Source organism: Anastrepha obliqua, chromosome 4 (assembly GCF_027943255.1).
Source record: "Anastrepha obliqua isolate idAnaObli1 chromosome 4, idAnaObli1_1.0, whole genome shotgun sequence".
Taxonomy (NCBI): Eukaryota; Metazoa; Arthropoda; class Insecta; order Diptera; family Tephritidae; genus Anastrepha; species Anastrepha obliqua.
This window is the reverse complement of record NC_072895.1, coordinates 41,445,850-41,734,207: the sequence shown is the minus strand read 5'-3', so window position 1 is coordinate 41,734,207 and position 288,358 is coordinate 41,445,850. Positions and strand designations below refer to the sequence as shown.

The following is a 288,358-nucleotide window of genomic DNA, read 5'->3' as shown; positions in this document are numbered from 1 at the left end:
GCAACATTTTTCAAACAGACGGTTAATTTAGCTGCTATATAAAATTTTCTCGAGAATTTGATATAATTCTAAATAAAATTTTACAAAAAAATTTTCTTTCCTTTTGATTTTTTTTTTTGTCGGGACAACTAGCAAGTGCAGCACTCAGACATTAATTGAGTTCATTGTGCTACACTTGGATTCCCTTTTAATTTTCTTTAAATCTACCCACCCGATCTCCGAAGAAATCTGAGTAGATTAGAGAGTGCCAAAGAGCCAAAGTGGTCGCTTCTTAACACATCTGTGCCAAAGACCTCAAACCTGTTTCGAGCGAAGGCGGGGCAGACGCACAGGAAGTGGTCCGCCGTCTCATTCTCCTCTTCACAAGCTGGGCAGAGTACACTGTCTGAGATGCCCACCCTTTCCATGTGCTTCGCCCGCAGAAAGTGCCCCGTCATCAGTCCAACCAGCTGTCTGCACTCCCTTCTGCTCAATGACAGGAGGGTTTGCGACAGTCGATCGGACATGACAGGTAACATCAGTTTAGTCCGTTGCAGCCTCTCTCAGCCTGCCAAGCTCGCTTGTGGGTTGTAGTAACCCATTTGCTAATCGTGGCTTTGATGGCCGCAGAAGGGAGTGGCAAAACGGGCTCTGGACCAAAGAAGTTAGCCTCAGAGCCCATCATAGCTAAGGAGTCAGAGGTCTCGTTTCCCACGATACCCAGGTGTCCCGGGACCCATGTTCCCATCAGGCTATTATGTCTACCGACATAGTCCAGCCTGGATTTATAGGATTCGACTACCCCTGATGTGATTTGGGGGCTGTCTAAGGCCATGAGCGCAGCTTGGTTTTCGCTGCAGACACATATAGATCTGCCTCTCCATCGGTTTTCCACAACAAAATTCATCGCTTCTTGAACTGCAAACACCTCCGCTTGAAACACAGATGCAAGCATTCCAAGAGCAAAGTGCAGGTTTGTCCCGCTGGATTCCACGTAGACCCCAGAGCCGGAGCCATGCGCAGTCCTAGAGCCATCCGCGAAAATACGAAAACAGTGTTTGCCGGGCTCATTTAAGAGTTTGACCACAACTGAGCCTCTGGCAGCACTACACTGTATACCTTTTCAAGTACGACTCTTGATGGCATGGAGTCAAGGGGCATGGCAAGGACCGTTGTATCGAAGTCCATGCCCTCTCTGTTTTCCAATGCCGGACAGGGGCTGTACCAGTTCTCATTGTGTTTCAGCCTGCAGATGGCCTTCAAGGTCTCTCCTTGGATGAATGTATCAAGTGGTGGCAAACCAATCAAAGTATCTAATGCCGGGTCTGAAGTAATCGGAAAAGCTCCAGTGCAACAGATGACCACAGTGCGTTGTAGTCTCGATAAGGTCCTCCTGACTCCCACGAGAGAGTGGGAGACTCCAGCACCATTTATCAAACAAATAGTTTTTTCTGTAAATTTCTTATCAATAAAATAAGCTTCGGCCGATATTCTTAGTTACTAGAGACTTTTCGGAACACAAAATAATTATTTATAATAGTATTTTTAATAAAAAAATTGATAGAGAAATATTTTAACATCTGGTAATTTTTTTGTACGTCGAAGGCTGGTCTTTTTTTAAATAAAATTACAACTTGTTGATCAAAATTGAATTAAAAAAGTTGAAATTATAAGCATAAAAATAGCAATTATATAAAATATAAAATAGCAATTTTACGAGAGCTTACGATTTCTTTCCGAGTTAAATTCAACGTCTTAGCTAAATTTCTATTTAAAACATCAAAAACTGCTCTACTTAGATTTTTCTACCTCTGATTGGTGGTATTAGCTGTTTTTCCAATGAAAACCAACAAATAAAAATTTACTCAAATGGCATAGGCGAAAATTATGGTAAACTAGTGTACTATAAAACAAGAAACCTGCAATACTAAAAAGTAAAAAAAAAGAAATAGAAATAAAAATAAAACTTTGGAAAACATATTCTGCAGATTGGTAACTGATTGTAAGCTACTTGTCCCCCTGTGACGCAAACAACAGCGTCGCCGCATAAAACATAAAATATATCACCAAGCAACTAAATTTAAAATTAGCCTTTGCGACATTAAGAAAATATTTAGTAAGAGGCCGCAAAAGCGCGCGCTAAAAAATCAAAAAAAACAAGCAATAATTTTGTTGAGCCTAAAGGAATGTAAATACTTACATACACATGCATTCATACTTAAATATACACTGCGTTAAATCACGATAGCACTAGGAGTTATTGAAGAATTTTTATAACTGATTCTCTTTAATTTTAGTATTATTTCGGGTATACAGTTTTAGAGCCCTTTGAATTTGGGTATAATACAGTGCAAGTTCTAGGTGGATTTTTGTTATTTTTTTTGCTGACAGTGATGGGTGTTTTCTTCTATAGAAACTCTAATATCGAGTAATGCACAAAACCTCCAGAAAAAAATATTGCCAAAAATCTTCGCGATTTTTGAGCGATTCAAAGATGCACGTTTTTATAACAAAATTCAACTAACTACAAAACTGACTGCTCTATATTTTTCTAAAAATTCTTCCAACAAAGTTCGACTGTTTTTTTAATTGGAATAAAGTTTGAAACTTGATGAGAAAGGAATAAATTGTGAAAACTTGTCAACAAGACCCTGTGCTATATTTGTATAACGCAGTGTATGTATGTAAATGTACCTACATATAATATATACAGACACTATGCATGTAAACGCGGAGCTACATGAAAGGAAAAGTGTATTTTAGTAGGCTTTCATTTGCGCATTCCCAACATTCCTTTTTGTCATAACCATTAAGATAATCTTTGATTTCTGAGTGGGTGATAGATAATGACTTTCGCGGCGAACTCTTTGTCAAATAAACTCTCGCGTAGAGGTCTAGGAAGTGCAGTGAAATTCGAATAATGGGAGAGGTTTATTAGGGTGCACTCCACCATCAAAAATATGCAAATACTCACAGATTCCCTCCAGCAAGCGTGCATATACATATACATATGTATGAATGAGAGTGTATTTGTGTTGGCAGAATCATACATACACATGCACACATATTTATAAGTGCGAGTACGCATCAACAACTTCCTTGGGATAGTGTAATTTCCCATGCACTGCGAATGCTGCGAACGTCGACGCAAGCATAAACACTAACGCTGCACTTAATAAAGCGCACAGTCCCGCAGTCAAACATTTATACAGTCATACTTTCATACTCACATATACTCACCTATGCCATTGCTGCGTCCACGATCGCACCAATAAAGCGTCACACGCAGCCTATCATCGCTGATCGGCACTGTTGCTCATCGTTCGCCCTGTCTGGCTGTTTTGCTATCTCGCGGCTCAGGAGGATTCATTCTATTCAAATTCGTATCAGTTGTAAAAGTGTGGCAGTGGCGTATAGTTCGCCAATTGAGTTCTCTGCTTCTACTTCGGTGTATTCTAGTCGTGCGATCTTAAGTTCTTGGTCTCAATAGCCAAGCGCCTAGACTAGACAGAAAATATAAGAAAAAAAAAAAAAAAACAAAAAAACTAAAGGCTGAAAAGTGAAAACTCTGATTTCAGTTGGAAAGTTATTTTTAAAAAATATATTTTTGGAATTTTAATTTCTTTCTCGATGGCCGCGGTGCCGCTTGCAATCATGTTGAAGAAGTGCGAGAAAAAGTTTTGAATATTTAAAAGTGTTTTCGTTTCTTCATTAGTGTTTAAATTAAAAAAATTGAAAATTGTGAAATTTTTGGAAACAAAATTTGTGTGAGAAAATATTTAACATTGAAAGTTCGAAAATAAAGGCGGGCAAAAGTGTGATTCGTAAATATGTCTAAAAAATCTAAGGATATTGCACAATTTTTGTGCCTGGCGCTGCTGCTGTGCGTGGCCGCCACCGCAAGTGCGCAACAACAACACTACGTGGATACATTGAGTGCTGATGTATTCTATGAGCATCTGGAGGGATCAGTGGCACCGATTCATTATTTGAATGATGGTGATAGCGAATATGTAGCTTTGGATTTGGATAGACCCATGAATTTTTACAGTGAAAAATATGATAAACTCTTTGTAAGTGCACACTTATGTATATACTTACATACATACATATGTATTCAAATTTTTTGGTATTTATGACATATTCGAAAACGATATGACACTGAGTGTTTAATTAAAAGCATTCAAAACAGTTTTTAATTTTTTTTTCATTCCACATAGTTTATCTTCTTCGGTAAATACAAATCAGCACCTTTTTTTCTGCAGCGTATTTTATCCTAACAGAAAAGCAAATAGCGACGCATATATACAGATATTTATGGATTATATGGATATATAGTTGGTGTATCATTTGTTAAGTGGTTAACCATTCTACGCAATAGTCAAGGTGCACTTAAAGCTTTATAATCCTTTGAGTTTAAATCCTCAATAGGTCCGGAGTGTATGGAGAGACTGAAGAGCGAATCCATGTGAAGTGATTCCAGTAATTTGGAAATTGTCGTACATTTTTTTGAAATTGCATTATTAGATTTATTTATTATAAACTGAAAAAAATTTGAAAAAATGTTATAAATTAGAGATTTATTCAATGCTGAAAATTTTGATATAAAGTAAAAAACCGATGGTTAATATTTAAAAAAATTTTCAATTTTCAAATTCAAATATGTCCCTTTTACAAAAATATTTGAAAAAGAAAAGAAATGTTTTAATTTTTTTTTTAAAATGTCTCCTCTCAGATTTTTTTTTTTAAATTTTTTTATTAATAACTGAGACTATGCACAATAATCCGTGAAAGTTGCACTTCGAACTATATTCAAATACTAAAAAAATTAAAAACAAATTTCTCCAAAATTTGAACAAATTTAAAAATTTTCTAATTTCCAATTTTCCAAAAAAAAAATATTAACTTTTTTTAATTTTTGAAAAAGAAATTTTTTTTTTTTAATTTTGAAAAAAAAAAAAATTTAAGTAATATATATTTCATCGAAAATCGAAAAATGATTATACAATTTTAAAAAATAAACGCATGTATTTAACTTTAAAAAACTCTTTTCAACATTCAATAAATTTCTAAATTAAAATTTTTCCAATCCCTCTCTGATTATACTCAAGACTACAAATGTATAAACAAGCTAAAATTTACAACGATTGACCAAAATACGTGGAACACTTGGAATCTCTCAAAACTTTTAAGGGCGTGCAATCGCATTCAGCTTCTACGGACTCTGTGAAGTCAGGGGGGCTGCAGAATCTAAGCTAATAAGACATGATCCCCTCTCGGCTGTGGGGCAACTCATTATCAAAAAAGAGCTCTAAGGCTTAGGCAATTAAGTGGACAACAAGCAATGGGACTATGCTAGGCAAACTCCTAGCTGGGAGGGTATAGTCTTAAAAGTTTTAAACAACTCACTAACCTCCCAAAAAAGAAACGGTATTCCGACTGGTCACTGCAAATTGTGAAACTATCTGCGCAGACTCGAAGTATAGTCTAATGACTCTTGTCGATTTTGCAACTCGTCCTCAGAGGCACTTCACTTTGAGCTTTAGGCATGCACATTGCTTTCGGATGCTCCTCATCCAGCATGTTGATCATGTACCTAGTAGAGCATTGTTTTTGGATCATTTAATCATCTGAAAGCGGCTCTGATGGCTACTTAGTTATCTGAAAATATTATTATAAATAAAAGCGCCTTTGAAACTCCTTTATGCTCGATTGGCCAATATTATCTATCCCATTGATTCTACCTGCTGATATGATGCGTGTAAGTTGATATGTTTGTTCATGTATTCCCTTTACTCTTTATTAAATGTTACTTATAGGACTCCTAGAGACAGGACTAATAGAGAATAGATGTTGTTTAAAAATAAATAAAAAAATATAACTATTTAGATTCTTTCAGGTTTCACTATTTTTATTAAAAATGTAGCTCTTCGCAGTACATGTGAAAAATCGCTTCATTTAAATGACCACCAAAAGCACGTCTACAGGAAAAATCCGCCAAACAGCCGATTCATGAATGTCTAATTCTTGAGAACGTCGAGACATCGATCTTGAAGTTCGATTGTTCAATAACACTTTGCACTACAGCAGCAATATTCTCAACAGAACGTCCAGATTTTTGTCTACCAGAAAGAGTGTCTTGATATTTTTTCACCGAGCTTTGAATTGTCGACTCATTCGGGCAAATATTTCCACACAAAAGAATTATCAATTTTGCGATATGTTGTTCTTAAAAATCGGCAATTTTTTACTTAACGAATATCAAAGATGACATTAAGAAAGATACTGTCTAGGAATTATTCACCACTGCATCTAGACGCCACTTTTGAATGATGTTGAATGATCCTGTAAAATACATGCCCATGATTTCTTAGCGCAAAATCGTCGTCATTCGCCTGTTACCCCAAAGCGCATATAGGAAAAACGCAAGCATTTGCTTGCAATTTCTTATTTAACTGAACATTTTAAGTGCAATGGCTGAGATCTTTAAGAAGAATTCTGCTAAAGTAATTTGATGTTCTCGAGCTCAGGCGCACACTATTGATAGTACTAAGAACATTTTCGGTTGGGTGGACCACACAAATACAAGAATAGCTTCCATTCTAAATTAGCATTATAGTCTCTCGAAATTTCTCGGATATTTTATTGTACGTAAGAAGAGGCGTCGAGGTAAAATTTGCGCTGCTTCGGCATTACAGCAAAACACTTTGAAAATAAGTTTTGAATACCTCAAAACGTTGTTCAAAGGAGAAATGATCCACCGCAGTTACAATACTAAGTTCCTGCCAGCTTTTGAAGCGTGAAATTGCTGCCAGTATCGAGATAACTTGTCATTTAAACAGAAAACAGGCAAAGGCATGCCTGTGATATTTTACTAGACGCCTTGCAAAAAAATTCTGAATCAAGCTGTCACCGTATGGCTTTATATTATTATACAGGTACATCCAGCCGACAGATCCACATGAACTCAGCCGATTCAGAAATGCCTTTACTCCAGCCTTGATTTGCATTCTAAAGTATCCAAAAGTCTACTGACAGCCCGATTGTCAGGCACTATATTTATTCTGTTACATTTCATATGTCTTTCTACGAAGATATTTGAGATCATAGTTTCAAACATCAATACCTTCGAGTTAATATGTTCGAAGAAATAATATATTGTCCCTTCAAAGTGCATATTCGGTCAAAAAAGTGCCGGAAATTGGTTAATAAAGCAAAATATTTATTATTCCTTCAAATCTATAGTATGATTTTTTTTATCGAATTTTCAACAAATGGGTTCACTCAAACGCCGCATAACGTCCAAATAATTTTCTCTATTTACTTATTTCTTGGAAATTTTGACAATACCTTTACACAGGCATTTTTAACAATTCATTCCTGGTACTATTTTAACAGAATGTATATTATAATTATTTAAGTGAAGATATACATGTCTGCGTATTAGGGTGGGTTAAGTTTCTTTTCGACTTCCTTCCTAGAAGATTCGGATCCTGTATAAAAGTACAGAAAAAATGTCTACTAAAACATAGCTCTAAAATCATTTTTGAGCTCCCCATATTTGGAAAGAAGCTTTCTTTTATTAATACGAGGTTAAGATGAATATTTACTTAAATGCTATGACTGTAATTTTTTTAATACCAATTTGTACTTCGTAATTTTTCAGTACGAAGAATTAATTTTGTACACCTATTTTGTATCTAAAGAAACGCTAAATAATTAACATATGTTTATTTTTTTTTTGCAAATTTTATTCGATTTAGAAGAGAGGGAAACTTTTGAACACCTTCTATGTTCTTGCCCTGCATTAGCTAGTATCTAAATGAAATGTTTAGGAGCTCTACAATAAGAAAGGTTAGAATGTCTCTCGGGGTTAGAGCTTCAGAGCTTACTTAGATTCGCAAAAGACGCGGGCTGTAATACAAGAAGCCTACTACAAGGAAACGTAAGGGCCCACTAAGGACCAATAGGTACCACTAAGGATCAATAGGTCTATATGATGGCTTTCAGCTAGCCAGGTGAACCTAACCTAACCTAATTCGATTTATGTTTAAAATAATTACTTGTAGTCCATCAATATTAAAAAAATTATATAGTTATATAATAATTTGCTTCGTAGCGTCAACTTGCGACTCTTTAAATAAAAAATGAATATCAAAAATATTTTGATTTGCATCAACGTTGGCCATTTTCTTCCGTATAAAAAAGGCTGCAGAAAGTGTGCCTTATATGGAAAAAAATTCCCAACATCGTTTGCAGACCAAAAAAAAAATTACTAAAATTGAATGGGTTATAAAAGTTCATACCTGCATTTTTTCTAAATATTGTGCTTAAAAAATTTAAAAATTTTATGGTAATTTTTTGAAATTTGTTAAGAGGTCAGGGGTAGTCAGAGGCCTGAAAAAATGATGATTTTCAGTAATTTTTTTGCTACTCAATTGCTTTATTTTACCAAAATAAAAACATAGCATTAATACATCATGTATCGACTTGACTTTAGCAAAATTAAAAAAAAAAGAAAAAATAATAATAATTGAAAAAGTTATCGCTGTTTGTGCGGAGCCCGTTTCTCCAGAAGTCCCTTGCTGTGATCATCACAAGTCCTTGGAGATTCATCTCAAATCCATCGGTCAAGAGAAATTAGTTTTATTAATAGATAATCTAGTGGCTGATCGAAACTTTTTTTTTTCAAAATTAACAATATGGCGGCCTCAGGAAATATTTTTCAGATTTTCGAGAAAGAACCGAACGCTTCGGATCGCTCGAGCGCCCTTTATTAATTGATGAATAGTATTTGTCGAAAAGTATTTGTCGGATTCGCTCAAAATTTTCACACAATATTTTTAAGATATTATGCTTTAAGAAAATGCGAAAAAAATCCCACGTTTTTGAAAATTCTGATTACCCCTAATACTTTAAATTTTTGTGAACTTTGTACGAAGTTTGGAACTTTGTTTTGCGAGGTTTTTGTTATGCAATGAACTAATATATATTTTTATAAAAAAAGTAATGAAAGAAATTTAGCATGAAAACGTGAATATTTTGAAAAGCTTAAATGACTTAATTATGTGAGCGCAAATGCGGCTTCTCTTAAAATTTGGGAAGCTCGAAATTGACTTTAGCGCTATGCTCTGCAGAATTTTTTCCCCTATAATTTCATGTGGAATCCGAATGTAGGAGCAGGGATGTCGAACAATAGTTTCATGAAAATTGACCCGCCCTACTGTGCATGTATTGAGAGATTTCTTCAAAGACATTTTTTAAGAATTTAATAGGACATTTTATGAAATACATCAAAATTAATTGTCGTCTTGTACAAGCGCGGTTATTTAAAAGTCGGCTGCCATGTTCGATGTCTTCGGCGCCTTTATTATTCCACTTATGTATGTGGATATGTACTCGTCTATCGAAAATCACCCACGTGTGTCGTACGACATGATTAATCACAAAATTTAGTGCTATAGGTTGGTAAAAAATGTCTTAATTGAAGTGAAAAAGTCAACAAGAGAATTTTGTGGTTTTCGCGCCACATCACAGTTAGCACTGCCTGCGGAAAAATAGCTGGTTCGCGTGAAATTTGTCACAAAATTAAACTGCGAAAGTATTTATAAAAGACATCATAATTTTCTAAAGTGGACAAGTAGCAAATTTTTGGCCGGCAGCCAGCAATACCATTTTTTTTTTGTTTCGACTTATTTGTATGCTTCAGTAACCACATGTGGCCATTAACAAGATAATGGCAAATGTCCTGCGTTGAGAAAAAAAGCTGAAAAAATGCCGAACAGGCCATTAGCCGCAGGCAACTGCGCGGCTAATAGAATTGACAAAATGAGAAAAATGGTCGTTGATAAGTGTGTCGCTGTGCAGCTAAAAAGCCAATATGTGCCTATGTTCTCTATTAAAATCGCTAGTACTACCGCAATTGCTGCATGCAAAGATATGTTGTCAATGACTGTTTAGCAAAATGTGGCGCTAAATTGGGCGCCATCAGTCGTATGACTTAGACATAGTAAGTTTGCGCCACGAAGCGTTCGTCAAATTATATATTTGCACGGGTATGAAAAAAGCTGAAATTGGCATAGATACGTCAGCTAAAATATCTGCACGCTCTGAGAATAGTCGTAGGTACAGTTTTTTATGAACGCATAAATGTATGATACTTTAGGGAGTACAGAAGAAAGCGGAAGTATTGAATTAGTGTTGGGGTTTGGTAATGGTTTTACGAGTAAATTTTCTATTTTCAAATTGGTTAATACTAAAAGTTTAGCCTAGCCATAGACGTTTTCCATCTATTGCATGTATATGGGGAAAAGCTATTTTTGCAAGTTTCTCATAAAATCGTTAAAATTAAAAAAAAAATTATGAAAGTCCATAAATAGTTTAATTTGATAGTTTTAATTACAGTTTCAAAAAGTGAGACTTAATATCAAGATCAAGACTTCATAATTTGATAATTACTGATTATAAATATCGCTTGCTCATTGAAAAAATAATTCTTATTGCAATTTTAAATAAAATTCGGCAAAAAAGAATTTTCCTATACAAGGAAGATTCGAAGTTCATAGGCTTTTTGATACCATTTAATACTAACTGATTTGGAAAAATTAAAAAAAATACTTGTTTTTAGTACCTGATGGCGGAAAAAAATTCTGGAGGTGTCTTAAAAAATATTCGGTTATTCGACTTTTTGTCGACTGCCCTAATGTACTTGCCTACAATTTCTAAAAAGTTAGTCAGCGATACTAGCGAGCTAACAGACTATCCTAATTCATTTCTGGCCAAGGCGTGTCACTTCAGTAAGCGCTGCGCTTGTAGAGCAGAAAAGGAGGATTGAGCACATGCATTGTCTGAATACCGCATGTACCGCAAAATTAAACATCCATTTTTTTTTATAACTTTTTTACTAAATAAAAAATAAAAATGTTTAGAGTAATGGTAGTCTTTATTTTGACCTTTACGAATTTAGCAATTGGGAATCTTCGGAGTTTGGATATTAGGTGAACTGATGGATGTTTTAGTTGTAAAGAGGTTCTCTTCATCAGTGGGAGTGCTGATATTTTGAAAGAATTCGCACGGAAAGCCTTTAGGCACAAATTATGCATATTCTAACTCAAGAAGGTGCATGGATTGGTGTTCAGCGGCGTGGAGTAGTACGGAAGCTCAAGTGGTAATAGCTTCGGATACGAAGTCTGATCGGTCAGTTAATTTGAGTCCTTTTTCTTCTTAATTGGCGCAATAATCGCTTAACGATTTTGAATATTTCGAATACTTTCAAAGTCGGACGATATTTCCAGTCAACGTAGCCGCTGGGTCTTTATTAGCTGCGTTATGTCTATGTCGTCGTAAAACTCCTAAAACTACTAAAATCGCCAACTTGTAAAGATCCAAAAGTCTTCCGCTGAATCTTTCTCTCAAACACTCCAAGGGACTCCTCATCGGAATCTTGTCATCGCGCAAGCTTCTGCGGCATACGTTCGGACGGGCATAATGAGCGACTTATAAAGTGTAAGTTTTGTTCGTCGAGAGTGGACTTTACTGGTCAATTTCCTACTTAGTTGAGAGGAGCACTTGTACTACACCATTGGAATTCGCCGCAATCTATTTCTGGAATCCAGCTTTTGGAAATGCTCGTGGTGATTGTGGTTTAATATCTAGTTGCAGGTAAAGTTTAGCCTCGATGTAGAGTTGGAAGTATTAGTTACGTCTAGATGCTTGCCAAATGTGTTATTGTATCTACTCTGCATTGCTAATTGCTATCGAAAATGCATTTAGGATTGTACCAGCTCTCGGAGGTACTCCTCGCTGATCAATCATTATGAAGGAAAGCCGACGTTGGCTAGTATCTACCTAAAGCCCCCCGGACGCTGCCAATTAAGCAGCATCCTCCAAAAGTTGTGCTTTATGTGACCTTAAAGCTCACTTTTATCTATGATGCCTGCTTATGGGTGAAATATGTAGATTCATACCAAGTTTTTGTTTTATGCCCAAGTGTCTTTGGTTCAAGGGTGGCGACAATACTTCTATTTCCTAATGACAAGACGAACACTCCATTCAACGCTTGACGTTGGGCTGCTGCTTAATAGTGAAATACAGTGATTATTAAAAAAATATGGAAAAAGAAACATTTTTTTGTGTTTCATTGTGAAAAACATTTAATTTAGTTCAAGGAGATTCGTTTACATCACTTTTTGAATATGATATCGCGCAAGTGGTCGCCCTTAGCACGTATTTGGATATGTACAGGGTTGGCCATCTTAAACTGACCCATGTGATTATTAAAAAAATATGGAAAAAGAAACATTTTTTTTTGTGTTTCATTGTGAAAAACATTTAATTTAGTTCAAGGAGATTCGTTTACATCACTTTTTGAATATGATATCGCGCAAGTGGTCGCCCTTAGCTCGTATAGCGTAATGTGCCCGTTTTTCGGCGTTTTCCATAGTTTTGGCCAGCGTCTCGGCCGATATGGCGGCTATTTCCCGTCGGATATTGGCCTTAAGTGCGCCTAGTGTCTTTGGCTTGTTGACGTAAACCTTAGATTTCAAATTACAGTAAAAAGTTATAGGGTTACTCAATGGGTCAGTTTAATATGGCCAACCCTGTATATGAAAAACCGTAGCACCCGAGGCGACGATTAGACATTGTATTGTTCTATGTATTGGCAAGCTTGCCGTCTACAAGGTTGTCTCATACTTGTAAAAGATATCTCGATTTCATTCATTTTGCTTGAGAGATGTTGAAAGGCTTTGATGGCTCCTTAACCTTTTTCAGAACAAAGAGTAACGTATCTTTACATCTTAAGTAAGCTGGCTTCTCCTTCAAAATCTTCTTTCAGGACAGTAACGCTAAGTCACTAAGATCGACGTAAACCAATTTAAAATGTATCCTGATGATGACTACTATTTTTTATCTAGAATCTACGGTATATTTTTCAGGAAAAAGGATACAGAACATAGCGCTCGAAATTTCTTGACATAGAACCTAATAATAGCTAGCATTCGAAACATTCAAATAATGTAGTGTTTCCAATACATATTAGTTGGATATTCAGAAAAGGGAGAAAGTGCAAGATTAGGTACCCACTGCAGAGACATCTACGCATATTGGAACATGCTGATTTTTGTGCTACAAAAGTCTATTGGGTATGGGAATAAGTTTCCGTACTTTCTTAGCCAAAGTTATGAATTATTCAAACAATTAAATTATTACTTTTATCTATAGGGGATACATACAATATAACCCTAACTTAATTAGCACACTGGCTACTGGGGCCTTCAGAGCTAAAATTAAATAATAAATGATATTATGTAAAGTTTGTGCCATTGGAAGCTTCCACTTTACTCCATCTTTCAGGTAGCATACGGACTTCTCTGACGAAAAATTCGAGTTCTTTTGACTTGATCCATTCATTGAGTCAGTTCGTGATGCTCTAGTAAGAAAAGAAGTGAACCGCTCTCCGATAAGGACTGACTCCATTGATCGGAACAGATGTTAATCCGAAGGTTCAATGTTTTGGGAATACGGCGGGTGGGGCAAGATTTCCTAATTCAGTCCCTCTAAAGATATCTGGACTCATTTAGCAATGTGTGAACTGGCGTTGTTACTCAGCAAAATCAGTTTGTCATGTCTACCGTCCCATTCCAGGCGCTTTTCTTTGAGAGCTCGATTCAAACGCATTAGGTGCAGTCGGTGACGATCGCCCGTGATGGTTTCAGATGGCTTAAGGAGTTCATAATAGATGATACCCTCCTGATCACACCAGATGCACAACATATCCTTTGAAGCCTGAATATTTTATTTCGCTGTCGTTCGACCTGGTTCACTTGGCAATCTCTAACATTTTCGACGCTTAGGGTTATCATAATAGATCCATTTTTAATCGCCAGTGATTAGGTGATGCAGAAAATTTTTACATTTCTGCCGTTCAAGATGCATCTCACACATCACCAAACGTCTCTCGATATCCTTCTGTACGTTCCTTTAAAAGGTAATAATGAAGCATGACTTCCCGCAAATGCTGTTTTTTCGGGACGAACATAAACATTTTTGTCGTCAGATAAAAAAGGATCTTTATGATTTAAACGAATGTCAACTACTGCGATCGAGACCTCACATATACACCTTCAAATCACCAGTACCAGCAGCGACAACTCTTTTACGATGGCGGAAACTTATCCCCATACCCAATACCTTAACGCGGATTTGCACAATCTTGGCTCTCGTATATTATGAAGGTCCGACGTTGCTTGCTAAAAAAAGGGGTTAGTTAAGAGGCAATTAGAGTTATTGTTGATAAACTTTCTCTTACCTTGACATTCTGGTGGGATGCCTGTTTAAACTCCTCTAGTCTGGAAAAAAGTTTCTTCATACATTCCAGCGCTTTTCCGTACATATATACATACATTTTTGACATGCTTACACGTTCCTTATTCCGTCCAAGGTGTCAACGAATTTGGGTTCATTGAATTCTCTTTTGATACATATTGATTTATTGGGGAAGAAATTGCAACCTCAGCAGCAGCAGTCTGAATAGCATCAAATATTATCAACGTCAACAAAATAGCACTTATTTAATATACATTTATGTATGTATGTAAATATGTAGGCAGCAGGTCGCAGCAGTGTAAATAAACTTGATTGGCTCTCGCGCTGACTTCTCGATGCTCTGCTTACAGACTTGTATTTACAATATTTTTGACTCTGTATACAGATTTTCGATCAATCACAGCGTGAGTGTGTGCCTAGTGGAAGGTGTTCGAAGAGTATTGTGGACTTTGCTTGCAAAGTGCAACAACAGCTGCTTTGTCTCATCTAGGTCTATGCTCTATTTTATGTGCTCGTGTGTTAGTTTGTTTGTAACCAAAGCTGATCGGCCGAAATTGTGTTATCATGTCAAATGTTTACAGATGTGCTCGATTTGTTTTCATTTTCTATGCTCTCGCTTGTGACTACTTGTGACTTGTACATACATTGGTGCAATTTGAAAACGAAATCTTTTTGTACTCATACACATACATATACACATAAACTTATGGGAATACTTTGAATTTACGCGATCGTCTGTAGTTTATAGACTGCATTTTAATATCAGGCGTTTTGTAAGTCAAAAAGTATTGTTATCAGGAAGAGTTTATTGCGTTTATTCTTGAGTGTAATCCCCCTTTTTTTAAACAACTTATCAAATTATAGAAATATTTTTTCTAAAAGCAGTCGGCAGACAATGTTAACCTTATGCGTGCTTTTGTGACATGAAAAGTTTCTCTCGATTTGGAATTGGTAGATCCTCCGTTTTTAGGACAATATAAAGACGCATATCCCAAGTCCGCGGAATGGCAAGTGCAAACAGTCCTGGAAGCATGCATTCGCCACGAAACTTCAACTCCAACGTAAAATCGGTGTTGCTATATGGCTGTGAACCCTGATTGTTTACATTCGTGCTCATCCAAAGACTGCAATCTTTCGTCAACGCGTGCTTACGCAAAATTTTGAGAATCTGGTGGCCTCGTGTTATTTCAAACCAGTATTTGCTTATTTCGACCAACGAACTCCTAATCGAGCTCATCATCAAACGCAGACGATTTGGCTGGATAGGCCACACTTTGCGCAAAGTTGCTGGCTAAGTTTTCCAGGCTGCTCGGTGGTAGAATCCGCAAGATGCAAGGAACCATGAAAGATCAAAGGCTTCCTGGCGACGCATAGTGAATACGGATCTATCAAACTCAAGCTCTATTTGGAATTCTTAAAAAAAAACTTCAAATCGCTGTGCATGAAACACCAAATGCTAGAAAAAGTTTTTTCTAATAGCGGTCACCCCTCGGCAGGCAATGGCAAATCTCCGATTATATTTCTGCCATGTTGAGGGGCGACCGCAATTTGAAACTACCTTTTATCTATCATTTGGTGCTTCATGGCCACAATGGTTTTCGAATCTGTGGCCGTACCCAAAGGTGATCAGTAGTGATCAAACTCTTCCATAGCCTTCCAAGGCGTAATCGCTATTAGAAAAACTATGTAAGAATAATTGAATTTAATTTATATTATTTACAATTTCTCTACAAATATCACGAATCTTTGCGCTAGTTCAGCTATGTTCAGAACCGACTTCCCAACCACTGCAAAAGCCTTATAAGGGGTCGTTAAGTTTCAAGGCCCGATGCCGATTTTGAATAAAATACAATTTTTTTATGAAATTATTGTTATTTCTCTTTATTATGATAATATTGGTATGGCTTAATTATGTATGGAACAAAATATCGATGGTCCAAATTTTCGATGATGCTGAGGCATAATTGCGGTTCTATGCCGTTAATGTGCCGAATTATCTCATCCTTTAGCTCTTGAATTGTTGCTGGCTTACCGACCTACACCTTTTCTTTCAAATAACCTCAAAGAAAGAGGTCCAACGGTGTCAAATCACATGTTATTGGCGGCCAACTGACATCGCCGCGACGTGAGATTATTCGGTCATCAAATTTTTCGCGCAAAAGAGCCATTGTTTCGTTAGCTGTGTGACAAGTGGCACCGTCCTGTTGAAGCCACATATCGTCCACATCCATATCTTCCAATTCGGGCCATAAAAAGTCCGTTATCATCTCACGGTAGCGAACACTATTCACAGTAACTGCCTGACCGGCCTCATTTCGGAAAAAAAATACGGCCCAATGATGCCGCCGACCCATAAACCGCACCAAACAGTCACTCTTTGTGAGTGTATTCTGCTTATTGACGAATCCACTGAAGTGAAAATGTGCCTCATCAATGAAGATGAGGAGGACAGTTGTACCAACATTCCAGCAAAACAAATTTAGATATATGCGCGCTTTTTAAATGAACAATTCCCGATATTTTTTTGACAGAATGTATAAGTACTTAAAAAAAATTCGAGCCTTTTTGTGTATGGAAAAAAATTGTAAAAAATCAGTGGTACTTTATAGTCACTTGAAACTTGCATTTCGTTGTACTAAAATTTAATGGACTATTAAAATGCATACCCAGAAAAAGTTAAAAGCTTTGATGACATTTTGAATTCTTTTTTTTAAATTGTGTACACTGTTTGGAGTTTTGCGTTAAATGATTTTCATTGTAGCATGAACTATATTTTTTCAATTATTATTCATATATGTACTCTTTAAAATTTTATAGCTAAGTAAAATCAAAGAGTTGAAGCTCGTAATTGACAAATGTTTGTTTGACTGACTGTTGAGAAAACGAAAAGAGTTAAATGGCACTTTAAAGTGAGGAACATTTTATTGTCTCGAGGTTCGTAAATCGTACTCTATTGGTAAGATGAGAAAACTACGCTTAGCGTATATTTTATATCCATTCACAACGTGCTCGACAGGAGCATCGATAAGGAATTATTAGATTTTTGAAAAAAAAACCCACTGTAGCTGGGTGGGTCCAACCGTCTGCAAGAGCTAAATACAGGTCAATTTAAGTGTCAAACTAAAATATTTCTAACTATTTATTAGTTATTGCCAAAAAATCCATTGCGGCATCGGCCTGTGAAGTTTATACTTGGAAATATTTTACTACTCTTAATAAATTAACTAGAATAGCTCACTCTTATACTAAAATTGCATTCTTTCCATATGCATATCCGAACACGTACATGTACTCGTATGTACGCAAGTGTGTGCGCATGCAAGCGTGAATCTAGTAGTGCTTTGAGCGCATAATAAATTTACGAGGCGGCAAATTGTCGATCATTAAAGCGCCTATTAGCTCAATAACTTATCGGCACATTGCAGCATTAATTATGTTGTAGCAGCAAGAACAGCAACAAAAATTACAGCACTGAAAATGCCATATTTCGCACTTACATTGTTGTTATTGGGATGGGGTATGTGTTAATGCAGTGAGTGCCTATAAGTAGTACATGGAAGTACTTAAGTACTAGGCCTAGCAATACTTAGGCGCTGCATCAAACAGAACACCCATAGACACATACATCCACAAATATGCATGCATTTAAGCACATGACACGAACAATTTAGATGACACACACACACCCACATATATGTAGTTAAGAGAGCATTTGTGGGATCCTCGAGCAGAGAAGTGTCGGATGAAAAATAAGATGTGAAAAGGAAAACAAATGAGCCGCATACGCGTAAGAAAAGCAAACCACTTCATTGATGACAATCTACATACATAGTTGCGTATTTGTATGCGTATTTGCATTGGCTGGCGTGTGTGTTCGAGTTGGTGCGCATATGGAGAAGACATAAATGTGTACATGCATACATACACACATGCTTCAAAGTGGCCCATCTAATGGGCTTGTTAATTGACTTGCATCGCATCGCCACCCTGCAGCTGGTGTGACTAATCGTTGGAGCAGCAGCAATACGCGTATCACACAACACTTCTGTGCGTGCATTAATGTGTGTGCGTCCAAATGAATGAGATGTTGTCTTCAGCCATAACAGCGGCGCAACAACACGAACACACAATGATTCAGTTGAAGATTATGGTTATCATTAGTGCTGCATTCCATGGTCTTGCTGTGTCTGTGATCGGCGATTATTAAGCGACCGCCAACTAATGATGCTCATCTTTCAACAAATCATGCATCGATCGCACGCATTCCATCAAGCGTTGAACCAACTCGGCTACGGTTCACTTCACAAATAAACACAAGATGCTGCAGCAGCGATGGAATACTCGCAGTACTTGGTGCATGCTGAGAATGCTGTGCGCACCGCTTACACTACTCAGATGGTTTGCAATGCAAAAGTACTTAGGAGAACCAACCAGCAGTGCCAACAACAATGATTCGCTTAAGGTCTAAATTTAGTTGCGTTGGCTGTTTGTGTTGATTTTACTTGCTTTTGCATTTGCCAAGTGCTGTGGTGTTCCAGCGTTTGCTTGTGTGCATGAAGTTGTAATTAAAAGTTAGTGTTATTTCTCTTGTTGTTGTTATTGTTCTGCATGCCATTTATTTGGCGTGTTGTTGATTTTTTCTATTAAATGCTTTTGGTTTTCTTGTGTGTTTCTTACCTACACGCACCCACACAAGCACACGCAAATAGAGGAGTACAATCAGCACACAGCAGGGACCAATGTGTGGCAACAGTAGCTGCCACACATATGCATGTGGCATATGCCACACATGTTTTCCGTTGCTGCAGCCATTTGTGGTTACTTTTGTGTTTTTGTTGCATTGCGCGGTCGCTTGTGGGAATTTGTTTGCCACATCTTAAAGATATGCGTGCACTCACACACTCATACATACATACATATGTGCATATAAAAACATTTCTATTATTTTCTCGTAATGCACATTTTACACTACACCTTTTCATTTTCAATGTGTATCAGGAGCAACAACAAGAGCAGCAGCAGCAGTATTCCTAAGTAGAACATAAACAAATGTAATTATGGGGGTGTATTTAGATTTTGCGTTGCACAGGAGTAGTTTTTGGGGCACAGGTGTTTCAAAATGCATTATTTTTATAACGGAATTGAATGCTTACCGTTGCAAATGTTATACTCTCGCGTATACTTAATTTGTGTACAAATACTCTCATCATTATCATATCATGCAAAGCATTAAAGTTCAGTGTGAGCCTTAGCTGCCTTCACGATTTTTCTCCATGCATATCGGCCCATAGCCTTACTACGGTAGTTGGCCGCTCCTATGCTTCTTAGATTCCTCTCAACGTCGTCTAACCATCATGCCCCTGATTGAATCAGTATTTTATATATTTTAATTCTCGTTCTTCTACTCAAGAGCTTGCTTTTTAACACTTTAACGTTAGCAAAATATGCTTTGTTTGCAGTCTGCACGCGGTATTGTAAAGCCTTTGTTATATGGTCGATTCCATTGAGAAGCAGTCGTAGATATTTAACTTGATCCACGCTATCTTTTTCTCAATGTGTTAAGTCTTGCCAGGTATTTTGTTTTGTTTTCACTGATTTTTAATCTGAAGAATTTTCCGATATTTGGAGTGCTTGGAATTGTTCTTTTAGAACATTCATATTTCTTGCGAGAATGACCAGGTCATCAGCAAAGTCACATATTTCATCATATTTAATTATTAACATACTCTAGCATCAGATTATAATAAAATTCATATAATTCATACTATAACAAACACCAACGCGTTACAAATTTTCAAACTCTGTATAACATTTTTCAAACTTTCATCAAAACTTTCAACTTTTTAATCAGAATTCTTACAATTTTTCTGAGTATGTATCAAGGCGCATTTATTAAAGGCGGTGGCACTAGACCAACAACAATGTTTTGTATGTTTGATTGTCACGGCAAAGTATTGGAAGAGTAGAAAACAAAATATTAATTCGCCTAGTTTTATTCTGTGCTGACAGCCACATGGATACAGCGAAAGAAAAAAAAAACAAATCAGCTGATTTACCAACACCACCTTTAATAGATCCGCCTTGGTATGTATGTACTTTTATAACCCATTGAATTGTAGTCCAACAAAGTGCAAGTTTTAAGTGACTACAAAATATTACTGAGTTTTGACAATTTTTTTGCTGAGGTGTCACGCCGTTACTTCCATCGAAAGTACACGTTCAAATTTTCTTATATACAAGTCAAAATAAATCATCCATAATTGAATAATTGTTTTTACTAAATAAAAAAAAAATATGTCGGTGATTGCAGTCTTTATTTGGACCTTTATAATTTGTTCTGTTAATTAGAAGATCTGATAGACGCCAAGTGGCCGCCATTAGAGTAGATAAACAATGTGCCAGTTTTATCGCATTTTCCATGACTTTCTGCAAGATTTCCGATGGGAAATGTTTGCATTCCTGTCGAATATTCTCTTTAGAGGTGTGCCCAATGCAGGCTGACTTTGCTTGCTTGGCTTCGATAACTGTCAAAAATGAATTGAAATATTATATACGAAATAGAACCTTTCAAATATATGAAATAGCAGCCTTGTTTGAAGCGCTTAAAGGACGACGAAGTTTCAAATACCTCAATGTTCTATTTGCAGCGCTTTTGACATTACGAATTGAACCCTTCATTCATTTGATTTGATTTGGCTTAGCTTCATTTGTGAGTTTTTGGCAGATTAAAGATATTTTTTATTTACGTTTGTTTTTCAAAAATGTTTGAGGAAATTTCAAACATTCGTCGTTAGTGTGATTGGTGTCTTATTTTGTACATTTTTACTATTAAAAGAAAAGTTCGTAATATGTTTTTACAACTTCTAATTAACATCATGATTCCAAAATTTATTATGCATTATTGAATATGGCTAACATCTCTGTTTCCTTTTTCCTCTTACAAATCATCTGAGTGTTATGACAGCATTCAAAGCGCCCACTTGGCCATATAAGATTTAAAAACCAAGCAAAGCTAGTCTGCATTGGGTCAGTACCTTAAGGGGTTTCGGTGGGCTACAGCTCGAAAATTTGTGTGTATTTTCAGGAATTTTTTTTACAATAAAAAAAAAGATAAACGATATTTAAAATTTTTAGGCTTTTTATTTAACTTATTTTACATACAAACATGAAAATAACTTTTTTTTTAATTTTAATAATTTAAAAAATGGCGCGTATTCTATTTATCTGAAATAGAAAAACCAGAAAAATTATGAATTAGTATAACTGTACCTATGTCCCGTACTAGAATAGAAAAAATTTTTCAAAATGGCGTGGTCTTGAACGATGGTATTTACTTGGTGTTTGGCCAAATAATCCAGTACAATTTGGGCTCGATGCGATGGCGCGTTACCATCACGCAAAAACCAAGAATTGTTTGCCCACATTTCCGGCCGTTTGCGACGTACAACATCTCGCTTCAACACGCTTCAAAATGGATAAATAATATTCTTTATTGACTGTCTGGCCCGGTGGAAGGTACTCATGCTGCACTAAACCATGGAAATCGAAGAAAACAGTCAACATCACCCTCCCGGTACTTTTTGCTCAATTTCTTGTGTATTTTTACACTGCAGTTGTCTAGTTCACAAATGTCAGATATGATTGGGTGATTAATTTTGCGCCAGCTTGTTTAAGAATATACCTAGCACCATAGCGACCATTTACTACCTACCTTGCATTTTCGCCTTTATCAAAGAAAAACTGTAAATGTACCGAAATTTCTCTTTGATGACTTCCATTGTTAACACCCTGTAATTCATAACAGAATGGAACAAACAAAAAACAGCAAACAATTTTCTTTAGTGTTAAATGTCATCTTGACAACGAGCATAAACTTTAAATTGGTTGATCGATACTTTGCGAGATATCGATCACTACAGCCATCTGCCGAGAAAATAATGGATTTCTTTTTCCTCACACTAATATTGTTTGAACTATTCATTTATGACACGTGTCCTATTTTTACTTAAAAATAAAATATATATTTTTTTCAAAATTTCAAATTTATTTATAATTCCTTTATTAAATTGGCCATTGTCCTCGGCTTCACTTGAGTATAAAGTGAATTACTTAATACATTTCCCATAGAACTTGTAAAACAAATAGCAAAATTAAGTTTTTGAAAGTGAAAGGCAATTAATTTCTGTTTATAGTTCACATTTTTTTTCACTTAATGAACGTACTTTATAGTATAAAGCAATACCAATACTTATTGAATTGAAAAATATGTGGCAGCACCGTTCTCAGTCATAATTGGCTTGATACCTATATTATTTAATTAATTTGTACTATTAATTACCACTTGCGCCTTAAGAGTTAGGTGGCAACGCCATACACAAACAATTTTAATTAAAGCTTTATTCACTTTTGCAAAACAATTTGGTTTATACCCATATCCTAACCGCTAATTGAATTTTTGTTATTAATTTTCTTTGAATATTAGTTGGCACTAAACCTTTACATTGATAAAATTTTACAATATTGCAATGAATATGTACTCAATTTCAAATTGCAAAAAAAAAAACAGGTGACAACACCATCTAAACATATCTTTTATTAAAGCTTAAATACTTTCATCAGTGAGAATGTTTAGTTTTTGCAATAAAATTCAGGTGGCAACGCTATAAAAAAAATTGTAATACTTTTTTCAGTAGTTTTGATACTTGCTGTAATACTTTCATCTATTTTTTGATAAGTTATTTTTTCAACACAAAAAATGGCAACACCAAGCTAAATAAGTGATACACAAATCATTCACATTAGCACCCATATACTTTTCCTAACAATGTAAAAAAACTTTTGAGATCAGTGCTTTCGCTTTTGAGTGATGCTCTGCTCAAGAAATTTTGTCCGTTTTTATAGGAATATTGGGGTGGTCCTTAAAAATAATCACAAATATCACAAATAATTTTTAGTCCCGATTGGAGACAGTTAAGGCGTGACGCACAGGGGTCAAAGATCAGATTCCTCTGTGGGAATCAATTAAGTATCTCAATTAGAAAACAGTTTAGGTTAAGTTAAGTTTAGTGGTTGCACTTGAGAGGACCCAGATTTGCTCCTCGTGATACCATTATAGTGGAAAAAGGAGGGGAATAACAGAACAGTACGGATAGGGGAGATTAAGATTTTTAGGTGGTCAGAAACAAACAAAGAAGACCAAACTAAACGATGACTAATGTGGTTTGGTTAGCCGTTTCGTGTCACTAATGAAATTCATCATGCTACTGCTATTTTATCAGGCGTAGCAAATAAGTGAGAGCCAAAAAGTCTGAATATTAGTACCACGAGCGCAGGACAGCTACGGAGAAGGTACTGAGGTATTCACGAGCTGTGGCTTTGCTAACATTAGAAGGTCCCTTGACTGCCTTCAATCGATTCTGGATGCGATGAGTTGATGCGGAGCTCACCTTTCCAGGAGTAGACTAAAAGGCGTCAGGACGATCGCAATCCTCTCATTTTGCGGGAAAGCCGGGTTCACTGTTTAGCTAGCTCATTTGCACTGCAATGCCCTTGTGACCAGGTAGCCAAATGAGCCGAATTTCAAAGGAGTAGGTTTCCACTTGCGGTCGCCCCTCGGCAGTCAATGGTAAATCTCCGAGTATATTTCTGCCATGAAAAAGCCCCTCATAAGAAACCATATGCCGGTCGGAGTCGGATTGAAACTGTAGGTCTCTTCATTTGTGGAACAACATCAAGACGCATGCCATAAATAGGAAGAGAAGCTCGGCCAAACATCTAACAGAAGTGTACACGACAATTATTTATTTATAATTTTTTTTTATAGAAAATTCACTGTACTTTGCCCACTATTATGCAGGTCATTTTTATAGTTTCTTTTAACCTTGGTTTTAAAGCTGGTCTAGTTAGATATGCAAAACGTATGTTTTTATATTTTAAATTTCTTTATCAGGAAATACTATTTGAATTTACCAAAAATATTATTCCCAAATCTTGTATTTTTTTGGCTTTGTTACAGAATTCTCAACAATTTAAAACATTTATATTTCAGATCAACACTAACGGCATATTGACATTCAACATCGAATTTCCCGAATATATCAACCAACCATTCCCGCTGGAGTATCCATCCATTGCACCCTTCTACGCCAATGTTGACACTACGCTCGCTTATAATATAACATCAATATCAGTCTTTGAATCGGCGGAAGCGCCACAACTACAAAGAGCGAGCGACTTGGTGAAATATGTATTTCCAGAAAAATCAGAATTCGTGGCAGATAAACTGATTGTGGCCACTTGGAAAAATGTGGGGCACTTTAGTGCTAAGAATGATAAACTCAATACCTTTCAGGTGGGTAAAATCAACAATTTTTATTATAATAAAATTTTCGAAATGATTTTATGATGATTTATGTTTTTAGGCGGTATTGATCGCCAATGAGGAGGATACTTTTGTGCAATTCATTTATGAGCATAACGGCATTAATTGGCTGCAAGGTGAGACGGGTGCTTTGGGCTTGCCAGACATACGCGCGCAGGCTGGCTTTATCGCTGAAGATGGACGTTACTATTACATCGACGGTTCCGGCACTGACAGTGTGAGTACTGCGTTGGTTTGCCCACCAAACTCCTTATACCTGTGTTCAAAATAATAGGAGCGCGACGAGTTACCAAAATTTGACGATTTTGTTTGTAGTTGGTTTTATATGTTTTTATAAAAATATAGTGCATTCTATTACGAAAACCATAAAGTTCAACGTTTTATACTTTGTATAAAATCACAAAAAGTGAACAAATTAAAAATTTAAAACATCATCACTTCCAACTTTTTATACAGAATTTTCAGGAAAATTCGGGACATGCAATTTTATAGCCTATCCAGTTCCAGTATAACAAAGTTTAAGTTTTAAGTGGCTTGCATTGATTTTTTACAATTTTTATTTCGCTGAGGTGTTGAGCATCTCTTTCCATATAAAAAATGGCGCACATTTGTTAATGCAGAAAATAAGACTGCCAGTTAAAAAAAATTGTCAAAATGCAACACGCTTCTTGAGCCACTTAAAACTTACTCTTCGTTGAACCAAAATTGAATGAGCTATAAAATTGCATACTTGAAATTTTTTTTTTAAATTTTAATTAAAACATTGAAATTTGTATAGGAATTTTTTGCAATTTGTAAAGGAAATTTAAATTTGCACAAATATTATAACCAAATTTATATGATTTCGTAGGAGAATCAACTATATTTTGATAAAAAAATTATAAAAATGAAAAAAAAAATTAATAAATTGTCAAACTATAAGTATAAACCATACATATTCATGTCATATTCAATGTGCTTTTGTATATCTGCAGGCTCGCTTTGGCTTTACCGAAAACTCGAATATTGGCGTACCTGGTGTTTGGTTGTTCCACGTTGGCGCTTTGGATGAAACAACAAATGTGCAAACGCCCACTGATCAGGAGGGTCTCAATGTAGCTCCACAAATGCCCACCTGCGCAGAAAGTGGCCACAAAACATGTAGTTTCAATTCTGACTGCTACGATAAATTAGATGGCTTTTGTTGCGTCTGTCGTGATGGCTACTATGGCAATGGTAACGCTTGTCTGAAAACCGATTATCCCATACGCGTCACTGGCTCTTTGGCTGGGGAAATAAATGGACAATTGATAGATGAACGCGCCAAGTTGCAGTCTTATGTGGTAACTGCCGATGCACGCAGTTACACTGCCATCAATCCGGTTAGCGCGGAGTTGGGCGCCCAATTGCGTCTAGCCGTACCCGTTTTTAGCGCCATTGGTTGGCTTTTCGCCAAGTCATTGAATGGTGTAGCAAATGGCTATCATTTGACCGGTGGTCATTGTGTGCACATGTCGAAGGTACGTTTCGATACTGGCGAGATTTTGATTGTTAATCAGACATTCGAGGGACTCAATTATTGGGATCAGCTGTCCGTTAAGCTCGAACTTTTCGGTGATGTGCCGCGCGTGAGTGGCAATGCTAAATTGCATATGGCTGATTATGTGGACGAGTACAAGTTTGTGTCGGCAAATGAGTTGTATTCCGCGCATGCGCATATTATTGAAATTCCCGAAGAGAATCGTGTCATCAACTTGCAACTTGAGCAGTCCATTTTCTTTCACAGCTGTCGACTCGATCACGAAGAGTCGCCGACAGGCAAAAGTGTTTTGCAAAAAGCTTTGAAGATTGTTTTGGATTATTTCGAGCGCGATCAGGCTTTGCGTACCAGTGTGTTGACTAAGATTGGTGTTGATGCCGAATCGAATGCTTGCACCGACGGTAGTGCTAGTTGTGGCGAGAACACAGTGTGTGTGCCGTATGAGGATACCTACCGCTGCGACTGCCGACATGGCTATGGACCTCAGTTGCAGGAGGATGGCTTGGAGGTGTGTTTGGATATTGATGAGTGTTTGCTGCAAACACATGTTTGTGATGAAAATGCTTTGTGCACCAACAACGAGGGCGGTTTCACTTGTGTATGTTTTGATGGGTTCGAGGGAAATGGTTATCGCTGTTTGAGAAATGACTCCGTGCTTGAGGAGCAACAGGAATACACACCAGATTACATCATTAGTGGTAATTACCAGGATGAGTGCCAGGTGAGTTGGAGCAACGAAGCAATGCGAGTTAGTAGAGTAATAAGTGATCAAATTTAACTAATGTGTCTTGTTACTTCTGTTTCTCTCCCTCTTTCTTATTCATCTTATCTCCCTATAGCGCTGTTCTCATGACGCTGACTGCGTTGAGAGTCGTTGCCAATGTCGCAGTGGTTTTGAGGGAAATGGCTATGAATGCAATCAAATATGCGGTCACGATCAAGTTTTGGAAAATGGCCGCTGTGTACGGATTATGCCAGATGAACATCAAATTGAGCCGCAGTGCAACTTTTTAGGCGATTGTATGTGCCCAGATGGTTACGAGTTGAGCGAGGATACCCAAATGTGCCGCTACTCGTCGCAATATAACACTGACTTTAAGTCAGATGAATTACGTGAGTAATTGAATTGTTCACACGAGCTTCAGGTGCCGAATGTAGTAGGCAGTGCTTAGTTTAGCTGCCACATCTAGTGAATTTTAGTAACCGAGAAGCGTTGAGATTAATTTTTTTTAATTACATCAGTTTTCGTAAGCAAAATCATTTACTATTCAAGCTGTCATAAAATCTCCTCCAAAGTAGCAATTGAATGTAGACTTATTTCGGAGCTGGCTAAGCGGTGCACCAAGAATGTGATTTGGGTTCCTGTTGGACGCAAAGACATATCTGGAAACTGCATCGCGGTCGAGCTGGCTAAAACGGAACTTATATTAAATCAGTTAAATCCGTACAGTCTGCCGACATGCCTTTATTTCCAAGAAAGTTATGGGTCGGTGGAGCAGGTCAATAATAGGGGGACAGCGAAGCTGCTTGTGAAATGACTGGGATGGTATGGTCTAGAATGAATGAAAACAGAAATAACTTGTTTTCTTATCACTCAAGACTGAACTTCTATTAGTGCAATGGTTGGCATGAAAACGGGCGCCTGCCTATGGGAAACACTTGTGAAGATTTCCCCTTAATGGCTTCTGTTTTATGACACTGTCAGAATGCGGCATCGCTTGTCTAAAACTCTTACCACTTAAAACTTCTAGCAGACTGGGAATCTGCAATCATCCAAAATATTTTACGGATTACCAGAGAGAAGGAAACAAGGAGAGTTCACCACATCGGGAATTAGGGATGATACTTAAGCTCAAAGAAGTGACATCACATCTCCACGGAGAGTGGCAAACACCGTAACCTAATCTTCCTTCTTCTAGCCCAATTAATTCCAGAAAATAACCAACTACATTACTTTGCTCTTTACTATCTGTTTTTAAGCCACTGCCTGCTGCTAAAGCTCTTCGGATATCAGTAAGATTTTAAGCTTCTCTCCGGGAATTTCTAGTCCAGTCCAGTTGAACTTCCATTTTTAAATTATATGGCTCAAATGGCAATTTAGAAGAAATCATCTCATTTTTCGCTTTCAATCAGTGAGCTCGACGAGTTTTTCTGACTAATTTGTCTTTGGTAATATTGAAAATTAATTTAAGGTCGTGGTTTAAAATACACAACTATTAATTAGATCAACCTAAATCGATCGTAGATCGTATTCAAATTAGCTGCTAAACACAATTACGTATTATGCTTCACAATTATATATCTTCAAGCCCGCAGTAAGGCGCTCTACGAACTACATTATCTTTCCTCCGACTAACTGCTGAGATTTATAAAGAAATCTTGGTAATTTGCATAGCAGTAATAAATCCGGACCCTACCTGCAATTGCCTATCCTTTAAATATTATTTCTTTGCCTTAAGTGGAAGCGAATTATTGTCTAAATGCTTGGCCAAAAAATCCAAAAATGTCTGCCCATCCACGATTCCATTCTAAATGGAATTTTATATACGAGAGCATTAAAGTTCATTGTAACTACTGCACCCCATCCGGTAGTGTAATCATCAGTACGATAGGTTGGTGCCTTTTCCAGAGGCCAGCCTGAAAGCACCCCATATACATATTTATACTCGATTACTAACAGCAGTTTCCAAGCCGAAATTTCAGTCAATATGGAGGATGTATTCAAGATCAAGAATGAATGTCCAGGAAGATATTTTATCTGTATATCTAGTGACAATCAGGCGGAACCTTGAGCTTTAAGGGCTCCGTTCCTTTCAATTCTAAACTTGTGCTGAACTATCACAGATTTTTGCGGGAGATGCCCAATTAAGGCAGATTTCACCATATTTACCTCTCGAGTTATAGAGGTCTAAAGGCAGACTGTAAGACAGATGAGTCTACAAGGCAAGGTGCGAGGGTACGAAGTTGATTTTTCCACTTGCAAAATGCTGCTTAGGGAAATGTTTTAGTAAGGAAGCTGGTGAAAAATGAGTACAAGGCAGATATGGCTGTTATCGGAGTGCTTATTGGGCATTGCTTAATAGGCAAGCATAAAGAAGCGACAAGTATGATGGGACAGCTGGCTCTCAAACGGATGTTCAGGAGTCACCTAGAGAATACTTGTTCAGAGCAGTATGGACCGTATGCAGAAGAATCGTCCTGGCCACTTCCAAGTGAATGACAATCAGGGACTGTCCCCACTTGCGTGTACTTCTACACATGGAATCATCTTCAAGGACGATGACAACATTCCATGACGCGTCTCTTGGAATGTTTGAGAAAAATATTCTACGGAAGATTTTTGGACCTATGCACATTAGCGATGGGGAGTATCGAAGCACGAGAAAGAAACTACCCGCGTCTTGTTAAACTCGGTCAGAATCGCTGAAGCGGTGATCGCGTCAATCAGAAGAAATCTGTTGGCGGATATTTATTCCAAGGGACTGATGGGATTCATCGGAGACGCTCGATGGTTGAAGAGATGTTAGTCAAACTGTAGGATCACAACGCGCCCAATTTCACCCGAGGCGTGGCGTTTGTTTCAGCAATTGCCATTTAAGCCCCACATAACTTTCCTCTACTGGTTTTTGGATGTGACTACAAAATTATCAAATTATCCAAGTAGAGTTATAATCGAAGACTACTCTTCTGCATTGTAAAATCATTTTTAAGATAAATCTAACACTCAGCACTTTATCGAGGTACTTAAGTTGTTTAGATGACATGGAAGCTTGCGGAGATTTTCTCAAAAAATTATTGTGAAAAATTTAGTACCTTTGTTAAAAAACGTTTCAAAGCGGCCCGCAATTAATTTACACCTGTATCGATTCTTTCTTCATGCATAGCTCACTTTTTCTAGAGTAGTTCTGCACCTCAGAATTATTATTAGCTTCTTTCAGTTAATAAGTGTCTAAAAAATTTCTCATTTCAAATTTTCGATTTCAGTACCCTGTGATGTGGATGCCAACTGCCACATTAACGCCACCTGCGAGTGGTACGAAAATGAAATGCGTCATGCTTGCACCTGCAATCACGGCTTCCAAGGCGATGGCTACAACTGCGAAATCATTGACAATTCCTGCGCCTATGTAAGTTTTGTCAAATCACAACAAAAGCGAGACTATACAAAAACAATAAATAAATTAATCTTCCGCAACTAGAATGCTGATGTTTGTGATCCTCATGCCTATTGCGAATACAATGAGTCCCGTTGCATCTGCGAGGATGGCTATGAAGGCGATGGATACCGCTGCCAACTGGCACCCGATTGCCGTGACAATTCAACCTGTGGTCAGAATGCTTTCTGTGATGCTGGCGTCTGTCAGTGTCTAGCCGGGTACGAGCGAGATGTATCGGATATTTGCGTGCCAGCTGGTCGTTGTGGCCCAGTCTTCTGTGGTGCAAATGCGATCTGCAAGTGGGATTCGATACAGGGTGTACAATATTGCGACTGCATTGAGGGTTATGAGGGTGATGCGTTGGAAGGTTGCCGCAGCATACCACCACCGTGCAATGTGCGAAATAATTGTGGTGTACACGCGACCTGTGAGCCTACCGAGTGAGTGCATTTAACAGCGACGGAAAGTTTTGGTTGTTTTCTAAAATAGTTTTAAAAAATGTTCAAATTTTTCTCCAGCGATCCTGCCAGGTATGAGTGCCAGTGCAATGCCGGTTTCCACGGTGATGGCTATGTTTGTGTGGAGGATAAGAACTGTCTGAATACGCCACAAATGTGTGACATGAACGCCAAATGTTTGTCCACCAATAATGGTTTGGTCTGTGTCTGCAACCAGGGTAAGTGAGAAGAACGAAAATGGAAACTATTCGACGCAAGTTAGAAAATGCGTGCGCTGCGTTTCCATGCGCGTCAGCATACCCCCTTCAAATCAAATACATTTTCTCTATTGTTGTTTTTGTAGGTGAGGTCATTCAAACGTTATTTAGTTAATTTTTATTTTTTCCTTTTTGCTCATATGAAACTGTACGCGGTCCTTCGCTTTTACAATGCGTGCAAAAGCAGTAACCGAAAATGGCCAAGCCCAGCAATATATTGAAGTAACCGTTATTGCGATCCCAAGTGAGCGGATGCAATAGAAATTCACGTAGGCCACCCATTGTTGTCATTTCCGGCTTTTTCGGAGGGAGCCCACCTTTTATTTGTGGCCCGTCTACTTTCAGCGTCGATGGTGTTGAGAAGTTTCGTCTAAGCTTCGCCGGTTGCGGGGTTGGTAATTTCTTCGGTGAGAGACCGTGTATTGTAGTTAGTTTTGGCAAATAATGAATTTTACACATCAAATTTTGAGAAAACATTTTTTCAAATATGGAAAAACTGCTTATATCGAAAATGTTGAACCGACACTGAAAGATATTTTGAGTGAAAGCTAAAGCTCAGTGAAAATAGAATTTTTTTTATGCAAAGCAAATAGAAGAGGTTTCAAGTATTCTGAGAAAGATTAGAGCGAATTGCATTGCGTTGAAATCTTTGTGACTCATTTTTGTTGGTACTAGTGTTTTCGTCTATTTTAAGTTCTTATGACAAATTCGGCGCAAAGGCTAGACATTCCACGATCGTCTTGGAAGTGCCAGCTTAGACCAATTTTTATCGTCGAGAAGAAGCAATTAGCAAATGAGTACATTAACAAAGTACCTAAATGTGGCCTAAAGCCCAAGAAGTGGGTACAAGTCGCTTACACGTTTTCCTGGTTCCTACGTCAGCTTAATAGTGGGCATAATGCAGAATACCGTCTGAGTATGCATGGTATGAAGGTGGGTTTCCTATCTAACGATTTCTGTCTCAGTCTTAGCTTCAAGACACCACACTGATGCTTCTGAAAGTAATTTTTCGAATGCTTAGCAGTCCTAGACACAGTAAGTGTATCCTCCATACATTGCGTTGACAGCCACCCAATCTAACATGCGTTAAATTGACGCACAATGAATATCGAATTATAGTACGCCGGGTCCAATGGTTTGCTGAATCTCGTGAACAAAAAGGCTTCACTATTGAGATGATGATGAGGCGACATCAGCTGGCACACCATGGCTGTGCTGTGGTGTGTGCACTTTGTCAGTTTCATAGCTTCGTTCATTACTTCCCTCCAGTCCCCAGTGCCCATTTTGGATTAAGTACAGGGTGGGTCATATAGCGTTTGCTTTTTGAACCACCTATTTTTTTGAGAATGGTAACACAAATGACATGTCAAATGTGTTCATAATTTACTTAAAGGTTTGACATTTACGAAATGGGACGCTATACGCTTGAACAAAATTGGGAAATATTGAAAACCTATTTCCGAAGTGGTGAGTCTTTTTCATCTTCCGCGGTTACAGTAAATGGCGAGCGTTACCGTGACATGCTGAATGAGTTTTTTGTTTCCAAAAATTCAAGAGGATGACATGGACGACATTTGGTTTCAACAGGACGGTGCAACTTGTCACACTGCCAAAGTTACACTCGAACTTTTGGCTACCGTTTTTGAATTCCGATATCAATTGGCCGCCTCGGAGCTGTGATTTAAGCCCGTTGGACTATTTTTTGTGGGGAGCCGTTAAGGACAAATGCTATGCAAACCATCCAGAGACGATTGATGCTTTAAAACACGAAATCGAAGTTGCCATTCATGGAATTGGAGCCCAAACAATCGAAAATGTGCTTAAAAATTTGGTTGATCGAATGGCCTACTGTAAAGCCAGGCGTGGCAGTCATTTGAACGATATTATTTTTCATTCATAAATGACAATGTTCAATCTTCAAAATAAAACAAAAAGTTTGAAAAAATATTGATTAGTTTTTTTTTCTAGCCGATTCAAAGAGCAAATTTTACATGACCTACCCTATACTTGCCCGACAAACGCTTTATATGTATATTCTCAACAAGGTTTCGTCATTTTGTTTCCAAGTGCTGCCGGCTGGTGATTCGAGGGAATTTATTGAGGTTCTGTACTTCGGTTACGATTACGGTTATAGAAGGAAATTAGCTGTGGGAACAGAATAAGGCAATCAGGCTGTGGAAACAGCCCCATATTTATACTTTTGTGCGCTCGCCATGTAAAATGTTTTGATTAGCTTTTTTAGGGCTTACAACTTGACGAGCTTCCAACGAAACGAATTTAACTGCGATCGAATTTTTTCTTTCAAATGACTACGAGTATATTTCTTAAATCCGTTTAAAAATTGAAGAAATTTACGCTGTAATATTTTTGGGCATTTCTGTGTAAGAAACTAGTCCACGTAACTTTTTTTATTATATCCAGTTGAAAATTTTGTTTAGAAAAACTTTCGACAATTATTCTAAATTCAATTTTAGTCATGTGTTCCCCTTCATTTCAGGCTTCTATGGCAATGGCTCTATTTGTTTGGAACGCCAACAACACGAATCGGGTTTTCTGCTCGTGAGCCAAGGTGTAGTTATTGTGCGCGTACCGCTGAGTGGTAAAAATGTGAAACCAATTTCGGTTGCTTCAATGGCTATTGGACTTGATAAGGATTGTGTCGAGGGACGCATTTACTGGGGTGATATTTCATCAAAGAAAATCATCAGTGCCAAGTATGATGGAACAGATGCCAAGACATTCTTAGAAGAGGGTAAGTAAAATGTAAAAGAGGGTTTAAAAAACTTCTTGCAAACTAAGGCTGCAAAATTTAAATCTGCACCTTCGTTTCTTCAACAGATATTGAATCACCAGAAGGTATTGCCATCGATTGTATTTCACGACGCATCTATTGGACTGATTCAGTGAAAGACACCATTGAGGTGGCCAGTTTGGAAGATCCCACATTGCGCGCAGTGTTGGTAAATAAGAATTTGGTAAATCCTCGTGGCATTGCCGTCGATCCGTACAGAGAGTAAGTGCAGTAGCATAGATTTTAAAAGTTAAATAAGAAATGGATTGAAAAAAATCTTTGCTAATTTTAGAAAACTCTATTGGTCCGATTGGAATCGCGAATCGCCAAAAATTGAAATGGCCGATCTTGATGGCACCGGACGTGAATTGTTGCTGGGCAGTGATGCTGTCAATCTACCCAATTCACTGGTCATACTCGAAAGTAGCGGTGAGCTTTGCTATGCTGACGCGGGCACGAAGAAGGTGGAGTGCATCGATTCCTACTCCAAGCAATTGCGCACGATTTCCAATGACCTAACCTACCCATTCGGCTTGACGTTCACACACAATCAATTCTACTGGACTGATTGGACAACGTAAGCGGCTAAAATTTTTATTTTAATCTATAATCTATAATTCATTATCGCAAATCTTGAAACTACAATCTCTCAACTACAATCTATAAGCTGCGATCTATAATCTATAAATTATAACCTATAATTTGTAAGCTATAGTTCATAACCCATAATCGAAGATCTATAATATATAACCTATATCCTATAACCGGTTGCCTGTAATCAATAACCCCCCATACTTATTTTTCATTTATATTTTAGAAAAAAGTTGGAAAGCGTCGACACTTTCGGTAACCGCCAAAAGGGCATTCAGACGCCTTTCTTCGGCAGCCACAAAATGTACGGCATGACTGCCATCGAGGATAGCTGCCCTCAACTTACCAGCGCCTGCCAGATCAGCAATGGTGGCTGTGTTGATGCCCGAATTTGCTTGGTGAACAGCAAAGCGCCTTCGGGCAAGAGCTGCAAGTGCACCACTAAGTCGAAGACCTGCAATGTGCCGCAATATGGTGTGCCATTTTAGAGCAGCGACGATTTCTTTCTTATATATTTAACAAATCCAAACACTAAAAAACTTAATTTATTCGAATTTTTGCCCTTAATGCAAACATTTTTATTACACACAACAACAACTTAAATTATATGGCACAAACTTCATAACTAAAAGATGTTTTTTTTTAATAAAGCGATTATTTGTATTCACATAAATTATATACACACACATGGAAGATGAAACAAAAAATTATTTATAAATGTAAGCTAAAACACCAATGATTTATTTTTTTTTTGTAATTTTTTATAAATACGTGTGAGTGCGTAATAGTCCATAGAAATGTGTTCGAAAATATATTTATATATTTTTTGGTAAATCTAAGAAATAGAGCGAAATACATATCTACAATTTTTGGAAAACTATGAGTTTATTTTTAATATTTATGAAAGACAGTGTAAAATTTCACGCCTCGACCAATGTTCATATCCAAGAAGGCATTCACTGAGAGAGTAACAAACTAACCGAATAGCTTTAGGTAGTTTAATCGACCATTGCTAGACAGTGATTGCTTGGAGAGTGATCTGCGACAAATTGTGCAGATGAAAATAAGATACTCAAAGATTCTGCTATAGAGCAATTGAGCAGAGAGAAGAAAACCATACCAGCCACACGGAAACTAACCGGCTTGTGCGAACAACGCAGTTCCAGCACGGACCGCAGGAATCAGCAAACTGTAGTGGAGTTATGATTTAGAAGGCTTCGTTTATTTAGGAAGTAGCAGCAACACCGAGCCTTGAAATCTAAAAGAGAATATCTCCAGCCTTGAAATCGAACAGAGAATATCTCTTGGCATCGAGTGCTGCTTTGGACAATGGAGGCAATTGTGTAGTAAAGTCGGCTCTCGTCGAATATAGCTAACACTTTTTAAGCCCCTCATTATGCCCGTCCGAACGTATGGCATAGAAACTTGGACGATGACAATAACCGATGAGGCGTCCCTTGGAGTGTTTGAGAGAAAGATGTTGCGGCAGATTTCTGAGCTTTTGCATGCCGGCAATGGAGCAATGAGTTTTGTGAGCACTAAACACTATCTTATGTGGGCTTATAGGATTGGTGATGCGAATATAAAGCCTATCCCTCCCAACTGTTAACCTCAAGTTCATATGGTACTACGTGCCCAAAACGAACGAGGCTCTAGCGACCAAGCATATGCAGTATAACCTTACGAATTGCGATAAGGAAATGCTCGCACCAGCTTGAGGGCAAAGCTGGTAGCCCCGGAATCTTGCTGGGATGCGGAAGGCCAATCCCGAAACCATCTTAAAGTTCATAGATTAACGAAACAAAGAGGCCTTTTATGCCTTCCAGAAGCCACGCGAACTATAGGCCGATTTCCAAACTTTCCACGGTTTCAAAGCTCTTTAAGTATATTGTAGAAAAAATTATATCTCGCCGTAAAACGTAAAAGCCAAAACCCCTGAAATCAAAGAAAATGGTAAGCAAAACTTTTACATTCGACCGAACTTGGCGCGCTTTTTCGGTCTTGGTTCGTGCGGCAGCTTCTATTGAGATGATTGAGCTTTGGTTTCCACGTTATAACCATAAACCTACGATTCGTCACCAGTTATGCTCCCCTGGAGCAAATTTGGGTCGTCGCGGATAGAGTTCAGATGCCAACATCTCATTAGCAATGTTCATGCGATGCTGCTTTTGGTTGAAATTGAGCAGTTTTGGTACGAATTTTGGGGCGAACCGTCTCATGCCGAAGTCATTGAAAAAAATCGAATGGCTTGAGCCAATCGATATGTTTAGGTCCTCAGCAACTTCTCTAATGGTGATTTGAGGATTGACCAAAACCATTTTCTTCACTTCACGTTGCCTTGGTCCAAAGTAGCTTCTCCGTATGACACATTCAACATTCGGAATGCATCCGCGCACTTAATTTCGTTTTCAACACAAAATTTGATACAGGTTCTTTGATCCATCTTTTTGAATAGGTAAAAATCGAAAACGAGTCGAAACACGTGCAAACAAAGTAGCTGTCAACAATTAACTGAACATTTAAAATGGCCGAACTCGACGGCATGAGCGCATTCATTTTCACATTCCTCGAAAAAATTATCGCATCACTTTCTTGAGTAAATCTACACTCAATGCACTTGAATAGAACAGGATTTTATTGAGCACGTGCGTGATATTGTTTTTGTAGTTCGAAGTATGACTAGAAGTGACATTTCTGATGTCAGATGAGTGAATCTTACACGAACGAGTGTTCCACATTTTACATAAAGAATTTCATATGGAAAAGCTGTGGTCCCTTGGTCCTGATTTTATCGGGACCGTTTCCCTCAGTCACGGCTGAGATTTTGGCTAGCTGTACTCAGTCGTTGGGCTGCCACTTGCGACCTCAGAGTCAACTCTGAAAAAACGGAGCTGGTGCTATTTACCAGAAAATATAAACCTCCACCCATTCGACTTCCCAAATTAAACAATCACGTTCTCCCGCTCTCATCGGAAGTTAGGTATCTTGGAGTGATACTTGACTCCAAACTCCATTGGAAGCTACATATTGAAAATCGGGTAAAGAAGGCCAGTATACTCCTGCAAATCTATGTTCGGTAAAAAATGGGGACTCAAGCTTCAGGTCGTGCTGTAGATGTATAACGCTGTGGTTTTCCAATTTTAACGTTTGAATGCCTGATTTGGTGGGAAGCTCTTCGGAAGGGCTATAATATCACTAAACTGGGGAGGGAGTAAAGGACTGCATGCAGTGGCATCACCGGAGTATGTAAAACTTGTCCCAATGCTGCCCTTTATATCATTTTGTACATTTTGAAGTTGGCCTCTGGAGTCTATTTCTCAAGGTGTATGGTAGCATTTTTAGTCAGTTAACACCTCATTTCTATGAACTACGTACAGATCTCTCTATCCGAAAACTGGAGTTTGAGGGTCGTGCTAGGGAAATCTTTCCCAATAGGCAGGATTGAATCAAGGGGAAAATCTGCTGCGAAGCTTGCACCTCTGTTTTCACTGACTTTTCTGACTTTGGTTTCTCTAAATCAGCCAGTTTATCTATCTCCTTTAAACTGCCGAATACTGCTAGTGTTTTTCAAGCAGAAGTCTTTGCGATCCTGCAGGCATGCAAAGTGCTTCGGAAACGCGGGAGCGAGGGAGATATTAACATTTTCTTCGATAGTTAAGCAGCGATCAAGGCTCTGACGACACCATGGTGCAGAACCAAATAAGTAAACTCCTGTAAGGAGGAGATCAAATCTCTTAAGTGTGCACGTAACATTTCTCTGATCTGGGTTCCAGGACATATTGCTGATGAGCTTGCCAGGAAGGGGACTGAACTGACCTCAGAGACCTCCTACCGGATCATCGGCATCACCCTTAACAGTTGTTAAAGGGGAACTGCACAATTTATTTCTCAGAAAAGCGCAGAAAATATGGAGCTCCATTTCTTCACGTGGTATTTCGAGAACCCTTTGGCCCCAATACGATGTACGAAGAGCTCAGAAAGTCCTTTGGACTCCTCGCCATTATATTTTCAAACTTGTAGCTGTGTTTACCGGTTTCTGGACGATCGGCACACACGCGAAAAAGCTAGGGTTACCATTTAACCCCCATTGCAGAAGCTGTGGGGACCTTTCAGAGAAGGATACTGTTGAGCGCTTTCTCTGTAAATATCCGGGTTTGGCAGCTAGATGACTAAGGTCACTGTGCGGGTGCTCCTTTCTTCGACAGCCTGGGGCAGTGCGCCAACCTAAGTCCAATAAATCTCCTCCATTATATCAACAGCTCTGGCTGGCTGTAGATATATGCTTGTTGGAGGTCTCATAATGGTATCAAAACCGCGCTTCAGTGCTACTTGAGGAGTGCCAGACTGGTGCTTCACCCATTTCTCCTACCTACTTACCTAGTACTTTGTAGAGAGAGATGGTATTAAAATATTGCAGGATCATTGGAATAAGAATACTAACTAGAACAAAAAAAAAAACCCGTAGCCTTCAAAAATTACGTTCTCTTCTTTTTGTTCTCTTACTTTTCAATCAACCAGCATCATCATCATAGCATCACAGTTCGGAGCGAACCACTGTTATAATTGCCTCCACGTCACTTGGTCATCAGCTTTTCGTTTGATATCAGATATGTCCATAGTTCTTAGGTCTCCTTCTGTGTCAATTCTCCATTTTTTTCTCGGCTGATCTCTTCTTCTCTCGCCTTGTGGAAGATCTTTTTTACAGTTTTATCGTTGCTCATTCGCAGAATACCATCGAACTATTTGCGCATTAACTTATCTGATAATATTTGCACCTCTGACCTTTGATATGTGTGACTTTTCAATCAACCTGTACTTTTATTTAACTAACTTATAAGTATATATATATAACTAAATATGCACGAAAACAGTACTAAAGTAAAAGTAGTAGGCAGTGCCTTAAATTTCCTTTTCCCGTTTTGGATTCCCTTTTTAATACATTGCAATGCATGATCGAAATATGCTTATTACATTTGCAAAAGTGTTATCAGTAGAAGCTGAGGCTTAAACCCTAAACTCGCACTATAGATGTATACCGTAAGACCTATGATGTCACACAGAGCATTAATACGGTGGCCTGCATTAAACAAACAGTACAACGTTAGGGGGCTAACAAGCGTACAACAAGCAGCCCAGCAGGAATAACTGGAGCTATAGAATCTAGTCCAGCAGAGGCACTTAATGTCATATTCTACCTGTTACCAATAGACTTACAACTATGACGAATGTCTACGAATACCGCCTTCTGAATAAAAGAAGGTGGTTTTTGGAATGCTAGGATGTTTGGTCATAGTGTTGTTTTAGATACTCAAAGGTTTAGTAGCAACTCATCAGATTTTACTTCTGCTACTTCAGACTTTAAAATAGAGTTAAACGCAAAGTTCCACATGCCAATGGGATTTTAATTCAGTAGTCAAAGAGAATACAAGTGCACTTTACACTGACGGATCCAAGATAGATAGTGGCGTCGGCACCCATGTATATTCGAAAGGCCTCGAAATTTCCAAATCTTTTGACCTAAGGAATCGTAAAAGTGTCTTTCAAGCAGAAGTTATCAGGATAAGAGAAGCTTGCTGGATAATTTGAAACCATCCACAACAATTAACGCAAATATGTATTTTTTGAAATAGTCAAGCAACTATCTTAGCTTTAATATCAACTACAACCAACAGAAAACTTAATGCTGTAGCGCATACAACAGATATCACTCTCCTCTGGGTACCTGGCCATTGGAACATAGAAGGAAATGTGAACGCTGATAAACTGGCAAGACAGGGGGCATCTTCTAACGAATCCGAAGTGGTAGAAATTGGCTGCCCGCAAGGCGTGCGCAAAAGGGAGATCTTTTCGCTATTCCAGAAGCAGGCCGTTGGCAGATGGACTAACACGAATACCCGCAAAATAACTAAACAAACGTGGCCTAATTTAAAAAAAAAATGGAGAACTGACGAGCTGTTAAGAAAGCCATAAGCAGACATACGAGAGATGTCTTTTATATTTCGGGATTAGAGAACAAAAACAAATTTTAATCATCGAAAAACACTTTATTGTTTTTCAAAATATTCTCCATGAAGATCTATACACATTTGCATGCGTTTAAACCAATTGTCGAAGCACTTTTGCCACTCTGAATGAGGTACCTCTAAAACATGCATTCTGAATGCCACAACCGCTTCTTCAGGTGTCGATAAACGTTGACCTCTCAGTTTGTTTTTTACGTACGGGAATAAAAAGAAATCAGTCGGTGCCAAGTCAGGACTATACGGCGGATGACCCATTAATTCGATGTTTTGGGTGCTGAAAAATGCAGAGTGATCCGTCTTTGGCGATTGGTTTTCCTAATTTCTTGGAAGACAACTGGCAAACAAATGGTTGTGTACCACTCAGAATTTACTGTTCTGCGTTGTTCTAGTGGTACGGTTGCGACATGTCCAGTTTTTCCGAAAAAACAGGCGACCATTTGCTTGGAAGTGCTTCGTGCGCGAACAACAGTCGACTGCTGTTTACTTTCGGGCTCATACGCGTAAATCCATGATTCATCACCTGTCACGATGTCATAGACGTGTTTCGAAGCCCCGCGATCGTATTTTTTGAGCATTTCCTTCGACCAATCGACACGAGCCTTTTTTTGAGCGATTGACAAATTGTGTGGGATCCAACGCGAACAAATTTTTTTGACAGTCAAAGGTTAATGCAATATTGAATGTATGCTGGTCCCACTAATGCCTAAGATTGTCTCAATCTCACGATAGGTCACATGACGATTTTGCAATATCAGTTCGCGCACAGCATCAATGGTTTTCGGAACAACAACTGATTTTGGACGACCTTCACGAAATTCGCCTTGGAGTGAACTACACGATTGAACTCACCATAACATACCATACTTCATCGCCAAAAAATGAATTAAGTTCATCCATGCAATGTTGCTGAGTTAATCCACTTCGAAAGTTGTAAAAAATAATCGCACGAAAATGTTCACGATTTAATTCCATTTTTGGACCGAGATGAATCTTTTAAGCTACTGTAAACAACACAAATAGCGCTGGTATTTCAAAACGTTCTGAGTACGTAAAAGCCAAAAAATGTCAAACTTTGCTGTCAGTTGCCAGATTGCAATACCAGGGTTGCCAAATCCCGAAATATAAAAGGCACCCCTCGTATTCAGAATTACGTCAAGAATATGGGGTGGCCCACAGTGCGGCCGATTCCCGAAAAGCTGGCCAAAACTCAAAAAATTAAGTAATTGATTCAAAATTTCTTACTCGGGGGTTGTCGGGGTCGCTGATTACGAATTTGATCTTAAAATTTTGAAAATCCACCCCCTTCCACCCCTATTGGCCACCCCCTCACGTGAAATAGCGTATATTCAAGAACATAATCAAGATGATGTAAATTTATATGTTTTCGGGGTCGCAAGGTAGCAAGTGGTAGCAGCTGAATCTTGTTTTATTCAGTAACCATTACTTTTTTGAGTAACCTTTAATAGGTTTCAAAGCAGCATATGACGGCGTTGTATTACTGTACAGTTTGAAAACTCAAATTTTATAAAAAAATTGCAAAAAATGTATCTACGTATTGCTGCAGCTAAACATTTTGTGTCGAGGTATTGATATGTACTAAAGATTTCTCGTATTTTACTAACCTTCCGAAGATGATTCCATTTGGTTTTGTTCAATTTACTCCATTACAAAATCTTTCAAATGTGTACAACTTTCACTATTCATCGACAGTAATACGATGCTCAAACGAAGGCCACGTTGCGACTGAAAATACAGAGGATACTTAGGGTACAGGACGTTGCTATGAACGGTTTTCACTACTCAAGGCATTACTGTAGCCAACCCAAAGACAAAAAAAACTCTATCAAGAAACTTTTTTTTTCGACTTTTGGCCAGCTTTTTGGGAATCGGCCGCACTGTGTGGCCGAACAACCGTAGACGGAGAAGAATCTAAAGAAACAGTCTCCCCTATCTGTGTGAGTACTCAAGTCTGAGTGCTTTATGACGTAGAATGCTTGGGGAGTTCTCGATAATTAACTTGAAAAAAATTGGAGAAAAAAATAGACGAGCAGATTCATATTGAAATGGAAATGGTTCGACTAATAAAAAGCAGTGGTTCTACAAGTGGTGTATCTAAGTGGTGCTACTTGGATTTAGGCTTTGCCACTCAGACAACACCTCCCCTACCATCACCACCACCATGCCTGCTGAAAAAGTGAGGTTATGTTTCACATATAAATTTAGTATCATCACTTCATGCTTGCCATCGACTGTAAACTCACCACAAATGACGTTGGCGCCCTTGACGTTCCACAGACTGTCAGTTCTACGTTACCGGAGCGAATTTTTTATGCCGTTACAACAAGAACAACACCAACACCTTTCTTTCCTAATAAAATTTGCATATAATTAGGAAACTTCAATGAATACTTCTTTATTTAATTTTTTCATATTTTCTCCAAATTACATTGTTTTCACTACCAATTAAAATTTTTATTTTTTTTTGTTGCACCAAATTTCATTTTAAATTGCATTTTATAGATACATTTACAACGTTAACGTGTTGTTTTTTTAATTAAACTTTTTTTAAGTTGAACTACATACAATTTTTCTGTTATAGCTGCAACAATTACAGTTACTTTTTATTTATTGAATGATTTTGTTCCTAATTCGCTACTTCGTATCTCTAGAATTTAATTGGTTTAGATTTTTTGTGATATACTTTCTTTCTTTCTTTTAAATATGAGTACATGCAAATATATGCACGTTTATATATATATATACATATTTCATTTTTATATACTTATTTATTACATAATAATAATTGATGGTTTTTTATTTATTTTTTATATATTTTTTATTTCTTTATTTATTTTTTATTTTCTCATTTAATTTATTATAACTACTTTTTTATTACTTTAGAAATTACATTTAATATCTTTCCATATATTTTTTACTTTACTTATCATTTTTTCTTTACTTATGCATATACAATAAATAAATATATATATTTTATAGTTTCTAATAGTTATTTACATTTTTTTAACTTGCTAAGCGTACAGGTGACCTAATGTGCTGCATTTACATATAAATTAAAAAAAAAATCAAAAAGGCGTACAGTTAAAATTCATGTTGTATTTAATGCAAAAAATGCACTGAAAATAGGACACAAAGAAACTTGAAACGACTTTTTAAATCTTATAATTGCACGTTTTTCTAATTAATTGTTATCTAAATTTTGTTCAAAACTAATTTTGTATCTTTTTTTGCCTACAAACTATGCGCCAATATACTTTTTTTAATTTCAATTTAGGTTGTGCCTCTTGCACTTAAATTAATTTTTTTCGCAATTTAAATAAAATTTCATATTAATTTAAAATTCTAGGTGCTATAAATTAACATTTTTTTTTCATTCAAACAAATATCTCTAAACGTGATTGTGAATTGATATTTGGTATTTAAAAAATAATTTTAATTTTACTTCAAAGCGCTACGCATTGACTTTGTGGGTTTCTTGCGTATTTTAATGGTAATAGATGTATACCTATATATATATGAGTGTGTATGTATGCCCTACTTTCTCTTAGTAATACTCGTATAAATTTACTACATTATATTTATTTACATTTATATATTTACAATATGATGCCTATATAGCTTGTATATGTATGTGTGTATGTTAAGTGCAGGTTTATCAAATTTCCAAGTAAGTGTTTTTAGGTGCATATACAATATATACATAATACAAATACATATTTATATGTACATGTATTGAATTTACGTAATTTCACTAGCTCTATGCGTACTTAATCCTATAAGTTTGTTTAACACCGTGAAAGGCCGTATAGCATACACAGATAGGAGCATCTACTAACACATCGATTTGCAGTTTCCTCAACCAATGGGCTTAACAGTCGTTTAACAGTTTAACCTCAACACTTCAACACCGCTTATTGCTAATAAAATTCATTCTCTAAAGTTTCGTTTCTAAACTCTTTACTTACAGTTTTTAAACAAAAAAGGATTATAATTTAACACAATTTATGTTTTTACTTTTCGCTAATTTTGTTATTGTAACATCATTTTACGTACACATGTAGATCTTCGTATTTTTACAATTTCTTCTTCTGATCATTTCATACCTAATTTACTACTTTCGTTTCATGTAAAGCAATTATAGTATACCAAAGCGTTTATCAGTTTTACCAAAATGTTTCAATTCTCTCTTAGCATAATTCTCTAATCCATTCAATACACACTCTATGTACCTACTCGTGTGCACATACATACATGCACACATGCCTATGTATGTATGCATTAAACTAGTAGCGTGCTTAAGCTAAGTATTATTTATTGCACTTAAGTGTATGGATTACTGCTACGCTAGTATGTGTAATACCATTGGTGCCTCTACAAATATTTATCCTTTGAATATCTACAGCGATTTTTTTATATATAATTAGTATATATGCGCACTACATTATTCTATTTCTTAATTTATAGTCTATTTGCACCTAGCCCTAAGTGCGGTTTATGTTTAACACAGTTAAAATCGCATTTAAATGCTTAAATTCCTATTCAATTGTTGTAACGCAACTCTTAAACTCTTTTTCAAAGCAATGTTAACTTAACATTGCTGGCTTAACAGAAAATGTTGTGCTAGCTATGGTAGCCGTTTTACGAATGTAAACAAATTTTATAAGATGTATACTCTCAGGGGCAAACAAAAGCGGAATTGTTAATTAAAATTTGTGTGGTAGAGTTCGCATGCAGAACGTGAATGACGTTTTCATTTATTTTAGCAAAAATATATAAAATAAAATTAAAAAATATATATATATTTGCTCATAAATAAATAATAATATATTTTCTGATATAAAGAAAGTCAAAAATCTTATTATTATTAGGAAATATAAAAATGCCAAACAACCGAATCAAAAACATTGCAGACGATTTATTTAAATAAAAATAGAGCAAGCCTCGAATATAAACAAAATGAGCCTTTTTAATAGAAACGTTTGATATTCCTCCACCTTAAAAGAGGGAGCATTTTACTGTAGCTAAGTTGCTGAGTAAATTAGGCTATTAGTTTCTTTTCAAAAATTAGAAATTGGCTGTGTTTTCCAAAACTTGTTTATCTTTTGCTAACGATTCTTATTAGGTTTTGCCATAACAGGTGCTATAAGTAAATAAAAAAAGTTTTTAATGTTCAAAACTAATTACAAAATACGTAGAACAGAAAGTTTTTGAAGCAGAATGACCTGAATACAGACCTCATGACCTGAATACAGATTACAAATACAGATTCAGCCACTAGCAGGGAATGTCTTTTAAGACTGAAAAAGAAAGTCTTGTAAAATGAGTCTGACCACTTGCATACACTTTCATGATTACTAACACACAAGGTGGTGCCGAATTAATCATCAAACTTCAATTCTTTTACGAAATTAAAAAATGATTTTGGGTGATGGAAATCTTTATTTTCATCTTCACGCACTCCATTACTTGTCCTTTTGTATACTGCAGCTGTTTAGTTTACAAGTGTCAAATATGATTGACGTACGACGCCATTTGCGAACATTAATTTTGCGCCATCTTGCAGTTAAAGCCATTTTTATGTTCCTTCTGTTGGGGTTCCCATTTGCCATTGCCGTTTTGCGTGCCCTTTATCGCATTTAAATATGGCTACTCACACTTCATGGCTTTATATGCTTTGCTCTGTCCGTGCTTCTATTCCGTATATACGTTTTTGAAGAAGAATGCAGTAATTCTGAGCTTCTAGAAAGCACAAGGTATACCTAACTTCGTTTAGGTCAACGAAAATCTTATTTATTTTGCATGCTTGTTTGCCTTTTCGTTATCTGATACGCTCAACACTCAAACCTTATCGACGTTAACTGGTCCATGAGTTTAAGAAAAACGAAATGGTTTTGAGAAAAGTCACGGATAAAGCATTTAAGCCATTATTCGACTATATGATTTGATTGGCGATGACCAAAACACTCTAAAACATTGGGACGACATGCTTTATTCCAGTAACTACCAGAACTGTCAAGGGCCTCCTGCTTCATGTTAAGACTTGAAGTTGGTGTCTTCAAAATTGAAATCGAAGATATAAGTATATCAAATCCTTCAGCAAGACCGAAAAGGTGAGAAGTAACATTGCAAGTAGCGACTATACGCTTGATTCTATGAAAATGTCACTTGCTTTGGTAGTGCGGTTACCCATTGGTCGATTCAATGCCTTGATTTTGTATAAGAAAGCTCACAGTTTTTATAGATAGAATAAAATAAAAAAAATCTTGTTTATATATCTGCTAGCAGCGCTGTATTTCTCTGGTTAGAGATGACATTTTTGCCGATATGTAAAGGAATATTGTTACATAAAAGAGTAAAAATAATAAGCAGAAAAAGTCTAGAAATAATAGAAAAATGAGCTGATATTAAGAGAAGAGAAAAATGAAATAAAGTGCTATACTTTTTATAATATAAAATTATAAAAGCAGATACTCCTTTATACCACATGTGTGTGGAGAATAAAATGCTTGCGACGGTTGTGCACATTACTCATACGCCCTGTTGGATGGCATACTCGTATGACTTTTTATCTATAGCCAGTCACAAGTAAATAACCATCTGAGTATATTTGAGAAATAATTACGTTATAACAACCAATATTTAACCTCTGAGTGCATTTTTGCCTTCTGTTCACTTTGAAGTCGGCTTAAAACTGTAGATATCTCGCTACAACATTAAGGTGCAGACAAAAATTAGATGAGATGAGCTCGGCTAAACACCTATTAAAGGATACTTTATATGCGTCTTTGTATGCTACAGTGCTTATTTAAAGTTGTAAAAAAAATTAATATTTTCTGGACCCATTGGCTTTTGTGTAATATTGAATTTATATACGTAGCGCATTTTCTTGAATACTTGTTTTTCCGGTTGGCAAGCTATTTTTTTATGACCATAGATGTAACTGAGTTGAAAATTTAAATCTTAGTTAAAATTGTAGTTTCAAACTTTTTATTTTCTTTTCTATAGTCTAATCATGACTCATGGCCTAGTTCTGGCATATTGCTGCCACTGTAATGGGTCTACCCAGAGAGTTCTTCCAATACATTTATTTGATTTTTTTGAACACATAAAAAAAAAATTTCAAATATTTTTTAAATATTTTAAAAATTTTATCGTCAGTTTTCTAAGAGTAATACTTTTATTTTGTATATGTAGTAGTAGTATTTTGCAATCATTTCATAAAATTAATGAAACCGTCAGTTTTCAGTGAATAGAAGTTTAAAGCCAAATGGCTTAGATTATTTTTATTTCGTGCGGAATGTTGGTATACTTGTAAGTCTATTAAACACCTTTTTATGCATACATACAGAAATTTGCTTAGTATATACAAACTAATACTCCTTCACCTTTTATAAACTCCTGTACAGCTGAATCGATTTTCATGATCAATATTCATGCGACTAAGTGTGATGATATAATATAAAACACAGACATGCATGAAATATTGAAATACGACACAACTAAAAGAACAGGTAGACGAAAAAAGGCGAGTAAAGTTAATTTCGGAATAGCCAATTGCAGTGAACTCTTTATGTCGTTCATCTCATGTTTTTTCATCTCATGTTTTAGTTAAGGTAAACCCAGAAGAGTTCAGTGTCTTCATCCTCCCTCAGATTTGGTTCTCTTGCATTGTAGCATTTTAATATAGGTTTACTACATATCCCTGTTACATTTGATAGCAACTGATTCCACTCGGTAAAAAATTAAACAAAAGCTACGACTTGTGTGAATTAGTACTTTTTCCAGCAATCAACAGAAAAATTATAGTTTAGGGGATAACCTGCATCATTTCTGATTATTTTGTATGTGTTTTTCTCTCTGTTAGGAGTTGCTCTTAAAATTTTGTTTACTCTTTAGAGTGCCCCATATAAAAATTTCGGTGTTCAGTATATCGAAGTGTTCAGTATATGGAGTGTTCACTATATGCAGATACGACTTTACTGTATATGCAAATAAGTGGCTCTTTCGAGAATTTGGAAATTTTTCCTACATTGATTTCCGTTTTTTATTTTAAAAATTTTACATTTTCAATGGTGGCAAAAAATCTTACCTATGAAATCGGAATGAAAAAAAGTTAGTTGAATATTTTTTACACTTTCTTCCGGTTTCGTAAAAACTAAAAAAATTGGAAAAAAAGAATAATTGTATAATACTTAAAAAAAAAAGAATAAAATGAAATTATCTTTCGTTGTTGGCATATACAAATATATCTATAAAATCAGAGTTGTTCAATAAAGAACAATTATAAATATATGCCTCATTGGAAAATTTTATAGTTTATCGACTTTGTTTTGGTTTTGCCAAAAATTAAAAAAAAAATTAAAAAACAAAATTAAAAAATTTTTTTTTTTAATTTTGCAAAAAAAAATTCAAAAAAAATCTTTCGTTATTAACAAATTCAAGGTATATATGTACGTATAAAACCAAAATTGTTCAATAAATTATATGCATAAATATGTGTCTCATTAGAAAATTTGTTGGTTTTTCGACTTTGTTTTGGTTTTGCCAAAAATTAAAAAAAAAATTAAAAAACAAAATTAAAAAATGTTTGCAAAAAAAAATTAAAAAAAAAATCTTCTGTTATTTACAAATTCAAGGTATATATAATATGAATGTACGTATAAAACCAGAATTGTTCAATAAATGATATGCATAAATATGTGTCTCATTAGAAAATTTGCTGGTTTTTCGACTTTGTTTTGGTTTTGTAAAAAATAAACATAAATATTGTCTGATTGGAAAATTCGGTAGTTTCTCGAAAAACATATTTCGTTACTGGCAAGTAAAAGGCTTCTATCTATAAAATGAGAATTTCTCAATAAAGATGTGCCCAAATATACGTCTCATTGGGAAATTTTATAGTTTGTCGACTTTGTTTTGTTTTTGTAAAAAGTTAAAAAAAAAATCAAAATTGTTTTTTTTAAATATTGCACCTCATTAAAATATGTACCTCATTCGGAAATTGTTTAGTTTTTCGACTTTGGTATAGTTTTATAAAATTAAAAAAAATATTTAAAAATTTTAGATTTTCAATATGGGCAATGAGTTATACGTTTGAAGTTGGAATTCCAAAAAAAAAAAAAAAAATATTTAACGATTTTTTTAAACTTAGTTTTGGTTTTGTAAAAACTTAAAAAACTTACAATAAAATTAAAATCTCGTGCAGAAATAAATATTTTTTCATATATGAGTAACCTTTTTTATTTTTCGACATAATCCCATTTTAGGCTTATACACTTCGTCCAACGCTGATCCTTTGGATTTGGAAAAAGAAGTCATTTGTTTCTGGTGATTGCAGAATAAAATCTCTACCCCGGCAGCAATTTCTTCCAATTGGGGAGCAAACAGTAGTACGAGGGATCCGATGGAGCTAAGTGAGAAGAATAGAAGGGGATGTACGAGTTGGAATCCTATGTCCATTAATTTTGCGACCACAGCTGCTGTGGAGTAAGTTTATGCCTTGTCGTGATGAAAAAGGGCCAACCACAAAGAAAGGAGTCGATTTGGCTGAAACTTGATGTGTGTTCTTTCAAGAGATGCTATTAACTAAACATAATCCCGATACACCTCGTAGTGTCATCTGTCAGACATTGTACGTACTTTTCAAGCTACCCCCACGGCATTGCGCCTTATTCGAAAAAAAAAAATAAAAATTTGAAATTCTGAAATTTGAAAAATTTGTTTGCCCCTTAATAAGATGATTGGTTTTCACAATAAAGTTCAATATTATGTTCAAATTCATTACCCATTGTTAACTGCCCATTGCACATTTTTAAGCAATTTGCGAGTGGCACATCAAAAAATTGTTCTGTTGCTCGGCAAGTGCGTATTCCGCCGATGAAAACAAGTATAAATCAGTTGGATAAGTCTGCTGAATAAGCGGCAAGGTGTTCTCAACTATGCACTGGTATTATGGACATGGCACTTTCATTATTTGCTCGGTGAGAGATGGTGCATTATTATCATTGGCACCTCTTTTGATATGCTGCGCTTTTGTCGATCGGACGGATGCAACTTCTTTGATCCATTTTTTTCGATAGCAGAAAATCGCCCAACACGCAAAGCACTTGTCTTATTTATGCCTCTCACAAACAAACTAAACATCCTATATTGCTAAAACCGTGAACATATCTTCTAGACGAGTGTACTAACATAATAAAAATAATAATCGAAAGTCGAATGTATGTAGCCCGCGAAATTTGAAAATTCATCTTATTTTTTGAACAAACCTCGTAATAATGTCTGTTTTTCGAACCTCCTTGACCTGTGACATCGATGTAATGTAGAAAGTATTTTTTTACAACTGGCGCCATTCGTGGAAAAGCGTAGTTTGGAGGAGCATAACTCAACTCAATTAGGCTAGAGAAACATGCTGTGCTAAGAGCAGCTTGTAATGTAGTAAACAGATAAAAAAAAAAAAAAAAAACGCGTATAATGGGTGTTGACATATGTATGAATTCCGGTTTCATAGGTATACTGGCTTCTTAAGTTAGTATGAATACTTCAACAACAAGAAATTTATAGCATCTCTCAAAAGTTTATGAAAATGTTAAACTGCCTGCATCCTATATTGCTTAAAGTTTTTGTTTTTAAGAGCGACTCCTTACAAGAGTTCTCAATGCCCTAAGCTCAATAAATTTGGTTAAAGATAGTTAGCTGCACCAATTTGATGTGAGGTACATGCAAAAAGTTCTCTAAGCTGATTACGGCCCCTGCTGAAAATCAGTTCAGAATTTGCCTTTTCTTCACTTTAATAATTAAAACTTGATGCTGCTAAGTGCTATTTTTTTGTATACTAGTTTAAGCCTTGCTAGATTCTGAGAAATGTAAGTTTTAATAGTTGAAGAGTTGTACTGCGAATAGTAAACTGTGAAATACAGGAAATGTTTGTTGGAGGCACTAAAGTGGTTACTAATGAAAGCAGTCCTAACATCGAAAAATCAAGAAAATCGATAAAAATAGTATTAAATGGATCGTAAAAATAATATATCGACAATTAAATTTTTATGCTAGAATTTCAGTCGGTACTTTTTTACTATGTAAAGGAGCTACTAGTGCAACACATTTATTAGTTTTGTAATAAATTGATTAAAGATCGGCAATGAATGAAATAAATTGATAAAAAAATTAATAGAAATGGATAATCGACTGAAAATAATACCCAAGCGTGCTTATTCTCTCATATCTACCTATGTATATACTAATGCAACGTAATCTTTGGTTTTCTGAAAAACCAATTAAGAATCGATAATTAAAGTAATGCAATGCAATGCAATAATAAACGATTTCTAAAAATAAATAATCGAAATAATCGAAAAAATTAAATATTTTTTATGATAAAATTTATTACGTTTGTAAAATTGTTATGCTATAAAAAGTTGGTACTAATTTAAACGAATTATTAATTTTCTGAAAAATTTATGAAAAATTAATGTAATCCAATTTTTAGAAGTAAATAATCGAAAAAAGTCAGAAATTTTGTAGGTAAAAATTTAATACTTTTGTAATATTGCTATGAAAAGCGGCTACTAATTTAAAGGAATCATTAATTTTCTGAAAAATCTATGAAAAGTCGATAAGTAACGTAGTAAATCGATAGAAATGGATTATCCATATAAAATACTTGTTATGTATTGTTCATACGCAGTGGCGCTTAACGTATTTAGAATATCTTAATAGTACTTGAAAAATTATCACACAATTAGGAGTTACTGTGGTAATTTACCATTTGCAGATTCAATGAATAAAAACTGTCTATACGAGTTTCTAAATAAGAAATAAAAATAATTTTTGGGATAACGCGGTGCAAAATTTTTACGAAAATTATACTCAACATGAAAGACTGCTAATAGTCATGAAGGAGGTTGCGTTCAGGGTCAGCTTCATTTTTATTTCAACCTAAGCGATAGAGTAAGTCATATGATTATGTTCCACACATATCCAACTTCCCTAATGCTCATAATTCTGTGTGTTTGCAATGCATCTATACGAAATGCGTAAATATTAGCTGGGACGAAGGCCTCTTGCGCAGTCACTTTAACCCGTAAGATTTGTCGTTTTCGGTCACCACCAGTACAATTTTCGGCCCAAAGTTTCTGTTGAACAATTTCTCTACCCCTGAACTTTCATTATATTTGTTTTGAGGAAGTCCAACCCTTAGGAGATATTAGAAAAAAATTCTCATTAAATTCTACTATTGGAGTCTGAAGATAGAAATTATACTTCAAATGGTTTTATAGAAAATATTTCAATAAACTATTCGAACTTTCATCAAACTTTGAAAACTGTAGCCCTCATTGAGAAAAAGTTCACACGCTTTAGACTAGTACTGTCTCTGGCAAAGCTCATTTGGAGACATCCTCTTTCATAATTATTAGCTTTTGTACGTGTTGAGTAACTAAAGTTGGACAAGTTTATAAAGGAAATACAAATTTGTGGACTAAAGTGATAAATAGCCGTGGCAGCTAGTACTTCCCTATATTTATTGCTATAATTTTAATTCTAGTTATATACTAAAGTAGTAAATAATAATATAATGACTGCTGATACTATTATACATGCAGTCCTTCGAGAATTTCGTGTTTCACTTACATACGAACTGTACTTAAAACTAAATTACTTTTAAAATTGTTTTGTGCTTTGGCTATTTTAAGTTCACCATTCATTTGTACAATTTAATTTAATGGTTTTTGCATTGATTATTCATTTATACGCTACCCTACAAGTTTCTTAGTTTTATAAGATTTCAATAAAAATAACGCATTTTTCTTAATTCTAAGCTAAGATTAGTTTTTATATACATTTTGTGGTTTTTTCTACTTTTTTTCTCAAAACTATTAAAAACTTATCATATTATAACGATACGAAGCAATTTTTTGTAGGTCTTAAATTTGTAAGTAGTTTATGCGCATCCACAATTTTGAAATAAGTAGAAAATACTTTCAAGAAAAAAAGGAAAAAAAAAACTGAAAATGGACTTCTAGAACAGTAATCTGTGTCACACAGTTCATTTAATAGCTCGATAATGGTGCTAGGTGTCTTAGCTATGCCTATGACCTCTTCATAGCTGTGAGCTGACGACGTTAACATTTGTTTATAAGGTGTTGCTTAACAGCGCTCTTACGCGCTAACAGAATACACTTCTGTTACTATAGCAGAAAATACTGCAGTGTAATCTTTTTATGCCAAAATAAATTGAGTCTCGTTAATTTATTTTTTTTTTTTCATTTTTGAAAACTTGAAGTCAACCGAACTTAGAAGTCAACCGAACTTACAGAAAATTAAATAAGTATTTTTTTTATTTATTGACTTTCGTATAATTTACTTACTATAATTTATGTGTGTATGTACTGTCACTCAAAATTGTGTGCACCTGGCTTTTCGGAAAAATTATAAAATTAAAGTTAAAAAATTATATAAAAAAATCTAATTTTTAATTTATTTTGTTTGTAGTTATAAATAAAAACCATTCTTTCTGCTTAAAATAACTAAGGACAGGACGGGCTCAGAAATATGTAATCTAAAATGTCGTGGGGAAGAATGTATTGAATCTATACAAGAAAAGAACTCTACACGTCGAATGACTTCTATTCTTACCCGTATATTATCAGAGATTTTCAATAGGTGCGCTTGCATTTGAACGAAATTGCCGGGTCTGGAGTGACAAATATCCACGTCAGATTAATCAGGTCCCTCTACACTCTTAAAGTCATTCAGTTTTATGTGGATTTCTTCGAAAACATGCAAGGAGCTGCGCTCACTCTCAACTAAAAGTAGTTCGCAAGGATGCGCCACCTACAACCATTTGCTCCAAATTTGTATGCCTTCGAATGTTTGTCAGTTAAAAAATTAAATAAACAAACTGTGACAATATTCCTTAAATTGTTTATCAGTGTTCCAGCGCTCTTAATGAAAAACTCTTTACTAAGTTTATGCTTCGTTACACCTTAGCCCATACACATAAGTTCTTTCTTAAATCGAGTTAACTTCTTACTCGGGTAGGGCTTAGATTGAAACGACTGCCCACTATGGAATATGGAACACTCTCAGCCTCTTAACCAATTGTGATGCTGTAAGGCTAACTTTTACTATTCTCCTACAATCGATATGAATTGATCAAAAGTGCTGAGAGCTTCCAACACATTGAGGAATTGTCTACCAAGAATAGGAAACTTTCGCCTGGATAGAGCAGCACAGTGACACAGAAGGTGAAAATTTCCGGGTGCTTACAAGCAAAAAGAGAAAAAAGTGCGTGGAGTACATATAACAGAAGGGAAACTTTCTAGGCAGACAAAGAAAGAGGAAGAGACCCGAGAGAGATTGAGAGAGAGAGATTGAGAGAAAGAATATATATCTAAATAAATTCACAACATTTGCAGAGAATACAAATAGACAAAACTTACAAAAATAAAATAATGGTTTAATATAAATCAACACTTATTTTATGTTGTATTTTAATTTATAGTTTATGTATTCGACGGCAAAAACACAGCGAATTCACTTCGTGCCTCAACATGCGTATGTCATCCAAGCCCAAAATATAAGCCTAGCGACTACAAAAAAAAAATACATTCGTAGACGCCGTCGCAGCGGCTATGATTCTTTTAGTCGCGACGGCGCTGAGCAATTTAGAATATTATATGGTACAAAAACAAAAAAAAGGTATAGCTCTCTCTCTCTCCTTTTCCTCTACGTTATATCTTTTTTCTCTTTCGCGTAACGAAAAGCCCAAAACTATGCATGGCCTTGAAATTTTACTCTTCATTCTCGCTCGTCGATCGACGCCTAAGAAGTTTCACTTCAAAATATAGTTAAAAAATTCTTTAGTTAATCTGCGAATCCTGTAATGGGTTAAGGATGTTAGAATTAAAACATAAACTCATTTTTTTTTTATTTTTTTGTAGAAAGCATTTTGTAGCATTTCGAAAATACTCTCTGCAGATTTCAAATAAATTAAATGTTTAATTTCGGGGATATCTAATAATTTATTAAAAGAATTTTTTGTTGGAAGCTTTTACTTTTTCAAAACCGAAATTATGGGTTTTTATCCAAGAAAACAAAAATTTTCGATTCATGTATTTTAAGCCGTATTACTTCATATTTTTTGTGTCTTTATTTTGTGCCTCAAGACGGACTTAGTTTTAGATTTACAAAAAAAACTTATAATTTAATGCTAGATTTACTATAAATTTAAAATTTTTCTTCGTTTGATTGAGTTTAGATGAACCAGTACAAAGCTATTGTATCAATCCGAAATCACTACTTGTGAATGGAAGTCCAACAAGGATGCAATGGCTTTGTAGAAATTTATTATTATTTTTTTTGTTGAGCATATTCAAGTTAAAACATTAAATAATAACCCTGTATTATGAACTTTTTAAGATACATTCAATTGCTGTCGAAAAACTTATCAGAACTACTATACGCCACCGACTACCTCTAACCCCTTAGAATGTAAAGTATACTACATGTAAATTAAGGTTGTATTAAACAACAGAATAAACTAACAGAAACGGAATATTTTTGTTAATGCCAATCAAAGCCAACCTGACGTCGTGAAATTTCGATCAACAGCTTCGTCATGATACTCACAGTTGACGAGGTGTTAACTGCTCTGTAATGTACTCGTATTTAGAGTAGAGGTGATGTTAACTGCTCTGCTCTGTTATGTTATTCGTATTTAGAGTAGAGGTGATGTTAACTGCTCTGCTCTGTTATGTTACTCTACTCTGTGCCAGCGCGTCAAGTTATTTCAAGTTTATATGATGTTAATTTTCCTGCTCAGGTTCCAGTTATAATATTACGTCCGTCCATAAAAATAAATGTGTACACTGTTTACTCTGTAGTTAAACTCTTCATAAACCATCTTTTATGGATTTCTTCATATCACCAGATGTATATTGAAAATTGCATAATCAGTAGAGTCAATCGTATTCTTTTTTACTTAACTTTTCTTGTTGAGAAATTCTTTATTGGCAAAAGTTTTAAGAAATGTTTGTTCTCTTTTATGGTGATGGTAATGCAACGCAACGTCGACGTATGTTGCCAAGGGCGAGAAGAAGGTGGGGCGTTAAGATATGAAATACATTTTGATAATTTTTTAATTTGAAAATTATAAATAAGAGAACTCGCCATGGTAATTTATAAATTCCATTATGTCGGGTCATTTGCACTTAACTCTAGAGAGTTCGTGCTATGAGCATTTTTCCGTCCACGAGAAGTTGATTAAAATGGTAACTTATTTCCATAAGTTCCGCCAAAGCATTATTTTTGCTTAAAACCTCAAAAGTTCAAAATATTTAACTTTTTTCGTTTAGTTGTTTAATTCTTTCTTTGTATAATAAGTTATGATTAGGATAACTAACTTTTTATTGTAAAACAAAAATTGTTTGAAATGTTCACCACGCTATCCGTCACGTATCACGCAAAGGCGCGACCACTGCAGACTTGAGAACTGTTTTAATGTATTTTTTCTTAAGCTTATATGTTTACTAAATTTTCTGTGTCATTTTATATGTGTAGCGAAATTGTTTTACGTTAAAAATTATAACTTGAGATGACTACATAGCTGAATGTTTATGAAACTGAAAGAAATAAAAAGTGTACAAAAAATGTGGCTAAAGAAATTTTTATTGTAAGAAAAAAAAATTACAGATGAAAAATCTGCTCTAATAGTATCTACATATATACATATGCATGTGCTATACATACATATAATGAAATAATATTTCATAAATAAATTTGTTTCATACCTTAACATCTACAAGTTCATGTTTAACTTTACGCATTAACTACAACTACAATTGAACGCATCACTTTATGTACATAAATTTATTTAATCACTAAGAAGCTTTAACGAAATATCGCTCAAATACAATTATACAGCAGTTTTCAGATCGTTGCATGTGAACAAGCACCGCTTCGACGACATTCACCCACGCCTACATGACTAATTCCAAAGTACGCCTCCTTTCACCCATAACCTTTCGCGCTATCTCTCCACTCATTCTTCCAATGGCGTGCCTGGTGATATGAGTATACATATATGTACATATGTATGCTATATGTGCGCATACATACGTCCATTTATTTTTTTCCTATTTCGTTTGCTGTTAACTACTCGTACGTATCATCTACACATACGAGTATATACCATATGAAAGTATGTATAAGTGTGAACTCTAATGTCCTATGTAACTACTCGGGTATTGCTGTGTTTGTCTACGCTGCAGTTACTCCGCCTTAGCACCGCTCCGATTTCTACTTATATTATATCCATTTGTTTTTCTTCGATATCGACGAGCGGAGTCTGCGACCCCACATAAGGTTGTATCATACAATTGTCCCTTGTAAATGTTGCGGTGATTGCATTTGTCCGGATTGTTGTGAATCCTGTTGTGGCACTTGTAGCGGTGAATTTATGTTACTCGATGTAGGTGATGCACCAAGATCGGCTGTATTGATGGCGAGCGATGAACCACCACCTAGAGTGGAGCCACCCAGTGCTGAGGGATTGATGCCACCGCCGGGGCCACCGGCAACTATGCAGGGTACACCTAGTATTGGTGTAGGCTCTTCGGGTGGCGTGACCTTATTAGCGAAAATAAAGATTGATTTTTGTTATACATATAAAATTGTGTGAAATGATAGTAAAAAGCTTTTGACCAAAGCAAACACGGAAACTCACCTCCAATCCTATACTGCCATTGAGTGCAATTTTTATGGGATTCGTATGATTTGTTGCCTGCATCAGCGTTGTAAAGTGGCTGATGCCTATCTCCTCCAACGAAGATTTACGACGGCCATGACTTACACCAACATTGGGTAAGCCCTGACGCAATGAGGAAGAACGCCGCAGCAATATGTCATTGTCAATCTGCAAGTGAAAGTAAGCGGAACGAAACCGATTCAAAAACGGGAAATGTACCAATGTTCGAAAACAACAACGGAAAGTGGGGTGTCATTTTTGAGTGATTACTAAAAATTAAAAAAAAAAGATCAAATAAAATTTAAAATAATGTAACAACATTGATTGCTGGTCAAATTTTTAGGTTAGTTTTGCCAAATGCTTACGCAAATCATCAAATAATATGAAATTAACACTGAAAAATTTTCAAAATATTTGTGTGATTATATTAATATAGTTCGCAAATACGATATGCTAAAATTTCGGATGCAGATACAAATGCGGTGATTCGACTCCACTGATTTTTGCTTTCCATCAACAGCTAGCAGTAAATACTCGCACATCGGTGTACGGCGCAGCAGTGGTGTTAGTGATACAAATGTAGATCGCAATCGGTGATCGGTGAACGGTGGTTGCAGTTGGTGGTGATGATGGTGGTTGGTGGTTGGTGGTGCCTTACGTACTGAACACTTGCTTACGATTAGAGTGAGTTTGGTGATAGAAATGGTGTTGATAGTGTAACATCTGCAGTGAGAGTCTGAGTTACCCTACCAGCGCTAAAGCTAAACGCTAAAAAGCCGGCTAAAGGCCAACAAATTTTATTAACTTCCACAATCAGGAAGTAGATTACAATTATCCGAGTGTTCTCGACGCGATGTATCCGAAATTAATTAGCACAATCACGTCATGCCTTCGAGATTTTCTAGGTTAAAAGTGCAAAAGCTACCATTTTGGCTACTTTGGGGGTTATTTAATATCAAACGGCACTTTGTTTTAGATCCAAGTGTAACTCTTCCGCTTTTTAACTCACTTTAGGGCAACTTGATTTGTCCGTGGATATCCTTTGTTGGCTTTACAATGCTTACTTACTAATTTACGTACTGTGGCTTTGAGTTTTTTTGTGGAACACTTTATACGAATTTGGGGCTATTCTGTATTGAGATTTGGACTCAGTACATTAAAGGCCCTCGAGATCAGTTTACGATTAACGATTTTTAATGGCCGGAATTGGATGGTATTGATCTGGACAACGTTTATTTTCAACAATACGGAGCTATGTGCCACGAAAGTAACGAAACCATTGATCTTTTACGGGAAAAGTTTCGGGACCTTGTAATCTCTCGAAGAGATGGCCACAATTGGACACCGAGATGTTGTGATTTAACACCTTGTGATTTTTTTCTTTGGGGCCACGTGAAAAAGAAAGTCTACGCCAACAGTCCAGGGTGGATTCAAGACCTCAAAGATAGAATTCGTGAGCCTCTCTTTGCAAATCGGTTATGGTTAATTTCATGGAAAGGATATTGTCCTGTAAGCGTGGTCGTGGTGGTCATTTGCCTGATGTTATTTTCCACTATTATGGGCATAATTTCCTCTTCATAATGAAATAAACAAATAATAAATAAAAAAAAAAAAAAAAAAAAAAAAAGCGGTCGCCCCTCGGCAGGCAATGGCAAACCTCCGAGTGTATTTCTGCCATGAAAAAGCTCCTCATAAAAATATCTGCCGTTCGGAGTCGGCTTGAAACTGTAGGTCCCTCCATTTGCGGAACAACATCAAGACGCACACCACAAATAGGAGGAGGAGCTCGGCCAAACACCTAACAGAAGTGTACGCGCCAATTATTTATTTATTAATGAAATAAACATCCGATGATTTATCTTAAAAAATATAATTTTTCTTCGAATTCAAAAAAACACCTTTGTTTGGAAAATCCTATATTAAGTATGAGTATATTGTAGAAGTTGCGGCCGCCGTAGCCAAATGGGTTGGTGCGTGACTACCATGCGGAACTTACAGAGAGAAAGTAGGTTCGAATCTCGGTGAAACACCAAAAATAACAAAAGCATTTTTCTAATAGCGGTCGCCCCTCGGCAGGCAATGGCAAGCCTCTAAGTTTATTTCTGTTATGAAAACCCCCCTCATGAAAAACCTCCTCTTGTCGTTCGGAGTCGGCTTGAAACTGTAGGTCCCTCCATTTGTGGAACAACATCAAGACGAACACCACAAATAGGAGTAGGAGCTCGGCCGAACACACAAAGAGGGTGTACGCGCCAATTATATATTGGGTTGGGGAAAAAGTAATGTTGTATTTTGTCAATTGAGCGCAACATTTAAACATATCTTGCGTTGTACTTATTGCATCGAGTCACACTAAACGGCGATTTGAAGACGACAATCAGTACTACAAGTGTCTCTTTGACAGTGTTGTGATCGTACGTTTCAGTCTTAAGTTATAGCGCGTCAAAGGTGGAGTCCATCAATCAAGAAATTCGTCATATTTTACGTTTTTACTACCTTAGAGGTAGGCGGCAAAAATTTGTGAAGTTTATGGGCCTGATACTGTAACGATTCGCACAGCACAGCGTTGGTTCGATCGATTTCGTTTTGGTGTAGTAGATGTCGAAGATGCACCCCGCACTGGTAGGCCAATCGTCGTAGAGACTGATAAAATGGTTGAAACTATCCAAAGAGACCGGCACGTGAGCATTCGCTCGATTAGTCAGGAACTAGGTGTAGACCACAAAAACGTTTGGAACCATTTGCAGAAGAGTGTATTCCAAAAAAAGCAGAATATTTGGGTGCCACACGTGTTGACGCAAAAAAATCTCTTGGACCGAATCAAGGCTTGCGATTCTCTGCTAAAACGGAACGAACTTGACCCATTTTTGAAGCGGATGGTGACTGGCGATGAAAAGTTGATCACGTACGACAACACCAAGCGAAAAAGATCGTGGTCGAAAAGCGGCGAGCCGGCCCAAACCATCGCTAAGCCCGGATTGACCACCAGGAAGGTTTTGCTTAAATTCCTTTCGGCAGACCTGCAGAAAGTTGGTTTTCCTTCGCCTAAAGAGCTGCTTTCAACTGTATCACAATATTAGTCTCTAATAAAGACACCTCATTGAATTTGCCTTAACGAAGTTACTTCGGCTCCCCAAGCCTATTTGGAGCTCCAGAGCGTGCCGTGTAGCGTTACGTAAGTGTAGAATATATAAATCGGTAGTAAATATGTGAATACAATGGCTTCTCTGCGCAGTACTCTTAACTATTTCTCAGGGCTTAGATTGATAGCTCCTTGCATAACATCAGGGTGCTATTCCAGCTGATTTATGAGTCACTGCTTAGCCCACTTTCAATAAAAAAAAAATATTCGAAACTAGTTCTAAAAAGTAGTGCGGAATCAAATAATTATCTTTTTATAAATAAGTTTTCATATACTCGTATGGAATAAGCTCTCTGACTTATAGTAAATGCATTTTTAAGCGTTGACTATTTAGCGATGACGAGGTTCAGAGTCTCAGTGCTGGTGATGTGCTGATTAGTAGGTTGTTTAGTATCACATAAAGAAGTGTTTGAGACAATCACACATGTAACTGAAGTTTTATACACAAAACAAAAGTATACGTTTTAAAAAAGCGTCTTTGAGTTGGTAGAAAAATAGCGAAATCTATTTATTTTCCAAGGCTATGCTAAATGAAGTGAATAATTTTTAAGACAGCTGCTGAGTTTTTACAAGTATCGCCAGCCAAAAAATTTAGCACCTCATCATTTTGACATGTACTGACTATTTTTTATTTTTATTTTATATAATGCTCGTTAGTTTTGTATGAAAATGCAGCTCATTGGCTAACAGAAGCCTACAAATATCTGAATTTCAAACTTTATACGGAAATTAGAAAAATTGGACAAATTTTCACATACTTTCAAACTGTTTAGTCAGAATTAAAAAAGGAAAACAAAATTAGGTACGCAGTTTAATAGCTCATTAAATTTTAGTATAATAAAAAGTATGTTTGGGATTGCTAGAAAATCCCGTCGTTTTTTTGTAAATTTTTCCTTGACGATATTGCGCAAATTCTCCATATAACAAAACCACGATTTTTTTTAAACAGAGAAAATACGTAATATAGTGAGGGGGGCAAATGATTAAAAATCAACAAAAAACTTTAGTGACCTCAAACTTGTACTTTTTTATAAAAAAAAAAATTAAATTAAAAATTTAAAATTGTATGGACTATAAAACTGCATTTCCAAATTTTAATTTTTAATTCTGATTAAACATTTTGATGGAACAGGTGTAGAATTTTTTTTAAATCTTGCACTCGTATTAATATCGCATTTGTTATAGAATGAATTATATTTCGATAAAAAAGTAATTTAAATAAAAAAATAATTTAATAAATATTGTAAGCTGGTCAAAATGATGAAGTGCTTTTTTCGCGCGCTTATATGGTTCGAGCATTAAAATATAGTAAACTCTTTTCCTCATTTAGAAAGCAGTTTCTTTCGAGCAAAAACGCGAGACAGTAACGAAAATATTGAAGTTGTACAATTTTAGTTACTAAATTTTTAATTATTTTTAAAACACCAGTAATAATTTCAATGAATTTCAAATTAATTTTTTAACTAAACCAGAAATGCAGATCGAAAATTTAATTTAAATAGGTATTATTATGAATTGATATTTAATTTTACGTAAAGGTTATTTAGGAGTACTAAAAATGTAGGTAGTTATTAGTAATTCATCTACTTTTCTCTATTTTTATTGTTATTGAAATGGAAATTAAATAATTTCTATTTTGACACAAAATTTCCAAATTTATAATTTTATATATTTACTTTTTTCAACATTCTACAATACGTTATTTCTTTGTTAGGAGAAAATAGAAAAAAAAAGTATTTTGCGAAACAAGTGAAAGGAACAAAAAAACAAATAAGGGTTAAACTTTTTGGACTCGAGACTCAAAACGATTTCTGCTCTAAATACAGGAGCTCAGCTGCCAGCAGATCCTGGAGTCTGTATAACAAATGAATACTTCTAAATAAGAGCGCTTTCGGACTGTGGACAATGGCCCGTTGGGAGCTCTGAGTCAGAGGTGACCTTGATGTGTAAAAAACCCAAGTTTGATTTCAGTTTCATATTGCTTGCTAGCAGCAGGTGTTTTTCTTTATAAAAAATCTGTGGTCAGAAATATACTGAGAGGCTTGTCAGTGCCTACTAAGAAACAGCCTTAGTTAGAAACTACTTTTTCAACTGCATTTCCTATTTCATGTCCACATTTGGTTTTGAAACCTATATGGAAATACACATTTCGCTGTATGGCAACCCTATTTAGATTTTTTTAACAAACACTTTTTATATTCCTTGAATTTGCATCTATGCAAGTGAAAAATTTAATATCTTGCTTCTGGAATTTAAATTTCCAATAGAGCGAGTTTAGCTTCTCTAGTGATTTTTGGTGATATGTGAGTTTTGTTCGTGAAGACCCCTATTCAAGTTTTCTGAAGAATAATTTTCCACCACATTTTAATCCTCTAACAACTTTCTAATGCTGTTTTATGAGGGGTCTCTTGAAGTTAGGGCTAAAACAATGATTTTAAATGGGAGCTAGTGGGTTAAAATATTTTACTAAAATATTTCCCGAGAAACTTTGTTGCACTCATATATATATTTGAACTACTTTTTTGAAAACTACTTAGGCGTGAAATTGAAAACTTTAGAACGCTGTAAAGAAAAAATCGAGCTAATTTTTGCTAAACCATCGTTGTCAATCCCCCCACACTTTTTTGAATTAAAAATCATTTTGATTAAAAAAACTATATTAAAAAATATATTGGCAACTCTGTTTGACTTTTTTTCGAATTAAAAATCCTTTTTTTTTTTTTTGTAAATAGTTGCATAGCGCAATCAACTGCCTTTTTTTTTAATTAAAAATTATTCTGATTAAAAAAACTATACTAAAAATCTATTGGCAACTCTGTTTAATTTTTTCGAGCTAAAAATTGTTGTTTTTTAATAGTTGCATAGTGCAATCAACTGCTAATTATATGCACAGTTTTTTTTAGTAAAAATTATTTGGATTTAAAAATTAGTTTGACTTTTTTCGAGCTAAAATTATTTTTTCACTAACTCATTGATCGAGCTTTCTACGCTAGAAAATTAGGTGACAACCCATTAAACATATTTAAAAAAAAATTGTATTTTTATTTTCATGGAAAAAGCGTCAGTTTAGTTTATTACTGGTACCATTATTAACAAGAGAAAATATGAAGGCCCAACCTGAAGGTATTTTGCAGAATTTCCCTGGCTATTAACGCAAGATTGTGATGGCGGGCATTTCAGTGGCCACTGCCACTCAAATATTTTAAAAGACATAGCTGGAAAATTACAGTTTGGTTTTTTATTAAAAAAAAATAGGTTATACCGATTCAACCGTTCCAGCCGCTTAGAACGGATGGCGCTCTTTGACAAAAATATGTTACTATAATAATATTTTTCCACAGCATTTTAATTAACCGAATTGCAATCTCGAGCCCAATTAATTTTCTAAAGGTTAGATACAAAGAGGAAATAAAACAAATGTTGTGAAAACATGAAACTGTTATTGCTGTACATTGGGTGAGATAGATAGAAGTGCAAAGTGAAGTGAAAACAATAATTCAAGAATAAAACAAAACGCTATGCAATATACGAGTACGAGGACGAGTACGAGTACGAGTAAATATGTATGTAAATCAGATACAAATGAAAAGTGTTAACGGCAATGGATAAATGGATAAATAGTAGCCAACCCGCAATGAATTGCTCCGGCCGCGCTGCGAGCCAACAACCGTCGGACTGTCGGGTAGAGAAAGAGAATTGGATTTAATTTGTTGTATGGGCGGCGAGCAGCGTGGCGAACCATACCCGGCCAACGTCTGAACGCTTTGCATTTGCATCGGATTAAGACCGGCTATGCCGGAACCACGACGCGAGCCAGCGCCAGTATTCGCATTCACATTTGGACCGCAAGCTGCACCCAAATTGATATTCGAACAGAAGGATATGTTTGATTTGCGGCGCGAATTGTGACGTTCGAACGTTTTTTGCGCTGAAAATGGTGATGGGCGCACCAAGTAGCTGCAAAGAGCAAAGCAAAATGAAAAGAGAAGAAATGTATAGAAAATCACAGGAAAGTAATAAATAAAATTAAAACTTTAAAATACATCAATCATCTTTATTCACGCATCCACCTACATGACATCACCCTCTTCCAATTTGAGATCACAGCTCGGATTGATTATCACATATGAGAGATGATTTCGCTTCTCGCTCACGTCATCGTAGTCATTTGTTGGCAAATTCAATGAGTCCATGCGGCTCCGCACCAGATTCGCTATTTCGGCGCGTTCGATTTGCTGTGCATGATTGTTGCGCGCCTCATCGGCCAAATTGATCGAATACTGAAAAAACATAGAAGACTGCTTTACGATTAGTCTACCTAGTTCGGTTCGGACAAATACTAGCACTACGTTTGGCTTAGTTTGTACACATTTGTATAGGCACACACACAGTTGATTGCAAAAGAAGTATAATCACTACAAAGAGCATCTATTGAATCGCATTGTGAGGAGTGTTGTAAAACATTTCGATGAGGTGTTGTTTGTTGTTCTACGGAACATTGCAGAGCAGAAAACTTGATTCCAAATATTTTTTTTTCGTTATTTTCTAGGAAGCTGAACATTCGAGCAGTATAAATCGAGCAATATTTCTAAAAAGTATTATTTTTTAAGATAATTTTTTATGCATATAAACTGTATCGAGATAACTACTAAGTGTAGATCCTCAACATTTTCTGGATGCAATGCAATGTGCTGTAACTCATTCAAGATTTCTTTTGTTGTATTCTAGTTATTTACAAGCACTAAGTATGCAACTAAGTATATTCACAATAGAATTCAATACGTACCTGTTAGGGGGGGTTAAAATATTTTCTTACTTAAACTAATTATTTATATATTCGATAAATATTGCTCTTAATTTATAAATATTAGTATTAAGTTATGAAATACGTCTATATTTTCAAAGGGCGCGCTGTAGGATGGTTTCTTTTTGAATTACATTGGCTGCTATTTTACGCCCAAAAAAAGCAACACTCAGTATGACCAAATGGCCTAATGATTTGCAGACTCATGTCCACACACGTCAAGAAGAGGCCATGGAGAGGGGGGAATTAATTTTCTACGCAGATGGTTCCAAGCTGGACGATAGGGTTGGCTATGGAGTATTTGCGAAAGAATTAGGACATGAACTATCCGTTCGACAACCAGACTACTGCAGCGCTTATCAGGCAGAAGTTCTAGCTATAAATGGCTACTTATCTAAATATGCATGCCGTGACAAAACTACAATAAATATATTCTCGGATAGCCAGCCGGCTATTAAATTAATGAATGCGGTTATATTAAGATCAAGAAGGCTGGGCAGCCCTTGTGGAGAGATGAAGGGATATGTGCAGCAGCTAGAATACTGTGGGTGCAAATAAATAAGAAAAAGACAAATGAACTGCTTAACCTTTCAAGAGATGATTTCTCGTAGGTCGTGACTTGTATAACCGGTCATTGGCTATTTGGCAGACTTTCTTTGAGATAAAAAGTTCTCTTTCATAAACATTGTAGAAGTTGTAGATATGGGGAAGAGGAAAACAAGTTGAGCGCTTTCTTTCCAATTCTCTAACCTTAGCTAAAAGCAGGTTTTCTAGGTAGATACTTTTTCAATTCTCTTACGGAAAAGCGTGGATATTGAACCAATCCTGTACTTCATGAGAGCGGCAAAATGGTTTCACGAAGAAAAATAAATGACGTTCCCGTATCGCACAGTGGTATTACAACGGACCTGTAAGTTCTAAGTGAAGTTGGTCGTATAGGCTATGGTGGTGACCTGATCTTAGTACTTTCATTGCGCTACATAACTGTAGCACTACGAATTATTGGCGAGTTTTGAAAATTTTTATTTAATTTCAGTAATTTGTTTATGAAAATATATTTTAATTCTCATACAAAAACCATATAAATCATATTTGAGACATGTTATCAAAATTTCACACGTTTTAATCCGAATTTTAAGAAAAATTTTGGTCACGCCACTTTTTAGTCCATTGGATTTTGATATAATAAGGTGTAAATTTAAAGTTGCGCAAAAACCGAATTCATTTTAAACATTTTGTTGAGTTCAATTTAATATTAGATAAAATACTTTATTGTTTTTCAACTTTTGTTAAATTGTTTATAATTTTCTGTGAGTTAAGTAGGTTTTGTTTGTAAAGAAATGTGTATAAATACGGAACATTTTTGTAAAATATAGTGAGAAAAAATTGTAACTTTGTCAATTGAAGCAGCAAGTTTCATTATTTTGGGCAATTGTTGGATACAGGACTCTCCCCGCAGCATTAAGGATAGAAGACTCTCCCCGCAATCAACGTTATTGGTCCTTCCCGCATCGATTTCTTCCTGCAACGTTATTGGTCCTTCCCGCATCGATTTCTTCCTGCAACGTTACTGGTCCTTCCCGCATCAATTTCTTCCTGCAACATTATTGGTTCTTCCCGCAACAGATTTGTAGCCGCACACAGGATTCTCCCCGCAACATTTTTGAACAGGATTCTCCCCGCAACATTTTTGGTCCTTCGAGCCGGATATAGTCACTCCGCTTGCCTTTTGCATATACGCATTCGCTTGTGTACATACATACGCGTAGCAAAAGGCGCAACGAATATTAAGAAAATTATTTTTGTGCATTAAATCGTGTGTACGTTTGTGCAGCCATTCCTGCATTTAACATCGCGAAAATTCTAAAAACCCGTCGTTTGCTTTTCTGTCTTATTAAAAATGTCGAATTCCACTAAAACGCGCGATTCCGCTCTCAATGCCATTAAACGGTATATGGCAAAAAGTATTGATGAGGCATTCACTATGGATGCAGAAAATATTGCAAGCTACCTTCAGTTATTGAGTGAACAGTGGGTTCGTTTTAACGTTGCTCAAGACGCTGTAGAAATTACGTGTGGTGCCGATGTTATTGAAATTGAAGAAAATGTGCGTATCCAAGCCGAAACTTGGTACTCTACAGCTTCAGCTAACTTTAGCCGCGTGAAAAATTGTCGTACTAATTCGCAAGATAGCTCCACAAAGGCATCTGTGTCCACGGTTATACGTTTACCGAAAATGGAGTTGCCCACATTCTCCGGTGATTCTACAGAATGGATTGGTTTTTTCGACGCGTTTTCTTCGTTAGTTGATAATAACTCTGCTTTATCAGATGGACAAAAGTTGCACTATCTCCGAAGCTGCTTGAAAGGTGACGCGTTGAAAATTATCAGTGGTTTTAAAATATGTGACGCAAATTACGTTGAAGCTTGGGGTCTATTAACATCGCGGTATAAGGTTATTCGTGTAATTGTGGAATCTCATCTTCGCGCGTTGGCTGAAATTAAAAGAGCTACGCATGACAATGCTGACGCAATCAAAGGTGTAATTGATGCGTTCCAACAGCATATTCGCGAGCTTAAAGCGTTGGGTCGTCCGATTGAGTTTTGGGATGATTGGTTGGTACATGAGGTCGTCAGTAAGTTGGCATTCGAAACGCGTAAGCAGTGGGAGTTATCGCTCGTTAGTGATGATCCTCCATCTTTTGAGCAACTAATAACATTTTTAGAGATAAGATGCCGATCGTTATCGATGTTTTCGTCGTCAACAACATCAGTACCAATTAAGGTTAAAACTGCATCATCAAGCAAGTCGACAAATGTGTTCCACACGATATCAAAACAAAGTAATGTGTGTGCATATTGTAGTGGACCTCATAAAATTTACAGTTGTGAAAAATTTCGTGAATTGGACTTGTCTACAAAATCACAGTTCGTGAAGCAAGGACACATATGCTTCAACTGCTTAAGTTCAGGTCACTATAAAGACCGTTGTAACAGTGCTTCCACTTGCCGCATGTGTAAACAACGTCATCACACTCTGTTGCACGGTGCTTTGCAGTCAACGACCGTTACCGCAGTGAACAATTACGCGACGCATTCGTTATGTGCTGCTGACGCCACATCAAAGGTAAGCGCAAAAACTTGTGAATTTCCAGCAAGCGTCGACGTTCCACGCGTTTCTTCATGCTTGAACTCGAGCTCCAATCCACCCATAGCTGTAGAAAGAGTTGTGCTGTTATCCACCGCATTAGTGAAGGTACGCGACTGTTCTGGTAATTGGCAGCCCGCACGTGCACTTTTCGATTCTGGATCACATGCTTCCTTTGTAACCGAAGCGTGTGTGCAACGCTTAGGCCTGCCGAGATCAACATCTGAAGTAAACATTACTGGAATTGGGTCAGCGCAAGGAGGACGAGCTAGAGGTGAAGTATCACTTTCTCTTTCTTCTTTCTCTACAAATCAATGCTTTACTGTCAAAACGTTAATTCTGTCTAAAATTACAAGCGACTTGCCAACACAGACTATAGCTACTTCATCGTGGCCACATATCCGAGGTTTATTTTTAGCCGATCCCCATTTTATGAAGCCTGGACGGGTCGATATATTGATTGGAATGGACGTTATGGATCAACTGATCTGTACAGAACTTCGTAAGGGTCCATCTGGAGCTCCTATGGCTCAACTGACGGTCTTTGGGTGGACTCTGTTTGGAAGCGTGAATGGATCTGAGCCTGATATGCCACGCTTACAGTCGTTACATTGCGATGTTCATTTGGATCGAGCATTGAACAAGTTATGGGAGTTAGAGGAAGGTACGCAAAAAACGTTTCTTACGCATGAGGAGCGTTACTGTGAAGACCATTTTGAAACAACGCATCGAAGGGAACCTAACGGACGGTTTGTCGTCGAATTGCCGCTGAAGCCCGATGTAGCTCTGGGAGAGTCGCGAAACTTTGCTATCCGGAATTTGTTACGACTTGAAAGAAGACTCGCTTGTGACTCCGATCTTCGTTTACGCTACAATGAGTTCATGAATGAACTCATTGACATGAAACATATGCAGGTCGCGTCAGAGACTATGAATCCAACGTATTATATGCCTCATCATCCTGTTTTAAAGGAAAGTAGTACCACGACCAAATTGAGGGTTGTATTTAACGCGTCCGCAAAATCAACTTCCGGAAATTCGCTGAATGACGCATTATTTATAGGACCCCAATTGCAGGAAGATTTATACTCCATCTTACTTCGCTTTAGAACACACCGCTATGCTGTAACAGCAGATGTCGCCAAAATGTATCGTCAAATCTGCGTATCCTTAAAACACGCCGATTTGCAACGCATCGTATGGCGTAGCCACCCATCCCTGCCTATCCAAGATTTTCGCATGGTTCGCGTAACGTACGGAGTGGCAGCTGCATCTCATCTAGCTGTCCGATCACTTCAACAGACGGCAAGAGATTCGTCGAATGATTGTGCTAGGGCTGTTAGTGTTATTCTCAAGGATTTTTACATGGATGATCTACTTACTGGTGCATCTAGTAAAGAAGAACTTCGATTGTTGCAGCAAAATATTTCCGAAATATTGAGGGAAGGGGGGTTTGAACTTCGTAAGTGGGCATCGAACTGCGCTGAGCTAATCGCAAGCATTTCTAATGCATCTACGAACATATCACATTATATTGTCGACGATAAGGATGTACACGCTTTAGGTCTTATCTGGAACACAGAAGGAGACTATCTCACGTTTGCTATTAACTTGAGGGAACCGCCAGTTAAGTTGACCAAGCGCATGTTTCTATCAGATGCAAGTACGCTCTTCGATCCTCTGGGCCTGCTTGCTCCCGCTACTATAAATTCAAAAATTTGGTTTCAAGACATATGGCGCACTAAGGTAGGTTGGGATGATATCATTCCTGAGTCTATCGCAACGAAGTGGTTGGAGCATCGCATAGAACTCAAGAAACTGGCACATTTGAAGGTGAAACGTTGGTTTGGTACTGAAGTAGCTGGGTCATTTACGCAATTGCACGTATTCGCAGACGCGTCCGAGCGGGCTTACGCCGCCGTTTTGTATGCACGAACAACACAAAGCGACGGTAGCATTATTGTGTCATTAATTTCGTCGAAAACCAAGGTAGCTCCGCTTAAGCCGACAACGTTGCCACGTCTTGAATTATGCGCCGCTCATCTTGCTGCTAAACTAGTGCGAAGCGTGCTGCACTGCTGGTCTGATCTCCGTTATCCGCTTTTCGCTTGGACTGACTCTACTATAACATTGGCATGGTTACAAGCTCACCCCAGCAGATGGGTGACATTTATAGCCAACCGCGTCGCTGATATTCAAGAAGTTTTGCCTCCCGAATGTTGGAACCACGTTCGTTCTGAACAGAATCCTGCAGATTGTGCTTCAAGAGGTATAACTCCCTCCGAATTATTACGTCATCAATTGTGGTGGGCTGGTCCTATTTTCCTGAAAAGCACTGAACAATTGTGGAAGCAGAAAAAATCTAAAGAGCACACTACAGAGCTGGGCATACGAAAGAGTATTCGTGCCCATGTGATTAATTCTACAGATCATTGGTCCGTGATGACAAAATACTCATCGTATTCTAAGCTGCGTCGAGTTATTTCCTATGTTTTACGTTTTTTGACTAACATTCGGGCTAACAGACGGCTTAATGTTATAAAGCGTTTTGGTACACCGAGTTGCCAAGAGTTATTTGAAGCTGAACTTCGCCTAATAAGGTATACGCAACAGTTTTATTTTTCTAATGAAATTTCTCTTTGCAGCGCTAAAAGACCAATCCCACTTCGCAGTAGTCTTTTGCGTCTGCAGCCCTTTCTGGATGGGACTTGTGTTCTACGTGTTGGAGGAAGAATAAAAAACGATGAAATCGCTCCAGATGTTAGGCATCCCATTATCTTGCCTAAGAATTGTCCGCTTGCTAAGTTAATAATCTGCGAAATACACAAGGTCACTTTGCACGCTGGGCCCCGCATTATGCAAACTGTCTTACAACGTCGTTATTGGGTTATCGGCGCTCGTAGCTTGATCCGTAATATATACCATAAGTGCGTGAAATGCACTTATTTGAACCGCAATCTTACCACACAAGTCATGGGTGATCTACCTGTCATTCGTACAACCTACGCCCGTTGTTTTACTCACACTGCTGTTGACTTCGCTGGACCTTACCTCTACAAATTCACCCAAGGAAGAGGAGCTAAGGCTACCAAAGGCTACATTTGTTCGTTCATTTGTATGTGCACTGGTGCGATGCATCTCGAATTTTTTGGTGACCTGTCAACACCAGCTTTCCTAAATGCGTTTAAAAGGTTCACCAATCGTCGAGGTTTTTGTAAGGTCATGGCATCAGATAACGGTACAAATTTCGTTGGAGCCGAGAAGGAGTTGCGCATTGCATTTCAACAGTGCATGGCTGATATTAAACTTCGCTCTTTCTTTGCGGACTCGAATATCGAATGGCGATTTAATCCACCGGCTGCACCCCATATGGGAGGTTACTGGGAGACCGGAGTCAAACGTGTTAAGTATCATTTAAAACGCGTATTAGGAGAAGTTCCACTATCATACGAAGAGTTCAACACACTTTTGACTGAAATAGAAGCTTGCGTAAACTCTCGTCCACTCTGTGACAACTCTGAAGCTGCTGGTGACTTAGAAGTTTTAACTCCCGGACATTTCATAGTCGGTGAACCGCTGAAGTCAATACCGGAACCTGAGGGTCAAGGGTTTCGTGGAAATCTTCGACAGCGATGGCAAGCAATTTCTGCCATGAGACAACATTTCTGGCGTCGTTGGAGAGACGAGTACCTCGTGAGCTTACAACGTCGCACTAAATGGTTTCGTTCTTCACGCAACATTGAAGAAGGGGATGTGGTTGCTGTATTCAACGAGCCTAATCCTCCGACGAAGTGGACGATTGCACGAGTGATCAAATGCCATCATGGCACCGATGGACGCGTAAGAGTAGTTACGTTGAAAACACCGCATGGCGAATTGGTTCGCCCTATAGTCAAACTTTGCCTTTTGCCAACGAGAGGAGATTTATTTCATGAAGAAACTAATAACTTATCGTAAATGTTTTTCAAGGCTTTTCATTTTCTTTTTAATATTTTGTTTTGAACTTATTCAGATAGTTCAAGGGCGGCGGTATGTTGAGTTCAATTTAATATTAGATAAAATACTTTATTTTTTTTCAACTTTTGTTAAATTGTTTATAATTTTCTGTGAGTTAAGTAGGTTTTGTTTGTAAAGAAATGTGTATAAATACGGAACATTTTTGTAAAATATAGTGAGAAAAAATTGTAACTTTGTCAATTGAAGCAGCAAGTTTCATTATTTTGGGCAATTGTTGGATACAGGACTCTCCCCGCAGCATTAAGGATAGAAGACTCTCCCCGCAATCAACGTTATTGGTCCTTCCCGCATCGATTTCTTCCTGCAACGTTATTGGTCCTTCCCGCATCGATTTCTTCCTGCAACGTTACTGGTCCTTCCCGCATCAATTTCTTCCTGCAACATTATTGGTTCTTCCCGCAACAGATTTGTAGCCGCACACAGGATTCTCCCCGCAACATTTTTGAACAGGATTCTCCCCGCAACACATTTTGTTGTTTTTTTTTTGCTGGCAGTCTTTCGAATTTTCTCCACGTAATGAACGCACGATATTTTTTAAATATTTATATGGAAGAAATCTCCCAACTGTATCAAAAATCAATGCCATTGTTCAGCCACTTGAAACCATATACCAGGCTATAATCTTGCATACTAAACTTTTTTTTGTGTTAAGTCTGAAAGAAGGTGTCAAACTTTAATTAAAATTTTTTGACTTCTTTTGAATTCGAGTTTTTTGACTTCTTCTGGGTTTTGTCGGAGAATGAACTACACTTTCATAAAAAAAATATTAAAATTAAATGAAAAAATAAACAAATACATTTTCAAAACTTGCGCTTTAGTTGGGCAACGCGTGTACATCCAAAGTGGCCGCTGTTCTGATCGGAAAAATCGATCGCGCTTATGCATCAACGGCGCTTTGTATAGTACATACCTGTCAATTAAGTAAAAATCATTGATAATATAAATAACATTGTTTCGCATAGCATTTCTAAAAGGAAACTATCCATTGGCCAACCCTATATATCACGAATAATACACCTATCGACCTTAAAGGCTACAACCTAGTTTCAAAAGCAAGAAAAAATTTTAACTCTTAATTTTTATTTTATTTTTTAAAAGGAAATCACCCGTGGGCCGGCTCTTTATACCAGAATAATAGGCTATTCGACTTTTAAGGCTACAACCTAGTTTCAAACAATAAAAAATATTTTATTATATTTGTAGATAATTTGATATCCAATCACAATAAACTAATCATTTTATAACATTCGGCATAAATGCGTACGACGGTGATATTCAATTTTTAGATTGACTCAAATAATAAAAGTTTTTGGCCTTGAAGTGTTCTTGCCATAAACTTTAGATCACATTATATGCTTTTATCATATGTTACACTCACATGATCACATTATTGCATCTCACAATCTGACCTTCAAATTTCATCATATGATACACTCACATGTCTCACATTATACACATACGATCTTATCATATGACTTCAACCTACAATCTCACCTTAAGATCTCATCATATGATACACTCACATGATCACATAATTGTATCTCACCATACGATCTTATCATATGACCTCACCCATCAATCTCATCTTAAGATCTCATCATATGATCGCCTCATTTGATTTCATCATATGTCTTATATATTTCATACCAAATCTATGGATTGATTTGATATCGTTGCAAATCAATCGGAACTGCTCTTCTGTGAAAATTACACTTAATATAAGATATGCATTAGACCGGGTCGACCGCCATACAAGAAAAGGTAGAAAAGGTCACTCTTGTATTTAAAACTTGTGTTGAGGGGTTTGGAAACGTTGGTTTGATCGGTCTAAAAACCGCCAGAATGTTTTGTTCTTATTCTAACTTGGTAATTTGTTAATTAAATTTAATGAATTTAAATAAATGAAGTATTTGAGAATGATGAAGTATAATGAATATCTTAAGGTAGTACAACTCTGGGTAACTGACCCAACTATGTGAAAATGATTTCGGAGCTCAAAAGGAAATAAAAATGAAGTATAGAAACCTGAACCTAATAATATATGGTTTTTAGAAAAACAAAAAAAAAAAATGTTTATGCTATCGAAACCCTCTCTACATAAGCTGTAAATACTGCAGAGAACTTATGCTGTTTTTTTTCGTCCCAGTCTTATATACATACATACACATCATATGATGCGATTCAATTTGTATTCTATGACAATTTCAAAGGCCAGAATCTTTCCTATTACAGCCGAGTGTCGCAAGGTTCTGCTTTCAAGCGCAGTGTAAAATATAGGATTAGCTGATTTAACTTTGGGAATGTAGATGAAAAAATTAATACTCAAGCTTTAGATTTCGCTGAAATATTTATTAGCTTATATTTATATGTATGCAAAATTTGCTCCGACAGATAGAAAAATCCCTTTGGAGTAATTTTCTTGTTCCCACGACAGTACGTTCTTCATAACCAGAACGACCCGGATTTATATCCGGCCAAGGACTGTTACTTCAGCAGCATTCCCCGTATATGTATGAGGAATGTTTATGCTGCTACAACAACAGCAGAGTAATTTTCTAGTGCTTTTGCGCACGTCTCAGACAATAACTCAGTCTGGTGTATAAGTGTACATTACAATATCGATTAATTCTTTAGAAGAGTGGCACGTTTTTACGTTTATTTTGGGAAATTTTAAGTTATGAAAATTACTCGCATGTGAGAAGGAGGAATTGCAAAACTTTAGATACATAAAATATTTCAGGGGAAAAACGCACCGATTCTTAAGTGCTGAGGCAAAGAAGATAGACTTTTAAAAATATCTCTCCCAAAATTAATAATTTAGTCGAACAACGGCTGCACTGCCCATCTACCAAGTAATAGATGCAAACGAGAATGGAAGAGACACTTAGCAGTGGAGCAACGCCTAGAGCAGCTTAATCTACAGATTTGGTTATAATTCATTTCATTGATGGGGCATGCAATTGAAGAGCAGTACTTCGTTTATTATGCAAATGTAAGAAAAATTGTCCTATGACTAGTTAAACTCAAAATACGATTTTTTTTGCAGCAGCATTTATTAACTGCTTTAAGTGGAAAAAATGTGTATTTAGAAATTACTTTAAATAAAATATTTTCTAGAACTTTTTAATAATAAATGTGTTTTTTGATCATGAAAAATTCCGATTTCACAGGTTTAAATATGATACTTGAGTCATAAGGCGGGTGTTTATGACGACAAACGCTTGAGCTGGGGGAACAATTGCCTACATCCATCTTTTTAGAGCGCATTTCAAAGTTTTAAATAAGTACGCCAGGAAATCCAGGAAGAATTTTATAAATATGGTTTAAATTTAATAAATTCACTTTCTAAAATTATATATTGTTAGTTCAATTCCAGTCTTCAAATATGCATCTTAAAGGTTTGTTAAGTCTAACCAATATTCAAAAATATAAACTAGAAGTGAATTTAAATGTAAATATTTTTTTGACAATATTTTTTGTTTTTCACATATGAAACACTTAAGCACATACAAGTACCTGCAAGCATACATTTAGGCGTTCAGCGGACGTGGCAAAATGTGCATTTACTAAACTTGTGAATTCTTTTTGTCTACATTTTACGTTTTTTTTTCGTCTACTTACTGATGAGCCTTTCCGTTCCGAACAGCCACCCAGACAGGTGGTCGATTTGTGTTGTGATGGATGGCTTTGATGATGGTGACCAGATGCCGAAGGCGGTCGGTATGTAACGCCACGAAGGACCTCGCTGCTGCCCTTCGTCGAATCGGGTGTACCCGCTTCTTCGTCATACTGTACCGGCAACCACATAAATTTGGGCAATCGGTCGATTTGTCGATTTGTCGATTAGTTGATAAGTAGTGGTGGCAAGTAGTTACACATGAGCGTGTGTTTTATTTTTGTTTTGGTAAATGTAGTTTTGTAGCAGTAATGCAAATGTTAGATACAAAATGTATTTTTAATTGAGTTTGAATTAAATTTTCATATAATTTTTGGTCTTGCTTTTGAAAAAAGTGGATTTATTAATTGAAAAAAAAGAAAAAAATAATGGAGTTCTGTGTTGAATATTACATACATATGCACACACACATACGTACAATATATACGACATGCATTATGGGTTAGTGGGGTATAAAATAAATTTTCTAGACGTTCAGTTTCGCATTTCATAAAAATGTATTACGAAAAAAAGTTAAGTTAGTTATTAGTTATTGGAAACATTCAGTAAAAAATAGAAAAAAAAACATTTATATTTTTAATGAATTTTATGACATTCCCACAGAATGAGATTAGTTTAAATACTCTCGTCATTCTACAGTAAGCTCAGGACACTGAAATATTATGAGGACACTGAAATATTATGACGACACCTGCAATCTTTCTACTCTCTATAACATAGAATTTGGAGTAAAAGATCAAAACCAAATGCGGGAGAAGTTCTATGATATGTAACCGAGATTAGAAAATGAGAAGAACCAGGATAATTGGAACATTATAAAATAAAGAAGGAAAAATGGATGAATTGACTAAAATCGAGTTGATTAAAAAAAATCATAAATGAGATTAAAGAGCGATTCCACTCATATATTATGCCCGTTTGCAAATATATTGAAGTTTGAATATAACTCGAAAATTTGTGTAGGTCCCATTAGGAAACTTACGGAGATTACTAATCATAGTCTCAGATTTATTACTAAATAAATCTTGAATAAATCTGTGGCCGGTTGTTTTTCAAAAGTGATAGAAAAATTTATCTTTCCAAAAATATTTGAAGCGGAAAATATACATTTTTTCCCGAAATTTTTTAATAAAAAAAATTTCTTCCTCAAAATTAAAAGAAAATAAATTTTTTCCCAAACATTTTTCTTTAAAAGGAAACTTTTCTTAAAAGAAAATATTATCCTTAAAAATTAATTAACAAAATGTTTCAAATGTTAAAAAGAAGTCAAGATATTTCACTTTAAAAAGCTTATACAAAAATTAATCTCAAAATTAAAAAATTTCTTCCAAAATTAAAAAAACAGAATTTTTTGCGAAACATTTTCTTTAAAAGAAAATTTTGTATAAAATTATAAACTTTTTCCACAATACCTTTGGGGAAAACTTTTATAAAGAGCAAACAATTTTCAGAAAATTTCTATTTGAAAACATAGTTTATAAAAAAACAAAAGTTAAAGACATTTTTGTCCAACAAATTTTTGTTTAAAAGAAAATTTTGTAATTATTTAAAAGAACCGAAGATATTTTCCTTTAAAAAACTTTACACTAAAACTGTCAACATTGAATAAATCTCAAAATTATAAAATTTCTTCTAAATAACTTCCCCAAAATTAAAAAAACAGAATTTTTTTCCCAAAAAATTTTCTTTAAAAGAAAAATTATAAACTTTTTTCACAATACCTTTGGGGAAAGTCCTTTTTTAAAGGGGAAAATATTACAAAAATAATGAAAAAACTTTTTTGAAAAGCAAAAATTTTCTAGTTAAAATTTAGTTGAAAAAATTTAAAAAACGTTAAAGAAATTTTTTCCCAAAAAATTTTCCTTTTAAAGAAAATTTTCTACTTAAAACTTAAAAAAAACAAAAAACATTTTTTTTTTATTTAAAAAAAAACCGAAGATATATTCTTTTAAAAAACTTTACACTAAAATTTTCAACCTTGAATAAATCTCAAAATTATAAAATTAGTTCTAAAATAACTTCCCCAAAATTAATAAAAATAAAAAATTTTTTTTAAGAGGAAAAAAATTTTATAAAAATATTTGAAATTTTTTTTCGAAAATTTTGAATAAAACTAAAATTTTTCGTTAAAAATACAGTTCAAAAAAATGTTTAAATGTTGGAAAAAACCACAAATATTTCACTTTAAAAAACTTCATACGAAAATTTTCATCATTAAAGAAACCTTAAAATTATAAATATTTTTCCAAAATATCTTCCCCAAAATTGAAAAAGAAAACAAATTTTTTCTCAAAACTTTTCTTTAGAAGAAAATTTTATACTTAAAAATTAAAAAAATACATTTTTCTAAATGTTAAAAGGAACCGAAAATATTTCCCTTTACACAAAAATTGTACAATTTTTTGGCCTCTAAACCATGCCTATAAACAAATAAATTTTATTCTTGGGTAACTTCGCTTTGCATCGCTACAAAGTTGGAAAGAGTGAGTTATATATATGGAGTGACTTATAAAGCATTCCATTTCTGGAAGCCGAGTGGATTCGTGAAGCACTGAGAGGAGTTGAGTGAAATAAAGTCGAGTAGATTAGAATAAAATTAAATGGGGTGAAACAGAGCGAAATACAGTTGATAGAGTAGAGAAACGTGCCACGGAATATTATAAGTGGTTTGAAAAAATATGAAACAATTCAATTAAACTAGGGAGAATAAAGTTAACTCAGAAAATGAAGGGACGGAAACCAAAGAAAATTATACAAGTTTCCAAATATATTATTTAAAAAACTATAAAAATTGTTTTTGGTTTTTAATTCCTTAATCACTTTTGCTCCATAGCCTTCTCTATTCTATAAAATTATAGAAAATGTAAAAGTAAGTTTTAAATACTCTTTTTTTTAATTTGACCTTTACTCAGCATAGTGATACTGAAAGTCTAGTGGAAAATGCTCAGAATTTTTACACGGCTCCTAACATATTATTGGAAGTACATACAAGAAATTGTAAGCTATCATTTATAGAATCTTTTGGCAATGCATTGGATCAGAGAAAGCATTGAAGTAAAGTGTGAACTAAAACAACTTTCAGACTGATTAAAGCGAAGGGCACAAAAAATCTTAAGGTTGAAATGCAAACACGCATTTTACTATTATTATATTGAAGGAAGGATAGCCAAGAGAGCAGATAAAGATAGGGGAGTGCTTGGAATATCCAACACATGCCTAGAGTTTTTGGAGGGATCTAGAAGCCACTTCTCGGAGTGTTTTCAGAGATGGAAACAAGTAAAATAATTTGAATTTTTTTTACATATTAATAAAAATGTCAAGTTTTGAATTACGCTATTTTGGAAGGCTTTAAAGTACCATTTTTAAGGCAAAAAAATATTTTACCAGATACCAGTTATATACCTATGAAACCGGAATTCTATGTAAGATAGGTGGCGCTAGTGGCAAATATATGAATTTGCGAATTGCATCAATCGCGTGCTTCTATGATTTTCATCAACATATAATTTTCGCAAAATGTTTATTGAAATATGGGAATTTTCCTTTTGGGATCCGAGTGGAGATCTGCTCTAAGACTTGCCCCTTATCAAAAAGGGAAGAGAAAGTTATTTTCCTAGATGATAATCTATCCCTATGCGCAAAGCATGACGAAGAATTGGAAGAGGCCAGCCTCTTGAGTCCTACTAAGCAGATTTAAATGTTACTAATTTGGCTTGGTCATTTTCCCAAAATATAGCCTTAATTGGCTGATTAATGCCTATAAGCTTAAGTGAGATTATTTGACAGTCCAGAAAGAGTAGAAGTATGGGGCACACATAGACTTGCTTAGAGAAGCAGGATAGTACAGAGATTTTTCTCTGTGAGTGTTCTTTGCTAGAGCAGGGCTGTCAAATTCGTTCTCTCAAACTGGAGGATATTTTCAGATTGGCCAAAGAATCATAAATCTCACACGACTAGCTCTGCCTGTGTCTAATATTCTAACCCATCTCTTTCTTTTTGTTACTTCTCTCCTTTTATATTGCATATCTACCATTTTGCTTTGAATAAAATGGGTTAATTAGCCCGAGTGTTTTATGAGTTATTAATCTCTCGGTGTTTCTTGGCTCGCCTTTTTTCATATTTGAATTTCAATTTTCCTCACAGAAGAACCTTTCAAACTCTTATTAACAACTTAGAATTATGCATGACTAGATTCATCGGACCTCGTTTCCAGATTGCACACTTTGCCCACTCCTTTCTTGATGGAGTGTGTGTAGAGAAGGAGTCTATGTAACCTGATGTGAAGTTATCAGTCATAACAGGAACGCAGTGGAAGTTTATGAGAATTGTGAGAAGTTTTGGAATATCTCATAATTTTGAATAAATTTCAGTTTTTCTATCATTCTTCAAATTCTAAAGCACTGGGACCTATGGACAAGTTTTGACCATTTATTTGGTTTTTATTCAATCTCCATCATTTTTTTATACAAACAAAGCTAATACCCCTACAAACACCATATAAATTCAAGTTTTAAGCTTTGTGGAAATTTACAACAAACAAATCAAATTTCAACCAAAATTTCACAGTTTTCAAACACATTAAAAAAGAAGTCGGATATGTAGTTATACTCGTATTGCGCATTAAATTTTGTTATAAACAGGTGCAAGTTTGATGTGGCTTAAGAATCGCCGTTGGGTGTTTGAGTAGAGAAAATGCACAAGACTGGCAGCAAAAAAAGAAATCTTCAAAAATCAACGCAATTTTTGCGCGACTTTAAGCTTGCATTTTATTGTAGCAAAATTTATTGGGTCATAAAACTGCGTGGTTTGGAATTTTTTAGAAAATCTCATTAAAGGGTTATATACAGTTAGAATTTTCTCTTAATGTACCCTACGATCAGAAACTACCGGGAATGTTTAAATAAAACAAAACAGAGTTAAATTTCAAGCAAATTTATTTTATCTCCTTCAAAATATGACCCATCTGAAGCACATGTGCCAACGTTTAACCCTGTCCTCCATGCACCCCTGGTAGGCCGACGAAGGGATGGCCTTCAGATCCTTCGTCGCATTCTCCTTGATGCCCTCTATCGACAGAAATTTCCTCCACGAAGTGGTAACCTCAACTTGGGAAACAAAAAAAAAGTCGCACGGGGCCATATCAGGTGAATACGGTGCTTGCACGAGGGTATTTATTTATTTTGGTAAAATAATCCAGCACAATTTGGGCTCGGTGCCATGGCGCCTTATCATCATGCAAAATCCAACAATTGTTTGCTCACATTTTCGCCCGTTTGCGACGTAGAGCATCTCTCAAACGTTTCAAAACTGATAAATAATATTCTTTATTGACTGTCTGGCCCGATGGAAGGTACTAATGGTGCACTCCACCTTGGCAATTGAAGTAAACAGTCAACTTAACATTCCCTGTACGTTTTGATCATAGGGTACATATGTTTAAGAATACACACAGAAAATTTAATATCGTTCCGGTGAATATATTCGAAGTTACACGCAAATTTGAATTTTCTCTTAATGTACCCTACGATCAGAAACTACCGGGAATGTTTAAATAAAACAAAACAGAGTTAAATTTCAAGCAAATTTATTTTATCTCCTTCAAAATATGACCCATCTGAAGCACATGTGCCAACGTTTAACCCTGTCCTCCATGCACCCCTGGTAGGCCGACGAAGGGATGGCCTTCAGATCCTTCGTCGCATTCTCCTTGATGCCCTCTATCGACAGAAATTTCCTCCACGAAGTGGTAACCTCAACTTGGGAAACAAAAAAAAAGTCGCACGGGGCCATATCAGGTGAATACGGTGCTTGCACGAGGGTATTTATTTATTTTGGTAAAATAATCCAGCACAATTTGGGCTCGGTGCCATGGCGCCTTATCATCATGCAAAATCCAACAATTGTTTGCTCACATTTTCGCCCGTTTGCGACGTAGAGCATCTCTCAAACGTTTCAAAACTGATAAATAATATTCTTTATTGACTGTCTGGCCCGATGGAAGGTACTAATGGTGCACTCCACCTTGGCAATTGAAGTAAACAGTCAACTTAACATTCCCTGTACGTTTTGATCATAGGGTACATATGTTTAAGAATACACACAGAAAATTTAATATCGTTCCGGTGAATATATTCGAAGTTACACGCAAATTTGAAAAGGTGTTTCCGAGTACTTGAAAGTACAAGGCCGGAGGGGTAGCGCGTTTTTCTCAAAGTGGCGATTAAGTGGTAATTAATTGAAGATCTTTTCTCACCGATAAATATTTTTTTTATAAACAATTTAAGGCCGAAATTTTGATCAAAAATCGATTTTTCTTTTGAGAAGCCGCCATTTTGTCATCCATTTTACTTATTCCTTGGATTAATTACTATATTAGATTTAACATTACTTTAACGAAATCTGTGTGGTTTTTTTAATTTCAGAGGATCCAGTTCGGAGATTTAGTGATCACCGCAAAACTTCTTTTTTGAGAGGAGCACCCGGAGATCAGCTGTAGCTCCCTTCCAAATAAATATTTTTACGAAGTCTTAAAATACAGTTAAAAGCACACATAATACCTATGTGTACAAATTTTTATATCAATAAATTTAACAGTTTTCTCAGAAAAAATTCTGGAAAATTCGCTTTTTTCGACCTTCTAACTGTATTAACCCCTTAAAAAGCAGGGAATATTTATAAAATTTTTTTTAATTTTTTCTATTTGCGCAAGGTTTGCAATTTGAATTTGTACGGTTCTTTCTAGGAAAGTGAATTAAATTTTCATGAAACAAATTATTAAAATTAAATGAGAAATAAATAAATTCTCAGCAATTCCCTGTGCAATATTTATTTACCGCAACGTATCTTATTCATTCAAATTCCGGTTTCATGGGTAAAATAAATGCCTGGCATTTATTGCTGTGTGACCCGCTGCTGGAGTTAAAACTTACTTGTATACCCAAAGGGCCTTTATTCCCCATATAAATGCATGTAAGTATTTTCAATATAATGTACAAATGTATGCGGGTATGTGTGTGTGTTATATGTGAATTTATGTGTGCAGTGGAAAATATACTGGTAGCAATGAGTTTTGGTTTTTTGTTTTTGCAGTTTCAATGTTTTTCTCAAATACTACTTATTTGTAGTAGTTTCTATGTACATATATACATACGTATTTATGTATGTTTTCACTACCAAGCAATTAATTAAACAACAGTATCTACATTGCTTTACTGGTTGTACATTCTATGTATTTAAGTTTGATCTAAAAAGCTTAAAATGAGGTGATACATATCGAAATTTAATTACCAGACTTAAAAAAAAAGAAACAAAACGAAATTAATAATTACTAAAATTATTATGCTGGTTTGTTTGTAATTTTTGGCTGATTTTGTAGGGTAAAATAATAAGCAAAGCTTTAATTTTTTGATAAAAAAATAAATAAATTAATACCAGTGCAGAAAGCGCCATAAAGTTTAGAATAACAAAAAAAAAATAAAATAAAATAAAAATTTAAAAGTTAAGTTTAAACAAAACGATAATACGGAGTTTTCCACAAGGACACGTCATTGTTAAGAGGCTGTGGCGGCCACGGTATTCACGTGGACTCAGAAAAATTTATCATCAAAATGAGTTCCCATTAGTGAAAATGTTCTTTAGCCTTGTATGCTGCAACGACGAGGCGCATTTTCAGAAGAATAGCTTTATTAACAAGCAAAATTGCTATACATATGTATATTGACTCTGCTTATAGCGGCATTTACAGGTGGCATGTATGCATGAAATATTTCTGTTTAGTGCAGATTTTGGGCCTGCGTCGCTATTGGTCTGTACTTTCTCGAAAAGGCCGTGCACCAAAGGTGAGCGCTACATATTAATGTTAATAATTTTTTTTAACCCAAACTGAGGGATTTGGGCATGGACATGGTGTAGTTCCAAAGTGATGGTGAAACGTACTACAAAGCGAATGATACGATGAACATTCTACGTGAACCCATTTGAATGGGTTGGTAAGTCTTGTGGAGCTGATGTGAACTTTCCACCGCAATTGGGAAATTTGGCTCCTCTAAAATTTTTTTTTTTTGATGTTTTTTAAAAGCTGAATTTCCATGCCCATGAGTTTAAATTGACCTTTGCTTTCAAATCCTATATAAGCGATTGCTGTAATTCAGGATAGAAGCAATAGGTATTTGGATCTGTCAGATATGCGCCACTGTGCGCGGATATTTTAACGATTCCACTCATAATGCACCATTGGATATACAAAGCAACAGTTGCTTTACTCAATTTGCATATCGATTCGCCCTCATTGGAAAACTCTTTTTAAGTGCGATTTAAAGCTGACAAGCAATGAGAAAAGAAAAAATTTTAATATTTGGGAAATACCAGAAACAGTCGTGCAATTTTATGAACAAAAAAAAAACATATTAAATTTTTTTTAAGAAAACGAGCAAATAAGCATGCAAACTACGTTTTTGGAAACTTTAGCACATGCAGCCATGAAGCAAAACTGTTTTTATACATTTGTTTTGTTTTTGGATGCAGAAACAAATTAAAGTTTAGCAAATCGAAAACTCCATTTCGAAAACGACTAGTTAACGGAAGCGAAAATATTGTCTTTTTTTTTTTTTTTTTTTTTTTTTTGTTTTTTGTTTTTGAATCTTGCTTATATACAATTCACTCATTGACATCGTATTTGGTAAGAGAGCGAGAGAGAGAAAGAGACTCACTGCGTGCGTGTGCGCTAGTATCAGGTCAAGTCCAATATTAACGTATAGAATTTGTTTTATTTTACAGTTTTTTTATTTGTTATAAATTATTTGGTGTTTACGAATTTTACATTTTATCTCATTGATTTTAATTAGAATGAAAAAAAATCTAATTATTTTTAATTCTTCTTTCAATGCATAAACCAATTGCTTGAAATTTTTCCTGCTGTAAAAACCATTTACTTGTATTGTTTGATGTGTGGCAATAGAGTTTGGCAAATTTAAGGCGAGATGCAATAAAAATGTTAATATTTTACATATGTACACACATTCATACATATGCAGGTTAGAGAAAATAAATGTTCGTGTGTGTGTATGAGTGATAGAAACGCCAGAAGCGTGCATTTAAAATGCTGCACAGAATTTTAGAAATATACTTTCGATAGCGAAATTAATAAAAAAAAATTGAAAAAATTTCTAACCAAAATAGATAACGGTATCTGAAGAAAAAACTAGTTATGGGCGAATATGTCACAAAAAAGTGCTAAATTATTAAAAATAAATAATGATACAATTTTAAAATATAGAAAATATTAAAAAAGATGTTTACAAAAATATGCAATATTGTCTTAAGAAGAAAAAATTATAGCTAAGGAAAAAAATTAAAAATAAATAATTTTAGAAAAACAAAAAAATAAAAATAGTGTCACACGACTTGCAGCCAGAAACTGCCGTCTTGTTCTGTAAAAATGGACCTACTCTCGCGCGGTATGCGGATTATAATTATATTAATAATAAAATAATGAAATAAAAAATTACTACTTTACTACATCATAACACAAAACAACAGAGCATTGTCCCATGATATCGATATCCGAGACACAAGTTATCTCCGGTGGTTACGAACCCTATCGAGATGAAGAAACTCTATAATAATAATAATAGAAAAAACTTTAAAACTATTGTAAATTTTTTAACAAAATAAATATGTGCGTATAATAAAAAAATACTTGAAGGAAAAATAATACAATGATAACTAAAATTATATAATTTAATGGCTTTAATAAAAAATGTTATAAATATATTTTTAACAAGAAAATTTAAAATACTGTCAAAAACGCGTTTGCTATCTTAATAATAATCGAATATAATATGAAAAAAAAATAAAAAATTTGAATTTTAAAATAAAATTAATTTGTTAACAAAAAATTTTTATCTAGGAAAAATAATTCCTAAAAAGCAAAAATATGATAGTAAAATATTATTAAAAATAAGTAATTTAACAATTTAAAGACACTTAAAAATTAATAAGTTAACTGAAATTATATAACGGTATTTATAAAAATTAGTAAGTAGCGAAAATCGCAATTAAAAATAATTTGTACATCGAGAGCCTTTCAAAGACGCCTAGATGTCAGTAGAATAATTCCTAGACGGTAAATTTGCTATGCTATATTATCTTTAACATTCGTTAATTAGAGAGAGATAGATATACAGTTTTACACGATATATGTAATTACGCCTTGAAATTTTTGAAACTTATTATGAAAATAATTGATTTTTAAGAACAACATATCGTACAATTTGTGATTTTTTAGTGGAAATAATTCGGCCGCCATAGCCCATACCATTCGCAATTCACAGAGAGAACGTAGGCTCGAGTCTAAGGGAAATACAAAAATGAAGAAAACGTTTTTTCTAATAGCGGTCACCCCTCGGCAGGCAATGGCAAACGTCCAAGTGTATTTCTGTCATAAAAAAGCTCCTCATAAAAAATATCTGCCGTTCCGAGTTGGCTTGAAACGGTAGGTCCCTCCATTTGTGAAACAACATCAAAACGCACGCTACAAATAGGAAGAGGAGCTCGACCAAACACCCAAAAAGGGTATACGCGCCATTATGTTAGGTGCGCAACTAAGTTCTTGCTGTTTTTCTGATGAAAATACGACTTTATTCTGAAAAAATGGTTAGAAGTGAATTATTAAAAGGATTACCTATCCCATCTTTCTGGTAGATCTCGTATACCGTCGCGGTAAAACTGTTCATCTTTTGAAGCTATCCACGGATGAAGCCATTTTTTGATGTCTTCATATGAATGGAACTGCTTGACCATGTGCCATCGGTCGGAACAGGTGATAATCGGATGGCGAAATACCTGGGGAATATTGTGGATGGGGTAGGATTTCCCATTTCAGTGTTTCCAGGTGGGTGTTAAAGGGCTTGGCAACATGAGGCCGAGCGTTGTCATGCTGTAGAATCACTTTTTCATGTCTCTCCGCGTAGTGCGGCCGCTTCTCGCGCATTTGCCGGCTCAATTGCATCAATTAAAGTCGATATCGATCCCCAGTGATGGTTTTCGCTTGGTTTTAACAGTTCATAATAAATAACACCAACTTGGTTCCACCAAATGCATAGCATAACCTTCGCAGCGTGAATATTCGGCCGAGGCGAGGACGTAGAAGCATGACCGGGCAGTTCCTATGACTTTTTTTCTTTGGATTGCTGTAATGAATCCATTTTTTATTACCCGTCACGACGCGATGAAGAAAACCCTTCCCGTGTTACCGCTGGAGCAGTTGTTCACACGCGAAAAATCGACGTTCAACATCCCTTGGTTTTAACTCATAAGGAACCCAAGTCCCCTGTTTCTGAATCATTCCCAAGCAAACCAATCTCGGCACGTTGTTTTACTTAAAGCAGCATCTCCATAAACTTTTTGTAGCTCTCGATGAGCTTCAGCCGCCCCAAAATCAGACATTTTCACAAAACCAAAAGTATATTATACCAAAACAAAATCCGTAATGTGTCGCAGCAGAGTGTTTACCATATGTCTAAGCTTGGTTTGTGACGTTTAGGCTATGTTAAAATCGACTTGCACTCACTGTTGACGGCTTCTATTGACAAACAGCGGGAACCTAATTGCGCACCTAATTTATATATATATATACTATATAATAGTCCCAATGAGTCGACCATTCAAAGTTTCGTGAACAAGTTTCACGAAACTGATACTGTCGAGCATAGAAAATGGACTGGCAGACCAAAAACTGGAGGTTCTGTTGACAATACTCGTATTACTACTGTAGCGCAAAGTGTTGCTGAAGAACCTTCAACATTGATATCTCGACGTTCTCAACAATGAATGCCTAAGGAAGCGACGGCGACTGTTTGGCGGATTTTACATATATTGTAGATGAGCTCATGATGGACATTTTTAAGATGCCAATTTTCATACATAACTCTTAGGAGCTATGCATATTTTGAAAACAACTTCTAGGGCGGTCTTTTAAAAACCCTTTATATAGTTAAGAGCTTAAATCAAAAGAAAATGAATTAAGAAAGATATACTTTAAACAAAAAAATATATTAAAGAGCGGTTCGAATCTCCGTGAAACACCAAATTTAAGAAAAAGTTTTTCTTAATAGCGTTCGCCCTCGGCGAGAAATGAAAATTTCAGGACGATAATTATGTGAAAAATGTATTAAAAATAAATAATTTAATATTTCAAAATAAAGGAATCTAAATTTTGTTTTTTGTAAGAAAAAATAAGCAACGGTAGGTAAAAAACACACCTGCAAAACTACCGAGATAAAACTAAAAAATAATTAAAAACTTTAATAATTGAAAAAATCTAAAATTAAGAAAATTAAAGAACTAAATGTCTGAACAAATATTATAAAAACATTTAAAGAAACAAATTAAATTATTTTATTCAAGGCTATTCCAAAATTCTCATGAAATGGCTTAGCCGAGAAACGAAGCGTTTGATTGAAAGTTTATATTTACAATAAAAAAGTTTATTGAAATATTTTTACGGAGAGCTGCTCTCAGTGAGCAAAGTTGTTAAAATATATATATAATATATATATATTCTGCAAAATAATTTCATGTGAATGTCGCAAAATACCAGAGAGTTAAAAAATATATTAAAATCATATAAAACCAAATTTAATAAAATTTTTTAAATCAGCTTGAATAGGAAGTTAACTTTTTTCCAAAAAAGCATTGAAGAAAATTTCTGGAAATATTCAATACTTATTTTTGTAATTTATATTAGTAAATTATTTTTAAAATTTTCTGCAGAATTTCATACAAAAGCATTACAAAATTCATAATCATAATCCATTTAAAAGTTATTCTATAGGAGTTTAAAAGTTGGGATAAAGTTAGATTAGACAAAAGTTTGATAGTTTTATTAAAGTTAAAAGTCATTATGCCTGGTTTTCATTGAACCACTTTTTGCTGATTTTGCAATTTCAATAATTTCAAATCGCAGAACTACCCGGAACTACCAAATATATTCGCATTTTGTTTAACATTTTATCATTAGAAGAATGACACAATGATAACCAGGCCTTACTGAGCTTCATCAACATAGTGAAGCTAAGTTTTTGTTAACCCATTTACAGCCATGTATAGTATAAGCAGAAAAATTATTGTAGGTATTATTTGTGCTTGCTGCTATTAAAATGCATTTTGGCTGGAAATTATTTAAGTCATCTAAGAATAGTTCAAAAACTTAAGCAATTACAACTATAAGAGCTAATAATTTTTTTCAAAACATAATAAAAGGCTGTAAAAAAATTGTAAAATATAATAAGTAAAACTAAGGCAAAATGCAATTAAAAAAATAATTCTAGTATACTATTTGAAAAGTTTGGTCTTTCTGTTTTGAGTCATTAGGACTAGATCTTGGAACGCGAGTACACGGCTTCATTTGCATTTGAATATCTTATGCAATCAGTGACTGTATAAATAAGGAGTAGATGGAAATTGACTTTCAGTTGGTTATATCTACCAAAAACTCAATTTCAGCTAACTCAAACATCTGATTTTTGTTTACACTTAAGGTTGGTCAGCAACAGAAATACCTGCTGAAATTACTTCGCTGATTACAGAACTTATGTAGTTATGTTAGAAGTAAAGGAGAAAGTAATTTTCCGCACAAATCAATTTTCTAATAAACTTGTACCAAGTTTAATTAATGGTTTCTCTCTTGTTTCTATAGCTACAGCATAGCATGCGCCTGAAAGCATCTCATAAGAATTCTTTACATGTGTAAAGGGGCTACCGCTGTTAATGTAACATACCACATTTACACTAACTCTGTTAGGCTAGCACAAGAAAGTTAACAAACTCAGTTAATGCGCTTTGCAACAACAAAATTTTCAATTGAATTACATGTAAATGTGGTGCTCAACTGTAATTAAACCACTTTAGTTTAGGCTTAAAGCCGCAGAGTAAATTAACTATATGTAGGTTTGATGCGTTTTGGGCATATCTTGTAAGGCACACATAAAACAGACTTGAAGTGCATCTGGGACTTCAACTTTTCAGTCATCTGTTATTTGAAAAGATTAGTCCTTTATTTGACAGTTTTACCATCCGACTGTTTGATATTCTCGTGAAGACAAAGGTGCACATCACCGTCACCGAAGTGATGCAATAGACGGGACGGAGCAAATGAAGGATGTCATTAGGTCTATTACGGTCGTTTATCAATTAAATTGAAATTCGAAAAGGTCGAGCCAAGAAGCACCAGGAGATTTGGTGGCTCCTAAAACACTCAGGCTAAAAAGCCCATTGTATTTAATCTGGAAAGGGGGTAGATAGTCAAGGAGGGAAGGAGAAAAGTATCAGAGAAAGAGATAGGAAAGAATAGAGATAGAGATAGTTAGTCTTGTGAGCGTTTTCCAGATTCTTTGGCAGTTCTAGAGAACGAATATTACTCATTCTCATCACATCGGAACCCAAAACTCGTAGCCGTGCTCTAGCATAGACAGGACACTCACAAAGAAAGTGCTCAGTGATATCCGCCTCCTCCAAGCATGACAGGCACATTGAGTCCTCAATGGTTCCAATGGTGGTCATATGCTGACCCCATGGGTTGTGTCTTGTAATGATACCGACCATCAACCGAACGTTTTTCCTTCTAAGTTTTAGTAGAAAGTTTTACAGTTTTCTGTTCCGACTTGTCACAAAAAATTTTTCTGTTCTGCAGCACTCTAGACCGGACCATCGCTTTTTATGTAGATTGCCTACATAATCGCTGATCCAATTCTTGATTCCTGCGGAACTGATTCCGATTATTGGCTCTGGCCCCTGTGGGGGCACCGCTGATCCACGGTAGGCCAATTCATCGGCCAATTCGTTTCCTTGGAGCGTCCTGGAACCCATATTCTTCTTAAATTCTTAAACAATCTTTGAGGTTTGCTTCGCGTTCTCCAGGGCCTTCCGTGCAGCCTGACTGTCACTGAAAGCTCCAATCTGTTTCCCGCTCCATCTCCTCTCGATTATTCATTCGGCTATTTTCAGGATGGCAAAAACTTCTGTTTGGAAAACAGTTGCCATTTCCCCCATAGCATAGTGATACTTATTACTATCGCTTCAGTACCATCGGGTTCCAGACTCTATTTAATTCTTGGACCCATCAGTAAAGAAAATATCCGTCAAAACTCCCTGTATGCATTCTGGATTGCTCCATTGCTCACGCAATTGAAATCTGACACCAAATTTCCTTCCAAATGAAACTGTGGGTATCAGGTCGTCTTTAGGTGCCAAAAGCAGTGGATACTGCTCAGAAAGCAACTCAAAGATTTCTCTGTGTCCCGAAGTTCCGTCTTCGTGCCAAAAACCATATTTATGGAGTCCACACATTGCTTTTATTGCTTCTTGTTGTATTTAAGATCCAGGGGGAGCAAATGAAGCATAGCATTTAGGGCATCACCAGAGGTTGTACTCATGGCACCGTTAATGTAGCCTGTATAGTTCCCGGATCAATTACTAATAATCCCCGTTTGTCAAAGACTAATGATCCAACTGACTTACAAAGTCCCTATAACCGACTTTTTGTGAACTGAAATTGAAGATATGAATCGGGATGATCTGTAACAGAATTGCTCACCATTCCGAACTACCCATCAAATATCAATCAATAATTTGTTCTATGACAAATAAAAAATTATCTTTCTATTTCTTTTTTATTTTTTTAATTTGAAATTTCCTCGTGTCGATACTAATTTGAAAATTTTATTGAATTGCCATGGAAAATATGCACTTTTCCTTAATTTTTTTGTTATACATTTTTTTATTGGTCATGCTTGTGTAAATAAATCCTGTTAAAGCGCGCTCTTCTTTGTAGTTCCAACGATCTATTCATAATGACTCTGTCTAAAATTGTTTTGCTATTCTATAGGTGTTCACTGGCAAAATACTTTATTGTTTGATTTTACAAAAAAAAACTTTTTTTTTTTAAATGTTAGTAACTATATTTCAGTCATTGGAAAAAAAAAACGTCACCTTGCAAGTGTGTGAGCTATGGCTAACTGATTTCTGCAAGGTATTCAGGCTGCTCAACTAAATACTACACATAGATATCACAACCTATGTGCATCTAAGTATTTGTAGTTGAGGGGATGATTGTTTTAATACAAGTAAAAATATGCGTGTATGCTAGTGTAATCAAAGTGCTCGTCATTACTCATTCAAGTTCTTATGAGGTAAGTTAGTAAGGAAGTAAATTGTAAGTAGTAGAAGTGTATTATTTACTTTGTTTTATTTAAATTTGACTTTTTGGTCTGAGCTTTTAGTTACATTCGTATGGACTCACCGATGGTCGCAAGCGCACACAGTGCTTTCCAAAAGCGGAAAAAGGTCCCCACCTCTCTACAGGTGAATTACTCACATGTGATGCTTCCGTATTCGATGTGTCCTGAGTACGATAAATGCCAATCGGTATCTCACAAGTTGTCGAACAGAGTTTCTGATACAACCGACCGTAGGTACGTATCCACATATCATCCTTGGTGATGCGCATCTGGATAAATGAAAATGATAAATGAAAAATTGAATTAGAAATATAAAAATATAAATGTTTTTTCCTTAAAATTATTTGTTTTTGTAATTGTTTTCAAAATATAGCTTTCGTAAAATATATTTCATTAAAATAATAAATAAATAAAATAATTTTTTTAATTAAAAAACATGAAGGCAGTTAGCAATTTGATGACAAAAACGTAATATTTAGAAATTTTTTTTTTAATTTTGGAAAAAATAATATAAAATGACTGAAAAATGAAAAATAATTTTTTTTTAATTTTACATTACATTTCTAAAAGAAAAATTGTTTCAAAATATTTTAAACAAATTAAATTAAATTTAAAATTGAATTTCTAAAAAAATTGATTAACAAAATTTTTAATTTAATTTTCATTAAATTTAAGATCATTTAATTTAAAATTAAATTTCTACAAAAATTCATTAACAAAATTTTTAAATTAGTTTTCATTAAGTTTAAACTTGTAAAAATAAGTTGTAATAAAAAAAAAAATCGAAAATAAAAGTAAAAGGAGTAGTTGTAAATTCTGAATACTCAATAATTTGTATTTAGTTTGGACTAAGAGTTGATTTTCGTAAAATTTTACTTTAAGTGTAAGTAATTGTAAAAAAAATATTGGAAAAACCGTACTTTTAAATTTATAAAACAAAAATTAATTGTAAACAATTTTAGATCCTATTAACATTTATATAGCTTGAATTAAGAGTTAGGCAAAATGTAATTACAAACTTCAAAAAGTAGTTATGAAATACTTAGAAAAATTTAATTCAACATTTCTAAAAAAAAGTTAAATGTTTCAGGTACGAGTTGATAGACAATAACAAAATAAAAACAAAAAACAAAAAAAAGTTGAAAAACATATGGTATTCATTGTTTCAACCAAGAGTTATAATAGTTTTAGAACAAAGCTACATCACACTAAAAAAAATAAAATTATAAAAAAAAGGAATTTAATTTAACAATCCTAATAAAATATTTAAAATTTCATGGACAATGACAAAATAAATAAACACTAAAAAAAAATTTAAAAAATCTATATAGTTACAACTAATAATTTTAGAACAAAGTAACATCAGACTAAACAAATTAGTGGAATTTAATTTAACAACACTAAAAAAATATTTAAAATTTTATGGACAATGACAAAATTAAAATTTATAAAAAAAAAGTAGTTGTAACAATGAGAACAAATTAACATCAAATTAAATTTGAAGAAATTTATAAAAAATTGAAGTAATTTAATACAAAAATTCTAAAAAAAAAATTGAAATGTTATGGACAATAACCGAATAAAAAATTTCTAAAAAAATATGTACTTTGAACAAAGAGTTATACTAATTTCAGCACAATGAAAACAGAAAAAAATTAAGAAATTTCACAAAATGTAGAAATTTTTTGTTTTGATTTCAGCAATTTTTTTGGCGTTGATTGAAAGTTAGTTTTATCAAAATATTTAATTCATCAGTGGTAATAGTAAAAATTTATTCATTAGAAGTGAAATTAATTAATTAAACCAATATAAATCAAAAGTAAAATTAATTTATTAAATTAAAATAAAATTAATTATACTTTTAATTAAATATTATTTTTAATTGATAATATTAAACTTTTAATTGTAAATTAATTTAATTAAATAATTTTACTTTTTAATTAATTTTTAGTTTAATTTTGTTTTAATTAACATTAATACAATTTAATTTAATTTATTTAAAAATCAATAATTTAATTAAGGCTACTATATTAATTTTACATTTTAATTTGAAATAGTTAATCAATTTTTAGGCGTTTATTCAGGCCAAAATTTAAATAATATAAATTAACTTTTTAGAGCTTTATATAAAATTATAGAACTAACGTAAAGTTAATAAATAAATCAAAAAAACGTATCCTGCAAATAAAAGAAATAGTTAAAATTTTCCTTAAAGCCATATTTGGGGTTTTTATTTTACGCCAATCATTTTTACTTTAGTCGTTTTTTTTATTTTTTGTTAAGGTGTTATATACCTTGTGTTGGACTAAAAATCGAAAATTTTTTTATAGAATATTCTAAAAGTACATCATCTTAAAAATATAAATTCAAAAAAGCATAAAGATCGGAGCACTAGAACGAAAGTTACGGACCGTGGAAGCGCGCAACCTTATCCATAAATGAAGTGCACGCAAAACTTTAGACGCGATTATTTCGAAGTCGTGTTTTGCATAGTTCGCTGGAATTCATTATTTTTTTAATTTTTCAACCTCTAAAAAATCGTTTTTTTGGTGAAAAGCGGTTTTCATATCGAGAAACATTTTTTTTTTGGGTAAATAAACCGTTCAGATTCACTAAAAACATTTTTCTACAGTAATCATTTAATTTTTTTGATTTCAGTTGAGCTGCTCATGCGCTACCGTGATCACCGCAAGCCTCTTCTAAAAAACGGCGTTTCGGGGGAGGGGCGATATCAACAATAAATAATAACATTTTTTAAAATAAAAACACCAAAATGTATTCTCATTTGAATAAAAGTAAAACATATTTAAAAAAAATTATGACAATCGCCCTTTTTTTCGGGCTCACAAGGTATATAACCCCTTAATTAGAATTAAAAGTTTGAGGCAACCCAAGCTTTCTCAGCGATCTTTGCTGTTTATTTTTCACCCCGTAAGTATGTACTTCAATTCAACGAGTTTTATCTATTATTTAAATCGCCTACAACAAACCTCTGAAACTCTCAACAACCCCCTATTCAAACTACAGCGAAGCCTAACGGCATCTGGACATACTCTCAAGAAAAAAAAACACTCCTCCTATGGAGCTATTGAAACAGCAGGTTCACCCAATTAATAAAAGTTTCAAATGCTTCATTATCCTACCTTCATCTCACGAACTCTCTCATGAGCAGTAAGAAACACATAGCAAATTTGATGTGTGCTTACAAACTATTTATACTAGAATGAGCGCACTGCAAGGCCCATGTATAAAAGTGCAACAAAGTAATAATCAACTAAAATGTCTCGCTTTCTCTCTCCCCTCTCTATATTGCTAACCAAACAATATCTATTATTTTTTTGTTTGCTTTAATATTTTAAAATACGTTGAAATTAATCAAAATAACTGAATTTTCACAAGTTCATCAAATTCAACTAATATTGAAGTTTGGAAATTGTCTCTTTATCCATTCAGGCGTGGGGTATTTCATGAAATATTTTCTTACCGAAGTGAGAAAGCCACTACCCGGTGCCTGATCAATGCCTAACAGCAAGCGCACAAATGTAATCACATAATCTTTTACGAATGCCTGATAGAGTAGCGTATCCAGCATGGAAGCGCTAAAAACGGCGCCGGCAGCAAAAGGCAAACGAAACATGTAAGAGATGTGCGAGCCACGCTCCTTTTCGCGCTGCATGAACGAGAAGAGCATATAAAAGGATGGTATACATTTTTATTTGACATTTTTCTGAAAGCTACTACTAAAATATTTACATTTCATACTCGTACCTTCTCCATTTTGCTCAGATGCAGCGCATATTTGTCGTGTGCACGAAACTGCATGAAACGCATATTGGAGCTTTGCGATAGTTCGGTGATGCTCTTGATGCTCGGAAAGAATCTGGAAAATCGATAAGAAATTTAAGAAGTGCAAATATATGCGTTTAAGAAATTTGCGGCACTCACTTGAACATGGTTTGCACCGCAACTATGGTATTGCAATCGGCCAGGGAGTCTTCCTCTGCTGAGTTGGACAATTCTTTGTTCACCACCACAACACTCTCGGCTAATGTGATCCCGGCGCGCAGCAAATCATCTAAACAATCGATCGAACCGAGCATCCAATAGACCTAAAGGTACATGAGAGGGGGGAAGTATTAAAAAAAAATATATATAATAATGTTTTACTAGGGCGGTTCAATTTTTCGACATCGTTCTTAGCAGCTTCCAATTCTACATAAAATTATAAAAAAATGTCCATTACAGCATGAGTCAAAAGTTAATTTCGAGCCACAAAATTTTTAAAAGAAGTTAGTTAATAATGAAAAAGGAGGGGGAGTTATGGTTATAAAAATATGAAGTAGAAAAAAATTAGTGATGAAAGTAAAAAGTATGCAAAGCCAAAATACGTTGTTGATTGTAAAAAACAAAAATGCTGATAAAACAAAATATTTTAATAATAACTTTTAGAAGTATTGAAAAACTGAAGTATTTTTGTTTTTTTTCTGCAAATTTTAGTTTGGTTTACATTTTGCTATAGTCCTTTTTCCTATTACAATTTAAAAAAAATTGCATATAATTTCCTTTGTAGTCCCATTTTGCAGTTGTTCAAATAAAAAAATAGATATTAAAAATTAACTTTTCATATCAAAAGATTCCCAAATACAAAGTGGTCCAAATTAATCATCCAATTTTGTTTTTGAATAAGATTTTTACTACGTAAAAAAATGATTTTAGTGATGGACGTTTATTTTGACCTGTACGCGTTCCATTATTTGTCGGTTTGCATACTGCAGCTGGCTACGACACAAAACACCATTTTCAAGAATTATAAATCCTCCGATAGAGTGATTAATTTTGCGCCATCTTGGTACAAAACTTTTGAGTGTCGAGCTGCTCCAACTGCTGAATTAGCTTCTGGCAAAGTGTTTAAGGGAAACCATAATTTTGGATGCAGGGACTCTCTGGGATAAAAACTGACGTACGACGCCATTTGCAAAAATTATAAATCCATCGATAGGGGGATAAGCTTGAAGTTTTTATTAAAAAATCACATTCATAATGCTGTAGTAAATATTAATTTTCATATTAACTTATTTTTAATTAAATATAGTATCTTTCAAAATTTATTTAGAATCTGCTAAGAAGGAAGTCAATAAAAAAATTACCTGCTCTAATGTACACATATCAAGTTTTATTTTTTTTTGTTTCTCTTTCGTTCGTCCATCAAAAAACGTTCGAACTCTGTGACACTTCATTTGCAATGGGCAACTTACCAGCGGGAAGTAGGAGAGCGCATCAAGAAAGGCCACATCCGGCCGACGTTCCAACAATAATATAATCGGATTCAATGACGTTTTCGAACGGAAATGTGCACGTAACGGTATGATAAAGTTGTAAATGCCATTCGATGCATAATCGGCTGCTAGGATAATCGTCTTGTTTTGCCATTGATACTCCTTGGCATTGCGATAGCTACAGTGCTCGCAAACCTGCATGAGTGTAAGCAAACACATACATACATACATACACACAAATGAGTATAAGCAGATAAATACAAATATCCATACGAGGGTACAACACTCTCCATCGGAATTACAAAGTTAAAAAAAAATAATAATAATTATGGGTCAACTGAAAGCCTTGGCAGCTAATGTTTTTTTCTCATTTTTTTATTTTTTACTTGTAGTAGTAAATAAAAAAAAAGACTTCCAGAAAAATATTTAGAAAATATATTAAGATTTACGCTCGTTATGCTTGTTTGAAATGACATCCAAAAATTCAAAAATACTTTTTGCGAAAAGTCACCGCAGTTGATAGCATAATTTAATCTTAAAATAACGGGACGTAAGTCCGTTAAAAAGCATAAGAAATACCTTTCCAATGATGGCTTAGATATCTAAATCAGTCAAGATTTGACTGATTTATTCAAGTTTGCCTTAAACATACCTTCCAGAAAATGTCACAAATAGCACACGAAAATCTTATTATTTTGACTCCATTCATATGATTTTTTAACAATTTTATGCAAACCTTTCAAGCTTAAACACTTCATCTCCCATTATTTCTGATTATTCTAAGAAACAAAAAAATGTTTTTTTAATAATTAGTTTTATTCGAGATATTTTCAAAACGGTTCAGCTCATCGAAATCCTAATATTTTTCCTAAAATTTAAAAAGGTAATTTTTTTGGTGGGACACCCTGGTATGTACATACATATATACATGAAAAATTATATATAGTTATTTATCGATTTTCATTTCTCACCTGCGCCAATTGTAGACAACATAATGGCTTTTTCTCTTTGAGCAAATAACACAGCGTCGGACTGACACCGATGAATGGCGACACGGGCGGGAATCCCTTAACGATGCTGCACATGGAAATGGAAACACACATTGACATTGCATGATTTGTGCGTATAGTACATTTAATACATTTTTTTTCTTGAATTATTTTGAAAAAAAAAATGCAAACTTTAACTTAGCACAAAAGGCCTATTAGTAGCAATTATTTATATATATATAAATGTAATTAATTGGCTTTTCTTCAAAAAACTTATGCATTATCAAGAGTGCATTTGAAGGATTGGATGGGAGTGGATTGATTTGGTGTAAGAACAACATAATTTTTGAGCAATTCCATATACATACAAGTAGCCACATCGAACAGGAAACAATAAAAACACTGCTGGCAACCAAATTTATAAAAAAAAAATTAATTATATTTTTAAATTTTCTCAACCCACTACAGTAATGCTGTGTCCAACAAGTCATATCTCAAAGGCGGTATGAGTATAATTTTACATTCATAAAAAAATATGAAAGGCAAATGATTGATTTGACAGTTGATTTTCAAATAAATAAGCAGTATTTCGTATTCATACATATTTTCAGGTACTTAAAACTAAGGATAATTCTCCGTGACTCAATTATATGAAATATTTTGTAATTTTTATTTATTGTATATATGTATGAATATAATTATATATGGTATATATAGACATCTATATATGATGATATGTATTCGCGTATACTTTATTATATTTACCAGGTATTTTGCAATAATCGACTAAAAGGAAAATATCGATAAAATAGAAAGACCCTTTTTTGTTGCTACCAATTGAACTTCAGAGGCTGATAAAAATTTGGAAAATATAAGATTATTTCGAGTAAAATTTTCGGTTCTTGATAGGACCTTCTTAATTTGTTCTATGGCTAAAAAAAATAAACACATATTTTTTTAATTTAATATTACCCACGCTCTCAACGTTTTGCAAATTACTATTGAATTCCCACCAGAAAAATAAATTTTCCCGTATATTTGGTATAAAGTGGTCTCAGATCGATATATGGTTATCTAATCTTCTCTTTTACTTTTCCTTCACAAAAGTCTAGAAAATGATTCTCTACGCCTTGTTGAAAAAACAATATAATAAAAAAACTGGATAATTATAATTTTTTTAAACAAAAAAAAAAAAAAAAAAAAATATTGAAAAAAATAGAATATATATAAAAAATATTTTTTTATATGGAATCTGGAAATTCACCAAAATACAAAATAATTAAGAAAAAAAAAAATTTTAAATAAAAAAAAAATCGTTTTTTAAGTTTTGTTAAATGGAATCTGAGGCTCATCAAGATTTTAAATACTTACAAAAAAATTTTTTTTAAATTATTAAAAAAAAAGTATTTAAAAAAAAGTATTATCTTTTCATCAACATTTTTTTAAAATTATTTTTACAAAATATTTGGTTTTGTAAGGAATTCAATTCAATTTTTAAGGAACTCACCGCAGTAAAAACAATTTTAAAAACTAATCATTTCTATAATTAAAAAAAAAAAAAAATATCTTTAAAAATAAAAAGAAGTAAAAAAAAAATTATTAATAAAAAGTATTCGTTTTTGAAATCTGAAAACTCGCCAAAATTTAAAATACTTAAAAAGAAAAAGGTAATTATTAAAACAATATTTAAAAAAAAAAAATTTAAAAAAAATATATATTTTTTTATATGGAATCTGAAAAAACTCCACAAAATTTGGAAGAATTATGATTATTATTAAAAATTAAAAAAAAACTAAATGATTTAAAAGAAAGAACAAAACAATGTATTTAAAAAAATATTTCTTTTCTATATGGAATATGAAAATTCGCCAAAAGTAAAAATAATTAAAAGGAAAAAAATAATTCATTAAAAAAATAGGAGGAAAAAATTTGTTTTTAAATGGAAAAACTCATCAAAATTTAAAATAATTAAAAAGAAAAAATTAAAAAAAATATATAAGCAAAATAATAAAAAAAAAATTAAAAAAATGTATATGCTAGATAAAAAGAAAAAAAAAATATATTTAAGAAATTATGTTTAAAATAATATTTTCAAAATATCATTTTTTCCTCAAAATGTAAAATATTTTGTTTTATAGGGAATTTGAAAACTCATCACAATTACAAGAAGTTTTTTTTTAGGTATATGTAATTGTTTTGGCCATACCATACACACTAGCAAGACAAAAAACAAAAAAAAAAAAATTTGTTACTGCTGAGGCCTTGGAGACCAACATTACTCGAATCATTCTTCAAATACCAATCGATATGCCCTTTCGAGAACTGGAACATCTTAACCGCGTACATTTGAAAAATTTGTAAAGAATGATTATTTTGTATGATAAAAAAGATATCAAATAAAATTAATAATTCCATTGTTTTTTTTGCTTTGAAAAAAAAAACCTATAAATGAGTCCCTCGATATATATATAACATAATTTTCTTATTTGATTCGTTAAGATTTATCTCTGGAAGCGGCATTAAGGAAAATTTGAAATTCTCGCACTTAAGCCGAAACAAACTTTTGAAGAAGTTAAAAGAGAACGTAAGAAATTGGACTCGGCAGAAACAGTTTTTGTCTATGTTATTCTATTTTATTATTTGTTGTCCACTGACGGTAGTCGGTAGACCGTAGAAAGTGTACAAAAACTAAAAAAGCTAATACTGACCGATACTACAGACAAGCAAGAACGAATTTCAAAGGATTTACATAAAAATGTCCATTAAAAAAAATAGAGCGCGTTAGATACTGGAAAAAGTTCACAACACTCGAAAAACAGTGGCGACTTCACAGGATCATTTCTGTACACAGTCTTCATTTACTTTCAATGCAAAATGAAAGAATGTTCAGTAGAGATTTTAGAGTTATACAATTTGTTTCAAGTTATGTCAGTGGTTTGGTTTCCAGTTATGTCAGAGTGGTTTGGTTGAAATTCCAACTACATTGAGGCTGCTGGTGAATGGTGAATTTGTTAATATGATTCAGAGCGCAAGAAATAATTGATAAAGTTAGTAAAAAAATTTAGAAAGGCCACCGAAGAAATTCAAAGCGAATAAGTCGGCGTGAAAGATTCTGGCTACCATTTTTTGGAATCCAAACTGAGTTCTATTAATTTATTATTTGTTTAAGTAAACGGTGACTCTTTGTTCTTCCCTGGTCCCATAGGAAATAATAATTAAAGGAACTAAAATGAATAGTCAGTATTACGCTAATTTACTAGAACAGGCACTCGAGGCCGTTGTCCAGAGGTTGGCGCGTTGTTGTGCTGAGTGCTTTTTCTGCATGAGTGCTGTTTCTGTTACGAGAGATATCTTAAAAGCAGTTAGATACTCAGAAATTGATAACAGTCCAAAACTGGCTTTTAGTAATTCTTTCTTTTTTTCCAATTTAAAAAAGATTTTTGGACGGCACTGTATGATGGTTGATATTTGCCTTTATTAAAACTGTTTATTTTCCTTATAAAAACTTTGATTTACTAAGATATGATTTTAAAGATTTTTTGCTCTTATACTTCAGTTACTTAACTAAATTCTAGCCTACTTATGAGTACTTTCAAGCTGGCTTACCTTATAGCAAATATTTATAGGTGTGTATGATTTCTAGTTCTAAGGCATCTATCTTACAAAAATTCCTACAAATACCTGACACAAATAAAATGATTCGAGTTATGTAAGCAAATATGTATGTATATATGTATATGTATGTCTAACAACGATTATAGGGCACACAATACAAAAATTAACACTAGCATATAAGTTAATTAACGCTCAAACACTTTTAGTCACAAAGTAATTTAAATTGAACGAACATCAATGCAAGCCAAGTATCTCATTTGCATGTGTGTGTGTGTTGTCTGAGTAACCATGTAGTTGTGTTTATCTGTAGTATCAGCATTTGAATAGCCCCATCCATAAACAGAAGCGCATCAACTGTTATTATTACTATATATTTTTTTTAAGTAGAAGTGAAACCGGAAACGGCAAAAACGCAAACTGCAGCAGGACACACGGCAAACAAACGATGGGTACGAGAATTATTGTACTTAGGTAAGTATGTTTGTATGTAGATGAATTTTGTTTATTACCATAGATGGCCAATATGTCGCCGCATGCCATACTTACCGTAAATAATCCATTGCCCAGATGGGACGTGCTGGCTTGCCACCCGATGTTGAACTACTCGAAGTGGCAGCAGTGCGTTGGGTGCCAGTCGTCGAGAAGGTGGTGGTTGCCGCCGTTGTGCCTGGTATCCAAGTGTTGGTCGAACATAGCGAACAAAAAGTATCGGCGACATCGATGTTGTGATCAGTGATTTGGGTGAGCGCGCGATTGCGCCTCACCAAATTGCATGGCAGTACGCGACGACAATCACTATCGCAGCTAAAACTTTTGGCGAGCATGCGATAACGTGACTCGCTTTGTAGTTGAGGTTGACTCGCACAACAACAATGATTATTTGAATCCTCCGAAGAGCTCATGATCAGCGAATAGGTACGCGATTGTGGAAAGTGACCGCTTAGGGCACTTACATACATAGGTGCGAGAGCGAAGGATAATGGGCAGATAATAATGGAGAAGAATTATACAAGTATTGTAGGTTGTACACTGTACAGGGGGATTTAAGTATCCTAAACTAGAGAAAAACATGGGGAAAGCTTTTTGAAGCGCATTTTATTCTTTTGCATGGGTAAAAAAGAAAGTTTTTCTACGAAGTTGATTTCAGACTTTTGAGGCAAAAGTTATTTTAGCTGCACATACATTAAATATTTTTATTTATCTACATCTATTTAAGACGAGCTGCAGATTAAGTGATGATGCCTTTAAATATTATAGTGATTTTATTTTTAAATAATATTTACTAACCTTCGGCAGGGACTTCTTTCATCATCATACTTGACTAACACATTTACACCAAGTTATTTTTTTTTATTTACATTTAATATAACTTATGTATGTGAGGCTTTACTTAGCTGTGGCGCAAGGACTTGTAGACGTGAGCGCACAATACATTATTGGACAACAAGTAGGGAGTAAAACATATACACACACTATGTCAACTCAAATATCAAAAAAACCAATTTGTTTATATATTATAGATTGTGACATGTACGTAGTTTCTATGTAATTGGACAAACGTGGGTTTCGATTCTGCACAGAAATTTTCAAATAAAAAAATGCCATAACCAACGGATTGCCAGGACTAAGTAGAAGATAGGTATTTAGTCTATTACGAGTATATAATAAGTAGGAAAGAAAAACTTATTACATGGATTTCAGTGAGTTTATGGATTTGGGTGCAAACGGGAATATACATACATATGCATACGAATTTACGACGAACTATTGAATACGAAAATCCACTTACGCTATTTTTTCGGATGGCGAACGCCAGGGCACATCATCATCGATTTCGTCCTCACTCTCATCGCCTTCTTCGCCGTCATCGTTGCCTGATATGCTGAATGAAGATGAGGTGAACATATCGGGTACTGGTAGTATGGATGGTCGCCGACTTCCTACAAATGAGCAAAAACAAAATGTTTTACTGTTAAATAATTATAAGTTTGAGAAGAATATAAACGAATCGATGTTCCCTCCATCTATAAAAAAAGTATATGCGTTAAAGAGTAAATATAAAAGTTGTGAAAGCTATGAAAAACAGGGTGAGCTGGGCCATACGTGAACAGAATGTGAGTGAGTTTATGGAATACGATTAATTGGTTTATGAAAAATAGGTATGGAGAGCAGTTTGAATATGAGAACGTCGTCTATGGGAATGGATTTAAGCAGCTTGAGTCAATTAAATGAAATTCTATATATATTTCATATAAACCAAAAGTGCATAAAACAAATAAAATGGGAGTGCGGTGAATTATAAGAGTTGCTGTGTAGTGGTATGAGACAGTGCGAAATAGAAAAGATATATAGAAATGGAAGAAATTCGTATGAAATAAATTGTAAAATTACCGATTATTGCAAAGTGGAATAGAATTGATTGGTGTGAAGTGAAACAAATTGTCATAAAATTAAAGTGAATGGAATGGAATGAAATGAAATATTACAGAATTAAGGGGGTCTTCTGGTCTCCAACGAAAAAAAATCGATTTTTTTTTTGCATAATTTTGTTGTATGTGTATGCGAGAATACGCCACAGAAAGGATTTTTTGAAAATCGCATTTTTTCACATTTTTCTGGGCACCGAAGTGTACCCTCCTCCGGCCGTTTTATCATAAACTTTATCTTTAAACGCGTTTCCCCGAAAATCGTGTTTTTTAAGCATTTTGGTCACACTTTTCATAGTAGTTATACTCCGATTTCAATGGTTTTGGTCTTAAAAGGTTCGGAAAACTAACCGCTAAGTTTCTCCGTGTACGATTTTTGAAATTTTTTTTCATTCCATTTTTATAACCTTTTAAAGTTCAAAAAATGAGCAAAAAAAAACTTTTTTTGCAAATTGTTGCATAACTTTTGAAAAAAATTAAAAAAAAAAAAAAATCTGTCACGGGAAAACTTAACCAGGGCAACTCTGAAGACAACGCATATCTAATTTTTGCTTTCTGATTACCCAGGTGGAAAAACCGTGACCAAAATGGAGACCTGTTTCGTTTGGAGGTGGACGTCTTCAGCGCCATTTCAAGGTCGCGGGTGTTAATTTTTTTCAAAGTCAAAACCATTTTTTAAAAGCCAAGGCATGTACCTTTAAAATAAAAAATTTTTTTTTTTAAATATTCACAGGATTTGTCACAATCAATCCCCAAAAAAACCCTTCATTTCAGGGCCTCGAGACCAGAAGACCCCCTTAAATGAAATTGTAGTGAATTGAACTGTATGATGTAAAATGGAGTAGAATTGCAAGAAATGCTATAAACTGGTATGCAAATGGTCTGAATACAATGGAAAGTATGGCACCATATGGACTAAAACAGAGCATAGAGAAGAGCGAGAATTTAAAAAATAAAAATGAAAAAAAAAGTTAAAGTTTTGCTGCTATTATTGGGAACATAGGTGTCAATATTTTATTTATACAGATGGGTTATAATTATAAATATTATATTTATAACGATGAGAATCCTGCAACTCAACACACGCCCCTGCAGAGCTGCTCAGGGCTTACTCGACCAAACAGTCGTCGAAAAGAAAGTAGACATCTCAATGCTTTCGGAACCTTTCGAAATGATGAACTCTCACAGCTGGATAGCAGACACCGAAGAACAAGCAGTAATCTGGGCGGTAAACGACAAAGTTCCTCAGAGCACGATGTCCACACCTTGTAAGGGGTACTCGTGGATGAAGTTGGACGACATACTCTTTGTGAGCTATTATGCACCTCCAAGATAGTCAATCGAAAACTTTACCTCAATGATGGCGGCACTAGAACTAGACTTTACGGGTAAGCGACCGATTCTAATTGCGGGTGATTCAATGCATGGTCCAGAAGTTGGGGCAACACGTTTACAAACTCAAGGGGGGAAATTGTAGAATGAACGTTTGCAGCAATGGACCTCGTATTGCTCAACACTCCGGGGTATATACTTTTGATTGCACTAGAGGACGCTCTATAATTGACCTAGCATTTGTCGATCGCACCACGGAGAATCGCACAAATTGAAAATGGACGTACGCACTGGAATGCCGAGAATTGTATCAAAAAAAAAAAGGAAGCGACAAGATTTTAACGCAGTAACTTTTGGACAAGTAAGGACAGACACATACATCTTCCGCAAATCAGCAGAGGCTGATTCTAGCCGTGCGGTTAGAAGCAGCTTGCGACGCAACGATGCCAAAATCTAGATACTGGGAAACCGAAAGCCGGCATATTTGGAAGTCAGATGAAATAGCTAAACTTCGGGAGTACAGAAACTCTGCTAGAAGAAAAGCTCAAAGAGCGCGAGGATCGACACAAGACTTTGTTTCAGGCAGCATTTAATAAATGTAAGTTCCAAGGCGGCTTCTGTCAATGGTGCATTGACGCGACTCCTCCCTAATATAGGAGAATCCCAGGATAATCGCAAACGGCTACTGTAATTGGTTGATGGCTCCATAATTCTTTATGCAGCGCATATCTGGGTGGAGAAGAACAGTCTAATCTACGACAAGTCATCCAGACATACGGGCAAGGTGTGTAGCGTGTAGCTTGCGCGTAAAGAACGGTTTCTGATGATGCAATCTTCGTAGTACGTAGAAAAATACCTCTGGACCTTTTGGCAGATAAAATCTATCGGCTCTATAACGGGCAAGGAGCGCAGCGCATACCAGTACAAAAATCAGCAGAACGACTGCTGACAATAGGCCGGTGGCAGCAGCGGTGCGATCAGTCACAAAGCGGACATTGGACCTGCAAACTCATACCATGTGTTAATGAGAAAACATGAAGACACCGACTATCACCTCTCGCAGTTGCTCAGCGGACATGGCTGTTTTCAGGAATACCTGAACCGTTTTAAGCTGGCAGACTGCCTTTTTTGTCCAAACTGCCCGAATACTGACGAAAACGACTGCGAGTCTGGTACACATTACTAAAAAACTTTGGGTGTACATACCTATAAATATGTATATCCAACTGAATAGCCACTCCACCCGCTAGAGGCAGCGTAAAGTGTTAAAGTGCAGTTGAAAAACTAAAAGGCCTTATGTGTAAGGAAGAGAAGTTAGAGTTGGAGGAGAATTCCGACACCAAAAGCTGTTACAAGCACGGATAAGAACCAATCTTGGGGATTATCTGCTAGAGAAAAATAATGATTAGCCATTCCACTGACTAGAAACAGGATAAAGTGTATGAGTGTGTAGGATCAGTGGTTCAAAAGATTTCAGAGGTTTTGTCAATATCAGACCGTTAAGCGGCTCTCAGCAATTTTGAAGGAATAAACTGTTTGGCTGACGTAACCGAGTTCATAACAGGTGTTTGTAATACCTGAGATTGTGTGGTGATATACAAACAAAATCAGCGCAGTCTACGCCCAAATCACTTCATTGCCGTCAGAACAACGACTGATTGGATAAGTGTGTGAATACGTGTGCGGGCAGAATTCTACTGCTGAGTCCCCTATGATATGGTAGCCGAAATTTCGTTCGTTTAATGACGTCTGCTGGAGTTGTGAAGATGAAAAAGATATTGAGTCAGTACAACACCTCCTCTGTGAATGTCCTGCACTGTAAAGAAGCCGTGCCAAATATTTGGCGATTATTTCTTTGAAAACCTGGGAAATTCGCAAACTGTCTTACTGGAGGGACTGTTACCTTCTTAAAAGGGGTTTCTAACTGGCTTAAACAACTAAGTTTGGGGGTGGCGATCAAATGCAGGTTCCACAATGGGCCTTAGAGCCACCAAGTGTCTTGACGTAGACAAGCAATCTGGCTAATCTAACCTATGGCCGGTTTAATACCTACGAGTTCTACGAGTCAAGTTCAAATTATTTCACAACTAATGACAAAAATGGATGTATGGATATTTAGTTCATAAGATATTATAAAACGTTTGAGGAATTTAAATTGAATGTAAAGAAATGTAATAGACTATCGTCAAATGGAATGGTATTGAATAGCATGACATCGAATGGAATGAATAGAATGAACATTTGAAAGATTCGCATCGCTCTGTGTTTAATGAATTTTTGCATTGTGCACTTAGAGTAGTAAATTTATCTGAAAATATTCATTAAAATCACGCTCTATTCACTATCGCTCTCTCTACTCTCTCTCTCTCTCTCTCTCTCTCATTCTCTCATTCTCTCTTTATCTATACTTGGGCATCACTCTATATTTGGACATCACTCCCAACTCACCTCTTCGCTGATTGAGCACGTCGGGACTTAGTAGATTTGGATTCCCCGCTTGCGGCACATCCAAGTGATTGCTGGTGGTTAGCGTGGCAGTGGGCAGACTTAGACCACCGCCACCACCTAGCCCACAGCCACCACTACTGCTGCCACCACCCATGCCATTTCCGCCGCCACCGCCACCCAGCATCGGCGGTATCGTTGTGGTGACTGTAGTGGTTGTTGTTGCTGAGGGTGTTTGCGTTGCATTCATCGATGTCACCGTTGTATCCTTGAGATTCTGCTTCGAATCTGAGATTATCACAGACGTTAGATTATCAGTTGCTATTTACGGAATGGACAGAAGAGAGAACAATATTCTTTTTTTTTAATTTTCACATACATGTATGGTTGCGATTATTAGAGTTTTAAAGCTTTTGAGCTTTTACATATTTGATAGCGAGGCTTTGGATGCAGAAGAGCAAACAGTGTGGGTTTCTTTTATACACATACACATTTATTTACATTTTATTTACAATGCATTGTTCAAAAGGTCAAATTTGTATGTATGTACAGTATTTACAAATGCGGATTCCAAAAATAGGCTTTGAAATATACACAGAGATTTCGCAAGCTACACAATTCTGAGCAGAAGCAAAGCGTTGAAAAAGATGAAAAAATAATAAATAGATATGCAAAAGGGGAAAGTTTGATGCATGGCGGTAGTTGTAGAAATAGGTATAATATGCAAAAGATTCAAAATATTAAGCAAAAAGAGAAATTTTGGAAACAAATTGCTTGCAAAAAGCATTAACTTTTTTGTGATTTTAAATGCAGACGCTTTAATGACTTAAATGTGAAGAAGAAATATTTCATAGCTACAGGAAATTTAGTTCACAATTCAGTAGCCTCTGTGAAATTTATGTAAGCTGTGGGCCATTTCACAGTAGATAAAAATATTAAACACATAAACTTTACAATGATCTTATTTTCATTAGAGTTTCCTAAGTAAGTGAACTATGTTTTCAGTAAAAGATGTAAATAGATTTGGTTCTTAGTGCCACCTTCGTTAATAAATTTTTTGCCCAAAAAAAAAACTAAATTCGAAAGCCATTGCAGGCTTTGCAAATTCTTTTCTGAATACTGATTTAAATCGTTTATTAAAAATATTTCGTGTACCTTTTGATAGCGACCTAATAGCCTAGACAGACGGTGGCGTTAATTGAGATTGACGACTTAATTTGGAATTATCTCATGAATTAAGTGCAACTAATGTGGATTGACAACTATACTTAATTCTTACTATTTCAGGGATTAGGGAAATTTTGGATGAAATCAGTGCCAAAAATGGCAATTATATCTATTGTGAATGAAAAATAATGAAACTTTTAAAGAGAAGAATAAGAAAGACTGGATGCGATGCTAGTTTGCACAAACACTTTCGAAATTACTTTAATTGTTTACATATTTCAGAGCAGTTTGAGAAATTGCAATTTTGGATTTTTTTAAATAAATAATTATTTCTTAGTATTAGGCCAGCTTATACCCGTATTTGTTGCCTGAAGTCCATCTTTTAGTGGCAATGCCATTCCATAAGCAAATCGGCTGTTCACTAATCCGCGTCACAACCATCTTTCACACTACGATTTTAATCAGAATTGATTGCGCCGGTAATCCCGCTTAATGCCGCCGTCTGTCAAGGCCATAAATTACGTATCGAAATAAGTACTTACGTAATATTGGAAAGATATTAAATTTTTAAAGTCAAAGAAAATATATCTTAGAAAAATTGCTAAATTAATTTAATCTAAGTTGTTTTTTGTAGGCGACAGATAATACAGGATCACAGTTTATCCAAAACTTTTAATTTTCAAAAAAACAAAACAAAGTCGGCATATCGTCTTGCAACTGGTTCGGGGAACTGATGTCAGTCCATCTAAAAGTTTCTTGTTTTGTCTACGTGTTTTGACGTGATCCAAAAAGCTTCGCTAGAGGCTGACGGCTTTCAAGCCACTAGATTGTTAGCTTGAAAATATAATATATGAGTACATATATTCAATTGGAAATTATTAGCTTGAAAATATAGTATACATAAATTCAATAGGCTTAGGCTATACTAAAGATCACCGGGATTCTGTGATCCTGATTTTTTTTGTTACCGAAAATCCCGAAACTAGTAAATTAAAATCCCGGGACGTTGTTTCAAATTTTTTCCATCAGATGCAATTAGTTAAATTTTTATTACAAAAATCGCCCTTTTTGAGGAAAACAAAGCTTTATTTGCTGCATTGGCTGAGGATTAAGCGTTTGTAACAGTTGTTTTATGAAAAAGTGGAGTTTTTATATGGCAGAGAGCTCTACCTAGCAGCTCACAAAAATCAGAGTTAATAAAAAGTCGTATGATATACCAGTAGTTTTGATTAGGGAAATCGATATTTTTTCTAATGATGGTGACGGATGCTATTACCTTTAGAAATAATTTCAACTTATATCAACAATCCAACCAACAAGTGTTGAAGCTGAAACGAATTTCTCATCTGTTAACTTTGTATACAACAAATTCAAGTTCCGCTTTAATTTCTTTACGATCACACTTTGATCAAAACAAATACTTTAATTTTAAATAGTAATTCGCTAATATATTATAAATTCACCAAATTCTATACTTCGTTTCAATTCGGGACAGTGCCGAAATACCGGGATTACAAAATAAGATCCCGAACATTTCAGAATTTTCCTAAAATTGACTTCCCTGATACTTTTCTCTTACCCACTATGTAAAATTCTGAGTGTATTAATGTACCGGCACAGAAATAAATCGATGGCTGCGTAGATATCGGAGAGAGAGCCTGGCACCTCCTACTGAAAATAATTACCTATCCGTGGAACTGCTTATGTTAAGATATCAGAATTTGAAAAATCTACCAATAGCGAAATAGATAGATGCCAAAAAGGCAGGGTTGAAGTTCTACTTCAATTTATGGCGTCCGTCTTGATGTTCTTTTACAAGAACGGCAGGTGACTTTTATAAAAAGAGTTTTTTCCATGGCGGAAAGCTGGTTTGCCATTGCCTGCCGAGGGGTGACCGCTATTATAAAAATCGTTTCTATCATTAGGTATTCATGCTCACCCGGGGTTTCGAGCACGGGTCCTACTGAGTGGTAGCTATCCAATATTTCGACTACGGCAGTCGTTTTTTTTGTTCACATACTTGCATAATATTTCCATATGTTATGGCGGTGGGCAATATGACTATATGACTTTTGAGGAAATTTATAAACAAAAACTTTTAGCCTTTCTGCGGAAACCCGAAAACTGTAATATACTTGTATAATAGACCCCTAGGTACAGATTTTCCTATGAGCATTTATATGAATTTGAATATGAAACAAAATTTTATCAGTATAATGAAAAATTATGAAAATTTGGAAGAAATTTTAAGGTAGAACAATGAAAGTGGTGACGAAAATGACGAGAATGAGGAGGATCCTTTTTTTGCGCTTTTTTCTTGCTCACTTCGCTCGGGAGCATAGGGCCTCGACAAGACTCTTCCATCGTACACGGTTTTGGGCTGTTTTGTTTTTGCGCCGTCTCGTGTGATGTCTGTTAGCCCGCGCAACATCGATCCTCTGCAAGTATTTTTTGCCTGCCCGCGACCTCTACTCCCTAGCGGGTTCCAGCTGAATGCCATTGGGAGGATCTTATGACATACGAAATTACTTATTTTCGTAAAATCGAAATCTCTCTAATCTCAGAACCTCATTAAATCGTAAAATATTAGTGAAATCTTGCGAATACGAATTAGCGGGATTCCACTGTACTAATGACTTTTCTTTTCTTTTTTATGAGTGTGTATATGCATGTATATTTTTCGATAAAAATGTTTTTTTAGTTCCTAGTGCTCTTCAAGTTTTCAAGTTCCTATTCTGGATTAAAATAAAGACACAACTATAATTTTTGCAAATTTTACTAGGTTGTTCAATAAGTTTTGCGGTGCGATAAGAGAGGCCGTTACTACCAGTCTACATTTTTTTGTTATGTTGGTACACTCTTCATATGAACGTATGTTAAGTTTCATTTCAATCTGTAAATTCATTCTTTGTTTAGAAGCCTTTCAGTATCAATGGAAAAAATCAAATATCCTGCAGGGATAGAAGTTTTATTTTAAGAAGGTCTAAAAGCAAAGGAAATTTATGAAGGAGTGTTGAAAGTGTATAAGGACTTTTCGCCATCAATTAAGGCAGTAGAAAGATGAGTTCCTGAACTTAAACTGGGCCATACCACCCTTGAATATGATCCATGCCAAGGACGTCCGAAAACAGTAACAACACCAGAAATCGTAGAAAAAATACAGAATATGGTATTGGAAAATCTTCAAGTGACGGCAAGAGATTTAGTAGGTATCTCATTGACGGTGTAACTAATATTTTGAAGTATTGGGTTTCAGAAAGCTGTGTGCGCAAAACCATATTCGAATGTGACTTTTTCATCAACATTCAGTGCGTTTTCGAAATTATTAAGTGGATTTTGTGTGTCGATACATCACCGCGGATGAACCCTGGGTCTACCACCATGATTCTAAATAAGAGCAAGAAGCTAAAGACTGGTGTGAAGCTGGTTCTTCGTCTCTAAAATGAGTTCGTGTTCACAAATCGGCCAAGAAGGTGGTTGGCATCAGTTTTTTGGGATGCGAAAGGAATTTTGCTTGTGGATTAGTTGCGAATTGGTAAAGCAATAAATTCTGAATATTACTGTAACCCTTGAGACCAGCTGAAGGAAAAAAATCATGAAAAAGACCCAGTTTGCAAAAGAACAAAATTATTTTTCACAAGATCATTATGAAAATAGCTAAAAGCCATGAATCGGAGTTCGAATTGTTGGAGTATCCCCCGTTTTCAACAGATTGGACCTCTACCAACTTCCATCTGTTTGCAGACCTAAGAAAATTCATCCGTGGAAAGCGTTTTTAATCAAATGTGACTTCACCATTCTGTGGAATCGTATTTTTCAGCTCTTCCAGATTCTCACTTCAGGGAATTCATGAATTGGAATCTCGTTGGAACAAGTGTATTGATATTTAGTGAATATTGAATAATAAAGTATATTTCATACCATAAAATTGCGTTTTTCTTACAGAACCGCAAAACTTATAAACAGCATGGCTTTGAATATCTCCTAAATAAGTGGTTTATGAAAAAATCATAATATTAGCTCTTTTATACACTTAGAAGCAAACCGTGAATATTTCACTCATATAAACTTTTGACCTACAAGTGTCCCTTCTTGTGACTTTAAGTGGTGAAAACAAAATTTTTCGAAACTGAGTTTTTCTGACGGCGAAAAAAAAATATTTAAAAAATAATGATTTATATCACTTTCACGCCTTGTAATAGGCTATTTAGTGTAGTCTTATTTCATATTCGATTTTTTAATTAAACTGAATCTTGAAATGAAATAAAAACGCTAATTTAATTTATTTTTTAGCAACTATGAAAATATGCTTGGGTAAAAAAAAATTTGAACACTTTTGCAAATTCCATACACATTTTATGGCGTTCTAATGTACATACTTACATATGTGCATATGTAACCTACATCAATATTGTTTTATCAGCCTGCGATTCATTGAAATAACTAACTCTTCCGTTTCCATACATTTGGCCATCTGACTTCACATGATCGTCTTAATCAAAATTACGGCCAAATGAATAGTTTTTCATAAAAAGCCAAAATTAAAAAAATGCAAATGCATTGAAATATCAGCGGGAGGTATATTTAAAAATTAGAAATTTTTCAAACGTATAGTAAAATATGTAATCAACCTTTTAAATAATTACAGAATAACATGAAATGGGCGTTGACATGCAGCACAGTTCAGTGAATTTCATACGGATATCCAATGTGATTCTCTATAGATGCAAAAGTACGAGTGCGTGTTGGCTGATATTTAGACACGTGCATCACGTGGTTGCATGCAACGGCATCCAGCGGAAGTGAAAGTAAATGGAGGCGTTGACGCTGAAACGGTGATTAAGGCATCAAATACCAACACATACACACACGCATGCACAAAAGCAATTGCACCTAAACATAGATGGATAGACGAACAAGAGCATGCGATTAAATGCATTCGCCTATAAATACACACACACACATCACTATACTACAACATAGGTATGCATGCAATCACATCCGAGTGTACTAACACGCATGCGCATGCAACTATGTGAAAATAACAGCAAATGAGGCAACATAACGGGACATGTTGTGGCTTTGTGATTGTCGATAGTTAACTGGTGATGTTGGCGGCGTTGTGAAGGATGCCCGGTAATGCATAACTAACTGATTGTTTTGGTTATGCGGTTAATGTGGCGGTCGGACTCGTGTGTGTTTACGTATCGCTTAGACGCGGTTAGGATTGTGGTGGCATTTAGAGGCAAGGAGGTGGGGACAAGTTTGTCGACTATATCTGGGCAGGAGATTGTGGGCTACTTACAAAGTAATAAATAAAAAAAAATAAAAATAAAATAAATAAATAAAATATTATGGACTGTTAAGCATTCATAGGCGACGGATATGAGCGGAAGTGAGTATCCAAAATTAGAATAACGGATTGTTTGGAGCGGGGCATTGATTTAGTTTCGAATACACTTGAAATTAGGAGGGATCGAACAAACGTGCGTACGAACGAGCCAATGAACCAGCAATTGAGCGAGCGAGCGAGCGGTAAGTGGAATTAGAAATACTTAGAGATATATAAAAATACAGATGTTGTTGTGTTGTTACACTCACGCACGAATAGTGTCATTAAATCACTGTCACTATAGGGTGGGTGCCTTCCAGCAATGGGTGTGCCAGCGCCCGAGTCCCCGGTGGGACTGTGGGGCACGCGTACACAGACGGATGGCACCGGTGCCAGTGCCATGCGATTGATTGATGTTGATGTACTAATGGTGTTCGCCGGTGTAGTTGATGATGTTGTTGTTGTTATTGTTGTTGCTACATTCATATTCACAATGGTGCTATTCGTGGTGATGGTAGTATTGTTGTTGTTTATTGTTGTTGTGCTAACTAAATATAATGGTATGATTGTAGTAGTACATCTACGCGTACATACAAATCTATGGACTTTTGACAAAACAACTTATTTGACTTTAGCAGCTAAATTTCAAAAACAAAATCTACAGTCCGCAAAAAATATATAGAACACCTCAATATTTTGACAAGATTTGACTATCTATTAATTTTTTTTTTAATTTAAAATATTTTTTTTATTAAGTTTAGTTCTACATATATAACACCTTCTATGTTCTTGTTCTGCATTAGCCAGAACCCGAATGAAATGCCTAGGAGCTCTACAAAATGAGAAATTAGAATGTCTCTCGGCGTATGGGCTTCATGGCTTACTGAGATTCGCAAAGGACGCTTATTAGAAGAAGCTTACCACAAAGAAACGTAAAGGTCAAGCTCCATCTGGTACCTCTAATGACCAATAGATCTATATGATGGCTTTCAGCCAGCCAAGTCAACCTAACCACTTACCCTTTAATCTTGTTGGATTTGTTAAACTATAAAATATGTAATTGAAAAATATTTGTAATCTGTCTAAATGTCATACTGCACATTTGTCTGAAAATACTTACACTGAAACAAAAATCTAAACTTATTGAAGTAAGAAACTACTCGAAGGAAAAAAAGCCTTTAGTTTTATAACGAAGACTATATTTATACAAGTTTCAGACTTTGTGTAAGATTTGTAAGAATTCGACAAATTTTCATACAAATTTTAAACTTTTGAATCAGAATTATAGAAAAAAATGGGTACACAATTTTAAAGCCCATTTTTTGTATAATTAAAGTGCAAGCTGGAAGTTGCTAGAATTGATTGATCGTTGATTGAAGAAGATTTTTTCCCCTGACGGTGTTGCTCATTTGCTCCGTATATAAAATAAATGTTTTACATCTGTTTTATGGAAAAAATCGCAACACCATCAAGAAAAAAAAAATTGAAAAAATTAATGGAAGTTTTTGGCTGCTTCAAACTTGCACTTTATTATATTAAAATTTCATGGGCTATTAGGCTGCGTGTCAAATATTTTTCTATAAAATTAAAAAAAAAAACATGGCATTGTAACGAAAAGTTTGCAGAATTTTTCTAATTTTTGCACAAAGTAAAAAATTTAGACTTCAATGGTTTTTGCCAGACAATGAGGTATACTTTCGTAAAAAATAAAAATCATTGAACCACAAAAAATAAAAAAAATATTCAAAGCTAATTAAAATGTTGAGGAGCTATAATTTTTTCACGGACTGTATATTATTTACATAGTTCTATTTACAAAGTTGTGACTTCTTCAGCCATAGCTATGAAAAATCCAAGGCTTAAGAGCTGAATTAGTATCCAAAAATTTTGTGCTTGGTAGATAAGAAGTACTAAGTCATTTTCTGTTGCTTCGTTAAAAGTGTATAAATATGTGTTTATATGGTTATAAAAGATTTGCTAAGTATTGTAATTTAATATTTATAACTTTTTAATTAACTAAATATTTATTTCATACACTTTTGTTTTATTAAAATAGCTAAAATGAGTTTGTAAATCACCGACATATATTGAGGCAAGCGATTGCTTGGGCCAGTCACACCGAACCACTCTTGAGAATTATAATTACAAAGTATGCAGCTGAAGACTTCCAGGAGATCTTAAAAATCAACATTAACTATAGTTAAGTAACCAATTTAGAAATTTAAATCCGCAAATTTAGCTCACACTTGGTAGGTAATCAATCGATAAGTTAATTCTAGCTCGCCGAACAAACTTAGAGTTTACACAGCGGTTCATATTTATGCCCGTTGTGTAGTAAGCACCACCTTGATCAATAATTTACCAGACCAACCACCAGGTGACGTTCTAAGCGAGCTCATTTGATTTCTGTTTTTTTTTTTTTTGTTTTTGTGCTAGGTTCCCACATCCGTGATTAACGGTCCTACCAAACTTTTATCGTGAAAGTTACGCCATCTTGAGTAAATCTACAATACTTCTGCAAGTGATTTCGATTTTTTATAGTTTTAACAATGGATTTGAATTTGTAACAACGAGTTTGTATTAAATTTTGCATTAAATCTTGCGTTAAAAATGCGTAAAATGCAAAGTAACCACCTAAGAGTTAGCAGAGGATTTTAACATAGCTTATGGCTCCGTTCAGGACATTGCAGTTATTAGTTTGAGTTTGCGTCGTACTAGTGCAAAGTTAGTCACAAACGTCCTGAATTTCATGCAAAAAAAGTTACCGGAAATGAGTACAACATACAACTCAGGCATCAGGCGAGTAAATAGAGAGCTCCAAATGAACCAATAGTAAAGTGACCACGTCGGTTTTAGTAAAAAAAAGCAATGTTCACGGTTTTCATGGATTAAAATGGTTTGTACACCACACAATTTTGAAGGTGATAAAATGACTTTTGAGGAAAAAACTTGTCTTTCGAATTTTCTGAAAATATTGCGAGAACTTATTTAACCTAGCCTTATCCTATTTCGGGTCAGTTCTTCTTGTGCGAAGTATGGAGTTTACGCGGTCATGAGTCGTCTGATGTTTCTGCAGCGCGTGTCGTTTTCAATGGTGTTTTTCCAGGTTTTTGGTGATCTGCCCGGCTCTCTTTTCGCCATCTGCAACTGCAATACTTGCCTCGCTGTGTTTTCCTCTGGTCTTCTCATTACATTTCTGTACCAGCGTAGGTGGTTTTCTTAAGCCTTATGTGCTGTTTGGGGCAACTTTATTGCTACTAAGAATAAAGGTGCTTGGAATCTTCTGCAGCAGTGTCTGAGATGGGTCAGCGGCATACCTCAGAATCTGTCGAGTTTACTCCAGTTTACGTGGCACAGCCCAGCACTCGGGTGCATATGTCATACTTTTGAAGATTTTACCTCTTCATTTTTGAGGAATTGTCTTGTCACACAAGACACTAGAGGCTGCTCTTCAGCTTGGTCATCCCCATTGAATTCGGTGAACAATTTCTAGTTCGAAGGTGCCATCTTCGCTGCCATGCGAGCCCAAGTATTTAAAGCTATCAATGATTTTGAGATGGGCGTTGTTTATTGTAAGAGCTGGACTGTGAGAGTGGCTCGTGTGGTTCATATATTAGTATAGGCAGAATTCCTCGTTTGGGTGTTAGCTGAGCTTCTTCTACCAAATGCAGGGATCTACAGTTTTATGCTGTCTCTGAACTGCAGCTGGTTTTGTATGAAGAACCCCTTCATGACAGAAATACACTCGGATGGGCTCGAAGTACAGCCGAAAGGCGATCGATTTAGAAAAAACCTTTTCTATCGTTTGGTTCTTTCAGTACCCTCGAATGTTAGTGACGCATAAATCCATTCGGCTATGGCGACTGCTATGGGCAAAATTCTATGACTTTTTTTATTTGATTGAAGTGGTTTAGCAGGAACCGTAACCAGATTGTTAAATACTCATATAACATCAGTTAAGCGGTTGCATTCATATGCAATAGTTGATACATATCAACTCTACGTAGAAGAATGGGATGCTCTCGAAATTCGACAAAAATAATCTAGATTCGCTCTGGAGAGAGTAGGTTTGCATTTCGTTTTTCGGGGTAATAACTTTAATGGATTTTAAATAAATTCTAAGATAGTGATCGCTAAATATGATTAAGCTTAAAACTTAACTTCTCAAAGATCGATTAGTGCAAGACGATAAGTGATGGAGTTTGCCATTCTAGTTTCTCTGTGTATTCATTTTCACCGATATGATAGACTTTGCCGTCAAAGAGGAATATGCATTTCCTAATTTTCTAAAGTCTATTAGAGATTGAGTGGATAAATCTTCACCATGTAATAAGCTCCATTTTAGACTTGACATGTAGACTGGGGGGAATTTCTTTTTATTCGAAAGTAATCACGCTTGGGCCACAATTGGCCCCTTGTCTTACCCAAGAGTTGGTGCAAAGGCGTGACCTTTAAATTTAAACTCTAAAGTTGTTGGAATAGTGCCGTTGAGTGAATTAGGCATGCATCGATGCTTGGCACGCATATTTTTGCAAGTTTGTTTATCTCGTTTCGCGGCCTCTGTACACAAAGTGAATTCATAATCGCTGGTATTGTTACTTTAATGGCTGCCTGGCTGTCAATGAAGGTATTTCCATTAGAATTGTTGTTGTTGTTATTGTTGTAGTATAAATATTCCCTATACTTATATAATATATGGAATGTTGCCGAAGTCCTTAGGCGGATATAAGTCCGGGTCGTTCCGAAGAAGCGATTGTCGGGGGAACGCCCATTAGAGTTGTTTTCTCAGCAGCTTTGGATCGAGCCCAGATGCCGGCTTTTGAAGTATTGCAGGGGTTAATTAGGAAACGTAATAGGACACAGCCTCTGCTACTCCTTAAGTTATTTTATAGGAGTTTAAAACTTGGTGACTCGAAGTGGGTATATATTAGGGCTCTTAAAATGACTCGTAGTGTTGGCTATTTACAAGTAGTTAACTGAATATTCGGACAATATTCAATGCATGATTATTAACAGTTTCATGACATTCGAATAGAAACACGCTTCCGATTTTTTATCTATTATTCGAATTCAACCTCGACCTATTCAAATTTTACAATATTACTCGATTCGAGTCATTGAAATTCAAGTAAACGAGTCTTAGCGAAAAAAATGTTAGTCTGTAATCGGAAAATGAGTGCACGTAAATGAAGTTGGGTCTGGGATATTTTCGAAAAGTCCCAAGACGAGAAGCAGGTGACTTGATCCATCTATGTTGGCGAGTTGATAAGTTATGTCTTCTCTACCTCAACGTAAAATAAGCCTCTGTTACGGATCCATAAGAAAGTGATATGTAAGTATTCCCTAAAGCTTCTATAAAAATTTTTAGCGATAACAAAATCCAAATCTAGTTCAAATCTACTCCCGAAGAGCCCAACGGGGAAAATTCCTGAACATAAGGAAAAAAGAAGCAGCTGCATAAGAAGTGGCAGCCGTTTGCACTCATAGGCGTGAAGCAATCATTTCGCAAGCAGTACATAACTCGTTTAATTTCAAGTAAAATGTAACCATTATCAATTACGTCTTCGAATGGCTTGAAAGAGTTTATGAATGTATGTATAGGGGCTTGGCTTCAAAAGTCCGTGGCATTTGAATAATTGAAATTCAAAGGTTAATCGAATATTTGAAAATGAGCTGTCAACCGAATAGTCAATAGCGTTCGAGTATTCGAATATTGCCTACCGCATAATTTTATTCAATTAAATATGGTATTCGAGTAATTCGAATACTCGATTAACCGCGTAGTAAGAGCCCTAATATGTATTTACAATTAAACGAACCATAAATCCTTTTCCCTAAATTTATGAGATAATTTGAAATAAATCTCAAACTCAGCTATTTATTTTGAATATTTTATTTGCCCTTGAATATATAATGTTGTTTATAGCAAATTTTAACCGCATAGACATTTTTATTTCATACGCCTATCTACGCATAATTTATTGCACGGCTTGATAGCTGCAGTAAAAAAATGTTAATGGTTCTTTGATGAATTTATGACAAAATTAAATTTATGCTGTAATTTGTTTTAACTTTCGCAAGTAGCAGGACTCATTTTTGATGGCAAGCATGCACATTGAAATATTTGTAAAAAAAATTGATGATTTATTCCATTTGCACATTTCATAATTCATTTATAAACCAACGAAAAGTTGAAAAGTGAAAATGTATACAAAAAAAATAAGCGAGTCGGGGAACATGTGACAGCCTGATCAACATGTAGCAGGTTAAATAGAAGAAGCAATACAGCAGGAAAGAGACAGAGAGAGCGAGAGAGAGGAGAGTATGAGCGAGTTTATGCAGACAGAGTGACAGTGTGACGTTATTAAATCAAATGCAAATAAACCGACAAGTAAACAACGGAATAAGCAAACGGACAAACAAAACAAATAAACAGGGACAACAAAAAACGGCGAGAATGAGTAAATGAGGTAAACATTGACATAAAAAACGTACGAATAAATCAAAATTAACGCACACACTGACACATTACGAAAGCGATACATTTTTACTGCACTCAATACAAATACTTAGTACTTATTTAGTAATTGCTGTAATTCCTTTTTCAATTTGTACTCAGAAACTTAGTATGCAGTAGCATACAATTACAATGTCAAAACTGTCTACACCTACAATGCGTATATTAGGGGTGTCCTTATTGTTGTAGTGTAACATTTATAAATAGAAGCTTATATGTTCGAGTATCACATTTGGATTTCTTCATTGTAAAAAGGAAATATTTATTTATTATAGAATTGTAATTTTTTAGTAGGGTGAGTTGCGGTAAAAATTCTGTCACTTCTATTATAATTATAAAGTTGGTGTAATTTTTATTAAGGTGAGTCACGGTAAAAATTTAGCCATTTCTATAACTACGTCAACATTCAGTTCTATTAACCGATGGATGTAAAAATCATGCATGTTTAAAATACTTAAGGCTAGTTTACATAGACGTTAAGGGATGACTAGCCATACTCGTTCATAATGAAAAATGTCCCAATATCGTTTCGTTGAGTGTATGTTTAAAACGGTTTCTCATAACATTTATTGCTAGAGTTTTATGGGATCCGGCACTCGAAGTGTAACCAACTTCAGACCGCTGGCGCAGCTGACGCACGGACATCAGTTGTCTGTTAATTGGCTAAATGACAGTCTAGAGTATTGTTTACAAGCGCGCGGAATCTTGTTGCGGAGAGTAGGCACGAAAAAAGAAAATTAGTTATGGGTTTTAAACGTAATAGTGTGATTGCATTATATTTGGCGACAACCAGCGATTTTTCGTGAACTCGAGCACCTTAAAGTAAATAAAGTTTTTGCGTATCGCGCCATTACTCGTTACAATGCATGGTAGCATTGCGAAACGTCATGAAGGGATCAGTAAAAGCCTGCAATGTAATGTGAAATGGTTCAAAAAGCGAAAAAGAACAAATATTTCGGTGGTAGACCATTGACGTTTCAACAGGACTCGGCACCGTCTCACAAAGCTAAGTAATTTTCCAAACTAAATTTATGGCCTTTGTAATTGATTACACTTCGAATACCGGACCCAGTAGTAACGCGCAAAATCTTGTTCAAAGCGAAATAATTATAAGACCAAAAACGTTTGCTTTTAATTTAAAAGTTTATATTGTTCAAATTACTACGAGGGGTGCCTTTTATATCTCGGGATTTGGCAACCCTGGTGTTGCAATCTGGCAACTGACAGCTGTATCGCAAAGTTTGACATTTTTTGGCTTTTACGTACTCAGAACGTTTTGAAATACCAGCGCTATTTGTGTTGTTTACAGTAACTTAAAAGATTCATTTTGGTCCAAAAATGGAATTAAATCGTGAACATTTTCGTGCGATTATTTTTTACAACTTTCGACGTGGATTAACTCAGCAACATTGCATGGATGAACTTAACTCATTTTTTGGCGATGAAGCTCCATCAAGGACCAGTGTTTATCGATGGTATGGTGAATTCAATGGTGGTCGTAGTTCACTCCAAGACGAATTTCGTGAAGGTCGTCCAAAATCAGTTGTTGTTCCGAAAACCATTGATGCTGTGCGCGAACTGATATTGCAAGACCGTCATGTGACCTATCGTGAGATTGAGACAATCTTGGGCATTAGTGGGACCAGCATACATTCAATATTGCATAAACATTTGACTGTCAAAAAAATTTGTTCGCGTTGGATCCCACACAATTTGTCAATCGCTCAAAAAAAAACTCGTGTCGATTGGTCGAAGGAAATGCTAAAAAAATACGATCGCGGGGCTTCGAAACACGTCTATGACATCGTGACAGGTGATGAATCATGGATTTACGCGTATGAGCCCGAAAGTAAACAGCAGTCGACTGTATGGGTGTTTCAAGATGAGCCAAATCCAACAAAAGTTGTTCGCGCACGAAGCACCTCCAAGCAAATGGTCGCCTGTTTTTTCGGAAAAACTGGACATGTCCCAACCGTACCACTAGAACAACGCAGAACAGTAAATTCTGAGTGGTACACAACCATTTTTTTGTTGTTGTCTTCCAAGAAATTAGGAAAACCAATCGCCAAAGACGGATCACTCTTCACCAGGACAATGCGAGCTCTCACACATCGGCTCAAACAACTGCATTTTTGAGCACCCAAAACATCGAATTAATGGGTCATCCGCCGTATAGTCCTGACTTGGCACCGAATGACTTCTTTTTATTCCCGTACGTAAAAAACAAACTGAGAGGTCAACGTTTTTCGACACCTGAAGAAGCGGTTGCGGCATTCAGAATGCATGTTTTGGAGGTACCTGATTCAGAGCGGCAAAAGTGCTTCGACAATTGGTTCAAACGCATGCAAAAGTGTATAGATCTTCATGGAGAATATTTTGAAAAACAATAAAATGATTTTCGATGATTAAAATTTGTTTTTGTTCTCTAATCCCAACATATAAAAGGCACCCCTCGTATATTTGATTTTGATTGCTTTTTCTCGTTCTCATATTTATGTGGTTGTTTTAGTTTAGAAACAAAAAATGTGCCAGGCGGAAAAGCTTTGTCTGAATTTTTTTTTTTTTTTTTTTTTTTGTAAGTATTTTATTTGCAATCTATCTTAAAATAATGATATTCAGCAAATTAGGTCTTATTATCTAATAGCAGCGGTAGTATTTGCATAAATGCAAAACTACTTATAAAATTACGATATTTGTTCTAATATTTGATCTTAAATGTATTAAATTTCAATTGTACTAATGAGTTGCTTATCTTCATATAGGAACTTATGTATTTTGTTTTTTATTTAGTGTTGATTAAATAATTTAATTCAGAAAAATTAGAGAAATGGCAAGTCTAAGATATGATTACGCTTCAGTCGTATTGTTTCATTACTTGAGTCTAATAAGCATATAGCATTCGTATTTACATGGTTTGACAGCCGTGCAAGATATCTGTTAGAAAAGTTTGGAATTTCACTCTTTACAAATGGGATATCTAAGTCCTTATGTATTGCTTCATTTGTGACGAACCAAGGGGCGTTAACAAGTGCACGCAAAGTTTTTGATTGGTAGCGTTGCAGGATTTCTATATTCGATTTGCTAGCAGTTCCCCAAAGCTGTATACCGTAGGTCCATACAGGCTTTAAAATAGCTTTATATAGTCTTATTTTGTTTTCAAAACTAAGCTGAGATTTACGACCAAGCAGCCAGTGCATTCGCTTGGTTTTATTTTTAAGCTGCTCTTGTTTGGCCTTAATATGGGATTTCCAAGTAAGGCGTCGATCTAAATGCATTCCTAAATATGTCACCTTAGTATTCATTGGTATTACAGCATTATTTAAAAATATTCTAGGGCAGTTATCTTTTCTTAACGTAAAGGTGACATGGGTAGACTTGTCGGAGTTAACTTTGATCCTCCATTTATCAAGCCAAATTTCTAATATATTTAATTGGTTTTGCAGCAAAGAGGATGCTGTTGCAGGTGAATCGCTAGAAGCTATGAAGGCTGTATCGTCAGCGTAAGTAGCCACTTCAACTTCTTCTGTTATTGGCATGTCGGAAGTAAATATTGTGAATAGGACGGGGCCCAACACACTACCCTGGGGCACACCAGCGCTAATATTATATATTTCTGAAGACGCATCTCGGTGTCTAACATAAAAGTGCCTTTCACTTAGATAGGATTTAAGGATCAAATAGAAATGTGCTGGCAGGAGTTTTTTAATTTTGTATAGAAGTCCCACATGCCATACTCTGTCGAATGCCTGTTGAACATCTAAAAAAGCTGCAGAACAGTATTGCTTCCTTTCTAGTGCATCCCTAATTACATTTACAACCCTGTGGCATTGTTCTGGTGTGCCATGTCTTGCCCTGAACCCAAACTGATGTTCGGGAATGATGTTGTGGTCCCCAACTACTGGTAACATTCTCTTCAAAAATATTCGTTCGAATATTTTCGAGAACGTTACAAGCAAACTAATGGGGCGGTAAGACTTAAGAAAGTTTTCGGGTTTATTTGGTTTTGGCACCATAACAACAACAGCACATTTCCATTGTGTTGGGTAGTGATTTATATTGAGAATGGCATTGTAGATTATTGTAAGGAATTCAATAGCTTTCTCAGGTAGAGCTTTAACTACTTTACTATCAATGCAGTCATATCCAGGAGCCTTGCAGTTATTTAGTCTAAGTATTTCTTCAGATACTTCACTATTTGATATCCGGCTGATCGGAAAATCCATTTGACATGGGGATTCAAGGAAATTTGTGAACTCCGCATCGTCATTGGCGGCAATTGGAAGATTTGGCTGAAAAATTTGATAGAGATGTTTGGCAAAAGCCTCTGTTTTACTTTCATCGCTTCTGCACCATACCCCATTAGAATCCCTAATGCTGACATTACGCTTGATCGGCCGCTTTAAATATTTAGTAGCCCTCCAGATTTTGTGTTCATCGTTTTTTGTAGGTTCAAGTGTTTTGATGAAAGAAGTAAACGATTGATTTCTGAGATCAGATAGTTTTGTTTTGAGTTCTTTCGTAGCTTTATTCAGTGCTCTTTTATTAGCGGGGTATCTGTTTTCCTGCCAGATTTTTCGTAATCTTCTTTTTTTATTAATTAGAAGTAGTATTTCAGGAGGGACTTGTACATGGTCATTAGAAGGGAGTTTCTCTCTCAAGGGGCTCGACAGATACGCTGCCTCATGAATAACATTAGTGAATGCTTCTATTGCTGCATCGAGTTCGACTCCTGTTTCTATTGACATTTTTAAATCTATATGTTTATCTATGCAATATTGAAAAGATTTTATGTCAGTTTTTGGGGTAAGGATCTTATACATCTTAGAAATATTGTGGACATTGTCATTGTACGTTACAATTAGAGGCGAGTGGTCGGAACTAAGCTCGTTACTATGCTGTATGCTCAGCCTTCGGCTGGGTATACCAGAGTATACGACAAAATCTAGGAGATCCGGAACTTTTCTTGGATCGCTTGGCCAATATGTCGGTGTGCCTGTTGACAAAATTGTATAGTAGTCTGAATTTGAGCAGTGACACAATGCGAGAGAATGCTTCAAAATTAAAAGAAGCAAAACTGTGGTTTTGCATTACTTTCTTTTGAAAGAAAAGTACGGATGTACGAAGAGAAGTTGTAAAAAACCAAAACTTAGAGCGCTAGAGCTGTTCGGGAAATCAAACGTTTAGCTATAAATAAATCAAAGAAATTGAATAACCCTGCTGAAATGGAACACACTCTAAATTTGGAAATTACTATCCGTCGTGTGCATAAAATGTTGCGAGTTGTTGTCTAGGATATATGAAATGAGTACTTAAACGCAAGTTAAACATGACACAAACAGATCAGATTGACATTTGCAGAAAAATACGAATTTCGGGAAGATAAATAGGAAAGAGTATATTTTTCCGATGAAAAAAATTCAATCTGAATAGGCCAGACGGTTCCAAATTTATTTGCATGATAAACGGAAGAAAAAGGAGGAGAGAATGGCTCATAATTTCGAAGTGGGTTTTGTTATGTGCCATTAGTGTCAATGGAAAAACGCCTATAGGATATTACATATCCAAAGACGAGGTAGGTAGGTTAAATAGTTGAAGTATCAGTCAGGCACACCTCAAGTAGCACTAAAGTGCAAATATTTAGATGTTGATGTAATGGAGAATATTGATGGGATTTAGGTTGGAGCACTACCTCAGGCTGTCAAAGATAGGAGCATCCAGTGACCTTAATCGTTTAGCTTCCAAACTCGGAAATTTACAGAAAAAGTGCTCACCAGTCTTCTTTTCTGAATGGTCTTCACAGCTACTGTAATGGTGATTAAATGGTAAACCAATTTTTCTGGATGTTTTCCGGTCGTTAAGTGGCCGGTAAACATAGCTACGAGGCCAAAGTGTTTTCGAAATAGCACAGGAAGAAGTGGAGTTCCATTTGTTCTGCGCTTTTGTGAGAAATAAGTTTTTCAATTCCTTTTTAACAACAGTTAGGGAGATGCCGATGACCGGGTAGGAGATCTCTGAGACCAATTCAGTTGACCCCTTCCTGGCAAGCTCATCAGCAATTTCATTTGACTGCATGTCCATATATCTTGAATGAAGTACTTATTACTGGTTTTGATGATAATTTCGATGTCACAGTCGTTCATGCTGTCAAAGTAATAACAGGTCAATTTAAACTGGCCTGACTGCAACCTTGACCTTAATCCAATCGGAAATGTATAGGCAAGTCGAATGGTCAAATATTGATCAAAATATTATAAAAGACTTATCCAAATCGACTTCAATAAGTTATAATCAAAGAGGATTCTACACAAACTACTAAGCTCCTCAAAAATTTGCTTACTTTAAAATTGTAAGATTGGTCTTATAGAGTAATATGAAGAAATGACATCAAGCTATTTTTTATGGTGAGCAAAAAAATGTATGGCGATATTTGGTGGCTCATTAAATGAAAATATGTTTTTATATTTAGTTAGGGAGGCTCAACATCTCATTTGCTTTGGACTATGACAGTCTTACAGTAAATTAGCCATTTGAGGTAATTTTAACTGTATTTTAATTGTAATTTATCTCGATTAAATTACCGGACGTATTTTTGACTAAAATAATAAAAACTATCTCATGCTTTCAAAAAATATTTCTTTCACTTGATCTTTAAATGTACGGGTATGTTAAAAGTACATTGGGAGGACTCATCAAATATTAGACTAAATTTCTTTAGGCAGCAGCACTATTTCTAATTTTTTTACCGGGATCAGCTTTTCTTTTGTGATCCAGCGTCATCTGGTGCTTGTATTAGTCTCCTGGTGTCACATATAACATCGCACACAATTCATTGAAATCAACGATGATTGGAAATTTCATTAGCCGATAAATCTATTTATATGCGAACTCGATCTAAGACCTCAAGCTAAATCTCATAACAAAGTGAAAATATTTTTGGGTCGGAATTTTTTTAAGGGGTAACGCCACTGTGAAAATTCAAAAAAATCGAATTTTTTGCATAAATTGTTAATATAACTACTCAAGAAAATGTGGTACAAATTTTAAAGCGCAATTCGCTTTATTCCCGATTCTATGTGCTCTTAAGTGAGCGCCCGTTGGTTCGGCCCCGTAGCGCTTACGATACGATGCTTTATTTCAAACGCGTTTTTCTCGAAACGACGTTTTTTTGATACGGGGGCAACGATTTCTCGAAGACTAATGAACCGATTTTAATTTTCTTTTTTTTTTAATTTTTGTTATCGCATTGGCTATCGTTGTAGTAGCCGATTTTGAAAATTTTGAAAATAACTATTTTTTTGGGCCTGTTGAAAATCGAAAAAATGGTAAAAAACACACATCGAAATTCAAATCACCACCATTTTGTCAAAAAAAAAAAAAAAAAACACGGCTAAGTACAACGATAGCCACTATTTTGTAGATTAATAAAATTTTTGATTTTTTGATTTCAGACGATTATTCATTGCAGATGACGTAATTTTTTTTAAGACGTTACGTTTATTCATATAAATTTGTCAATTTTGAATATTTTTTAATAAAAATTTACATCAACATAGTTTAATACATATATAATGAATTGCCTTTTGTCCGATTCTCGAATAATTATTCCTACTTCCAAAAAAAATTTCCCAAAAATTGACTATTTTTTGGCCCCCCACAGTGGCGTTCGCCCTTAAGTAAATATGATACTACCGAGCTTCGACTTTGGCTTCAGTTGAGCATTTCTTTAAATTTGTTTGATCAAAAACTTTATGTATTTTCAGTTTTTGTAATATTTTGTGAATACTGCGATCAAGACCCACAATTTATCAACACTATCGACATTTTCTTTAACATCAAAAATGCCTGAACGAAATCGACGAAACCAAAATTGCACGTAATTAGCTGTTACAGTATCGGCACCATAAACACCATTTACAATTTCAGCGGCCTGGCTTGCACGTTCGCCTTTATCAAAGAGAAACTTTAAAGTGAGCACACAAATATGAGGCAATAAATTTTGTTATACGATGGGTTTTTTTCAAATAATTTAAATCAACTTGAGCCCAAATTAGAAAAACTTAAATGCCCTTTAAAAAAGTGTGACATATAGGGGCAAAACGGCAGGCAGGTGATCTAATACCCCACAGCTCTTACTTTTTCATAATTACCATATTGTTGATATATTGGCTCGAAGCGAGTCTATAAAACATGAGCCACTTGCTTTCAAATGCTCAGTTATTTTCTACTTAGATTATGGCAAGCAACGGAGATAGCTTATTTGATATTAAAATGCAATGAAAGTAACCTGTACGAATAAGGACACCCCTAGTGGTACTAATTGTTATTGTTTGTGTGTGTTTAAATTATATATGTATATAATTAGCTTTAAATTCGACGGAATCAAAAATGCATTAAATGCTACTTACTCAATTCATATGTACATACACTAGTGCACATACATACACACTTACAGCCAAAATACATGTATACAAAAGCGCATACGCCCACACCCACACACCCTCATGTAATACGATTACATATCTATGTATTTACGTGAAGACTTATACACGTAAATAAATAAGAAATTGAAATTTGAAACGAACAAAGTAAATCAGGCTTATTGGCTTTGCTGCCTGAGAAGATGACAAACAGAAATGGGACTCTGAGTTCACTTACCACCGTCTTTTGTCGTCGCTTGTGTATCCAAATTTTGATTTTGATTTTGATTGACAACAAATGCCGAATTCTCCTCCTTTGTGATGCTCATATAATAGCATGTGTCATCCTTCTTCATGATATGCCGCGGCCCGGGATTCAGTAAAATGGTATCCTCATAGAATTCAGGCAGCTCGGCTGGTCGCACGCCTACTAAAGCAACGCCATATCTGTGATATGGAAAATACAACAAGAAAAACCATTTAAAAAGCGATGAAAAATTTAGGTACATCAATGATTTTGAAACTACATCGTTGCAAAGCGCAAAATTCAATCAGCGTAAAATTAAATTTAGTTCAATTGCATGTCCATCAGTCAATTGGCAGCAGACGACGACGGCTATGCAAGAGCGCAAATGGGCCGAACAACAAAAACAAAAACACAAAATAAAACGTAAAACAAAAAACGAAAAATTTAATAAAAAAAAAATCCTGCATTTTTTGTGCTTCTTCTACTCACTTCCGATGCGAATGAAAGCTGGCGTAAGTGAAACTTTTGCCCTCGTACTCGCCGAAGAAGCGACTGTCGCCAAGTACAATGTGATAGATTTCGTTGCCCGAGCACTTGCCATAAAGGCGATGCCATTCCTCCGGTGATTGTTGGCCTTCCCTGCGAAAATACAATAAGAAAAATCAATGTTAAAATATTTGTTTTTGTATGTTTGTGTTTCCTATCAATAAGAGCAGTTAAAATTGCATTTTAGTAGCTTGTAAGCACTTTTTGTTTTCAGTAGCCGCCTCAGTGTATATGTGTGCCTGTTTGTGTGCGCTGAACTTTCATCAGAGCTCTGTAAGCACCCATCAGGGAAACGAATAAGTACCGAACTGTTCCGATTTTAGTGATTGACTGCTTACATTCGTGCCCCTTCTTTTTTACATATTAAAAACTGATGAAATTTTCACGGCGTCCTAGAAAGCATTCCTGTTTGGAACTAATACTAAATAATACAGACGAGATTTAGTTCGCCCCGCAGTTGTTTTTTTTTGTTGGTAGCTCCGAACCGGTGTAAGTTTCAAACTTTTACTCAGAATTAAAAAAGAAAAAAATTGTGTACGCAGTCTTATGCTCCATTAAATTTTAGCGGTGCACATTTTCTGTATATAATGAATGCACGTCATTTTTTTATATGGACAAAAATAGCTAACACTAGGAAAAGAATTGTCAAAAATCAACGCGAGTTTTGCCTTACTTGAAACTTGAAGTTTAATGCTTCAAAATTTGTGCTAAAAAGCTACATAACATAACAAAACTACAAAAGAAACCATGCTGATTAAAAAGTTTGAAGTTTTGGTAAAAATTTATTGAATTTTTATACACAGTTTGAGACTTGAATTAATATGTTATTTATTAAAGAATTAACTGTATTTTTCTAGAAAATAATAGAAATTTAAAAATTACTCAATAAATACTCGAAACTTGGCGCCTCCATATAAAGTGAAAAAATTTAATTAAAACACTGAGCCCTGGCAGCTAATATAGTTTTCCTTTTTTAGTAAAATAATAATTTATTGTTATTTTCCATATATTAAATAAATAAATAAATAAATAAAATTAAAACACTTCCTAAAATAAAATTTTTTAAGTGGTAAGGCAAACTGTTTCTATTTTTTTACATCTATTTAAGTGCGACATATTTTGGGTTTTATTATCGGTAACGGTTTAATAATCATTTGAGTTACTTGCTTGGGAATAATCAACGTATGATTAACTGTGAAAGAAACAGTCAGACGCAGATATTTTTTTCTTTTATTAAATGGAAAATGCTTTCTTATGTCTGTGCTTGTGCCTTATTAATAGCCACTCTAAAACTCTAACTAATGGAATTTGAAGTCGTTTGAATTTTAAAAGGTCATTTATTGGGTCGTAACTAGCAAAAATAGTTGCTTGAAAAATATTCTTTTATAATATAATATTTTAACTGTGAGGTTCTAAATTTTTTAAAATTTGTATAGGAGCTCCAATTATGAGGCACGTAATTTGGTGCATTGTTGGAGCCGAATAAATAAATAACAGCCAATACTCAACAGCCGAATCTATTATTACGCTGCTCCATCACCGTTTATTTTTTCCAGAATTGGGTGGTTTATTATATCTCAGCGACATTATACCTGTCTTTGCTACAAAGCATGAAAAAAGGGTGGAAAAACAAAAAAATACGGACGATTCAGCACTTAGAGAAGCAATATACCTATACAAGACGACTACGAAGAACTAAGCCTAGAGACTTGGAGGCCAACTCATTGTAGTTACAGGCTCCGGCTCTCGAAGTGAAACCAACTTCAGACCGCCCGCGCAGCTGATGCTCGTACATCTGTTGGTTTTCTAAATAACAGTCCAGAGTATTGCTTACGAGCGCGCGGAAGCATTTTGCCGAGAGTAAACGTGAAAAAGGAAATTACGTATGGGATTTCAAAGGTTATAGTGTAATTTCATTATATTTGGTAGGAAAATCCCAACACTTTAAAGAAAATAAAGTTTTTGTTTATCGCACCATTACTCGTTATAATGATACTGGTAGCTTCGCGAAACGTCATACAGGTGGTCATCAAAAGACTGTAACGTCACGTGAAATGATTCGAAAAATGAAGAAGCGACTTGAGTGAAATCCCCGGCGAAGTGCCAATAAAATGGCGGAAGAACTGAAAATATCTGACCATAGCCTCCGCCGCATACTGAAAAATGATATCAAAGTCAAGCCTTACAAGATCCAAATGGCGCATGATCTCACACCAAAGCAGCAACAAGTCAGACTTGAGAGAGCGAAGGAGTTGCTTCGCTTGGCCGAAAGCGGTCAATTTCCGAACATAAACTCGAAGAACGATAGGATTTATTTGCTATTAATTATACCGAAAAATATTACTTGTTAGCTTTGCTAGGTATAATTCTATGAAGAGTTAAGCTATTTTTTTGTTGGTTTTTTTTTAGTTTGCCACGCCATTCAAATGTATTATTGGATTAAACTTTATTTACATACACATATATGCATATGTATTTACTATTAGTATATTTTTCTAGTTAGTTTCTTAATTTTGTAAAAAAAAAAATAGATGACAACACCAGCGATTTTTTTTTATTTATTAAAGCTTGTTTTAGCGTCTTTAATCAGATATCCATATTTTAGTATTCAAACGAGATTTGTTACAAATTGCTATTTCCCAGCTAATATCATGTGGCAACACCAGATAAATCAAATTTTTTTTTTATTTCAGCTTGCTTCAAACCCTTAAATAGATCATTTTAATTCCATACTAAAGCGAAATTTGTGATATATTGTTATACTAATAAGGTTCAGGTGGCAATACTAAACAAATTGTTTTTGAAATACATTTTTCTGAAAAACATTTGCAATCAAAAGTCTCTGCAAAAAAATAATTATTACAACATATTTTTTATAAAATACTTTTTTTGTTACAAACAGGTGGAAACACTGTACTAAAATAAGTGTTACATACAAGCCATTAAAAACTCATTGGTTTTCCGACGGCGTAAAAAGTCTTAAATTTGGGGCAGTCATTTTTGCGAAACATTTTTCTACGTGTTTATATATGTAATATACTTATACGTATGTATGTACATATACAAGGTGGCGCAAAAATTATTCACAAGAATGTGCAAAACTCAATTGACACTAGTTAATGATACAGGTGCAGTATACCAATAGACAAGCAATGGAGTGCGTAAAAGTCAAAATACAGATTTCCAGCACTCAAAAAAAATTTTTTTTTACGTAGTAAAAAAGTTGGCCAAAAACCAAATTGAATGATTAATTTTCTGCATAAATGTCATTAGGAAGGATTCAGGAAAGGATGGAAGTTAAAAGAGTAGAATATTCTCTTCGTATATTAGGTGCCAGTCATGGGCTAAGTAAACGTCTGTTGGGATTTACGTGGCTAACTGCCGACTTCGGCCTTACTCCACTGCACTCAAAATGTACCTATCGGCTCAAAGTAATGCGTTGCTCACCGCCCCAAAAAGTTAAATTAATTCATGGAGTAGAATGGACAACTCGAGACAACTTGGCAAGTTACCATCCATCTAAAGATCTGCACATGAAATGCAACTTGAACGAAAAAGGCTCTACCCGCATTTAGTTATCAAATTACAACTACCACGTCGCTCGACGAGGGGCCGTCCGCAAGAGCATGCACCAGATTTAAATTATCGGTCAGACTTCATAGCCGAAACGACTACCAGTTAAGCTTCCATACAGCCCGGCACTTGCGAGCACCAATAGGCTAATTGAACTAAGATATCCCTTTCTTTTTTCCTATGAACTGATTCCAATGAAATAAGATATAGAGTTTTTCAAAATATCGCAGCCCAAGTGCTATCTGGTCTCTACAATTTTTGGGAACATTTTTGTTCTTCCCTGTTTTGAATAAAAGCCGAATTAGTTTGGAAATATAATTTTTAGAAATATTTCCAGGCCTGCACAATCAGAAGAGCAGTATTCTCAATTTAAAAAGAAGTCTAAAACACACTCAGAAAATTCCACCACCTAGCGGCGAAAGCTCCGTCCAATTCTGTTTATCCATTCCGAAAATTGGCGTGCACAAATAAAACCGTCAGATAACTGATGAGTAGCGAATTGTTTCACAACCGGCGAATTCTTACTAGTACAAAACTAGTAAATTGTTTCACTAGTTCAGGTTTTTCCTGCAGGACAGGTAAATACGCAACTTTGTATTCTTGAAGTGTCGCTGCGGTTGTCCTTCGAAGTTTGAGTGGTTGTCGTTTTTGGCGTAAGTAAGTAATTGGGACTTGCCTTTTCCACTTTGCTTTCCGTTTTCTGGTGTTTTTTTTGGAATTTATTTGTTAGTTTTTTTCTCTTTTCCTATGCTGAACAAAGGAAATATTTATTTTTAGGAAAACTCTATTGTTTCTATTGTTCGCACTTATCTACTACAACTATCTTTGTTTGCCCTTAGCAATGAGTACGAAAATAGTTCTGAATAGGAAATGCGCAATGAAAGCACAACTTGCCTAATTGTGAAAAAGTTTCGGAAAATTGCCGATTGTTTTACAACCCTCAGAAGTACTTGCAAGTAGAATGGTGGGTGAATGAGACACTAAAAATTTAAATTAGGAATTTTCTTTTCTCACACACGCTCTACTTTGAGGTTTTAGCAAATTCTGCTGGATTTTAATTTGCTTCCATTGAATACTTTCCGTTTACTTATGACGTTTTGAGAAAGAGTTTCCTTCTATCGGCTTAAACAAATGTGCGTAGTTCTTATGAGATATGGACTGCCACTAACGCCAGGGTGTCTCATCATGAAGGATCGCCCAATAAAATAGGTATAGTCTGAATTTGAATCAGCGGAACCATATGCATACACCTGTGTTCACAATAATAGTAGCGACGTGCAAGTATTTGGCTATCTTTTTATCTTTATCTAATTTTTTTATTATTTTACAACAATTTATTTTATACTACAACAAAAACATATAACTAAAATCCCCAAACTTTGGACAAAATTTAGACGAAGTCAACGAGTTCTCACCAAAATTTCACACTTTTTGACCGGAATGTTTAGAAAATTTCTAGGTAAGTAATTTTATAGCACATGCAATTTTGTATAATAATAACCCAGCGGCCGCAGTAGCCAAATGATTTGGAAGTGTGCATGATCGAAGATGTTTTTTCTAATTGCGGGGGCTCCTCGGCAGACATTGGAAAACAATAAAACTCTAACTTAAATAGCACACTTTGTCATTTTATTGTAATAAATTTTATTTTGATAAAAAATGAGCCAAAAAAAGTTAAGCATGAAACATCTTGTAAAAATATAAAGTTACTTATTTGTTTGGGCGCAAGTGCATGCATATTTACACTTTTGGACAAATTAATAGTATTGCGATATTTTGACCAGGTTTTTGACCAGATTGTATTTTTAATTTTCATTAATTAAAAAAAAAAGTATTTTTATAAAAATCAAAATATTCAGCTTTTAACTAAAATTAAAAAGAAAAGTGCTCAGCATTCGCTACATGGATTGCACAAGACAGTTAGGGGGAAAAATATCAAAACCAAAAGAATTTTGGGCCACATTAAATTTGCGCTTTATTATTCTAACGTTTAATAGGCTATACAACTTTGTACCCAAAATTGACATAAAAAATATTTAATTTGAGCTTTTTATATTTTATATATAATTTGAGTTATATTATATTTGTTGCCGAACGATCTCGTTTTTCATAGAACATTTAATAAAAATTCAATAAAAAAATAGTTAAAACAGGTAAAATTTTCATTATGGCGATTAATAAATTAATATTAAATTATTATAAATTAGTAAAGCCATTATATTATTTTGTACACGAAGGTTTGCATGTATTAGAGTGTTTGCACGTAATTAATAAAATCTGGGCTTCAACTAAAACTAATGAGAAATTTTTCGGTTTCTTAAGGGGACCCGGTGGTCTAGAAATTTCAAAAAATCTTTTTTTTTGTTTTCTCGATATTTCGAAAATATAGTAGCTTGAATATACTGTGTACTGTACCACTTTTCATGTGGAAATTCCCAATATTATATCTTCTACAGCCCATTAACTAGGTAGGGAGCGTTCTGCGCGCTCCTGTACCTCAAATTTTAAACTCATTTATCTCGAAACGACTTTTTTCGGCCTGGTGTTGTCAAAAAAACCTATTCAACCGAATCATCTGAAATTTTAATATGTTGTTCACAACATCAATGGCTGTCGCCCGTACTAGAATTATATTATTATTTCAATTACTTCGTATTTTTTTTTATTGAAAAACTAATATAAAAAACTGAAAAAACCGATTTTTAGAGTATCAAATTCTATACAACGCCATTTTGTCAAATTTTTTATTTTAAATTTTCCAGGAACGGGACATAGCTACAGTTATACCGGATATAACTGTTTTGGTTTTTATGTTTCAGATAAATAGAAGAGTCAAAATGGATAACCCCACCGAGGTCAAATTTCTTGGGAGGGTCAATTCCAGCGCCATTTTTTAAATTATTAAAATTAAAAAAATTAAAAAAAAAATTAATGAATTTTAAAAAATTAAAAAAATTTTTTTTTTTCATTTCTGTATGTAAAAGAAGTTAAATAAAAAGCCTAAAAAATTAAAATATCGTTTTTCGTTTTTGTATTGTAGAAAAAAGTTCCTGAAAATACCCTCAATTTTCGAGCTCCAGACCACCGGGATCGCTTTAGGCTTTGGGTTTCACTCTGACAGTTTTGCTTTCACTTAGCTGATATGTGTTTTATGGTCTTTTTATATTCTCTTACTCGTATAAACCTAACTTATCTACACTATTTTTTTTTAATATTTCAAAGCACGACGGTTCTACAGTTCGTTATACTTCATATACTCACCTGTTGCTGGCGAACGTGTTACGCTCGTTAACCGTAATTCGTAATTCCGGAATTACATTTATCATCAATTACATTCTCTAATATTTTATTACCGAGAACGATAGCCAATCGAGAGCCAGTCACGGTCTTAGCCACATTTCCAGCCACTCGTTTGCACCTGTCGCCAACCTTGTCAAAGTGCTCGACCAACAAAGTACACCGTCGTATGTATGCATATGTGTGTGCGTATATGTGTCTAATGATTGCAAATAATGCAGGAGCGACCTTTTCACAATAGCACAATACACTTTGTATTACGTCATGAACTTAAGTTAATAACAACCCACTTGTTGTGGCGTGGGGATTTGCTTCTGAACTGCTATGGCAGTTCATTAAAACGAAGAATGTTTGCATATGAATATAGTTGGGGCATTGTGTTGGGGTATGATAGTAATTCAAGGTGGACAACAGTTACAGCTGGATCCACAAATCGACACTGAGGTGTAAAAAAAACAAATATATAATATAGCTTGGCACAAACTCATGCATACGCGTATATACATATACATGTGTGAACTCATATAGGTAAACTCAGCAGTGTATCGGCACAAACAGCGACAACAATGGCCACCCTACTAGTCTATAGAATTCAATGAGAAAACCTCGTCATTGTATGGGCTTTTGTAGTGCTTAAGTACATAAAAGTGCCTACATAATATACATACAAGCATACGTACGTGTATACCGAGCTTTCAAACTCACCGGCCAACTAAGCCAACAAATACTGTAAAGAATGACCAGACATAGTAGGAGCGCAGACAACCGCCATTACACGGCCAATGCATCTATCTGTCAATGGCATCGGGTGTGAAAGCCAAAGATATGCGGCCTTTCGGAATTGGAAAAATGGTCACAAAAGGCGGAAAGGAAAGCGTAAAAGCGAGGAGATACTAATGTCCGTTTAATGTGTTCCAAGAAAGGCGCGCCAATAGCATTATGTACAAATACACACATACATGTATCCGAATAGTACAATAAAAACGAGCACAAAGGTGTTTGTAAGTACTCATTTAAATGAGTTTCTGTGTAGGTTGGCTTGCAAAGAAAGGTTATGTTATTAAAATGAAATTAAACTCATATAAAATGAAACTCGTTCACACTGTTGAATGTGTAACTGTAGATGGTATTTCATATGGACATATATCACTGTTTGCATAACAAAAGAAATGGCATGCGGTAATTTTGGAAATGATACTGTCTCCAAATGAAGAGTGTAAGGATTCGCAAAAGAAGTTCCATTATATCGCACAAGGGCAAGCACTGCATACGAGTTTGAAACAGGTGGAGTGGAAAACCTTAGTTTTATAACAAACTATGAAGGGATGCTGAGATACGCGAGGGGACTAACAAAAGTTCGGAATATGGCAATGAACATAATAATTGAGGAAGGTCAGTTGTCATCACAAACGGCTGAGAAGCGACAGTAGCAACAGAACAGAATCTATTAGGTTAGGTTAGGTTGAAATGGTTGTCATGTGGGACACACTCAGACTCAGAGTCCATTGTGATGTCTCGTGGGGAGTTGCACGAGCAGAGTATGTTAGGCAGGTATGATTTTAACTATTAAAAAAAAATAAGTGAAAGCCAAACCTACACAATTAAGGAGCTAAGACTTGTGGCACCAAAGTGGACGAGGCGGAAATAGAGGCGTATCGAAACGACTTAAGAGTCGTTTTTAGTGAAATTAGATCGATCGCTAATGCCAAACCCAATATTCCTCCTCTGAATAACGCCCAATCAAACGGAAGCAGGCCTATAAAATCAAAACCGCAAGGTGCAGTCAAAATAATACTACCAAACAGTAATATCTCCACTGATCCCCATTCATTAGCAGAAGTTAAAGCCGCAATACAAAAACTTAAAAAAGTAATGCAGGTGGCACCGATAATATACCCGCTGACATTTTAAAAGGCGGTTCAGAACTACTAGACTCAATCTTGCAGCTTTGTTTAAGGAAGTTTGGTCGACGGTACAAATTTCGAAGGAATGGAAAGAGGTTGCTATAGTTACGATAACTAAGAAAGATAACATCAGCTTCTGCAAGAATTGGACAGTCATTACGCTGCTGAATACCATTCAGAAAGTTATAGCATTCATTATCATCGACCGTATTTTCTCCATCCTTCCAAAGCGCAAAATGGCTTCAGACCTGAAAGATCTTAATATCGCAGAATGTTACTCCCCTTTATTCCTTTTTCTTGTTGAATTTGAGAATACTTTTAACACGATAAATGGAAACTCTATCTGGGAAGCACTGAAAGATAAAATTAGGTCTCTCATCAAAGAGCTGTATTTCTAAGCAGAATGCAGTGTTCGTTTCAAAGAGAAGAACAGCGAGAAGTTTGAAATACCAAATGGAGTGCGCCAAGGTTGCGTTTTATCCCCACTGCTGTTTGTTTATTCTAGTGCTGAATGGGGTCTTGGGGAAAAACTGACCGCGAAGCTCCAGATGGAATGCAGTGGAACTCGTTTCACAAGCTAAATGACCGCAGAACATTGAAAAGACAATATCGATATTGCGAAAATGGCATTCGAGTGGAATCCACAAGAAAAAAGCGGGTGTTCGACCAAAAATGACGTGGGTACGAAGGGTGTATACTGAAAGCGAAAGTTTTGGTGCCTGGAATCAAATAAGAAGTTTAGCATACGACAAAAGACATTGGAAGAGACTAGTCTCCATCCTATGCTCTAACTAAGACAAGCAATTATTTTCTAAGCCGTTTACGGCTGTCTTACAGAGACATTGGCCCCCATAGGCAATTTTCTTTCGCCTGTTCCTACATGAATACTTCAGAATATTCTATCCCCAGTGTAGTCTGACTTCATGCCCACCCTCTTTTAAGATATCGACATACATAAATGAATGTTTCCTACGGCCATACTATTACACTAATTCTGCGGTATTTCTGGCACGAAAATATTTTTTCTTTTTACCGAACCTAACATAAATACGTAAGCACTTAAATACTGTAATATATGAGCACCTAGTATTCGTTTTCATTTAGTTACATGTTATAGGAGGAATATTTAAACTGTATATGTTATACAGGGTGGCTCATTTACCGTTTGGAATATATAATATATGTTTTTTTTGAGATACCGATTTTTAAATTTCGGCTTTGATGACTAGAATGTCAACCGAGAATTGAATTTATCGTTAGACAATCCTGAACCAGCCATTTTTGGCACGAAAAAAATTAGAAAAAAGTTAGAGAATATTGAAAATCGAATAATCACTCGAATGACTTATGTCAATTGGCTGCCTAGAAGTTGCAGTTTTACTTATTTAATTTAATTTTTTATATAGCGCCAATTTTGGATATTTTTAAGAATAAATATAACGCCAAACAATTGGCGGCCGTTTAGAGGCCATTTAAGGGTTGAAAAGTGAAATTGGTATTAGCATTGATAAGTTATGTTCCCAAACTCATAAATTTTTTTTTTTTTTAATTTTTATTAATAATATGACCTGACAACCGTACGACTAAGATCACAATGACGTTTGTATGTAAACGCGAACATCCAGCATGGATACGCCGATTAAGAAGAATAATTTTTATTACAAAAAAAGTTATAAAATTATATAAAATATTTTTTATAAAATTGTGTCTGATGATGCCTTTCCTTTTTCCATTGAATTTTTTTTTTTTTTTTATAATTATGCGTTTTTTTTATCTCTAAGCTAATTAAACTTTGTTCGAAAGGCTAAATGGACCGCCCTGTATATGGATAAATGTATACTCTTGCATCGTTGTTTATTCGTGTATACGTTTGTATCTGTTGGCAATACACGTGTGCGCTAAAACCACATATTTGCAAAAACCACAAAAATAATGGTGCATATTTACAATATAAATAATGCTTTCGACCCCGACTGGGCGCGTTAAACGGGTCACACGGCAACATGAGAATGTATTTTACTATTCACGCACACATGCATAACAACAATATTAATGGCCGTGCCCTTACATAATTGTTATTGTTCTCATTTTGCAAACTACAATAGTTGCTGCAAATAGAGGCTATGATGAACACTCATTTGAATGCCCGCAGCTGTGGTCAAAAACTTAGCAAATTAAATAAACATTTTTTTCTTTAAACATAAATTAGGATTATTAATTTTAATTATTTCTCTAAGAAGTCTGTTTCAACAAAGAATGCATTGCATTTACTTTAATTTGTTGCTGGACGTTTTGATGTTTTTTGCAATTGGGAATGCCTAGAGTCCACTCTAATGCGTGGCCTGTCTATTGGCGATCAGTGCTTTTTTTCTTGCATTTATTAAGTTATTAAACGGCGAACACAGTTAGTAAATGGATCTTACTGTCAACGACCACCTTTTATAAATTATATAAATAACTTAATTTGTAATCTGAAATATTTTACAAAAATTGTTGATGCTGAGCAATACCAGTTTACATATGTACGGTGGCGTAAAATGAATCATTCAATTTGGTGTTTGACTAACTTACGACGCCATTTACGAAAATCATAAGTCCTCCGACATGATTAATTTTGCGCCACCTTGTAAAGGGTGATTTTTTAAGAGCTATAGGAAAGCTTTTCAAAAAAACACACGTAAAATTCAGAAAAATGCATGAAATTTTTATTTGAATCGGTAGTACAGTCCATATAATTTATTGTTTGAAGATTATTTCATGCAAATGTTGACCGCGACTGCTCTTCAAATGGTCCATCCGCTTAGTCCGATTTTGGCATACTCTTTCCAATGTTTCGGCCGGTATCTCAAATATAAATGCTTTAATGTTGTCTTCCAATGCGTTAATTCAAGCAGGCTTGTCTGAATAGACATGAGCTTTAACATAGCCCAACAAAAAATAATCTAAAGGCGTTATATCGCACGATGGGTGGCCAATTGACAGGTCCCGAACGTGAAATAAAATGTTCACCGAACTCGCCTCTCAACAAGTCCATTGTTACGCGTGCTGTGTGGCATGTGGCACCGTCTTGCTGAAACCACATGTCATGCAATTCAAGCTCTTGCATTTTCGGCTTCAATTCTTGCACCAGCTGTATTTTGAAGGGCTTCACACTTAAATCCTTCCGCAAAATTTTCTACGTTGCTGAGTAACATAGGCCCAATTGCTGAACGGCGACGAATCGATAATTGACGGTCATCATTAACACTGGCCGATACAGCTGCGATATTTTCTTCAGTTCGCACTCTACGTAAGCGTGTTGGTGGTTGTCCAATAATGTAAATTTGGTTCTAAATTTAGTCACAATAGATCGACTAGCCGCTTCAGTGGGTCGATTAAACTGACCATAAAATGGAAGAAGCGCGCGATAAGTTTTCTTAAGAGAACACGCATTTTTATAATAAAATTCAATGATTTGCAAGCGTTGTTCGTTTGTAAGACGATTCATGGTTAAATTATAGACCAAACTGAAGATGTTTGACAGTGAAACAAAACACGAAGCGTGCGTCAGCTGTTTAAATCAACTGTTTAAAAAGATAATAGCTAAAAAATCACCCGTTATATACTTATACATAAGTTCGGTCCGAGGTATTTAAATTTTAAGCACTTCAAAAGCTCAGTTACAACAGCTGACGTATTCTAGCACGACAACATTATACCACACACAGGGTGGTTCATTAAGTAGTGTCTTTCTATAAATTAAAAAAATTAACAAAATAAATTAAATAAAAAAAGTAAAAAACAGCTTACAAAATTAGCTTTGAATTTGTATGATTTATTGTTTTATTGCAAATAGTCAATTTTGTTTCTGTTTCAATTCTTGTTAAGATATAAATTTTTAAATTTCATTTTTCAGCTTAACTAATCACTTTTTAATTGTTTTGTTTTTTAATTTTACGTAGTCGGATGTATGTCAAGTGCGAGGAAGCCGTCGGAGACTCCCAACTCGGCTGTAGCAATGGATGGGGAGCATGCAAAGCTGATGTTATCATTCAAAATTGTAAAGCTCTACAAATAGCTGCTTTTATTTGCTTTATAGATTATGTGGAAGCCTTTGATACAGTGCAACATGGCAAGCTATGTAATGTATTACAATCACTTGACATGGAGGAAAAGGAGTTGCGCTGAGAAATATTGAAAGCCGTTAGACAGGGGTGGGTCTTGTCACCCCTTTCAATATTTACTCTGAAGCAATTTTTCAGAAAGCACTTCATTATGCACAAGAAGGCATAAAAGTAAATGGCGCTGTCATTAATATCATCAGGTATGCTGACATGGCACCTGTTGCGGATAGTATATAGTAAAAGATCTACAAAGCCTTTAAAATAAGGTTGGTGAATACAGCAATAAATATGGTTTGAAGATCAATGTTACTAAGATTAAATTCACGGTATGTAGAGAAAATATTTACAATAATTTAACCTTATCGATGCAAGACGAATCCAGAGAAAGAGTATCTAAATTCAGAAGGATTGGATGTTGGATTAATGAGACAAATAGCAAGTTCAAAATTCTGCAAAAGTAAAATGTACCATGCCAAATTAACATGCAGCTAAAAATTCGTTTCGTCAAATGCTACTTATGGTCAGTATTTTTGTATGTCGTAGAGATATATGCCCTTAAAGTGGCTGAGATGAACAGGACAGAAGTCTTTGAAATGTGGATATACAGGCGGAGTTGAAAATTTCATGTACTGCTCACGTTTTGAACAGTGAAGATCTTCGCCAAATAAACCGGGGTAGTCAGTTTCTCACGGCGGTGAAGCAAAGGAAGATAGCTAACTTACTTAGGGCATATTCTACGAAATCGCAAGTAAAAAATGTTGCTACTCGACCTGGAAGGTTAAATAGAAGGAGGACGAGGTATTGGAAGAAAACAAATATCATGGCTGCGTAATATTAGACACTGAACATACATAGGAAACATCAGGGAGTTGTAGAAAGAGGCAAGAGACAGAGAAGGTTTTAATGAAATCATAAACAACATTTTTTAGAAACTTTAACTTGTAAATTGTAATTGAATTGTAATGAAACTTGAATTGTACGATCTGTTAGTTCGAAAACGAACATGCAAATAAAAAGGTAGAAGTTTCTTTTTATTCAAATTTTGCAAGGGTAACTCTATATTGGCGGCCACCGAAGCCGAATGGGTTGGTGCGTGACTACCATTCGGAATTCACAGACAGAACGTAGGTTCGAATCTCGGTTTAACACAAAAATTAAGAAAAACATCTTTCTAATAGCGGTCGCCCCTCGGCAGGCAATGGCAAACCTCCGAGTGTATTTCTGCCATGAAAAAGCTCCTCATAAAAATATCTGCCGTTCGGAGTCGGCTTGAAACTGTAGGTCCCTCCATTTGTCGAACAACATCAAGACGCACACCACAGATGGGAGGAGGAGTTCGGCCAAACACCCAGAAAGGGTGTACGCGCCAATTATATATATATATAAATAACTCTATATTTGATTTGAAAAATTCAATTACCCGAGAACGAACTACAATCAGAGTTTTCAGAATTTCAACCAGAAGTCTTCACATTATACCATTAGTCTCACAATCTTTCAACAAACCCGAAAAAAAAAAATCAGTAATGGATTTCAAACGTAGTAATGTGATTGCAGCGATTATCTGTGAGCTCGAGCACCTTAAAGTAAATAAAGTTACAATGATACTGGTAGCATCGCGAAACGTCATGGAGGTGGTCATCAACAGACTGCAACGTTACGTGATATCGTTCAAAAAGTGAAGAAGTGACTTAAGCGAAATCCCCGACGAAGTGTTAATCAAATGGCGAAAGAACTGAAAATATCTTACCGTACTATACGCCGCATACTGAAAAATAATCTCAAAGGCAAGCCTTACAAGATCCAAAATGCGCATGAGCTCACACCAAAGCAGCAACAAGTCAGACTTGAGAGAACGAAGGAGTTGCTTGGCTTGGCCGAAAGCGGCGAATTTCCGAACACTGTGTATTCCGACGAGAAAATTTTTCAAATTCGTAAACTCCCAAAACGATAGAGTTTATATGAACGACCGTTCATACGAGAATTTGAATCATCGATTGGCCACCAGTAGGCAGCACCCGCCACAGGTAATGGAGGAGGTTGCTTTGAAACCGTGGGCAGACAAACCTTTCGGTGGCAGACCGTGGACGTTTCAATAGGACGCGGCATCGTCTCACAAAGCTCGAGTGAACCAAGAATGGCTAAAAACCAACGTTCCGAACTACATAGCGTCCACACAATGGCTCTCAAATTCACCAGACGCGAATCCGATGGATTACTCTCTTTGGGTCATTTTGGAGAGCAAGGTCCGAACTAATAGATTCACCAGTCTCGAAGCGCTGAAAAAAGCCTTCCGCTAGTGGACCAAAATACCTGCAAGTCATATTCGGGTAGCTTGCGATTCGTTTCTGGACCGGCTCAAGGCATAGTCAAGGCAAAAGGTGGTCATATCGAGCAAAAGTAAATTGATTCTTAATTTTGTATTATCTTCATACATTTTTTACTATCAATTGAATAAAAGTAAGTTTCCAAACTAAATTTACAGCCTTTTTGATTGGTTACATTTCGAGTGCCGAACCCTGTAAATAAAATTATTATTTTTTATATTGGGAGGTTTTTAGGGCTCCTACGAAAAATAGTTAAAGTTTTTCTCTTTGAAATAGAGTAAAAGGTATTGGTTCTCGACCATTTGTAGTTTTCAAATCGTGAGCGAAAATTGTAAATATTAAATTAAAAAATTTGGAAAAAAAGATATATATTTCAGCTTTGCTTTGGCCATTCGAAAAATTTCATCATCAGCGGTTCCTGTGTCCCCCTTCGAACGATAAAGGCGTTGAACAAACTTTGAGGCAAGCATAAACAATTTTTTTTAAGTTTTTCTGGCCGTCCTAATATGTATCTCCAAGCATTTAAATTACCATCAAATTAATAAAGAAAAAAATGGCGTTTACTTACTGTCCGCGCGATGTGTGCAGCAATAATGTGACCAGCGTACTCGCGCCGGGACAAGTGCAATTATTGGCCAGCAGCGCATATTTGAATTCATCCTCGCAGACGACGTGCTCAGCGAATTTCACATGCAGTTTGTGCTCCGGCCTGTGGTTGGCAGTGTGCGGTGTGCGATTGGCGGTGAGCAGCCCACAGTCGACGGTCGATGGTCGTTTAGTTAGCGAAAATAATCAACACACCAAATGTTATCGAAAGCAACAGTAGCCAGGAGAAAAAAGAAAAACAAAATGCAAAGAGTTGCCAAAAATCCATTCAAAACCATTCATTGTTCCAATTGTTGCAATCCGCAGGGCATTGTGGTTTTGTGTGTTTTTGTTTGTTTTTTGTTTGTTGTTTGTTGTTTTGTTGTTCGCCACGTTTTAAGGCCACGTTAATTTAAGTTGTCCAGAATGGTTTCAATTGTGTGAATGGCGAGCGATCCAGCGTTGAATTGTGAATGCAGCGCATTTCATGAAAAATAAACAAAAATAAAGCGAACAATAAAGTGAGTAAACTTCTGAATTCTTCTGCTTATTTACATGCATATATGCACACATATATTCATGCATACACACATACATTCACGCATATACATACCCGTACTGCTGCATTTATAAAAATTATACCCATAATTGCGGGGGTGTCAGCAAGCGTGAAAACAGTAATGAGGGGACAATTTTTTTTTACTTATGCGACACTAGAAGACTGACCTACCGCTACAGCCCTTCTCACTAAAACTTATTGTTGACATGACATGCCACGCACACCCGCTATCAGCACCCATTTATCATTGCCACTAATTAATTGTACATACATACATCCATACATATGTACATAAATACACGAATGGTTGATTTTCGCGGTGTGTCGATTCTTTGTTTTGAACCTCCACCGGGGTCATCGCCAAAGCGGTAGCATTTAGCAAGATTAATGGCACGTATTTCAGCGATTCCGGAGAGTAATGCAATCGCTTTTGTGTTGCTTGTATTTCATCTGCATGCTTTAAGGGCGATTTGTTTGCACAGACATTGTTTTCAAAGAAAATCGGTCGATTTATAATGCAAAATTTTGTGGCCGAATTGTTGATGTATACGAATACTTTGCATTTCATTCGCTTGAAAAATATTTACTTCAATGACTGAAAACTGTCTTTCAGTTGGAAGACTTCGCCATATCTATAACAGCTGCGAAGCTGCTACACAGCGGTAGGCAAACGGAAAGTCAAATATTCATCTGACCAGATATTAGGCCAGGTCGAATTTACTCAGATAACTCGCAAGACAATACACGGATCGAGCGAGCTTGGTGGGCACAAATGTACTAATGGGTCCCAAGACATGCAAATGCTAAGGGCGACGAAGAGCTGCTTCGGTGAGAAAAGTGTTTGGTCTGAAACCGACGGCTGCAGCGAGGTGTCCTTTCGCCCCTACTTTGGCTAGTTGTAATTGACGAAGTTCTGATAATGTTAAAAAAGGGTGGGGTTAAGGAAGTAGCATACGACGATGACTTGATCCTGATGGTATCGGGACCATTTCTCTCAGTCATGGCTGAGATTTTGGAGAGGTCACTAGCTGTACTCAGTCGGTCGGCTGTCACTTGTGGCCTCCGAGTCAACTCTGACAAAACAGAGCTGGTACTATTTACCAGAAAATATAAACCTCCATCCTTTCGTCTTCCCAAGTTAAACAACCACGTTCCCCCGCTCTCATCGGAAGTTAGGTATCTTGGAGAGATACTTGACTCCAAACTCCATTGGAAGCTACACATTGAAAATCGGGTAAAGAAGGCCAGTATAGCCTACTCCTGCAAATCTATGTTCGGCAAAAAATGGGGATTCAAGCCACAGGTCGTGCTATGCAGTGATTTTGCCAATTTTATGGACGCCTAGTTTGGTGGGAAGCTCTTCAGAAGGGCTATAATATCATTAAACTGGGGAGGGTGCAAAGAACTGCATGCATTGGCATCACCGGAGCATGTAAAACGTGCCCCAGTGATGCCCCCTTGTCATTTTGCTTACTTCCTATCGACTTTTCCGTCATTTCCATCGCAGCTGAAAGTGCAGTCAGGTTAAAGGAGATTGGCCTCTGGAGACAATCTCTCAAGGGACATGGTATCATTTTCGGGTAGTCAGCACCGTATTTCTCCGAACTTCGAACAGATCTCCCTATCCGCAAACTAAAGTTTGCGGGTCGTGCTAGGGCAATCTTTCCCAATAGGCAGGATTGGATCGAGGGGAAAATCTGCACCGAAGCTTGCACCTCTGTCTTCACTGACGGTTCCAAAATTGAGTCGGGAGTCAGAGCAGGGGCTTCTCTAAATCAGCCAATTTATTTATCTTCTTTAAACTGCCGAATACTGCTAGTGTTTTTCGAGCAGAAGTCTTGGGTGTGCACGTAACATTTCTCTGATCTGGGTTCTAGGATATAGGAGCATAGACGGAAATGAAATTGCTGAAGAGCTTGCCAAGAAGGGGACTGAATTGGGCTCAGAGACCTCCTACCCGGTCATCGGCATCCCCTTGACAGTTGTTAAAGGCAGCGCACACATTATTTCTCAGGAAAGCGCAGAAAAGATGGAACTCCATTTCTTCATGTGCTATTTCGAAAACCCTTTGGCCCCAATACGCTATACGAAGAACCCAGAAAGTTCTTCGGACTCCTCGCCATTCAATTTCCAAACTTGTATCTGTGTTTACCGGTCACTGGACGATCGGAAAAGCTAGGGTTACCATTTAAATACCATTGCAGAAGCTGTGGGGACCTTTCAGAGAAGGAGACTGTAGAGCATTTTCTCTGTGAATGTCCGGGATTGGCAGCTAGAAGACTAAGGTCACTGGGAGCTCTTTTCTTCGACAGCCTGGGGCAGTGGGGGGGTTGCTGTTCAGCCACACTTTGACACACAAAAACTTTGACTACTGGCAATAGTCCCAAATCCTGCCCGCAGTCTAAAATATTTATTTGAGCCACACACAGAAGCAGGCCCGATTCTGCTGACGTCGTGCAATTTCTCCATATAAGAAGTGTTCGAAAAGCGAAAAAAATTAAAATAAAATCAAGAAGAGTTTTGCTCTACCGTAGGCTTGCACTTTTTATATTAGAATTGAATGGGCTATAAACCTGCAAGCCGAGAATGAAGAAGTTTGAGGTTTTAATGGAAATTAGGGAAATGCTTAAAAACGTTGGATTCATGTGAGACCTGGACTTATATGGTTTATTAGTTATTAAATATATATAATATAATATTTTCATCAAAAAAATAATGAAAACTAACCTTGAAAGTTATATGGTCAAAAGTTATTAAAATGTGCTGGAAACCTTAACATTATGTCTTATTCGCGAGCAAAATTAATCATCCTATCGGCAGAATACTATGTATTTCATTTTTCAATATTTCCGTACGTCAATCATATTTGGCACTTTAGAAGCACTTGGAAAGATTGCCGTAGCACGACCCTCAAACTCTAGTTTGCGGATATTGAGATCTAAGTTTCGGAGAAATACGGTGTTACCTGCCGGAAAATGCCCATGACCCTTGAGAGATTGGTGATTGCTAAGAAGTCATTTCGATGAGTATTTTGAAGAATTTTTGTAAAGGATTTCCAGCCGGCTTTTTCATTATGGAGCCTCGGATTACTTTCTTTCTTGGTTAGAATTGGGATCAGAACCTTCAGTTATGTTAACAAAATTCGTTGACAGTTTTTTACAATGAAAAAGTCGATCAGGGCCGGAGTTTTATTAACATCTGTTCGCCAATATATTGGCTTGGCCGTTGAAATGGAGCCACGTCCTTTCGCTGAGGTTAAATAAATATAACTCGACATGTGATTGTATTTTCGGAGCGATTCATTAAAAAAATGGTGTGTGAATCTAAATAAAACTTTTTATCGATATTGCCCGAAAATTTTCAAATCGTAAATGATTCAAAGAGTACAAAAATATGCCCTTTGTACGTGTGTACATTCAAAACTGTTCCACGATATTTTTAAGCTTTTGAATTTTGTTTCATTCAAAATAATGATTATTTCCGGTTCACATTGGAAAAAAAAATTTATATGCAGACCAGACACTCTCGACTCTCTAATTTCATATTTTTGTAAGAAAGGCTGAATTTGTGCAGGTGAAGTAATAAGTTTGGCTGAGTTCAAAAATACCCATTATTCGCATCTAACAATTTTCCTTGACATCCATACAGTTTTTGTTAATTTCCATGTACTCACTAAATTTCCATTCACGCATTTTCAGTCTTCCACAGTAAAATAAAAATAAAAATGTTTAATGAAAAGTGAACTCACCGAAATATCTGCACATATTGTGGCACACTCGGCGCAAAATCCTTAACCGCCCACGAACGCAATATCGTGTGCTCGTCGGCTGCAGTCTTATCAGCATAATTGCGAGCGGCCAATATGAAGCAGGCTTCGGCTTCATTCATGCGCGCACGTGCCAAATCCCCATCCTTTAAACAGGAACCCTAAAAGCAAAGCAAAGAAAAGTAAAACATTTTTGAATAATTAGTTTGTGGAGTAGCCACTATAAGGGAGTAGTGGTAAGTGAAGGGAAGCCGTTTTAATTGCACGTCGCAGACATGGCGCGGCGCTTAAGCATAAATTATGCGCAATTAGTGGCAGATGCACAAGTAATCAATACGAGTACACCAAATAGGGCAAAATGAGTTTGAAGTGGTTTAGCGAGAACTCACCTGAATATAAATGACACGTTGCGCCCAAATCGGTACCTGCAATATCATACGCATTGTAGTGTCCAGCTCCATGGGGCTCAGCAGTACCACATAGTAGTCTTGTAGCAGTGGATGCGCATAAAATTCGTTGAGGAAGTCCATGATTGTGTCCGCATGCAACGTGGTGGAACAGACGACTACATGTTTTTCACTTTGCGCGCGATGCGACGAGTAGCTACCGCCCAGTTTTTGGCGCTCCATCCACGTGAAGGCCAATTGTTCGAACTGCGGCATGCACGAATACACACATATACATGCACATACATGTCATATATATGTGAATAAGTTGAAATTTCCAGTGGCATAGTGTTTGAGCGGCAGTAAAAAAGTGGGAGTGGAAAAAATACAAAATAACAGCATGAATAAACAGCAAAAGGCAACTGCAAGGCTGCGAGCCGTGTTGGCATGTTTCGGTCAAAAATCGTTTGGTCATGTCAAATAACGCCGCCAATCAACAATAGCAATAGCACATCAGTAGCGTAGGTCAGTTATGTTGGCCATTCAACGTTTGGCTCATGGCTGATAGCTGCTGTTGAGTGGCGCTGCCTGAACTCATGTCTAACAATGCCAGTTTGCTAGTTTGAGCGTTTCGTTTCGTTTGTATTCGCTTTATTATGATTGCTGCGTCAACTCGTTTTTGCTTTCAAATCCAATGCGTACAATTCAAATGCAAACCAGTAGAGCAACACATGAATTCCGAAATGTCCATCAACAGTTGCCAATCAAACTTTCTTTTCAGCAAATGCTTCAACGCTTTTCTTTCCGTTAATGCAGAAATTCCGTTTTTGCAATTTTTTGACAAACAGGGTTACCGGGAAATTTCTTGTAGTTCTAGCAGACTTGGAATCGCTAGTTACTCACAGTATTTCATTGTTTTTTCAGAGGCGGAAGTGGGGAACTTCGAGTCCAAACTAGTGGCAACATAATGGGCCTCCAGACTTAAGTGGGCATCCTAACCATATTTACTGGGAATGTCATCCTAACTAAAGATATGGCAAAATATCAACTACTTTTTAATTTGGCGAATAATTATCATATAATTTTTTATTAAGATGTTAAGTAGGAAATAAAACAAAAAATAAATAATTGGCGCGTACACTTCTGTTAGGTGTTTGGCCGAGCTCCTCCTCCTATTTGTGGTGTGCGTCTTGATGTTGTTCCACAAATGGAGGGACCTACAGTTTCAAGCCGACTCCGAAAGGCAGATATTTTTATGAGGAACTTTTTCATGGCAGAAATACACTCGGAGGTTTGCCATTGCCTGCCGAGGGGCGACCGCTATTAGAAAAAACTTTTTCTTAATTTTGATCTTTCACCGAGATTCGAACCAACGACCTCTCTGTGAATTCCGAATGGTAATCACGCACCAACCCATTCGGCTACGGCGGCCGCCAGTAGTAGTTAAGTAGGAAATACTTAGTGAAAAACCATAAATTCAAAATTTTATCAAGCAGCCTTTTTCAGCTGTCAGAGGTTGGTTCAAAATTTAAAGATTATTTTACAACTATAAATATTGCTGACTTTTAGCTAAAAACAGGAAAAAATCGAACTCTTCAACTAACATTTAAAAAAAGTGAGTGTACACAAAAAAAAAGAGAAGAATGTTTTTTAAATAAGCTTTAAAATCTAGTATCTCGTAAACGGTTCATTTTTGGTCAACTTCTCATAAAACCAAAATAACCCTAGATTACCTAAGTAATAATATCCTTAGTTATCGAAGTTTTCCGCCGAATAAAATTGTCCGCTAGAAAAATGAAGAAGGGGTTTGAACCAGTGGTCCAATTTTTGCAATTAAAAACAAAATTCTAGAAAAACAATAATTATAATAGGACTATGAATAAGTTCGTGCGGTTTTTTTTTCGAAATTTGAAACTTTATTGACGTAAAATGGTTACAAATTTAATATTCAAAGTATTGTCCATCGCTTGCTACTACTTTTTCCCATCTTTCTGGCAATTCACGGATTCCCTTTGTGAAAAATTCGGTCGGTTTTGCCGCAATCCACGAATCGATCCATTTTTTGACTTCATCGTAATTACGGAAGTGCTGGTCAGCCAGGCCATGTTGCATCGATCGGAAGAGATAGTAATCGGATGGCGCAAGGTCTGGACTATACGGCGGGTGGGGTAGGACATCCCATTTGAGCGTTTCTAAGTATGTTTTGACCACTTGTGCAACATGTGGCCGAGCATTGTCATGTTGCAAAATAACTTTGTCGTGTCTATCGGCGTATTGCGGCCGTTTTTCCCGCAGTGCTCGGCTCAAACGCATCAATTGTCGTCGGTAGACATCCCCCGTAATCGTTTCATTCGGTTTCAGTAGCTCATAATACACAACACCCAGCTGGTCCCACCAGATACACAGCATAACCTTCAGGCCATGAATATTCTGCGCCGACGTCGATGTTGAAGCATGGCCAGGGTATCCATACGTTGCCCGACGTTTTGGATTGTCGTAATGGACCCACTTTTCATCGCCAGTCACAATTCGATGCAAAAAACCCTTTCTTTTGTGCCGTTGAAGCAGTTGTTCGCATGCCATAAAACGGCGTTCAACGTCTCTTGGCTTCAATTCATACGGCACCCAATGGCCTACCTTTCGGATCATTCCCATGGCTTTTAAACGTTTGGAAATGGTTGATTGATCAACTCCCAAAGTTTTTGCAACCTCTTCTTGCGTTTGAGCCGGATCTTGATCGAGCAATTCCTCCAATTCGGTATCCATGAACTTTGGCGGCGCACCCTCGCGTTCTTCGTCTTCCAAGCCAAAATCACCACTTTTAAAGCGTGCAAACCACTTCTGGCACGTTCGCTCAGCTAGAGCATGCTCACCATAAACTTCCACCAAGATACGATGACTTTCGGCTGCTTTTTTCTTCATATTAAAATAATGAAGAAGAATTCCCCGCAAAAACACATTATTTGGCACGAAATTCGACATTTTCAAGTGTGGTAAAAATATTGTTGTTTACGCTTCAAATAAAAAACTTATACTGACGTTTGTGCCTTACGACAGTAGCTCTCCAATGAATGTTTGGAAATGTGGATCGATGGAATAATAATCAAGTTACGCCATCTGTTGTAAAACCGCACGAACTTATTCATAGTCCTATTAAGTTTATAATAAAAAATTTTAATTTGCCTGAAACTCCGCTTAGTGTCCGATACACTCACATCAGCCTCCACTACTATCTTTGTTGCCTTCATTTGCCTTTTAACAAGATATTTTAATATTTCTCAATCAACTTTGATTCTGGGTTGGGTAGAAAAATTGCCTGCCTTGCAGCAGATAAAAAACAATTAATCCCTTTGAAAAGTCACAGCAAATCTAAAAAAGCCAATCATGCACAATCCGCCGATCAAATAATTAAATAACTATCAAACTTGGGCGAAAAGCAATATGGAGAAGACCGCAACGTTTTGTAAATATATTTCAAATAAAAGTAAATATATCACCCGCAATTTCCTAAGATAATAGCCAGAATTATACTGAACCGTCTTTAAGAGCACCTTGAAGAAACTATCAGCTTTTATCAGGCAGGCGTCCGCACCGATCAACACACTGCGCATCATCATTTAACAATGAGTTGAATTTAAGCCAAAACTGCACGTTTTGTTCATTGACTTCGAAAAGGCCTTTGACAGCGTCGAGCGCGAATACATATGGGCAGCTCTGCGCAGAAGGGGTATCTCAGTACAACTGGTAGCTCTTATTAAGGAAAGCTATCGCGAATTGCCGGATACTCCACAAAGGTACGTTGTCACAGCCTTTTCGAGCTGAGAGTGGAGTACGGCAAGGGTGTATCCTCACCCCAATTCTTTTTCTTTTGGTTATCGAAGATATCATGGCCTCTGCTTTTCCTGTTGGTGATCGACGTTGGCGATTGAGATATCTGGTCTACGCCGCTGCTTACGTCTGCTTACTGCCACCCAAGCTTTCTGATCTTAAGGTTATGACAACGTCCGTGCATCAACAACTTTGTTCGACTGGACTTAAAACCAACGTCAACAAAACTAAAGCCCTGCATCTCAACAGTAACATCTCTGATTGATGTTGAACAAAGAGTATGCAAAGCGAAGTCTATGTATGGCGTCTCTATGGCGGAACAACAACATACGTGTCGATACCAATCTGAAAATATTCAATGCATGCGATAAATCTGTAGAAGGTTACGACAATCACAAAATGCCTTCAAATTTTCATCAACCGGTGTCTTCGACGCATACTACGAATCCTTTGGCCCCATAAAATAAGCAACTCCTAGTTGCTAGTTGAGATTGCCTGTGAAGTGTGGAGGAGGAAATGGCAATGGATTGGTCACACACTTCGGGGAGACGACAACAACGTGGCTAAACAAGCGTTAAGGAGGAACCCGTTACAATAGGCAGGACGTTCAGTTGGAAAACCTCGCGTACAACATGGCGAAGATCAACCGAATCCGAAATGGCAAATCCTGGCTTATCATATAGCGAACGTGATCTTGAATTGTTGACGCCCAATGCTCCACAAGGAGTTAAAGGAAGACATTCCTATATATTCAGATATAAACAATTAATACTAACACATTAGTTTGGGTTCAAAAAAAACCTTATATGATAGACCAAATTCACAGAATAATCCACACGATAGAAGAAGCTCTGGAATAAAATAACTTCTGCTCCGTGATTTTTCTAGGTGAAGCACAGGCTTTCAATAAAGTCTGGCAGGAAGAATTAATCTCCAGACTTAAGACATTACTTTCGATGCATTTTACTGAATTTTTAGCCTCTTATAGTATATCGACGATTGGTACTTTCACGTAAAACATAGACGGACACTAGGCCGGGTCGATTTGTGGGGAGGCAAAAAAATCGCCCATTGCTCTGTGAAAATCATATTCTAGGGATCAAAATAAGAAACTTTTCCAAAGGAACCATACCTATAAAACGAATTCTGATGTCCCCCAATTTGGGTCGAACTTTTTAGTTTCTTTTCTCATGTGTAGGCCAAAAATGGTGATATTTTGAAATGATAGTATGGGGAACCCCCCAGGGGAGTTCCAGGGGGTGTGCCACTGGCATGGGTGGATCGGCCGTCCAAAGTTAGTGGGGGTCGGTCATACATTTGGACTCGATTGGAGCACTCTAAATTTGTCAAAGTGGGATTTTTCGTTCGACCCAAATTGGGGGACATCAGAATTCGTTTTAGAGGTATGGGTCCTTCGGCAAAGTTTCTTATTTTGATCCCTAGAATACGATTTTCACAGAGCAATGAGCGATTTTTAAATCGATCCGCCCTAACGGACACATACCAGCATAAGGCAAATCAATACCAGCGTTCCTGAAAGCAGCATACTTGGGCCAATTCTGTACAACAAATTGGAATGGAATGTGAAATGTAAAACTTAAAGAATCTAAATCCCTATACGTAAATTTAACAAACAAAAAAGTATTTAAAACCCCGTTCATATATTTTCTGTAAATATTCCCTATGCTTGCACCGCAAAGTAATTGAACATGACGTAAGGCGCTAAGCTTAAGTGGAAGGAGTTAGTCAAAACTATAGTTACTGAACTTAATTTAAAATGCAAAAAAAATATGTTGGCTTATCGGCAGAACGACAAAGCTGCGTATAAATTCTTAAGCCAATGTCGATCTGTGGAGCTTAGCAGAAGCATGCACTACGAAATTTAATGCTGAAATAATCCAAAGTTTTAAAAATAAAGTAATCCGGGATATCGGTAAAGCCTCTTCATATGTATGGAATTACGAACTTCACAAAGATCTGCAATTGCGCACAGTCACTGAAATGATAAATATTTACGCTGCTAACCATGCCAAAAGGGTTGAGCAACATACCGATGAGCAACTTCTTTGCGATGAAGCAATGCAAACAAGAAGACTGAAGAGGATTAAACCGCGGGACCAAGTGGTAAACAATGTTTAAAAATGCATGAAAAGTATGTTACTTTTGTTCTAGTTAAGTAGTATGAAATTTTTGTATGTCTTATTTTAACGTTTCAATAAAAAAATAATAGTTCTTTTAAAATTACGCCAAGAGCGCTTTGGTGTAGTGACTTGATGCGAGATTAAGGCAAGCGAATGTGGATCTTTACTGGAGTGACTTGAATCAAGGCCAAGGCAGGCGAATGTGGATACTTGACGTGCTCTTAAAAATGTACATAGTCTCATTTGCAAGCATTCTTTCAAAGATAAGTCGTCGTTAATTTTATCCTTTTGTCACAACTGCAAATCACCTGCCAAACAAGAAATTTTTTTGTCTCTAAACTGGCTTTTTGGCTCTGAACTTTTCAGTAGATTACTTAAAGAGTCGGCTGTGTAAAATTGCTGTGCGTGAAGTTGTGGAACGTTTGCCAAACCGTAAGTTTCATCAACTATTGTGCAGCACTTCCATCGGTCAAAAAAAATTTGCTTTCTCATTTAGCGCCCTGCTTTGCGAGTTAGTGCCTCACTGCGTTTCTTTCCGGAATTTTCTGTACCTTTTACGTCTTCAGTTCAGCTTTTTTATCAATGCTGCGAACAAAAGTTTCTGAGCAACTGATCATCCTCGTCAATTTCCTTTTCAAAATGTGTAAATTCTTCTTGAGCATAACCAACATTTTCTTAGCGCTTTCGAGATAATGAGAACCGTTTCTTTTTCTCAAATCTTTTATCAATGCGCAAATCTTCCCCAAATTGATAAATAGCGCGAGCGACTGGAACATTTTTGACTATTCTGTTTTTTTTTTAATCCACTGAGTTTGATTTTCAGAAATGTTATGATGTTTTCTCGCATATCTAATTCGTTTGACATTTTATCGATAAATAATTTGTTTTCAAATAAAAGCGACGCACTATATGTTGACACTAAATTTTTTTAACATAAAAACTTAATCTGAAAGTAGCACAAAAATGGAGCAAATATAAGGGACAACTTTATTCGGCGCATTCCTTGGGACGGTCTTTCCGGTAACCCTGTATACATAGATATGTGTGTAGTAAGAATGCAGAGAGACTTGAATTAGACACACGCACACTGTAGAAAAAAAATAATGGCAAATAAAAAGCGAAACCTTAAGCATTCCGCGTTGGAATGAAATTTTCTACGTGCTAGCAAAGTTTTTTTGTTTTTTTTAGTTTATTCGTTTGATTGTTTGGTTTACTTTGGTTGTCCGGCTTTGTGCAGGAAAAGCAACTTTAAATGATAACAAAATATCAAACTTTCGACATTGAATAACATCTATTGTACTGCATGTGTGGGAGAAAGTTTGAATGGTCAAGTGGATTAAACTTGTTGATTCGAGGAAAAATGGAAAATTCAACAATTCAAATATTTGGATTGCTGAGCGATAATTCACTAGGAAGATGAGTGAGATTTTTAATTAAAAGAGACCCGAGTTAACTTTTGGAAAAATATGTATGCAAAGCATTTTTTCGGATACCTAACTGTATATTCAAATGCTGCTCTGCTTCTTGCAGCAATAAAGTCTTTCTCTTAGGATATGGAGCTGAGTACTGAATATTGAAAGTAGAAAAATTGTTGCGATTATTTAAGAAGAAGCTAGAATAATTTTTCACTCGTTTTTTTTTGTTTTTGTTTTTTCTTTTTGTTTTTATTTGGTGGGAACATCCTTTGCCAGGGGCTCAGTCGAGCTGCTCCTCCTATTTGTGGTGCACGCCTTGGTGTTGTTTTTCCACAAAGGTCCCTCACTTACAGTTTCATGCCCACTTCCGAAGGGCTTATCGTTTTTAATGAGAAGCTTCTTCAAAATACAAATACGAATGAAGGTTTGCCATTGCTTGCCAATGGAAAAATGCTTTGCATAGTGAGCTTAGCACTTGGGACCTAGCGAATGGTAGTCGCGTACAAACCCATTCAGCTACGGCGGCTGCGACTTTCCATATTCTCATTAATGGTAATTAAATTGTGTTTACTGTTTTTGTTGTGAACAGAAAAGTCCATTACTTAATTAAGTCTTGTTGTAAAATATTGCTCCGATAATTCATAATGCCAAACGAAATTACTGGCATACTCGTAGGGGAGTTCACGCAATATTGGAGCGTTTAAATTAATTTAAAAAGCAAAATACACTTACACACACACACACACATACATGTACACACATATACACACATACATCCTATATCTAATTATGTGTGTTTATTATCGCCAACCACCGCTGTCATAACCATTGAATGCAAATATCAATAAGTAGAAGTGCCATTACCCTGACAGGATGTGAAATACCCGCACATGTAGCCGTAGATGAGGCACTCCAAGCATTGCCAGGCATTTGACCCGAATTGATGCTCAAATACTTAAACATATCCATTTACATATACACAGTATTAGCAAATTAACAGCTAGTACGTTTTATTAAATCCTTCTCTCAGTTGCATGTGTGTGTGTGTGTGTCTGTACCTTCGAAATAACCTATCTGTTCGCGTGCCACACTCACCTGTGTCGGCAGCACTATAAGTGCCACACAAATCATAATCACCATATAAAGTTGTGAAGGCCATATATCGGGCACAAAATCGCCATAACCGACTGTTGAGAATGTCACAACCACATAATACGTGCTCTGGAACAAATTCAAATGACGATGACCGGCGCGTTGAAAATGCTGTATGCCACAGACGCTGTTAATGAAGTGGAAGGACGAGAGAAGAAGAAAATAAGTTCAAAAGGACTAAGAATAATGAGCGTTGTTAATGATCGAAGGTCAAGTGGGTGAAAAAAGCGATGAATGAAGCAATTGACTTACACAGTAATAAACATGAAAATACACCTTTACAAGGGAGCGCTGGTGGGTACTTAAGGAAGGGTGATGGTGAAGATAAATTAAGTGCCACTTAAGTATGAAAATTAGATTTCTTAAATAAACTACCGAACTTTTTATGGTGAGTGATTTAGTGTGCTGCTTAGTACAAGCATTAGTATTCTCAAAGAGAGCGAGTGACTGAGAGAGTAAGTGTTATGCTCGAAATGAATACTGAATAACGCAAAAAGTTGTGCTAAATGGAAAACTGTAGCGATAGGTGGGTCAGTCAATCAAAAAAGCTTTGCAAAGATGATTTTTTACAATTTTCAAAATTTGTTTCATGCTACACTCTTTTCGTTATTTTTGTAAGAATATGTGATTTAAAAAATTAAAAAAAATGCTTATTCGACATATTACATTTTTTATAAAATTAAAATGCCTAGAGAAATTTTAACAAACTCTGAGTAAAAGAATTAAAATTTTTTTTGGTATACATTTTTATTGCTTAAATAAAGGGTTAGGTGTAGTCAGAATTAAAAAAAAAAATGAATTTTGTTTGATTTTAACATTTTCTTAAAGACGTAAAGTCGGGTATTGTGGGCACCATTTTACCTTGATATTAATTTCTGCCAAAATAATCGTAATGCAAAAGCGATATTTTTTGTTTCTAACAGATATTGAATTATCTTTACATTTTATTGCAAAATATACCCTAATATTATATAATCGTTTTCGTCTGATAATATAGAAAAACTGAAACCAAATTAAAAGTTGATGAAAAGAAAATGGTGGGTAATGTGACCCAGGTTATTCGGGTAAAGTGGGCCACTAGATAAAATCACCAAAAACAATTGTAAGAGTTCGCGATAAGTCAATGAATTTATTCACATATTTTTTTTTTATTTAGTTAATGCACTTCTTGGTTGACTATTTAAAAAATAATAATTAAACTTAGGTTAATATAAATTCACATTCTGTAGATTTTGGAAATTTGTGTTTCTCATACTCTTGCTCAAGTAAATCGAAAAACATCTTTATATTTTCTTTTGTGAACCCATTACTCTCTGAAAAGACGTTCGCGTTGGAGAGCGAAAACTAAGCTCATTTTTTGTGCCTGCGCAGGAATCCATGCCAACCCTTTCCTGCAAATTGCTTAAGGACCGAAAATTTGTTTGGCACTTTATTTTCCATCATACCGGGGTCCCATTTCCTTATTTCTCCATTTTTGGCTGGTCTAAATATGTATAATTGGGAAATAAAAAACAGGAAAATTAAAGAGAATTATGAAAATACTAAGGGAGTAATGTGGGCTACTTGTTCACAATACCCGACGCTGACTTGCCCACATTAGCCACTGTACCACTTACAAGAAAAAAGTATGAAACTTTTGTTTAAATAATTTAAAAAAGAGTTTCTTACTGGATTAAAAAATGCAGAATAGTTTAATAATTCTATCTGAACTTTCGCACTCTAAAAATAGTCACTTACTAAAGAGTACCATTAATATTACACGCCACTGAAAAGCAAATCGACTGCACTTCACAAAATATTTTGATCAACTGTTCATCAGTAAAGAGTCCAATACAAAAGGTGAGTAGCGTAAAACATCCGTTATATGAATTTTTATGTTCATAAGCACCCTTCTTGTGCATGTTCGTTATTATGAAAAATACAGACGTTGACCACATTACCCGAATAGCCCACAATACCCGATCTTACTCTATAATATCTTAAAAATATTGTGTGAAAATTTGAAGTGAATCCGACAAATACTTTTCGAACTATTCAACCATTAATAAAGGGTGTTCGGGGGCTCCGGAGCATTCGAGAGCAAGTATTAAAACTTTAAATTCGTTTTTCTCAAAACTATGTTTTTTGAACTGCAGATCACTGTATCTTAAAAACCGCTTGGTAAAATTTACACTGCTTTTGAAAAACATAAAAAACTCGTGCAGGATCGAAGGATTTTGTTTTCAACAATTTCGATTTTTTTTATACAATTAATTATCGGTTTTTTCTAGAAAATCTGAAAAATATTTCCTGCGGCCGCCATATTGTTAATTTTGAAAAACAAAACACAAAGCTTACATCAGGCACAAGATTATCTATTAATAAAACTAATTTCTCTTGTCCGATTGATTTTAGATAAACCTCCAAGGAATTGCGATGATCACCGGTAGGGACTTCTAGAGAAACGGGCTCCTCCCAAACCGCGATAACTTTTACATTTTTTTTTTTTGTTGAAATTTTGATAAAGCCAAGTCGAAACATGATGTATTAATGCTATCTAACTACCCCTAACCCCTTAATTTAAGCGCAGCAAAATGCAAAATTGCTAATATTTTGAACTGTTGAAAGGAAGAAAAGCAGCCGCCGTCGGCAGAAAAATTATTTCTTATAACTAAACAAAATTTTTAAATACGATGGATTTTTCAATGAATTTAAAATTAATAAAAAAATAATAAATATTTTGCTTTTGTGGTAGGATGAATGGATGGTTTTGTAAAAAACCCCTTGAGTTACAACTTTTTTGACAATAAAGCACTTCATTTACTTGTGAATTTTAATAGGTTTAACAGTTGATTTTTTTTTATTTTTGGTTTGCATTTGTTCAAGTTACCTTGTAAACACCAGACACAGCAGTGTGGCGGAGAGTATGGTGAGTTGTTGGGAGAGCGCGGATTGTGACTTTTGCATGGCACGATGCAAATCGTTCTGTAGTTGAAAGGAAGGTGAAAATGTTGAAATGTAAATAACAAAATTAATGAATAATGCATAGTATACTAACAATAATAAAAATACTATTCACAATAACTAAATAATTATAATAAAATATAAAAAATAATACAAATAATTTTTATTAAAAGTTTGCTTTCCATGCTATTATGGCTTCATAAATCTGATTTTTCATAATTTAAATAAAGTTTTCGAATTTAGTTGAGTTCTCAGTTTTTCTGTTACGCATTTTTTGGTATTGTGATTTTTATGGAATACGGCACAGTAATAAATATAAATATATATAAAATAAAATATAACAAATTTGGGCTTTTAAGTGAAAAAGATGAGCGGCTCTCTCTAAGTAAACTATGACTCTACTAATTACGTAGAATGAACACTCTGTAGTCCGCAGATTAAAGTGTCCAAGCTTTGGCCATTGCAGTCCACGAAGTATGCGTAAAAAATTTATAAGTCGAACTCTCATAGAAATATTGTTTTTCATGTTCTTAGTAAAATTTCCCGGGAATCATTTTTGTAGAACAAATTTGCCCTGCAGTTTCATTTTTGAGGATCATTTGGACATCTGTTTTAAAAAAGTCAAAAAAGTGCTTTTAGATAGGCGATTTGAGAACTAAAATGCTTTGCAAAAATATTTGTCAGAAATTTTCAGTCCGGGGTTGGCGAAGGAACACTAGACGTTAATATAAGCATTTACTCGAATAAGGGCGTTAACCTCCACGTAGGTGACACGGTCGGACTTACACTTCTTAAATAGAAGACACATAGTGCGTGTTTGTTCTTGGAATTAGGAAAAAAAGTTGTCCTCTTTTTCGGAAAAAATCGAGCGCTGACCAATTCTTCAAGAGAATTCGTATGCGCCTTCAAAACCACTTTTAGATTTTCGGTGCGATCATTAATTGCTGAGATATCAATGATCGAAGACAAAGCGATCTCTTTCGCTCTCTCATTACCTCAGAGAGGAGCGGTTAAACAAATTGTCCGGTTAATGCAATGATTTTGCCAAAAAAAATGTTTCCAAGTTCGTGGGCACAAAAAGGAACAAAAAAAGATTTCAAAATGATAATCTCGAAACTTCATACTTATTTTCTTAGAACTCCTGTGCGTTGATTTCCAACTGAAATACAGCCATTTCAAAAATTACTAAAAATTTGGAACATTTTTTTTGTTCCATAATTTTTCCACTAGTCTAATAAAATAAATATAAAAATGTATATTAATTAAAATACAATAATAGGAATCTAAATTTGTTGTTGTGTGTTATTATGTTTTAGTAAGTAAGCAAAATAATTATTATTTAATTAGAAGATTCGAAAGTGAACTACTTATTCTTTGATACTTACGAACATATTTTCCAACGACCGCTTCGCCAGCCAGCAATTGAGGAATATAGGTATAAATAAATTTCTTAAAGGCGACCATAGTATCTGTAAGAGATATGAAATATTTAGATGGTAGAACTGTGATTGAGAATGGGCTTCGAAAAAGAAATGAGAAAAAAATGATAAAACCGTGGCTTAATAAAATAAATTGACATAGAAAAAGTACTGCTACAGTAGAGAGAGCTGTAAAGCACTCAAAAAATACTAAACACCCCAGAAAATGTGGCCTATTTTAGCAAAGGGACTCAAAATTAGTCTCAAGTTAGCTGAGACTTCAAATGACGTTGAGAAAGTACTCTCCTTCTTCATCAAAGAAAACCAAACAGAAAGGCTTTACTCATTTTTCAGATCAAGTTAACAAGTCTACCCTGGGCAAACCACTGTTCGAGAGACTCGTACAACTATCTGACCTATACATCAACAACCTTATACCGCACAGACTGTATAAAGTCATACTGTAATTAACCGTTAAACAAGTTGGTAATGTGGATGTGGAAACCAAATAGTGCGGTAGCGCTATTTGGATTCTGGATAAATCACCACTTGAACCAACCAACCAACCAACAAGAAGTGTACTAGAGTTGGAAGTACATATTTTTTCTACATTAGTGTGGAAATTGTGCTTTCTTCACCCTGCTATCGTCGTGTGTGTGTGGTACCGTGGTTTTTGTCAGTCTTCTGGAGCTTCCATCTTCCTATTCAAGTACGATAGCATTTCTATGGAAATTGAGTAGGCTATGATATGGATAAAAAAAATGCATATAATTCAATAAAGAATAATTCGGCAGGTAAATGCGAAAGAAGACTTATTTGAAGTATGGGTTACATAAATATACTTATAACTCCATGTACATAAAGTGCGTTTCATAACAATATCAAAGGGATATCGATGTCAATATGATGAGGGAGCTGGCCTCTATTCGGAGCCGGTCAACTTATTCAAATCAATTCGACTTCCTGATTATGCCAGTGTGTTCCAGGCAGAACTATTAGCAATCAGAGAAGTATCCAACTCACAAAAATACTCGTACTACAAAGAAATGAGTGCAAAAGTTTTTATCTTTTTAGACAGTTAAAGCCTTAGATTCTAGTTCCATTTCATACAAACTAGTTTAGCAGGTGGAGATGAACTAGAATTGCTTGATCATAGGAATGTAGAGGATAATGAGATGGCAGATAAGCTGGCAGAAAAAAGGTCGGCGCCTCATATAACAGGGGCGGTGGCAGTTGCTACCACATTCAAGACAATAAAAACATCCATTGCTTCACACTACTACACTTTAGCTGAAAGAATGTGCATTACAACAAGAAAAACATGACCGCCCTACAACATCCAGAAGACGTATCACTACAACCCTTACAGGTCACTAGAAGTAGGAGGTCATGCAGTCAGACTTAACCTCCTTCCAATCCCATCTGCAGAAGTTATCAGGCGGAGGGAGTAAAATAAAGTCTTTTCCACTATTTATGCAAATGTACAGGTCTAACTAGAGTCAGAATTCGCTCTTTCGGTATGTCTTTCCTACAGCAAATTGATGAAATCTCAGACATAGAGATACAAAGTTTGCTGTTATACTTGGAGCTCCCGAAGTGGTTCTGACTCAAACAAATAAAACAAAAAAACAACAAGATATCACACAAGAACAGTTGTAGTAAAACGGCGGTAGTCACTAACTTCGATTATTTTAGTAGAAATACTCAACCACTTCAACAGCAACAACAGCAATATCACAGGGACTTAGTAGCAAATGCGCGACATTTTTTTATATGAAAGCAAACTCCCAACAGCGTCAGCAAAAAAAAAAAACAAAACGTAAAAAAATCAACGTGACTTGCTAGCCATTTGAAACTTCACCTTATATCGAAATTTTATTGGCTATAACCCTGCATACTTGAAATATTTCTAAAAATTCTGATTAAACAGTTCGTTGGTTTTTCTTAATTTGCACAAAGTTTGAGACTCGGATTTATATGGTTTTTCTACGAGGGTGAACCATACTTTTCTAAAAAGCCATTAGCGTTTAATAAGAGACAAAAAAATTACCAAAACTTGTCAATGAGTCTCTTTACTAAAGTTATGGAACGCACTGTGTATGTATACACAAAATATTATAAAATTTCCGGTGTGAAGATAATTTCCTATACAGTGAACTTCCACTCATTATAGAGAGGCATTATAGAAAAACAAAATAATTTTTGATTGCTCGCTTGCAGAAATTTTTAGAACTTAAGAAAAAGTATGGCTAATATTGTCGAAAATATTATTATAACAGGGTCGAGTCCTTTATATGACACAAAAACAAATTGAGGACACTGCAAAAAACGTGAATAATATTTTATTGTCTTTAATGTGCCCAATGGCCGACACTTCGACCTAAAAGCACAAAAAACGTAAGATTAAAAGTGATTGTATAATTTTATAAATATTTAATTCTTTTCATAAATAATAAGAATGGAACGTTAATTCTATGTTTACTCACCGTTAATGCAAATGGTATTGTCGTAATTAATTCTAGAATGAAATGAAATGAAAGAATCTGTTGCCAGATATTTCCCTGCGAATAAAGAGGAGAAATGTTAGAACTTTAAATACAAACATTTTTGCAAGATAAATTTAAAAAAAAAAGATTCTAGGTAGTATTGTGACTAGCACTAATAATTATAAGGTTTACCATTGCTATGTTAACATCGAAACACTAAAGAAATAAAATAAAATAAATAAATAAAAATAAGCTGTTCCTTTATATTGCATCGCCAAAAGTTAGAATTGCCTAGCAGCAAAAATGGCATCAAAATTTATTTGGTTTTATTGTGATTAATTTTCACTAATCAACTTTTGCTTCAATAAAATCCTTTCAACATTAAATGCTTCTCTCGGCAGAGCAAAGGAGTATGAAAATGGGAGTATAAAAACTTCAAGTTTAAAATTAAATTTAAATACGCTCTTAAAAGCATGCAGTAAACAGCAGTCAGCTTTTAATATGCCGAGCACAGCAATGCCTTCGCTCATATCGCTCGATAGTTACCGAAATCTGATGAAATACAAAATTGCACAGATTGAAGTAAGAGTGTAGCTTTGCTGTGACGTAATTGTAGAGGAGGTGTGTGCAAGAATGAGGCCGGAAACAAAACTTCAGCGGGACAGTGGGCAACGAGTTGACGGGTGGTGATCAGCTAATCCACTTCCGTCGAAATATTCGGTTGGTTAAACACAATTGCGGTGGGGTGGTTTTAAGTTTTCATGCATTTTGTAGCGAAATCTTTTCATTTACTATATTTGTGAGGCAACTCTTTGAAGCCCATTGTTACAAATAACAACTTATTTCTAAATTTTAGATAATTTGTAGGGTTCCTTTGGCAAATCAAATATTGTTTGCTTGTTATTTGCTTGCTGTGGCTTCCAAGCAAATAAATTGTCATCAAGTAATCAGAAAATTAGCCCTGAGTCTTCAAACTGTCGGAGAAAGTGGAAATGAATCTAATTAATTTATTAATCCGTCAACCCGTTACCCGTTGTCCACTGCATTTGTATTCAAGGAGTTAGGAAGATAGTGTACGAATAGTAAAATTTTGTAAATATAGATAAGGATATTAGGAAAAAAGTAGGAAAGAAAGAGTTTTTTGTAAAAAAAAGAGTTTTAGAAATTCTAAACAAATCTCTACCATTACGACAGCTCATAATTTGCTCAGAAATATCTACCGAGAGCTAAGTATAGATACCGCAATATAAGCAGCTTTCTGTCTGTCTGTTTCCCAACAAACCTTTTTGTTTGACATGAGCTTGAGATGCATTTGACATGAAATAGCTTCCTAAACAGACTTGCAACAAGCAGCTTATAGTGCTCTCTACTTAAAATGAACTTTTTAATGGAGATTTTCTTAAATATTAAGTTGAGAAATTAGTAATTCTGTACTTTATCCCAAAGATGCTCCCCCAATTGGTATCAAATGAAATAATTTTGCCTTTTAATCTATAATTTTGATTATTTTTGCATTTTATTCAAGTTTCAATAAATTATTTCGACTAAAAGTTAATTATATGCATTTTTGTACTTTATGTCCTTCATCTCTCTCGCATCAAATAACTATATAAGCAGTATGCAGGAATGGTAAAAATAAAATTGCGCTCATCCGAGAGGGCGTAACGTCGCACTAGCCTAGTTGTGCAGTGCTGCCAACCCTTTGCTCTTCGCAATAATTTAGAGTTTTTTTCTACCCAAAATGCAAACATTTTTGAGTTTGGTGTCTGCTTCTTTTTTTAATTTGAAACTACCAAAATTGTAGGTTAAAAAAATTGTATAATTAAAAAAAGGCCACTCTGAGGAGATTTTAGTGCTTTGAAAATTTGTTAATTCTTATAAATTTGACGTTTTGAAAGTACAAATTTAATTTTTTGCTCCGTTTGAGGTTATGCAAGAATGCTGGATGATTTTTTTCTCAACTCTTCTTAATATTTAAAACCTTTCAATTTACTGAATACGAATTAAACAAAAAAAAAAAAAAAAAAAAAAAAATACCACACAATAATGAAAAAAAAAAAAAATACCAGTCTAACGGTTAGACTTGATAGAAGTGAAACCTTCCGTAAAACAAACTGAGAGAGAATAAGACGAAAGCAGCATTAGGAGCGGGATAATTATAGGTTCATTATAATATTGCTATAAAGTTCATATTTTATTTTCTTCATTTTATCATTATTCATCCTCAATGTTTTCAATTTCAACAAATGATACGAGTGGCTTATGATAGATAAAATATGATACAAATGCTTTGGTTTCGATGTTGTCAAAAAAAATACCCAAATGGACCGAAGAAACAGACTTACAAATTTCTTCCATTTTCGTCTACTTGTATTCATATAAAAATTTATGGCTCTTCCCACCAAAGCTAAATGTATTAGTATATTTTTTCTTGTATTTATTCAAGGCCAAAATCCCGGCGGTACTGCAATACCGGGTCAACCCGTGGCAGAGGCGGAGCAAGCCCCTAAAACACTCCGCCCATTTCCAAAAATCAGTTTAACATTTGTTGTCCTCCGATGGAGGATCTATGAGATGTTAAGCTGATAACCACACTACCTAGTCAATACATTTTAAATAATAAACCTAATAAACCTTTTGAGAATTACACGCTCACAAAAATTATTTATATCAACATATAATATAACGCTTCGTAACTAAATAACTTTTAGGCCAGCACCTACAGCATGACGCGGTAGCCGAGCGACTAGCAATGTGAGCTTCCGATCCAAAATCCTTGGTTCGAATCACAAGAAAAAGAAAAAATAAAAGTTATTTTTATTTAGTTCGTCGCTACGTTTATATCAACATATAATATAACGCTTCGTAGCCAAGTTGGTCGCTTTTTTCGTTTCACTTTTTCCCAAATCACTCCCAACGATTCTAAAGAAGTTTTCACTTCAAAAACATAACGACTTTTTTGTGAAGGAGTATCTCATCTTATTACATGTCCTAAAAAAAGTATAGCCAAAACCTTTTTTTATCTTTTTTATAAATGGGCATTTTAGTGCTTTTTATACCCAAAACTAAGCAACAGCTGCCATTCGGTTTGCCATTGATTCTTTTGGCGGCCACAAGTCACACGGACCACATGGCATTTATCCTGCCATGCTGAAGGAAGGCATAGAGTCCGTGGCTGCAGCCCTGAAGAAATTCTTCACTGCATGCCTGGTACTGGCTTATATACCACGCTCGTCGAGGATGGTGAGGGTCGCATCCATCCCTAAGGTTAGGAGAGATGACTACACCATCCCCAACAGCTTTAGACCCATCAGCATGACCTCTTTCATGCTGCAAAGTCTCGAACGGCTAGTGGAGTTGCATAGGCGTTAGAAGTCGCTGAAGGTTCAGCCACTCTCTCCATTTCAGCATGCCTAGCAAAGCGGAAAATCCTGCGAGTCGGCACTACAAAACCTTGTTGCCAGGGTAGAGCAGGCCATTGACAGGACGGACTACGGTATGGGCATCTTTTTGGATATAGAGGGGACTTTTGATAATGCCACTTTCGACAGTAAGTGCAGCTCTACCAGTAGACACGGCGTAGATCGGATGCTAGTGAATTGGATTCGTTCAATGCTAGCTTAAAGAATCGTCGCGGTGCGGGTAGGGGAGGATCTGTTGGTGTAATCCGGGGTTAATAGAGGCTGCCCCTAAGGTGGTGTGCTGTCTCCATTGCTCTGGTGCATGGTGATCGATTCTTTTACTCACCACCTTAAATGAAACTGGAGTTTACACACAAAGATATGCGGTCGACGTTGCCTGTTTATTAACGGGCCCTTCGCTTAGTAACATCTGTAGAAAAATGCAGAAAACTCTGGATATGATTCACACTTGGTGCTATCGGTAAATCCCATTAAAACTGGTATTGTCCTCTTCATCAGAAGAAGGAATCTTGATGGACTCGTTTTGCCTAAGCTAAAAGGAGTCACAATCCAGCTATCCAAATAAATCAAATATCTTGGAGTAATCCTCGATAGTAAACTTCTTTGGAAGTCCTACGTTGAATCAAAGACATCCAAAGCACTGACAGCTTTGGGAAAACGTGGGGTCTTTCTCCTAGCAAGGTCCTATGGATCTACATGGCTGTGATAAGACCTATTATTACATTACATATGCATCAGTGGTCTGGATGAGTAGACTCTCTCTCGTAGGAGTCAGGAGGACGTTATCAAGCCTACAACGCATTATGGCCATCTGTTACGCCGGAGCTTTTCCGACTACTTCAGGCCCGGCGTTAGATGCTATGGTTGGTCTACCACCACTTGATGCTTTGAAGGTCATCTGCAGGCTGAAACACAATGAGAACTAGTACGGCCCCTGTCCGTCATTGGAAAACAGAGAAGGCATGGACTTCGGTCCGACGATTCTCTCCATGCCCCTTGACTCCATGCCATCAAGAGTCGTGCCAGAGGTTCAAACACCGCATTTTCACGGATGGCTCCAGCACCGAGCATAGCTCCGGTTCTGCGGTCTACGTTGAATTCAGCGGGACAAAACTGCACTTTGCTCTTGGAATGCGTGCATCTGTGTTTAAAGCGGAGGTGTGTGCAGTTCAAGAAGCGATGAACTTTGTTGTGGGAAACCGATGGTGAGGAGGAATTTATAGACTTGTTAAAATGTCAGCCGTCATTTTGGAAAAATAAGAGCAATATAAGGACTTAAATTTGAAATAAAAATCGTTGCAAATTTTATTAGAAAATATACAGTTGATAAAATCGCTAGTATGTAAAGTGTTAAAAAAATTAAAGTTAAATGCGTAAACTCATGTCGCCTTTTAAACCAATCCTGCACCCAAATTTAACCACTTCTCCCCCTCTTTATGGCTTTCCTTCTTTTCCAGCATAAATAAATGCCATACATGGTAAACATTTTTTGCCCTACAAACACCAGATGATAAAAAAGGAAAGCTAAGTAGAGCTGAGTGAAATATTGAACTAATTTTTAAAAAAATATGTATTTTACATAATTATAAGTATCACATTTTATTTAGAAGAGGCAAGAAAAATGTCAGCAAGAAAGAACTAAAACTCCGATGATAGACAACAAAAAAATTATAAATTGAGTTTCGAACCTAGTCACACAGATGCCCAATTGCCCAATTGGACTAGTTGGACGCCACAAAAATCAACTGCTATTGTCAAATGCGCTGAGAGCAAAAAAACGGGATCATAATAGGGGCTACCGCAGTATAGATAAAAAAGCGATACCAATATATATGTATTTGTTATATTATGTAATAAACTTTTTGAATTTAGTTAACATTTTTATTTAGCAAATTAATGGAAACGGGATGACCGAAAATAGGTATAAGTTTTGACCCTTATAAAAACAAAAAACGTTGATTGTCAACAGTGATCGTATATAATGTATATAATTTCCCAGATAGTATAAAATTTCCCAGATAGTATATAATTTCCCAGAACAGACATATTGATATAGTATTTCCTTAGCTTAAATATTTCTACTCACCTTATAGCCTAGATATGTTAGAAGAACCGCCTCCGTTAGTGATACTAATGCTAAAATTAATTGTGCCGCCCACAGCACTGTAGGCCGATTCACCCATAAGATAGCCTCCCAATTGATAATGGGGTTTTCCTGAAACTCCTCTTCCGTTAATTGAGCCGAAACGAGAAATTCGGTTTTATTGCTCACTGAGCAGCCATAACTAGTAGAGAAGAAAGGAATATGAAAGTGAATGCGAATGAGAAGGCTGATTCTATATATACTTATGTGTAATTAGTACAAAGCTCATTCTTATCCACTGCGTTAAATAACTATAGCACAGGGAATTATTGCGTGGCACGAATTCTGACAATTTATTTGTTCCTTATTGAAGTAACTTGCTTTTTAATGAAAATATAGCTCATTCTTCTAAGAAAAACCATGTAAAAACCAGTTTCCAACTTTTTTCAAATCTAAATAAAAATTCAAAAAAGTTCTCAATTTAAGAACCATTTGAAACTTGCATTTTATTATATTAAATTTCCATGAGGTATATAACTACCGCAGTAGCTGAATGGGTTGGTGCGTGACTACCATTCGGAATTCACAGAGAGAACATAGGTTCGAGTCTCGGTGAAACACCAAATTAAGGAAACCATTTTTTTTATAGCGGTCGCCTCGCGGCAGGCAACGGCAAACCTCCAAGTGTATTTCTGCCATGAAAAAGTTCCTCATAAAAACATTTGCCGTTCGGAGTCGGCTTGAAACTGTAGGTCCCTCCATTTGTGGAACAACATCAAGACGCACGGCACAGATAGGAGGAGGAGCTCGGCCAAACACCCAAAAAGGGTGTATATATATATATATATATACTTACAATTATTTTTTAATTTTTTTTAATTTGAAGATATTCTTATAAAAGGTGAGAAATTTTTAGATTGGTTTTTCTTAATTTGTAAAATATTTCAAACACTGATTTATATGGTTTTTATAGAGGAATGCAATTTATTAAAAAAAGAAAAAAAAAATATTTAAAAGAGATAAACAAAGTATAAAAAACTAAAAATAAAATTTTCTGTGCTATAGTTACATATTTAGCGCATTGTGCGCCTGTCATTTTATTTAATTTTATTATTTTTATCGTAAGGGGTTACATACATACGTCTAGAATTTTCAAAATTTTTTTTTTTTACAGATGATTATTCTTTATAGTTATAGGCGTATTTCTGTGGAAGTCGATTGCAAAAATTCCCCATAGATACAAAGTTATGGTAGAAAATGTAACTTCCCGACGAAAGTTTGATGCGCACAGGTGGCTGATACGTTGGAGGCAGCAAAAATGCACTTGAAAGTTTAAATTTGTTTTTCTCGAAAATACTTTTTCCGCCACGGTCTGCATGATAACTCATACAGTTTTTAATGTTTTTTGATGCGGTTTTTTTTACAAATATTCGAAAGGTTTTCTCTATAGTCTATCGAGCCAGGTTTCTGATATTTTTATTAAAAAATTGTATAAACATAATTAAAGTGTGACATTTATGACATAAAACGCTTTTAAAATGTCGTAAATTGAAAAATTTTTCTAAACTCAAAAATCTGGCTCGACAGACTATAATAACATCTTTATTTTACAAGATTTTTTTACATTTTACAGGTCCATTTACATTTCAAGGAGTAATGATGCAGACCGTGGAGCAACTTTTTTTTTCATTTTACTTTAGGTCACGTGCTTTTTTATATGCTAATGTTTGTAAAGAAAAATTAAAATAAATTTTTTTTAATAAAGTTTAAGTACTGATAAGCAATGAAAAAAGTTTTTTATATTTATATCTATTGTTATCCCTTCTTAAGGGTGGTTAAGTTTAAAGGGCCGGTGTTCATTTTGAATAAAATACAATTTTTTTAGGAAACTATTGTCATTTCTCTTTATAATGATAATATTGGTATGGCTTAATTACTTATGGAACAAAATATCGACCAAATGGCCACAGCGGCCTCGGCGGCACACCTCCAAAGACCATCAAATGCAAATAGTTCCTTATCTAATAAAAGCAAGTTTTCTTTTAGCGCATTTTTGGCGTTGCTGGACGTATGTCAGCCCATAAATAGTTTTTCAAACTTCCTTCTTTCGTGTAAATACTCCCAAAAGACTTTTTTTGTAAATTTTTATTAAGTTTTCATTCCGAGTAATTATACATTTTTAAAAACTAAAGAGAAGTTCGTTGTGATTTTGTATAAAATAAATTAGTATTGAGATACACTATCTAAATCATATAGAAATAAATAAACGATTATTTTTCGCCATTTATTTTTATCAGCAAGAATGGAGGCCTGTGAGTTTATGTGTTTATTCATTCTCTTTTTAAAAGAATTGGCTATCTTTTTATTGTGACAATAAACATATAAAGACCTTGCGTAATTGTAATTCGCAATAAAATTTGTGTACGAAAATTCACCACACAAAATAGTCAAAATCCTGAAGTTGACTCTAATTCATTTTGATTTCTTTTTTAAGTGGTGAAATTCTGTTAAAACTTACTTTTAATAATATTTTTGGTGCTTTCTACTCAAAATTAGTGCATTTAACTCACCATGTAGCAAATGTTGGATTCGTATCCGTTATCACACGTAGTATATACAGAACACATGCTAGTAACTTAAAAAACAAGTCGGCGATGCGTATTCGTAGGCCTGCAAATAGAGAATAAGGAATAGGAGATGAAATTATTGTAGAAAGCGTCGAGTGCAAAGACCAATTGCTAGTAAGTACTATTATACAAATGGCGTAAAATTAGTCATGCAATTTTTTTTTTGAATCACTTTTTTACAAAAAAAAAAAAACAAAAAATATTTTGGGTGATGGAGATATTTATTTTGACCTTATACACTTTATTGTTTGTCTGTGATTGACGTGTGCGCTGTTTGCAAAAACTGTATATCTTCTGGAAGGATGATTAATTTTGTGCCACCTTGTATTAGTAATATGTACACCAAATAAGTTACAATTATTCTCATTGCATTATATATATACATATATATATATATATATAATAGGCGCGTACACCCTGTTTGGGTGATTGGCCGAGCTCCTCCTCCTATTTGTGGTGTGCGTCTTGATGTTGTTCCACAAATGGAGGGACCTCCAGTTACGAGCCGACTCCGAACGGCAGATATTTTTATGAGGAGCTTTTTCATGGCAGAAATACACTCGTTTGCCATTGTCTGCCGAGGTGCGATCGCTTTTAGAAAACACTTTTTCTTAATTTTGGTGTTTCACCCGAATGGTAGTCACGCACCAACCCATTCGGCTACGGCGGCCGCAGGACAGCAGTTAAATATCTTTTATTCGAGTGAACTGAATAGTGTCAGCAGGCAACATAAGAGCGCACTTAAATATGAAAAAAAAATTACTATTCCAGTGTATAACCCAAACAGCAGTTACAATTTTGCGTTTGGATGAGATTCCGTAAAAAAAATATTTCGTCTTTATGTGCCTAAAAACAATGATGTCCAATCTCTGGAAGGGGAGGGGGGGAGGCCAGAGAGTCCACATATGAGCTAAAAAGCTCCTGTTGGTTATTTCACTTGAACTTGTTGGCCATCTTGCAACTATTAAAGTATGTGAGAACAATGTCTTTTCTGAGATGTTCATTGACTTTTAATAATCGATTATACTTTGCTTCAGTTAAACAGATACATTTTATTGTTTTATTGCTATTACCTGAAAAACTAAAATCTGAGGTCGGGTTTTTTTCATTGAAATTGAAATTAAAAAAAAAAAGTTATTTTTGGAAACCATATTTTTTCTCACAATCACAAAACCCAAGAGAAATCTGCCGGTACTGAAAATGTTCTAGCTGAGTGCCTAAAAGCTGACGCGAATGTCGCAGCAGAAGTATTATAGCCCCTTATTTGAGATATCTGCAATTCGGAAATAATCAGATCCGAAAGGAAGCGCGCGATATTGATAAAGTTGCCCAAAAAAGGGTAACTTGTCGGATTGCAACAACTGGAGGTGTATTGCAATGTTGACAAAATATTTAATAAAATCGTTTTAGATTGTTGAGTCAATAAGTACTAAGCTACGGAAACAACAAACTCGATTCCGGCAAAACTGCTCCTGCATTGATAACTGCAATACTAAGCGAGTCAAAAAAAAGTATCTGCCGTTCGGAGTCGGTCTAAATCTGTAGGTCCATTCATTTGTGGAACAACATCAGACGCACGCCAAAAATAAAAGGAGGAGCTCGGCCAAACACCCAAAAAAGGGTGTAAGCGCTAATTATATATGCATATACATTAATATATTCGAATATTGAATATAATACCACCCTTTACATGCCATTCGTTTACTAAAAAATCATTTGACTCTGAGAGAATACATATGGGAAGCCTTAAAGAAGGTAGGTATTCCGAGGAAAATCATAAATTTAATTTGCTAGAATGTCGGGAATTTCCGAGCTCTTCACAATGGAAAGCTCAGTGAAGATTTTGCCTACACTACTGTAGTCAGGCAAATATTCGACTCTGTATATTGTGAAAAATCCTGGAGAGTGAACACTAGTTTCGAAGAAAATTAGAAGAGTATGCAGACGAAATTAAACTCGGTGCTTTATAAACAGGTCCCCGTGCAATACACTAAAGATATGGCAGCCAAAGAGTAATAACAAACGAGCAGGTCTGGAGAATGACACGTCTAAAACGCGCCAACGACGAAATAAAGAAGAAAAATATGAACGAATAGCGCATACTCTGCGTAAGCCTTATGATAAAATATTGCAGACCACCTTGACTTGGAACATACGAGGAATGAGAAGAAGAAGCATACCATTGATGACTTGGCAAAGGACTATTTGCAATTAAACTGGAAAATCGTTTAATGAACTGACAAACTGAAAAACGTTTAGAAAACTTTTGTTGAAGCCTTAAGTTCCTAACGAATAATGGAATAAAAAGTAATAATAACTTTTTTCTTCTAAAATGTAAAAAATATTAATATTAAAGTGTTAAAAATAACCGAAAATATTTGCATATACAAAACTACGTGGTCCGACACTCGAAGTGTGACCAACTAAAAAGGCTATAAATTTAGTTTGGAAAATTACTTTTATTCAATTCAAAGTAAAAAATGTGTCAAAATAATACAAAATTAAGAATCAATTTACGTTTGCTCAATATGACCACCTTTTGCTTTGACTATGGTCTTGAGAGGGTCCAGAAATGAATTGCAAGCTGCTCGAGAGTGACTTGCAGGTATTTTGGCCCACTCGCGCACAATGGCGTTTTTCAGCGCCTCGAGACTGGTGAATCTTTTAGTTCGGAATTTGCTCTCCAAAATTGCTCAAAGAGAATAATCCATCGGATTCGCGTCTGGTGAATTTGAGAGCCATTGTGCTGACGTTATGAAGTTCGGAACGTTGGTCTTTAGCCATTCTTGTTTCACGCGAGCTTTGTGAGACGATGCCGAGTCCTATTGAAACGTCCATGGTGTGCCACTGAAATGTTTGTCTACCCACTGCTTGAAAGCAACCTCCAGAATACTTTCCCGATAATATTTCGCATTTCCCTTGACGCCGGGCGCAATGAAAACGATTGGAGAGCGCCCATCTACGGTTACAGCGGCCCAAACTATTACCTGTGGTGGGTGCTGCCTACTGGTGGCCAATCGATGACTCAAATTCTAGTATGAACGGTCAATAAAATAAACTCTATCATTTTGGGAGTTTACGAATTGCTCAATTTCAAAAATTTTCTCGTCGGAAAACACAATGTTCGGAAATTCGCCGTTTTCGGCAAAGCCAAGCAACTCCTTCGCTCTCTCAAGTCTGATTTGTTGCTGCTTTGGTGTGAGATCATGCGCATTTTGGATCTTGTAAGGGTTGCCTTTGAGATTATTTTTCAGTATGCGGCGTATAGTACGGTCAGATATTTTCAGTTCTTTCGCCATTTGATTGGCACTTTGCGACTTGAGCGAACGCTTTTTCACTTTTTGAATCATTTCACATCACGTTGCAGTCTTTTGATGACCACCTCCAAGACGTTTCGGGATGCTACCAGTAACATTTTAACGAGTAGTGGTGCGATAAACAAAAACTTTATTTACTTTAAGGTGCTCGAGCGCACGAAAAATCGCTGGTTGTGATTTTCCAGCCAAATATAATGCAATCACACTACTAAGTTTGAAATCCATTACTGCTTTTCTTTTTTCGCCTTTACTCTCGGCAAAATGCTTCCGGGGCCTTATAAACAATACTCTGGATTGTCATTAAGCCAAGCCGACAGCTGATGCCCATACATTTCGAGTACCGGACCCTATACTTGCCAAAATGTTCAATATTGAATAAGTTTCTTATTATACTCAGTCCTATGAAGGGAAGCGAGTGGATTTGAACGAAGTATTTCTCGTCATCAAAAAGGAAGTCAGTAGATAATTTATCTTGCTATCAAGTGCTACTTTGGACTATTGAAACAATTGGGTGGTAAAGTCCTCCCTCAACGAACAAAATTAACACTTTATAAGCCCTTACAAGCCCCGCCTATTGCATGACAGAGAAGCTTCAACGATGACAAAACATCCGACGCTTTGAGAAAAAATTTACATATGTACATATATGGAAGGACGATTAGTGGATCTTTGCGCTTTAGCGACTGTAACAGTTTTATTCTGCTGGCTTCGAAACCAAATATTCCGGGGTGAAGTACTGATAAAACAAACGCTGACACTTGGCCACATAAGTCTTGAGTGCTTCCAACATAACTTTACCTTGGTATCTTAATGGCTTTGTGTGCATTAGCGAAACTTTTCGAAGTCATTTGCAAGTCTTTATCAGCTCATTATCAACTCATTGTGAATTCATTGTCATGTCGTGCTCAAACAAAATTGTTCATGGGGAAGTAAATCATGTGAAATGCCGCCGGTAATGATGGCAAATAATGACAAATAAAGCAAACGTAGCGAATATGCGAGTAGATGCAGATCAGAATGGGATACTTAAGTAACATCTGTAAATATAATATATTTATATGAGTTATTGACAGCGATTGCCAAGATGTCAACAAAGGCGTAGCTTTTGCGTGTCTCTCCTGCGGGCTTTCTATGCAAAGTCAATATTGAATAACCTTCTGATTTAATGTGCAATTAGAAATGTAAGCAATGCATTCAGAGCAACAACAATTTCAGGTGTTTACTTACCCATACGTATATTCACGTAAAGGTATAGGAGTAAATGTGTGCGTTCAAAAGTACGCGCAGATGTATAAGTAAAGGGTGGTTAAATTTTAAGGGCCGATGTTGAATGTAAACCACACCTAAACATCAAGTTTGTTTCTTGATTTCATTTAACATTTTTAAATTTCAGATTAAGTGAATTTGAACCATGGAAAGATACACAATCGACCAACGCGTTAAAGTTATTCAGGCTTATTATGAAAACGGACGTGCATATCGCGCACTTCGTGATTTTTTCGGTCAATTTAATCGTCCAAATGTGCGTACAATCGGAAAAATTGTGCAAAAGTTTGAGCAAACCAGGTCTGTAGGAGATGGGAAAACACCAGTGTATGCTCGTACAGCTCGTACTGCAGAAAAAATTGCTACTGTTCGCGATAGTGTGGTTGAAAAGCCGTCCACCTCAACTCGTCGTCGTGCCCAACAATTGCACCTCTCACGCTCGTCGTTGATGAACATTATGCATAAAAACTTACACGCTAACAAGGTGGAATTGACTCAAGAACTAAAGCCTCTTAACCATTTCAAGCGTCCTTAGTGGTCAGAATGGTCGCAGGAAATGGCAACAGTGAATGACCAATTTTCGAAGAAAATCATCTTCAGTGACGAGGCACATATGAGGCAAATGATAGTCCAAGAGTGATTGCCGAAAAACCAATGCACCCACTAAGAGTGACTGTTTGGTGCAGTTTATGGGCCGGCGGCATCATTGGGCCGTATTTTTTCCAAAATGAGGCCGGTCAGGCAGTTACTGTGAATAGTGTTCGCTATCGTGAGGTGATAACGAACTTTTTATGGCCCGAATTGGAAGATATGGATGTGGACGATATGTGGTTTCAACAGGACGGTGCCACTTGTCACACACCTAACGAAGCAATGGCTCTTTTGCGCAAAAATTTGATGGCCGAATAATCTCACGTCGCGGCGATGTCAATTGGCCGCTAAGAGCATGTGATTTGACACCGTTGCACTTTTTTCTTTGGAGTTATTTGAAAGAAAGGTGTACGTCGATAAGCCAGCCACAATTCAAGAGCTAAAGGATGAGATAATTCGGCACATTAACGGTACAGAACCTCAATTATGCCTCAGCGTAATCGAAAATTTGGACCATCGGATGGAGGTGTGCCGCCGAGGCTACAGCAGCCATTTGGCCGATATTTTGTACTATTCGTAATTGAGTCATACCAATATCATCATAGTAAAGAGATAAGACAATAATTTTTCAAAAAAATTGTATTTTATTTAAATCAACACCGGCCCTTGAAACTTAACCACCCTTTATAAATATATATATAGAAAAATATGAATTGTGGAGAGTCGAAGTATGGCCTTTAACGAATGCCATCAACAGCTAAGTTTTATTTGGTATTTTTATAAGAGAGATTTTTCAGTCTGAATTTTCAAAAAGTACATATATGTAGTAAATTTTTATCAGGTGTCTGACTATGCTCTGGGGAGCAACTGAATATTTCTCTGTCAAGCTTATACACCAGGGTGCCAGGTTACAAGGACTTTCCAGAAAAGTGTGTGCTTGATGCGCTAGATCGAAATGTTACCATCGAAATGTTAAGGATTCGTTTGACTACCTGTGGTCCGGTCTTAGACCAACTGATTATAATCAGTGATGCCGTTATCATTTTACTTCTTTCTCGAGGCTTACACTGCGACACTTTCTCTACTCTTCTACATGAATACTTCGGTACGAAATATTTTGATGTTGAAAAAAAATAAAAATCGATTACAAATTGCTGCAAATCTCTAAAATAAAAGTATTTGTGTATTGCAGAGAGGACGTTGGTGGTGAAAATGTATCAAAAGATTATTCTAATATTTTGCAGGAAAACTCAAGAAAGCACCAGTAGAAGGTAAGATTCGTCAATTAAAACTTACATAAAAAAATCAGATCTTAAGAAATTTGATAATTTTGATATGAAGTTTTTTATTTTTATCGATTTCACTTTTTTTTATTTCATCGAACTCTTTCCGAGAACAATGACTTCCCAGATTTTTCTGGTGACGAGTAGCTAGGACGTTATCGAGAGAGCTTCTAAGACTGAAAAAATCACAATTATTGTTAATACTGGCAGGCGCTCCTAACCGAGCACTGCCCGACGGAAATCCATGCGAGTATCAATCAACTTAGCACAAAAAAGATGATCTACTATGTAAATCTTGTTGGGAAGGATAAGGAAGCATTCTTGCTGTCTACATCGATTATACTTTTTTGAGTTGGATGTACTTTGAGTGGACGAGCTTTATTTTTTTACCTTCGACAAGCTGCTGAAATTCTTAAAAAAATCTTGTAAGTTTTTTGTCTCTCTTGTCCTACCCTGATAGGTATGGCAAAAATTTTGAAAAGCAATATGGACCGTATCAAATATATTTATAATAAATGCAATACAAGTGCATGAGTGGCAACGTAACAATTCTTCGATATAGGTGAAATCGCAAGTGAGGCAGCTCAAAATGTAAATAATTTCTATTTAAGTTTGCCATTTAAGCACTTTTTTTATTACTTTCGAGCTAAGCAAACCTTAGAAAATCATTTAAATAAAATTATTGTAGATCCAAAAGGAAACAAAAAATATGGAAAATCCTAATGTAATGCAAAAAAATCTCATAAACCCAATCTGTGATATTGCGAATCGCTGCTGAATTTCAACAAAAGCGAGCCACTTCTGAAGCAGTCGGTGACTGTTGATGAAGAATGGGTCTCATACGACAAAGTCAAGCGAAAATTGTAGTGGTCGCATCGGAATGAGCTAACTCAATGTGTGGTCAAACCGGGATGGACCGTCATAAAAGTTTTGTTGTGCGTTTCGTGGGATAGACAGAGAATTATCTACTATGAACTGCTGCATTACGATCAAATTCTTAGCTCGAATCTGTATTGGCAAGAATTGGAATATGTGTAGAAAACATTTGGCCACTAGAAAGGAGTTGTGTTTCAACAGGACAATTCCAAACTAGATCGATATTTTCACTCCCCAGAAAATCGGAGGACTTGACTGGGAGATTTTTAAATAAACTTTATAGCGCGGACAAGACGCCAAGTGATTAAATACTAACTGTTTCTACCTGTATCAAAGAAATAATAGTTCCCAGACAATGTTTGATATTTTCTCCGCATGAAAAATGTCTTGCCTTCCTTGTGTGCAGAAAATAAGCAATGGAATCATTTAGAATTTTGAACGACTTCAAACTTTTATTGAGTTGAAATGAAACTGCATACCAAGAAGTTTTCTAAAAAATTTGAAAAGTAGAATATATGGATGATAATTCGCTGAAAACTCGTAAATTTTTGGGATTTTTTTTTACAAAGCTTGCTTGTTTTTTTAAGTTTTTAGAGTGAAACAAACTATACTATTATACAAAATTAACGAAAAAAATTGAACATGAGAAATATTCTGAATAGTGTTAAATGGTTAGCTGACTTAAATACGTGATCACTGATATAAGTTTTTTAAGAGCTTAAAATGCTAATACAAAACATAAATATTCTTGACTACCAATTTTTGATTACCGAAACGGGAGCTCCTTTCTTATTTCGAAAGAAACAAAGACTCATGATGCCGCCAGTGCTGCATGAACAAATTTTAAATTATTTTCAATGTAAACTTCCACATTTTGAAAGCGTTGTCCTGGCGTGATGATTTGCCAAACCTTATTGTAGAGAAATTTCAACACAGTTTGCCATTCTCAGCTGTTAAACCATAGTTATCGACATCGATTGTTCTCATGCAACTAAGAAAACACCCGATACATATATATATGTATATGGTAAAAAATTTGTCTCAAGAGAAGTTTACCAATTTTTGGCAATTAGAACGTAGGTTACAATGAGAGTCGTACTGGAATTGGGAGGTAATTGGCAAAAAGTTATCAAAAAAATGGTGGCATATTTAAAATAAATCGAATGATCCTAACTGCGCTAGATGAAACTTTCAAGGAAATGCAAAAATAATGGATTTCTTAGTACTACACAGTGCAAGTTTTAGTTTTCAGAGCAAACAATTGAAATAAAAAAATTCGTAATTTTCCTACTCCACTTGGCCGTATTTCATTTAGCTGAAGAAATACTGAAATGAAGAAATATGTAAGACTGGTATATTTTATTTGCTTAAATACGCCTTTTCCTAATTTTTGCTTAAATAATCCTTTTCCTAATTATTTATCCTAAAATCGAGATAAAAAGTAAGGCTTTCACACTTTATTTGTTTAAGTAATCCTTTATTCAAATGTTTCGTTGCACCTGAGCTGAAATATACTTATAAACAGCATTGTTATTGCTTTTGTAATTGAATTAAATTATTTTTGTTACTAATATTTGCATACATATGTTGCAAGTTGCTGTGGTTCACCACTTACCAACACGAATGCTCGTATACACAATTACGAATTTGCTTACATGTGTTGATGACTGCGTCTATGTGGTTTGCGGCTTACGGTTTACACAAAATACATTAATATTTGAGTTCATTTGGGTTGTGTACAACTACAATAACCAATTACTGGTCATAACACTTGTTGACATTTGCTGATGCCTTTTGTGTGCTAATTAATTAAATAATCAAATGATGAAGATTAGACAGTAAGCTGAGCTGTTTAAATGCGAGTGCATGAAAAGTACCAGGGGCAAATAATTGCGGCTTAATATTTATTTACAATTTAATTTACAAATAGTTAATATTTGCTTTGAAATCTAATTTTCTAAATGAAAATAAAATCATATATGGAGTATTGAATTGCTCTCTTTAAACCACTTAATCTGGATATAAATGTAATTTTAGAAAAGTTGTACATGTGATTTTCAATTCAGCGTAAATTTTCGCGAGCAGTCATTTTTGTCACAGAAAACCGCTAATCAGCTTGATATGTAATTCTGTACTGTCGTGCGAGCAGGGGTTGCATGTTATATTACGAGGGGTGTCTTTTACCTATTTGTCGGGATTAGAGAACAAAAACAAATTTTGACCATCGAAAATCACTTTATTGTTTTTCAAAATATTCTCCATGAATAAAAATAAAATATGGGCAAATGCTTCCATTATATTACGCCCATGCGGTCCTATTGAGTGCTGAGCACTGCAAATAACCTTAAATAGAGGAAAGTTATACATACATATTTAATACCACTGACATGACAAATTTGCGCCCGGACCAAAACGTTCATTTAAAGCTATTGAACGAAGTAAATTACGAATTCAATTCAAAATGCTTTGAAGTTTTAAATAAATAGAAAAACCAAGTCAAGCCGCAGCTGATTTGATTATAGTTTCTCATTTATTTGTTTTACTAATAGGTCTATCGATAAGTTCGTGCGGTTTTACAACAGATGGCGTAACTTGATTATTATTCCATCGATCCACATTTCCAAACATTCATTGGAGAGCTACTGTCGTAAGGCACAAACGTCAGTATAAGTTTTTTATTTGAAGCGTAAACAACAATATTTTTACCACACTTGAAAATGTCGAATTTCGTGCCAAATAATGTGTTTTTGCGGGGAATTCTTCTTCATTATTTTAATATGAAGAAAAAAGCAGCCGAAAGTCATCGTATCTTGGTGGAAGTTTATGGTGAGCATGCTCTAGCTGAGCGAACGTGCCAGAAGTGGTTTGCACGCTTTAAAAGTGGTGATTTTGGCTTGGAAGACGAAGAACGCGAGGGTGCGCCGCCAAAGTTCATGGATACCGAATTGGAGGAATTGCTCGATCAAGATCCGGCTCAAACGCAAGAAGAGGTTGCAAAAACTTTGGGAGTTGATCAATCAACCATTTCCAAACGTTTAAAAGCCATGGGAATGATCCGAAAGGTAGGCCATTGGGTGCCGTATGAATTGAAGCCAAGAGACGTTGAACGCCGTTTTATGGCATGCGAACAACTGCTTCAACGGCACAAAAGAAAGGGTTTTTTGCATCGAATTATGACTGGCGATGAAAAGTGGGTCCATTACGACAATCCAAAACGTCGGGCAACGTATGGATACCCTGGCCATGCTTCAACATCGACGTCGGCGCAGAATATTCATGGCCTGAAGGTTATGCTGTGTATCTGGTGGGACCAGCTGGGTGTTGTGTATTATGAGCTACTGAAACCGAATGAAACGATTACGGGGGATGTCTACCGACGACAATTGATGCGTTTGAGCCGAGCACTGCGAGAAAAACGGCCGCAATACGCCGATAGACACGACAAAGTTATTTTGCAACATGACAATGCTCGGCCACATGTTGCACAAGTGGTCAAAACATACTTAGAAACGCTCAAATGGGATGTCCTACCCCACCCGCCGTATAGTCCATACCTTGCGCCATCCGATTACTATATCTTCCGATCGATGCAACATGGCCTGGCTGACCAGCACTTCCGTAATTACGATGAAGTCAAAAAATGGATCGATTCGTGGATTGCGGCAAAACCGACCGAATTTTTCACAAAGGGAATCCGTGAATTGCCAGAAAGATGGGAAAAAGTAGTAGTAAGCGATGGACAATACTTTGAATATTAAATTTGTAACCATTTTACGTCAATAAAGTTTCAAATTTCGAAAAAAAACCGCACGAACTTAAACATAGTCCTATTATTTCATACACTTTTGCATGCGTTTGAACCATTTGTCGAAGCACTTTTGCCACTCTGAATGAGGTACCTCCAAAACATGCAATGCCGCCACCGCTTCTTCAGGTGTCGAAAAACGTTGACCTCTCAGTTTGTGTTTTACGTACGGGAATAAAAAGAAGTCATTCGGTGCCAAGTCAGGACTATACGGCGGATGACACATTAATTCGATGTTTTGGGTGCTCAAAAATGCAGTTGTTTGAGCCGATGTGTGAGAGCTCGCATTGTCCTGGTGAATAGTGATCCGTCGTTGGCGATTGGTTTTCCTAATTTCTTGGAAGACAACTGGCAAACAAATGGTTGTGTACCACTCAGAATTTACTGCTCTGCGTTGTTCTAGTGGTACGGTTGCGACATGTTCAGTTTTTCCGAAAAAACAGGCGACCATTTGCGGAAGTGCTTCGTACGCGAACAACTTTTGTTAGATTTGGCTCATCTTGAAACACCCACACAGTCGACTGCTGTTTACTTTCGGGCTCATACGCGTAAATCTATGATTCATCACCTGTCATGATGTCATAGATGTATTTCGAAGCCCCGCGATCGTATTTTTTGAGCATTTCCTTCGACCAATGGACACCAGCCTTTTTTTGAGCGATTGACAAATTGTGTGGGATCCAACGCGAACAAATTTTTTTGACAGTCAAATGTTTATGCAATATTGAATGTATGCTGGTCCCACTAATGCCTAAGATTGTCTCAATCTCACGATAGGTCACATGACGATTTTGCAATATCAGTTCGCGCACAGCATCAATGGTTTTCGGAACAACAACTGATTTTGGACGACCTTCACGCCTTGGAGTGAACTACGACCACGATTGAATTCACCATACCATCGATAAACACTGGTGCTTGATGGAGCTTCATCGCCAAAAACCGAAATAAGTTCATCCATGCAATGTTGCTGAGTTAATCCACGTCGAAAGTTGTAAAAAATAATCGCACGAAAATGTTCACGATTTAATTCCATTTTTGGACCGAGATGAATCTTTTAAGTTACTGTAAACAACACAAATAGCGTTGGTATTTCAAAACGTTCTGAGTACGTAAAAGCCAAAAAATTTCAAACTTTGCGATACAGCTGTCAGTTGCCAGATTGAAACACCAAGTTTGCCAAATCCCGACATATAAAAGGCACCCCTCGTATGCAGTGTTACTCTGTAGGAAGAGCTGTAATTCCGATCACATTTTTCGTCATCTCATTTTAAGAAGAATTAAAATTTAATTAAGAAATAAACAATTTTAATTTTTTTCACATTTTTATGGACAATTTCTCGGAATGCTATAAAACTGCTCATTCAGTTCGTTGTGTTGCCTATTTTCTCCATATATACCTGACAGAAATAAGTATATGTGCAAGGGTATTTTCAAATGAAAAACTATAAAGAAGCAGGAGAAAGGTGCAACCAATAATTTAGATACATATTAAGGAAAAATAGGAACAAAAAATTATGTAACAAAAATTCAACTTGACTTAACTTATTAAATTAAAAAAGAAATTAAAATAACTTCATATGAATTAAGTATATGTACATTCGACTTTCTTTACACTTTTTTTCAACGTTTCTATAACTTTCTATTTTCTAATGATTAATATGTTTTCCATTTTGAGAAAGGATGTCTTTAATAATATGTTTAGGCATAGAGTCTGTCAAGTTTTGAAGAGTGGAATCACCTATCTGATCCCACTCTTCCGCTAAAGCACCTTTCAGGTCTTTGATCGTCTCAAACTGCCAACCATTTTTATAAATACGGGCTGACAATATTCTCAAAGGTCTTCAATTGGGTTTAAATCGGGACTTAGTGTTGGCTAATCCAGAACTGAAATTTTTCTTGACGATAGGAAGGCCTTAGCTAAACGAGCCGTATGGATTGGGGCGTTGTCTTTCTGGAAAACTCCGTCGCCTCCGTATATGTTTCCCGCAAACTCAATAATAACATCCTTTAATATTTCAACATAGAATTCTGAGTTGGTTCTTGTCGGAATAAAACAAATTGGAGACTTTCCACCATATCCGAAAGCGGCCCAAATCATCAAAGACTCGCCACCGTGGTTCCGCTTATGGCGCGTTTGCCGTGGTTGCCTAAGGTCTCGCCTATATTTCTGCCTACCATCTGGACCATCTAAGTTGAACTTCTTTTCGTCCGAGAATACAACGTTTCGGAATTCGTTAGTCCAAAATTTACATTTTCCGGCAAATGCTAAACGAGCCTTAATTTGGCGTGCTAATAGTCTTGGTACCGGCTCCCACAAACAATATTTAAGTGTTGGATGTATTCGTCCATCGGTGACCTTAAGATTTAAATGGTCTTTGATTTCCTTGCAAGACATTTCTTTTTGAGCAGCCAGATGACGAGTTTCTCGTTTGGATCTGCCGCCGATGTTAGTTGGTCTGCCGCTTCGTTTGAGTTGACCATATGTTTCTAGATTTTTAAGAAAGCTGGTGATGATATTCCTATGTCGATTTACTCTAGCAGCAATTTCATGAATACTTTTGCCACTTTCGCTTAGCCCTTTAATCACATCACGCTCTTCATCGCATAAATGTCTTCCACGTGGCGTTCTACAGATTAACCCATAAATAATTCAATTATTTTTTGTTCAAAAGAAGTAATCTAAGAAAGAGAAGGTAGTTTACAAATTCTCATGACATTCGAACCAAAATTGTACAATGGACGATGCGCCACATTTCAAGCTACAGCTGGCTATGTGGCTTTCAGCGCTTTCCTTTGAAACCAAATGCTTTCTATGCCATTATTTTCAATTTGAGGAAACAGAAATTGGGTAACGCGGAGTCATAAGTCTCGACATTTACGTTAAGTGCTTATCTTCGACGAAGTTTTTCTCAACACATTTTTCAGCTTCCTTCCAACAAAAGGAATGTGAAGTAACTCGCACAATATTAACCACTTATTCACGTGCTTTCTTAAACCCACTCTGCTAACAACATACCCCCTTTGGACCCAATCCCTCTAAATAACATGTTTCCTGGGCCTGTGCTAAGATAAGATAGACGATGGCAATCGGTGACAACACCGTAGTGGCAGGACTGCTGATGAATTGTTACAGCAACGAAAACAACAACTTTCTTCCAACGTTAGGTGAGCCATTTTGTATAAGTTTAGTCGTAAAATAAATATCTAAGACATTACGAATGCTATTTTAGTTGTCAAAGCCTAAACAAGCGATAGCTCAAATACTGAACGCTGTATTACCCACCCTGTATCTTCAATGTATGATACCTGCACCTGAATTTAATATCTAAATTACTATTTTCTTCTTTTCTTTATTTTTGCTAAATTTTGCGCATTGACTTATCTGTTTTTAAAGTTCTAGTGCAGTTTAACCGCTTGAATAATTTTGGAAAAATGTTAATATTTTGTAAAATATTTTTAGAATTCGTAAAATTTAATATTGCATTGGTGGCACGTGCTTGTGTTTCTCTATGTCTATGAAAAAATGTATGTACATTACTGATTTATCTGTTATTAGTTTACCACTTTTACTTTGTGCTTCTTTGCTATGCCAAGACTGCCCAAAACTAAATAGCAAATGTCACAGCCAAGCCAAGTAAAACTTTTTCCAGACCATATGCCGCTGTTCATGTTCGAATTGCCTGTCTTGTTTGCAAGTCTTGCTCGAGTAAGTTTTGCTTCAAATGCACAATTGGGAATTGATTTCCAACTTTCTTAAAGTGCTCATACGAGTTCATAAATTATTTGTGGGGAATATTTTGAGTTTAGTTTGCAAAGTTTGGATAGCCGTGGGTGCAACAAGCTTCAAAGGTTATGCGCTGGCGAGAAAACATTTACAAAATTTAGTTAGTTAACTTAAAGGCATGAGTAACAAAAAAAAAAAAAAAACACAAAAACAAAAACAATATTTGTATGTTTGTTTTGGAAAATCAACTAAACAGCTTTGAAAATACTTTTCTTTACTTGTATACGAGCTTTTAAGCTGGAGTATTAAAGTATTAAGTGCTCAGTAGTTTAATAGGAAAATTTTAATTATTATGAAAAAATAGCTTATGCTCGGGCTTGGTAGACAACAAGTTTGATAACTGAACACAAGTAAAAGTATAAGTTCACTTTGATGTGAATCTTAAATTTGTCTCTTGAGGTAGTATAGCAGATAGCAAAAATGAATTAAAAAATAAGTAAAAGGTAAAAAAAGTAAAAATGAGTTTCTTCTCCGTCCACAATTTGAAGCAAATAAAATATAATGAGGTTTGCTCTCACCAAAGTCTTTATCGTAAACTGAGCCATCTTGCGTACATTTCAGTTTTAATTTCCAACTAAAATATTTATTTATTATTCTAAGAAATTAATAAAATTTCTCTAGTAGTTACGGAGTACACAAATCTTTTGCAAACATTTTACTAAAGCAAACTTTCGACAAAGTTTTCAGTAAATTTAAATTGGATTTATTTAATCGAAAGTTTCATGCTCAATGAATCATTAAAGGACATTCTGCTCCAAATAATGAACACAAATGCACATAAGAACATGCACATCAGCTGCATAGGGTGGTATGCTAATATATGAGGGTATTTTTAGATGAATATAATAATTTACATGTATTTGACATTTATATCGTCTGACATGTTGACAAGTGGGCTATTTATGGCAAGGTCATAGGTAGCTTGTGTTTGGGTCATGAATGGCGAATATATTTATTTAAAATATATGCGAGTTGAAGTAGTTGCCTTTGATGTTCAAAGCTAGCTGTTATGAAGCCATGGTTTGAATATATTTGTACCATAATTTTAGATTTTAAATGAACATATGCGGAGGCGTATGAGTAACATTTGCTTTAGGTAGTGCAAGTTGTTACACAAGGTGACGCAAAATTAATCACCCTATCGGAGGATTTATAATATTTGCAAATGGCGTCGTACGTTAGTCGTAATTGGCACTGATGATAAGGGCAGCTGCAGTATACAAACGGATAGGCAGTGCAGCGCGTAAAGGCGAAAGTAAAGATTTCCATCACTCAAAATATTTTTTTTTATTTAATAAAAAATTTATTTGACCAGAAAATTGCAGGACTAATTTTGCGCCACTTTACCACCATGGTCTTATAAATAGCACATTAATACTTTGAAAGCAAAGAGTTGAATATGTTTTTAAATAATTATTTTTTATTGGAAAAAAAGCAACGTAAAAAAATAAAAATGACTTATTTACTTCCATTTTAAAACAAAAAAATGGTCAAAAAGAATTTCAGTTCTGATTTAATTTACAAGAGCATTGAAAACTCACGAAACTTCCTGGACACATAAATAGCACGACCTAAAAAATTCAGAAATAAAACAAAAATAGTAAACAAATCAGATAGTTAAGTAATAATACGAGTATTTTTTTACCAGATTAGTATTTTGTACTATATCCACAGTTTTTGATTACTTCTTCAAGTCGTCGCTCCATGCTTTATACAAGCTTTTGGCATCTTTCCTTTGGAATTGAGTACCAAGCCTTCTCAACTGCGGCCCACAAATCATCATAATTTTGTTAGCGATTGTGACCTTAACGTCATTCCACAAATTTTCTATTGGATTGAGATCAGGGCTCTGAGCCGACCAATCCAATACATTAATTTTTTCTCTTCTGAGCCATTGCTTCACTGTCTTTGCAGTATGCTTTGGATCATTGTCCGGCATAAATGTCCAATTTAATGACACAAACTCAAACCCAAATGGCTCCATTTTATTCTGGAGTATATCTAGATACTAAAATCTATCTATCTCAACCGCGTGAACAATCGGTACAACACCATGGCAGGAAAAGCTTCCTAAGCCATAATGCTTTCGCCGCCGTGTTTAATCGCCTTTTTTGTGGGCCTAGGATGTAGCGCTTGAGTTTCTGGACGCCATACAACAGTTTTCCCACCTGGTCCCATCCTATTTATTTTGGTTTCGTCGGTCCAAAGTACGTTTTTCCAAAACTGAATAGATTTGTCTTTGTGTGCTTTTGCAAAGGCAAGTCGGTGTTTGATATGTCTTTTTGAGAGGAGTGGATTGTTTCTGCTTATGCAGCCAAACAGCTGGGCTTCATTAAGTCGCCTTCCTACAAGCTTTCTGGACGCTTGTACACCAGATTCTTAGTTTATTTCAAGCATTAATTGCCGTGGCGACTTAAAATCATCTGCTTTGCTCTTGCCTATTATAGCTCTATCCATCAGTTTTTCGCGGCTTTGGTTTTCTTTCCGTTTTTGCTTAGATAGGATGCATATTTCTTAACTACATTAAGATCATTATAATCCATTTTCCGAGAGCATATCATCATTTCACCTATTTCTGCATAGCTTTTTCCATTTTGACTCATACGGTGTATGTATAAGAGCTCTTTTCTCCGGCGTGCAATGTTTTTCACGTCCCATTTTTAGTAATTACTTTAAAATTTTATTTAAGAAACAAAATTCATACTAAAAATTGCTGAAACAATATTAAGGTTTTACTCTCCGCTACACAAATTGTGTAAATGTGCAATTTTTGTGTCCACTTCAAAACAGCAATAAGCATAAATAAAATAGAACGCAAAAAATTCCATCGAAAAAACGGTAAATTCCTCGCATAAATGTAAGTTTAATAACGGTAATAAATGTAAACAAACAAATTTATTTGATCAAAGCAGAGTTCGTACTAAAAACTTAACTTAACATATAAGGTTCACGTTTGTGTTATTTATCTGTCCATGGCTGTAGACCTGTATTCACAATAATAACAGCGCGCGATATTGTACAATGTTTAAATTTCTTTTGTAAAAATAGAGAATATATTGTATTACAACAAAACCATATAGTTTGTATTTTGAAACTTTGTACAAAAATTAAAAAAATTCAAAAAATCTTTAACCTAAGATGTTTAAGAAACTGTTGGATATGCAAGTTTGTCGCTCATTTAAATTGGATAAAATATTGTGCGAGGGTAGAGGGTTTCGAAACTAGCTTTGATTTTTGACAATTTTATTGACATATTAAATTAAAGTTTGCAGAGGCGTATGAGTCACATTCATAGTAATAGCAGCGCGCGACCTTGCAAAGCTTTCGCTTTTTGTTTATTAACTTGTTTTATAAAAATGTGGTGTACATTACAAAAGAATCATATCATTCAAGTTTTCAACTTTGTACGAAATTTAAAATTTTCATCAATATATAAATATTTTTAGTAAGAATTTTTGAAAAAAAAAAAATGGATATGCAATTTTGTAGCTAATATAACTTTAATATAAAATTGTGCCAGTTTAAAGTGGCTTAAGATTTATGTTGATTTTTGACAGTTTTTATTTGTTGATATATTAAAAAAACTAAGCTGGGGGCGTATGAGTAACATTAGAGTTGTGTAGTTGAAGCTGTTATTTATACCTGTGTTCATAGTAATAGCAACGCGTGACATTGCAAAGCTTTGACTTTTTATTTAATAAAATTTTTTATGAACTTTTTTTAAAACAATATCTATACTTATATTTTCAAACAGTATAAAATTAAAAACAAAAATTACAAAAATGTCCATCAATATATAATATACAATTTTTTTAGTAAGAATCTTTTGGAGAAATCTAGGCATGCAATTTTGTAGCTCATTTAGTTCTGATATAATATTGTGCCTGTTCCGATATAATAAAGTGGCTTAAAATTCGTGTTAATTTTTTTGGTGACGGTGAAAAGCATTTTCTTCCATTTCACGAATTTTTTATTTTTTTATGTATTATAAGTCAGTTTTATCGCATCTTGATTAGAATTAAGTATTTTTAAATTCTAGTAAAATTTGGAAACTTAGAAGTAAAACCTTATTTTTCAATTAAGAAATGGTTGTAAGTTACCCCCAATACGCGTAATCAAGTAATAGTTTTGTTTGTGTTTTTTAGGTGAGTAACTTTGTTAAGTAGTGTGAAGCTCTAAATATTCTAAATACAATTATTATCAGAACCGGTCCTTTTAATTCAAATTTTAACTTAAAAAGTCTGAAAAATGCCTCTTCTTGAGTTTTGACTTTCCAGTGCAATTTTTCTCGCATTAAAGCAATTTGCTTTCCGTAACCTTAAATGACGTTTTTTATACCAATCGTGCACTCGAATTGACTCAAAAGTGATGAAATTAATCAAGTTGCTTCAGTAGATCATAGTTTTAGGAATAGCATTGATATTTGAATTTTACAGTTTTTTATTTAACTTTAATTAAAAAAAAATTAAACTATTCTCCAAAAAAATGAGAAACTCAGCACCGCACGCCGGGTATGTCTAGTACGAATACGTAATAAATTAATTGAGATAATTGTAATACATGTTACATTCTGTCTGCGCACATGTGCACATTAGGCTGCACCACCCTCCATACAAAAACGGAAAAGGCAAATCGATACTGTTTTTCCAACAGAATTATTTAACTTTTTGTTTTATAATATTTATTATTATAATTTAAGACTTCAGCCAAAATATTTCGGAAAAAAATTGTGATTTATAAGAGTTGCACCGATTTGAAATGAAGTTATTTTTTCTATTAGTTTTAAAAATATTTGCTACAAAAATCAACTCGGTTGATAAAAAATAATCCAAAAAAATAGAAGAGTTGAAGCTGTTAAAAGCGTTGCATAAAAATGTTTAAAATTTTATCAACGAAGTCAAATAATAAGAATTTTGTGGTATTTTTGGAAATCTCAAAAAAGAAAAAAAAGGAGTGTGAGTGGGTTACGAAATGAAAAGGTTGAGAAAATAGTTGTTAAGCAATACTTTAGGCGTATAAATGAGACACGCGTGTTTATTTGCTTATTGGGCTGAGTTATTCAAGTCTTCCTTAAACCTATCTTCACAAAAAAGTCAAAAATAGCAACGAAAATTGTGTTTTTTAACTTCCTTGATAAAATTTTTTAAACATTTCTAAGCAACGAATGTTTATGCTAAAAGCTTAAATTCTTCTATTACATAAGGTAATTTTTTTGGAATAAATAGTTTAAATTAAAAAAAAGTAGTTAAAAAAAAAAAAAATAGTTAAAAAACATAGCTTTAGGTTTTTTTAAAAGAACCCTATTTTTGGTGGTATTTTCAAGTCAATCCAGCTCTCGTAAATCTGATCACTTTTCAGAAATATTTATGTTGAAATCTCAAAATATCATATTTTGGGGCGAAATATGTACCAATCTATGTAATGCAGTGTATGCATACCTTTTGTGACTAAGTAAATATTTCGTATTTTAAGTTTTCTTAACTATTTGCCTACTCACTTGATCTCTGATTCTTAATGAAGTAAAGTTGCAGTCTTTCTTTGAATGTATTTTCATTTACGTAATATTCCACACGGACTCTGAAAATAGAAGAGAAGAAAACCCCAAAAAAGGAGAATTATAGCAATTAGTGTCAATTACCAAAACACATTCAAGTAGTGAATTAAGTGCTTAGTACGTGAGCACAAAATGTTTTCATGTAAATATAATTTAATTAGTGTGAAAGTTGCTTTGAAATAATTAAAATATTTAAAATACTACTCCTGCTGGTGCATAGCGCGCAAAGACTAAAAGAGATTCGTCAAAGCAGTGTTACCAAAGAAATTAAACTTGGTGATGCGCAATACGGAAAAAAGTATTTGCAATGCGCGTGTTTTAGAAGAAGCGATGTGTAAAAACTAGTTTTTTTAGTTATTTGCTGATTTTCTCAAATGTCTATAAGCAACTTGAAGAAATACAGCTCGTAACTATTTTTAATAGTTTTTGCTTTTCGCATTCTTTCACATTTTCGCTTCCATACCAGTAGCCTGGTGTTGAAGTGCGAGTGTATTTATCATGCACACACACGCATACACACACTCATAGATGTGTATCATGCGACAGCTATATTTAACATAACTACGTAGCTCACAAGTTTTATAACCTACTGTGACACGCTTTCGAATTGCCCCCAGCTATGGGCTATCAGCTCCACACACCCTCCGCATATCATTGCCGCTTGCTCAGTGCATACGTGAAGATTTATTTTTAATATTATATTTGTTTTTCTTCTTATTTTCTTTATACACTTGCGCTCACATTATTAAATCACTTTCTTCTCATTTTTTTTCAAAGTTCGCAATATTTTTCAAATTACACTTTAATTTTTTGTAAACAGCACAGTTCATTGCATAGCAAAAGCCTTATAAATAAAACACCCAAACTTTACATAAAATTAAAAAAAAAATTACGGATTTAAAAAAGATGTATCCAAAATTTCTACTTGTTTATAAGCATTTTCAGAAAATGTCTTGGTGTGCAGTTTTATAGCATATTTAATTTTTGTAAAAAGAAGTTTAAGTTTCAGCTGACTCAAAATTCTTCTTGATTTTTGAAAATTTTTTGAACATTTTGTTCTATATAAAATACTTTTGAACTTGTGCTTTATATGGAAAATTAAAATTTGAAAAAGACGAGCCAAGCAGCACCAGGAGATTTGTAACTCCTACAACGTTCAGGCTAAAAAGCTCATTGCATTCGAATCTCTGGAAAGTAAAAGAGTTGGTAGTCACGAAGGAAATAAGAGAAGTGATAGATGGAAAGAAATGGGGAGAATAGAGACAGAGGCAGAAATAGTACTGTCCTCTTGGACAGAAATGGCAAAAAAAATTTTCAACTTCTTTGGCAAATCAGAAAATATACTCCAGTTTTACTAGTTCTCATGACATCTGAACCCAAAATTCTTAGCCTTGCTCCAACAAGTGCAGTACACTCTCAGAGAGAGTGTTCAGTGCTATTCATCTCCTCAATGACTCCAATGGTGGCCATGTGCTAACCCTATGGGTTGTGTCATGTAATAATACCGACTATCAACCGGGCGTCTTTTCTATCAAGTTTTAAAAGAAAGTTCGATTGTTTTCTGTTTGGATTTTTTACAAAACACCTTGCAATTCTGCAGCGTTATAGACTGCTGGGTCTTTTCGTAAATTGCATACATAATCGCTGATCCAATTAATGACTCCTGCAGAATTGACTCCGATTATTGGCTCTGCCTTTTGTGGGGTAACCGCTGAGCCGCAGTTGGCCAATTCACCGGCAATTTAATTTCCTTGAACACCACGGTGTCCTGGAACTCATATAAGTACACGCTTTTCCGTCTTGCAACAGAATTAAGATTTTTCATACATTCTTAAACTATCTTTAAGGCTTGATTTGCTTTCTCCAGGGCCTGCAGTGCAGCCTGACTCGCCTCATCTCCTCTCAATTACCCTTTCTGCTACTATCAAAATAGCAAAGATTTGCAATTGGAAAATATTTCGTTACACTAAAATTGAATGGGCTATAAAACTGCATACCCAGAAATATTCTAAAAATTCTGATAAAAAAGTTGAACATTTTTTCAGAATTGTTAAATTTTTGTGAGTTTTACACAAAGTTTGGAAGTTTGATGTATAAGATTTTAGTTTAGCAATATACTAAATTTTATGAAAAATAAACGAAAATATTTTGTTTGAAAAATATTGTGAACTTTGCAAAAAGATGAAGTGACTTCATTATGTGAGCGCCAGTGTATGCACGTTCGCAAGCGCATGTGTTCTCACAACTATTATTTTTTGTAAGTTCGCGTAGCATTCCACTCATATCTGCACCCTTGCACGCGCGGCACGCGCATTTTATCTTCAGCAGTAGCTCGGTAGCATTTATCTTCAGCGTTGCACTCGAAAGTGTCAACCGTTTCTTTGCCAATTGATAAAAGCGGTAGTTAGTATGCTTTGGCTGAATTTTTCTTCTATTATACTCGTTCGTAAGTAAGCTTATTTCTGCTCCATATGTACGTGTGCATGAGCGTGTGTGGCTCGTGCCAGCGACGTTTTTACGTATTTTCTTATGTAATCCCTTATTAGCTGCGTGGTGTCTTTTGCGTATTCTGTTATCTCTATAAACGCTTGCGACGAGTTGTACAATTCGACAATTCGACATACGCTCGCATATTAACATATCACGAGGCTTACTATTTACTGCTTTGCTCTGAGCTACGAACATAGCTACACACCTACACACTGTGCCACTTTGAATACTTGCTCACTTATGCCACTTGAAAAGCATGCAACATCCTGCACTTGTAGAGGCGAAAGTGTTCTGAAAATGTACTCGTAATATCTCTTGTAGAATTGAAAGAAAAAATACAATGACGAAAAGTACTTGCAGCTTGAACTGCTAGGAGCAATCTAGTGCTAGTTTATCTCTACGTTTTTTGTAAAGAATACTGTACTCGTTCACCTTTTGGCAGCCTTCGGTGTTAGCAAAAAATGTCAAAGTGTATTACAAGGATTTCATATTTCATTGTTTCCCAAAGAAGCCAATTGGGTGGGTGTGTGAATGTTTTTTTTTATTTAAAAATTTATTTTCTTTACAGGTATTAGCGAACTTAAATTGGAAATGAAAACCCGTGCAATACCCACACGTATTTTGCTGGGGCTCAAAAGCGTACGAGTATATCCGATATTAGATACTTGCCTTGCACAGTTGTTATTAGATGGATTAAAAGGTTTTCCAACTCTTTCGTATGGGTAAATGTCCATATATTTAGAGTATACAAATTATTTCTACTTAATTAAACCTAGAACACGAAATGTTTAAATTAGGGAGAAAGTATATTAAAAAACAAAAACTTTTGCGTCCCTCTTCAAAACTTAGCAATAAAATAAACTCACGCTTTTTTCCAGTGTAGTGCCGTTTAATTTCTATCATTTGAACAAAAAACACAAAAGGCAGATGACGAACAACGATTCTCTCGAATAAATCGTGTAGTTTACGGCATTTCCTCTTCTTGTAATATTGCGCGTAGTGCGGCAATAAGACTGAACACTTTAAGCAAGTGGTCAAACACAGACTATGGCAACGGTAAAATCCTGGATGGCACGTTGGGCTTCAAAAAAAACAGTCGACCACCTCCAAGGTAGCCAAGAAATGGCGCGCATCTTTTAACGAGATGGCTGAGTCATTTAACCTAATAATAACATAGGTTCCTGGCCTTTGTGATATTAAGGGGAACTGAAGAGCCGATAAACTAGCGAAAATGGGTACCAAATTGACTGTACTCATCAGTGAGAAAATACTAGAGATATACCCTTGCAAACATGTTAACTACATATCCTCGAAGAAACTGTAAGAGTAGCGAATGAAAGATGGCGTAATGAAACCACTTACAAAATCGCCCGACAGCTGTGGCCGACTCTCAATGCTAAACGCACGGAACTTCTATTAAGAAGAGATAAGTACAGTCTTCACACACTGATTTCAGTTATTACGGGGCACTGCCTAATCGGTAGGCACGCCCAGAGAATGGGTGTGAAAACACATTGCTTCTGCAGAAGTTGTCTAGATGAGGAAGAGGAAGAGACGATCCCGCACCTTCTGTGTCACTGTCCAGCTCTATCCAGACGTAGACTCGCAGTTTCGGGTAGACAATCCTTTAATGAATTGGAAGATCTCGGCTCTGTTGGAATTAAGGATCTTACAAAATTTTTGAAAAATACACATTTAGGAGGAATAAGGGATAGCGGCATCACAATGGGCCATGAGCCTGAGTGTGTCCCACAGTGGACAACCGCTTCAACCTCACCTAACCTAACCTATTACCTTACTCAATACTCGAAAGGCAAGGGAAATATGTAGTTATAAGATCACGCCTCATTTTAAACGGTTGATTTTGGAGTTTCTTTAAAAGGGTGTAAAACGGAAACGAAAAAAGATTTTTTATTTTTGTTTTGAGTATTTTATTTTTTGATCCATTATTAAGAAATTTTTTTTTTTCGCCACACGAGGTTCGTTCAAAAAGTTTGAAGACTGACAACTGTTTGAAGAAACCTCGTAATGCCAAAAAATCTTTTTTCGTTCCCGTTTTACACGCTTAAAAAAAATACCCAAAAACATAATTTCAAATGAAGAGAGGGCTTTAAACGAAAAGAGTGAATTTCATTGCCTTTCAACTCTAGCTAACAAGCGGTAAGAAGCGATGAGCAAAAAAGCGCGGATCTTCGAATTGATGACGACGAAATGAAAGGGAATAGGGTAAACTTTCAGTTATATGATATAAGTATTCAGTTTTAATTTTTGACAGTTGTGAACAAGAGAGCCGCAGTAACCAAACAGGCAATGGAGCGCCTAAGGGTCAAAATAAAGATTTGATTATTTACTAAAAAAGTTATACAAAAATAAACAAAAAAAATGGATGATTAATTTTGCTCGACTTAAAGCGTTTTTCTCAAACTTTTTATTTTTGTAGTCTGTGCATGCTAAAATCTCACACACAGCTGTATGGGCTGTATGTGCTTTACGACGACATAGATATAGGGCAGCAAATTAAAGATGCAGCGGCTACGCTGGCTGGGTCATGACGCCCGGATAGATATAAACGCTCCGGCTCTGAAAGTATTCTTTGCGGTACCAGCTGGTGGTAGCAGAGGAAGAGGAATGCCTCCTCGGTGTTGGAAATATCAGGTGGAGAACGACTTTTCTTCACTTGTTGTGACCAACTGGCGCCGGTTAGCACGAGAAAGAAACGACGACCAAAATCGCATAAGCTGTTATCGCGCCAATTAAGAAGAAGAAGCAGCTTGTCAAAATCTTCTGGACTAGTAGTTTTGAAATTTTGCGCAGGGATCACTGGGAGCTTTTTTATGTTTTTTTAGTAATTATTAATTTTACTATAATAAATTTGCCGCTTCTTTGTTAGTGCCACGAGAAATTTATAAATCAGAAAATAAAAATTATTGCAGTAATACTTCGAGAAACGTCTGGTGTTAAAAATTCATTTGAAGTTTTTGTTTCTGATGATTGTGAGTTATGATGCATTCCGCAAAAGAAAATTTTTTCGAGACGCCTCAGGAGTTTTACTGTCACTCGCTCAGTGTTCATTAATTTAAATTTAGAATAAATTAAAACCTTGATCAAATGTTGCATTATTACAGGAAAAATGACTGAGAAGATAGTATCAATAATATCAGCATTGCAAAAAAAGTTGTTGAAACCTTGCTTTTTTCTCTCTTAATTAACTTTAGTACAAGAATTTCTTAGAACAAGTTCAAAAAATTTGGAGTTCCGTATGACAACTGGTGAATTGAAAATAATAAGCTTCGTAGATGATTCTGGGTTCATAGCAGAAAACGAAGATGACTTGCTGAGATTGCTGTTCAAATTTCAGAATTTCATCCTCAAACATGCAAATATTGATGGAAAAGACCAAGAAAATGGTAATGTCCAAACAGTAAAAAAGATGCAAGTTGGCGACTAACAGCAAACCAAGAAAACAAGTCATGGAGTTTACATGTTTGGGTTCACAAATTACCAAAATTAAAGATCTTGGGAAAGAAGTGAAGACTGGGAGAGACAAGCAGCAACACTATCTGGCTGGCTAAGAGCGGCGATATAGAAGCATAAATACATGAACATTGAAAGCCCGATAAGAATATACCCTATGATCTGAAAACATCGGGAATGTTTAAATAAAACAAAACAGAGATAAATTTCAGGCAAGCTTATTTTGTCTCCTTCAAAATATGACCCGTCTGAGGCAACACATATGTGCCAAAGTTTAACCCAGTCATCCATGCATCCCTGGTAGGCCTACGAAGGGATGGCATTAAGCTCTTTCGTCGCATTTTCTTTGATCTCCTCTATCGACTGAAATCTCTTTCCACGAAGTGGTAACTTCAACTTGGGAAACAAAAAGAAGTCGCACGGGGCCATATCAGGTGAATACTGTGATTGTACGATGGTGTTTGGTCAAATAATCCAGCACAATTTGGGCTCCTTGTGATAGCGCGTTATCATCATACAAAATCCAAGAGTTTTTTGCCCACATTTCCATTTCACACAGACACTAATGATCCGATGGCGCTAAAAAGTGGCAGGTGGGTGTCTTACAGTCCGACCAACATAAGGAAAAAATATGGACCGGTTCCAACATGCACGGTTCGTTTACCATAAATTAAAGATTCCCGGTACTTTCTGATCATAGAGTATAAGACACGCCCTGGAGCGATTCTAATGCATGTGGCGGAAACAAAAGCAGATACTAATCTATACCCAGTATAATAACCCAGCGGTGTATTATATGGATTTTTAAAATATTTTTCACATTTGAATGTTCACATATGTCGACTAATATATATATTTCACCAGTTTTTACTATTTATTTGGTTATTTTTGCATTTTAGTTAATTTTTTATAAAAATTTTGTTCATTTTATAATAAATACCATATTAATACAACTTCCTAACTTTACATAAGATTTATAAAAATTCGACAAATTTTCAGCAAAATTGCAAAATTTTCAATCAGAATTAAAAAAATATTATATGTTTTGTCAGCACAGTTTTGTAGCCCATTAAATTTAAGTATAATAAAGCGAAACTTTCAAGACTAAAAATTCTTGCTAATTTTGGATAATTTTTTGTTTCTGCAAATAAAACACAAAATTTCGTGGATTTTCGTCAAAAATAGAAATTATCAAAAATCATTGTAAATTTTGATCGACTTCAAGCTTTCATTTTGTTAAACTAGAATTTAATAAGCGACAATACTACGATTAACGGGAGGATAATCACCTACCCTGTCAGAAATCAAAATAGATTAACGAAACCAACGCAACACTCAGTCTTGTCGAGACCCTATGCTCCCGAGAGGAGTGAACAAGGAAAAAAAAAAATACTGCGTAACCAAATTGTTTTGTAAGTTCGATTAAAAACTTTTAAAGTTTGGTCGATTCGTTGATTTTTTATAAACTTGGCTTAAAGTTTGGAATGTGTATTAATATAGTATTTATTGTCGCATGAATAGTATTTTTAAACAAAAAATTTTAATTAGAAACAAATAAATAGATAGTTAAAATTGATCAAAATGTTGAGGTTATTATTATTTTTATTATTAAGGTACTTGACCACCTTGGAAAGCTAAAAAGTACAACATATTCAATAATTTTTTTTTCATGTTCTGTATAATATATTAAAATAATTTTTTTTTTTAATTTTTATTTAGAGCGTATATAATACAAAAAAAAAATTGATTTATTAAAATTTCTTTTTTTAACATATATCCAGTAGGCGCCAAAGTCGAGGCCTGAAGAAAATCATGTCTTGCGGCGGACAGTTAATCTTAGAAATGGTAATTCTAAAACAAAAGAGAGAAACAAAATTTTCAAAAGGAAGGTTCCTTGCGTGAGAATTTACCACAAACTGACAAAAAAAAAAAAATAATAAAAAAATGGCGGATGTTTGAAAAAAGTTAAGAAAACACCCCTGTTTTTCACAATGTTATGCTTAAAAAGCAATACTTTATTAACTTTTTTTTTGCAAAATGTGGTAAATTGGCATACAAAACATCTTAACAAATAAAACAAGACCAAAATCATTAAAATCGGCTAAGCAGTTTCGAAGATAAAGTGTCCGCCATTCGAAAAAAAGTAATTTCTGGAAAAACGCGTTTAAAGTTAAAACTTGCTATTTTCTTTCCGCTGAGTCAGCAAGTAATGAGTGCAGGATGCGCCTGCACATTTTCACTGATTTCACTTTGTTAGAATTCGAATTTAAAAAAACAGTTTCAGGTGATAATTTTTAAAAGTATAAGGATTGAAAAAATGTAAAAAAAAAAATTTAATTTTTTGAAACTTATAAGGTGGTCAAGTACCTTAATGAAATTATCCATAAAGATTTTATATATATTTTATTTTTAAATATTTGTCACATTTGAATGTTATGTATGTAGAATAAAATACTTCGAGGGTTAATCAAAATTTTTCTGTAATTTTTTTCACTCTTTAAAGTGCGTTTAATTTACGCCTTATCACGGAAATACGCACAGGCGAGTTAATCACTCTTAAATGAAGTCTAAACATTTTTTTTTCTTCTTTTTTTCTGTCTTTTTTTCATTTTTCCAATTCAATTCTCACTGTACGACGTTTCTAGCTTTTGCGCTTAAAAAATTGTTGTTCGCTCACAGCACAGCCATCGTAGAAATAAATTTTCTACTTCCATTAGTGGGCGTAATTACCTTCGATGTATTTCCTGTATGACACTTTTTGCCATTCACTTTACCTTTTTTGATACAAATCTTATTTCTCTGTTTGCTTTCGCATTTTACTTGCGCCTTTTATAGGGATGCTGAAAACTTGTATCGCCATTTTATTCGATTTATTGTCATAGTATCACTTTGACATTACACATACATATACGTATGTTTATAAATATGTATGTGTACATATATGTGTATTTACAAAAGAAGTGAATTGCTTTGATTTTATGTGTGCATTCGTTTAATTTCCTTGCTGGAAAAACAGAGGGAAATAAATTTCTGGTCCAGCATTTCAATTAATTATTTTACGGTGCGAAACTACTTCGCTAATTAAGTATCGAGTAGCGATATCCGCGCCTACAGAGTTTGATGGTGTTGAAGTGGTGAGAAGTAAGTGAAAAAAACGCCATATTCGCAGTTTGCCAACAAACCCCATGAGTTGCCTCAAACCGGCGATGCAGTAGGTGGTGCTTTTGAGTAATTCTTCAGTTTAAAAAATATGTGCAATTTAGTAGTTAATATCTTAATGTTGTTTAACATGTAAATTGAGTGCTGAATGATAGGGGCCCGCATTTTGATGAGGGTTTACAAAATTTTTTTTTGTCAAATTATACTACTTTAATTTCTTTTATAAAAGTATAGTTAATTCTACAAAAAAAGATCATATAAAGCTAAGTTTCACAATATGCACAAATTTTATAAACAGTTTTGTCGAATTATAATTTTTTTCTAGAGGAATGGTGCTTATTATTTACTATACCCAAACGGGCATCAAATGGAAGCAAAGTATGAAGTTTTCATTTAAAATTATCTTTTCAATTTAATAGCAATAATTTTGAACTGTTATTAATTTTTTTTTTGATTATTAAAGCTTCTTAGAACTATTTTAAGAAGCGTTGTACAACTTTTTATATGACTTATAAAAATTCGAAAATGTTTAAATCAAAATTGTAAAATTGCAATCAGAATTACAACAATAAAAATCTGACAACGCAGTTTTGCTACAAAACCATTAAATTGTTATATACTACAGTGCAACTTTGAAGTCTCTCACAATTCTTGCTAATTTTGAATAATTTTTCCCCTGCCGTTGTTGCGTTTGTTTTACTTTGTTTGTTTATTTAGCTAAGCCCAAACATATTAATAGGATTGACATCAAGCGACTGTGAAGGCCAATCCAACGTTTATATCCAAGTCTGCTGTTTCCACTTTACACATCTTCGTCTTCGATGCTTAGGATCGTTGGCTTCTAGTAAAATTCAAGGTTGGATAGTTCTTCAAAACATTTTCGCAACTGACGGTAGTAATGCTTTCTGATAAATTTTATTCATCAAAACTGCATTAAAATTGGTCAAATCCTTTTTCGGATGCTTCCTTAATTGGATGCTTAGCAGTTCCTGGAAGTTGTCGATTATGAGCAGTACACCAGAGCCGACATATACATTTATTCGCCCAAAAGAAAGATTCATCCGTGAATATTACGTTTGCGCATTTCTGTTCTGAATTTACTTTAGATCATGCAGCTTTTATTTCAATGTGCGATAATGAGCTCCGGAATTTGATGTCGAATCGTGTCTTTGAATGTGTATTAAGGCCAATTTTCCTTCAAACTGTTTCAGCTTCACGCAACGATAAGTGTGGCTTGGTCACAAACAAATCAATGATTTTCTGACCTTGCTTTGGAGAGCTTGTTTTTTCAGCCACTTCCGGGGAAGTCGTTAACGTTTGCAACACCGGTATGTCATTGCACCCGGTTATTTAAGAATGTCTTCGACTTCTTGAAATATTTTGCCACAGGTGCAGGTAAAATTTTTGGACTCACAACGCACACATTTTAAATTTTTCATACAACTAACAAATAACACAACGCGTATTGCAAACAACGAAACTCTGCTCTTGAATTTTGCCGGTCACGCTTCCATTAGACGGACTGTATGTATGTAGTTAATAAGCATTTTTTTCTAATCATATCCTGCACCCTAATCATTTTGCTCTCATTCAGGTTGCCATTACTATTTCGCATTTCGTTTCATTTGCTTGCAAGTTTTTATTATTTTGTACTACTTAAATACAAAAGAGTTTTGTGGCATGAAAAGCAACCATTAAATTAAATAAATATTTTATAACTCTGTTGATGATCCACTATTTCAATGGCAAAATGTGAAATCTCTTTACGGAGTAGCTTTGCGTGCTTCGAGGTAATTTTTTCTCCCAAAAAGTGATGGTATTGCAGTGGTGCTTTATATAAACATATCTTGATTTCGTGTGCTTTTGTCTATCTGCATTTCTATAACGATGGAGAGAACATTTTTGTTTTGTTTGCTGGTAGATTTATTCATTCTTTAGGATGCTAAAATGAACAGAAAATGGCATAAATATTTCGAGTGGAGAACGATGGAGCAATTTATAAATATTTTATTAATATAGAGTAGTGTGTAGAGTTTTCTCATTGCTATGATAGGGAGGGGTTTGGATGCTCGTGCTTAAATTGCTGCCTCATTTTCTACTTCATTTTTTTGTTATATTTAAATACCCTTTTGGATTGAATGACTAAATTTAGTTTGATTGCCTCTAATTCCACGATTTTTTTATTTCTTTATTTTATAAATTTTTTTTATACTTATTAATTTTTTTATACTTTTCCAATATTAATAAAAATAATAAAAAAAAAGGAAAGTAAAAATGTTTTTAATCTTAGTTTTAAAAATACCTAAAATTAAGGTGTCTAGACCAGAAAACCCCCTTATGGGGGGCCTCTTATCAATCGGCTTCAAAAAATCGATTTTTTTTTACTGAAATCGATAGATATACTATAGGAAAATATGCCCTCAAAATTTTATAGCGGAATTCAAAGGGATTTCGGAGTTACAGGCCTGTGTACCGTTACTCGCGTGAGTATATCTACTGTCTACCTTCTGAAAACTTTGAAACACGTTTTCTCAAAACCATGTTTTTGAAAATGGCGTGCACGATTTAAAAAAAATGACTAAAGTTATCGTTTCAAACCGATAATCTATATAAAGATAATTAAAATGCGCAGCTAATTAACTAACAAAATACAAAAAAAATCATTTTTCAGTGTTATTTAACACCTTTTTTGAAAAAAAATAGGGAAAAAAAACTTTTTTTCAATAATTAATTGTGGGTTCATTTTTTCATATTTTCGTACAAGAGTAGTCTATTATACGCGGGAAAGCCTTTTGAATAAGGCAATATTTTTCTTTTGTGTTTCAGGTGAACACTACGACCGCAATCTTACACGCCGTTTTACTAGCGCGCAACGAGAAGCTGTGCGAGATCCCTCATATGTCCGCCATTTTGTTTTTTTATTTATGTTAAAAAATTGTTGATTACTCTTCAATCATGCCTTCAAATAAATGCAAAAGATTATTCTTGTGTGTCGCTTTTTTCGCCTCGAAGAAAAAAGATAAAAAACACCTTTTTTTGAAGCCACAGAAAAGTCAGTCAAAACTTCAGCTTGGAATACGCTGCAATGATCAGGTACATCAGGAATACCACTTGATCGTTGAGTTAAAAGATGTCGGTATGTACACTGACCTCATTTTCATAAAATACTAAACCAGTCCCCTCTAGATGTAAATTTGATCGTATAAGACTTGCCAGGTAGTAAATTCACCGGAATGGAAGGAACAGCCTGAGAATACGCAAATGCCTCTTGTTATTCGTTTTAACAATAAGTATTCCTTAGCAGAATAAGATGCAAAAATTTTAACGCGTTCTGTATCTTGTAAAATTGTACATGTGTCTACTTGACAAATGTCAAAGGAGACATAAAAAAAAGGATACCGTCTAGAAATTATTCCCCACTGGCAACGAGGCGTCACTTTTGAAAGACCCTTTACTTTCCAGCTTTCTCTTATATGCACATTTGAAGATTTCGACTATTTTGGTAAAATATTAGATGATTTCTTCTTAGCTCCGCAGTACGTGGTAGATCACACGGTGCAACACTGAAAATACACCTGACAAATTACACACTGTAGGTTGTTTATATGGTCGAATAATGCGTAAAAATATTTTTGTTATTTTTGTTGTACCCTCCAATTTTTATTTATTTATAAAAAAACGTTTTTTCAGACTTTGCGCGGTAATCTACGGATATCTCCGTCATTTTTTTACCGATTTTCAATATTTTATATGTTTTGAAAATGATATTGTCAGACCTTTGAAATGATTTACAACAAGTAATTATTCAAACTAGTTAGTTCTGATTTTTATTTGATTAAACCTGGAGAAAGTGTTTTTTTATCATTTTTTTAACTTTAACAATTTTTTATTGCATAATTTTACTACAAAATTAAAGATGTTTGTTAATATTCTTTGAGTGCATTAATTAACGAAGAAATTAATGTATTACTTTCAATAATGGGGCAAAAATTGCGTAAACTACGCTAGTTTTCCGTAAATAGAAAAAAATGCCTTGAATATCTATCCATTTGTGGAACCATAGTTTTTGTCTTTAATGATTATTTACTTGGAAAAATCACTGCATTCTTTCGTAAAATCGATGAAATACTCACTTTTGCACGATCCATCGATGAATAATCGCCAATTTTTCGATTGATGTTCCGTGTTAAAGCATTGAAACAATTTTTCAACATCTTTACAATAAGCAAGGTTTTGGTCATCGCCATCAATTTCAAAATGGTTATTGAAAATAGTCCGCTCAGAGTTTTTCCTTGTTAATGTTATTTTGAAATCATTTTGTACAAGATTCCATTGTTTTAATCGTGATGCCAAAACCTCAGCATGTCTGTATGAGAGTTCTAGATTACGTACTAAATCGTTCATATCTGAATTCGAAACAAAATGCCGCTCTTTTGATTCTAACGCAGCTGTGATAAAAGGTTCATCACTATGTGAACTATTAGATGAACTGTTATCACCGCTTCTTGAATCATCTACTTTTTTTACTTCAGTTAGCTTGTTTTCATTTTCTCTTAAAGATGGTTTCGTATTTTTCCAAGGAAATAATCATTAAAGACAAAAACTATGGTTCCACAAATGGATAGAGATTCAAGGCATGTTTTTCTATTTACGGAAAACTAGCGTTGTTTACGCAATTTTTGTCCGATCATTGAAAGTAATACATTAATTTCTTCGTCAATAAATGCACTCAAAGAATATTAACAAACATCTTTAATTTTGTAGTAAAATTATGCAATAAAAAATTGTTAAAGTTAAAAAAATGATAAAAAAACTTTCTCCAGGTTTAATCAAATAAAAATCAGAACTAACTAGTTTGAATAATTACTTGTTGTAAATCATTTCAAAGGTCTGACAATATCATTTTCAAAACATATAAAATATTGAAAATCGGTGAAAAAATGACCGAGACATCCGTAGATTACCGCGCAAAGTCTGAAAAAACGGTTTTTTATAAATAAATAAAAATTGGAGGGTACAACAAAAATAACAAAAATATTTTTATGCATTATTCGACCATATAAACAACCTACAGTGTGTAATATGTCAGGTGTATTTCGTTTTTTTTTGTAGCACTGTGTCATAGCTGTATTAACAATTTTTCTCCAGTTTGCTCTATCCATGGCTTTATCTCTTCAGTTTATTTTCTCAACATCTGATTCAATAGAAAATAACCCCAGGGAATAAAGTCGCAAGACTGTTTTTATATATTTAATATCTAGAAAATTAGTTAATTTACTATTTCTATTTGGAAGCTGCCAAAGATGGGTAACTAGGCGGCTTCTTCAAACAGCAAATGCCTAGCAGGTAAGATAGAAACGTTTATACACAAAATTTCCTGTTAAATTCGATTCTACTTTGTCTTAATGCTGGCACGTGTGTATCCACTTTATATGGCATAGATATGAAATAAAATAGCTACGAGTTTGCCACCATGCAGTAAATCGTCCACTTGACTTTATTAAGCGACATAAATTGAATAAATGAGTTCTGCACATTATACCAACATTGGAGCTTTTGCTTAGTTCAACTTTAGACTGCAATGAGGGCATTGGCATGTGGCTTATGCCTGTACCTCAAGGCATACAACTCAACTACGCAGAAGCGCACAAATGAAAACTAAAAGAAATTACTTTCAACACAAACCGAATTACATGATTGGACACCTGTGAATTGAATTGTATGAATGGAAGGCCACTAGCAAATTTATGTTGAGCCCAGACCAATGTTTAACCACCAGCAGCCAAGTTATATACTGACGCTAGAGTGGAATTGTGTAGCAAAAGGGATAGTGTATGTAACCTCCAAAGTACTTGAAATTGGAGTTTAGCGAGCTGAGGGCAAAAGATGATTGTGAATAGCCGGCGCTCAATGCTTTGTGCTTCATGGGTGCGCTGTAGCAAAAGTAGCTTGAGTGCCATTCATTCGAGTCAGCCGCGTGTGATAGAACTCACAATGAATAAATGAGTAAGACGAAATGGAGAAAGGTAAGCGGAAAAAATAAATAAACAAAGTGATGGGTAAAATGGAAACGAAAATTGCCTTAAAGTTTTACAAGCACGAATTTAAATGGTCATGAAAGCGGTCGCTCGCATAAATAATTTAAGCATTAAAATTATTGCAGCAGAAAATTCCTTAATTCTGGTGTTAGAGCACCAAAAGGTTCGCTATTGCTGAAAACAGATTTTGTGATAGTGAATTTAAATTCTTTTTTTTCGAATTTGCTAGGAATGTGGTTATTCTTTCTTTTTTTCATGCGCTCGCTGCAGTCACCATGGGTTAACACTAAGCTGCCCACCAACAACTACTTGCTCACGCTAGGATGTGATAGCAAGTGTTACAAATGCCATAGCAGCCGTGGGTGTCTGGCAGCAGCGCGACAATATTATGGCTTTGTGGCATTCCGCGTTGCCAGAGTGTTTTGGCGCGTTGAGCTGGTTGCTCTTCGCACGCCGCATGACAGCGACATTTGTGGCTGCTGCAATCTCAGCTGGCAGAGGCATAGGCCCCCAAATTCACACATGCAGTATTTTCCCTCCACCAGGTGGTCCAAACACAAGTGTGGTTAGAAAAACTACATTAAATTTAATTTAATAAAATTAAGTTATTTTCATACATTTTGACCTGAGCCAAGCGATCCAATTTATTTCAACTTGGTTTTACATTTTTCTGAAAATTGGTTTATTTACAGGCTTGAGGAGCAACTTGAAAAAATATTGCAAGACATTTCTGGTTTCTTAAACGTTGAAAATTTTAGAATGGAATTTTTTAAATTCAAATATCTTCGGTTTTTTTTTAACTTTTATGTTTTCGTTTAATTAAAAATACTTTTAAAACAAAACTTTTTTAAAAAACAAAATTTATTTTTTGTAAAAATACGTTTTGTAATTTGGTCACAAATCATAAAAATTAAATATATTTTTCAGAAAAATTTTCAACAAAATACATTTTTTTTACTAAAGGGTTTTTTAAGAGCATATTTAGTTTTTACATTTTTTATTTTCCTAAATAAAAATAAATAACAACACAAGTTCATTGTTTTGTTCAAATTATTTGGAAACACTTTTTTTGTCATATGTGAACAACGCTGCATTTTTTTTTTTTATTTATCTTTTTTTGCAACATTTTTTGTAAGAGCTTTTTTTTATTTTTCGAAGCAAAAAACTTTTGTATTTTGGTCACAAATCATAAAAAATAAATATATTTTTCAGAAAAATTTTCAACAAAATAAATTTTTTTTACTAAAGGGTTTTTTTAAGAGCATATTTAGTTTTTAAATTTTTTATTTTTCTAAATAAAAAATAAATAACAACACAAATTCATTGTTTTGTTCAAATTATTTGGAAACATTTTTTTTGTCATATGTGAACAACGCTGCATTTTTCGGAAAATTTTTTTTTTTTTTATTTAACTTTTTTTGCAAAATTTTTTGTAAGAATTTTTTATTTTTCGAAATAGAAAACTTTTTGAAAACATATTTTTTACAAAACAAGTTTATATTTTGTTACAAATTTTTGGAAAATAATTTTTTTTGTCATATGCGAACAACGCCGCCTTCAAACTTTTCGTAATTTGGTCACAAATGTCAAAAATTTTTGTTTTTTCGGAAAAACTTTTTACAAAATCTTATTTTATTACGAACATTTTTGTTTTAAGAAGTATATTCTTTCAAAAAAAGTACATGAATAAAAATTAAAATTAAATTAAAATAAAAAAAATAAATAAAATTATTAAATTAAACCGAAGAAGCTTGACTTTAGAAAAATCGATGCCAACATTTCCAAAAACTGTTTCAGCTTACTTCTAATTATAAGGTAACCAAGCGCTAAACGGGAAACACCTAGGAAGGTCTAATGGAGGAAAATCACAGCCTCAAGGCGCTAGTGGACATTGCATAAACGGCTGATGACACTACTTAAAACTGAGTACCGAAAGATGCAATCGGTTGGTGAGCTATGAGACATTGTGCTGCATTTTGTTGAAACCAAAGATCGTACAATATATTCATCTTCAGTTCAAGGAAAGTCGGCAGACATACTTGTAGTTCAGCAGCGTCGACATAAACACCAAGCTTTCTCTTGCTCGGCTGCATTGGCGTGTTGACAATCTCGTCCGGCGTTTCCGTTCTCTCTACCACGTTTTCTCTAAATTCACCGTCCAAGGGCAATTGCTGCAAGGCCCCAACTGAGCGACGTTAATGAAGTGAATGGTTGTTTGTCTTCAACTTCTAAGCCAAATAACCAAATGGAACTTTTGGGCGTAGAATGCAAGGTATTTTTAAAAATTCTTAAGTGAAATTTTGACTTGCTCAAATCGATGGGAAATCAATGTTACTACTTTGAGTTGCACATTTATAGACACATAAGCCATGTTATGGTTCAAATGTTCATCCATTGCACTAGCAAATTAGTCTCACCAAATTCTTACCTGCAACACGCGCTTGATTTAGTAAAAATATCGTTTCGATTGGCAGTCATGACAAATGAGCGACAATAACCTATCAGCGTTAAAAATTGCATACACCTATGAATCAAACTAATTTCTGCATTTGGGTCACCCTGTATAACATCTAAGAATTTCTAGCTGCTGGCAAGCAACATCTGCGGCAAGTTTGCATTTTTGCAAATTTCATGACATTTCGGCATTGCTGTTGTTATGCTTGAGTGTGGCTAAAAATCGCAGCTATTTGGTAGACAGCAAACACAGCAGGAAGGATGAGACTGAGATAGATTAAATGCTATATCGTTTCAAAAGCTGCTTAAATTCGCTGCGATACACAGCGGCCAACTGAATGAGTGGCTGTTTGGCTAAACGGACGAGCCAGCGAGAATATGACGCCGGTTGTATGCATAGAGTTTGAGTGGTTTTGACAGATGTTCTAGAGCAACAGCTGTTCGCGGAAAGTGGTCATGATGTGGTTTTAATTTCGTTTGATTGCAGTGAATTCGCTTTTGTTTGTCTTGTATGAAGGTATTAATTCCAGGTATTTGCTGTAAGTTTTTTGCAATTGGAGTCTGGAAAATATCCCAGGAAGCTTTATCAATTTTAATGCGTTACCTGGAATGCAAACCCTTTTCGAAAGCTTATTTCTACAACTTTTCTTCAAATATCGAAACATAAGGGCGAGTGGGGGTGTAAAACTATTTCAGAGAAAAAGGATTTAGAATTTTCTATCTTTCTATTATTGAGTTAATTCAAATTTAATAAGCAACGTTTGAGCAATAGTTTCCTAAATTTTCATTGCAAAGTAATGAAAATGGGGGGAGTGGATCTCGCAACAAAAACATTAAAAAATAAAATCAAAATACATTTTCAAAGCAGATGTTTCTCGAGGTATGCCTGATGGATTTATTTTCGACTTCTAAATATTTCATTGTTCTTAGAAACAAACAGATCCAGTGTAGCTAATTGCGTTTAGTTATTCAAATATTAATGATTATAAGACCCTTTTTCCCCCTAGTTATCTACTGTTTCTGCAGATTTTTAGTTATGGCATACAGGAACTTAAAAATAAGAAATTTTAGAAGAACGTTTTAAAGTCGAATAGGTACAGAAATCTGACCTAGAGCAACGGACACTGAAATACTCATAAATTTATAAATTTTATGTCGATCGACTTGAAGCATAACATAAAATTTCAAATAACTGATCTGTCCCTTAAGTGTCAACATAAGCCAAAAAAAATTTACTATTTACTTAAATATAAACTAGTTTAAAAATAAAAAAAATAAACTAAAATATTATACTTTTTTTTTTAATTTTATCTTTAGAATCAATTTTTGAATATTTGTGGAGAGAAAATTAAGAGAGGAGTATAACTAATATTGATTTGTGAAACATGTATACCAATTTAAAGAAAATTGAATTTTTTCCTAGGCAAATTCTATGGTAATTTTTAAAGTTATGGCGCATGAGTAAATATTGAACAAAAAAAAAGTATATACAAGTATATGTGACTGTTATTATGAGAACATTTTTTTTGACAACCATAATACGTACTGTCAGTATCAAGAGAAAGTGTCCGCCACTTATTGATAACTTTTGATTGATTATTGATTAATTAACTTATTTATTTCGTAATTACAGTTAGCGAAGTTTAAAACTTCGTATAAAATTTTTAAAAATTCGAGAAATTTTCATGAAAATTTCGAACTTTGATTTCAAACATTAAAAGAAAACTCGGGTATGCAGTTTAGATCGTTGCATTTCGGTAAAGGGAAAGTTTTAAGTAGTTAAAAGAAAGTAAGTTGGGAGTTTTCTTCTGTATAAAAAAATGTAGAGCAAGCGTTAAATGGAGAAAATGCAAAAGACCGCGACCAAAAAAAATTCTGAAAAATCAGAGTGATTTTCGATCTATTTGAATTTTGCTCTTTAATATACCAAAATTTATCTACCACAAATTTTTTCAGAAATTCTGGGTAAAAAATATAAATAGAAATTTTGATGAAACTTTACCGAATTCTTCCTGGTATGGTGGACTGCGACAAGAAAACTGACATACTTAATGCCACTGGAAAGGATTCAGCGACTTGCTACTCTGTGCACAGCAGGAGCGATAAAAACAACTCCAAAAGGGCGCTGGAAATGATGTTCAGCATGCCACCTATTGACCTTATGGCGGAAAACTTGGCAGCGAAATCCGTGAGAAGGTTGGTGGCCTGCTGGAGTATTCACCTGTAGAACCTTCGGACACAGCTCAATAGGAAAGTTGAGCTCAGGTTGCACAGACTACATGACTCCGTAATTTAATTGGGAGAGAACGTTTGGCACAAAGGCATGAAGCCTGGTCATAGGACTTTTCACATCTACACAGACGGCTCTAAGACTTCAGGTGGAGTGGAAGCGGGTATTTACTGCCTAAAGCTAGAGATAAGGCAGCCTATCAAGCTGCCAGACCACAGCAGTATCATATTTTCCAAGCGGAAGTTTTTGCTATGGGGAAAGCCGCGGAGCTAGACTACACTAGAACAAGAAAGAACTCAACAATTAATATATACGTGGACAGTCAAGCAGCAATAAAGGCTCATATTGTATTAAGTCCAAAGCCGCTAAATACAATATACAACGAAATTGACGACTAAGACGGATTAATTTGACCTCATGCAAAACAGCAAAAGTTATGTGTAGAGCTAACGACAAAAAACTGACTCAATTCGTACTTACGCTCTCGCAAAAGGACTGCAGAACTAATATAAGTATGCTAACAGGTCATAATCTATTGGCTGCACATGCGTACAAGATAGGGATTTCTAACACGGACAAATGCAGGTAATGCAGAGAGGAGGTTAAGGATACTCTAGACAACACTCAGTGCGTCTGTGCGGCATTATTAAAAACGCGTTTAAAATGCCTGGGAGCCCCACTGTTTGAGGGTCTGACATCCCGCATGATGTCTACTTTCAGTATTCACAAAGGTCGGTCTCCATCTGGTATCGCTAGGGACCAAAAGGTCTATGCGTGGCTTATTGCCAACCAAGCTGACCTAATCTAACTTTACCGAATTCTCACAAATTTTGTACAATTTTACATTTACAATTTATTAAAGCTATTTCGCGTACAATATCAATCAAGTGGTCACCATTATCAGCAATCTTTTTTCTGCATTTGTCAACAGCATTTCGGGTTTTATGGCATTGATTTTTGCTCGAATGTGTGCCTTAAGCTGGTCAATAGTCTACGGCTTGTTGGCGCAAACCTTACTTTTCAGATAACCCCACAAAAAGAAGTCCGGGGGGTTAAGTCAGGTGATCTGGGGGACAGTCGATGTCGCCTCTTTTTCATACTAGACGTCCCGGGAATTTCCGTTGCAGAAATTCAATTGTTGCATTCGCAGTGTGGCGTGGCGCACCGGCTTGTTGAAACCAGTAACCGTCTTAACCTTTCTCACGCATTTGCGGGCAGACATAATAAGCCAACATTCATCGATATCGGTTTCCATCGAGCGCTTCGTTTTCTCGGTAAAAATATGGCCCAAAGATTGTTTTGGCGCAAATGCCGGCCCAAACAGTTACTTTCCGGTCATGCAATGGCGTTTCATGGATCTCGTGTGGAGTCTCAGTTCTCCAATTTTGATCGAAAAAATTCGGCACCAAACGACGAATAGTATAATCAGACGGTACCTGTTTGCCGACATACTTTTTACGATATGCGCGTTGAGTTAAAACAATCGAACGACTATTTTGATGTATCGCGTCACTATTTCAGCGCGTTGTTTCGGTGTAAAGCGATCTATGGTTGAAATTGTACTAAATTTTCGTTTCGAAAACATGTATGTTGAAGTCGATCGGTTAGTAAATGACAAAGTTATTCAACGTTAAGATACAGACACAAAATGTGGCACACCCTTTATATATATAAATAGTCCATAATTGCCAATATTTGGTGTACACTTTTTTTCGACGTTGACTATTAATACCAATATGAGCTATGCTCCCTTCTGTTCACAATACTCCATTAATACCTAACGTTCTCATAAAATAAAAGGGGCAATCGATTGCTGTACACATTTTTGCAGTTCCTTTGGCTATACTGAACTTAGTTGTTTCGCTGTTCATCTCGAGTTGGCGAGCCATTCGAGCAGCAAAGGCATTGATGTGTCAGAGAACGATTCACAAAATCGATATGAGTGACAGATGATTGTTTAGTAGGCAAATATTCTTATGTTTACAATTCGGAATAAAATGCGCGACACCTGAGCGAACATTTTTTCAAAAATCCACTCAAATTTTAACTACTTAAAACTTCTACTTTGTTGCAATAAAATTGAATGGGCTATAAAACTGCATATCCAGAATGTTTACTTTTATAAAAAATGTATTTCTTTCTATAACAAATACCATATTAATCCAAGTTTTTTAATAACAGATCTATGGAAAGTATTAAGTAGCGCAGTTTTATTGACCTATTTTCCGGCTAGAAAAGCCACCAAATTGTAACGTTACATACATTTTTTTTTTTGTGAAAAAAATTGTTGGTACTCTAAAGCTCGTAGTGGCTCAAAATACTTTTTGAATTTTGATAATTTATTTTTGCCTGACGGCGGCACAAATTTTCTAGAAAGGTGCTTGAAATTCTCTAAAAATGCTGAGTAAGTTATGTGAAATAGAAATTGGAAATATTCGACAAAGTTAGAAACTCGTATTCATGTGGGTTTTATTGTAAAATGAAATAAATTTAAAGTGAAAAGATATTAAATATAATAAAAAAATAAAATATGGTGTCACTCACTCTCTATATTAATATTATAATTTCGAACAGAGAAAAATTTGATAAAAAATTTTAATAGCATAGCAAAAATTTTAATAGCATTTTCACATGCATTTTGTGTATGCGTAACTATGCATTTGTGATAAATATGTATGTATGTGTAAACGGAAAGTCATAACAAATAAATGCCAACCGTATTGTATCTCAGTCGAAGCGATTCCGATCGCTTACAGCTAAAAGCATGTCGTCACTAAAACATTGACTATCTTAACTGCAAATTGCCAATGACACTGTGACTGAAGTTGGTATTGTTGTTGCAATGAAACTATTTGCTATTATTGGTGTTGATTTTTCGAACGACACTTTTTTGGTGTAAAAATAGTATATCGGTTTTTAGTATTCTGGTATTTTTTTGTTTTATGCCAGCTATATGTACATGCAAGTGTAAATGGAATTAATTACATTCGCGACATACAATGTAAAAGCATACATTTAGGGGCAACGCGGTAACGCGGCGTATGCGGTGGTGAACAAAACTTTGTGCTCGCATACACTTAAGAGTTTTCGTATATATGCACATTAGGGCGGGTCGATTTAAAAATCGCTCATTGCTCTGTGAAAATCGTATTCTAGGGATCAAAATAAGAAACTTTGCCGAAGGAACCATACCTCTAAAACGAATTCTGATGTCCCCCAATTTAAAAATATCACCATTTTTGGATTTTACATGAAAAAATCAGCTAAATGGCTATGTTTTTTCTTTATTTTTATTTATTTATAATATTATATATTTTTTCTCTTAAGAAATTTATTTAGTCAGAACATATGTAAATGAATGAATGTGAGTTATAGAAAAGAAACTAAAAAGTTCGACTCAAATTGGGGGTCATCAGAATTCGTTTTAGAGGTATGATTCCTTCGGCAAAGTTTCTTATTTTGATCCCTAGAATATGATTTTCACAGAGCAATGACAGAGCAATGGGCGTTTTTTTTCGACCCAAATTGGGGGACATCAGAATTCGTTTTGGAGGTATGGTTCCTTCGGCACAGTTTCTTATTTTGATCCCTAGAATACGATTTTCACAGAGCAATGGGCGATTTTTTTGCCTCCCCACAAATCGACCCGGCCTAATGCACATAGGTACACTTGTACATTATATTTCTGTGCGCCTGCCTATGTATAGTGTATATAACTGAGGGCCTGTTGATTTTGATTTATATTTACAGTGTTTTTCGTATTAAAGTTGTTTTGTTATTTTTTTTAGTAATACATAGTATTGTCCTTCTTAAACTAATACGATCTCTAGATGGATCCGACTATGCAAAATTTATTCCGTAGTTATAAATTTAAATCTAAATTTATTTCACTTTAAGTTGAATTTAATTTAAATCTAATATTAACAATAATTTTCGAGAAACAATTTTTTTGTTAATATTTTTTATTATTATTTTTTTTAATACTATTCATCCTTAGCCAAAGCTATAGAAACCAATAATATTTAAATAAAACTATTAGATTTCATAAAAAATTTAGAAAAATTAAAAAAATGTTCACCTCAATTTTAAACTTGTAATCTGAATTCTTAGAAACTTTCAGCAAAGCAGTTTTATTGTTCATAAAATTTTAGTGGTAAGCGCAAGTTTTAAGCGTCCAAATAATCCGATTGATTAAAATGTGCTTTTTTTTGGTGACAGCTCTTGCGGTTTTTTACATACAACTAGTAAAATTTATAAAAACTGGAATTGATTCCTTTTAATTTTTTTGCAAACGGTCTTGCGATTTTTCCACAAGAAGATTTATTGGAAGATTATATGGAATAAAATGAAGCGATTTTTCAGGCACTTAAAACTTCCTTTTATATTAATAAAATTTAATGAGCCATTTTTCTGCGTCTTCGAAATTTTTCAAAAATTTCACAGTAAGCAGTTCACAATTTAGATGAAAAATACTAACTCGAAAATTATTGTAAATAATAAAAACTATAAAAAAAAATCGCAATGCTCTTAGTTATTTTTGCCGCTGAATATGCGCTCGTATAGATCGAATGTGTCCTAATAAAGCACCTGGAATTGATAAGCGAAACACAAAATATTTATCATTTATATAAATTTATTTTGTCGGCTTAAAAATAGGACTCTTCTAGAATAATAAGTTTAAAAAATTTCCAAAATTGACTTTAGTGCACGATCATTTTATGTCTTCTATTGACTGAAAACAAATGCCTCGAAATGGTAATTTGAATCCTTGAAATAAGTAAAAGGGAGCTGGCGTCATACCCGGTAAATACGCTGGTTGCTAAGCGATATTTGCTTAGTTCTTCACCAGAAATGCATTTATAGTTAATAATTTTGCGAAAAAGTGTTTTGTGGTGGTGCAAAAAACATAAAATACTTTATTTATTTTTGAATGCCGCATAACGCCTACGTAACAATTTCGATTTACCGCCTTGTGCTTTTTTGTTCGTTGAGTTTTTTTTTTGACGGAATGCATGTGAACGGCTAAAAAGTTTATTTTACTTTACTTGCTGCAGCAAAGCGTCGGAACTTTGCATACACATATATTTTATACATGCACATACACATATAACTCCGTCGGGGCATGTTGTTAAATCCATTTGACATATAAAGCAAACAACAATGAAACGAGGTATTTGGAATGATATACAAAGAAGTGCATCAATTTTGGGCGGAACGCTCGGGGAATGCTTTTAGCGAAAGGTCAAATAAATTCAGGAACATACAATTCTTTCAACTTTGTGTGTGAGTTGGCAGTATTAGGGTTTTTAGCCCTTGATGATTTGAATTTTCATAAATTGAGATGCTAAGATCGGTCAAATAAAACCGATGTAAATTACGTTTGGTGGAATATCCCACAATGTTAAAAAAAGAGTTTGAAGTTTTTGAAATATAACCCACATATAAGTGGAGAACGTCGGCCGCCATAATCGAATGCGTTGGTTCGTCACTACCAATTCAATTCTAGTGCAATCGAACGCAAGTTTATAGGTGCCAAAAAATACGGTTGATTTTTTATAATTTTTTTTCCTTCACGGTCGTGCACATACACTTCATATAAAAATCCTCGACAAACTTGTCAAAATGTTGAGGCGCTACAGTTTTTTTTTTAATGTTTCCCAGTAAATCTAGGGTGCTGAAAACCACGCTAGAGTTTAATTTAATTGCGTACCGCTTTCGAAATAATAGGTATCTATTGAGCAAATCGTCGAAAATGTCTATAAAACAAAAAATCGTGAAGGGTGTTTGGTGGAGCTGGAAGGAAGTCATCCACAACGAGCTGCCTCTCTGTCGGCTCAGAGGCTTCTAGGGATTGGTGGTAGTTAGGTTAGATAAGATACTCTTTCGCAATCGCTAGACTTGACACCAAGCGTTATCGAGATACAAAGCTGGCCGCAAGCTAAACGAAAGATCTGGCGAATCTTCTTAGCAATAAAAACGGGTACTTCTATTCCAATTGCGTAATTTTAAAATTGACTTAAAAATTAACAAAGCTCTAAGAAGGATACTACTAACATTCCCAAGTCACAATTTCGCTGGTGTTTTTACTTGAACAGGGTGTCAAAGGGTTAGATTAGGTTTTTGTGGCAGTCACTTTAGAATAGCCAACTCAGCTGTGGTACCATTGTGTAACTGTTTGGCCTCCTGGAGAATATTATCTTTTATCCTTAATTTGCAAGTTGCCATAGAAATTGGGATATTACCTCTGTTTTCAAGCAGTGGAAGATTAGTACTCTTTCTGGTCAGCTCATCGGTCTTATAATTACCTTCAATATTTCTTTGTCACGGAACCCATATATGTAAGGCTGACCTTGAAGATGGTGCTAATATCATTTAGAGATGCCAGGCATTCCGGAGCACACTTTGATCTGAGTAAACTATCTTCAGCGGTTTGACTATTCGAGAAGATATTTATCGTAGTTTTTGTTACAGTTTTTGTCCGAAAAAGCTATTTAATACACCAAGAGCCAATGTTCTTCAGAGACTACTGAATAATACAATTTTTCACCTCTTTCAACTCTTTTGTTTTCCAAGAAACTTTGTATATGCACGTAAGTTTATAAATGTTATATGTCGTTATGTGTTATATATGTTCATTTTCTCAACAATAAACGTTTTTAAAGCTCTATAAAGTTTCTTAGGGGAAACGTATGCAGGGGTATCCACTGCGTATACTTTACTTCCTAGGTGAATAGTTCAACTATTTATTTTGATCTTTTACAAAATTGTGAGAAGAACGAAGTGGAGGTTTTCATTACTACAAATACATATATACCTTTTGTTAAAATGTTACTTTTAAAAGGCAATGCTGCTTATAGCAACGCATCAGTTCTTGCGCGAAATGTCTAATATAACCTTTAATAAGTAGATGCTTGAAGTCCAAATTTACTTCTAAATAAACCATCAGTCAGTTATAAAAAAAAATCAGTTAACGGTTTTATTTTTAACCAAAATCTTTAGCATATCTATATTCCTTAACAATTCATTAAGATATTTCATTGATATTTATGGACCCGTTTTTCAAAGGACATGGTTGTACTATGATATATTTGACCCCGCGCAACGGAAGAAACATCTTTTAATAGTCGAAAATATTTTCTTTCATTTCATGCTTACACTAATAATAGTTAGCGAGTTTAAGTATTTATATTAAAAACATTTTTTATTGTAATATTGAGTTTTTTGAAACTTCAAAGTCCATTAAAAGATTTAATTGATGAAAAAGAAAATTTGGTTAATTGTACAGTCACGCGATATAACTGGACGATTAGTTAGGCAACTTCGTAATCCACACGCTCCTAACCATCCTAGCATCATCTCTCCCCGCCCTCTCCCTGTATCCCATCGGTCTTTCTCTCCCGCCTCACCCCTCCATAATGGCTTCACAAAGGACGAATCCTTCTTGTCCAAGTGTGCCCATTCCCTGGGCAACCATATCAACCTAACCTAACCTAGGCAACTAGCCGCTGGGGCTATTGTCCTGAGAACCTGAAAACCTGTTCGCTGTAGAGATGGTGGGATGTCGTGGTAAGAGGCCAAATATGATTTTGTTGATTTTAAGCATTTAGCTACATTGGCAAGCGTATTTCTTTTCTTTTCATTTACAATTACAATTTAAGTAATACCCTAGTGAACTACTGCAAACTGCTGTAAAACCTTCAGGCGTTTGATTGGTGACAGCAGCAAACTACAAACGCGTCAGCAATTGCAGTGTAAAAATTTTTATTTTACTACAAATTTTATTGCTCTTGTTTGGCTGTGTTATGTTTCCGCCGAAATTAGTTGACATTTCAATTTATATGTGCAGGGAAAGAGAGCCAGATGGAGATAGAGGGCGTGAAAGGGGGAGATTCTGAAAATTTGTATATTCGACGCATGCCATGGGAAAGTGCATGCCACTGTCCACCCGAATATTGCATTGACGCATACGTCTTTACATGGCTGCATTGGTTGGCCGATCTTCTCCTTTAATTTGCGATGTGTTCTAAAAAACAAAATTGAGGTTGTCCTAAAAATGGAGTGAACTTCACTGCATTAAACAACTATAACACTTAGGTTCATTGATAAATTTTGACTACTCGAAGTTTCAAAGTTTGTGCAAATTAGAAAAAAATTTATAAAATTTCCCACTTTTCAACCTGACTTTTTTGAAAAATTTCTGTTATTCAGTTTTGTAGCCCATTGAGTTGATTTTTTTATGAAAACACAGTTCGCTCTACTAAAAAAAACCAAATAAATCGAAATTTCAAAGTTTGTGCAAATTAGAAAAAAGTCATAAAATTTCCCACTTTTAAACCTGATTTTTTTGAAAAATTTCAGGTATTCAGTTTTGTAGCCCATTGAGTTTTGGTGTAATAAAGTGCAAGTGTGAAGTAGCTCAAAAATCGCATTGATTTTTCACAATTTTTGTTCTGGCGATCTTCTGCAGTTACTCCATATAACGAGTGCCTGAAATTATTAAAATTAAATGGGAATCAAATAAATTGTCAAAACTTGCCAAAAAGTCTTTGTGCTATTGTTATTTAATGCCGTTTTATTCCACCACGAAAGGACAGAGGAATTTTGCCTGGCAGAAAGATACTCGGAAGTCGGCCACTGCCTGTTGCTGCTATTAGTAGATAGAATTGTTTCTTCGTTGCATGTGTACAATGGCCAGCGAACCTGCCACCAACCCAATGTTGGGTTACGCACAAACTCAATCAGCTACAACGGCTGCACTCTACCAAAATATAGAAATAACGACCTTGACTGCATTTTCGCCATGCGCTTACATACTAACTACAAGATGTGCATGACACAATTTTGCTCTTAAATTTTAAGTTTATGTGAGCCATAAGGACGAAAGTTTAGCGAGGAGCATATCGTGGTGTGCGCTGTCAGCGATCGATTGTAAGTGTAGAGAATTTATTTACTTCTTCGAATACTGAAAGTTGAGAAGTTGAAAGGTCGTTTATTTACTTTGAAAATTTGTGCATAAATATATATGGGAGTGTATGTATTTGAAATACTCACGTTACTCATTGTTAATTCCTTAAATATCAAGAGCAGGTAACTGGTCTTTTTTTACATTCTCTGCTTCTTTTTTTCTTTACAGTGCGTCACCGCGCGAATCAAACAATTTTGAAATGACGTCCTATTCATCATTTTTCCAACAATCTGCCTTTGTTCGAGTGAGTTATTGCGTCATTGTTAAATGTATGTGCAGATTTATTATTTCGAAGTGTACAAACATACGTGTATTTGTATTTGTGCACACAAGTGTTTGTGAGATGACTTAGGCGAATATTTTCTCACTCAATTTCACGCACTTACTCAGCGGTGACAGCGCAACCTGTCAACTGCGCGTATCTTCCGTTCCCCTAACAATGCTCTTTTTCACATACATGTACAGATATACAGATCATTGAATTACTATGATGTAAGGGGGGTGCTCGGTACAAAATATTAGTGATAAGTGGTAGATTTTACGCAAGTGGCGAGTAACTTTGACTTTCTTTAAACTGGAAGGGGCGCGAAACTATTATGTTGTATTCAGTTCAAGTTCAATACCTTTGTTCTTTGTGCCTATTTTTAAGCTTATTTTCTAGATTTGTTTTTGTAAATGGACTGTACTCAGTAATAATAAGAATCAATTCAAGAAACTCAGAATTGTGAACTTCTGCTAAGCACTATTTGAAGAGGAATTAAACACCCATTTGGGCACGTATTCATAACAAAATGAGAATTCTGGTGATACCATCACAACATACTTGATCCACTTTTTGGTTCCGTGAACCCGGTTTCAGTACATTTGCTTGGCAACATCTAAAGTAGAGTGAGGAAGTCAGATTCGCTCGACTCGCTGTATAAAAATGCTTTGTACTCGTACTACAGATAACAAATAGGGCGAAGTTGCTTACTAACAGGAAATTGCAAGAACATTAGTTACTTACAGAAATGTCATAATCTTCAAACGAAGCTGGGCCCCTGTACGATGTGCTACATATTAGCGTGCGTAAAGCAATCCAAATACCATCAGAAGAAGCAGCACTAGTGACTGAATCGCTCTGTTCCGCTACTATAGTGGTGAGAGTAATAGGGGTTACACTTTTTCGCCACCAGTAAAAAGACCACTGGTACCATGTAACGTGAAATTACTGGATATTGGACTTTAGAAGAGAGACGTATTATTCGACAGAAGAAACGAGAGGCCGTGAGTGCGAAGAGATTGAGATGCTGGCCAATAGGAACAACGCCCGAAAATTCTACCAGAAAGTTCGGCGGCTTACAGAAGGTTTCAAGGCCGGGGCGTTTTCCTGTAAGAACAAAGACGGCGATCTGGTGACCGACATCCAGAGCATTCTTAAATTATGGAGGAAACACTTCTTGAACCTACTTAATAGAGATAGCTGCGCATGTCACAGGGAATGTGAAGATCCCGATACCCCAATCGTTGACGACGGAATTGACGTTCCGCTACCCGACCATGGCGAAGTGAGAATAGCGATAACGCGGCTAAAGAACAATAAAGCCGCGGGCGCCGACGGTCTGCCGGCTGAGCTATTCAAACATGGCGGCGAGGAGCTGGTAAGGTGCATGCATCAGCTCCTATGCAGAATATGGTCGGATGAAAGCATGCCTGCCGATTGGAATTTAAGTGTGCTCTGCCCAATCCATAAGAAGGGTGATCCTGCAATTTGTGCCAATTACCGCGGGATTAGTCTACTAAATATCGCCTATAAGGTTCTAGCGAGCGTATTGTGTGAAAGACTGAAGCCCACAGTCAACCAACTGATTGGACCTTATCAGTGTGGCTTTAGATCTGGAAAGTCTACCATCGACCAAATATTCACAATACGCCAAATCTTGGAAAATACCCACGAAAGGAGAATCGACACACACCATCTTTTCGTCGATTTCAAAGCTGCATTCGACAGTACGGAAAGGAGGTAGTTGTATGCCGCGATGTCTGAATTTGGTATCCCCACAAAACTAATACGGCTATGCAAGATGACGTTGCTCAACACCAGCAGCATTGTCAGAATTGGGAAGGACCTCTCCGAGCCGTTTGATACCAAACGAGGTTTCAGACAGAGTGAATCGCTGTCGTAGGGCTTCTTTAACCTGATGTTGGAGAGCATCGTACGAGCCGCAAAACTTAATCGCTCAGGCACAATATTTAATAAGAGCTTACAATTGTTGGCGTATGCCGATGATATTGACATCATCGGCCTTAACAACCGCGCTGTTAGCTCTGCCTTCTCCAAACTGGATAAAGAGGCAAAGCAAATGGGTCTGGTGGTGAACGAGGACAAAACGAAGTACCTCCTATCTTCAAACAAACAGTCGGCACACTCGCGTATCGGCACCCACGTCACTGTAGACAGTTATAATTTCGAGGTTGTAAAAGACTTCGTCTATTTAGGAACCAGCATTAACACCGAAAACAATATCAGCCTTGAAATCCAACGTAGAATCCCTCTTGCCAACAAGTGCTACTTTGGACTAAGTAGGCAATTGAACAGTAAAGTCCTCTCTCGACGAACAAAACTAACACTCTACAAGGCTCTCATCATGCCCATCCTTACGTATGGCGCAGAAGCGCGGTCGATGACAACATCCGATGAAGCGACGCTTGGAGTGTTCGAGAGAAAGATTCTGCGTAAGATTTTTGGACCTTTGCACGTTGGCAACGGCGAATATCGCAGACGATGGAACGATGAGCTGTATGAGCTTTACGACGACATAGACATAGCGGAGCGAATAAAGATCCAGCGGCTACGTTGACTGGGTCATGCCGTCCGAATGGATACAAACGCTCCGGCTCTGAAAGTATTCGATGCGGTACTAGCTGATGGTAGTAGAGGAAGAGCAAGGCCTCCTCTGCGTTGGAAAGATGAGGTGGAGAAGGACTTGGCTTCACTTGGTGTGTCCAATTGGCGCCGGTTAGCACGCGAAAGAAACGACTGGCGCGCTTTGCTAAACTCGGCCAAAAACGCGTAAGCGGTTATCGCGCCAATTAAGAAGAAGTAGTACTACACCATCAAATACTTCTCACACATGAGAAAATCGATATGTGCGCGATATTATAACTCAATGGTTTTACTACATTTCTAGATATTCACTATTCGATCTGGACTTTTTTTAAGTACTTAAAAGTTTCAATTGGATCCCAGTATTAAGAAAATGATTTTAATTATATAAAATGGGGAAAAATATGTTGGTTCGAAATAAAACAAGAATGTCAAGCGAATTTAAAATACTTGAATCGTTTGATTGGATTTATTGCAAGAGAATTGTCATAAGGACTATTACAAATTTACCAGTAAAAAGTTAACTAATTGATTAATGTTAGCCAAACATGTTTCATTTCATACCACCAATTCATTAAGGGTTGGCTAATGCTGAAATATTTAATTGGTGTTGTAAGGAATCGAATAATTTGATCAAAATTAATACACATACCATTTTCGGTTTTCGCAAAAATGTCGATCACTTTAGTCTATTTGAATCGTTCTCCATAGTTAAAGGCCTAAGATGACAGAACATTTTTTATATAATATATTTTTTGAACAACTATAGTAATATAACTCATCCCGCAAACAAACAAACCCCACGAGTACACATTTGTAATATTTTGGGAAGCATCGAAATTTACTGATTTTTGTTTGAATTAGTGCTGCACTAAAAGCCCAGAAGTTTGATATATAGGGTTTTTTAGTAAGAGCGCTTCAACCTTTGGACTTTTCTGAATAAAACACAAACGGTTTGACTTTTTTAACTAATTTTTTTTTTTATTATCGAGTTTGCACATATACATTTAAGTATGAAATTCGATTTTTTTTGCATGACCACCGCGTGCACGTTTTACGAAGTCCAATCGTTGAACCCAATTTTCGACCACTCTTTTGCATAAATCGGCCGAAATTCCAGCAATTTCGCGTTCAATATTGGCTCTGAGCTCACAAATCGTCGCCGGCTTGTTACTGTAGATCAATGACTTCACATAACCCCAAAACGGGACGGCTTGTTAAATGGACCGTAAAATGGCCGTAATGCTCTTAAAGTAGCAGCAACAAAACGATTATTTTCATAAAAAATTTGCACGATTTGCAATCGTTGCTCAAGTGTGTAGCGTTCCATGATGAAATGTATTCTAATGAAGTTTACAAATGGCAAGCGAAAAATAAAAAATATTGCGTCGTTCGCCCTCCCTATCGGAAAAAAGTTGAAGCGTACCTATTGAATAACCCTATATATACACATACATATAAATATATTTCACTGCAGCCGAATCAGTAGTATTCGGATTTTGAATGAGAAAAGGTTTTTACTAATAGCGGTCGCCACTCGCCAGGTAATGGCGGAGCTCCGAGTGTATTTCTGCCATGAAAAACCCTCACATAAAAAGCTATTTGCAATTCAGAGCAAATATATATTTGAATAAAAAAAACCCTTATAGGTCACTTTAAAATAATTGAAAATAATCGATGACCGTAAATGCTGGGCCAAAAAAGAGCCTTGAGGTTAGACACCTACCCTTAGAGTTTTAGTATGCCTTATTGAAAATCTCAATACAGTATTTTTAAGGATTTACTACGATTTTGATTAAATTTTGCATTGATGGCCCCAAATATACTGAAGAAAATCAAGGGTTATAAGGGTTACATAAAAAGCAAGTGAGAAGGAGTTTGTGAGAATAAAGATTTCGTTTAAGCACACTTAACTTTCAATAATTGAAGTGTATTTCAAAATACGCGCCAATAATTTCTTTTAAAATAAGACATGTACAAATTTTGATTTTTCAGATGTCCCTATTTTTTATTCAAAATGTGGCTCTTAAACAAAAATATGTTAAAAATTACTGCATTGAAATGTCCGCCATACACTCGATAATAGATAAAATCTGTCAAAAAGTCGTCGTCGATTCCTGAATACCTAATTGTTGGGTGCGTCGATATATCCATGTTGAAGGTTGTGCAGCGCTACTTTGCGCTACAGTAGCAATATTCTCAACAGTACGTCCAGTTTTTCGCCTACTGGTACTTCTTCAGTGCTCGACAGAACGAGTTTCTTGAAATTTTTCCACCAACCTTTGAATTGTCGACTCGTTCGGAAGATTGTTTCCACCAATCGCGAATTTTGCGATGCGTTGTTCTTAAGGATCGATCATTTTCATGGTGTTGATGGTAGAGGTGTTGTCTGAGTGACACAGTTCAGACCCAATTAGTACAAACGATGCCATTTTGATTTACTACATATAGAACAACTCCTTTTTATGAGTCGAGCCATCTTGCTATGAATCTTGCAGAAAAGAATATACACGACATAATTTTCTTTTCCGATACTTTTCTCAAGCTAACTATACCATCGAGCATTCTTACAGAACTCTATGTCGTAGAATACTCAGACCTGGGCACTCACACAGATAGTGAAATAGTGTTTCCTTAGATTCTTCTTGATTGCAGCTTCTACGCGTACGGCCACTCCATCTTCCTGGCATGATTTCCTAAAGGCCAATGGCCGGTTATTGTTGACGCAATTCTGAATATATCTGCTCTTGGTTTTCTTTACAACTCATCAGTTATGAATTTGTTGCAATAGGACCACGTTTGTTCAGTTATTTGGCGGGTATTCGAGTTAGTCTTTTTGTTAACGACCTACTTCTTAAATAGCGAGAAGATCTCTCTTTTATGCACCTTGGGGGCTGCCTATTTCTACCCCTTGGGATACGTTATAAGATCATTTTCGTAGTAAGTGTGAACAATTTTAATGTGTTGTATTCGTGGCTAAAATTGTACATCTCTCGACTTTTATCAAGTCGACAAATTTAAAAGAAGGCATAGAAAAGGAATTGTCTAGGAATTATTCACTGCTGACACCTAGACGCCATTTTGGAAAGAAGATTTATAATGTTTTATTCATTTATAATTATATCACATTATTATTATTTAAATTATTATGATTATTAATTAAATTATTAATAGTTAAATTACAAAACTCGAGGGACTAGCTGCTACGACTATTGGCCTACGTAAAGACCGAGAAAAATTAATAGCGCGGCTCCTTTTTTATCACTTTTTTCCCTTTTTGTTGCTGTTGTTTTGTGTATTTGAATGCTATTTTGAATATTTTGGAAGGAAAGGAAGGAAAAGGAAACTCATTGTCGATCAAAAATTCCATACAAACAAAGAAGAGTTCTACAAAGTTTTCCTCAGAACTCCATGATTATTTCCATGATAATTCGAGTGTCTAATAATATTGTTGATATTCAGTTTTTAAGCTCATTAATTAGTATATTATTTTAGTAAAGTAGTTGTAGGTTTCAGGTAGCTTAAAGCTCCCATTTTCCCGCTTTCATTCAAATTTGTAGTATTTAAAGAATTCACGAGCGTTGATTTTTTTTTAAATTTCAATGTACTACGCCACTGTATCAAATTGGGCGGAACCTCTGAAGGAAAATCGATGAATAGACAAGTAAGTAGGATAAATTGAGTTAAACTATGCTTATAATTCAATTTGTGTGACAATTTAAAATCTTTTGGTGCTTGTAATGTGATCTCTTGCTGAGCGATGATGGCATACAAATTTTTGGCAAAGTACACAAGGACAACCAACTTTATAGAAGCGGCAGCGTAGAGCTGGCAAAAGGCTGTTGAGTCTTTTAAATATTTAAATTGTTATTGTTGTTGTTGAAGCAATTGATATGCTTTTCTTTGGTTCTTTTGACTTTGATTGAGTTCAGCATACACGCAAGCCACACACATATACACAGTCTTACTTTCGACATCACACAAAGCGAGAGCAGATTCTTGAAATGCCACGCCGTCCTCGCCGCCGCCGTCACAGCCACAGCCATTGACGATGAAAGTGCAATTTAAGTAGTCTACGCTAAGACGCAGCCGAGGTGGCTGACTGACTTTGTGCGAAAAAAGGAAGCGTCGTCGCCGCATTCGCAAAGCTAAGTTTGTTAACCATTTCGAGTTCAAATGCCTGCAGCAGCTGGGTTGCTTGCTCCTTTTAATGTAAGTAAACTTCAATGCCGCTTTTATGCCTGCCAATCAAAAGCAAAAAAAAAAAGGGAAAAATAAGTGAGTGATTTTACTTAAAGTAAAGCAACTACTTGCTTCTGTTGCTCGTCGCAACGAGTTCAAGGAGCAGCGACCGTAGCAACGTTTTTTCAAGACAAATGTATACCAAAGTTCAGGGAACCTATTTTATGCAGTTGTAAATCAATACGCAAAAATTTTAGCAGTAGGTGGGGTAACTGGCGGGCGGTGTTGAGTGGAAATAAATAATCGAACAGTAAATAGTCTCATTTAACATGCAACCTCAATTATAGGGCAAAGAATATTCAAACATTTTCTGACACAGATTTATCGATTTCGAATGTTGACTTTGCACAGTTTTGTGTTTCAGGTACGCTTGAGTTTACTTTGATAGGAGTTCATTTCCAATGGAAATTCCAAATTAATATACGCAGTTTATTTACTTTGTTAAAACGTTGCTTGTGTGGGTATTTATTGAACTTGACTCACGAAACAAATGGAAGAGATAAATCTTCACTACCCAAAATAATAAAAACAATGCATATAAAAAATCAGAAATCAAATGCTTTCATATCAATCCACCAACTTTTATCATGTCGTACGTATGAAAGGAAAGTTCAAGTGATATGGACATTTGCTACTTTTGATAAATGGTAGTTGTGACTTTTGCTTTTCACAGCAGTGCATACTTAAATATCAAAGAGTAAAGGAATACAGTTGCGAGCATTCGGAAAAGTATTAAAAGCTAGTCTGAAAGTTCCAAATATCACGCTGACTTTTGGCTAATAAACAATAATAAGTATAGAAAGAATGAAATAAATAAATAAATAATAAGCAAGGTTGTGAGTCAAAGTGAGAAGATGGAAATTCTTACATAGTGTTTGAAAATTTTTAGACTAAACAGCAACAGCTGAGGGTTGGATTTTAAACAAAAACTTTTTATATGCTTCTTAAGGCTATCTGATTCATGGAGAGCAAAAAATCGTTCGGAAGAGAGCGAAGAACGACGACTGGAGGCGATCGCTTGCTAAAACTAATGTATTCTCGGCAACGGTATAATACATCTAGAAGCCTACAAAATGAGTGAATATACTCGCACCGGTCTTCGTAAAAGGGTATGCTAAGTGATCCAGATCTTGGGAGAAACAAGTAAAGCCTTTTGGCTGCCTGTTTTAGCAGGTTGATGACGTTTTGTTTACTGACTTCTTATGCGGGTTGATGGCACATAAGTTTGCTCACTCAAAGGTCACGTTACCGCTCGTGATCGAGTGCATTTGCAGCATTTCGACAACAACAGAAGGACGACGAAGCATCTCAATATTTTTAATGTGAATAACCACTGGATTTAGGTTGATTTTCTGTAGGAAATTATGGAGCCATAAAGAGGTCTTGTGAACCATGGGTTGTAGACTTGATATTGGAATACAAAACTATTTTGTGTGTCAGTATCGGCAATACATTTAACTTTAATAAAACGAATTTAGAGTAGATTTCAAAGTTTGTTTAAAAAATTCAATAAATTTTATTTAAAATTTCAAACTTTTCTTTAGAGATTTTATGAAATCGAGTTCATTAAATTTTGAGTATAATAACGAATGCTCGACAATTTTTGGAATGGAGTAAATGCACAAGACCGCCCTAGACGAAATGGGTTAGTGCGAGACTACCATTCAGAATTCGGAGAGAACGAAGGTTCGAGTCTTCGTGTGAAATGTTTTTTCTAATAGCGGTCCCCCCTCAGGGTAGGCAATACCAAAAATCTCCCAGCGTATTTCTGCCATGAAAAAGCTCCTCATAAATCTATCTGCCGTTCGGAGTCGCCTTGAAATTGTTGGTCCCGCCATTAAAAGAACAATAGCAAGACGCACGCCACTAATAGGGGGGAGAGCTCGGCGAACACCAAAAACAGGTGTCAGTGCCAATTATACATATAACTATTTGTGCTCAAATTTTGTTTTAAAAGAAAATATTTTTGGATATTCAGTAAAGATACAGTAAAAAGAAAGAACTGTCGATTACGTGCGAAAATATTGTCTTTGTGAATAAATATCATATTTGTAAGAAATTGGTTTTGATATGGAATAAACGAAATGGGTAGATTTCGACTAGAATGGGTAGATTTAAATGAAAATGGGTAGAATAACTTTCGTATTTAATTCTCTGCATGTAAATATTTGACTTTACAACAGTTGGTATTTTCTTTGCTTCTGCGTTAGAAATACCTTTGAGAAAACTAGACTTTTATTTAATTTATGAGATTATACAGAAAATCAAGAGATTTTACATAGAAAATAAGCAAATGATAAATAAATGTGTGAATGTATTTATTAAAAAGCGACAGTTGTCATACCGATAATCTGCCCAGCTCTAGTAGTGGCCTCACCATGAGTGTACTCCTGCAACAACTGGTGTCAAAGTGGTTTTTTCTAAATTGATAGCAAAGTCTTTTTACTTACACATTTGTTAGAAAATCAACTTTTTCTAGACACCAATAAGCTTTTATAAGAAAACATGAATTAGTCGGATTAACTTAATTGTTTTTATCTTCCCGGAAGCTATGCACTTAGTCTTGCCATAAATTCTATGACAAATTTTAGAATACGTACGGCGATAACAAATTCGCAGAAAAAATTTTCTTTATTTTTGCTTTTGTTCGTATGCATTTTCTACTCATAAATTAAACTCTATTCAGTGACAGATTTCGCTTGCTAACAATGGAGTAGGGTACTAACGAAAATCGCATTGCAGTGATTGCATCACAAAATGTGGTAAAAGTGCAAGTGAGGTTTACGATTTGCTGAAAGAACTTACAATAATATTTTGATAATATTTTTTCATCGTACGAGCAATCTTTTTTCCTAAATGCCTGAAGTGAGAGGCAGAAAACGAAGTGAGAATTCGCAGAAATCGGCTTAGAAAGCAGAAAATCATTCCCAAGAAAATGAATGCATCGAACATATCCATGTGCAGAGTAATCAGAGATGATCTCCACATGAAAGCCTTCCGTCACTCCACTGGCCATCTTTTGACAACGCGCGCAAAGAAAATTAGCCTCGACAGATGCTTCTTCGGTGGCACGCGGTCAACGGCCATGAAAATATTCTTTTCACAGAAGAGAAAATTTTTAATGAAGAAGTTTTTATTAAGCAAAACGACGAAATCTATGCTAAAACTTCTCGATACGCAAAAAATGTTTCTCCTAAAGTTCAGCGTGGTCACCATCCAGGCTCCGTAATGGTTTCATGGGGAGTGTCTTGTAAATGCATTACATCTCTTCATTTCTACGGAAAAGGGGTAATCACAGCGGCAAAAGTGTACCAATAAGATGTCTTAGAAGGCGTGGTGAAGCAGTACTCTCTTCAATGGAGAGCGTTGGATCTTCAACAAGATTCCGCTCCAGCCTATAAGGGAAAAACCACCCAACAGTGACTAAAAAAAATTTCCTGGGTTCATAGCCGCAGAAGATTGACCATCTGGAAATCCAGATCTGAATCTATGGGACTACAGTTTGTGGTCAGAATTGGAGAATATGCCCTGTCAAAGAGAGTCTGCCTGGAGAGTCTCTTACAATCCTTGGTTCGAACAGCTACGTCAATATCCATGGAAACCTTGCGTGCTGAATGGCCAAATCGTTTGAAGGCTCGTGTAACAACAAAAGGCTATGATTTAAATTAAAAATTTAAATTGTTTTTTTGTTTTTAATATTTACATGATTAAATAAAACTAATTTCGTTAAAACAGTGTTAAAATTTCATATCTATAACGGACTTAACTTGTAACAGAACTTATGGCAGGACTAAGTATTTCTGCGCCTGGTATTTTGTGAAGAGCATATAAAATCTCATCTTCGACAAAATCAATAGCCTCCCATTGGAGAAAAGTAAAAAGAAGAAGAAATTAGGAATACCAAATTAAATATTGGTTTCAACGAGTCTGATAGCCACCCAAATGAGAAAAGTAAGCTTTTTGATATCTGGAAAGTGGAGACTTACTTTGACTTGTCATTTTTTGCAGGTTTCTTAGAACAGCGCTATTTCACAATATATTTATAGAGTATTTATATTATGGTATAGAGAAGAAGGTTAACTGAAGCACAAGAATCAAAAATCCTTTCGACAAAGAACTGTATATACTTACATAAATAGCTTGGAATGATTAAACTCTATTCATAAAATTTATACAAGATCCGATCATCATCATCTATTAGCGTTACAGCCCGGGTTGGGCTTTAGCTGCCCCAGCAATCTTCCGCCATTCAACCCGACGCAGCGCTAGAGACTTCCAGCTTTTAACGCCTACATTTTTCAGGTGACGTTATGCAGCCAAGTTGTTTTTGGTCGGGAACGGGGTCTTGAGCATCAAGGATTGTAGTCCAGCAGAAGTTTTTGTAGGCTACCGTCATCCATGCCGATGATGTGACTTGCCCATCTGATGCGTTGCGACTTGATAAATCTTACAATATCTTTGCCATTGCATAGACTTAGCTGCTCCTTATTGTACCTGATACTGTACTCGCCATCGTCTTCGCGTATTGAGCCAAATACTTTACGCAATACTGTGCGCTCAAAAATTCTTACGCAGTCCTCTTCTGCAAAACTCATGATTAAAAATCTGCGCCGCTGTTTCTATAACTATCTTCAAAAAATATTTCATTAAGGCACATTTTTGTGCCTAGCTTTAAATACATTTTTTTCTGAGTTTCAAAAATGTATATACTGTACCGAATTTCGGGTTCCCGAATTTACAATGTAAATATCCCGTAATCCTATCATCACAAACTACTATATTTCTTGCCTGAAAAAAGTTACTTTACTTTTATGATTTTCGAAAGTCAATTTATTAATTTAACTTTATTTCTTTTGATGTCTGTATAAGAACTTATAGATATCACATAATTAGTGGATTCTATGAATCACTCAAAAGGTTTGATGAAATACAGATCTTCATTTGGCTTTGGCTCAATGAGCAATTGTACTATGTCTTCAGCTTGGATATAAATCCCCATTATAGCTGGTAAATTTAATTTATTTCGAATCAATACCACGTAAGGATATATATTTATATGCTTAAATAAATAAAGGCAAGCACTCCAAATAATCCCAGTACAAGCGTATATCGAATATGTGGCACCCACATACACACACTCGTATATAGACATACCCACACACACACAAATGCCCGGGCACCTTTCTATTGTGCATTGCATTGCCATTACTCACCTTGGTATCTTGTCATATGAGTCCCACGAAGTTAAGCAATTATAAGACGAGTATCGACTGTTACTCGCCATGTTACACAATAAATTATCCATCGGTGTTTAATTTGTGTAAGAGCATATGGGACTAAGGGAGGAGGGGATGGAATGGAGGGAAAGAAATAGGAAGAAGAATAGAAGGGCAAGCGTGGTAAAGCAAGAAGTTGGGCGCACCAGATTGATTGTGTCAGCTTACGAAGTGTAACTAAAAGAAAATAGGTGAGTTGATAGGGATAATTGGGTCATTGGGGCGTATGAGTAATGCTGCGGTTTGTACTAACAATTACATGAAGGGTAGAATATGTGTGTTTGCATGTTTTTTTTAAATAGCAATTCTTGGTAGTCAATGTGCGTCACATATCGTTGCCTAGAAATTCAAATGTAAGTATGTGTAACATGAGTAATGGTGTACCCTTTATGTTGGTAGCTAACAAATGTCAAATGATAGCCGGGTGTATTAGCTTCAGGTATAAGTTGGTAATATGGTAGCATGATGATAAGGCATTGTGGACGGATGTAAACGACTTTTAGTAAGGGGAGACAGGTAAGGTAAAGAAATCACAGTTGGGTTGCTGCTGAGTGAAATTGCTCTATGTGTCGGTGGGGGTATTACAGGTTTAACGTCTGTTGTTGTTGCTTTCGTTCACTGCTTCCTTTTATTCGTATTTTCATACGCTTGTCGCCGCAGTATTGCCACCAAGGGAAGTCATTACGCTATTTGACGCAGTTTATTTCGTAGAATTTTTCATAGTTATATTTTAGCACTGCAATGACCCCATTGCGCTCGCTTGACATTTTAGTCGTTGTTTTATTTATTTGATTTATTTTCGAACTTTTTTTTATTTTTCGCTATTTGTGAGAATTTCAGTTTTATAGCTTAATTCATTGCGTAACTTTGTCTATGCACTACAACTTTGATGGATAACACTATTAGATGGATGGTTTATGAGTCACTTATTTTTCATTGGATATAAATTTTTATTATGACCGCTTGCCAATGTGTGGTTGCTGCTGTGCTGGTTAAGTCGAATATTAACTGTAAATGGTAAGGAGAAGTATTCGCCACAAGTATAGCGATTTGCTCAAGAAACGAGGAAGTAGCGAAGAAAACAAAAGAAAAACAGCAACTAAAGCTGCTTCAAAAAAGTGCGTGATATGTATTCGGGTGATTAGATCAGCAAGAATTGATTGACATTTGAAATGAGTTCAAACATAGAAAAAATCATTATTTGACCCTCAATCTAGAATTAAGGCTGGTAGTACGAGAATAAGCTTTTAGCATGAACATTTTCGTGCGTTGATTTATTACGATTTTCGAGGGAGACTATCGTGAGTGGAGTTCATTGATCAACTTATAATAGTTTGACTTTCAACGCTGAGGCACCACACTTAGCCACTCTTAAATCCTGGAGCAACGAATTACAACGTGGCCGTCGATTCTTGTAGAATGATTTTCGTGAAGGCCGTCCAAAAACGGTTGTTGTACTAGAAACAATCAACGCTGTGCCTCAATTGATAACGCAATATCATCACGTGACATATCAGTAGATAGAAACATCCTTGGGGCGTAGTGGGACCAACAAACATTTAATATTGCATTAACATTTGGTCAAGAAGGTTTGTTCTCAATAAAAAAAAAATAAATAATTGGCGCGTACACTTCTGTTCGGTGTTTGGCCGAGCTCCTCCTCCTATTTATGGTGTGCGTCTTGATGTTGTTCCACAAATGGAGGGACCTACAGTTTCGAGCCGAGTTCGAATGGCAGATATTTTTATGAGGAGCTTTTTCATGGCAGTAATACACTCGGAGGTTTGCCACTGCCTGCCGAGGGGCGACCGCTATTAGAAAAATGTTTTTATTAATTTTGCTTTCACCGAGATTCGAACCAACGACCTCTCAGTGAATTCCGAATGGTAATCACGCACCAACCCATTCGGCTACGGCGGCCGCTGTTCTCAATAGATCCCGAATAATTTTACAATTGGCCGAAGCAGGACTGGTGGCGGTTGGTGTAATAAAATGTTAACGAAATTCAGCAGCGATATTTCAAAGCACGTCTATGGCATCGTAATAGCTGACAACTCTTGGACTTATGCATATGCGCCAGAAACAAAACAGAAATCGGCAGTATGGATGTTCCAAGGCGAGCTCAATCCAGCAAAAGAAGCATCTCAAAACAAATAGATGCCTCTTTTTTCCAAAAATCTGAAAACAGTCAATTCTGAGTGATTGTTTGCCAGACTTTTTTTGAGAACTAAGGAAACCCAACCGGCGAAGACGTAACTTCCTGCATTCCCACGACAGTCGGTTCTACGTCGGAGCGACACGGATTCGTATGCGGCCAAGGACTACCACTCCAGCAGCACATCTGTTACACACATGAGAAATGTTTATGCTACTATAACAATAACAAAAATAATCATCATTCACCAAGCCAATGCGAGCTCTCAGGTGTCGATTCACACAAGAGAGATTTTCAGCACTCAAAAGATCAAATTAATGGATCATCCGCCTTATAGCATTGACTCGGCATTTATAATTACTTTCTGTTCTCGAACATCAACACCTAAATTTGAAATAAACGTTTTTCAACATCTGAAGAAGAAGCATTTACACAGCTCTATTTGGAGGAAGGGCCGAATTTTATTGACTTACAAACGTGCATTTTGAAAAAGAAACAATTATTTGACTATGTCTTCATTATTGGGTGCAAAATATGTATATAAAAGCCAACTATAATACTTGTAGTAAAGTCAAATAATGAGAATGAAATTTATTAATTGAAATCCTTAACTTGTCTACTAATCCCCGTTCGCCAGACTGTTGCTGCTGGTCCGGGAACGAATGGGTGCGTGGGACTCCAAGAAGAAACACGTCATCACTAGCTTCCCAGAACGAAGACGCCAAACCGTGCTGCGGTGGACAGCGAAACTGATTCCATCAATTGACAAATGGGTCCAAAGGTACTTCGGAGAAGTGAACTACTTCTTAACTCAGTTCCTCTCGGTCCACTGATACTTCCGGAGTTACCTATACCGTATGGGTAAGGTAACCAATTCCAAGTGCATATACTGCGAAGCACATAGCGATGACACTGGACACACGTTTTTTAGTTGTAACAGATGGCTTGCGGAAAGAAATGCTCTGAAGGAGCAGATTGGCGATATCGCACCGAGCAACATAATCAGCAAAATGCTCGAACGTGGGGACAGCTGGAACGCGGTAAAGAAATACATCGAGAACGTACTACGAAAAAAAAGATTGAAGCCGTACAAAGTGAAGCCGTACAGATAGAGACACAAGAAGACGAGCCTATAGCATGAACGCTGGCAACAAATATGGTGGATCCAGACGTGGGTGACTAGAATTGTTGGATGCCGTTCTGGGCCCTCCCGAAGTAATATAGAAAGAAGTTCCGGGAAGGGTGTCTCTCCAGAAGGAAAGGAGGGATCGTTTCAGTGGCCGCACCACACGCCGCAGTAGACAACGGTCGCTGTAAGTGCGAAGGCATTTTGAACCCTACCTCACCTACAAAAAAAAATTTTTGTTGCAACTTAATGGCGTGAAAGTGGCACCCCCCTGGATCAGAAAAAAATAAGTTTTGGCATCACTGCTTCATAGAATATGTGAAAGAGACGTATTTGCTGCCTCCGTGTGAAAGCCGAAGAGAAACATTGTGCGCCTATGCCCTTATAATTTGGCCTGCTGTGACCTTAGGGGACCCGGTGGTGGGCCAGATATTTCGAAAAATCGATTTTTTGTTTTTTCGATATTTCAAAAGTATAGTATCTTAAGAATATAATGTGAAATTTTCATGCGAAAATTTCTTATATTATAGCTTCTACAGCCCATTTATTTGGTGGAGAGCGGTTCGCGCGCTCCTTTACTTCAAATTTAAACTCATTTATCTCGAAACTACTTTTTTCGGCCTGGTATTGTCAAAAAAAAACTATTCTACCGAATCGTCTGAAATTTAAATATGTTGTTCACAACATCAATGGCTATCGCCCGTTCAAGAATTATATTATTATTTCAATTATTTCGTTTTTTTTTATTAAAGAACTGAAAAAAAAAACAGATTTTTAGAGTGTCAAATTCACAACCGCCCCATTTTGTAAAATTTTTGTTTTGCTCTAGTAGCGGGAAATAGCTACAGTTTTACTGGTTAATAATTTTTTTGGTTCTTGTGTTTCAGATAAATAGAAGAGCCAAAATGGACAACATCGTGCAGGTTCAATTTTTCGGGACGGTCAACTTCAGCGCCGTTTTTAATATTATTAAAATTAAAAAATAATTTTGTTTTCATTTTTATATATTATGTAAAAGAGGAAGCCCAAAAAATTTAAATATCGTTTTTGTTTGTATTGTAAAAAAATTGCTGAAAATACCCCAAATTTTCGAGGTCTAGGCCACCGGGGCCCCTTAAGCCAATGCTCTGTCCGGTTCACTTGATTAGAAGCAATAATTTTTACAGAAGAAAATGGTTGATAAAGCAACCGTGTTTGATGTAGTAATCCAAGATTTTCTGATAACTCAAGTGAAGACTTGAAAATAAACATGGATCAAAATATTATTGCATCTAACGGTATTTCGTAGTAGTAAAATTTCAGCAGCCGTAATATTGTGCTTGATTTATTGGTTCTTTTGAATAGAGGAATACCGGAAATATAGAAAATTTTGTATTTCTTCATAAACACATTGATGAATGGATTAGTATAAATTCTCCAGATTGTATGTGTAATTGGCGCATACGCCCTTTTTTGGGTATTTGGCCGTGCTCCCTCTCCTATTTGTGGTGTGCGTCTTGATGTTGTTCCACAAATGGAGGGACCTACAGTTTCAAGCCGACTCCGAACGGCAGATATTTTTATGAGAAGCTTTTTCATGGCAAAAATGCACTCGGAGGTTTGCCATTGCCTGCCGAGGGGCGACCGCTATTAGAAAAATGTTTTTCTTAATATAATTTTGGTGTTTCACCGAGATTCGAACCTACTATACGTTCGCTCTGTGAATTCCGAATGGTAGTCACGCACCAACCCATTCGGCTACGGCGGCCGCCAGATTGCTTAACCAAATTTCAGACTAGGCCATTTTAATTATTCGAATTCAAGCATTTTTGTGCTTGTATGTACTTAGATCTGTTGCGCCACACTTTAATTTGTACTAATATATATTAAAGCTACTCAAAATATTCGAATTTTTAGAAAAACTGTTTCAAAGTAATGAACCATATAGTTTTCATTCCAAAGAAGAATGATCACTGCTTAGTATTCATGATGCGTTTGATGACGGGGGCAGGTAATTTCCATACACAAAAGAAATATTTCTCAAACATTTTTTTTTATTCAATTAATAGACGTATTCAAGATATTCATTTACTTACTTTAAATCAAAGTGGTATTTTCCAAAGACGCACCCGTCAATTCACCTTGTCATCCCATTCCTCTACTTAGGCACTTAATAACCAGGCATTCCAATCAATTTGACGCATTAAAGTCAAGACTTTTGTGGCAGCGTTAAATTTCACACCAACTTTTTGCCCCCAAATGTCTATACGACTTCATTAAGTTAAGTTGTCTGGCGTGAAAATATATTCATATTTTGGCACCGCAGACACGACATTTGTTGAAGTGCAGGGGGCATGGAAGTTAGGCAATTAATACATACATACGCATTAAAGTAGGTATGTTTGCGAGTATGGATGTTGGTAGAGTAAAGACTTTAACATGTTAAACATAACTTCTTACCCATGCACACACGAAAATGTATACATATCTGTCTATACATATACAGGCAACACATACTGAAATTGCCTTTGACAGGCAATATTTTCCAAGCCATTTTCGCGACTGCAAACAATTTTACAAGAATCTCCATATAGCCAATAAACTTTGTGCATAAGCAGCATTACATGGGAGTAACCATAACGATTTTCCACTTGAACAGCCAAAGCCGACATTGTAATTTATGATGAATTACTAGAATGCCAGCAAATTATTTTTTGTCTTTGGCTTTTGTTGAGAGCTTTGGCTGCTTACATTGCCTTCCTTTTGTAGTCGTACAAGTCATCAACAAAATGCACATACATATATTTGCATATACGCGTATGTATTACTGTGTACATATGTACATAGCATAAAGGGGAAGTGCACAAAGGCGCCGCAGAAAAGCTGAATTAACAGGGCAAATAAATGTGTGGGGCGAATCTATTTACAAATCATTTATATGCTTATTTATTATAATTTGTATTTACTTAATAACCATTCGTTCAGCAGTGAGAAGGTTAATGAAGTTAAACATATACATGTATGCACTTATAAACATGCATTCATTAGGAAATATTATACAATAAATAAGCCAGGCAAGGTAATATTCATACTAGTTCGTAACTAGTCCCCTTCTAGTGACTTTCTTCTACACTTAAAATGGGTGCTGAATTTTATGCGAAAATTTGCCAGGAAGTGTCAATTACCCCAAATTACGCCCGTTTTAGATGGTTCAGAACTAGTTCTCGACAGATGAGTTCTTGTAAGCTTGCATCACTTTTTCGTTAGTTCTGAGCCAGTCCTCCGGTCCACTTGAGCCCACTTGGACGAGAAATGAAACTTGTTCCTTGTGATACCATGAGAAAGGGAAAGTGCAAAAGCACAGGAATGAAGTGCCGGTAGGAGAGTTATGAAAACGGCCGAACGATGAGTACTTACGTTTACGTGAGCTACTTCGTATTGACCAAGAAACACTTTTTGGTGGTAAAAATATTTCGACTTACATTAATTTTCGATTTTTATATACTCTCCGCGATCTGCAGCTCCAAATTAACAGCAAAAAAAAGAAACACCGAAATAGAAAGCGCTTAAAACCACCAACCTGAGAAAACGAGGACTTAATTTTGGCGGCCGCCATAGCCAAAGAACAAAGATTATTGTTGTGTACTCCGCCATAAGTATGAATGGCTGCTATTACCCATGAAGTCACAGCAAAGCCTGGTTTTTGGGCTGATAATTTTATAATGAGCCGTGTCCGAATGGTTTCGTGCGTGACTACCATTCGGAAATCCAAAGGTTTGGAATCCCGTGTACGACACATCCAGAAATTTTTATTTTAATAGCGGTTGCCCCTCGGCAGACAATGGCGAACCTTCGAATGTATTTCTGCCAAGAAAAATCTTCTTAATATATAAGAAACCATCTGCCAATGGGAGTCGGCTTAGAACTGTAGTTCCGTCCATTTGTGAAAAAATAAAGACGCACACAACAAGTAGGAGGAGAAGCTCGGCCAGACACTCAAAACAGTGTGCAAGCGCCAATTATATATACAGTGAAATCTCTCCTGGGTGGACACTCAATGTCGGTCAGCTTTTGTATGTACAAACAAAGGTGGCCACTTAAAAGAGGGTGACTTCGTTCGATTCTTAAGATTTGGTATAAAAAAAATACACCAACGGAGTTGTCCGGCTACTAAAGGTGTACGTATGGATAGATTACACTGTATTTGTATATAACTTTCTATATAAAACCCTTACTTTCACCAATTCCCCAAAACAAAATCCGCCCATATTTCACAGTTTCTGCTTTGTGCATCAGTCCACGAGCACCTAAAATTACCTACTTGAGTGCCTTCTTGAGTACTCAGAAAAATCTTGTTAAAGAAATTCAGAGATGTAACGGATATTATTTTACACAAGCGACATCATTAAAATCAGCTGCCTAAGTAAACACTAGTTTTTTACACATGGGCGACTCCACGCTCGACATTGACGTCGATTCTCCTATAAATCGGTTACTTTTATGTTTGTGTATAATAAAAAGTAAACTGATAAAATTTAAACATTTTGAGATTTATTCAGTGTTGTCAGTCAGTGTTTAAAATCTGCAAGCTATCCAATCCAAATTAACGGGGAAGACATAAAAATATACTCAAGTGCAAAATACTTAGGCATAACGATAGACTCAAAACTCACGTGGAAGAAACACATACTGAACAAAAGAAACGAGATGAAAAACAAATTCCGACAACTCTACTGGCTACTAGGAAAACAATGAACTCTAAGCTTATTTAATAAACAAATGATATACAATTCAATAATCAGACCGACATGGACCTTCGGACTAGAAATTTGGGGGACTGCCAGTAAATCAAACCTACAAATCATTCAGAGAAGTCAATCTAAGATGCTAAGGATAATCACAAACGCATATTGGTACATAAAAAATGACGATATTCACCGCGACACTGTCACAGAAGCAGTAAAAAGAAGCAGCGGTAAGCACATCTTGCGACTATAAGAGCACAAAAAGCATGAGATGAGACCGATACCGGAAATGGAACTTAAACCAAGAAGACTAAAGCGCAAAACACCCACAGATCTTGCTCGTACTGTAATATAAAATAAAATATAATAATATAAAATTATAGAAAACTATGTATTAGTAAAATCGTAACTAAATACCATCAAAGACAATAATATTCTCTTTCAAAGGGAAGGGACATTTTAATTCCAAACCCTAATACCAGTTATTTATTGTTAATATTAACAGATCGTAATTTATAATGGAAATAAAAAAAAAAACAAAAAAAAAAATTCAGTGTTGAAATTTTTGATAAACAGTTTTGAATGCGAAGGTCACATCGGTGCGTTTTAATATTTTTAAAATTAAACGAACTAAAAAAAAAATATTTTGGAATTTAAAAGACAACAATTTTTTTTTACAAAATTTTTACAAATTTTTTTGGAATTTTTTCCAAATTTTATTTTTTTTTTTTTAATTTTTTTCCACAATTTTTATATTTTTATTTCTGTGCTTACAATTTGTTTCTTGCTTTTGTCATTAATAGCTGGAGGCACGTTCAGTTTTTCCCAAATTTCGAAACCAGATGACTCTGACGGCTTGAAACTATGGTGTGTTAGTTTTCGGTTTTTTTTAAACATCAACAAAAGTGTTTTAAGACCACGTATTCGAAAACTCAAAATACCTTGCCGACGTCTTGTAACTTTGCTCATTCTTTGCTGCAAAGTTTACATGCAATTAAACATCTTGGCTTTATTTTTTCGAGTGATTTTTCTTAGACATACAAAAGACAACAAGCTGCACCAATTTAAAAGGTCCTCGAACAATCCTAACAAGTGCAAGCGTAAAACGTATGCATGAAATGTTGAAAAATTGTGTCAAGGACATCAAATTGAATTTTTATTGCCATTCTTGACTTTTTTGAAGATAGATTTGCGGAAATCTTGAATGATATCACTTGAAAGATATTTTTCACACTTTTAATTTTTCTGGAAAATTTACCCATTTACGTTCCTAAACAAAAATAAGAAGCTCCATTATTTTAGTACTAAAAATACTTTTTTTACATTCTTCTTTCTTCAAGCGTTTTTGTTTTTTTGGAAAAACTATTTTTGAAAACTAATTTTATTTACAAAAAAATCGATTTTTGGTGCTACCTTCAAATCGGTTCTGCTCACGTAATCCTTAATATTTTTCCCGCATATGCTGTGGGAAATCTTAAAACTAAGTGAGCTACGAATTATTTCTCAGGTCATGATTTACAAGAGTGGTTTCGTATATATGTATATATACATATTTTCTTTTTGTTTTTTGTTCTTGATACTTCGGCTTGGAGCAATTTTTTATAGAGCTAAATAAAGTTAGCGACAAAAGTACATCCCGACATATTATTTCACTGATATCAACATTTTTTAGCTAACGCGGTATTAGGGTTTGTGAGATGAAATACCTCCGAAATTCACTGTCCCTTATATTAGTAATTACGAGCGGTTTTTTAAAGTAAGTACCGTTTTGTTATAAAAAAAACAACAACTAAATTTTTTCTAAAAATAATTTATTCAGCTGAAAGGCCATACTTTACTCTACTTTTCTACATAACTCCCATTACTACTGAGGCATTTATCATATCTTGGGACCAGCTTTTGTATGCAATCGTCAAAGAAGATTGCCGTTTGATTAGCTTCACAGTCGTTCTCACTTTGTCATCATCGGAATGGCCGCCAGTTGCTTCTTCAAGTGCATGAACAAATGGTAGTCGCTCGGTGCTAGATCGGGACCTGCGCTCAGCATGCCATGTCTTTTGCTGCTACATCGATCGTGCCACCACGAGCCAAAAAATCGACCAGCAACATACCCTTTTTGTCAGAAAACACAGTACACATGATTTTCTGAGGAGAAATTGTTTGTTTAAATTTCACTTTCCTAGGGGATTGTGAATGCCGCCATTCCATTGATTGCTGTTTCGATTCCGGTGTAACGTTGGCTACCCATGTTTCATCGCCTGTGACAATATGGCTTAGAATGTCATCCCCCTCGTAACTGTATTGTTCGAGAAAACTCAATGCATTGCCCAATCTTTTGGTTTTGTGCTCATCAGTCAACATTTTTGGCACCCAGCGTGAACATAATTTCCGATAATTCAAACGTTCGGAGACGATTTCGTAAAGAATACTTCTTGAGACAGCAGGAAACTTTTCAGATAAGAACGAAATCGTGAATCGTCAGTTCTCTTTCACTTCTTAGTCCACTTTTTGAATCAATTCATCGGTAATGACTGAAGGTCTCCCACTTCGTTCCTCAGCATGAATGTTTGTGCGGCCATCTTTAAAGGCTCTAACCCATTTTCGCACAATTCCATCACTCATAATGGTTTCACCATACGCTTCACTGATTTGGTGATGAATGTCAAAAGATTTGAAGCCTTGAGCACAGAGAGACCGTATTACAGTACGCACTTCACAGTCCACGGGCTTCTCAACTGGTGGAGGTATTTTAAAATCACGCTAACAGATGTAGACTCGATCCCATGGTTCCATAATGGCTTCTGTGGCTTCCCAACAGATGTAGCTACAAGACGTGCATGCGCTAAACGGCGATCGCAGCGCTGCGGCGGCGTAATTTAAAAACGGTACTTACTTTAAAAATACCCCTCGTATTATATAAGGCGTTCATGCATTTTAATTTGAAACATTTCTTGCATTAGGAGATAAATCCAAAAAATCTTCATAAACAGAATTGAAGGGATCTAAATTACGCCCTACGTTCATTGAGTTTTATTAAGCCAATTCCTGCATCTCAGTCTCGTTTGTTTTTGATTAACCTTAAGTCTTTAGAAGTAAGAAGAGAAGTCCTCTCGCTTTTAAATCTTTAGCATTTTAATTTTATCAAAGGCAGTATTGAGTGTTTATTTATTTTGGAAATAATTAATTTCAATATAGCGCAGTTTAATCTTCGTAGCTCTTTACCTTTTTATGGTGCCAAATGAAACATACGCGTAAAGCTGCTTTTGTTGGAGCCTTAAGGGAAAATAATTCAATCTCGAGTTCTGTCGAAATAGATTTTTCTTCACCGAAATGTGTATTTTTAATTACTTTATATTCCATTTTTTAGATTTTTAAATCAAAGTCGAAAGTTGCTCTCCTTTTCGTTGTAATTAGGTTGTAAGAAAGTTGTATTCATAGACTAAGTATAATAATAATAAATAAATAATTCCTAAAAGTTTCATAGTGGGATTTACACAATTTTGCGTGTTATATTCAAAACACCCATTATTTGAGACCAGCCAAAGAAAAATATATTACCCACATGTCAAATCGTTTAAATTTTTACGAAATAACAAATTTCCCGTACACACATTTTCTTCTCTTTCTCTGTTTTCTCCGACAAGAAGCATCGCTCGAACGAGACTCTTAATGGATTGACTTTTAACTTTGCCCCTCTTCGAACGAAAATTCTTTGTGTGTTCTTATCAAACCAAGCAGACATGTTTGTTTCTTTGTTATTGCCTTTTTTCTCTCTACAAATTTGAGCAATCGAAACAATAAATTCTATAAAAGCGATATTAAAAAAAGGGCGGTGGAAGAAGATGATGTAGAAGAGAAGAATATGATTTATTATATCGACATGACTATGTGTTTAATCTCTGGAAAATCAGCGAGTAACTCAACCCACACAAGACGCACGCGCTGCTTTCTAGGCAGTTCAATCAACCTACAGCTGCCGATAAGTCAGACAGTGTTGGTCTCCACTTACACAACGATTACGATTAAGCCATTAAAGCCAGCGAAAAGTACAATTTTCTTAACATCGACAATTTAACTATTGATCTATAATATTTAATAGGCATTTCAATAGCCTTTACGGCACTTTGTTCCTTAACGCAACGCCTTTAAAGAAATGAGCCGTAATGCAGTGAGACTTTTAGTTTTTTGTCTTCGTAGTTGTGTAAGTGCTAGCAGTAGAGGTAGTGAGATGAATGGGTAAATGAAGGGGAGGTTTGCGAGTTTTGATTGGTGAACAAGATGAACGAGTTTATTACCGCTATTTCAACAAAAAAATGATGTAGGTTATAAAAAAGTGTCACAGCAAAGAGAGACCATAAAACTTGTATGCTTCATTTACTTTTTTATTTCAGAATTTTTTTATTTCAGATTCTTTTTATTTCAGAGTTTTTTTTATTTCAGTTTGTTTTTTGTCAGTTTTTTCTTTTATATTTTTTTGTTTCAACTTTTTATAGTACATGGTTGGCATTACCTTTCATCTACTTCGCCATACGGTTATTGTCATATCATTTTACCTTTCGGAGAGCAGAATATGTTTTGATAACGGTCAACCCATTTCCCATGGGCTGTTTTATATTTGTTTCCAATATGACCATTGTACGTAAGTAGCAGTAAATATTGATTGTAGGATAATACAAAAAAAAAAGAAAGTATTATAAATAAATAAAGACCCATATGACCCTGCATGACCCATAAAATATTGAACAAAGGATGTAGTTTAAAGAGAAAAAGCTGCAAATATTTTGAAAGCTCGCAGAGTATGTAGGAACATTAAACAATTTACTGCATATCTTGAGAAATACTTTCACTGAGTGGGTTCGTGTGTACATTAGGGTACAACACTCCCCCTACGAAATAAAAATTCTTACTGTTTTTCCATCGGGAGTATACAATACAATTTTTTGTTTTTAATTTTAAGAGTTACGTAAGCTACGTAAATTTAGAAGTACCTTCAAAATTCAAGTTTTTTATTAATAAAATAATAAAATTCCGATTAAAAATAAAAAAAAATCACCCCAGATAATCATCATCACTATAAAGTCTTGTGCCAACCATTGGTTCCACTTGTGGATTTGCGACAATGAATATTGATATGCGTTTGTCTGCCTTTATGTAGTAGAGCCAAATCACCCACTTATTTTGTTCTATTTACTTCTAGTAGGGTTTCTCACTTTGGGAAGTACCCAGTCTCTGGTTAGGGTTAATATTTTCACCACTAGAAAGATTCAAGTTGGAAGATTGACAGTAAGAGGTGATATACGAGTACATCATGTCTCAAGATAAGTATTCAAGTTACACATACCGCCCTTAATGAAACCTCAGATAATAGAAGAGTGGAAGTTTTATGACTCTACAAAATTTCCATTAATTTGACACCTACTTGATCCCACACCCTTTTTGGGTGTTCGGCCAAGCTCCTCTTTTTATTTGGTGTATTTCCACAAATGAAATATAAATATTTATCTACAATATTTACTTATTTTTTTAATTATGGAATACTATTATATTCTCACTAGCTATGCATTTGTAAGTAGAATCGATAACTTTGTATAAGACTCTGCACATTGCTTCTCAATGCCGCTCCAGTAAATGAAAAGTCGCTATCTTAGACATTATTGAGTTCACTTCAGGTTCGCGAATGGGTGCCTTCATAGTAAATATAATTGAAACGTCAAGCTGCCATCGCGAGTCATATGAAGGCAACGACTTCGAAAAGTTCACCCACCGTAACGCAAATTTTATAAATACCTTTTTTATGCACTCAATTCTTTGATTGGCAAGTGCCGGCAGATAAATCAGAACAATCTAAACGGGCCCTAATAAATGCTATATACAACTTTTTGAGAGCTTAAATATCTGAGAAATGTGCACAATTACGCCGGACAAAAGGAGTAAGCAATCGAAATTAAGGCAGCTGGATATGAGTATAGAATCGAAAAATACCTCTAGTTCTCTAATTTGGCGTACAGATATCAACGTAGACGCCAAAATATGATACTGTATGGTAATTACATTTCTGAAAAAACATCTTGAAAGCAATATAATAAAATATTTTATATACAAAATCCTCCTATTAGAAATAGGTTTAAGAGTATGTGCTAGTACACCTGGATGTGGGTCATAAAATCGTCTTTACAGAGTGAAAATTAAAAAAAAATATATTTTGAGTGCCACTTACATACAATCCAAGGTCATGAATCATCAACTTTGCGCACTGATATATATGGTATTTCGTATACATTTTCTTCGATCTGAATATTCTAAAATCCTTCAAGTTCTAGTGATGAAGATATCAAATTCTTCATTTTCTGCTAAGTTACTTTAAAAGGACACCCGCTTGGTAACGCTATAGTCGAAGTGCGTAAGAAGAGGGGTTCTTTGCAAGAAAAAAAAAATAAAAGGCAAAAACAAAAGGAAGAGATCCGATAGGTGGGTACTCTTCTTCTTCTCCCTCTTTCTCGTGCTAACCGGCGCCAGTTGGGCACACCAAATAAAGCCCAGTCTTTCTCCACCTGATCTTTGTCACGCAGAGAAGGCCTTCCTCTGCCACCACTAGCTGGTGCCGCTTCGAATACTTTCAGAGTCGGAGCGTTTTTATCCATTCGGACAAAATGACACAGCTCACGGAGCCACTGGGTCGTTATTCGCTGCACTATGTCTATGTCGTCGTTAAGCTCATTGCTTTATATTTAAATAATGGTTCCGAGTGTAGAAGTCCCGCAAGTGGGGAAAATCCCTGATTGGCATTCACTTGGAAGTGGCCAGTATGATTATTCTGTCTACGTTCTACGGTCCAAGTAGCTCACAACTTCAGAGCCCCGCCCAAGAGTCCTCTGGGTAGCTCCTAAACAACCGTTTAAGAACAAGCTAATGTGATGGCGAAGCAACCCAAGATATCTGGTTGTGCACTGGGCTTGGGAAACGGCACGTAAAAATCCTCCCACAATGAGTAAAAAAGCAAAGCCTCGGATAGGTGGGCCTAGATTCAAAATATTGAAAGAAATAAATTAAAGATTGGGTTGTTAATATTTGGAATACGTATATAGCTAATTCTTTAACCTCTACATGACGAGCAATCATATACATGGCCCGATTTTATTCATATTCAGATTATATTTCATCTATTTACAACAAATGATGTGAATTAGAAAAAGTGGGTCGACTCGATGGGGCTGTTGTTAAAATGTTCTGAAAAATCGTGTTTATTTCAGAATGACACTTAAAGCTCCAACAAAAAACGGTGTATAAAATATTGATAGGCTTAGGCTGACATTTTCATTTAATATCAGATAATCAGTCTATTGCGAATTTAATATTGAGTACTGGCTGTCAAAACCCATAAAATTGACATTGCCGTGAAAACTGAGTGAAATTTCATAGGTATCTCACAGCAAAGCAGTACTCAGTTATTTGAAATATTCATGCACAAGCAATTAAAAATTGAGCGAAAACTAACAGTTTGTTTATGAGTGAAATACCTGAGTTCAAGTACTGGTATTTTTAATTGAAACGTATTCGCAAAGAGCGTAAGTAAATCTGCTTTATATTTTTTTACGTATTAATTTGTTTAAAAACACTTTTCTTAACAAATTTTGCCAATTACTTCTGGAACTTTGCTCATAAATTTGAAGTCTCCTGTCATTTGACAATCAATGTTGCTAGCAACATTTCACGACAAGCCAAATTAATACATATTGCTGGGGAAATTTCACAGCTGTGAAGTGAGCACGAGTCTTTACCAACAACCATTTTGGGGAGAACAGTGCTTCGTTCTGTTATTCGAGAGCTACTCTCCTGGAGTTTTGCTACATTTGTTAAATCTGTTCTCACCAAACACGTACCCTTTCCTATTGGCTATTGTGACTGATAGTGAAACTCATACACTGGTTGGCCGCATTTACGATCGCAGTTTCTTACTCATGATTCGTGTCATCGACTCGGAGCTAGTGAGTACGGAGAGGTAAACTCTTATATACACCAAGCTTTTCATTGTGTCAGGCTTAAATTTACTTTCGTTTATTAAAGAAGCTAACACTGAATTTTAGCATTGCCTTGCATACCAGTGATCTCACAAACGGTGGAATACCATGGCGCTATGTAGACTTTCATCCCGCTATTTAAGCAAAAGTTAAAAAAACGAATGTTTGTATGAGTCACAGAAAGATTCTGAAATTTAGTAAATTTTACTACTTATATTTGGAAGTTATTTTCGAACATTCCTGCTTTAGATTATATTTTAGAGCTTGGGACTAAGATTACATTCATTTGCATATATTACTAAACACGCTAAATTTGGATCGTTTAATAAAAAAACAACTCATTGCATTCAATCTTATTTCTGGTGTAGTAAATCAGCTACTTCACTAAGAGCAGGCACGAGATGTTACTCTGGCAAATTTGCCAAAGAAAACTCCTATTGAGAACACATCAGGTTGGAGTCGAAGAACAATTTTAAATTCTAAACCATTACCCAATTTTTTTTTTTTTTTTTTTTTTTTTTTTTTGGAGAAATATTGTTTTCCATTTTTGTAAATTTTTTAAAATAATTTAAAAGCCGAGCCAAGTGCTTCTTTGTGACTTTGTTTTTGTTTTGTTTCGCCTTCTAGTACTATGCGTGCACCAAAGGGGGTGAAGCGATACAAAATGCCACTTTGCTCGATAAAACAATTAACAAATAGAAACATTGGCCCAATCGCGTACCGCAGGCAATGGGAAATGCCTGCCGAAACATCCAAACTGGCAGCTTGCTTTCCTGTTTTTATGCCTACGATAACGTTGTATAAGCACGATGCAATGTAGTCGCTTCTCAGACGATGCTCACTCCGTCTGGCATACACGCGAGTGCCAGTAGAAATTGTTAAAAAGTTAATGATGTTTTGAAATATTTTTCCTTTTTTCTTGAAAAAACAAAAAAAAAAATGATTTTCGTTTGTTTTGTTTTATTATTCGTTTTTTATTGAATGTATTTTTGAGCTCCGTTTATGTGCACATGATATGCAAGTGAATATCTCCATTATGTAGTTTTTTATAGTCAATAATGTATGTCCATTCTTAAATTTTTCGAGCTTTCTTTTACTTTTTTTAAATAAAGTGGTATAAGCAAACTTTGCTTAGGTATTTAATATATTCAAAATTTGAAATTCATAAAAGACTTCCCCGAAATAATCCTGGTTGCGCTCCTGTTTAGTATCCATATTTTTACTCTTATCATTATTAATTTTCCCAGTATCAGTTTCATTGCAATTAAGTATCTTTTGCTTACACCCACTATTTTACTGATATCAATATTCTTTACTAACGAGTCAAATATTAATAAATTCTACAAATTTCCATTATATTTATTTGGCTAAAACTATGTAGATACATATCTACACTCTTATATTTACATATATACTGTTATGTGTATGGATAAATTTATTTGCAAATTTAAATTTCAATATTTTTCCTTTCCCTAAGTGGAGTATAATCGAAACATAATCTGAATGGAATAGCCAGCTGTCAGTCAAAATCAGTCATTGTAATAATGAAAAAAAATGTCCTCTCAAATTGTTAAGTAATTTTTCGTATATCAAATTGGCTTCCATCATTTGGGGCAACAATAAATGAAGTGAACAAAAAAGAAAATAATATTACGTCAGTAAGCATTGCAGTTGTATACGGTACCTCTATGTAACCACACCTTTATATGTGTAGATTATTTCATGACAGACAATTCCCTAAAGCACTTGCCATGACCCAAATTAAAGAAGTCGATTATCAAAAAGCTAGATTCTCAAATTTTTAGCTGCAATCATAAATAACTCTCCATTTGCAGTTTTGCAAGGAAAACAACAAAAAAATGTATAGCTTGTGCTATTTTTAAAATTTTTTAAGGTAACAAATTGTTAGCAGAGCGGAATAATTGTGCATACAGACATAACTTCTGCTCAAATATGAACGAGACGTTATCAATAAAACGGTCCGCGGATGACATATGGCAAAAATAAATTTTTTGTTTTTTGGTAGGACTGTTATAAGCTTACATGGCAAATTTCAGCGTGATATGTCACATAGTTTGTTTTCTGTGCTACTGTAAACAAGTCAAGCTCGAGTGTGTTCTTCGAATTTAACGATGGAAATTCAAGTTGAACAAAGAATTTGTTTGAAATTTTGTTATTCCAACAAAATTTCGGCTTCAGACGCCTTAAAAATGTTGCAGACAACCTATGGGGACTCTGCTTTATCGCGTGCACGTGTTTTCCAGTGGTACAAATCGTTCAAAGAGGGCCGTACATCGGTTGAAAACTTGCCTCATGAACGTCGTCCAGCAACATCAGTAAACGACGAAAACATCGGAAAAGTAAAGGAAATTGTGCTTGAAAATCGCACAAATCGCAAAATCGGTTAACGCTGAATATTTCTTAGACGTTTAAAAGCGTTTGCGCGAGAACATTCGTCTTAAAAGGAAGGAATTGTGGGACAACAAGTCATGGTTCTTGCATCACGATAATGCACCAGCTCACACATCACGTCTTGTTCGCGATTATTTGAACAAAAATAATGTTAATATCGTTCCGCAAGCACCGTATTCGCCTGATATGGCTCCATGTGACTTTTTCCTGTTTCCCAAGCTCAAGTTGCCGCTCCGTGGAAAACATTTTGAGACAATTGAGAATTCATAAAAGAGAATTCGAAGAACACACTCGAGCTTGACTTGTTTACAGTAGCACAGAAAACAAACTATGTGACATATCACGCTGAAATTTGCCATGTAAGCTTATAACAGTCCTACCAAAAAATAAAAAATTTATTTTTGCCATATGTCAACCGCGGACCGTTTTATTTAAAAACGTCTCGTTCATATTTGAATAGAAGGCACAGTATATGGGTAAATACGATTATTCTAAAATGTTGAATGGCATAAGTGGTCATGGTGGCCAAAAATTGCTTGCTAATAACCAGCTTAGAATAGGATTTCTTTTACTTTGAAAGAAGCAAATATGCAGGTTTGCTCAAAATAATATCAGCCCGGCGCTCTACCAAGTTTTAATTTGTTTTTTGTTTTTATAAAAGTATAGTGTATTCCAAAATAAAAATTATGTAACTCCAAACCCACACTTTTTACAAAACTCACAAAAATGTAACAAATTAAGAAAAATCTTATAAAAATGTAAAATTGTTTTATTAGAATCTTTAGAAGATTTTAAGGTATTCAGTTTTATACCCCAATAAATTTAGTATAATCCGTGAAGTTGTTCAAAAATCGCGTTTATTTTTCAGATTTTTTTTAGATAGGTTATAACCTTCATTGGGTGAAAATATGAATGTATAAAACTTTTTACGTCATTTGGTGTTGTCGTTTCGTGGTGATACGCGGACACCTTTATAGTATAGAAGATAAGTAAATACATTTTACACACAGGAAATTAAGCAATGTTTTTTTAGAAACTTTCCTCTTTGGTTTATTTTCTTAAAAAAAAAAGAATCTCACGTCTTTATGATATATCGATGATTTTGTGACTATTTGTACTATCGCCTTAAATTTGTTTAGTATTTTTATTACAATTGATATAAATTTTTGAACGCATACATCTAAGCCTGATGGTAGCTCCTTTGCTTCAATTGAAAATTCAAATGGATTGGATTGAATATATTTATCATTTTGTGTCATTCATGACATTTATTTTCTGAACATAATCTCTTTCAAATGTTGGCCTCGCTGGAGGGCTTCGGTCGGTTTCTCGTAAATAACTTTAGTAATGTTGGTTTCCAATGCCTCAATCGAAGCTGGTTCATCTACAAAGCATTTAGACCTTACATAGCCCCACAAAAAAGGCCAAAGTTGGGATATCACACGATTTGCCACCAAGCAAATCCACTGGTCCGGGATGAGAGATGAATTGCTCAGCGAAACGACGTGTTCACTAGCGCCGTCTTATTGGAACCGAATGTTGTGGAGATCACGAGCTTCGATTTTCGGCATCAAAAGTTATTTCTAGAGGCGCGATAGTGCCAGCCTTTTCTTTGAAAAAATATGATCCGATGATTCCTCCAGCCCATAGATTGACAGTAGTCACGCGTTATCTGTCGACAAAACCCTATTGGAAAAAGTACCTTCAATGTGATCACCCTTTACAAACTACATTAAAATTCTAATGTGAATATGTTATAGCTGTGAAGTATTGTATTTCATATTTGTTTACATATTTCATTCAAGAGTTAATTTCAACTGCTTCTGAGTCTAGCAGGGAAATTTGTTTCGCATACCTTCGTCTGCAGTTGAGTCAGAATAAATTTTCAGCAAGCTTGAAGTCTAAAACCTTTTGTGCGTTAATCTTTCTTAAAAAAAATTGTAAGGAGATTTAATTGAATGTAAATACAAAATTTTATATATAATATTATAAGTATAGGGTGGGCCATGTAAAATTTGCTTTTTTAATCGGCTATAAAAAAAAAAAAAACTAATCATATTTTTTCAAACTTTTTTTTTTTATTTTGAAGATTGAACATTGTCATTTATGAATGAAAAATAATATCGTTCAAATGACTGCTACGACTGGCTTTACAGTAGGCCATTCGATCAACCCAATTTTTAAGCACATTTTCGATTGTTTGGGCTCCAATTTCATGAATGGCAACTTCGATTTCATGTTTTAAAGCATCAATCGTTTCTGGATGGTTTGCATAGCATTTGTCCTTAACGGCTCCCCACAAAAAATAGTCCAACGGGCTTAAATCACAGCTCCGAGGCGGCCAATTGATATCGGAATTTCGGCTGATTAGTCGGTTTTCAAAAAAGGTAGCCAAGAGTTCGAGTGTAACTTTGGCAGTGTGACAAGTTGCACCGTCCTGTTGAAACCAAATATCGTCCATGTCATCCCCTTCAATTTTTGGAAACAACTCGTTGAGCATGTCACGGTAACGCTTGCCATTTACTGTACCCGCGGCTCCTCGCTCATTTTCGAAAAAAAAAAATGGCCCGATGATGCCGCCAGACCAAAAACCGCACCAAACAGTGACTCGCTGTGGATGCATTTACTACTTTACAGTAACGTGTGGATTTTCTGAGCCCCAAATCCGACAATTTTGCTTATTGACGTAGCCACCGATGTGAAAATGAGCTTCATCAAACAAGACGATTTTTCGGTAAAAATGCCCATATTCGGTCAAACGATTTTCTGCCCATTGAGCGAACCGAAAACGCATTGGATGGTCATTAGGCTTTAGTTCTTGCACCAATTGAACTTTGTAAGCCTTCATACCGAGGTCTTTATGCAAAATTCTCCTCAAAAAAGTGCATGAAATGTTCAATTCTTGAGAACGATGACGAGTAGAGTTTGTTGGATGTTCACGCACATTTTCGGCTACAGTAGCAATGTTTTCGGGTGTACGCACTGTAGGAGCACGTTCACGTGTTGTTTTATCCATTAACGATCCACCTTCACGAACACGATTAACAAATTGATCCACAACCTGTCTTGTTGGCAAATCTTTTTTTTGGAATTTTTTTTTCAAATTTCTCACAGTTTGAGTAGAAGACTCACTACTTTGGAAATAAGTTTTCAATGTTTCCCAATTTTGTTCAAGCGTACAGCGTCTCATTTCGTAAATGTCAAACCTTTAAGAATTATGAACACATTTGATGTGTAATTTGTGTTACCATTCTCAAAAAAATAGGTGGTTCAAAAAGCAAAAGCTATATGGCCCACCCTGTATATAAGTAAGTGCAGTTACAATAAATAATGTTTTCAACTTTGAAAATCATCCATGGTCTCAACTATCGATAGTAAGACAGCTCTATCACAAGGAGTAAATATTTTTTTGTTGAAAATTAATTTTTTTCTTGAAATTTCATTTTCAAATAAGTTATACTTTTTCCAAGTATTGGTTTGGTTTTTGCCATCAAAAAACCGTTACCATACTATCTCAATAAATAATTCGCGCTTATGTAGCTCTATATTTTTATTCACCCGGAAATTTTTTTCTATAGCTGAACATTTTTAGCTATCCAGACTTAACAAAAATTATTTATACGTCGTCCGGACTGAGAGCCCCATGTGATGGGTTGAATGGTAGGAGAGTAACCGTTAAAAATTATTTATATTTAGACTTGTTTAGAACCTCCCCGCCATTGCACATTTGGTTCCGCCTGGCTTTACTACTTGCTAATGCAAAATTTATTTTAGCTTTCAAATTCCCGCAGTCAGGTAATTACCATTGGTGTACGCTTTGTCCATACGCAATGCTTTCATTTGTCAACTCTTACTCAATGATATGGCAATTGACTACCTCGGCATAATTTTGTATTCGTGAAACCAGCTAATTATTCACAGTAATTGGAATTAGCGCTCTATTGCATCTGTTGACTATGGCGAACTCAAGAGGCTCCTGTTACAATATAAAATATAAAATTTAACATTTCTCAAAATTTCTCTCACAGTCACTGTACGAAGAGTGCAGATAACTGAGCTGCTTTAGCTAAACCGTTGCAATCTGTGCTACTCTTAATCCGTTTTGCACTGCTTAGTTCGAAGGGAGTCATGAAATATAATATATGGAGAAAACTAGATTTTTACAAAACTATTCCCAATCTCTACTTCAGCTAACTTTTTACATACATACATATATGTAGGTATGTATCCATATATCAGAATCAAAGAAATGCAAAGGAATTACAATTATCTTCCACTCATTAATCATGCAATTTTCTTGAAATTCTTTGCATTCAATGCCTTATTCAGCTCTCAAAGTTCAACTGAAATGATTACTCGTGCTCTTACTTTAGCTAAGACGTTAATAATTCAATTTGTTCTATTCACTCTGTTATTGTAGGCAATGCTTGTTCGATGTTACTGGGTTATTAGAAAATGTATGGCACCGAAAATTTGAAAGCATGCACTAATAAATTAAATTTGGGAAAAGTGAGTCTCTTTTCATAACCTGGCCTGTCAAGAAAGTTGAAAATACATATGATTGAAAAACAAATTTTTGAAAGTTTTTTATTTGGTGAAGTTAGTTGAGTGTCATGGCGTTCCAAAATAGAGATAAAAACGAGAAATGTCATAAATGTTTCAGTAGCCTACGGCATGCAAAATGCTTAAGGAACACGGGAGCGAGGGAAAGATTAATATTTTCTCCGATAGTCTAACCGCGACGACGCCATGGTGCAGAACGAAACTAGTAAGCTCCGGTAAGGAGGAGATCAAATCTCTTGGGTGTGCAGGTAACATTTCTCTAATTTGGGTTCAAGGACATAGGAACATAGAAGGAAATGAAATTGGCTTCAGGAACCTCCTACACGGACATCGGCATCCCCCTGACAGTTGTTAAAGGGGAACTGCACAAATTATTTCTCAAGAAAACGCAGAAAAGCATTTCATCATGTGCTGTTTCGAAAACCCTTTGGCCTCAGTACAATATACGGAGGACTCAGAAAGTTTTTTGGACTCCTCTCCATTCAATTTCCAAACTCGTAGCTCTGGTTACTTGTCATTGTTCTACCAGCATACACACAGGAAAGCTAGGGTTACCATTTAACCCCCATTGCAGAAGCTTTGGGGACCTTTCAGAGAAGGAGACTGTCGAGCGCTTTCTTTGTAAATGTCCGGGTTTGGCAACTATACGATTAAGATTACTGGTTGCTCCTTTTTTCGACAGCCTCGGGTAATGCTCCAAGATATCTGATATCTAGATATCTGTCTGTTGAAGGTCTCATAATAGTATCGAAGCCGCGTCATTTCACCTACCCACCTACTGCAAGAAAAGTATGTGTTACTTATGAGCCCAGCACGGAAAAATCACAGAGCAGTGCAATCGTCCAGGAACTGAAAATTAGCCAGGAAATTTGTAAGATATTTGTAAGAGGCTGGTCTTAAGAAGAAACCAGATAAGTTGACGAAACAACCTTTTGAATCGAAAGACTAGTGCAACTCTTTGCTGAAACGCAACGAAGTCGACCCATCTTTGAAGCGTATGATAAAATATGACAACAAATGGGTGATATACAAAAACAACAATTGAAAAATATCATATTATAATCACCAAATGTAAACGAGCACCAAACTCAAGTAAACGCCCAAGCTTGATGCGAAATGTGTTTGGTGTAGTTGGAATTTAATCTCTTCCATTATGAGCTGCTTCAACTGCTACAAACACTCAACGCGCACTTCTGTTATAGACAATTGACCAGACTGAACAGGCAACCGATCAGATGTGGCCAGAATTAGCGATTAGGTAGGATATTGTGTTGCATCAAGACAACATCAGGCTGTACGCGCGAAGCTTCAAAAACTTGGCTAGAGGATTCTTATAACAGGTGTAATCCAGGTCTGATCCCAAGCGCGTATTACCTTGTTAAACATTTATAAACTTTTCTTACTGACACAAAAATGGTGCAAAGAGAGGCTTGTGAAAGGAGCTGGTCTAGTTTTTTACCGCAATAAACCAGGGTTATGCAACTAAACGGCGCATATCTTATTTAAAGAAAATGATCTTAGCTGAGATATTTTCAGTCTCGAAATAGAGTGAAAATATGTTCCAAGAGTTTTACTAGGCCTACTATCGGGTGTTCGTTTGAAAATTATACTAATTTGAATATAGATTTTCTTCTAAAATCGTATGCACTTGCACTAACCACTATTAATTTAAGCCTTTAAGACTTCTTTTCATATGCATCTCGTTGTAAAATTATAAACACACCATCAGTTTTTCTTAAAAATTTAGTTAATATTATAAATAAAGAACTAACAAAGTTTCAAACAGTGGACAAATATAATATTTATGAAAAATTGACGAAATTTTATCAAAATTTTCAATCAAAATTTTCTGGGTATGCGGTGGTATAGTCTATAAAATGTTAGTGGAAGTCTCAAGTTTTTTTTTTAATCCTGTAACTCCATTGATTACATACAATATGTCATAAAAAATATCATCTAGCATTATTTATATAGGGTGGCTGATGAAAGCCGCTACCAAAAAAAAATTGAATAACTTTTTTTCTTTTTAAGTTATCTGTTTCATTTTTGTTTTAATTTGCAGATTGATCTTTAAAATTTATTAAAATGGATAACTGGGACACGCAAACAAGAATTTGGATAGTCCGCCGCTATCACGCACTGGAGTCCGTAGTTTTGGTACAGAGAGAGTACAGGCGGATGTTTGGCGGCGATCCCCCGAGCAGATGGACCATAATGAGACTGGTGAATAATTTTGCTGAGCAAGGAACAGTCGCAAGAAGGCCTTATCATCGAAACCCACCAGTTCGGACGGAGGAAACGATCGCTGCTGTAGCCGCAGCTATACAAAGCAATCCAAGGGTTTCAACAAGAAGCTTATCTGCTCAACTTGGTGTCAGCCGACAGTCTTTGCAAACAATAATGCACAAAGATTTAGACTTATTTCCCTACAAAATTCAAATGGTTAACAAACTGAATGCAGCAGACTTGCCGATTCAGACTTGCCATTTCGATTTAAACGGCAATGTGAACAAACAAAATTGTCGAATATGGAGTACTTCTAACCCACAGATACTCCACGAGACGGAACTGCATCCTCTTCGCGTGACAGTGTGGTGTGCGGTTTCTTCACGCTGTATTGTCGGGCCTTATTTTTTTGAAGAAAATGGTCACACCGTTACGGTTACTGGAGACCGTTATTTGAAAATGCTGAATAAATTTTTCTATCCAGAACTACGCCGAAAGAGAATTCCTTTCAACTCTGTGTGGTTTCAACAAGATGGGGCAACGTCTCACATAGCCCAGACTGTTATGACAGAGTTGCGACGAAAATTTCCCAATAAACTGATTTCAAGAAACTCCGAATTTCGTTGGCCCCCCAGGTCGCCTGACCTTACTGCACCTGACTTTTTCTTGTGGGGTTTATGTAAACAAGCCAACAAATTTATAAAACAAAGCCAACAAATTTGGATGAACTAAAAAATCCATTCGGGCAACAATTGCGGCTATTCCTGTCGCAACTCTCAAAGCAGCAATGAACAACTTTTTACTAAGATGCCGCACTTGTGTCAACGAGCATGGGGGGCATTTAAATTCAATTATTTTTAAAACTAGTTAAGCTACATTTAATAAAATTTAATGACCTTCAACTTAAAAAAAAAAATAAATGAATTCCATACACTAAAAAAAAAGTTATTTGAGTTTCTTAATGTAGCAAAATTCATCAGCCACCCTGTACATAGTTACAAATCCAAGAAGTTTAGTTTTGCGTAAGAACACCCATCGGAGCTCATTGCACAATTCTACGCACTATATAATACGAGACATTTATAATTAATAGTTTTATTCATACATTTTTACATTTTACATTTCAAATCTTTGCATTAATTCATGAGGCATACAATTTTTAATTTTCATGAACGAAGGTGGTATTACATAGGCTCACTGCTCGAGAAATTGAATGAGTGGTAAGCCGAATGCTTCATCGCTGATTGATTCTGCTGATTTATTTGTAAATTGCCTTAAAATTTGGATCTCGTTACAATACTTCGTGTTGTTCAAACCATGGCGCATTGGCACACATGCGTAACTTCTTTTACTAGAACCTTTGGAGGATTCACAGGCTATATTTCGAGGCAGAGCCCCAGATTTCGACTCCGTACGTCCATATTGGTTTAAGAAACGCGTTGGGGTTGAGAACTTTATTGCGTAGTAACAACGCTTGTTTGTGGGTATCTAAGCAATAAAGTGAATTGGAATTTCAGCCCATGTTAATTTCGCTTTAAAAATGAAATATATGCCACGTGAGTCGCCTGTACATCATAATTCGTAAAGATTCGGCATTACCTGTCTCAGGTATTCGATCCTTGCTTAACATAGAGTATGAATCAAGTGACTACAAAATATTGAAAACAGTCAAACCTTTTCTTCCACACGAATTACTCGCTGAAAATTAACAAAAATCCAAGATATTTTGTAGCACTCGAAATTTGCATTTCATGTAGTAAAACTCAATGAGCTATAAAACTGCATGCCCATAAAAGTTTTAAAAAATCTAGTTAAGAAGATGGAGCTTAAAACTCTTTGTTTTAATTTTGAAAAATTTAGTACAAAGTTTGAAACTTTGCGTTATATGATTTTTATTGAAGGATGGACCACAGTAGACGATTATTCTTCAAAAAAGGCGGTTGAACTAGTTTTAGCTGCATTTGGTAAAAGTTGCAGAAAGTTCTAATTACTACTATTTTAATATCTTTGAGGTTGGTAGACTTAGCTCTTTATGTATGTATAAATATTTTAGCATTTTAATGTCTTTTATTAATTCGAATTTTCAAGTACATAATTCGTTCATTTATCAGGCATTTCCCTACTCGACTCACGATTGCGTTAACACTTTGAAAACGGGCTCACGCTTCTTAGGAATATGCTCGCATATATTATAATATTATGTAGTCAAAGTATGCTACGCAGAAACATACACATTTATGTACATATTTCAGTTCATCACAAAGTTAGTTTGCATGTAAGCCCAAGTAGCGATATCTCAATGCATAGTGAATTTGTAGCTGCTGGATATTAACTTAGCTCTGCCTAACACGCCTTTGAATTTGTAATTTTAATTCACATTTGTGTCATTTATACGGATTATGCTACAGCTAATCATATTTCAGCCATGGAAAAAATTACTGCGCATAAAATACGCTTGGCGCCTGCAAATAGGCAACGCCAAATCATTTGTGTGTACTTTCGTGGGACTTGTGGAATTCTACTGCATATTAAGACTAAACGATTTTGTCTTAAGTGCCCTAAATTTTGCGTAAGTTTCTCTATGGGTAATAAAAAACCCTATGTTAAGTTAATCTTTATATTCGTACACAGGTTTTAGTAAATTTCTGAATACAAAAAAATATTTTAGTGAAGTCATGACGGTCATGTACTTCTGAATTATAGGAATTTTTAAGAGTTCTTTGCAAGTGGAAAAATTTAAGACGATATTTAAACTTTGTAATGCATCTACTTGAATACTTAAAAATTATAAAAAAAAAATAGAATATTATAAAAAAATAAATTTATATTGACAAACAAATTAGTTGTGTATAAAATCGCTAAGGATGATCCTTCAGAAAAAAATGAGATTGTGCGATGAGTAAAATTTTGGCTCTTTCACTTAATGGGGGAAAACACGAATTTATCTGTATTCCTCGAAAAGATTATGGTAGAATATTTTTATCAGGTTTCACTACTTTTCTTTTGATTTTTTAATTTTCACTAATTTTTTTTTTTAATATAACGCATTCTAAAATTAATATTCGAAAAATTTTTATCAAAATTTCAAACTTTTTTATGCTTTGTACGAAATTTTAAAAAATTTCAAAAATTTTCAACCAAATTTCAAATTTTTTAGTTAGAATCACAATTTCATATTTTATACCAAATTTATATATAATCGAAAATCTTTGAACAAAATTTCAAATACTTTAATTAGAATCAAAAATTTTATGCTTTGTACAAAATTTAAAAAAATTCGAAAAATTATTAAGAAATTTTCTAACTTTTAAATTAAAATCAAATCTTTATACCCTTTACAAACTTATAAAAACACGAAAAATTTTTAACAAAATTTAGAGCTTTTTAACGAGAATCAAAATTTCACGCTTTGCACAAAATTTATAAAAATTGGAAAAATATTCACCAAAATTTCAAATTTTTTAATTACAATCAAAATTTCATGTTTCGTACAAAATTTATACAAATTAAAAACTTTGCACAAAATATCAGGTTTCTTATCTAGAATCAAAATTTCATGCTCTGTAAAAAATTTATAAAATTTCGAAAAATTTTCATCAAAATTTCAAATTCTTTAATTAGAATCAAAATTTCAGACTCTACAAAATAAATAAAAATTCGAAAAACATTCACGAAAATTTCAAACTTTTGAATTCGAGTTAAAAAAATTGGGTAAATAGTTATGTAGTCCAATAAACGCGCGTATAATAAAATGCAATTTTAAAATCGTCCAAATTCTTAATTGATTTTTGGTAATTTTTTTCCTAACGGGGTTGAGCATATTCCGCATATAAAAAAAGGGCATTTGTTATATGAAGAAAATGAGCAACACGTAAATGAAGTCACTTTAAATGTGTGCTTTATTACATTAATAAAAATATTGTACTAAAACTTAATGGGCTATAAAACGGCGCACCCAATGTTTTTTTTTTTTTATTATAATTTTGATTTAAAAGTTTAAAATTTGTACGAAATTTTTTGAAATTTTTATAAATTTTGTTAACATGGTATATGCTGTAGCAAAATCCATGTTGTTATAAAATATGTATGGTAGTTAATTAAAAAAAAATTATGAAAACTGATGAAAGTGCTGAGGTACTATAACGTTTTCGTAGGCTAAGAAAACAATTGAAACGTAAATCGATTAACCGGATGGCGTATGCTTGGACTTTGAACTACGACGGCAGACTGTTTTTTTTATTAATTTTCTCCTTAAATGAGAAATAAAATGAGTTAAAAATATAAGGTTGTCAAAAAAGTCTTGCGGTATTTCCGCAAGCTTGTCTTTGCAAGCGCGTAGTTCTAGTTGTATTCGTCGCATCGGTTCACGCTAGAGCTTTTTGGAAACCTCTTTTCACGTGCTAACACATGTTTGATTAATTGTTGTTTGCTTTTAGTCGTTCGTGAGTTATAGCGTCGCAAACATGGAACAAAATAAAGAGAAAATACGGCATATTTTACAGTACTACTACGATAAAGGCAAAAATGCATCTCATGCTGCCAATAAAATTTGTGCAGTTTATAGACCCGATATAGTTTCCATTTCCACCGCACAACGATGGTTTCAACGTTTTCGTTCTGGTGCAGAGGTGATCGAAAATGCGCCACGGCCCGGAAGGCCTGCCATCGAAAATTGCGATAAAATCGCTGAATTGATCGAAAGAGACCGGCAGAGTAGCAGCCGTAGCATCGGCCAAGAGCTGGGCATGAATCATCAAACCGTTATAAACCATTTGAAGAAGCTTGGATTCAAAAAGAAGCTCGATGTATGGGTGCCACACAACTTGACGCAAAAAAACATTTTTGCTCGTATGGATGCATGTGAATCGCTTCTGAATCGCAACAAAATCGATCCGTTTTTGAAGCGGATGGGTCACTTACGACAACGTGAAGCGCAAACGGTCGTGGTCGAAAAGCGGTGAAGCTGCCCAGACGGTGGCCAAGCCTGGATTGACGGCCAGGAAGGTTCTTCTGTGTGTTTGGTGGGATTGGCAGGGAATCATCCACTATGAGCTGCTCCCCTATGGCCAAACGCTCAATTCGGACCTGTACTGCCAACAACTGGACCGCTTGAATGCAGCACTCATGCAGAAGAGGCCATCTTTGATCAGCAGGGGCCGAATTGTCTTCCATCAGGACAACGCCAGGCCACACACATCTTTGGTGACGCGCCAGAAGCTCCGGGAGCTCGGATGGGAGGTTCTTTTGCATCCACCGTATAGCCCGGAACTCGCACCAAGTGATTACCACCTATTTCTGTCCATGGCGAACGAGCTTGGTAGTCGGAAGTTGTCCACAAGAGAGTCCTGTGAAAATTGGCTCTCCGAGTTTTTTGACAATAGGGAAGCGAGCTTCTATAAGAGGGGCATTATGAAGTTGGCATCTCGTCATCGAACAAAACGGCGCATATTTGACTTAAATCGCATTATTATAACCAATTTTATGAACAATTGAAAATTCAATAAAAATACCGCAAGACTTTTTTGACAACCTTAAAAATTTGAAAATAATTGGCTGAATATTATTTTTTCATGCCACATTGTACAGAAAAGTAGTTTCAGTTTAAATGAGTTAAAAGTTTTACGTTGCAGAGCCTTAAACACCTTTGTACTCTTTACAAAATATTGTAGTAAATTTTGGAAAAATTATATTTTCGAAATATGAATCAAAAACCAATTCCGACTTTTGAAAATTGAAGATAGATGGGATGAGATGTGGTGAGGTCTATTCTTAAGGGGGTAGTATGGTTAATTCGGTGTAAAACAAGCATATTTTTCGAAATTTTTTTTGTCGACACAGTTGATTTATTCAAAATTTTAAAATTACTTCATTATAAAGTCATATTTAAAGAATATTGTGTGAAATTTTCATTGATTTTTATGAAGAAATGAGTTGGTGGCAGCGAATCTTCGCGGACGTGTCCCTCAGAACTCATTACTGGATCAACTAAAATCAAAAAACCAAATTGATTTCATCAGCTAATAAAGTTTCGCAGGTAACAACGTCGATTTTTTTTTTTTTTTTTTTTTAATTTTTTAAAGCGCTTTGAAGTCAAAACACCGATTTTTCATAAAAAAAACTTGAAAACTTTGTTGTTTTAAAATATGACAAAATTAAAAAAAAAAAACTCGACGTCATTACCTCGTGAATAAAGTAAAGAAACAAAAAAACCAAATTTGAAAAGAATCGGTGCAGTAGATATGAATCTACAGTGGACACCGACCGTAAAAAAGGCAAGTGTGAGAAAAACGTAGGTAGCTATTTTCGGCAGCGTGAAATCCGGTTGGAGAGGTAGATACTTAATCCTTTGTGTCTTTGTCAATTTTACTCTAATGCACTTCAAACTTTCACACAATAATCTTAAGATGTTATAGAATAATTAAAAAAAAAAAAAAAAAAAAAAAAAAAAAAAAAAAAATACCATACTACCCCCTTAAGCCTTCACTTTGGGTGACTAGGAGTATAATTATTCTATTAGAGCATAGCAACTTTGTGCTTAACAGTTAGGAACTGCTATGACGACTTCTTGAATGTTATGTTATGGATATAACACAGGTGTACCTCGAATTATTTTAGAAGTGTCAATTTCGTGATCTAGGGTTGGTTAGGTTGAGTGACTGCCGTTCGAAACACTTAAGCCTGCATAGTCCCATTGGTGGTTTTAAATATTGCATTTATATTGGTTGTTAATATTTTAGATGCCAGATTTGGCTCATTGTTCTTTAAATTTTTGTTTAGCGTGGAAAGTAAGAAAAATTATAAAGAATACCAAAAATCTCGCAATTAGTTTATAGGACTCCCATTAAATTCTTGTATTTTTACTATATTTAAGAAACCCATGTTTCAGGTCATCAAAAATATTTTGAAATTCCATGATAAATACTTAGGGTAGAGCTAGATGTAATATACGATTCAGTGGTTTTTTAGTGAATATGAATATATGTACCAAAAATTTATTTTGAAATACCGAAATTAACGTTTACCGTTACTAATGACAACTCTAGTACATTTATACTTGCATTGCATCTATTTCTTGTTGTACTTTATTGGCATCAATCAATAATGGGTTGATCTCCCAATCCATTTCATTTCCTCTGTGCGCTTTTCTATTTCCGCGCTATCCATTTTAATGCCTTGAATGCTTCTCTGAATATATCATAGATATGCGTCATTGGTTTATCAATAAATAAATAAAAGTGTTGCAGAAAAAGCAGCAGCAATGCATACGGACATATATTCAGGCTGCCAACAAACAGACATGACCTTCATTATTTACTACGAAAAATTATTTTTCTTGCTCTATGCGTTTCTAGTTAGTTTGGATAGGGTTGTTGTGACGGTTCCATATCGAAATAAAGTATCATCCTTCTAAATATTGTCTATCCTTACTATGAAGCATGCTTTAATTTTGTTCAGTGCTATTTGAAGTGTGTAGAAGGAACTAAATTTTTGAAGGGCAAATTTTATATTATATGTAAAAGTAGGAAGGGATTTAACACGTTCAGAGAGTTGCAAAAATAGACAGGCAATTATTTTTGAAACTAGTTGTAATATCCAAAATCTGTATTTCGTAAAATCTGTATCATATTTTAACTGTTATATGAAAGTACTTAATGAATCAAGGAGTCATTACATTGAAATGTATATTAAATACAAAATTATACACGAAATTAAATGAACAAAACTTGGCTTTAAAATTTGAATGCTGTGGATGCTACGACGCCATTTTGCTTCACTATTAAAATGAATGCAAATGAAAGCATTCACGTCCGCGAACGTGTTAACCAGGTGAACTAGTTGAAAACTGAACAAGTGTAGTAGGCGTATGTTTTAGTTTAAAAGACTACTGATATACAGTTTTCTCGATGGTGGTGTCCTGCATATTTTTCAAATTTTATTGGAATTGAATGCCTTCGGTAGAGGCGTAGTATTATAACTCACACTAATTTTTCAGTTTTTTACAGAAAAATCACATTTTAGAAAACCGTAAGAATTACTGCTATAGAGAAATTGGGCGGAGCTATTTACCGACTTCAATTATTTCAAGTGGCTATTCAATTCTTGGCATCAAAATCAATCAATGGCAAATCAACTTGTGCACTAAGTTTTTCTTAAATGCCCCACTTATTTCAGTTACTCGTTCTACATTTATTCTGGCGAACAAAAATTAAAATTTCGATAATGCGAAATTTTAGTCAAGTTCTGGTGGAGTTTCGCTATTTTTTAAATTTTATGGAATACGACAAATCACTTATTTAAAATAACATTGATATGTGACAACCAAAGCTCTTAGAAGGTGTATCGAGGCAAAATAATTCTAAACTTTATTAAGAATGATGAAGTAGATCGACTAATTTTTGTCGTGTATGCTGACAGTTATGGTTTGTACTCCAAAAGTTTTTTATTTTTTGGAACCAAGAAGAATAAACTCACTTATTCAAACGTGAATTCCATACTTCAAAAATTCGCTTAAGCTCATAAGAAAAAGTTCTTTTAATTCTTTCATATTTTTCTTATTATTTCGAAGATTTAAAATGAGAAAAAAAAACAAATAAAAATCCAAGCTTATCAAAAATTCTATTCTAAATTTTTTTCCGAAAGTGCAGTTATTCATATTCGAAATTGCCATCCAAAGAACAAAACTTTTTTTATGATTTTCGAATTATTCTGAAACGCCAATATTCAATAGTTAATTATTAATTTAAAAAATTCATCAAAAATAATAAAATGTTTTTTATAACACTTGGTTTTTATTATTTTCTTGTTTTTTATTATAAAAGTTTCTTTTTAATAATTTTCCAAAAATTTCAAAAATACAACAAATTTTGAAAAATCAAAAATTGTTACTTAGAACTTTGTTTTCTATTTTCTAGAAATTCCAAAGCGCAAGTACTAATTCTAAAATACAAAATTGTGTACAAATTCAGCAAAAAAATCAAAAAACTATTACTTGATTATTTTAGAAATATTTCGAAGCACTAGTCCTCATTTCTAGTTTCTAAATTTCAAAATTTTCGTTTAAATTCTCCAAAAATTTAAATCAAATATTAATTTTCAAAAGTTTCGAAGTATAAAAGAATTCTTTTGTAAATTATTTCAGGATCAGCCTTTTTCATTCATATTTCTGCATAATTTGGGCAGCTAGCATTTCTGTATTATATTTTCCTATTAATTTGTCTCTTTTCAATGAGTGCTCCCTACAATAAGTGCCACAAATCATTCACATTGATGCAAACAATTCCATTATTTCATGTGATTTCCAGAGTCTGAAACTCTTACTACGATACATAGCGCCCGTATTCGATGCCTGCCTTGACCGAAAAGGTCATCAGTTGGGCGCAGAGTACTGCGAATGCCCACTGCGGAATGGCAGTTCAGTGTGTACTAATGTTTAGGAACTCCCTGGGCTGACGATGATTTCAAGAAAAATAGAAAAAAGAAACACAACATCAAATACAACAACTTTTCATATTTAGTCGGAGAGCAACTCAGAGCTAAAAAACAGCAGAAAATAACGGTCAGTGTACAATTAGATTATGAAAAATGCAAGAAATAGCCACGTCAAAAACTAAAATGGCAACACAAGAGTATAGAATCGTACATGAACTAAAATTGTGAAAATTACATGAGAGTGTTTGGTTGTACCTACCAGCGCTTTACTTCAATAGCCGCGTAGTATGGGAAGTTGGTTACTCATACAACGTGGAGCACAGCGTCGATAATAAGTTTTTATAAATGCGAGAGTGAGAGGGAGAAGAACAGAGAAAGTGTGATGGTAGAGACGCTATTTGAAATGGCTGGAAATTTAATTTACTTCAACCAAATTTTCTTAACACGCATTTGTAATAGGTATTTGTTGTTGTTATTCGAAGTGTTTGTGTTTGTCGCCCTTTGGCATTTATTGCTCAACGTAAGGCTTGAGTAAAATTAAATATTTGATTTGAATATAATTTGAATATTTTATGTAGCGCAGACGCATTTGATTAGTTCAGAATGCGTTCTCCATAGCTAGAATTAATTTTTCGAAAGCTTCGAAAGTGCTGATGCGTGTACGTATAATTTAGCGTTGGAGGATGGAGGGAATTTTAGTATGGTAAAATTTTAGTTTATTCAGCTAAATTCAGTTTGAATGTTAAAATAGATTTAGTATGTGCTTTTCATATGCAAATTTTTATTATACGCATTTCATCTTATAGACAACTCTCTCTCAACAGACAACCGCACACATACACACACACACATAGCAACGTAAATGCATGCGAAGTATGGCATTTTGGAGTAGCTGCACAAGCAATTGCGGAAAGTTATGAAATTTTGCATATTTGCTACGAAGAAATTAAGAAAAAATAGAATTTTCTGCATCTTTTGAGCTGCAAATAAAAAAAAAATAGAGTAGCTTACATCATCATAGCAAATTTAAATAGAGTTACTTCTCCAATTTGGGATATGCACACTAGAGTTTCTCCTTTCAAAGATGGTATATGTCTGCTATATAGTCTGTCACAATTCGGAAACATCTCCGATTGATTTTTAAGCGAAGATTTTTCATCGGAATGGATGCTTGGTCTTGCTTGCTTAGTGGTGATGGTTATTAGAAAGAAAACTATATTTAATTTTACTTTTGTATTATTAATTTGTAAAGGAACAGCATTTAGTATTAATATTTATCGTAGCTTATATTATAGTAAATAACCCGTTGCAGCTGAATTGGTTAGTTCGAACGTAGCTTCGAGTCTCCGTGAAACACCAAAATGAAGAAACAGTTTTTTTCTAAAAGCGGTCGCCCCGCAGCATGCAATTACAAACCTACGAGTGTGTTTCTGCCATTAAATCCACGTCGAAGTGGAAGAAAAATGGCCAAAGAACTGAAAATATCGCAAGACAGTATTCGAAGCATATTGAAAAATGAGCTCAAGGTCAAGGCTTACAAGTTCCAAACAGCACACCATATTTCACCCCAGAAAAAAAATGTTCGGTGCGAAAGAGCAAAGGAGTTGTTGCAGGAGTTGCACGAACGTGGCGAATTTCCTAACATTGTGTTTTCTGATGAAAAAAATTTCTCAATTGAGCAGTTCATAAACACACAAAACGATCGTGTTTACTTGGCCGAACGCTCATACGAAAATTTGAGCCTACGTATGGCCACTCGAAGCAATTTCCCATCGCAAGTAATGGTTTGGGCCGCACTGACCGCTGATGGACGCTCTCCAATCGTTGTTATCGAGCCTGGTGTCAAAGTGAATGCGTCTTATTATCGGGAAAATGTTTTAGAAGACGCAAACATTTCGGCCGTAGACCATGGACGTTCCAACGGGACTCGGCACCGTCTCATAAAGCTCCTGTGAACCAAGAGTGGTTAAAAAATCATGTTCCACACTTCATTTCGTCCACACAATGGCTTTCGAAATCGCCAGACGCAAATCCGATGGACTATTCCGTCAGATCCATTTTGGAGAGCAAGGTGAGGACTAAAAAATATGCCAGTATAGATGCGCTGAAAAAAGCGATTACTCGAGAATGGGCCAAAATACCTCAAGATCACATTCGTGCAGCATGCAACTCATTTTTTGACCGTTTGAAGGCTATAGTCAAGGCAAAAGGTGGTTATATCGAGCTGAAGTGAATATATGTTAAAACTGTAATCATTTTTGAACAATTTTGTCTTTAAAATCAATAAAAACTAGTTTTACACAAAAAAGCTATGGTGTTTTAAATAGGTAGCACTTCGTATCGTCCACTCTGTATATATATAAATCACCAATAACTATAAAAAATTCTCTTAGATGTTTTATTTGCAAAGATTATATTCAAATTGATACCTTCTTGGCTTACGGCCGATATTTTGCCTTAAATTGCACAAAAAATATACCCTCCAATCATTGCAGTACTTTATACCTCCTTTTTCTACGTAAAAACATTTCCAACTAAATATACAATTTCAGTTTCAGGGATAGAAATTTAATTTTCATTCCAGCAATTCTGATATATCGGATCGACTCTTAATGATCACAATAAATCATTGACTATGGCTAATCTCATTGTCAGAAATTAGTGAAAGTTTCGAGCGATTTGAAACTTGCACTTTGTTATACTTATACTGAATGGACTGGAAAATTGCATACTTAGATATTTTCAAAAATGAATAAAAAATAAAACAATCTGAGTAAAAGTTAATCTCGAGCAGGAAAGCATTTATGCATCTTTTCTTTAAACCATATAAAACAAGTTACTAACTTAATGAATCATTATGATTCTAATGCGAAAATTTGTATTCTCATTTCAGCACTTTTAGTAATCGAGCCCCATTTTTACCATCCCGATAACAGTACTGTGCACTCCCAATAAGTGATTGGCGATGGCTTATTCCTAGCTGTTTATTAAGTTGCTGAACTTTTATGTTTAGCTGAAAATTTTTCATTCTCGATGTTTAACAAACTTTGCCTTTCTTGACCTGGCGTCAAAAACTGAATCGTGTCCATTGCGGTTTACAATAAAAAAAAAACACTCAGCAGTATAAACTCGTGTTCACAGATAGAAAAATGAAGAAGACTGGAGTAATGTTACGATAGCATCGCAGTCACCGTTAAGTTTGCCATATTTCACCTTTTTAGATCGCTCTTTGTCAAAGGCCAGCTCTAGACTGTGGCCTGTAAAATACTAAAAAACATTTACTGTATATTTTCAGTTTTTGACGGGACACAGTTCAATATCAGCATCAGTATGACTGATAACTCAAATTAAATTGTTTATTTTTATTTTACAATATAGTCTCCCTTAACCCGAATGCACTTGCTATAACTTCAAATTTTGCAATGACATCTTAAACATATCTTTGCTCCTGGTCCGAAAAATTTCCACGAAGAACTTTTTTCACATAGGGGAACAAAAGGTAATTACCAGGCTATAGGTTTCGGCTCTATGGTGCATGATTGATTTCTCTGAAGCCACAATCTTGTACAATAACCTTCCAAGCACGCGCTGTTTGTGTCGGACCGTTACCTTGAAGCAGCAAGACACCAGAAATCAGTTTTTTATGCCTTTGCTTCAATTTGAACGAATCCAGAAAGTATTTTAATATTTCGTGTTACAAGCGCGATGTTTATTGATTAACTTAAAATCATTGCATAACAGGAGAGTAATCTTATCTTTTTTTTCATTTCTGATTTTATCTGTGGGGCTGTTGACTGTCAACTACTTTTTAAGAGGGTTTTCTTTAATATTCCGACCAGAGCTTTTCGTAGTTGCGAGTTTTTCTAGGTTGGTCTCTCAAAATCTCTTAATGCTCGAAATGCTTATTACTAGAGCCTTAATTGAGTTTAATAAAATTTCTGAATTTTTTGAGAAAGATTTTTCATTTTCAAAAGAACGCACATTGAAATTTTTTAATATTTATTATCATTACAATAGTTTAATTGTTCCCCTTTTGTTATTCACAGTGGCTTAATAAATAAATAAGAATAAAAAATTCTTCCTTTAAATTATTTCTGCTTACTTTCAGGGTTCTAGGGATGAATCCATATTTAGTGTCTAGTAACAAAAAGGTCGAACATTTTATTGGATTTTCGCCACAAGGTTCCGAAAACTCACTACAGTTCTCCACTCGCACTTTTGTTTTCATCTATCTACCTTCCACTCGCTTTTGAGAGATTGAGATGAGCATGAAAAACAGTGTGTATGAAAAAAAGAACGAATAGGCTAGTCTTCTCTGCTAGTAATTTAATTTTTTTAAACATCCTCTATTTGAGTTTCTCAACTTTTTTCACATTATCTTTCTTAGCGGCCAGCTGAGAGTAAATTTCAGTGCTCCCACTGCCGCTTTTAAATTCACTTGACCAAATATGAATTATAGATAATGAGGGTGTAGGATCGTGATAAGCAGCCAGATTATAATTTCTTGACGTTTTCCTTGCTTTCTAAGGAATTCACCCAGAACGTGGTGTTCAATTTTCTTCAACATCTCAAAAATTAAGTTAAGTTTTGGATATCATTTCAAATAACCAAATTAAGAAGAAAAAATTACCTAAATACATAATAATGCGCTTGGATATGTTTTAAATGGAATTGTCTTTTAAAGCATTGACCTGCTTGAAAAATACTACAGTAATCCGGCCGCTTGAAATACCTGCATATTCCCAGTGTAGAGTAGTATACTGTAGCTTCTTCTCATGCTTTTGCCATATTTTAAAATTTTACGAATTGCATTAATCTGGCTAAAAGTTTAAATGCGATAGAATTAAATATTTTATAACAAAAAAATCTATAGAAATGATAGCTTTATGCAAACTAAATATTCACTTTTCCTCATATCTACATTGCGTTGGCATTACTCTATTCTGTTTTAATCCTCTCATCTCTTTTGGCTTTTGTGTATGCACAACTTAAATCGGATACTCATACAAGAAATACTCTCGGCCATTAAAGGCATGAACGCCACTTTGGGAAAGCATTAAATGGCATTTAAGTCAGTCTTCAATGCAGCTGTTTGAGTGGGAGGATGGCAGTTAATGTGTCCTTTCTGCTTTTACACAACAATTACAATATTTCAGTGAGACGCTCTGGCTACAATTTACTTTGTGTTGCTGGGGAAAATAATAAAAATTTAACGGCTAGCCGAAGGAAATAAAAAAAACGTTATTAAAATGAAAAAATAATAGCAAATATTTAGCGCACACTGAACCTCACAATGATACTCATTTGCTGGCAGATTTTAATCAAATTTCCTATCTGTTCATTTAATTTCTTAAAATACGCTGATGAAGATATGCCGTTGATTGAAATCTGCCAAAAGTAAAATTGTAAAGTAAAGGATGGTTTCCGACTGAAAGCAGAGAGAACAATTTTTTGATGTTGTTTGATGGAATATTTTACCATGTAAAAGTTTATTTAAAAAAAAAAAAACTTTAGATTTGCTATTTTGAGGCAATCGACATTTTGAGGCAATATACATACATATATACACTATAATACATATATAATTGGCGCTTACACCCTTTAATGGGTGTTTGAGCGAGCTGATTCTCCTATTCGTGATGTGCGTCTTGGTATTGTTCCACAAATGAAAGGAGCTACAGATGTAAATTGACTCCGAATGGCAGATAGTTTTTTATGAGGAGCTTTTTCATGGCAGAAATGCACTCGAAGGTTTGGCATTGGCTGCCGAGGCGCGGCCGCTGTTGCGTGTGGTAGTCACGCACCAACCCATTCGGCCTGATTGTAGTTTTATATATACTCGATTTGATTTCATTTCTCATGTATTTATACCTCCATATTACATCTTTGAAGCATCCCGTAGCACGTGCACCCTGCATGCAACTTTCCCAAACCTCGTTAATAATATCGCGGTCACTTGATATCTCTACTCTCAGATAATTAAACTCCATAACTTTGGAATTAGACTTCTGGAAATAACCACACTTTTTGTTTTTTCTCTTCAGACCTCTATTTTGAATTCTTTTCCTGTCTTTGGAGATGGTCTTCAGATTCCCCTATCAAAACGAAAAACGCAATATTGGTATACTCACTTTAAAAATTTGTATTCATCCATCGAATGCCTTTTTATTTGGCCCATTCCTGCATCAAAAACACTGGACTGAGCGAATCGTCTTGCCATATTCCACTTACGCATGGATTTTCTTCAATATATTTTCCATATACTCTTATATTGGCTTTATATCCGTTGTGAAGATTTTTAATGCCAGTAAGTATATTAGATGGTACAGATTATTGCGCTAAGCTATTCAAATCATTCTTTAGCTTGACTCGGTCAAATGCTTTAGTTAAGTCAACAAAGTTCAATACACTCTGGCACATTCAATTTAACAGACATTTTGACAATGCGTTGAACGTCATATTGGGTTGGGGAACAAGAGCACAGCGTTTTTATATTATCTTTTGCGTTTCAACGATCTGTTTGGCAAAGGAGAAGTACTCATTCGGTAGAACTCTTTCTGCTCTGTAAGACTATGTTAATTGTGCTTTTGAGTTATTTAATTTTTTACTACTTTTTAGGCTTAGAAATGGAATATCCAGGAGGCGAAAATCAATATTTTCGACACCTGCCAAGCTGCCGAAGCAGCTCTTGACATTTGCGATGTGTATGAAGAAGGTGTAAGAGGTGAGTCTAGGCCACGGAAATGGTTTGCAAAGTTCAAAATTGGCCACTTTGACTTCGAGGGCACGTTTCGTAGGGGAGAACCTTCTGAATTCGATGAGGATGTCTCAAATCTCTTTTGAACGAGAACGGCCGCCAAACCAGCCGTGGTTTTGCGGAAAGAATTAACTGCGATCATAAAATGATTCTTAATCACCTTCAATCAATGGAACTTAACGAATTATTGAAAAAAAAAAAACAATGAGAGTTGCCTTCAAATTGCTTCTCAGCATCTCGCCCACCATCGAGCAACACGTGTTCATAAACGGGAGATGAGAAAAACAATGAAACAAACAAAGGCGTGGGTGGTTCCAGGATATACGGCAAAGCTGAGAGTCAAGTCAGATGTTCGGCCAAAGAAGATCATGATATGTGTTTGGTGGGACTGGGAGAGCAAGGTGCACTGAGGTTATTCGACTGAAAACACCTGATCGACCTATTCAAACCATACTCCTTCACAATAACGTCAGGCTCCATGTTGCACAAGTCGCCAAAGCCGCACTCCAAGAGCTCGAATGGGAGGTCCTTCAACATCAGATCCGACCAAATACCATCTTTTCTGCTCCCTGCCAAACTATATTAAGGGCATTACCTTCGATAACAGAGAGGTTCTTAAAAACTGGCTCAACGAGTTATTTCCGCAAGTCCAGTTTTTGGTCTGCCGGTCCGTTTTCCATTTTCGATGGAACTAGTTTCTTGAAACTTTTTCAACAACTTTTGACTTGTCGACACATTCGGACGAAAAAACCATCAAAAAAACTAAGATGTTCTTAAGAATCTACTATTTTCAATAATTTTAATGTATTTTTCTCTCGCGTAAAATTGCCTACTTGACAAATGTCAATGATTACTGTAAAAAAATATCATTTAAGAATTATTCACTACTGACATCTGGGCGCCGTTTGGAAAATACCCTTTATAAGCGAATGCGCGTATTCTTCATTTCCCTTTGAAAGTAATCAAGTGCCCACAAATTTACCCAAGAAGTATCACTAAACGCAAAAGGAGAACTGCTCAAAATGAAAGTGATTTATTCAAGGGAAAGTAAGCAATACTTTTTTTTTGTATATTTATCTTACCACAAGAGAATGTAAACGAATATTTGTGTGTGTAAGTGTGTGTGTTATGCAGGATTAGCCCGCCTCAGCCAAAATGAAATGGTTGTAAACATGCTTAATAATTCTCTTTCCTCTCATCTGTTACGACCACCATCAGCACTTTTACCTTGGTGTAGGCTACAACTATGCAAGTATGTTAAGGGTTTTCCAATAGCAGGTTTTATTTTGAATAGCCCGCTATTTCGGTAGATGTCTCTTTTGAAGCTGCCATATTTTGATATATCACAAGTAGAAACTATGCCATTAATAAAAATGGAACGACACACGCTTAAACAACGCACTGAAATTATTAAAATTCACTATAGAAATGGTGAAAATTTGGCAGAGACGGTTTGTAAAACTCGAACCTTTTTGGGTCATCGTGAAGGACCTTGTCGGACCACAATACAGAAATTGGTGAAAAAACTCGAGCTGTTGGGACAAGTAAGTGATGTGAAGAATAAAACCGTGCACGTCGCTCAAGAACAGCCGAAAATATTGCTGTTGTAGTCGAAAGTGTTGAAGAAACCCCAGGTTTGTCCATTCCTCGTCGTTTTTTGGAATTATGCATTCCACAAACGTCATTACACCGTATTTTGCATAAAGATTTGGGTATTAAGGCTTATAAAGTCCAGTTAACATAAGAACTAAAGCCGGCCGATCATCAACAACGTTGCGTCTTTGTTGATTAGGTCGTTGAAATGCATGAAAATGATCCGGAATTCCATCAAAAATCATCCTGAGTGATGAGATCCATTCCCACTCCACCTCGGTGGCTTCGTCAACAAGCAAAATTGTCAGATCAGGGGCTCAGAAAAACCAAAAGTTATTGTTGAAAAACCTTCCTTTCTTCAACGTGTGACTATTTGATGCGGTTTCTGGTCCGGCGGAGTCATTGGTACCTTCCTCTTTATAATGAAATAAACATCCGATCATTTATATTAAAAATAGCATTTTTCTTTGAATACCAAAATAACACCTCTTATTGGAAAACCCTTTATAAGTAAATGTGTATGACTCTTTTCTCTCTTGTCAAAATAAGCCCGTTTCAGTGCTGCTTTTATTGTTGTGACGCCTAATGAGTTGATGAAGAAGGTAAGAGAAGCTTACTAAAAAATATAATGAGTCTACAATTGAGGTGCGAAGGCTTAAAACCACAAACCAAATTTTTTATAGACTTTAAATGACGTGTTTGTGCAAGTGAGTTTTGCAAGCTTACCTACCTAAAAAGTACAATGAAAAGGACCATCACAGTGGTATTTACATACGGATAATTCTATAATACAAACTATATATGTAAAGGGTGACTTTTTAAGAGCTATAGGAAAGTTTTTCAAAAAAACACACTTAAAACTCAGAAAAATGCATGAAATTTTTATTTAAATCGATAGTACAGTCCATATAATTTAATGCTTGAAGATTATTTTATGCAAATGTTGACCGCGACTGCGCTTCAAATGGTTCATCCGCTTAGTCCAATTTTGGCATACTCTTTCCAATGTTTCGGTCGATATCTCACATATAAATGCTTTAATGTTGTCTTCCAATGCGTTAATTGAAGCAGGCTTGTCTGAATAGACATGAGCTTTAACATAGCCCCACAAAAAATTAACTAAATATCGCCCGATCTGGGTGGCCAATTGACAATTCCTGAACGTGAAATAAATGTTCACCGAACTCGCCTCTCAACAAGTCCATTGTTACGCGTGCTGTGTGGCATGTGGCACCGTCTTGCTGAACTCACATGGCATGCAAGTCAAGCTCTTGCATTTTGGGCAAAACAAAGTTGGATATCATTTCACGGTAGCGCTCACCATTCACAGTTACGTTAGGATTAATCTTTGAAGAAGTACGGTCCAATGATACCTCCAGCCCATAAACCGCACCAAACTGTGACCTTTTCTGGATAAATTGGTAGCTCTTGCAATTCTTCTGGCTGATCTTCACTCCAAAATCGACAATTCTGCTTATTTACGTATCCATTGATCCAAAAATGAGCTTCGTCGCTGAACACAATTTTTCGATAAAAAAGTGGATCTTCGGCCAACTTTCCAAGAGCCCATTCACCAAAAATTCTGCGTTGCGGTAGGTCGTTCGGCGCCGGTTAGCACGAGAAAGAAACGACTGCGCTTTGCTAAACTCGACCAAAATCGCGTAAGCGGTTATCGCGAATTAAGAAGAAGAAAGTAGGTCGTTCGGCTTCAATTCTTGCACCAGCTGTATTTTGAAAGGCTTCACATCTAAATCCTTTCACAAAATTTTCCACGTTGTTGAGTAACAGAGGCCCAATTGCTGCGAACGGCGACGAATCGATAATTGATGGTCATCATTAACACTAGGCGATACAGCTACGATATTTTCTTCAGTTCGCACTTTACGTAAGCGTGTTGGTGGTTTGATGTCCAATAATGTAAATTTGGTTCTAAATTTGGTCACAATAGCTCGAATAGCCGCTTCAGTGGGTCGATTAAGCTGACCATAAAATGGAAAAAGCGCGCGTTAAACTTTCTTAACAGAACACGCATTTTTGTAATAAAATTCAATGATTTGCAAGCGTTGTTCGTTTGTAAGACGATTCATGGTTAAATTATAGACCAAACTGAAGATGTTTGACAGTAAAACAAAACGCGAAACGTGCGTCAGCTGTTTAAACCAACTGTTAAAAAAGATAATAGCTAAAAAATCAATCGTTATAAATAAATATGTATACATATATGTATTGCGTTATATAAGTATAACAAAGTGTGGTTGCGAATTTTTTTATTTGATTTTATTTTTTAATTTTTTTTTTAATTTTTTTCAAATACTTGACATTTATTTCAATATTTATTTACTTCTCTAGAAAATTAAAATAAGTGCTTCAAATTTTAGGTTAATCAAATAACCTTTCATGTGACAAAAATGAGAATACTCTTAATACAATCATCTCTATATAGCTAAATATGTATTTAAATAGTTCTTACAAATACTCTGAGGCTAGTGAGTAATGATCTGTGCCATTTCTGTCATTGAATCTTCACCAAAAAATACGTCAGATTTGGCATTGTGTGCCCGTGCTTGTGTTATGCTGTGGGAGGCTTAAGAGCTCTGAAAAGGTTGGAAGAGTTCAAAGGTTTGAAAGAGGCATGAAGTCAGCGTGAAATCCGATACGCATACATGCAAGTATATGTAGTATAATAAATTGGGTTGTGGCTTGCCTATGTAAGTGTAGGGCGCCTATCAATTTCAGTTTCCTTTTCGCTTGGAGTGGCAAAACTTTCTTTGAGCTGCTCTTCATGTGGTTATTCCATTATAAAATTATTTCGAAACATATTTACTATATAGCTACACACATATGATATATTATTTTGAATTGTCCTACTGTACCAGCTTTCAGCCTTTTTCCACTACGCTCCAAGAAGCAAAGGTAGACAGTCAAAGTGTGTAAGAAATCAAAGGAAAAGAAGCCAAGCACATTAAACTTGTGGCTTCATTCAATGCGATCGTTTCATACTCCGCTATGAAGGTAAGTAAAAAAAGAAATTAATTAAAATCAGTTATGGCACTCTCGTTTGGAAAAAAATTTGAATACGCATTGCCATACTGTGAATAAAAGTGTGGCATTTGGATGTGAATAACTTTAATTAATGACTCATATTTGTATTGCCGTAAGAAAATAGGTTTCAAACAAAAAGCTTCGGTTGGCTTTGGTTAGATTTAGTAAATATTTTACTTTAAAAAGCGTTAAAGCAGTTTCATCGTGTCGCACGTGACCAGCGCACATTTCCAAATTAAAAAAAGAACGGTCTTATAAAACATTTCTTTTATTGCGGGCTTAACTTATAACTTAACGCGCTTAAATACTCGCATAACTGGCACTAAAGTAGGTTTTATGAAATTTTTCTTTTTTAAGATTATTAAAAAATACCAAAGCATACAGGACAAAAACAGAAGAGGCTTTTACGGCCAACAATTCATTCAGCGAAATTGAGGCAATATTTTAATGACACTTGTTTTAGAATGTTGTGCATTGAAGTCTCTTCAAAATGGTTGCATTTTATTCAACATTGCTTTACACTTTTTTAATTCAATTTTAATCACTGTCGCATGCGTAATTTTTTCCATCATGCCAAGATAAATGTTTTACGAAATTCTATTAAACAAGCATGGAAAAATTTGGAATAGTTTTTGAAGATGAAGAATGAAATTAAAAATAAAGAATGAAACCTCTTCAAAATCGTTTTGATTTTTGATACGTATTGTGCGCAGCAGTCTTTAGCATTTGCTCCAAATAACGAATGCCCCATTTCTATATATTGTTTTGACTTGATAGGAAACACTCTATTCTATCAGGGAGAAAAAAAAAATTTCAAAAATTAACACCATTTTGCAGTCTCTCCAAACTTAAACTTTATAATGCCAAAATTCATCATGATCATCATTTTTAGCACTTCAGTCTGGGGCTTCTTTAATTATGGTTCTCCCCTCCGATCGGTCCTAAACTACGCCTGATTCGTTGACTTTTTATAAAACGCATTGCGTTTCCATTATGTGTTAAGGGGGGAGCCAGGTTTATGAGGTCTAAAAATTGCATCTCTTTGCAATTTTTTTTTTTAAGGAAAAAATTAATTTAGCACTGCAAAGTTTTTTCTATCTCTTAATGAACATTTAAAAAGTATAAAAAATTTTTGTACTGGTTAAAATAAGTTGAAAAAAATGTTTAACATAGAAATTAGTAGAGCGCTGCAACGCTGGAGTTTCCAACTGGCGTACAAGATACAGCTCGTAATTATTATCTAAAGCAAAAAATTCAAATGGATTTCTAATTATCATGATTTTTTATTCTAGATGAACTAAGAAAACTGAGAGAAATTCCAAAATTTCAACTTTTCGGAGGTTTTAAAGAAAAAAATGCCTTTCTATAAAAAAAAAATCACTTCAACTTGGTATAAAAATCTTGAAAAATTTTTTTTTATCTATTTTGTTAGTTCAAATAGAAGAGAATTTAATACTGAAGGGAACAAGCTATGATTCATTTCAAAAGGTTCATTAGTTTTTTTTCATTCATGTACGCCAATTTAAAGAAATCATAAAAATGAAAAGTCGAGAAAAGAAGATAAAGTTTTACTATAGCTGTCCGGTCACAGCGTAACTATCTAACGCTCGCCTACCTTTGGCTTTGTATCTACGGAAATATTGAGAATTAGGCTCTGTAACTTTGTGTGAATATTCTGAAATATATTAGGAATCGCTTAAAACGAAAAAAAATTGATTGTTTTGACCTTATAAACCAGGCTCCCCCGTTAATGTGACGAGCTCGTGAGTATATCTTATCCAATATGTTCCATCATCCCGCCAAAAGGGACCATAAATTATTCGCAGTATCTTTCTTTCACACCTCAGTATTTGGTCGATGTCTGTTGTTTCAAGTACCGATACCTCTCTGCTGTATGTTAGTACGGGTCTTAGAGTCGCTTCATACATTATCATCTTTTGAGCCATAGGTAGCAATCGAGACTTGAATAATTTTATTAGTGGAAAAAATGCTTTATGCGCCTGTCCTACTCAGTCACTTATTGCTACGGAAGTGTCCGAATTACTGCCGATGAAGAGACCTAAGTATTTACGTTAGGTTAGGTTGACCTGGCTGGCTAAAAGGTATTACATATACCTATTGGTGCTTAGTGTTACCAGTTGGAACTAGACCTTAAGGTTTCCTTGTAGAGGACATCTTTTAATATGTATGCGTCTTTTGCAAATCTAAGTAAACTCTGAAACTCTATCCTCGAGAGGCATTCTAACTTCTCACATAGTAAAGCTCCTAAGCATTTTAGGTCCTAGCTAATGCAAGGCAAGAGCATAGAAGGTGTCCTAGAGTTTCCCCCTCTTTCAGTTCATTGCAAAATCTGCAACTATCGCTCTTTGTAATTCCTATCTTGTATGCGTGCACCGCTAGCAAATTGTGGCCTGCCAGTATACTTGTACCTACTATAACTCTACATTCTTTTTTGCATTCAATTTTGTTTCCAACAATACCCTTATGTGTCAATAGATGTGCAACCATCTGTCTGCGACTAGTCTCTCTATGGCTTCCCTTCCCATTTTTACTTGAAATGTCATATGAGTTTATTGCTTTTATCGCCGCTTGGCTGTCAACGTATATATTTAATTTGCCGTTGGTTAATGTCTTTGCGAATGCAATTTCCGCAGCCTTACCTACAGCAGAGACTTCTGCTTGAAAGATACTGCAGTGGTCGTGGATCTTAAATGGCTGCCTGATGCCTAGCTCTGTGCAAACCAAAGTAAATATTTATATTAAATATTATTTATTCTGTTGTTGTCCGGAATTATTTTTATCCAATTGCGTTCCGTAGTCATATAGTCCGTCTAGACCCTATAACTCATGCCTTCAGCTATGTCCGAATGATTTACAGGTAAATTCGCCTGTCGCGCTGAGTCATATGGCAGGTTTAGCTGCTAGACAAGTTGCCTATTCGTGCACTGCTGCGAGTGTATTATTCATTATGTCACTCACGGTGTCTAGGTATATGCCAGTTACTACTATGGCTTTTTCTTCTGCATATACTACTAGTTTCGATGCCGTACCTTCAACTTTCTTTAGTAACTCATTAACTGCGAGTAGCCAAAGAAATGGCGATAGAAACCCACTTTGTGGCCTACGCTCGCATGCTGCTTTAGTGAGTTTAGCTTTGTTCCATTCCGCCCTTATTATTCTACAATCTAACAGGTTCTTTATCCATGAATAAACAGCGGGTTCTGTATTTGTTCTATTTAAGCTCTTTAAAATCGCTTCTCTTGACACATTGTTGAATGCTCCACTAATGTCTAGAAATACTTCGAAAGCATATTACTTCTACTTTGGAGCTTTCTCTATAACTAACACTAGTGTAACGCAGTCTCGGTGGATCCGCCTTCAGTAGACCTAAGTACTTAAATTTTCAAAATTTAAAAACCTGCTATAAAACTGCACTCTCGCGATTGTTCTAAATTTTCTTATCTAAAAATTTGAAACCTTAAATTTTTTATTAATTGCACAAAGTAAAATACATGAATTTATGTGATTTTTATAGAAAAATTACCTATATTTCCATTATAGAAAATTACTAATATTAAATCAGATACAAAATAGCGTAATTTTGTCAGTGAGTCCCTGTGTTATAGTTATTTAATGCTATGTACGGAGTATTCATGAAGTGGGCATAATAAATCTTTCAGGCCGTAATACTAAATCCTCTCATAATAATGACAATAATAAACGAGGTATGAACTAAATTAGAATCGTAAATATGAACTAAATACATTTCGGTCCTAGCGCCGGCTAATAGGCCACACAAATTGTATAAATAAATTGACTTTCTGAAGAATACAGGAAAAAGTCGCAAAGAAAGTAAATTTTTGCTTTGAAATTTTCCTTTCTATAACCTTAAAGGTAGCATTTTTTATCGACTTCAATAAATGTCTTGCCAATCAGTACCAATTTTCCAAAGTACCTAAATGCCTGGCGAAGTGTAAACAAAATGACGGCAGCACTTTGTGGCTTGTTTTATATATTTCTATTACTGTTTTCTACGCTTTTCTAACCGGCCGCCCATTCTATGACTTGCACTAATGCGCCGCCTTCCAATCGCTTGCATTTCTCAATCCTATTATAAAAAAAAAAAACAAATCAAATAGATATTTTTTTCTAACAACACCTTCGAGCGTGCTACAGTCTACCTTTCAGCACACAAACAAGTATCCACACATACGTTTCTATACAAATAAATTTGCGCTGAAGGAGTGAAATGCATTATTGCGTCAATGTGGTTGAAGCATTGACGACGTGAGTGTGCCACCTTCGATTATCGCCGATAATAAATTACAACCAATTGGTAAGATTGTCAGCGATAAGCGATTGTTTCCGGTCTATTAGGCGCGTAACCCAAACAAGCGGATGGGCAGACAGGCAGGCAGACATACAAGCAACCGAAAAAATAGAGTTGAAAATAATATCAAAGAAAATTGACAGACAGTTGGGTTAAGCAGACTGACTGTGGCCTAAAATAGACAGAAAACGTTCAAAAAGGACAGAACGCGTGCAGACAAGCGTTTCAACTGTCTCGTTATTCACAGAAGCCAAAAAAGCCTGTTTATGCACACGCCTACAAACTTATAAATATATATACATATGTGTATGGGTAAGAAAGGGGATATACGCCTCCAACTATGCAACAGGCGTTCATACACTCGAATAACGAGGGCAGGCATGCTGCCAAACTTTACAAAATTCACTTTTTTTCATTCCTGGCAAAAATTTAACAAGCAGACGCACGCACATAAACATACATAGATGTAAGTATGTATATAAAAAAAACTTCCGCACCATTCCACATTTTTCATTTTTTCACCCTAGTCCATTTTACGCGCTGCTGCTGCTTCTTGGTGACCCGCGCTTATTCACTTACGCCACTTGTTAGCTTGTTTACTCACGCACACACCCACATTCCCACTCACACATTAATTTATTCGATTTGTTTGTGTGCATAACTTTTCAGTTCTTGGCAATACGCCAAATGCCACAACTTAGCAACTTAGCAAAAAATAC

The 288,358-nt window shown here is 35.4% G+C and overlaps 3 protein-coding genes and 1 pseudogene across 6 annotated transcripts; 1 reads left to right on the top strand and 3 right to left on the bottom strand.

The window, feature by feature from the left end:
- The first annotated feature begins 3,392 nt into the window (after window positions 1–3,392).
- LOC129245043 (nidogen) lies at window positions 3,393–35,299 on the top strand. Its single transcript, XM_054883005.1, has 12 exons — window positions 3,393–4,052; window positions 24,353–24,655; window positions 24,726–24,902; window positions 25,660–26,925; window positions 27,044–27,317; window positions 30,189–30,331; window positions 30,404–30,801; window positions 30,880–31,037; window positions 33,574–33,828; window positions 33,915–34,089; window positions 34,160–34,444; window positions 34,685–35,299. The coding sequence occupies exons 1-12, from the start codon at window positions 3,810–3,812 to the stop codon at window positions 34,944–34,946; spliced, it is 3,939 nt and encodes a 1,312-aa protein (XP_054738980.1). The 5' UTR covers window positions 3,393–3,809; the 3' UTR covers window positions 34,947–35,299.
- LOC129245044 (uncharacterized) lies at window positions 31,148–31,628 on the bottom strand. The gene has a single exon (XM_054883006.1). It carries the CDS (start codon window positions 31,551–31,553, stop codon window positions 31,188–31,190), a length of 366 nt encoding a protein of 121 aa, XP_054738981.1. The 5' UTR covers window positions 31,554–31,628; the 3' UTR covers window positions 31,148–31,187.
- Window positions 35,300–57,150: 21,851 nt separating the features above from the next.
- Window positions 57,151–237,315, bottom strand: LOC129243560 (potassium channel subfamily T member 1). 4 transcript variants are annotated; one of them, XM_054880656.1, is made up of 27 exons: window positions 237,202–237,315; window positions 196,014–196,093; window positions 175,535–175,634; window positions 172,968–173,166; window positions 167,460–167,534; window positions 164,941–165,024; window positions 163,482–163,576; window positions 160,556–160,739; window positions 152,080–152,343; window positions 151,673–151,851; window positions 147,349–147,489; window positions 131,520–131,669; window positions 131,022–131,230; window positions 109,354–109,671; window positions 104,937–105,087; window positions 99,515–99,620; window positions 98,523–98,738; window positions 97,213–97,376; window positions 97,036–97,147; window positions 96,752–96,937; window positions 93,405–93,536; window positions 76,978–77,145; window positions 65,462–65,667; window positions 65,132–65,344; window positions 65,017–65,062; window positions 58,225–58,413; window positions 57,151–58,127 (listed from the first exon to the last, which is right to left on the bottom strand). In XM_054880656.1, exons 1-27 carry the CDS (start codon window positions 237,291–237,293, stop codon window positions 57,870–57,872), a joined length of 4,317 nt encoding a protein of 1,438 aa, XP_054736631.1. In that variant the 5' UTR covers window positions 237,294–237,315; the 3' UTR covers window positions 57,151–57,869. The 4 variants fall into 4 exon arrangements, with proteins under 4 accessions (XP_054736631.1, XP_054736632.1, XP_054736635.1 ...); XM_054880658.1 differs by lacking the exon at window positions 76,978–77,145 and having other exon boundaries at window positions 57,152–58,127; window positions 93,330–93,536; XM_054880657.1 differs by lacking the exon at window positions 76,978–77,145 and having other exon boundaries at window positions 65,017–65,344; window positions 65,462–65,685; window positions 93,330–93,536.
- On the bottom strand, window positions 169,897–170,080 carry LOC129246584 (U2 spliceosomal RNA; annotated as a pseudogene).
- Window positions 237,316–288,358: the final 51,043 nt, after the last annotated feature.

Coding starts and splice junctions, on each gene's coding strand:
- LOC129245043 (XM_054883005.1), top strand. CDS start 3,810: ATGTCTAAAAAATCTAAGGATATTGCACAATTTTTGTGCCTGGCGCTG. Junction 27,318..30,188: donor CTTTAAGTCAGATGAATTAC/GTGAGTAATTGA, acceptor TTTCGATTTCAG/TACCCTGTGATGTGGATGCC. Junction 30,802..30,879: donor GCGACCTGTGAGCCTACCGA/GTGAGTGCATTT, acceptor ATTTTTCTCCAG/CGATCCTGCCAGGTATGAGT.
- LOC129245044 (XM_054883006.1), bottom strand. CDS start 31,553: ATGTTTTCTCAAAATTTGATGTGTAAAATTCATTATTTGCCAAAACTA.
- LOC129243560 (XM_054880656.1), bottom strand. CDS start 237,293: ATGGATAATTTATTGTGTAACATGGCGAGTAACAGTCGATACTCGTCT. Junction 151,852..152,079: donor AACGTGTCATTTATATTCAG/GTGAGTTCTCGC, acceptor CTTTGCTTTTAG/GGTTCCTGTTTAAAGGATGG. Junction 93,537..96,751: donor GTAGTGGCTTTCTCACTTCG/GTAAGAAAATAT, acceptor TCATTTATCCAG/ATGCGCATCACCAAGGATGA.